The 288358-nt window shown below is 43.6% G+C and overlaps 2 protein-coding genes across 2 annotated transcripts; one reads left to right on the forward strand and one right to left on the reverse strand.

Annotated features, from left to right (window-relative positions):
* Window positions 1-8039: 8039 nt before the first annotated feature.
* LOC121274566 (collagen alpha-1(XXV) chain) lies at window positions 8040-169804 on the reverse strand. Its single transcript, XM_041181932.1, has 24 exons — window positions 169727-169804; window positions 169316-169432; window positions 168872-168907; window positions 165090-165116; window positions 151677-151721; window positions 140494-140529; window positions 124516-124542; window positions 124337-124381; window positions 89679-89711; window positions 89523-89558; window positions 85569-85613; window positions 74234-74296; window positions 72342-72410; window positions 69650-69694; window positions 56863-56907; window positions 56686-56763; window positions 52528-52572; window positions 48699-48743; window positions 48520-48591; window positions 47067-47138; window positions 42552-42602; window positions 35367-35393; window positions 9077-9112; window positions 8040-8123 (listed from the first exon to the last, which is right to left on the reverse strand). The coding sequence occupies exons 1-24, from the start codon at window positions 169802-169804 to the stop codon at window positions 8040-8042; spliced, it is 1257 nt and encodes a 418-aa protein (XP_041037866.1).
* A 53216-nt stretch (window positions 169805-223020) lies between these two features.
* On the forward strand, window positions 223021-223407 carry LOC121274679 (late histone H2B.L4-like). Its single transcript, XM_041182016.1, has one exon. It carries the CDS (start codon window positions 223021-223023, stop codon window positions 223405-223407), a length of 387 nt encoding a protein of 128 aa, XP_041037950.1.
* The last annotated feature ends 64951 nt before the right edge of the window (window positions 223408-288358 follow it).

Here is a 288358-nt window from a genome sequence, read left to right on the forward strand (position 1 = left end):
GGACACCTGTAAACCCTGGCTCTAGTGAGGTGCCTATGCACAGCGTCTCTGTTCTCCAAATCCCCTGTGTGTGGAGGGCCCTGTTAGGCTTTGGTCTTGTGGGTTTTGCTCCTCCCTTAGGTGAACCAGGCTTCTCTGCTACAATCTTCTCCTTCTTCTCTCATGCCTGTATGCAATTATGCAGGCAGCAATGAATCCAGGCTCCACCTTCCTGCTGGCCTCCTCTCAGCAGTATCAATGAGAAACAGACAAGAGTCAGGACTTGTCTGCAAAATTAATCTTTCTGTCAGTGACTCTAGAGCTATTTTGGGTTCACGGCTCTGGTTCCCGTGTTGGCAACTACCCGCCCCAGATCTGCAATGCGAAGTGCATATCGAGGTGCTCCCCCACCTATTCATGAGCAACTACTATGAGATTGCTTTGGCCAGGCGCCTTGATGTGGTGCTTTCAGCCCAGGGGCTGGCATCCTTATACACAGCACTGTAATAGCACAGTCTTTGGAATATACATGAACGTCAATGTTTACTCAGGTTATGAAATATGCTGAGGGCAGCCTTCTTTTGTCTACTGGGAACCGTCCGCTGCCACTACTGCAACACACTTCAAAAGCTTGTCTAGGTGCCCATTTGCTCAGAACTTCTTTATTGCTATGGGGAATTGCCATGCTGAGAGCAAGGGGTTAATCCCAGGAGATTGATTAGTGCAACTTTGCGTGATTAGTTTCACATGAATGCGCAGCATTGCTTCACTTTGCTGATTCCCTGCAATGTCATTGTGAGATGACTAACATCTCTCAGCTGTGCCTGTCTGCTCTTGTGGGAATATGCAGTTCAGTTGGGTGCCCCCTTAATTGCTCCCCCCCTCCCCCAGTGCAGTTAGCTGGCGTCCAAGGCGCCTGCAGCGCCTCCAACAACAGGGTTTGTTCTCATTATACTTTTTCCCTGCATAATCACTGCAGATTGGAAGATGGTGGTGGTGAGCTCTCACTGCCAGGCCAGCTTGGATCCTACCTGTGCAAGTATGCATACCACCTCCCCCTCCATTGTCACTGAGGAAGTGAATGTTAAGATTACCCTCCCTCAAAGACCTCTCAGTCCTCCCCCGTATCCCTTGATCCCATTGTTCTTGTGGTGGATGTCCATTTGTTAGCCCATGGACATTCTGGGGTGGAGGTGCCTATGCCTCATGTCCACATCAGCCCTCACCTTCCTGAGGCCACTTGCACAGTTAAACATGTATCCCCACACATGCCCTGGGATTCCCCCCACTAAACATTGCCAAGCAAGCCCTCACCCTCCAGCCTCTTAACTTGCTGGAGGCCACTTCCCGGCTTCCCCAAGCAAGGCCTCACCCTGCAGCCATTGAAAAGACATCTCTGCCTTACCTCTGGTCTGGTAGGTGGATGCTTGCCTGTGAACTGCCCTGAAACTGTTGTATTGCTGCCAGTGAAGCCTGGCACTGAATACGCCAAGCACTGCCCAAAACAAGGTAAGCAAATGAACCTCGAAGTCCCAAGTGAAGTGCAGGTCGCCAGGTGCACGTCGCTTATGTACTGTTATGAAACGTGTTGGGGTGACTGAATGCCAACGTGGCCTCATGATCCAGCGGGTGGGGGGGATGATTCTGGTGAGCAGGGCTTATAATGAGATGAAAATCGATGGAAATGACATTCCTGACGTGCAGCAGCGGGAAACACGACCCGTCATTGAGAGAGTAGCGGATAATTGCAATGATGTAAAACCCATTTTATGATCTCATGAGAACTTCCACTCCCATTTGTTATGACACCCGCTGCAAACGGGAGCAGAAAATCCCAAGCTAAGTTTTGAGTTTTGCAAACATGGGCTGGTTGGATAACACTTGCTAAACAACCCTGATTATGCTAAGAATTACACTGAAAACCAATTTAAGATTATCAGCTGGGCTCAAGGTATGGATTACTTACTCTTGCTAAAAGCCACATGTATTCACGCACAGGGTCCTGTCCTTTGCAGACAGAAAGAGCATGTCCACGCATTGCACCTTTTCCAACTAAACAAAAGCTTGGGGACAGCCATTCCCCAGTTCATTCCCTATGGTAATGACTTGACCAATCTGAGTCAACCTGCCTGATTTGAATTTGAGCAAAAGCTTGGCAGTTAACTGTTAACAGTTAATTGTTCCCTGCTGCATTCTCCATGGGAAAGCCTCTACCAATCAGAGTTCACTCACCAACCAATCAGCACTGTCTTCTCATGCAGTATAAATTGTTGTTCCCTTTACTTTGTTCCCTTTACTGTTGGTTTGCCTTGTGAGCTGTCCTGATGAGTGCAAGACAGAAAGCTTCGATAGCATGTCTCATTTAATCAGTAATACTCAAGTTCTGGATTACTGACCGGTTGCTTTTACATTGATAGTCATGAAGTGTTTTGAGCACACTGTGTCAAAGCATCTTTTAGATCCTCTTGCTCCACATGTTGATCAATTACAGTTTACCTATCAACCTCATAAGTCAGTAGGTGATGCTGTTCTGACCTCGGTCCATGTGAGCCAACAGAACATGAATAGATTAGGCAACCCTGCTCATGCTACCTTTGTTGATTTCTATTCAGATACCATGCAAACATTCAAACTTATTGAAAAATTGAAAAGCCTTGATGTCTTTCCTAATCTCCTATTTTGGATCCGTGATTTCCTTCACAACAGGCTTCAGGAATTTACTTGGAGCCCATGCTAATGAATATTGGATCTCCTCAGGGTTGTGTACTGTCACCTTTGCTTTTCATCCTCTATCTGAATAATTTTTGATCAGAGTACGACAACATAATGGTCCTGAAGTATGATGATGAAATGGTACTTGTGGATCTCGTCAGGAATAATGAAGTAAACTACAGGGATTCAGTGAAGACATTTGTAAAATGGTGCAATAACAATTCTCAAGGTGAACGAAAACAAGATGAAAGAACTAATTATAGATTTTAGGAAAAAGCCTGTTAATGATATTGTTCCGGTGAAGATTCATGATGTAGACATTGAAATAGTTACCAATCACAAGTACCTAGAGGCAGAATTTTCCATTTGGCGTGTGGGTGCCAGACTGTTAAATGACGTGTGATGACGTCGGGCGTGCGTCCCGATGTCATCGCGAAATCGCACGGTATTTTGTTCAGCGCATGTGCACCGGAGTTGGCTGAGTGCCTGCCGATAATTGATTTGCCTGTTAAGGCCATTAAACAGGTAATTAACCTGGATTTTACATTGCCCGTCCAATCTTATGGTTGTTGGAGAGGTGAAAAGGCCAAGAGACCTTTATATTTTTTGGGACGAGCGGGATGAGGTTTCCTAAAGCTTTTACAAATTAAATGAAAACTTCTTTTGAAAAATGAAAACATGTCCTATCTCATGTGACAGTCACATGTGGGGACTTGTTTCTTTAAATTTTTAATGTATTTATTTTTCTAAAAAGTGCTTCAATCTCCCTGAGGCAGCTCTGTACCTCAGGGACATTGAAGTGTTCTTTCGCACATGGACCCAACTCTCCCTCCTCCCCCCATCTGCACAGATATCACTCAGCGCTACTGCTCAGGATTCATGCAGGTTGGGCCTTAATAGGCCTGCCCGCATGAAATTGCGGTGTGGAGCCGATTGCGGGCGGCGGTTGGCTCTGCGACCACCCTGCCCACTTCCGCTGAGCCTGCCCGACTAATGGAAAATCCTGGCCTAGGTATCAAAATAGATGATAAGTTGAACTGGAGGGAGCAGTGTACAGATGTGGTGGCCATGGGACATACACAATTATACTACCTCAGAAAATTAAAATCTTTTCATGTGGCTCCTACAATCATGAAACTCTTCTATACAGCTGTAGTTGAGAGTGCTAACCTTTTTCGATATCTTGCCTGGTACTGTTATCTTACAGAGATTACTGAACCAGGCAGGAAGGGTATTTGATAAGCAGATCTTTCTTGCTTAAATCTGTTCTCGAAGACTTTTGAATAAATTAACGAGTGTCATGAGCAATGAGAATCAGCCCTTGTCTCAGTATTACTGCTGGATACACTAAGGGAAAAGGCTACAATCCCTCAGATATAGGACATATCGGTTCCTAAACTATTGTGCCCTCTTTTATTAAAACTTTTAACAGGAGTTTGATGTATGAATGAGAATATGCACTCAGAGTGGGACTCACTGACTGATTATTTTAGTGCATTGGAATAATTTTTAATACATATTTAATTGAAAATAGATCTCTGTGTTAGGGTAATTTTCTTGCTTTTATTGTTATTATTCATTTATATATAATTTTTTTTCACGAACAAGCAGTGTACGCAAAATGAATCTCCCAATGAACTTACTTATGGATAATAAAGTGAAACAAAAAAAAAATCAAACAGCAGCACCTAATGGAAAATAACAGCTGAAATGAAAACCACTAATAGTGAAGGCCTGTTTGGATGTCATCATGTTCTCAATACTTGGAATTGTTTTTCACAAAGGAGATGACTCAATACCTTTAGCATATTTCAACACTGCAGCAGCAGCTCCAATAGTCTGATGAAAAAACATGTCGGGAGTGTTGTGCTGTGGAACATGAAAACCCTGAAGCTGTTTATCTTTTGCTAATCATTCAGATTGGGTATGTAGTTCTGCTTTTGAGATAACTGGGTTTTTCCACTCTGCCGAGGCCACCCTGAACAGGGTACAAGATGGTACATTATGTACAAGTCACGATTCAAGGAGAGTGCAGCAGAATCAGAAATACAGCATAGATTTTTTTATGAGCCCTCCTCCATGAAAGGCACCTGGCTTTCTGTAAGTGTGATTTTGAAATTCTGGCTCACCCCTGCGACCTCTCAATTTATGTTTGTATTGGGGCTGCTGCTTTGCCGTGTGCAGGTCTAGCAACCCTTCAACTGTTAAACAACAAAAACTTTCAAAATCTAGGAAAGCACAATACTTCCAGCCTAATCACATAACAGTCTAAATTCCCTATTATTTTCTGTTGTAAGCATCTAATTTTTATTAATTTACCATCCCTAATTGCCCAGAAGATGGCAGTGAGCTCCCTTCTTGAACTGCTGCAGTCCATCTGGTGTAGGTATACCCACAGAGCTGTTAGGGAGGGAGTTCCAGGGTATTGACCCAGCAACAGTGAAGGAAAGATGATATATTTCCAAATGGTGCACAGCTTGGAGGGGAACTTGCAGGTGGTGGTGTTCCCATGTGCTTGCTGCACTTCTCTTTCAAGGTGGTAGAGGTCATGGGTTTGGGAAGGTTCTGTCTAAGGAAATTTGGCAAGTTGCTGCAGTGCATTTTATATATGGTACACACTGCTGCTACTGTACGGCAGTGGTGGAGAGAGTGAAAGTTTAAGATGGTGGATGGGGTGCCAATGAAGCCTGCTGCTTTGTTCTGGATGCTGTCAGGAATCTTAAATGTTGGAGCTGCACTCATATAAGCAAGTGCAAATATTCCATCACACCCCTGACTTGTGCCTTGTAGATGGTGAACAGACTTTGGAGAGTCAGAAGTCGAGTTACTCATTGCAGAATTCCCAATCTCTGACCACTCTTGTAGCCACAGTAGTTACGTGGCTGGCCCAGTTAAATTTCTGGTCAATGATAGCCCCCAGGATGTAATGGTGGGAGATTCAGCAATGGTAATGCTGTTGAATGTTAAGAGGAGATCGTTAGATTCTCATGTTTTGCATATGGTCATTGCCTGACAGCAGTGTGGTGTGAATGTTATTGCCACATATCATCCCCTGTCTAAGTCTTGCTGCATGCAGGCATGGACTACGTCAGTATCTGAGAAGTTGCTTATAGTACTGAACATCGTGGAATTATCAATGAACATCCCCACTTTTGACCATATGATGGAGAGAAGCTCATTGATGAAACAGCTGATTGGGCCCAGGACACTACCCTGAGGAACTCCTACAAGGATGTCCTGGGACTGAGATGATTGACCTCCAACAACCACAACCATCTTCCTTTGTGCTAGGCATGACTCCAATCAGTGGAGAGTTTTTCTTCCTGATTCTGATTGATTTGCTATATTGAATATGTTGTATTGCTTGTTTACATGGGACTATTTGGCCTTATTACCTCACCAGCAACTATCAAAATTCTTTTAATCTGATGAACAGATGAACAGCTACATGGGCTATTCTGGAAAAGAAAACTACCTGTTTCCTGATGCAAACACTCCAAGTTGACTCTAACCTATATAATCTAACTTCATCCATCATCCTTAAATGAGATTTGTTTTAATGGGTTCAAAATATGCAATATGGTTTAAACACATCATTTACAGCCACAGTGAATAAATGAGAACCATAGCACGTTGTTGTTTTAGCATTCTATGTCATATTTGCACAGTCAGTACCAATGAATTAAATATATCTTGGCCTAGAATTTCAACTCTGGCTGAAATTGGCAGAACAAGGGAAAAGATGGTGAAATTTTAAAATGCAAATTATGTTGATCCTAAATCAAATTTCCACAATCCTTAATGCTGCTTTAAAAAAACTGTGCTGTAAACTGACCCCAGCCACTGACCTGGCCACGCCCCAGATTGAAATAATGAGCATGGTGAGTTTATGTTGATTGTGCCCATTTGTGGCCATCTGGGAAGGGTCTTCAAAATTAGCTTGCTTTTCTTTTTTAAAGTCATTTTGAGTGACTTAAAAGTAATTCACTCACAGAGGGGAGGTTGCATGCTCTTATTAAAAATGCATATTCTTTGCGATTAACCCATTTTCAGCTATGGCACCAAGTTACCACTCTTTAAAAAAATGGAATATTTTTTAATGCAAAGAAGAAAACCCCAAAAAATGACATTCCATTATGCTGCCCAGTTGCACTATTTTATGGAAGATTTAATGTTTGTGATTATGCAAATAGATTTGGGCAGAAACTTGAATGATAAATGCACTTTGGAGAAAGAGTGAAATTTGGGCTCATTTTGCCAATTACACCCAAAGTGGAAACGCTACCGCTTGATTACTGATGAATAATATTGTCTGGAGTCACAGAAAATCTCCTTTATCTGTTGGCTGTAACAGTCCTATGTACAATGAGTTTAGGCAAATCTTAATTGCAGTTTCTGGTAAACATGGAGTTACAGTACAAAAACTGCCTCTAATTTTTTTCTGCTTAAAACTTAACCTTTTGAGAAAATGATTTACGAATAGGAAAATACATCTCAGCACTCCTTAACAATCTGGGCAAACTTTCAGTTTTCAACGCCAAAATGTCAGAGAACTTTCCGAGCAGCTTCTGGCAGAGTTGCGATATTATAGAATCAGAACAGAGTACCTCTTTAAACAATGCCATATTTAGAGAGCAGATATCACCAGGACTAAAGACAGGGCAGACTGAAGTCTCCTAAATTGGATACTTTGAGCACACTTGGGAATGTTTGAGCTTAAAACTCCATGCTGAAAGACACTGTAAAGGGATGTTGTCACATATTATTTGAGACACATGACAGGCGCTACCATGTAGCAAGAGGCTGTAGCTCAAGTTACTAAATCAACGCAACCTGAAATGAGTAGCTTCTGGTCTGGGTGGGTTGTTACAGAGCACAGAGCAGTGACAAGATGCAGGACTAAAAGGGAGAAAGAAGCTCTGCTCACTTCACCTAATTGGGCAGCTCTTGAGTAAATTGAGTAGATCTTTCAGGGGCTATTCTACTCATTCAATCAAGGATCTCTCCTGGTTCCAAATATGAGGTTGGAGGTAAGGTGAAAGGAAGGGAATTATGAATAGAAAAGGGAAAAATGTTATCAAAGTAAATGATATACAAGATCAGAGTAGAGTAACAGTTATAGACACAGCATTACTACCAGCCACGTGGTTATTTTTGGTTATTTTTCATCAATGATTCATCAAAGTAAAGTGTAATGTATTTCTGTTTATCTCTAGCATTGTATTTATTGATGTACATTATACACTGCTCCTTCTCAATTTATACAAGACATGGTAAAACATTCCTAAAATTCAGTACTTACTCTATCTCCCTTTGGGCCTGCTGGACCTGCGGGACCCATTGGACCATCAGTACCCTTTGAACACAAAGAAAACAATTAACTGTGGTGAACATTCCTTCAAAATATTGATAAACGAAAAGACTTGTCTCGTCTAGGAGATAGAGATAAAAAAACTCACATTCATGAGAATTGCCCCAGAGCTTTGTCCTATTTATTGGTATTAAAACATTTCTAAAAAGGCAGAGGCAGTGTAGTGCAGAAGATCGTCTTTTTTATTCAATTCCAAAATTTTCTTTTTTACTTCCTCAACTTGTGACTGCCTAACACAAGACCAACATAATGACAAATGACCAGAAAATTGTCTTGGTCTGCTGTACTACCCATTAACATGATAAAAATTACCATTAGAAATCATGTTGACCTTGTGACTGCACCATCTGAGATTGGTTCCAAGTTGATCTGTTATAGAAGAGAATCTGTGAACTCAGGCTGTAAATCTTGGCTTTTTTTTGTTGGTTCTTTTGATAACAATGCAGTGTAATAGCAGACAGGAACATTGTTTGCTAGGTTGTGGCCCCCATGTAAAGATTCTGTTTTGAGACCCCCACCTTTTACAAGACAATTATATTAATTACTCCCTATTTAATCTAGTATGAAATCCATAAATGTATGATTGTGAAAAGGCACACTTGCCATCAGTAATGTAAAAATAATTGACCAAACCATTGCCTAGGATTTCTTTCACTGGATCCATCCCTGACTGGCTCAGGGCCCTATATAATTGCAAAGGTTGTATAGTTCTAATGCTGTCCTTAACAGTGGGCAATATTTAAAGCTAAATCCCAAGACACTGACACTCTCTCCCTGTCTCAATTTTCCCTGGAGCAACATTGTCCTGAATGGATAGTGAAAAAAGGTAAATTAGTCAACAGGACTTGTCAGTGCCTCACACTGAACTGTGAGCTTTCCATGCACAGAGAGTGGAGTGAGTACGAAGGAAGGGATCGTGAGCACAGCATTTACTGACTCCAGTGGACTGCCAGCACCAAGCAGAAAGGAAATAGTCAAAAGGAAGGACAAAGAGTACAAATGTGACTCACTCACCCGCAGTCCTGGCTGTCCATCTAAGCCAGATGCACCCTGCATAGTTTGTGTCATTAGAGGGATGGGTAAGAGGAACATGTTTTTAGTGTACGATGGTTAATGATCATAAACAACATTACACAATGAAATTAAGGTGGGAATTCCTGATTCAACTGTGTATTAAATATGAATCACAGACATAAAAGGACTAAAAAAGGACAAAGGGAATATATAAATGATAACTGGGAACAGATGCTATGGAGTTATGCAACACTACAGTTAATTCATCTGAAACAGTTATAGGTGAGAAGTGAACAAGAGACTGGTTTAAAACCAGTCCTACTGTGCTCAAGGGATAACTTAACTACCACAGCTGGTTCTGTGGAATAAGCACTGGAGAAGATTTTCTCTGTAAAGCAGATGTAGCCAAATTATAAATTTGATAAAGAACAGGTTTACAATTTGATTCCATCTGGAGCACGTAGGAAACCTTCTCTTGCCATTCTCACCGTTGACTCTCATCAGTTGCTGGAATGCTGAAATCTTCTCAAATATGTGTGTGTTCTTGATAATGAACAGTGGCCGTGTCAATCAGTGGTTCAATAAAATAAAAATATGATGCACCTGCCTAATGATTAATTGATAAAAAAACTAAGAATTCAAAAACACACTCCACAAACACACTCCAGCCTTTCATTGTAATACAGACATGCCTCAACCTTCAGCCTCAACATAATGTAGTTCTCGGAAGCAAATCATTTCTAGTTTATTATCATGAGATGCACAGTATAGTGAACATTTCACAATGTAAGCAAATTAGTGTGCGAATCTAGCAAAAGCGATTCAGCAAATTAATAGAAATTTTAAAAATATTGGAAATCTGTTGGAAATACACAGCAAGTCCACGAGCATCAGAAAGATGATTTAACATTATCCTTCATAACATTAGAAACTGTAAGATAAACCTCTTTTGCAAAACTGAACATAAGAAATATAGTGAAAAGGTATAATTGGAAGCCCAGAGTGCATTATGCTAACCACAATAACAAGGGAGTAGTGATGCGTTTAATAACACGTGAATTTATAAGAAATGGAAAGCAGGGATAAGTGCTGAAAAAATATATAAAGAACATCTTTATCAAGCAGAGAAAATGTATTGGATAAGGAAAATGGGAATTCCCCCTTGATCAATGCCTCAGTCCACTCCCCTTTTGTGGCTGAACCTGTCTGGAATTAATAACCTCTTTTAAGTCTACTCCCTTTTTTCCACATTAAAGATAATGCTACTTCCATATTAAGATACTGGAACACACATGGTTCTCAGCTACATCCGTCCTTTTTGCAGGTTGCTGTCCATTCTGACCCTACTCATCCTATCCCTGATCTCCTCCTCTGATACATTATGTTGTGTTGCTTCCTGTTCTCACCCTAATCTGAGGCATCTTGTTTATGCTTCCTATTCCCACCCATTCCTTCATTTTATGCAAAAACAGAATTACCTGGAAAAACTCAGCAGGTCTGGCAGCATCGGCGGAGAAGAAAAGAGTTGACGTTTCGAGTCCTCATGACCCTTCGACAGAACTTGAGTTCGAGTCCAGGCCTGGACTCGAACTCAAGTTCTGTCGAAGGGTCATGAGGACTCGAAACGTCAACTGCCTGGACTCGAACTCAAGTTCTGTCGAAGGGTCATGAGGACTCGAAACGTCAACTGCCTGGACTCGAACTCAAGTTCTGTCGAAGGGTCATGAGGACTCGAAACGTCAACTGGCCTGGACTTGAACTCAAGTTCTGTCGAAGGGTCATGAGGACTCGAAACGTCAACTCTTTTCTTCTCCGCCGATGCTGCCAGACCTGCTGAGTTTTTCCAGGTAATTCTGTTTTTGTTTTGGATTTCCAGCATCCGCAGTTTTTTTGTTTTTACCTTCATTTTATGCTCTATTTCTGAACTTTTGCTCCCTCTCCTGGCCTTCTTTCTAACTATTAATGGGTTTTCCACAGACATCTTTTATAAGTATTTGTATTATATTTCTTTCCACTTCACTTCCTGCAAGAGCTCATCCAGTTTCCCCATCTGTATCATATTTGCTTTAATGACTCCAGTATGTACATCAGAGTTTATGAAAATTTTCTTTCCTTTTACTCCACTGAGACTTTCACTCTTGTGGTCGCAGGTTCTTTAATCACCTGTCTCATTTCTTGAAGATCATCTCTTTCCCTCAATACAGATCAAGATTCCTCTTGCCTCTACATTTCATCTCACTAACCTCTGAAATTGCTGGGTCATCTTTCACCATTTAGTTCATCAATAACACGACCCTACTGAAAAACACACCTGCTAACACACCTACTTACAAGAGAGATCAACCTTTCCCAATTCATGCTTTCAACCCCATTTTCCTGCCCTTGCCCCATTCACCTTCCACTTCATTCTCTTCCCATTTTGAAGCCATTTTCACTCCCTTTTGCTTTCTAATGAACTTTCATTGATGACTGTGATGGTCTTTGTATAATAAATCAGCATTTTGTTTTACCTTTTTCCAACAAACAAAAATATTCTCAGGTGATGATCGGCGCAGGCTTGGAGGGCCGAAGAGCCTGTTCCTGTGCTGTACTTTTCTTTGTTATTAACTCCATTAGCTACTCCTCTGTACTTGTAATTCCAGCACTCAACTTCTTTCTAAATTGTTCCTTACCTTTGAGCTTAGTCCTTAATAAATCCAGTTACTAATTCTGATAAAGGGTCAAAGCAGAAATGGTAGCAAATCTTTTTTCCTTTCAAACACAAACTAACCTGCTGCATATATTTTGTTGTTTATTTTTATTCTTTCATGGGATGTGAGCATCGCTGTCTAAGCCAGCAATTTTATTGCCCATCCTTAATTGCCTTGAGAAGGTGGTGGTGAGCTGCCTTCTTGAACCACTGCAGTCCCTGCGGTGTAGGTACACCCACAGTGCTGTTAGGAAGGGAGTTCCAGGATTTTGACCCAGCGACAGTGAAGGAACAGCAATATATTTCCAAGTCAGGATGGTGAGTGACTTGGAGGCGAACTTGCAGGTGGTGTTCCCATGCATTTGCTGCCCTTACCCTTCCAGGTGGTTGAGGTCGCGGGTTTGGAAGGTGCTGTTGAAGGGGCCTTAGTGAGTTGTTGCATTGATAGATGGGACACACTGCTGTCACTGTGTTGGTGGTGGTGGGAATGGATGTTGGAGGTGGTGGATGGGGTGCCAATCAAGCGGGCACCTTTGCTCTGGATGATGTTGAGTTTCTTGAATATTGTTAGAGCTGCACTCATCCAGGCAAGTGGGGAGTATTCCATCACGCTCCTGACTTGTTCCTTGTAGATGGTGGATAAGCTTTGGTGGGGGGGGGGGGGGGGGGGGGGGGGGGTGGGGGAGCGGGTCGGGGGCGGGGGTGTGGTCAAGAGGTGAGTTACTCTCCACAGAATTCCCAGCCTCTGATCTGCTTTTGTAGCCACGATATTTATATGGTTAGTCCAGTTCAGTTTCTGGTCAATTGTAACACCCAGGATGTTGATAGTGGGGGATTCAGTGATGGTAATGCCAATGAACAAAAAGGGGCAATAGTTAGATTCTGTCTTGTTGGAGATGGTCATTACCTGGCACTTGTTACTTGCGAATGTTACTCGTCATTCACCTATCAGCCCAAGCCTGAAGGTTGTCCAGATCTTGCTGCATTTGGGCGTGAACTGCTTCAGTATCTGAGGAGTTGCAAATAGTGCTGAACATTGTGCAAATCATTTGCGAACATCCCCACTTCTGACTTTATGATGGAAGGAATGTAATTGATTAAGCAGCTGAAGATGGTTGGGCCAAGAGTACTACCCTGAGGAGCTCCTGGAGTGATGTCCTGCAGCTGAGATGACTGACGTCCAATGACCACAACCACTCTCACCTCACCTCTGGAATTCAGCTCTTTTGTCCATGTTTGAACCAAGGCTGTAATGATGTCAGGTGCTGAGTAGTCGTGTTTGAAGCCAAACTGACTATCAGTGAACAGGTTGCTTCTGAATAAGTACAGCTTTTTAGTACTGTTGACGACCCCTTCCATCAATTTGCTGATGATCAAGAGTAGACTGATGGGCTGGTAATTGGCCAGGTTGGACTTGTCCTGCTTTTTGTGAATATGACATACCTGGGCAATTTGCCACATTACCGGGTTTTTGCCAATGTTGTAGTTGGTACTGAAACAGCTTGGCTAAGAGTGCGGCTAGTTCTGGAGCACGTCTTCAGTACTATTGCTGGAATGTTGTCAGGGCCCATAGTTTTTGCAGCATCCAGTGCCTTCAGTCGTTTCTTGATATCATGTGAAGTGAATCGAATTGGCTGAAGACTGACATCTGTGATGCTGGAGATCTCCTAAGGAGGCAGGGGTGGATCATCCACTCAGCACTTCTGGCTGAAGATTGTTGCAAATGTTTCAACCTTGTCTTTTGCACTGATCTGCTGGGATCCTCCATCATTGAGGATGGGGATATTTGTGGAACCACCTCCTCCTCCTGTTAGTTGTTTAATTGTCCACCACCATTCATGACTGGATGTTGCAGGACTGCAGAACTTAGATTGATCCGTTGGTTGCGGGGTTGCTTCGCTTTGTCTATCGCATGCTGTTTTTGCTGTTTGGCACGCAAGTAGTCCTGTGTTATAGCTTCACGAGGTTGGCAGCTCATTTTTAGATATGCCTGGTGCTGCTCCTGACATGCCATCCTGCACTCTTCATTGAACCAGGGCAGGGTTGATCCCTTGGTTTCATGGTAATGGTAGAGTGGAGGATATGCCAGGCCATGATGTTACACATTGTGCTTGAGTACAATTCTGCTGCTGCTGATGGCCCATAGCACTACGTGGATTCCCAGTCTCAAGTTGCTAGATCTGTTTGAAATCTATATCTCATTTAGCATGGTGGTAGTGCCACACAACACGGTGGAGGGTATCCTCAATGTGAAGACAGGACTTCGTCTCCACAAGCACTATGCAGTGGTCACTCCTACCAATACTGTCATGGACAGATGCAATTGTGAGAGGTAGATGGGTGAATACGAGGTCAAGTAGTTTTTACCCTCTTGTTGGTTCTCTCACCTCCTGCTGGACTCAGCCAGCTTGGTGTGTAGCAGCGGGCTACTGAGCCACTCCTGATGATGGACATTGAAGTCCCCTACCCTGAGTACATTCTGTGCCCTTGCCACCCTCAGTGCTTCCTCCAAGTGGTGTTCAACATGGAGAAGCACTGATTCATCAGCAGAAGAGGGATGGTAGGTGGTAATCAGCAGGAGGTTTCTGTGCCATGTCTGACTTGATGCCTTTGACTGCATGGGGTCCAGTCAGTTTTTATAGACAGTTTCTGATTTTTAACAGAATGCCAGCTCTAACAGGAACAATGCACTTTGCCCTCTCTCCCCTCCAGCCCCCCAATACAGATTTTTCATATATTCATGAAAATGGATACTAAGGGGTTGAATTCCAGGCCTGAATTAGGTAGCATGCTCAGCATGGATGCCTCAGCTGGGAGAACTGAGACTGAAATTGGGCCTGAAGAGCTTCATTAGCATTATTTGGGTGAGCTGCCAGTACCTGCCACATCCTCACAGGCAGCTAGCTTGTTTTATAAGGATGAATGCTGAGTGGCATGCCTTGTCGACAGTGGCTTGAAGATAAATTCCCAGATTAGGGGTGCAATCATTGAGTGACAGTGACACTCAGGAATGCTGAGGCTGGGAGGCATAGGAGTGCATCTTCCTGCTCCAAGTCAAACTTAAAAAAAACTTTTTGATAGTGACTGAATCCATGATTGTAACATTTGCTTATCAGGCATGGCATCTGCTCTGCTCAAGGGGGCTCAGGCTCCCTGCAATGCCCTAAACAGGCATTAAGTCCTTCATTAGCACAGGTAAAGGGAATAACATCAGTTGTCCCGGATGCCTGAAAAATGGCCCAACTCAATAATGGGGTCGAGCTTCTTTCAGGTTATTGGGCTGCTAAACATTGGTCTCTGAAACTGGCTCTCATCAAGCCTGGTTTATCTCTATTTATGTTTTGAAATGCAATCATTACTCAGTGCACAACATCGCCTGTTATAGTCATGTGATGTCTGCCATGAGGGAATGACTCGGGGCAGCCATGATACATCAAGTATCAAGTTCAATAAAACCTCTCACTGATGAAGCACTGCTGTCCTTAAACTTAAAATGTAGTGTCGAGAAGTGGAGATAAAAACAGATTTTTGAATCTTGCAAATGCTGCAGAGAAGGCACAGAGAACCCAGACACACAACAATGTTCAAATCCACCAAAAACTGCTGAAAAAAGAATAGGGAAAAGCTGCAAGTAAGATGCTGAGTGAGTGAATATGGCTGCTGTAAACTTCTCCTTCTTGACACCAGTAGAAATAAATGGAGATATGTGGCAGAACTAGCATTTTTCCCACTTGCAATGGCAAAAATATACAATTGCAACAGACTTAATTAACGACCCAGAACAGATAAGAGTAGCCACACTCCTAACACTGCTGGGGAGGGACTGCTACAAAGTGTGTATCACCCTAAATCTAACCGACGAATAGAGAAAAAAAGACGACAGATTTTGAAAGCCTTGAACGAATGCTTTGAACTCTGAGATGGCACACAACACCCACTCAGTTCAGCTGAAGCAAGTCTACAGCTTGGACTGGTAACCCTGAATGCCCCAACAGAGATTCACAACATGTCACAGCACACGAAACCATTGACGGCAGAACAGATCTTAGAGGAATACAAAGATGTGTTTACAGGGTTGGGATGTCTACCTGGAGAAGATCATCTAGAAATAGATGAGAGTGTAAGACCAATTCTGCATCTGCCGGGAAGAGTTCCAGCTGCCCTCAAGTCAAGCCTAAAAGATAAGTTTGAAGAACTGGGAAAGGAGGGAGTAATCAAAAAAGTGATAACTCGTACAGACTGGATTAGCAGCATGGTAGCAGTGAAACAAACTGGAAACCTGAGAGTATGCTTAGACCCAAAGGATCTAAATAAAACATGAAGGAGATCTTACTACCCATACCAACCATTGAAGGAAATTGCTGCAACTTGCCATGGCAAAGGTATTCACTACCCTAGATGCGAAGGATGGTTACTGGCAAGTGAAGCTGGATGAGAGCAGCAGCTTAATAATGACATTCTGGATACCGTTCAGGAGATACAGATGGTTGTGCATGCCGTGCGGCATTTCCTTGGCTCCAGAAGAGTATCAATGCACATAGCATGAGGTAGTCAGTGATCTTCCCAGAGTGGAAGCCATAGTGATCTACCGTCTATGGATGTGGAGACACAATAGAAGAACCCATAGCAGACCATGATCAGAATTTAATATGACAGCTGGAGGGAGCTCACCAGATGAACCTGAAGCTGAACAGAACAAAGTGCAACTGAAAATGCCTGAAGTAAAGTACATAGGTCGTGTATTGATAACAAAAGATCTTTGCCCAGATCCTGACAAGGTGAGAGCTGTAGCACCGATGCAGCAACAAACAGACGTGGAAACAGTGCAACGGATTTGTGAACTATTTAGACTTTGAATCTGACAATCTCAACCACTCTAACCTCTCTCTCTCTGAATTTGCTGCACTCCGTTCTCTCAGGTCCAACCCTGACATTGTCATCAAACTCGCTGACAAGGGTGGTGTTGTTTGGTGCACTGACCTCTACCTCGCAGCGGCTGAGCGTCAACTCGCAGATACTTTCTCCTACCTCCCCCTGGACCATGACCCCACCACTGACCATCAAGCCATTGCTTCCAGCACTGTTATTGACCTCATCTCCTATGGAGATCTTCCTTCCGCAGCATCCAACCTGATAAGTCTCCCAACCTCGGATGGCCCGCTTCTACCTCCTACCCAAAATCCACAAACAGAACTGTCCCAGCAGACCAATCGTGTCAGCCTGTTCCTGCCCCATGGAATTCATTTCTTGCTATCCTGACTCCATTCTCTCTCCCCTTGTCCAGTCTCTTCCCACCTGCGTCCGTGATTTCTCTGACACCCTACATCATATCAACAATTTCCAGTTCCCTGGCCCCAACAGCCTTCTCTTCACCATGGACGTCCAATCCCTCTACACCTCCATCCCCCACCAGGATGGTCTGATGGCTCTCCGCTTCTTCCTCAAACAGAGGCCCGAACAATCCCGATCCACCACCACTCTCCGTCTGGCTGAACTTGTTCTCACACTGAACAATTTCTCCTTAAATTCCTCTCACTTCCTCCAAATAAAAGGTTTGGGTACCCGCATGGGCCCTAGCTATGCCTATCTCTTTATGAGGTATGTGGAACATTCCTTGTTCCAGTCCTACTCCGGCCCCCTCCCACAACTCTTTCTCCGGTACATCGATGATTGCTTCAGTGCTGCTTCATGCTCTCGTCTGGACTGGAAAAATTTATTAATTTTGCTTCCAATTTCCACCCCTCCATCATTTTCACATGGTCCATCTCTGACACTTCCCTTCCCTTCCTTGACCTCTCTGTCTCAATTTCTGGTGATAGACTGTCTACCAATATCCATTACAAGCCTACCAACTCCCACAGCTACCTCAACTACAGCTCCTCACACCCAGCTTCCTGTAACGACTCCATCCCATTCTCTCAGTACCTTTGCCTCTGTCGCATCTGTTCTGATGATGCCATTTTCAAAAACAGTTCCTCTGACATGTCTTCCTTCTTCCTTAATGGAGGTTTTCTACCCACGGTGGTTGACAGGGCCCTCAAACGTGTCCAGCTCATCTCCCACGCATCCGCCCTCACACCTTCCTCTCCCTCCCAGAACCATGATAGGGTCCCCCTTATCCTCTCTTATCACCCCACCAGCCTCCGCATTCAAAGGATCATCTTCTGCCATTTCTGCCAACTCCAGCATAATGCCACCACCAAACACATCTTCCCTTCACCAACCCTGGCGGCATTCCGCAGGGATCATTCCCTCCGGGACACCCTGGTCCACACCTCCATCACCCCCTACATCTCAACCCCCTCCCACAGCACCTTCCCATGCAACCACAGAAGGTGCAACACCTGCCCCTTCACTTCCCCTCTCCTCAACGTCCAAGGTCCCAAACACTCCTTTCAATTGAAGCAGCGTTTCACTTGCACTTCCCTCAATTTAGTCTACTGCATTCGTTGCTCCCAATGCGGTTTCCTCTACATTGGAGAGACCAAATGCAGACTGGGTTACTGCTTTGCAGAACACCTTCGGTCTGTCCACAAGCATTACCCAGACCTCCCTGTCGCTTGCCATTTCAACACTCCACCCTGCTCTCATGCCCACATGTCTGTCCTTGGCCTGCTGCATTGCTCCAGTGAAGCTCAACACAAACTGGAGGAACAGCACCTCATCTTCCGACTAGGCACTTTACAGCCTTCTGGACTGAATATTGAGTTCAATAATTTTAGACCATGAGCTCTCTCCTTCATCCCCACCCCCTTTCCGATCCCCCCCTTTTTTCCAATAATTTATATAGATTTTCCTTTTTCCACCTATTTCCATTATTTTTAAATGTATCTCCATCCAATGTTTTATCTCTACCTTTTAGCCTTTTTCGATTCCTTCACCCCACCCCCACTAGGGCTATCTGTACCTTGTTTGTCCTGCTTTCTACCCTTAATTAGTACATTCCTTAGATAATATTATCACCTTCAACACCTCTTTGTCCTTTTGTCTGTGACATGTTTTGGTTATCTCCACCTATCACTGGCCCTCTATCCAGCTCTAATTGTCCCACCCCCCCCCCCCTTAAACCAGCTTATATTTCACCTCTCTTCTATTTTTACTTAGTTCTGTTGAAGGGTCATTCGGAGTCGAAATGTTAACTGTGTTCCTCTCCGCAGATGCTGCCAGACTTGCTGAGTTTTTCAGGCATTTTTGTTTTTGCTTTGAATCTGACCAGACAAGTGTCTTGCTCAAATCGAGCAAACTACCCAACAAGATGCAACTCTTCAAGTAATAGTGACGAAAGGATGGCCTGAGAGTATCAAGGGTCTTGTGACCTGTGTTCACAAGAGCTGATTGGGCATACCAATATTAATTGACCACCCAATGTGGTATATTGTACAAAGGAAATAGAGTCATCATCCCTAAGGAGATGAGAGGAGATGATGAAGTGCATCCATGCAAATCGTCAAGGAATTGAATTAACTCTGAGAAAGGGGGCAGCCATAATACATCAAGTTCAATAAAGCCTCTCACTGAAGAGACACCAGTTCTGTTGAAGGGTCATGAGGACTCGAAACGTCAACTCTTTTCTTCTCCGCTGATACTGCCAGACCTGCTGAGTTTTTCCAGGTAATTCTGTTTTTGTTCTGATGAAGCACTGCTATCCTTAAACTTGAATGAGTTCTAAGAGGGATAATATGTATGCAAGGATTGAAGGCTTGAGATGACTGCCATCTGCTGGTGTTTTGTTTGCAATGCATCAGGATTGTGACACTGGGTAATGCTTTTTTATTAGCAGCCAGCTTTTTCAAATGTTCGGATTTAATTGGAATATTCTAATTCAGCAATGTTTTGTTATATTTACTATGGAGCAGCATTCTTAAAATTTTAAAATATCCTTCAAGCGTAAGACTGAAAGTTCCAATTTGGAGTAAAAGAATTGAACAAGTGAAGCAAGTCTAGCATGTACTTAATTGTTTTTCACAATTATGTCATTTAATAGCATCTCTTGTATTTTGGCGCTACATATTTAGAGCAATCCTTTTTCACAGGAATTTTGGTCAAGTTCTGTCTCTATTTTTTACAGTAGAATTTTCATGAAAGAATGGTGGAAACTTTAGGAAAATGCAACACTGTTTATGGTGCACTCTATTACACGGTTATTTGTTCATGGGGAAACAAAGGCCCTTAAACTCCTGAAATGAAAAGCAAAAAATGCTGAGAATGATCAGCAGTTATGGCAGCACCTGTGGAGAGAAAAACATAACCGTTTCTCTTTTCACAGATGCTGCCAGACCCATTGATTTTTTCCATCATTTTTTGTTTTTGTTTGATTTTCAGCATCCTCAGTGTTTTGCTGACATCCTAAAATCCCTGTCCCATTAATGTTCAGAAATTCTGATAGGAGGGGGGAAGCTGCCTCTCATCCCTGCTCTGAGGTTATACATGAGGTGAGACAGCTGATGATTCTCATTGTCAGAAATCTTGCTAGCCAGAAAAAGGAATGGTTGCACAAGGCAGCTGGACTTTGAAAAGATTTGGTGAAATGGGCCACATCAAACTGCTTTCCTAATAGCGATTGATCCCAAGTGATCAACTTCCACAAGGAACATGTTAAAAACAACAACAGTGACCCTCAACCCCAGTAGCTCCTCTCTTCTCACAGTAGAACAACACTGTGTCTATGACAAAAACAGAATTACCTGGAAAAACTCAGCAGGTCTGGCAGCATCGGCGGAGAAGAACGAAGTTGGCGTTTCGAGTCCTCATGACCCTTCAACAGAAACGTCAACTTTGTTCTTCTCGGCCGATGCTGCCAGACCTGCTGAGTTTTTTCAGGTATTTCTGTTTTTGTTTTGGATTTCCAGCATCCTCAGTTTTTTGTTTTTATCTCTCTTTTTTTTTGATGCTGCTGGTCGTCTGCAGAGAGGACACCCAGAGAACGAATTGATAGGCACAGGCCTTGCCCCTTTATGCTGATGACCCTATTTAATGGGTTTCGGATCCAGTGAATGCTGGTCACATTGGCTGCCAGAATCCCCAGGCTGCGACACTGCTAGCAGCAGGCTGTGGTTGAAGGAATTTCAGCCCAAGGTTGCTCGCTGCTGTTGGTGTAGTGTTACAGTTCACTTAAGGAGTCCGAGTTGTTGTGGTAACATGCACTTTTACACGTATTTTGTAGTCTGGAGCTATGGATAGTGATGTTAGAAGCTCCAGTGTTCTTTCAATCACATGACTGACCAGGAATTTCTCCTACTCTTACCACTTGCCATTGGTGTGTGTTGGAAGGATTTTCAGGTTGATACCTGAAATTGTTGATACGTCAGCTTGTTTGGCTGCGTTATGGATATACATTCCTAGGCCATCAAGTCCTGGGGTGAGACTTGAACCCACAGCTTCGGGCAGAAATGCTACCCACTGCGCTACAAGACCTCCATGACTGTTAAATGAGGAATTATGGTTTATTTCATACAATATCCTCAATAGTTAATGTGTGTCTTCCTCTCCTTCTTTAACAGAGTTTCGTTGTATCTCAAGCCAACATTCTAACAGTGTGCCTTTCACTCAGTTCCACCCTGCCTAACCTCCTTAACTCAGTTCTCAAAAGGGTCTCTTTCTTTCCCTCCCCCAACAGGGCTTTCCCACATTTCCTTACTGCCTTAAGGAGATCCCTCTCTTTTGCTTTTTCAGCTTCCCTCAACATAGGGCAGGATTTTATGCGCCAGTGAGCAGGGGCGGGGCCCACACGCCAACGCCTAAAATGACACGCAGTGCCGTCAGGGGGAGCTCCCGACGTCACCCCGCCCCATTTAAATTTTCAGGTAGGCAGGAGCTCAGCGAAATCAGCTGCGGGCCCACCAACCTATCAATGGCCAATTGAGGCCATTAACAAGATCAATTATGTAATTAAAGGACCTGCCCGTCCAACCTTAAGGTTGGCGGACAGGCCAGGAGCCCCAGCGTGAACTAGAAAAAGCATGAAACCTCATTCACGGGTGGGATGAGGTTTCATGTACGCTTTAAAAAATTTTAATAAAGATTTTGTGACAATTATGGACATGTCCCAACTCACGTGACATTGTTACATGATGGGACATGTTAGGGAAATTTTAATTTTCTATTTTTAGGTTTTGTAGATTCTGAGCCGATCTCCCTGAGGCAGCACTTAGCCTCAGGGAGATGACTGCGCTCTATTGTGCGTGTGCGTGAAAGAGCGCACTCTCGATTTTGGGATTCCCTGCCCCCCCAACTCCCCCGCCCGCACAGAGAGTGCATAGCACTCGATGAGGACGTCATGCTGGGTGGGCCTTAATTGGCCCGCCTATGTAAAATGGTGCCACCCCCACGATTGTGGGCGCCGATCAGAAGCGCGCCTGTGCGCCCACCATTCAGCTTCCCCCCGACGGGAGGAAAATTCAGCCCATAGTTACTCTCCCTCCAAATTATCACAATCTCTCTTCAACATGATCATGAGTTGTTGAAACAAATAAAGTCAGGAGCTATTTCATTGGAAACTAATTCCCATAATGGGACCATCACTGACCAGAAGAATGGTTTTTAAATCTTTATAGGTTGGGCTCCACTGTTTAAAATCTAGGCTCCACCAAAAAACAATGTTAGCCTCTTGCAACCTATAATTATGGATACTGGTACTGTTGATCCTGAAAATAAAAGTCTTCTTTCTCATCCTTCACTTTGTTTTGCTCTCTCTTTTCCTTCATTTCTGTTCATCACCCATTTCCTTCATTTCTCTTTATCCTTCACCACATATTTGTCCTTCTCATTCACATGTTTTTCTCCAATTCTTCCTTCAATAGCATTTTCCACTGCTTTACTTTTGTTTCTCTTTCAACTGTCACTTCTGCTTCCTATTTACTTTCAAATCTCTCTCCTTCATTTGTTCCTCTTTCTTACTTTAGTTCTCCCCGCTTTCTGTCTCTCTCTCCTCCTTCACTTCCCTCTCTCTCTCAACATATTCATTTCTTTCTTTCTCTTCAGTATCTCTTCCTATTCCTGTTCCTTCTGTCATTCCTGTCTTTGCTCTTTTACTTGTCCTCTTTCTATCCTGTCTCTCTTTTGTTTCTGTTTTGCTCTTTCTATTCTCTTTCACTCTTTCATTCCTTTTTTCACTTGCACTTCAGTTTTATGCTCTTCTTCAGAAAGGGGGAAGGCATGGGGTAAAATTCAACTTCAGCTGCAGTGAAGACTGTATAATGGGCAACTGATTCACTGTCACCACCCTTCTCTTTCACTGACTTGATTGTGTATATCGGGAATCCAATGCATTACCACCCAGGTGAAACTCCTGCACTCCCCCACTACCCGCCCCCCCCCACCCCCCCCCCCGACTATCTACCCCCCACTTCCCAAAACTGAACTGTTTTCCAAGAGGCTTAATTAATGAGAAAAGAAGAAATGATGCTTAATCACTGAGGACATGAAAACTTACAAACACATTTAATAATCATGATGCAGACAACAGACCTGATACACAGAAGAGACAGAAGAAATGTTCACACAAAGATGCACAACAACAAAAGTGGGAGTCATCCTATATGTAATTTGTAATATGTAAAATGAAGAAAGGTGTACATCTAATGAACAAATAACTAAACAAAGTAATTGAACAATATTAGTAGAATGACTGCAAAATTAGTAAAGAAAGCTTTAAATAGTAAAATATACTGGTTTTGGGCACTGGAACGAATCAACAGAATTAATGCAAATTGAGTCAGTGATAATATTGCAGGCTGCAGTACAGACCAGACTAGGCAACTTTGCATTAGATTTCATTTAGTTAACTTCAAGTACCTGGCATGGTTCATCAGGTTATAAATGTTACAGAAAAATACCAAGATTACGTGGAATAATGAATGAATGCATGGAATTCAATGACACAAGGGCTCCTTTTTTTTAGTTCATTTACGGGATGTGAGCTTCACTGGCTGGGCCAGTATTTATTGCCCATCCCTAGTTGCGCTCAAAGTAGTGGTGGTGAGCTGCCATCTTGAATTACTGAAGTCCATGTGGTGTAGGTACACCCACAGTGCTGTTAGGGAGGGAATTCTAGGGTTTTGACCCATCGACAATGAAGGAACGACAATATATTTCCAAGTCAGGATGGTGTGTGACTTGAAGGAGAACTTCCAGGTGATGGTGTTCCCATGCATCTGCTGCCTTTGTCCTTCTAGGTGGTAGTGGTCGTGGGTTTAGAAGGTGCTGTATAAGGAGCCTTGGTGAATTCTTGCAGTGCATCTTGTCGGTGATACATACTGCTGCAACTGTGCATCGGTGGTGGAGGGAGTGAATGTTTGTGTATGGAAACTTATTGCAGATGTGTAAAGATAAAGTATTTAACTCCTCTCCCCCCAAAATTCCACCATTTGTGGCAACATTGTAGCAAGGAGACAGATTCCTCACAGATCTATATCATCTTTGCAAAGAGAAGATGAAGATGTAAAAGTATTGCCAAACTGTGTGACTTACACTGGCTCCCAGGAATTTGTTTTCTCCTTTTTCCCTCTCCCACCCCATATAACTTTCACACTGCACCATCATCTCAGACCAAGGTCGCAATTTTCTTGCCCTGAATCGGGAGAGGAATGGAGGAGGGATAGCAAATAAAATGGCTGCCAAGCGGCTTAGCTGGAAATCTGGCTGCCGTTTCCACCTTCCGCCATTTTCCCAAGGGCAAGAGAAGCAGCAGGCCCCAAACAGTCTCACTACTGTTAACAAGTTCATTTACATTGTGGCAGGCTTATTCAGAGCCCATCTCCAGAATGTTTTCTGGTTTTTAGTGAGGTGACTGGGGTTCAGCAGCTATCAGGTTTTACACCAACTACATGGAGATGGGAAGAGTTTTAAAAGGAAAGTAAAATGGTTTAACCTCCTTTACAGTTCATCAGAAAATTATGGATACTGTAGCATGAGTTGTATCTCTATTCATTAAGGTGAGCCATGACACTGCTATGACTGGAAGGTTTGACAGCCCATTAAACAATGTATTTGCCAATTTTTACTTCTGCCAACTGGCAAGCTGTCAAACGAAACATTTTAAACGTGGAAAGTCTTAAAGTTAATTTAAAAAGTATATAAAATTGAATAAATGGTAATGTATATTTTACAGTACTGTAAGTGTAGCCTAGTAAAATAAAATATTTTCTAATTTTTAAGCACTAATTTTTATTCTAATTTTTATGTTTCAGTTTAGACATCTACTAAGATTAATAGTTCTGAGGTCAAGTTGTTTATTTGGGGGATTTATGGGCTCTTGGATGCAATCCATCTTTTTAATGGGCTGCAACTTCCGGTCAGCTAGCGGGGGTGGGGGGGGGGGGGGGGGGGGGGCGGCGGCGAGGCCCGCTTGCCGTGCATAAGATGACATGGGGTGACGTCAGGCGTGCATCCCGATGTCACCCCGTATCACTTAGATTTTCAATTTGGTGGCCCACTGAACTATCAAAGGCATATTAATGCCATTAAAAAAGTAATTAAAGTGATTAACGGACCTGCCCGTTCAACCTTAGGGTTGGCGGGCAGGCCGGGAGCCCAGGCGAGCTTCTGAAGAAACATGAAACCTCATCCATGGGCAGGATGAGGTTTCATGAGGTTATTGAAATTTGTATGAAATCTCTAAATAGAAGAAATTGACATGTCCCACATCATGTGACAATGGTACGTGATGGGACATGTCTGTAATTATTTTTCTCATCTTTATTTAATGTTTCAAATCTGAGCCAATCTCCCTGAGGCAGCACTTAGCCTCAGAGAGATCTGTGTACTGTTTCATGCGCATGCACGAAAGAGCGTACTCCCAGCCAAGGGAATCCTCCACCGCCCGCAGCGCCCCTGGCAGACGTCACGCTGGAAGGGCCTTAATTGGTCTGCCCACGTAAAATGGTGGCGCACCCCCAATTGGGGGCACCGATCAGGAACCCGCTTGAACATGCCCGCTCCCGAACATCACCCCCCAATGGGGGGGAAATGTTGCCCAATGTATTTATAAATACTTGACTATGTAGATGAGGGGGTTGGTGGGGGGGGATATAGTTAAATTTTAAATTACTTTTGAAATACTTTTAAAATACTTCTAAATACATTTTGAGGTTTTTCCGATACAGCTTAATGCTTGCTACTAATTCCATTGCAAGATCCAGGTTGACGTATTTGGGAACAGGTGGGAACAGAGGCCAGCCTTTTACCCTGCCCGCCCCAGAACCCGTCTCCACTCGCCACTCAGGTCTGCTTAATTGGGCAGCAAACTTATCTCCAGGCCAATCAAGGCCCTGCCCTCCCGAAAAAAATCCCACTTCCCAGGAGGCTGGTGATGGAGGCGGGTTTCCAATGCTTAACTGAACTGGCAGCCCAGTTCCCACCTCCGAGGGAAAATCCGGGCACAAATGTCCAGGCAGGTCACAGTTTACAAGTGTCTGCCATTGCTGCTTTGAATGAAGTCCTTGGAGGCATGCAGAAATGCTGTGAGATCAACGTGCTGCCTGTTTTTCTTTCTCCAATCTGTTGACCAACGGATCAAGACCAGAAAATCTTGCTTTTGAGTCCTAGCAGAGTTCACTCAGCTTTTCATCATTCTCAGGGACATAAAATGAATGCCATACCTGAAGATGTGGGGATGAAACAGGGGTTGAGCAAGGTTTTCCGAGCCTTTGCAGCTTCTGCTGGCTGTTCAAAAATGGGAAACGGGGATGAGCAGCACAGTCAATAAGTACTTCATGCCTAATGGAGAAGGAGCTGGGTCCCCTCTTTCTAAATAGGCATTCTCAGGTCCACAACTCATTGTGAAGTTTAATTTCCTCCAAGTGCTAACTTTGGCACGAACAAGAGCTTGGACTAGGATATCCCCTGCTCTGTCTGCACAAGTACCAACTGACTTTATAATTTTAAATCTTTAAAAAAAGCTACTTTTGGGACCTTGTAATAACTATTCTTCATAAGGTAGACATCACAATGGCTGCCAGTTTTCCTCCCCACTGGATATTCACTACTATTGAAGCCAACTGAATTGAACATTGCAGTGAATAACGGACAGGTGCTGAGATACTGCCTGTTTAGTACCACTTCCTGAAGAGGAATTTGCATCTTTTTAGTCCAAACCTAAACAAGCTTATCTTGTGGCAGTAAGTTTGGACAACATTTACCAGTTGTTAATTAAGCCAAACTGCATTAATCTTGATAAGTTGTGTGATACAGCAGAACACAAAAGGTTGTGAAACTTCTACTTATAATTTTAATTTTAATTTTCGTGCGCTAGGCAGATTCAGTGGTGTGCTTTTCGCATTGCCATCATCCAGTTATGATTAAACACAGGGTTGTTTTGGGAGCAAAACACAGAATTATCAGCTTATGGCTGAGCCATTGTCCATCCATTATGGCAGCTAGGGATCTCTTTGGACACAGATGACAGGCTTGTAAATATATGCAAATTGGATTCAAATATAAGATTCCCATTTTCCTTTGCCCGCTTGACTATCACCAGTTCCTACTCCCATACCCCAGCTGTGGACAGTGCAAGTTAGAAGGCGGCCATTTCCAGTGTACATTAAAGGGATCTTCGGCTGCAGTCAGAGGAAGCTGGATGGAGATCAGAAGCCATTTATGTGGCAGTGGCTTGTGGGTTTTGCAAGTTAAAGTAATTTAAATTTAATGCTGTTGCTGCTGTAGTTTCTGCAAAGATGTTGCCACTGTTCCAACTTCCTACTTCTTTTCATTCTTGATACTTCTACTCCTTCCCATTAAGATGCCGTTGGAGGGCCCTATTCAGCCAAATGTGTCCATTCCCTAGTCCCATTGGTTTCATGTTTCACACTAACAGCTTCCAAGCACATTATAATGAGGATCCAGGACCAAAATCTGATGTTGATAACCCCAGTTCGGCATCGTAGGATTATAGGAATATAGGAACAGGATTAGGCAATGAAGCTTTGCGAGCCCGTTCCACCATTCATTGTAATCATGGCTGATCTGTGATCTAACTCCATGTATCACATCCTTTAGTACCTTTGTTTAATAAAAGTGTATCAAGCTCAGATTTAAATTTGACAATTGATCTAACATCAATTGTCGCTTGTGGAAGAGAGTTCCAAACTTCTACCAACTTTTGCATGCAGGAATGTTTCCTAATTTCACTTCTCAATGGTCTGACCCTAAATTTTAGTCTATGGTTCCTAGTCTTGGACTCCCCAACTAAGTGGAAATAGATTCTCTCTGTCTACCCTCTCTGCACCCCCATAATAGCTTGAAAGCTTTGATCAAATCACCCCATAACCTTTGAAATACAACCCTGGCTATCTCTCCTCATAACTTAACCATCAGAGTCCAGGTATTATTCTGGTATATCTGCACTGTGCTACCTCAACGTCAACATATTCTTACTAAGGTGTGCTGCCCAGAACCATTAGCAGTGTTCCAGGGTTTTGTACTCCTGAAGAATAACTTCGACCCCCCTCCCCCTTGTATTCTAGTCCTTCAGATATAAAGATCAGAATTTCAAGAGTCTTCATGATTATTTTATGGATCTGTTCTTGACATATTAATGATATATGCCCCTGGATCCCCAAGTCTCTTTGAACCTATACTGCTTCTAGCTTTTCATCTTTATCCTTTTCAGGTCCAAATTGGATGACCTCATATTGAATACATTCCACCCACCTGATTAACATGCAACACCAAATCATACCTCTTTAATAAAAACAGAGCAAATGCTGAACTGAAGGCTCCAGACCACCCATCTCACTGACTGCAAGTGGTCTTTACAGGTCAGTGAGATATAATTTCATTGCAGCCATTTATGATCTACCTTCAGCCAAGCTAAAATCTCTGGCAGCTAGAGAATAAAATCTCAAATCAGAGGGTTTCAAATTGTCGCTTGCAATCGTTAGTCTTTTGCTTGAACGCTGTTGAGTCCATCCCGCCAGGAAATGAAGGATTCCACGTCCTAGATGCCTCCAGGCTATATTCCAGAAAAGTTTCTTGCAGCAATTCTGTTAAACAAAACTGCTTTAACTCTAATGGGGGTAATTTCCACTTCTAGTAGGTCAGAAGACTTGGGGTAGCAGATCAGCGTCAATTACCCACCTCATCTGATTTTCTTTAATCATTGTGGAAAGGGATATCGAGTGGGTGTGTAATGAGTGGCTGACTCATTACTGCACATTTTCCACCCCCATCAAAAGCGGAAATGTCCCCCCATTTAGTCCATAGAAGTGCAGTTCTCACAAAGTAATAACCTATATTACTTGTACTGCAGGCAGAATCACACTGTGGCTGGAGCAACGCTTCATTTATAAGCGCATTGGGTGTAAGTGAGAATGATTACATCTACAAAAACAGTTTACGTTTTACCATCTGCTTTTACATTCGGCACCAACTATGGAGAATACCATGTACTGAATCTCACCTGTCACTTACTATAAAACAGCCATTAATATTTTTCTCCATTCACTAGTGGTTGTGAATATATTTACTGAAACCGTAAAAAGGGTTTCCCTGATGTACAGTTACATTGACCTTTTCACTAACATTGGCAAATGGAGGAAAAATGTACCCCTAAATACTCTTACAATATGTTAAATTAAATGCATTTGTACAACTTGTGAGATGTCCACACCATTCTTCGAACAATTTAAGAAAAATGAACAATATATACTAAAAAAGATAAACCTAAGTGAGACATCACAAGACGGGACATAATGTACATACAATGACAATGATGGTTGTTAATTCTTTTGGAATTATCATCTGCATTCTGCAGAGGTGAATTTAAAAAAGACTTATTTGCGAATAAAAACAGTTATTAAAGGAATCTAATAAGACAGCACACAATGTAACTGGGTGGTACTGACAGTTAGTGGTTTGTTTCTGCTCCAGCACTGTGCATTTGTTCTCCAGTATTACTCAGAGTAAACCAGAGATGTTGGCACTCTTACGATGTAAGCTGTATTAAATGTTATCTACTTACTGGGAGACCAAGGGGTCCTCTGTCACCTTTTTGACCTGGTTCACCCTTCCCTCCTTTAACACCATTCAACCCCGGTTCACCCTAAATGTAAAAGTAAAGTCCACCTTTTTTTTGCTACTTTGAAGCTGGGACAGAAATGCATTTAAATTAATCACAAAAAGCTACTGCAAATATCTGTGCATCCATCAACGCATTATTTTCCCCCCAGTGATCAGTGCTCTTTCCAATCTTTCGATAGTACGTTAGAATTCCTGATATTTATTTCATATTGGATGCAGAAGATACTTTCTCCTTCCTTGATTAAATTATACACGTAAGGAAGGGATCTACTTCAAGATCGTACCATGTATCTTTGCAGACATTTTTAATATCTCAGTGGTCATATCTGAGTTTGTGTAGTATTTCATCTGGCCAAAGTTGTCATTATGTACTTTACAGATGGAATAATCTGAGACACCCATATGTATGGTTTTGTCAGTGATTTTTTGTTGTTGGCTCCCTGATAGTGGGCTGCCATTTTCCCCTAGGTTTCACAGCCTGGGTGCTGGAATACGAGCCCAGAACATACTGTTGGCAATATTAGGAAATTAAAACTTAATGTGTTCATAAGACATTTCTCAATTTGAAATTTCATCAGTCATTAACCAATTTAAAAGAAATAGGTGATATTGGTGTTAAAATAGCAGATAGATGACCACCATATGAAGATATTAAAGTCTTTGTTTATTATTAAGAATAAGGAGTGTGCAAAAGAAAAGCTTAGTTTCACTTAATATTACAGGAACATAGGACTTAGAAGCAGGAGTAGGCCATTCAGCCCCTCGAGCCTGCTCTGCCATTCAATAAGATCATGGCAGCTCTGGTTGTGGTCTCAACTCCACTTTGCCATCTGTCCCTAATAATCCTTGACTCCCTTGTCTATCAAAAGTCTGTCTAACTCTGTCTCAAATAAATTCAATGACCCAGCCTCCACTGCTTCCTGGTGAACAGAATTCCACAGACTAACAACCCTTTGACAGAATTTTCTTTTTCCTTGTCTCCCTCTTAAACGGTAGATCCCTTATTCTTAAATTATGTCCCCTGGTTCTAGTCTCTTCCACAAGTGGAAATATCCTCCTGGTAACTACCCTATCAAATCCCCTCAGGATCCTGTATGTTTCAATAAGGTCACCCCTCATTCTTCTAAACTCTAATGGATACAGGCCCGACCTGTACAACTTTTCTTCATAGGATAAGTCCCTTATCCCAGGAATAAGTCAAGTGAATCTTCTCTGAACTGCTTCTAATGCAATGATATGTTTTTTTCAAATAAGGGCACCAAAACTGTACACAAAACTCCAGATGTGGTCTCACCAAGGCCCTGTACAGATGCAGGAAAACTTCCCTATGTTTATATTCCATTCCCCTTGCAATAAGCAGCAACATTCCATTTGCCTTCCTAAACATTTGCTGTATCTGCATATTAATTTTAAATGGTACATGTACCAGGGCATCCAGATCCCTCTGCATTTGGATTTGTGTAGTCAGCATAGTATAGAAACTGTGAAGGCACCTCTGGCCTATGTTGATGTGAATTTCTTTCTTGGGAAGGTTTGCTTCCTTGCAGTTTTGTTTGGAGGGTGGGGGCAAGGCTGTTAAGTACCAATCAGTAGAGACTCTGAGGAAACTGGCAGATTCCTATTCAAACCCCCTGTTGCCTCCTGAGCTGGAATCCACAGAAAGGCAATCTGTGATACCCCAGAGACTTCTTCAGATATTGATGATTGTAGCAGGCTTTTGTCTCTGCCGTTGCTCTCAGCTCTTTAATAATACCCTCCTTCAAGACCAAAATAGCTGAGCAGTATATTGTGTTAATGGCAACACTTATCTTCCAACTTCTGATTGAGGAGCCACTCAGTTGGTTTTTCCATATTCACATATGTACACTGAACTGCAATTTATCTTTTTTATTATTTTGTTTTTGGGATGTGTGTGAATCACAAGTGAACAGCCTCACCTCCTGATTTTACAATAGTAGCAATGTCAATGATCAATTTGCTATTGAGTCTACAATGTTTCCCTGAGAAACTCTGGCAGAGATGTACGGGGTCTGCAATCATTAACACCTAACAACTATAACCGTTTTACTGTGTGATGACTGGCTGCCGCCATGGAAGGGTTTTCCCATTAACCCCATTCGAGATGCCATTCTCAGTCAAAAACTGTATTAATGTGGCTACTCCCATCTCTCCTCTTGCATTTAGCTCTTGTATGAATGGATGAAGGCTGAGATGAGATCTGCAGCTGAGCAGTGCTGACAGTGCCTGAACTGGGAATGACTGTTTTTTGGTAAGTATGTACCACTTGATGACACTATTGTGGACTTCTTCCATCACTCTGCTGGTGATTGGGAGGATGCTTACCAGATGGTAATGGGCTTGTTGGATTTTCCCATTTTGGGGTGGAACATACCCAGGCAAATTTTCACATTGCCAATTAGATGTCAGCACATTAGCCAGACCAGAAGAATTTGACTGGGAGGTGGTTTTCTGTACTTCAGCTGGGATGTTGTCAGGGCCAAAGCCATTGCAGTGTCCAGTGTAATCAGATACTTATTGTCTTTTGAAGTGAAGTAAATTAACTGCATGCTGCATTTATGAGTGAGATCATTTACTTTGCACTTGTGGCTAATCAGCTTTTATCTTTTGGAATCATATACTGGGTTTTAACATAATAGAAAATGATACTGTTCATGAAGATTCCTTCTTCCCCTTTTAGTTACTAACTACCATTCTCAACTCAATATGGGAGGGTGAGAGCACTTTCCTTTGTTCCGATAGTTGAAGGAGCACAAAGCTCAGCCTATAACCTTCTGCTTTTAATGTATCACATGTAGGGATGGTACTGTAACTTCAATAGGTTGTGTCTCATTCAAAGGTATGTTTGGACCTCTCTTGCTTGGCATTGCTTTCTGCATTCCTATTAAACCAAGGTTGGTCTATCAGCTTGGTGGTGATGAAAGAGTGAGGCATGTGCTGAGCCATCTGGTTACAGATTGTACCAACAACATTTCTGGTGCTTCTAATCACCCACAGGACCACACAGATGGCCAATTTTGGATGCTATGTCTGACTTAGTTGGTACAATGATAAGTACCTAACTACATGATGGAAGATGTCCTCATTTTGAAGATGAGATTCTTCATAAGGTCTGTATGGTGGTCACTCTGGTTTGGTCATGGCAGATATATCTGCATCAGATAGATTGGTGAGAACAAGCTCAAATTAGTTATTCCATTGTATTGATTTCCTCATTATCTGAGAGAGGCCCAGTCTGGCAACTGTGCCATTTCAGGATTTAGCCAGTTTCATCAGTGTTAGCACTACTGAACCGCTCTAAGTGGTTGACATTGAATTCCTTAGCCAAGAGCATTTTTGAGCCCTTGATTTCTTAAGCACTTACTCCAATTGGTATTCAACATGGAGCTTCAGTTAGGGAGGTGGCAGGAATGCGTCTGGTAGCAGATAATCAATAGGAGGTTTCTTTGTTTGACTTGAAGCTGTGAGATTTGATGGAATCCAGAGACATTGTTCAGGGGATTCAGTGCCATGTTCATTGAACTATATACTACTCTATTCCCATTGTTTGTGGGTCTACAATGCCAAAGGGATGGAGCATACCCAGGAATGATGATGGAGGAGTCTGAGATATTGGCTGATAAAGATATCCCTGTGAAAACAACAATGTCAGGTGACTGTTCAATCAGTCACTGGGATGGCTGTGCCAACTTCCCTGGATTTTGGTGGGGAGGGCTTTGTAAGATTGACAGGTCAGGGATTTCCTGAATTTTGTCCTGACCAATGCTTTGGTTGCTGCTGAAATATCCGTCTGATAAATCTCTTGTTCTATTTTACAGATCACAGACCCAGAAATGTGACAAAAACACTAACCTCAATCAGGGTGCCAGTCATAGAATCTACTGTACAGAAAGAGGCCACTTGGCCCATAATGCATATGCCAACACTTTAAAAAAGCTATCTCCCCTAGGAGTCCTACTTCTCTATTATTTTCCCATTGTACTGCATTTTATTTTTATTTTTCAGGTATATATCAAATTCCTTATTGAAAGTTATTATTGAATCTTCTTTCACAACTGCTTCAGGCAATATGTTCGGAACTTCATAATCAAATCTAGAACTTCACAATAACCCTCTAGTTCCTCATATCCTCAACTCTCTATGGTCCTTTGCCAATGACCTTAAATCTGTGGCCTCTGATAACCAACCCTCCTGCCAGTGGAACAGTCTCTCCTTTATTAGTCTATCCAAACCTTCATTATCAAGTCATTGCATGATTATTGAAATGTGATTGATTTTTTAAAAATATCCATTGCGAATGTAGTATCTCACAGAGCCTCATCCTGCAGTGTTTGTAACACAGTGACCAACGTTTTGTATGTACAGATTCCAGAATCTACAGAGCTGTTTTCAAAGCAATGAGAGGGATCACTGCCACATCTGTACAGTCGTATATTACAGGGAAAGGAAGCCTACAAAGAATCCTTGCTCAGAAGACACTGATGTAGAAGAAGATAACCCTTCAACTTTGATCAGTTGTATTAACTGTAGACAAAAATGTAATTTGCTAATGGTGCTGATTCAGATATGTGACTGGTGAGACTTTCAATAACACACTGACAGATGCACAGAAATTTCAGTAATACCTTTTGTGCGGTGATCACTTTAAACCTATAAGTTCATGAGCTTTGATTAACAATAAGGTTAGTTTAGAGCTTTTTGGTATTGGGAAACTGATGATAGTAATGATAGATGAAGATGGAATGTATTTTCTGCTTTCCATCCAGTAACAATATGGAGTGTTCTAAGTCACAGACAGTTTGTGTCAGAAGCAATGCAGAGCTCTCCCTACATTAACATGACACAGTGAGATACTCTGAGTGACAACGATGCCTGTTGCACAGGACTCGGGTTGTTTTCTTAGTGGCATTCACAATTACTGGACACCTCAATTAAATGGACCAAGCTCTCTTCAATTACAGGGGGATCATTATCAGTTGTCAGGACATGAGGAGAATTCCATCACCAGTCTGGCCTGCAGCTCCTACATCCTAGAAATGAGAGGTAGCTGTTCTAATGCAATGTATAGTCCAATCAAATTGCTAGGATTATGATATTCACAGGGTGTATATCTTGCATGGAGTCCCTGATGTTCTGTGAAGCTAGGGCCATGGTGAATTTCACAGAAATCTTCTAACATCTATACAGTATAGTTGCATGAAATTTATCACCCCTGGCTTTGTGCTACTTCAGGGATTCAGCCCATATATCCTCTCCCTCTCCATGAAAAACAGAGCCCTACCGACAGCTGATCAATTTAAAATGGGATCTTGATCTTGAATTAATATATCTTAGGTCATTTTTTGCAAGACTTTTGTTAAATTTTGTTAAGCTTATAGGAGACATGTACTCTACAGCTGCAAGAACTTACAGGTTTAAAGATGCTACAACATAAAATCAACATTAAATTAGTCAAACAAATGACACACAGCATGCATAGCTAATTTTAACAAAGGGCATGGAGACAAATTAAAGGGCATCGTTCATTTTCACTCTGCTAGACCCCTTTGGACTTTGCTTATGATTTACCTTAGGTCCTGGAAGTCCATGTGGCCCCTGTAAGAACAGAACAGGACAGTTGATTGAAAATAAGCAATTCCAGCTGTAATGTTTCATCACACTGTAATTTTCTATTGCTAAAGCAATCAAGGCCAAGAGGCTACTAAGACTTTACCACTTGTGTCGATTCTAATCCTTCAGTATTCTACTCTAATCCTATGATCTTTCCCCATTTCTTTATATATTCTTTATTTTCAAATATTTATCCAATTACCTTTTGAATATTACAGTCACTGATTCAATGGCTACTTGTGGTAAAGCATTTCATGTTCAAATAACCCCATGTGTGAATCATTTCCTCCAATTCCCCATTCATTCTTCAATGGATCATTCTCAGCTTATATCCCCTTGTTAGCATCTTGTCAACCAAAGACAATGGTTTTTTAGTAATCATCATCGCAAAGCCTCTCAAATATTGAAAATTTTTGTCGGATCTCTCTTTAACTTTCTCAGTTCCAGCGCAGAGCTTGCCAGTATTGCAAGCCTTTCCTCATGGCTATAAATTTTGCTCCTAGCATCATTCTAGCGATTATTGCTGTCACCTTGAGTTGTTGCTGCAGCAATGAATTTGAATAGCCACCAAAATGTTAAACTATCTTTCATTTACTGAAGCCCCAATCTCAATTCCAATCCAAATCCCCCAGACATGCTTCCTGTGAATTAAGCTGCCTAACAGCTAAGTTCAGCTCAGTGGCGAAGCTTGTTACAGCTGTCAAAATGTAATCAGTTTTCAGAGCAGGTTGTTGGATGTGGATTGACCTGAAGTCTCCTAAGTAAGGTGGAAGTTCTTAATAAAAAGGTTGCTTTTTTCAGCTTTGTAGTTAGAGAGCAGCAACCAGGCAGGGAAAAATCTCAGGGAAGAGTGGCGTAATTGCAATAATGTTGAGTTAACACAGCTTGATGGAGATATGGGCTCTACTAAGTGACCTCTTCACTTGTATTTTTCATAGTTTCTTCTCTACTATCTGCACTGTACATAAAAAGATAAGAAATAGGAGCAGGAGTAGGCCATTTGGCCCCTCAAGCCTGCCCTGCCATTCAATAAGATCTGCCCCAGGCCTCAGCTCCACTTTTGTGCCAGCTCCTCATAGTCTTCAACTCCCCAATATTTCAAAAATCTATCTACCTGCTCTTTAAATGCTTTCAGTGATCTCGCCTCCACAACTCTCTGGGGTAGAGAATTCCAGACATTCACTACCCTCTGAGAGAAGAAATTCCTTCGCATCTCAGTTTTAAATGAGTGTTCCCTTATTCTGTAACTATGCCCCCTAGTTCGAGATTCCCCCACTAGCAGAAGCATCTTCTCAACATCTACCCTGTCAAGCCCCCTCAGAATTTTGAACATTTCAATAAGATCACCCCTCATTCTTCTAAATTCTAATGAATAAAGGTCTAATCTGTTTAGCCGTTCTTGATAAGTCAACCCCTTCACCCCAGGATAAACCCAGTGAATCTCATTTGAACTGCCTCCAATGCCAGTATATCCTTTCTTAAATATGGGGACCAAAACTGTACACAGTACTCCAGGTGTGGCTTCACCAACACCCTTTACAATTGTAACAAGACTTCCCTATTTTTAAACTGCAATCCCCAGCAATACAGGCCAAAATTCCATTTGTCTTCTTAATTACTTGCTGCACCTGCATGCTAATCTTTTGTGTTTCATGCACAAGACCTCCCAGATTCCTCTCTGCTGCACTTTTTTGGAGTCTCTCTCCATTTAAATAATAGTCTGCCTTTTGATTCTTCCTACCAAAGTGCATGACCTCAAACTTCCCTACATTAAACTTCATCTGCCAAGTTTTTGCCCACTCACTCAACCTTTCTATATTCCCTTGCAGATTCCTTATGTCATCACAATATGCCTTCCCATCTATTTTTGTATCGTCAGCAAATTTAGATACATTACACTCTGCCCCCTCCTCCAAGTCATTAATATAGAGAGTAAATAATTGAGGCCCTAGGACTGATCCTTGTGGCACTCCACTAGTTGCGTCTTTCCAACCTGAAAAAGACCCATTAATCCCGAGTCTCTGTCTTCTGTGTGTTAACCAATCCTCAATCCATGCTAATACATTACCCCCAATACCATGAGCTCCTATCTTGTGCAATAATTTTTTATGTGGCACCTTGTCACATGCCTTCTGGAAATCCAAATACACTGCATCTACTGGTTCCCCTTTATCAACTCTGCTTGTTATATCCTCAAAGAACTCTGGTAAATTTGTCAAACATGATTTCCCTTTCACAAAACCATATGGACTCTGTTTGATTGCGTTAAGCTTTTCTAAATGTCCTGCTATTGCTTCCTTAATATGGACTCTAGCATTTTCCCAAGAACAGATGTTAGGCTGGCTGGCCTATAGTTTCCTACTTTTTGTCTCCCTCCCTTCTTGAACAGGGGTGTCACATTAGCTATTTTCCCGGAATCCAGTGAGCTCTGGAATATTTCAACCAATGCCTCTGCTATCTCTGCAGCCACTTCCTTTAAAACCCTTGGATGCAGGCCATCAGGTCCTGGCGACTTGTCTGCCTTTAGTCCCATTAGTTTTTCAAATACTTTGTCCCTCGTGATAGAGACTGTTACAAGATCTTTCCTCCCATTAGCTCCTTGCTTATCTGACATTATTGGGATGTTTATAGTGTCCTCCACCTGGAAGGCTGATGCAAAATATTGGTTTAAATTATCTGCCATTTCCCTGTTCCCCGTTATCAATTCTCCAGTCACATCCTCCAAGGGTCCCATGCTCACTTTAGCCACACTCTTTCTTTTTATATACCGGTAGGAGCTTTTGCTGTTTGTTTTTATATTTCTTACCAATTTATTTTCATAATCAATTTTCTCCCTCTTTATTAGCTTTTTTGTCATCCGGTGCTGGTTCCTAAAACATTCCCAATCCTTTGGTTTACTACTAGTTTTTGCCGCTTTGTATGCTTTAATTTTTGATTGGATACTCTTTCTGCATTCATGGTAAACCTCATTTTAAACCTTGTATTTTGTTCTCACTTCTAATTATCAATGCAAGCCAGTCTTTGATACATCACTTTACTCTTGGTAAAAATCCATTTAACTCTTAACTTCTTCATCTCGTATATAAAATCTTCCACAGCTAGTATGCTTTTCGACCTGCTGTTTATACAACCAATTAATCTGAGATAAATTCCCTTTCACCCACTGCAATTAGCAAAATTTCAGTTCAAAGCCTATGATTCCTCTTCTCTTCCTCTATTTTGAACTTCGAACTAATTAGGTGAGGGTCTATGTATTCCAAGGGCAGAATTTTCCCCTTGTTGGGGAGGGAGGGAAAGTTTAGGAGCGGGTGTGTGGAGGCGCGCCTCCGATCGGCACCCCCAATTGGGGGCGTGCCGCCATTTTATGTGGGCAGGCCAATTAAGGCCCACCCAGTGTGACGTCCGCAAGGAAGCACTATGCATTCCCTGTGCAGGCGGGGGGGGTGGGTGGATTCCCTGAGCTGAGATTGCGCTCTTTCGCATGCATCTCCCTGAGGCTAAGGGCTGCCTCAGGGAGGTTGGCTCCTGTCTGGAACAGTTTTTTAAAACAGAAGAGATAAATTTCCCTGCCATGTCCCCTCATGTGACACTATCACATGATTTGGGACATGTCCATTACTTTCATTGACACTTTTATGAAAAATTTAAAAACCTACTTGAAACCTCATCTCGCCCATGGATGAGGTTTCATGCTTTTTCTTAAGCCCACCGGGGTTCCTGGCCTGTCCCCCAACCTTAAGGTTGGACAGGCAGGTCCATTAATTACTTTAAGTACTTTGTCAATGGCCTCAATTGACCATTGACAGGTCGGTGGACAAACAGTTGATTCTGCTGAGCCCCACCGACCTGAAAATTGAAATGAGGCGGGGTGACATCGGGAGTTCTGCAATTTTACATGTCGGTGAGTGGGACCCGCAACCCCCCCAACCCGCCCCCCCCCCCACTCGCCAATTGGGAAATCTTGGCCCAAGTGCTTTTATAATTCTCAACTCTCTGTGAAACCCAAGTCCATTGAATACTTGAATCTATATTTCAGAGTGCAAATCTGAGAAAGATGGAGTTCAACGTGAGGAAGAATGAGATCATCCATTTTGGACTCAAGGAAGATAGATCAGAGTATTTTCTAAATTGCCAGGAACTGTGGGAGAGGTCTTGTGGCACTGTGGTAGCTTCCCTACCTCTGGGTCAAGGACTTGATGACCATGGAAGGTGCTTTCATAACATGGCTAAGCAGGTTGATTATCAGCCTGTTAATCCTTCCAGTATGACTGATGGCAGGTGGTAAGAGTGGGAAAGTTTCCTGGTCAGCCATATTGCAGAAGGCAATGACAGTACTTTGCCAAGCATAATCATGGACCAATCCAATGAAAGCCCATGGTTGCCAATGCCCTCTTAGGGCATGGTAACCTGAGGGAAGGGGAACTGTGGATGAGCAGAGAGATTTAGGGGTCCAAGTACAGAAATCACTAAAAGCTAGTGGATAGGTACAAAATGTGATTAAAAGGGCTAATGGCCTTTATTTCAAGAGGACTGGAATATAAAGGGGTGGAGGTTATGACACAGCTGTACAGTGCACTGCTTGCACAGATACTGCATTCAATTCTATGTACTGGTACCTCAGGAAGGAGACATTTGACTTTGAGTGAAAGTTCACCTAGAATGATATTCGGGAATAAAGGTCAAATGATGAAGGCAGGTTGCATTGTCCAGGCTTGTATTCCTTGAATGTTGAAGATTAAGGGATGTTGAATTGAGGTGGTTTAAGACGATTAACGGATTTGATTGAGTATATATGGGGACGGGGTGCATAACCTTAAAATTAGAACTAGATCCTTCAGGGTTGATCTCATAAAACACAGCTTCATTCTAAGAGGAAGGTTTGAAAGTGGTTTACAATGGCCTCTTCCTATTCCTATGCAGCAGCCCCTTCAAATACCTGTCCCCTGAGCTTGAACAGAATATAGGAAAATAATTGTTATCTGACAGCCAACTCTTCTCTCATCTTGAATATAAAAGCAAAATACTGCAAATGCTGGAAATCTGAAATAAAAACAGAAAATGCTGGAAAAACTCAGCAGGTCTGGCAGCATTCATGGAGAGAGAAAAAAAGAGTTAATGTTTCCAGTGCATATGAAGAAGAGTCTGAAGAAGAGTCATATGGGCTCAAAACATTAACTTTTTTCTCTCTTCACAGATGCTGCCAGACCTGCTGAGTTTTTCCATCATTGTCTGTGCTTAGTTCTTCTCTCATCTCTTCTGGTTGACTTCCTACTGGAGGTGGAAATCCCACTTGCAGCCCACCATGTGTCTTTAGAGAGACCTAAAACGGATTGGGTCTGGGCAAATTTGGAGGCCTGGGTGGAAATCCTGCTCACTGGCATTCCACCCCAAAGAGCAGGATCTCTCATAAGGCCGTTAAACTAGGAAGCTCCTTACTTAATTCCATCCTCTTACAATATTCCGTTTTTCAAAACCCAGTCCTGCCATCACCTGACCCTTTCTTCCTGATTAGCACAGTGTTCTCTAGCAATCCTCAACTTCAGTGGCCTCCTGTACAATGTCCCTTCAACTTGATTTCGCAGTTCAAAAAACAACTGTTTGTTTGAAGCCACAGAGTCAGTTCTCATGCTCAGCAGTGCTTCTGTTTCTGTACTAATTAATTCAGACCACCACTTTATAAGTGGTTCATTGTTTCCCCCCATCCCCCTGCCCCCCCCCCCACGTTAACACCTACTTCTGTGGTGTATAATGGTGGAAACACTAGTGAATACAACTATATTGTCATGACACACTGCTGGCATATATATGTACCTTTCCAACTTTTTTCTTTTGTTCAAATCTTCCTAATGAGCAGAATGATAATAACTTGGCCCTTATTTTATAAAAGGAAGATGCCATCATATTTCTCATTTTGAACCCTTGTCCAATTTCTGCAGCAGCTTGGAGGGAGTCTCGATTACATCACACATAATGGTGGTAAAATGAGTACAATGGTACCATCTTGTTATGCTTCAATTGATGTAAAGTGACTTGCTGCATTTTAAAATGTTCTGTAAAATGATCTGGAGGACATTTTGGAAGAACTCTTCCAACCCTGCAGAGTGAACTGAGAAACAACTTCTTTTCAGTCCAAGTAACTGTGGAAATTTGTGTTTTTGTGGGATGTGGCTATCTTTACAAACACAGTAAGGACATGGTAACAGCTAGATTTTATTTATTCAATGAAGTTAGAATACAGGTACAGCAAGTAAGTAAGGCAGCAAATGGAATGTTGTCATTTATTGCAAGGGGAATGGAATATAAAAGCAGGGAAGTTATACTGCAGCTGTACAGGACATTGGTGAGATCACATCTGAAGTACTCTGTATTGTTTGGGTCTCCTTATTTGAGAAAGGACATGATTGCGTTAGACCTACACCACATGGACTGCAGCAGTTCAAGAAGGCAGTTCACCAAAACCTTCTCAAGAGCAATTAGAGATGAGCAATAAATGCTGGCTAGCCAGCGACACCCACATTCCATGAATGCATTTTTAAAAAGCAGCTCAGAGAAGGTTCACTCGACTCATTCCTGGAATGAAGGGCTTATCTTATGAAGAAAGGTTGAACAGGCTGGGTCTATAACCATTCGAGTTTAGAAGAATGAGGGGTGATTTTATGAAACATATAAGTTCTTGAGGGGATTTGATAGAGTGAATACCGGGCGGATGTTTCCTCTTGCGGGACAGACTAGAATTAGGGGACACAATTTAAGAATAAGAGGTCTCCCTTTTAAGACAGAGATGAGAATTATTTTCTCTCAGAGGGTTATTAGGATGCTGAATTCTCTTTCCCAGAAAGCAGTGGAGGCTGGGTAATTGAATTTACTCACGACAGACAGAGTTCAATAGTTGATAGATAAGTGAGTCAAGGGTTATGGGTGGCAGACAGGAAAGTGGAGTTGAGACCATAACCAGATCAGCCATGATCTTATGGAATCCCAGAGCAGACTCGAAGGGCTCATTGCCCTACTCCTGCTCCTAAATCCTATGTTCCTATGTGTAAGAATAAACCCAGGTGACGCACGGCTTTCAAGAACATTCACATATCTTTCAGCAAATAGGAATGGAACATTCATATTCTCAAAACAATAACTGTTACTTACCATTGGACCTGGTGGACCTTGTGAGCCAGTAGGTCCTGGGGGTCCTACAACCTGTACAAATAAACAACAGTTCTGTAAGGCAGTAATCAGTGTGTATTATTTTTTTAAAAATTAAATACTACCGGCATGTTCTGTGTATTTATATTATCTGAGCACTCTTATCCAACAATAATATAGAAATGTTTATATCGTGTTTCTAATGATAAAATGTCCCAAAGTGCCTACTAGATTGGGGAATGAAACACACACTGAATTGGAGGGAAAGGGCTGGGTAGAATGGAATTATGGGGTAGGCCAAAGTGGTTGAGAGAAATGTAGGGTTTTGAAAGCAAAACGTAGGAGACAAGTGGCAGCTCAGAGGGCAGAGTTACAGTGGGTGAATAAACAGCTGCCTGTGGTGGAGCAAAGGCAAAGAGAATGAAGCATGTCATTGAAGCAAAGTTTGAGAGCAAGGACTTGGCCTGAAGGCAGGCATTTAAAGGCAAGTAGAAAGGTCTTGACAGTTAATTCCTAAGGCCACAGAGAGCCAGTGGATTGTGAGAATCGAGGTGATAGACAAAATGATTTGGAGGACATTTGGTTTCTTCCAACCCTCTGAAATGAGTGAGCTTCTTTACGTAGCTCTGGGGAAATTTGTGATTTTGTGGGATTTGTCTACCTTTACAACTACACAGCAAGGACATGATAACAACAAGATTCTATTTACTCAAAGAAGTTAGTATGCAGGTACAGCAAGTGACTAAGAAGGCAAATAAATGGCTTTTCAGTGTTCAAAATCAAGGGCTTTAAGCATTATGAAGAATCTGCAGGTTGTGGAAAGTGGAAGCAAGGAGGGTGGTTAGGAAAGCATTGAGAAGTCAATAAGCCTCAAGGTAAAAAAAGGCTAGGATTAGAGCTCTGGTGGCAGTGGGAGAGATAGGGCTTTGAAAGGTGAAGTTGCAAAATTGTGGCAGGTGCAGAAGAGCAGCAGAATAAGGCACAAAGGCTGCCAAAGAAATTAATTTAGAACACAGAAAAAAATAATGAAAAAGGATAGCAAATGAAAGAGGTAAAAATATCAAGGGAATTAAGTATAAGAGGAGATTTGGAATATCCTCCTGATTGGATGCTGTAACTGTTTAAGAGTCTATCCTTTTCTGTCAATCATCTGCCAGTTGCAGTTGATTGGGAGAACCCCTGAGGAAATTCAGGCAATTGTGGTTAGAAGGAATCTAAAAAGACTTGGGAATAATACAAGATGGCTTGTGCAGTGTCAGTGGAACTTTGGTTTTAAATTTAATAAAAAAGGTACAAACACCACTTTCTTTGACTATACTCCCAAAACATTTGATCCTAGCCACGTGAATATTTACTTTAGTCAATCAATACTCATTTCCAAATCATGTCCTCAAGATTTTATGTATACCGCTCAAAGCAATCACGATGGGCTGGATTGGGAGTCCCCGGCTGAGTCAGGAAGGCTCAACAGACCTTTAGAAATGGAGGGCAGGATCCAGATGTGGAAGTCTCACCCTCATTTCCGACAGATCCAATTTTTGCTGGTAGGGGAAGGGGGCAGTACAGGATGTGATTCACACAGGTGGGAAACCCGAACTCTGCAAGGCCATTTCAAATCAGTGCCTAGTTCAATCAGACCATATTTTGACTGTTGCAAGCGCCTTAACCTGCAGTGTGGGAGTCATGAATTGATGGAGTAGATGTAAACACTCTTGGTGGGCATATAAGATCTGTATAATTGTCATGATGTAAAATCTTTTTAAATGCCCCACACTTTAAACTTTTATAAAATCAGGCTGCAGTTGTTAGTGAGAGTTATAAAAACCCTCTGCTAGACTGCTTTGATTAACAAGTGTAGATTGGAATAAAAGAAGCATCTGGTTGTGCAGTTTCAATAGAGAATGTAACTCTTTCGAGTACCAAACACATTTCCATCTGTTCCTATTCAGATGAAGTTACATTGTTTCATAGTTTGCCATTGTGAGATTTGAACTCTTGATCTTGGGATTACAAACCCAGTACCATAACCACTTGGCTATTTAGGCCAAGCCCTCAATAGAGAATATATTGTCATTTCCCCAAGGGCTATCATTATGTCATTATGAACGCTTGGTTGAGTTTCAAAAATTAAACTTATTTCAACAGGGAGTTATGAGTTCAGTTTGATTGAGAGCTTAAAGAGACAATTAAAGGATCAGTTGTCTTTAATGTGGGGTCTGAATAGAAGTTTGTTTGTTTTTAAAAGAGATTAACCACTTATGGAGATTTAAAAGTTTTGAATGGATTTTATGAATGGGAGTTTCTTTCACTTTAAAATGTGTAGGAATGAGAGTTGGATTAGATTGTTCTAAATTTATTTTTTTTCACCTCCACATGGCTCCTTAGGTATGCCCATGGTGAATTATTGAGTGAATGGCTATGAAGGTGGCATGGAGGCAATGAGGAGCCGAGGTTGGGCGGCGGGGCCTGAGTGGCATTGAGGGTATGAAGGGCCATGGGGTGGGTGGGAGGCATGAGTTGGCTTTGGGTCAGCATGGAGGTTATAAGAGGCCCTTGGGAGTCGGTTGGGGTTGTGAGGGGTGAGGGCTAGAGGGCCCAACAATTCTAAAACGACTGTGCCAAAGTCCCAGAGAACTGAGGCTGGCCTTTTAATGAGCCTATCTCCACACTCACCCGTCTCGGCACTCACCCTCCCCTGTGGCCAATTATGCCCTGCTTCTGGGATTGGTGGGCCCAATTCTATCGCAACAACCCCCCCACCCCCCCACCCCCACATCCCACCCTGCCACGGCCCCACCCACCCCCAGTGTGAAAATTGGGCTTTTTGGGGTACTTAGTTATTGAGGCAGGAAAATTTCCCAACTCAAGCTACCTCCTTCAGGTAGCCAATCTGGCCCAATATCTTTCTTTAAGGTAAAAATTTCCTATGTTAGTAATTCTTATTTGATGGCCAATGTATATATTAATTGGTGGATTGAGTGGCTTTGGATTTTTCACATTGTTCATTAACAATAAGGTGATATAATCACTGAAATAATGATACATTCAATAACAGCATATTTATTATTACAGTATCCAAAACAGACTGTGTGTACAAAACAGAATGGGCAAATGTAGCAACAGAATTGGTTATTCTTTCTAAAGGATTACCTTCAAATTAATTCAAGTAAGAAACCTACTCTAAACCTTACTTTATGCCAGGCTCAATTTGGTGGGAAAATTCCAAAAGGTTTACTTTGGAGGTTGGACTTAAGTTCATTTGGTTCTGCCAAAGTCAATGAGGCACTAGATCCTGAGGATTACTTGCTGACTGATTCATGTTATGTATTCCAAACTCTGCGGTGGTACATTCTTCAATCAGCAAAATAAACGTGTTTTCATATAATTCCATCTCTGTTTTTCTAACAAGGAGTGTGATGCATTGTGTTTTCATTAGAAATACTGAGAAAATTAAAAATTTCAGATCTGCAATAGATACTGTCTTGAGTTCAGCATCCTTACAAACTTTGTAAGTGGCTCTGTGCCCCTATGATCTAGAGTGTACCATTACTACTTACTATCTGACTACATAATAACATTGGTCTAGAAACTGTAACATTAAGACCCCTCATTGTATGCACTGGACCCTTGTAATTTCACACGTGCCTGGTGTTTATTTCTCCTATCTTACACTAGACGAGCTGTTAACTACTCGAGTGAGATGAGGCCAACTACAAACTGATAAGATGGTTTGTTTTACATGCAGTATGAATGATCAGAATACGTTTTTCAATGAAATTACATATTGTTCCTTGGAAAATTAAAAAGCCAGCTACTACACCCCTGTTAGTGGATTAAACCCATTTTATAACCTATCAATCCCCGCCAATACCAGCTGGCAATAACTTCTCTTGTTATATGCAGCACGTGGGCCATACCTGAAAACCTCGAACCTAGCTCCGGCCAGATAGAATGGAAAGCATCTCTACTTCACTCACTGTTTCAAACTGGATGAGCTGAACTCATTTTATGTTCCATTTGTTCACTGTCACCACAGCCTTAGTGGGGCTGTTGGCATTGTCTTGCTCCTTCTTTGGCTTTCTTCAAGTCTTCCTCAGTCCAGGTCTCAATGTTATCCACCCGTCTGATTTCCCTTCTTCCTTTTCTGATTTTACCCTCAATTGTTGCCAGGACAAGGCTGTCGGGTCTTCCTTTCCAATGCCTGTACCTGGCTATCTTTCTCCTGTTAACTGTACTTCAGTTGCACAACTTTTCCTCCAATAAACCTGTTCTACCTGAAGGTATATGAGTCAGCAGGATACTTATAGTGACAGTAATAAGTGACTCTCTGCATAACAAGGAGTTATTTAATACACAGTCCTACTTAAACAATGCATGATGTAAGAATACCGATAGAATCCTGCATTCTTTATTATTAAAGCAGTAAAGTGGTGTCTTGTTTGACAATGAGTAATCAGAGAGTTGTTGTAATTTACTATATGAAATGATGAACAGAATAGCTAGTTTTGAAGAACTTACTGAAGTGCCTTTTGGACCAGATAACCCATGATCTCCTTTCTCTCCTTTTTCTCCCTTTTCTCCATTAACACCCTGTCCAAACAAAAATCAAGAGTTACAACCAAATTGTGAATTAACACTTGATGAATTGAACTTCCCAAAATATCTTATTTTCAATATAAGCAAAAGTAGTTTTAAGTAATGATGGAAAATGTTTACTCTTGTTGAATGGTGTATGGAATCCTTAACATTCACCTGAAACACTGGAATAAGCAGATTAATGCCAATGTTTAATGGACAACATTCAATGAAAGGACAGTATCTGCAACAATTCAGCATTCTCTCAGCACTGGAATGAAATGTTAGCCTAGATTGAGTTCTTGAGTGACATTTGACTGAACAACCTTTTAACTTGGAGGCAAGATGCTATCAGCTGAGTATGGCTCAATTATGGAATATGCTCTTTATTTTTCTATTCTAATCAGATGCTGACTTTCATCATAGGATGTTTAGAATATAAAAGCAAGGCATTATGATTCCAGTTATACTTTTGGAAGAATATATTGTCTTTGGATTGATGGATGGTCAGTGAGGATTCACCAGGAAGATACTGGGATGAAGGGTTGTAGGAATGATGTGAAACTATAACTTTAGGCTTTACTCCCTAGAAATTAGAAAATTAAAGGGATGATCCAATTTAGCTGTCTAAAATAATGAAGGGAATTGACAATATAGAGAGGGAATATCTCTCTCCTCAACTAGTAAACACCAGAACATGGGAATATAATATTAGACCAAAATTAGAACTAAACTGGTTAAAATTGAATCCAGAAAACTGCTCTTCATAAAAGAGCTGTGAGAATGTGAATACACTGCCAAGAAAGTCATAATAAAAAGTCAACCAAGGTGCTTAGATATTTATTGGAGAAGTAATTGTGCTAAGGAATATGGAGAAAGGATTGAGGAACATAGGTGTAAAACTACATTTCATGACTGCCAAAATGGTAGACTTGCAGGACTTAATAGTGAAATCCTATTGCTATGTTTTGCAATCCTAATGCTGTTGGGCTCATTACTACAAATACATTGATCAGTTCAACTAACAAACAGTTCTGGAGTTAACCTGTCTTAAAATGGCTAGTTAGCTGTAAGAGTCACCTAAGTCTACTCTCTTCCTCACCTGATGGACACATACCTGCATTTGCCTGTTGTGCCACAAGATTACAGACAAGAGAGGGGTTAATTGTTTATCTCCTTATCCTAGGGATGTTGAGGCCAATTGTAGTACTCCTCCTGTTGGCTCACTTGAGATCAACTAATTCAGCACAAACCTGAGATATTCATGTCTATACAACTCTAGTTTCACACCATGCATTTAGCAAGTGGAAATTGTACAACTCTTTCTCAGTACAGAATATTAAAATCTGCTTTTAAATTTCCTCACAATAACTCTGACCATATCAAACCCACTCACAGGTAATCCGGGTAATCCTATGCTTCCTTTATCTCCTGGAATACCAATGTCACCTTTTGAACCTTTAGGGCCCTGAAAATGAACACAAAAAATTAATTCCATAGAAAAATTCTTCAAAGCTTTTTATTAGAAATATTGGGGGAAAATTAAAACCATCAAACATAAGATGATTTCAGTACCTGTGTTCCCTCAGCTCCAGGAAGTCCAGGATTACCAATGTCTCCCTGTCGTTCAGTATAAAAAGGAATGCAAAAATATCTTCCAGTGAATGAGTGCAATAAGTCCTCATTTTTTTTTTATCAAGTTGCTAATGATAAGCCAAGTCCATGTGTTCTCTCTCTCCCTCCCTGCTACTAAATATAACATTTTTAGTGCTCCATATTGAAATTGGCAGTAAGGACATCGGACCCAGAACTTCATTTCCATCTTCAATGCCCTGGTCTCCATTAAAGCCATTACTCTCTCTTAACCTGGCAGCCTCCCTTGGTACGGCCCTCATCTCTGTACCCTCGATTCCAATGTACGTAGGCTTGGATGGATATGGTGAACAACACTATTCCGGAATTATCTTGGAGTGCAAAGATAATCCCGGCTTCTTTTCTCTGCTGCAAACCGTCTTCTTAAACCCCTTTCCCCTGTCTCTTCCACCATTACTTGCAGTAACAAGAATTTGTGGACTTCTTTGTCACCAAGACTATCCAATCAGCTATCTCTGCTACTTCCCTCTCATCTCCAAGCCCACTGGGCCAAAATTCCACTGAGGTTGTCCCTTATCTCAAACCTGAACTTACATTTTTCTCTAGTTTATCTCCTATCTCAACATCTGCTTTTTCTGAGCTCATCTTGTCCATGAGATCCACCTCTTTCCTTGATCCTATTCCTACTAAACCACTGACCATCCAACTTCCCTTCCTGGTTTCCATGTCAGCTAATATTGTTAACAGTTCTCTCTCCTCAAGTGTCATCCCCCTCCCTTTTAAATCTGCCACCATCACCCTCTCCTAAAAAAAAAATCCTTCACTCCTCTGTCCTCAAGAACTCCTGGCCCATCTTCAACTTGCCTTTCCTCTCCAAAGTTTTTGTACGTGTGTTGCCTCCCAATTCTGTGTCATCTTTCTCTGAACTTTATATTTGAATCGCTCCGATCAGGTTTCTGCCCCTGTCACATTACCAAAATAACTCAAAGTAACAAATGACATCCTATGTGACTACGTCAAAATTAAACTATCCGTCCTCATTCTTTTTTTCATTCTTTCATAAGATGTGGGTGTCGCTGGCAAGGCCATCATTTATTGCCTATTCCTAATTGACCTTGAGAAGCCAACAGTAAGCCCTTCCTTGAAAAACTGCAGTCCATCTTGTCTAGGTACAACCACAACGCTATGAGGAAGAGGCCTGTTCTCAACCTGTCTGCAGCCTTTGACACAGTTGACCAACCCATCCTCCTCCAATACCTCTTCACTGCTGACCAGTTGGGTGGGACTGCTCCCACCTGTTTCCATTTTCATCTATCTTCCTGCTTCTGTACTATTACCTCTGGTGCCCCCCAAGGATTTATCATGGGACACCTCCTCTTTTTCATCTACATGCTGCCTCTTGTTCATGTCGCCTGAAAAAAGTGTCAATTTTCAGCAGCACTGTTGACAGGTTTACCTGACCACCAACTTTCTCAACCCCTTCAGTGTCCCTAAATTGTCACACTGCTTGTCCAATGTTCAATATTGGATGAGCAGAAAATTGCTCCTACTAAATATAGGCAACTAGGCCAAAGCCACTGTCTTTAGTCCCTACCACAAACACCGTTTGCTAGCCACTGACTCCATCCCTCTCTCTGGCAACTGTTTGTAGCTGAAACAGACTGTTTACAACTTTGGTATCAACTTGACCTGAAATAAGCTTCCGACCACATACTTGTGCCATCACCAAGACCGGCAATTTCCATCATTTCCATCAGTGTCTCTCTTCTCTGCCTCTGCTTATCGGCTGCTGATAACCTCGTCCATGTCTTTGTTACTTCCAGACTTCATAGAATCACAGAGTGCAGAAGAGGCCCTTCGGCCCATCGAGTCTGCACCGACACGAGAAATACCTGACCTACCTACCTAACCCCATTTACCACCACTTGGCTCATAGCCTTGAATGTTATGACTTGACTATTCTATATGCTCCTGATTGATTTCCCATATGCTACCCTCCAACAACTTGAGGTCATCCTAAACTCTGCTGCCTGTATCATGACTTGCATCAAATTCATTCAACCTATCACCCTTGTGCTCACTGACTTACATTGGCTCCCAGTAAAGCAACGCCTCAATTTTAACATTATCACTGTTGTTTTCAAATCCATCCATGGCCTTGTCCTTCCCTATTTCTATAATCACCTCCATCTTCCCAGCTCTTCAAGAAATCTGCACTCTTCTAATTCTGAGTATCCATGATTTTAATCGTTCATTGGAAGCCATGCCTTCAGCTACCAAGACCCTAAGCTCTGGGATTCTCTCCTTAAACTTCTCCACCTCTCCACTTCACTTTCCTCCTTTAAAACACTGCTTAAAACCTACTTCTTTGACCAAGTTTTTACGTGGCTGTCAGTCTTTAGAATGCACCTGTGAAGTGCGTTGGGGCATTTTATTACATTATAGATGCTTTATAAATATGAATACTAGTTGTTGCTGTTGACATCATATATATATACATAAAATCAAAGCTATATATGCTGGGATTTTACAACGATTCCCACCGCGGGCGGGACCAGAATATCCTGGCTATAGTCTCAAATTAAATCTAGCCACATCTAGTCTGGCATTAATGTTTACTACAAGGTAGAGTGCAGTAGCCTAGTGGTTATGGTGCTGCCTTAGCAACCTAGAGGTTGTGAGTTCACAATCCTACCACAGCAAGTTTTGAAATTTTATTTAATAAATTTAGTAATGTGTGACCAATAAAGCTGCTGTGTTGTTGTAAAAGCGCAACAGAAATCATTAGTGACCTTCAGCAAAGGCAACCCACCACTCCTACCTGGACTGGCCTGCATGCAAGTTCAGTCCCACGCTATGTGGTTGGCTCTGAATGCAATAAATACTGGCTTGCGAGTCTCATTCACATTTTAAGTACAAATTAGTGGTCACTTAAATGGCAATGTTACCTTTCCTAAAATAACCTGTTCTTACTGTACATTTGTACAATTGTCCTGTTCTGCCACCTTATCTTATTTACTTCAAGTCAGAACAACTTGGCTTGACTGAATCATTGCCATAAATACAGCAATTGGGACATCTCTTGGAATTGTGCATTTTATTGATTCCTAATGTACTAGATTTGAATAAGTATTGAAATGTTTTATTAAAAAGGTGGAAAACGCAAATGCTGGAAAACAGAAATATTGGAAATGCAATCAGAAGCTGAAAGGGAAATATAGGTTAGCATTTAATGGGAGACCTTTATTAGAGCGACAGCATCAGATTTTGTGGTAATTTGGATACAGTCCCATCTAAAATGTTACTGTATCATTTGCTTTCAGATACTGACTGACCGACTGTGAATTTGTATTTTTTTTGTTTTATTTTTGTTACAAAAATATCCAGTGCAATAGGGCTTCTTTGTTTTAAGGAAAAAATTATTTGCATTCAATAACCCAATAAGCAGGTTCCACTTAAATAGTGAAACATTTAGTCACGGAGCAGCTGTGCAAGCTTGCATGCAGTTCCTTAATGTTACTTTATGGAGCTTTATATAAGCCAGCGTTATTCTGAACAGGTTTGTACCGATTTAATGGGGGGCATGCAAACCTGTGCACATGTTCCACCTGAACAGATCTCACACTGGCTGTGCGTAAATGAACACTTACAATACAAATCTGCTTCCTTTAAAATCAGCAGCACTGACAGCAGGAAACCAAGTTTCACTCTGCACCATCCTTTTCAGTCTATGTCATTAAAATGAGGCTGTCCCCAGTGACTATTGAGAAAGCCCACTGTCAATCGTGGAAAATAAATAAGGATTTCTTACCTTTGGTCCTGGCATTCCTGGAGATCCTTGAGGCCCTGGTGGTCCCTGATGACCCAGAAACAGAAATGAATTACTTTTGCATGCAAAGAATTGAAATATTTTTAGATCAACATCCTTCCATAGGTCATGCAATTTGTTTTTATGAAATCAAAAATAAAAGCACAACAGTACAAAACAAAGCTGGCCAGGTGCTAAACTAATAGAACATTGATGAAGAACGTAAGCAATGAGTGGTTATTGTAATTCACTAATAAGGTGTACCAAGAAGCTTACATTAATGGCAGGTTATATAGAAATTTTCTTCATTCAGTGTATTAACACTGTTATTGGTCTGAACTTCAGCATATCAGACAATTATTTACAACAGCCTGAATTCATAATAATACAGCCATAAAACATAACAGCACATGCAGTAACCCTCAGGAACCATCATGTTACCGTCACAGTTAAGGTGGCGATCCTCTGTTGACAATGCCAAAATTAAAGAAAGAAAACGTAAGGACAAACTTGTAAAAGTTTTAACTATTTCTGCAGATTATTTATTTCTGCAGATGGATATGTACTGAAGACATACTGTACATTGAATATATTCCTGAAAGCTGGGTGGCTGATTTTATTTACTAGAGCCTGGAATTTCCTTGGAGCTGCTTCTTTTCCATTGCCGTAACTTTACCAGAAACCCCATTTGTGAATATAAATTGGGTTTCCACTGGGCTTCCGATTTTGCAGCTCTGTCCATCTACTGCAGTTCTGTGCTTGTTACTTTTGGATCAAGAAAACAATCCTTGTATAGATGCAACAAAGCCCAAGATGGTAAGTTCGCCTCCTTAGTGGCTGATGTACTGATGAACTCTTGTAGGCATTATAAAATAGAGCCAAAGGAAAAGGTGAAAAAGATTTTTTTTTGCAGCAGCAGGTTCCCGATATTCTTCCTAAGTTGACTTAAAATGACCTACAAGCACCTTTCCTATTGGGCCTAAGGTGAGCTTCAAGGCCAACTGTAGGAGAGTGCATCCTACAGGAAAGTGACATTACCTTTTCTTATGTCAGACAGAAGAGAGCTGTGACATTTTCAAATTAGGATTAATTTATATACAGTTCTCAACTGTGGCTTACTGCGCATTAGGAGCAGGCTGAGATGGCTCAAACACGTTTGAAGCAATTATCTTAGTGTCATGAGAGGAAAGAGTGTTTCATCCTCTCTGCTTGGGCTGGATTCAAGTCCAAAATCAGAAATTAAAGGGCATTGTCCAAAGTCAGTCTGGAAATTTAGCAGTAATTTTCACCATCACCATTTGAGCATAGACCTTGCAGGGCAGTTCACCCACCCATTTTGGAACCTGTCCCATTCCATTGAAATCAATGAAAATTGAAATTGGATGCTTTTTACAACAGATAGACAATCTGCTTGTTATGAAAGTATAATCATTTTCATAATATTTTTCTGGTTATTGTAAAGTAGGTTTATGGATGTGTGTATAGTTGGGTCTGCCTGTGTGATTTAATTACATTTGGAGTCAGATAGACTGCAAGTTTGGAATTATTAAAAGAAACTAGATATAGAAGTGTGCTTGAAGTGCTAATGAGTAAACATGGATGCTGGCTTAGCATGTAAGGTGTGGAGGGAATTGGCATTTTTAGATAAATGAAGGGATTGTTTGGATTTCAAAAGGATGTTAGTCTGTTTTACAACTGGCCAGATAAGTAAGGCTAAGGACTATGTTTATTTTTCCCAAAAGTTACTGACAATATTAGCAAGATTAAAGTTTTTATATTATGGGAAAGGTACCATTCCAAAGACATGTGGAACAATAGAATTTACATATTAAAGAGAGAGAAACATATATAAAGGAGAATGAAAGGCTATGTGAGGAGAGATCCATGTAAGACCGAACAGGAGTGCATGAAACAACCTTCAAGAAGCCTCCAGCCATTTGTGCATGAGTCTGTTTTGTCCAGTAACTCAAGTTGGAGAAAGCCATTTGGAATTCCATTGTAAAGTGGGTACTGTGTCAACTTGCTGGTTTTGGTTTTAAATCTTAAATCTATTTTGGATGGCTGCCTTAAAGTGAGTGTGTAACTGGAAGTCAGGTTAATTAGGAATTTTAGGAGTTGTTATAGCAGTAAGCAATTGTTGTCTTGTGTGTGCTTGAAATCTTTTATTTTGTTAATCAATATTTTAATTTAATTTTTAAGATCTCTAAAGGTCTTGGCAGACTCAATACCTCTGAATTCAATGTACACAAAAATGCAAATTCCCTCCACACCTTACATGCTAAGCCAGCATCCATGTTTACTCATTAGCACTTCAAGCACATTTCTATATCTAGTTTCTTTTGATAATTCCAAACTTGCAGTCTACCTGACTCCAAATGTAATTAAATCACACAGGCAGACCCAACATCTTGCAAAATCATTGTAATAGTGGGACCAAGTTTCCCTTGTGGATTTGGTCTGCCTGGCACACATCATCTGCCACGTCATAACACTGCTCTACTAGTTTACTGTCCAAGTAGTGAAGGCGAGAATTACTAACTCAGTCTTGTGATTGTGCATTCACAATTATCCCATCCATGCCAGCAATGCAGATTCCACAGGAAAAGGCTGACTAAGGGACCGCTAGAGCTTTAATGCAGATACTCCCACAGGATTTATTTAGATTTTCAATAATGCTTGTTTATTACTGGATAAAATTTTCTAGGATAAAATGTACTTAGCATAAACTGTTTTATTACAATGCAAAAGCCCACACAGATGGAAGAAGCCTTCAAGGTTGTCATGGGAACTGAGATATGAAAACACAATCCAACATTTTAAAACCAATGGGTTAAAAGCTCTCTACAATAACTCCACTTCAAAATAACAGTATTTTAAAGTTAAGGCAGTATTTGATTAATATATATGTCTGGCAATCTGTGCTCACTGTCCTAGGCAATCTAAAAAGACTAGCTGTTCTTAACAGCACATCTGGTACCTATATCTATTGCTATGATATAACCTCAATGGAAAACAAAGTAAGGAGTATATAATTGCACAATTATTTTTTAGCAAACAGTATTATACAGGTAGGATAACAGACCAGTATAGATCTGCTACATATGATGAGAGATAGGAATATTACAAGCAGAAGATCATAGTCTTTCATGATATCAATCTAATATTTGCACTCTGAGTTAAGTTTGCATTTAAAGCTAAATTAAGCTAATAAAAGCTTTGAAGACACTGAGATAAAAAGAACTTCTTATATCAACAGATGCTTGAGACCACAGAAATGAACAGAAGAGCCAGAAATAAAATTGAGATCAAAATAGAGATACTGGGGCTGAGATTCCACAATCTTGCTTTGTTGCCATGACTGTTTTGGCGCTGACCTCTGCTCCTGACCTCACCAGAGTATCTGAGTTCAGGGTAGGGTTAGCTAATTTGCGCAGTTTTGACTGTCATCCACACAAATATAGGGGTGCCAACAGGGTTGTTGGAGGATGGCGGGGGGAGTGTGTGGTGGTGCAGGAAGATACTGCACTGACTAGCCATTTGAGAAAGAGGCAGCATAACTGGCAGAAAGTGGTCAGAACTCAGAAGGAAAAACAGTTCGGACCAGTATTCTTATTTCCCAGTTTTTACTGTGTTTCATTTTAAGGTATACAAGACCAGTTCAGACCAGTATTCTTATTTTCCAGTTTTTACTGTTTTTTTTCATTCTCGGAATGGTGGAATGGTGGAATTGAGGCATCTATGTAACAAGGACAATCCCATTTATACTTCCAGTTCCAATGGGTATGCACCCACAGCATAAAACCACTCACAACTTAGCACTGGTTGGTTCTAAGTTGACAAGTTCACTCAGAGACCCCATTAGGTGCAGAGTATCTTTTTGAAGGTTGGGGAATGAAGCAGAGCAACTGGTGCTTTACTCTCTCTGACCAATGCCTGATTTGGCATATGCTGTCATCAAGCGTCCGAAGTGAAAAAATGCTCAACACTGACACCCCTCACCTTAACAGCAGAAACAACACCTGCAATACAGGATCTGGTGTAAGATTGAGCTATTCCTCCTGAAACGCATGTTGTCCTACATCATATGTTTGATATGTATATAAAAAAGTTGTTTTGTGCAAAATCTTAAGGGAATAGATAGTTTGGTGCAGTTCCACTCACCTGTAGTGCTTGATGGATATTGCCGTTGTAGTCTATTATCTCTGTTACCCCTTGTTCTCCTTTCTGTCCAGGTGGACCCTAAAAGAACATCATTACAGTTCACAGTCAATTCAGGTCCACAGATGGAAAATGTACGACAACTAATCAAAGAACACTGAAAAATACAAAGCAACGTACTCTGGGTCCCATAGGCCCTGAATCCCCATGGTCTCCACGTTCACCCTGGAACACAGAAATAATCATAATTCAGTTTCAATGGATGTGCTATTACAATTACAGGAAGATCCGAGTCAGAACGTTGAGTATGACGCTAAGTGTGATGGACAGAAATTTCACACCAGGTGTATTGTATGGTGGAGATTGGGCAATAACTGTCAAGAAGCAGTCCACATTGAGGGGTTCACTTGATAAACTAAGACAGTGAATCTCAATGGGTTTCTGTCTTTCAGTTAAGCTTCATGCCAGCAACTAGTCCACAAAGTTAAACATTTGGATGTCCCTGACCTTAAATAAACCTAACACTCTTCAGAATTGTATCATCTCAACATTGAAGAAAACAGGAATCTAGCCAGTCTGGTTAAACCTCAAATTTTGTCAATATTTTTGCATATATATACTATATAAACACATACCATATATATTCTGCAACATATGCAATCAGATTACAGCCTTCAAATCACTTCCACATATAAATATACTGTTACAGTATATATGCTATGAAGTATGTGATTCATTCCTTTCACTTATTACAAAACTAATAGCTGATGGTATCCACATTGGAAGAAAAATAACTATGATGATCACTGCCAGTTTATCAATTGACATTTAACAATTTGGATGGAGAATTAACACAGAAACATTTGATTAGAACATGCTATCTACAGCAAAACCTCTTGGTTAAGAACGTCAAAGTTGCAAACTCTCCAGTCAACCGAATATGCTGTGCATCTGTTAAATACCACATCGGGTGGATTATTTATTGCATTGTGTCCCTGTCAGGTATTGCATTTTAATGATCTGAATACATTGGGGGTGCTCTTTTACTTCTTTCTAAACTGGGCACGGTATCAGCTGCCTTCCCCACTGTTGACATCGAGAAACCACAATCATGTACAGGTTCAGGGCCTCATTTCAAAGTTATAAATGAGCTCTAGATGCCAAATATTCACTATTCTGCAACATGCTGGGTATGAGAGGATGGAAAATCTGTTGGCAGGTTGGACCCAGTTGGGGGGGTTGGGGGTGGAGGTGGAGAGAGAGGGGTATAAGGAGGAAGTTGATTCCAGGGATGGAATACGTTGCATGAACCATCAGCAGGCTGGAGGAATGTTTGTGGATTCAAAAGCAGGCACCTGCTTCTCATAAACAAAGCATTAAAATCTCCGTGGCTGTTTTGTGATTGGCTTTCAGTAGTGTCTTAAAGGGCTGTTGGTTTGGCCATTCAACACCTGATACAAATAAGTGGATTATGTGTGGTGCATACTTCACCCATTTTACCTGAAAAAAGCCACTGAATCTTTCAGCTGGTGAAGGGTATTTGCATATTTAAGCAGCTAGCTGCTTGTTTCAGAGGGGTGTGACGCTGGGCCATCCATTGGCCCACCTGAAAATTGTATCAGGGTGTGCCCTGGACCTCAATAACGTGACCAAACTATCCTCTCCCGCATTCCCCATCTTCCCCCACTACTATGGCCGCTTTACTGGAAGAAAGAAAGAAAGGTTTGTGGGGTACCTTCCTGCCCCCATCACCAATTAATACCCATTTAATGCCCTGGAATTCACCTAGTGGCAGGCGGGTCTTCAATGCCAGAACCCCAAAAAGCCAACCTTGTCGGGCTGCTTGTAGACTTCCACAGGGGGACCCTTGTTCAAAGGCACCCAATGCCAGATTGAGGGACCTGACATCAGGAAAGAGGGCTCCGAGAGCCAACCCCCTGCCCTTGCTGCTAATGTCTCTCCTTTTCCTCCGTGAGCCCTCTCTTGCCATCACTCGCCTGTGGCCTGGGCCCCTTGATGATCCTGAGTCTCAGGTGGGTGCATTACTGGCAGCAGCCACCAGCTCCCTGCCAGGAAGAGCATTGATGCCAGCTTCTTACTGGCCAGCATCTCTAGGGGGTGCGTTATTTCTTTCCCCGGGGTCTTTGATCATAATAATAGCCCCACGCTGCTTGATTGACACATGAGTGAGCGGGCCTTCCCGAAAGGAGGCAATGCAAGTCTCCCATCAGCTCTCCAGCTGGTGGGCAAGCGGCCCCCTTGCCTACATTAAATTCCGCTCAGTGTGTGGTTCCCTGGTTCTTCCCTAAACAAAAAGCACCAAATACGGTGTCATAAAAACCATGTCCTCTTGATAAGTTAACTCCTTGCTCATTGGAAAGTTGCAAAGCCTAAACATTGCAGATATTTCAGACATATAAGTACCTTTTAATGCAAGACATTTGCATTTTTGAGGGTCTAAGTGGGGTGGGTGGCATTGAGGGAGGTGGGTTGGTTGTAAGTATAGGTGTAATAGGTGTAAGGGAGCACTCATACTAGGTAGAGTAAACCTAAATGTGTAACAATGTCAACATAAATCAAAGTACAAGTCTAATCCCAATAGTGCGAATCTAAAAATATTAATAAATTAAATGAAAAAGGAAAAAAGAACCCAAACAAAGTTGTTAAATTTGAAGGGGGCCAACTTTAGACACTTCAGAAGAATTGGCAGAACACACCCAGCAGATTTGAACTTGGTGAGGGAAGTTCAGGAACTACCGTGTTCCTTCAAGGAGGTGGGTCTGAATGCAATGGATCAATATGTAGCAAATCAAAGCAAAGCTTAAAGGCTGCTGGATTGAAGCAACTCGTAGAAGGAAAGCTTGAGGTCATCCAAAACTCTGCTGCCTGTGTCTGAACTCGCACCAAATTTTGGTCACCCATCACCCCTGTGCTCACTGACCTACACTAGCTCTCAGTTAAACAACACATTGATTTTAAAATTCTCATCCTTGCTTTCAAATCCCTTCATGGTCCCACTGCTCCCATTCTTTGTAATCTGCTCCAGTCTCACAACCCTCAGATATCTGTGCTCATCTAATTCCCACCTTGAGCATCCCTGATTTTAATTGCTCCACCAATGGTGGCCATGCCTTCAGCTGCCTTGGCCTTACACTTTAGGATGCCCTCCCTAAACTGTTCTGCCCCACTTTCCTCCTTTAATATGCTCCTTAAAACTTAGCTCTGACCCAGCTTTGAGTCATCTCCCCTAATATTGCCTTATGTAGTTTGGTGCCAAAATTTACTTTGAAAGCTCCTGTGAAGCACCTTGCGACATTAAAAGCACTATATAAATGCAAATGGTTGTTGAAAGAAATCGTAGTTAAGGCCATGAAATAATTAAGACAGATTGCCTGGAGTATACGAAATGCATCAAAATGGCAAAGAATATTTTTGAATTGAATATGGCAAAGGAAATGAAAGGTAATAACAAAATAAAGGATAGAGTTGGGCCACTTAAGGTACGATTGGTGTGTTTAAGGCGACTATGCTACAGAGGTTGCAGAAGTGTTCAATCAGTTTTTGCCTCAGCTTTTGCCAAAGGTGAGACAGGTAACTTCTTCGCTCTGGAAAGAAAAACAAAGAGTGTTGCAGAGCTAACTTGTGATGTTATTCACATTAATACTAGTAAGACAAGCAAACAACTATGCAAACTTAAAGTGAATAAATTTCAGGGGCCGAAGAGATGCACCCGAGGATTTTTAATGAAAGAAGGGAAGAACTCTGGCATAAATCCTCCAGAAATCGCTTCGTACTGGAGAGATACCTGCAGACGGAAAAAGTCATATGTTACGCCTATTTTTTTAAATAGGTAACAAAGTGACCCAGGAAACAATAAACCTGTGAGTTTGACTTCCATTGTGGGTAAAGTTATGGAAACCCCGATTAAAGATTATATGATGGAGCATTTAGACAGAAATAACATAATGCAGGTGGAGTCCCTCAAACCCGGCAACCACGGGACAGAATCCATGCCGGGATTTGGAACTTGCCGGTTTTCAGAATCAGAGCGGCTGAGTTCAGTGAATAGCGGACACAGGAAAACCAACAAGTGTGATTCAAAGCACGTTAGCTTAATGGCCATGTCACTGCTTGCAGCAGCTGCTAGATGGCACCCAGTGCCAATGAAAGGCCTTAATGGCATCGAAACACAATACAGGTACCCTGTACCGCAGCAAGAACAGGCATATGTCCCGATCCCAAGTACGGTATGAGCTAAATATCCTACCTCGCTGGATTCAGCGAGAGGCATTTGTTTTTTCTGGGTGGGCTCCATCATCTCCGCACTTGTTTGGGTGGGGCCAAGGTTTGCTGGAATGCGGGAAAAGGCTGCCGGATTTGAGGTACTCTACCTGCACAGTGTGGGTTCATGAAGCTGGTTTTTTGTCAGTCAAACCTACTGATTTCTCTTGAAGGTGTGATTAAGGAGTTTGTTTTGGACAAGGCAGTGGAGGGTTGGTATATTTGGATTTCATTAAGGCCCTTGATACATTTACCCGGGAAAGGGCGGCAATAAAACTAAAGCAAACAGGAATCAGCTGAAACATTTTCCAATGGGAATGTAATCAGGGGCCTATAGAAACCAAAGAGTGGGGTACATGGATTGTCATCAACCTGGGAGAATGGTACCAATGGGGCCCTGCAGGGTCCTGTAAAACACCATAATTGACCTGAAGTTGGGGTCAAAAGCTTAGTGCCTAGATTTACATATGATACAATGATAGTTGGCTCCAAAACTGAACAGGATAAGTCGCAGGACAAAATAGATATACCTGGGAATTTGGCAGACAAATATTGGATGAAGTTCAATGCAGAGAAACGCCAACATAAGCCAAAAAATTCAGGAAGGAAATATTATTGAAAATAGAAAAGAAAATATGTATGGGAAATAAAAAAAAAGTTTCTGGGAGCCCTGATTGACGACAAACTGAAGCTTTTGTAACATTGCTCAGTGGCAGCGAGTAAAACAAATCAGATGTTGAAAAGTATTAAAAGCCAAGATAGAACCATAATAGTGAGGTAATCCTTCCACTTTATACATCACTAGGGAAAATGCACTTGGAATACTGTATACAGTTTTGGTTGCCATAATGGACAAAGGATATTGCAAAGATTGATAGGATATACAAGAGAACAACCGGAAAGATTGAAGGGAGGGACTGGATTACAGAGCGATTTTATAGGTTATGTTCTCACTGGAACAGAGAAAGTTGAGAGTTGACGTGATTGCCGACTTTAAAATTCAAAATGGACCAAAATTATGTAGATTACAGCAAGTTGTTTCAAGTTGCCCAGTAAATTAGAACCACAGGTCCTGTGTTTGAAGGGGGGTAAATTTAAAACTCATCTGGAGAAACAGTATTTCAAAGAGTGAGTGATGAATCTATGGACAGCCTAGGGAGGCATTGGAAACAGAAACTAGTGATTTATTCAAATGTAAATTAGTTGCAGAAAATAATCTTTTGGATTAGTATAAGTGTAATTTGAGTCATGAAATTTGGAAACTGTAGTATGTCTGACAGAAACATGTGACTTTGAGCCTCTGTTTTTGTTCTCTGGTTTTGAGCCTCTTGTTCTTGTTCTCTGGTTTTCAAACCTTATATGACTGTAGGTTATCCTCACCCCATGTCTGGGTCTGTAGTAGACTAATTAATAGAGATTGATTGGCACGATTCATCATCAACTCCATTATTGTTTTGGCATGCAATACCAGGATGATAGGCAAACCAGATGGCCCTTCATGCTTTTTCATTTAGCAATTCTTACGCTCTTACAAGTTGCAATATCAGTTTGCAGCATTTGATGGTGCTATTTCTTGTTCTCTTTATTGTAAAGGTATAGGCATGACATTATTTTGGCAATGGGTCCCTCTGGATGCAAGAAAAAAGAGAAAATTGTTACTATGGGAGAAGAGACAACCTAATGCTCTCACTTGAGAATTAGATTCATAGCCTCCAGATATGCTACCTGCTCCATTGTTGAGGCAGCTGTGAAATACCTCGACCTTGTGACTGAGGGTTGCAGACACCCTATTAATATAAGTGAAACCCTGCCAAACAATATAACCCAGGGGGGAAAACCACATGCATGTGTCAGAATGTCTCAGTAAGAAAGAAGTGTGAATGTTTGTGGGGCACAGAGATTAGGAAAGAACACAGCTTGCTTCATAAATGGAAGCTGTTAAGTAAACTTCAGTCTGTACTTCTTTGATGAGTTACATGTGCACCACATGCAAAAAAAAATTGTCTCCTTCAGAGTCCACTGCAAGCATGATGGATGAGTGAGCCCTAAGGAATAAAACCTTTCATCTTTTTAAATAAATAATGTCTTACATTTTTGAGGTTTACTTCAACCCTGCCAAGTGCCTCATTTTTACCTAAAACAACCAGATAATTTAGGGTAATGATTTCTCTCTGTCCATTTGCACAGTGATTCTAGTAAATGTTTTGAACATGAGGAGTACTTGTGCAGAAATGGACTGAGTCAGACATTTTGTTCTGTTGCAGTGGTCTTCCAGGTAGAATGGGGGAACAATTCAAGAAATAGTTGAATGCTTTAGATGGGAAAAGAGGACACCATAGAGATTGTCCATTCAGCTGCCTCTACACTAACCCTTGCTTTCCCTGTTCCCCTTGCCTATTAGGACAATTCTCCCTCTAGCCGAGCCCCACTATCCAGCCTTGAACTCCTACATCTGTTTAGTTTTGTTTCCCTTTCTTCATGCCCATTCTAAGCTCATCTTGATCACCCATTTCCATTAAACTGCTGATCACTCAATGACCCTTCCTGGCCCCCATGCTAGCTGACAGTGTAAATATATTCTCTCAGCAGGAACTATCCCAGTGCTTTCAAGTCTGCCATCCTGAACCCCCACCTCAAAAAAAACAACTTTCTGTCTATGAAAATTATCGCCCCTTCATTGAATTACCTTTCCTCGCTAAAGCCTTTACCATGTTGTTGACTTCCAAATCAGTTCCCATCTTTCTTGCGATTGTCTAAATTCCTCCAATCAGTTTTCTACCTATCCCAGAGCATGAAATGACCCCAACCATAGTCAAGTGATGTTCACTGTGGCTGTAATTATGGTTCATAATCCTTCTTCATCCTCCTTGATCTCACTGTAGTCTTTGACATGGTTGCCCACTCCTACAATCCCTGGCCTGTTGTCCAATTTGGTATTACTGCCTTCAGCTGTATCTACTCATTTATCCAATCTTGACCACAGGATATTTACCAAAGGCTTCTTTTCCCAACCCCACACTTGGGAGGCATCCAACAATCCCTCCTGAAGTCTCTCTTTCCCCTTATCTCCATGCTGCTCCTTGACAACATAAAGGGAAAACAAGGGTTCAGCTTCCACATGTAAGCTAATGACACCCAGCTCTACCTGTTCTCTCCGCCTCTCCTCCACTGCCCCTTGTACTATTAGACTGCATAGCAATATCCAGTCTTGGATGATCAAGTTAAACGTGGGAAGACTGAAACCATCATCTTATGACCCTACCGCAACCTCTGTATCTTTGCCAATGACCCTATGTGTTTCGCTATCTCTGGCTGGAGCAGACAGTTAGCGATTTTGGCGTCCTATTTGACACCAAGCTGATTTTCCAAGCCAACATATCCTTCGTCAGAAAGACTGCCTACTTCCACCTATTTTTCTTTATTCTTTCATGGGATTTGAGCATTGCTGTCAGGGTCGCATTTTGCCCATCCCTAATGGCCCTTCAGAAGGTGGTTTTTGGACCACTGCAGTCCACATGGTGTCGGTACATCAAAAGTGCTGTTTGGGAGGGAGTTCCAGGATTTTGACCCAGCAACAGTGAAAGAACAGCAATGTAGTTCCAAGTCAAGATGGTGTGTGGCTTGGAGGGGAACTTGTGGGTGGTGGTGTTCCCATGCATCTGTTGCCCTTGTCCCCCTAAGTCTGGTTTGTCCAATCTTTTTACTCGGGGGCCCATTGCATTTTTTTTCTCACACGAAGGGCTGATGAGCAAATTTTGGAAAGATAAAGTTTGGCACAATATTAAACTGGATTTCAAACAAAAGTTGAGATATTAAGAAAAAAATAAAACAATTCCTGAGCAAAAGTAAAGCAATAACATAAACTGTTAGGTTAAAAGAGGATAATTCATAAAAATGATCAGTGTGTGCGCGTGTCTCACTCCCAGTCTCAGGCTGTTCAATCACTGTCTCACTCCCACACTTTCACTATGGCACTGTGCCCTCCCAGGGCCTGCCAAAACTTGGTCCTGCCCAGGCTCCGGCCACACTGCACCTCAGCTGCCTTTGGGCCCAGCAGTCCTCAGCACACTCACTGCTGCTGGTGTTCGCTACTCATCCATAGACCGTTTCTCTGCGCCGTAAACTTGTGGAAAGAACGGCTTGTGATTAGAGGAGCAGCCCCTTGCAAAATCTTGACTTTCACATCCCTGCATTTTTAACTCACCAGTCTGTCTTACCCGGCTTTTGAACAGTGGCTCCATGAGCCACATTGTGGTCTGCGGGCCGCCAGTTAGACAAGCCTGCTCTAGGTGGTAGAGGTCGTGGGTTTGGAAGGTGTTGTCATAGAAGCCTTGGTGAGTTGCTGCAGTGCATCTTGTACACAGTACATACTGCTGCCACTATGCATCAGTGGTGGGGGGAGTGAATGTTTAAGTTGGTGGCTGGGCTGCCGATCAAGCGGGCTGCTTTGTCCTGAACGTTGTTCAGCTTCTTTAGTGTTGTTGGAGCGGGACTCATCCAGGCAAGTGGGAGTATTCCATGTATTCCTTCACACTTGTGCCTTGTAGATGGTGGTCAGGCTGTGGGGATTCAGGGGGTGAGTTTCTCACCGCAGAATTCCCAGCCTCTGACCTGCTTTTGTAGCTATATTATTTATATGGCTAGTCCAGTTCAGTTTCTGGTCAATGGTAATCCCCAGGATGTTGATAGTGGAGGATTCAGCGATTGAATGTCAAGGGGTGATGGTTAGATTCTGTCTTGCCTGGCACTTGTGTGGCATGAATGTTACTTACCACTTATCAGCCCAAGCTTGAATGTTGTCCAGGTCTTGCTGTATATTAGCACAGCTGCTTCAGAATCTTAGGAGTCGCGAATGATGCTGAACATTGTGTGATCATCAGTGAACATTCCCACTTCTGACCTTATGATGGAGGGAAGGTCATTGATGAAGCAGCTGAAGGTGGTTGGACCTAGGATAGTACCCTAAGGAACTCCTGCAGTGAAATCCTGGAGCTGAGATGATTGCCCTGCAACAACCACAACTAGCTTCCTTTGTGCTAGGTATGACTGCAACCAGCAGAGAGTTTTCCTCCTGATTCCCATTGACTTTAATTTTGCCAGAGCCCCTTGATGCCTTACTAAGTCAAATACTGTCTTGATGTCAAGGGCAGTCACTCTTACCTCCACTTACCATTGCCTGTCTCCCATCGACTGCTGAACACTTCATCCATGCCTTTGTTATCTTCAGACTTGGCCATTCCACTGCTCTCCGTTGGTATCCCATCCTCTACCCTCTGCAAACCTCAGTTCCTCCAAAGCTCTGCTTTCCTTATCCCAGTCGAATCCAGTCCCAGTCATCTATCATACTGTCCTTGCTGACCTAAAGTGCTTCTCAGACCATCCATCGATTTGTTTAACATATTGTGGCCTAAATTGAACAACCCACAAAAATGGGCACCAGGATTGTGATGCTCGACTAACCTGTGCCCCCTGGGTGTCATGCAGACAAGCCACCATCTTTGTGCTATCTGCTCATTTACATGATTTCTGTATGTAGCCAGTGCAAAATGTGCTATTGTTTTGCTGCATCTATCAGCAGGCAGCATTGGTATGTTAGAATTATATAAAAGCACTGCTTAAAGATAGCTTCTATCTCTTAAAGAGGAGGTACATTGCAGCTAATGTAGATGCTGAAAGTCTTGTGGGAGCTGAATCTGACCCCCAAGACAGGAGAAAAAGGCTTGATAAGGAAGAGACCAGCCACACATATTTTCCCAGATTTGGTAGAGAAGGTGGAAAGAAGGAGAGGTGTACCTGCAGGGGTCAGGAGTCCCTAAAGGCACACATTGAAAGAGCAGTAGGAGCAGATAGCTGTGGAGGTCAATGACAGCAGTCTAGCCCCAAGGACCTGAATGCAGTGCTGCAAAAAGTTGTGACCTCACACTGGTGGTCAAGGTCAGTGAATGCATCTTTGAATGCCATTTCCCACCAACTGCCTCAGTCATTGCTCAAATCACCACGCCCCCATCACATCTAAACAATTTCTATCCATCCGGACTCATACCTAACATTCATATGATTCACTGTACCCTCACATACATAACACTGCTGCAACTCTCGCACCATACCACATCTCTCAGTTTGAATGGACTGCCAGTTATTCAACCATGACAGCCACATCACCGACAGATTGCACCGCACTCACTGATGTACTTACCTCTTTCCTGCAGTATAAGATTGCACACATCTGGAGGCAGCAGGGACTAACTGGAGGGGGAGAAGTGGGTTTGCATCTTCTAACCTCCATAGAGGAGACGGTGCTGGCCATTATTGGGATGGCTGTTGTTGATGCCATGGCTAGTGGCAGGACTGAGACCATTGAATAGGATGGCATCCTCCTACCAAATCCTCCTCCTCACATCCCATTTCCATCTCACCCCACAATCTCTCCTGATATACAAGCTACGGACGATATAATCATGCACCTCTTCCTTTCCAACCTTCAATGATTCAATTCCATTCAAAGAAAATTGGGTGGTTTTGATAATCAGCGGCTGATCTGTAACACCATTTTCATGCCTGTCTACTCCATTATTACCAATTGTGTGAAAAATACTCTTCCTTCATGGAAGGTGCTTTTTGTTTTCACATTCACTTCCCTCCACTTTCAGTGTGAAGCTGCTGAGCAGATGCTAGCTCTGAGACTGTTGGTGAGTGGGCTCCATCGCAGACTCACAGATCTCCCTTCCTATCGCCTAATTTGAAGAAGTTTGTCCTGGCAAGGACACCATGCCACCCATGCGGCATTGATATTCCTGTCTTCAACACTGCCTGATTGTTGTCTAAGACTAGTAAAGATCAAATTCAGCTAAAGTTTCCTCGAGAGAGGTGAGATTCAAAGTACTCAGCAGAGGGGGATAAATTTAAAATCTGGAAACTTATTATAAGATAGGAAGCTTATCATACTTTACTATTGTTTAGATGGAAGAAATGAAAGTACGTTTTCACCGCACATACCTTCTAACATACAAATTAGGAGCAGGAGTATTGTCTCTCATGTGTCTCTCATTGCATCCACACAGGAACTGCAGTGACGAGGTGTGAAAGACCTGGTCTTCTTTGAGCTCAACACAGCCTCCAAAAACCAGGGAAAAGGATTAGATGAGTTCCTTATGATATTTTTGTGGATTAAATTAGTCCCTAATATTTCCTCTGGAGCTGTCAGTCTAGACTGTCTGGAACTCCTGAAGTTACATCTAACAGGCCTGAGACTAATCACTGACCAGGTTACACCTGCCCCCTTACGTTAATGACTTAAAATATTGGCAATGGCTTGGGAATTTAGGTCCCGAGCTAGATCTGTTCAAATAGGAAAGCTGGAATGCTTGAGAATTGTCATTATCAGAATGAAACATAGCAGAAAGATGCTGAAGTGATTCTACAGGCCATCGTTTGCAAGCCCTGGGAGTTTTCTCCTCTTCTTTAGTGATACCCTGATGTCAGGCAATAAATTCCTGGATTAAAAGGTCTGCTGATAGGGGCCTTCATCTCATACTTTTCAATGCCTGTTTTTTATAAAGCACATTGTTGAATATTATTATTCTACTAGTGCTGATTTCAAAATGGTACTTGCTTGGCACAACATAGATTGAGCCACCTGAGTTACCCATCCTGCTCTGTCGCACTCTGTGGTTAGGGAACAAGTAGCTCTAAATGTGTATACTTCCATGCACATCAGAGTTCTGCTTATGAGGCCCAAATGCTAGTTCAGTTTTACCATCAAGAGAACTGGTTCAGCTCTCTACTCAGAGTAAGATGATGAAAAGTAAAGGTGAAAGATATAGCATAAATCCACTGAACTATTTTCAAAGCTTTGCTTTGTGCTGATAGTGGGTGTGTCGCACTGGGCTTAAAGCCAACCAAAGTTACACTTGATTTGATCTTGCATTTGTTACCTAAAGGTGCTTCGTATCTGAATTACGTCTCACAGTTTGTACTGGTGAATCCATAAATACTTATCCACTGTTGTGCAGGATTCTGAGCTCAGCTGAAGGTGAACAGCTGGATTTTGTGCTATTGGCTTGCTTCTATTGAAGGCTGACTCTGCTGAATCCTCATAATTTTTTAGAAAAACACATTAACAAAGATTTGTCATTAAAAAAAATAAATTCAAGCAATAATGGAGACCATAGGAGTAAACAGTACACACAGAGTGAGGAAAACAGAGGACTGGGAACAGCAAGAACTTTGGTGACAAATCTGTCAGCTAGTACAAAATGGCAGGCAGCTTACCAGAGCACCGAGGCCTTCCTATAGGACATTGTGCTCTGTGGCAAGGTACCATGGTACTTAAGTTAGGACTAGGAGAGAAGTCAGATAAAACATTTCACTCAAAGGGTAATAGAGTTATGGAATAATTTACGAGGGAAGGTCACTGATGCAGATTGAATGAATTGGTTTAATAGAGAGGGAAAGAGGGGTAAAGTAAGGGATGTGATGTACAAAAATTGATGGCCTTGGTGGGCCTAATGGGTGTTTTGCTGTTATTAAACAGATTCTAAGTAGCTTTTTGTTCTGTACAAGTCTGACCACCTTTAACCTCGACAACTCAGGACCAGTTTCACCCCCACAAAGTTTTTGAAGTCACTCCTAATTATTAACTAATAAAAGGAAAACCACAATCATTGAAGTAACCTACAACACTGACCTTTACCCCATAGCGGCCTGGCATCCCTAGTTCACCTGGCTCACCCTGTTTCAGGTCACACAGTAACAGGTAAGGAAAAGCAGCAGAAGGGGAGCAGGAGGGAAAGATAAAGAGGAAACATTAAATCATCTTGTGAACAGAGAGGATCACGAAGCATAGTTAATGGTACTTTAATATAAGTGCTATACTCAATAACAATCTCAATTTCTGCAGATGTACTCTACACATTAAAATGAGTGGATTCAATTAACTTGGAGTGTCACAAGTCTTTTTGATTTCTGTTTGGAGAAGTGATATTCATTTAACTGATATTGTTGGCAGTGAATTTAGCAATAATAGAGATAAATTGAATGTAGCTAGGATTCTTTTGTACTTATTCTACTAGCTACAGTTTATAAGTTATACATCTATCTAATATGTCTTAAAAAAGCCCATGCAGGGCATTGCTGCCATTATTTTGCCAGTTAGTCCCTTCTTCTGCCCTCATTTACAGTAAAGTACAGCTGGAGTCCCCGTGTGTCCTTCGAAGTTGCAATGAGATCCCCTTTCCGGGGTTACAGTGAGGTACAGTTACACCCAAGAGGGGGCTGGCTGTACCACACAGTAACCCCGAGGAGAGGGGGCTGCCTGTACCACACAGTAACCCCGAGGAGAGGGGGCTGCCTGTACCACACAGTAACACCGAGGAGAGGGGGCTGGCTGTACCACACAGTAACCCCGAGGAGAGGGGGCTGCCTGTACCACACAGTAACCCCGAGGAGAGGGGGCTGCCTGTACCACACAGTAACCCTGAGGAGAGGGGGCTGCCTGTACCACACAGTAACCCTGAGGAGAGGGGGCTGCCTGTACCACACAGTAACCCTGAGGAGAGGGGGCTGCCTGTACCACACAGTAACCCCGAGGAGAGGGGGCTGCCTGTACCACACAGTAACCCTGAGGAGAGGGGGCTGCCTGTACCACACAGTAACCCCGAGGAGGGGGATGTGCAAAACCATGACAAATGGTTTGCCATGTAGACCAATGTGAGGCCATCCACTTTGGACTTAAATAGGACAGAACATGGAATTTTCTAAATAGTGAAAAGATTGAAAAAATGGAGATCCAAAGGGGCTTGGAGATCCAGGTACATAGATCATTAAAATGGCATGAACAAATACAGGAAATGATCCAAAAGACTAATGGATGCTGGCCTTTAAATCTATAGGACAGAAATACAAGGGGGTAAAAGTCATGCTTCAGCTATACAAAGCCCTGGTTAGACCACACCTGGAACACTATGAGCCGTTCAGATAATACACACTTGAAAAGATATACTTGCCTTTGAGGGAGTGCAGCTTATTTTTTACCAGAATGATACCTGGACTTCTAAGGTTAAATTACAAGGAGAGATGAAACCAGCTAGAGCTGTATTCCCTGAAATTTAGAAGGCTAAGGAGTGATTTGATTGAAGTTTTCAAGGTATCAAAAGGAACAGATCAGGTAGATAGTATGGTACTCCACTTGATTCAGAAGATCTGGTAGATTAAAACTGGGCCTTCATGAGGCGATGTGGGCCATCAGCAGTTGCAGAACTGTATTTAACCACAATCTGTAACCTCATGGCCTAGCATATCCTTCACTCCACAATTACCATCAAGCCAGGGGAGCAACCCTGGCTCAATGAGGGGTGCAGGAGAGTACGCCAGGAGCAGCATACCTTAAAATGAGGAACTAACCTGGTGAAGCTGCAACACATTCATGCATGTTGGAACAGTGGAAGTGAAATGCTATAGACAGGGTTGAGGGATCCACAACTGATGGATCAGGTCAAAGCTTTGAAGTCCTGCCACATCCAGTCGTGGAAGTTGGTGGATAGCTAGACAATTAACAGGACGAGGAGGAAGCTCAGAGAACATCCCCATGCTCAATGATGGAAGAGCCCAGCACATGAGTGCAAAAGACTAATGTGTTTGTTTCCATCCTTAGCCAGAAGCACCGAGTGGATGATTCATCTCGGCCTCTCCCCAGGGTCCCCACCAACACAGTCTCTAATTTTTTTTCGTTTGAGCGTCTAAATCTTTTGCATGGCTATGCAGGCACGATAAAGTTCACTTTAATGCCTTCATGCTATGTCAAAGAGCAAATGGACAAGAATGGTCTCATAATAAAAAAAACAGCTTTTTGGTGTCTATAATTTACAACATTCTGGGTGTTTTGCTTTCAAACTAAATGGATGACAGCTTTTTTTGACCAGTTGAACAGATTTGTTTAATTTGTTTTGAACTCCTTTGTTCAACCTCTAAATAGGAGGTCCTGCTCCTTGAAGACACACAGTCTATGAGCTGCCCCTGAATTGAAATCACAACATTGCAAAGATATTTTGCAACTGTGGTGATCTGAAAAATCAATTGAAAACAAGTTCTTCCAGCCTGACAGCAGTGCATTGTTCAAACTGAGTTGTTTTTTTGGCCACATAGAAAAGACTCTCAGTTGCTAATGATCTCCTGTTTCAGTTTAACAGTAGAAAGAACAAAGATCTGCCAACCCTTGTAGCAGAACGCACAGACACCAACAGCACATTTCCTGCGTAGAACTAAAGGTAGAGTCTGGAAATATGTGGTGATATGTGCAAATGAACAACTCGAGCTCTAAATATCACGTCCACAAGTGTGAACAGGAACAAACAACCTCCTGGGTAAAACAATCAGCTGACCTTTGGGCCTGAAGGTCCAGGCAGGCCTATTTCACCTCTTCCTGGTGGCCCTCCATCTCCTTTCTCTCCCTGTTAAAAATACCACAGAATAAACAGCATCACAGATATGTTGGCTCAGGTTTCTCTGCAACAGCGAGATCGGCAGCGCACACTGCAAATTCCATCAGCTAGTGCACTGATCTCACCGTTGGTAACTCCCTCCATGTTTTCTTGCATTTCCAATCAGAGTATGCGCAATGAGCACAATAGTGGCCTTTCAGAGGCGGTGTGGCTGATAGTTAACTCTTTACCACATCTCTTCCACAAAGGAGTTAGATTTCTGCACATCCAACAGACTTCTTGCAGTTTCTGATGTAGTGAGGACTGACCTGTTTCATTATTGAAGTACAAAGGAATTCATCTTCAAAATCAGTTTCAACTGTGCGCAACTTTACACCTTTTTAAACTTAAATTTAGGAGTTTCCCTCCTCCTCCTCCCTGAAAAGGGCTTGGCATCATTGCTCAGTGCAGCTTTTCCATGTTACGGACTGGATTTTCATCCTTGTGCCGAGTCAGGAAAGTTCCTGCCTCGGGAGGAAGTTTCCACATGGATGGGATTTTCATTGTGGGGCGTTGGGGGAGGAAGGGTGGTGGTGGGTGCAGGCTGCAGTCAGGCAAGCTGACTTGGGAAAGGGTTTGGAGACAGATACGGGGCTGCTGGGTATGGAGACAGGCTGTGGGATTTTGTCCCAGTTATAATAAAAACAGAAAGCCCCTCACCACCTCACAACCTCTCTCCCCCGCACATTCTCCATGCTCTATCCATGCCACCTGGGGCTCAGAAGATTTAGTACTGTAATAGATGTTTGGGCCTTATTATGTATTCCTGGCGAGAACCCAGAAATCCATTTGCCTGTTGAAACACCTGAGCCCCAAGATAAAACACTACTTAATTGAAAACTCTGGCTCTCTGATCTATGCTGTTAATTTCACAATATTTATTTATTTTTTATTGATTTTTAAAACTCATTCATGGGATGTGGGCATCACTGGCTAGGCCAGCATTTATTGCCCATCCCTAATTACCCTTGAGAAGGTAGTGGTGAGCTGCCTTCTTGAACTGCTGCAGTCCATGCAGTGTTGGTACACCCACAGTGCTGTTAGGGAGGGAGTTCCAGGATTTTGACCTAGCGATAAGATAGAGGTTTCAGGTGCTCACAGTTTCAGCTATTGATACTTCAAAAATTTCTGGGTGATCGACATTTTTATTGCCCTGTCGTAAAAAGGAGTTGTTTTTCAGAAAGTGGAAAGTTATCAATAAATGAATTTTTAAAAGCTATTATTTTACACATCCTACTGTCACTATAGGGTTCATTGCTTCTATACAGTGTGTACTGGGTGAATGGGCTTGAAAGTGCCATGGTTTGGTGGGCGGCATACTTGGCATGAGGGGTCATTGGGTGGGTTGCTGGCATGCCATAGCACGGGGGGGGGGGGCATGAAGACCTCTTTAACTTAAGTTTTGAAAGGTTCCCCTTGCGGACTATGGTCTCTGAGGTGTTGTGAACGACGACTCTTTGAAAAATCGGCCTGACTCCATGAAAATTGCAGAGGATTAAGACATGTCTATCCCCGCAATGGAATCGGCCAGGTCAGGAGTGCAGGCTGTGGGCTCACAAACCAAATCAGCCTGCATCCTTAAAAGGCATTCCAGAAAATTGGGAAACCCAAGAAGGGGGTTGGGAACCCCAGAATCTGGACCAGCCCACCATTTTTAAAGGACTTACAAGCCATCCAGACTCAGGAAAAATCCGGCCCTACAATTCAAAGATACTTTGGGTTAGGTCTCTGAATAGGCAGAGGATCAGCACTCTCAGACTGTAGCCTCTCGCACAAAATTGCAATGAACTCACCTTCGTTCCTGGTAACCCAGGCAACCCAGGTTCTCCCTGAGGTCCCCAAAATCCTGGTTCACCCTAAAATAAAAATATCAAAGTTAATATATATTAATCTTAACATGGGTTTGAACTTTTGCTTTTTTAAAAATTAATCATCTGTGAGATTAACAGGGTAAAGGCTTCCATAAAGCAGGAAATAAACAATAAATTGATTCAGCACAAGGTTTAAGTGAGGAGGTTGCACTGTTAAGAACGAGACTATTTCAAATGAACTCAAGTGGTATGATATCAGCCAATCGTGAGCAGCCATTAAGCCAGATGCAATGTTGTGCACAGCAGAAAATGAGGGTAAAAGTAGCAGTCAGATCGTCTAGCTGAACATCAGTGCACGCTCCATGTAAAGGCAGCGATTCACTTCCGGATTGAACCAGAATGTTCTTCCAATGCAGAGGATGTGAAACCCGAATAAGTGTCCTTCATTTCCTTCCATGCCCACAACTGGATTAAGAATTCTTGAGGCCTTGGACACTAAACATATTTGGGCCATCAATCCTCTCAACCTCAAACATTGTGGAAAAAACACTCCTCAAGCCCAAGCACGAGGACCCTGTCTCCAAGAGCTGTGCTGCCTAGGGGGCAGTACAGGGCTGGAGCAGAGAGGAGGACAGGTGATGCTTCTTACAGCTTTCGAGATGCAGCTCAACAGAGAGTAATCAAAAGGTGGCAGATGCATGCTGACATTTGATAAATGTAGATGTTTGTCAGTCAGCGTTAAACCTGCTGCTCTGAGATGCACTTTCTGCATTGAAGGAGAAGCCTAGTGAAGCCTCCATGGTCTGCCTGCTGAACACTGTGTGCCCCAATCACTATGTCAACAGGACTTCCATATTTGGCTGTGTCCACTAGGCATAGGCCCTGTAGGCACATGTATTCATCCCTCCCGCCCTTACGCCCCAATTATACTGTCTGGTCAACCTATGTGACAGTGACATTAGTAGTTAGACCAGTTCTGTGAAAGAAACTGAGCTCTAACTCATGGAGGCCATATACTCCACACGCTTAATAATCTTACTAATGATGTTTCTACTCTTAGTGACAAATAGGAAAAGATGAAAGAAACCATCGTAACAAAATAAAAACTTATTTGTTGACTTGATTGAAGAGCAGATTCAAAGTTACATGTTATTATAATTTTAGCAATTAGAAAATCTTTGCTCCTTTAAATAGCTGTAATTCTGAAAACATTTCCTCAGTGTATCAGAAATCTTGTGTTAAATATCAGTTTCCCTGTTTGTTCTTCTAGTCTTGGTGCCTTACTCAGTGATACCATTGTATGACTATGGCATGTCTACAGATGGCACATAGATCAGATCTTTCAAAGCACATTTTGGACTTATCTTCAAATAAAATTTTTCTTTGTTCATCCCAGATGTACAAACTAAGCTGTAAATGAAAACACCCTGATGGCCTCTCTTATTTTTCCAAAGTCTTCATACAATATCCCCAACAGCTCGTACTAATAAAGAAAAAGCAGCAACAGCTGGTTAGATACCAGCCAATGGAGAAATCAATGGCAGTATGTCAAACCCAGCCCTTTCATGCTTTTTCACGATGACAGTAACCTTTCAACTAAGGAGATCCCTATTGACACACAAATGGTGCTTATAAAAAATGTAATTTGAGACACATATGAGACATTGAAATGATGACATCTATCTTGAAATGAAAATATGCATAACATAGCACTAGGAAAAAAATAGAATTATGCGTCACAGTTAGAAGAAGGTGTGAATTCCTAGTCTGTGCTAAGGGCTGAGCTGCAATTGTTTCTTAACCTTCAAAATTTTCAGCACTATTTAGTTACCTTTCCTGTCAAGAAGTTGTCAACTTTCATGAGGCAATTTAATGGTAGGCACGAGTGGTTATTTTTGCACACAGATGGACAACGTAAAGGTTTAGGAAAAGGCACACTACTGTCGCCAACTCAAAGTCATTCTTTCGTCTAGCCTGAAACTGAGGAATTTTTATCTCTCTGTCACCTCTCCTCTTAAAATCATGTTTTTAAAAATCAGGTTGGTGCCTGTCATCAATCCAATGCTTCCTGATTAATCTTGTCTTTGCCTTTACTCTTTTCAATCTTGGTGGTTTCTTGCACTGTAGATCTTGATCCCTCAGCTTAGTTTTTCCATAATAGTTGAAGTGCAGCACAACTCTCTGACTTCAACGGCATTATTTTTCAACTGTTATCTAATGTAAGTTACTTATTTTACTGTCTATTTAGTAGAAATAATGCGAGGAGGCAAATTATACTGGTCCAAGACAATCAGACTAAAAAAAGACAACTGCACTGCCTTAAGGATTGTCTAAACACATCTAATCTCTAAATTTGAGCTGTCAGTAACTATAAGTTGATGCTGCCTTTCAATCAAGAATGGCACTAACCATCCAGAGTCTTCTCTTCCTTGATTGGGGCTTGTACTCATACTGCAAAAGGTTTCCTGTCACTTAACTGGAAGTAGCACTAACAATCCTGAGACTTCTAACATTTGATCAGGAGTGACGTCAATGATCTTAAGCTTTCTGATACTTGATCGGGAGGAACAACAGTGGTCCTTAGATTTGTGACACTTGAATTGGGAGCGACACTAATAATCCAAAAAAAATTACTGATTCCTACTAAAGGAAAGTAGTTCAAAAATCATGGAACAATGCAGCAAAGAGGGAGGCCATTTGGTCCACTATGCCTGTGCTGGTTCTTTGAAAGAACTATCCACTTAATCCCACTCCCCTGCTCTCATTATAAACCTGCAAATTATTTCCCTTTGGGTGTTTATCTAATTCCCTTTTGAAAGGGACCATGGAATCTCCTTTCACCACCCTTTCAGGCATGCATTCCACTTCAAAATGTTAGAAAGAAATAAAATGACATTGATGTAATGAATGATTCTATGTAACTGGCATGCTCTCTAATGGCATATTAACTGGACAGTTAGGTGATTTTTTGGATGAATTTTATTGAGTCTTTAAATCTCCAAGAGCACCAGCATGTCAGACTGACATTGCCAGTCAGCATTGCGAGGTTGATAAACAGAGTAGAAAATGCAGCCACAACACCAGAAGGTGGCACTGTTTGCCTCTGATCCATTCCATCACACTGACCAGCAAACTTGGCATTTTCTCAATGCGCATACTCTACATGCACATAAACACATGCACCGACACCCATGCACAACAAAGGTGTGAAGTTAGTTTGCAGCTTTGTTATGATGTTCAAGATCTCATTATTAGCCTCTGGTGGATGTAATGTAGTTAATGTATAAGATAGTACACTCATGAGAGCATGTGCGGGCAATCAGTTCTCCATCTGCATGCTGCGCTATGTATTAGTACATGTAATTAAAGTCTCACTTTCACTGTCCCAACAGGGCTGCAACCAGCTGGAAACATATGTTTTACTTTTGTGGAGATCCTACCACTGCCCATTGATAGGACCATCTTAATTGGGTTTTGTCTACAAATAATAGGCCTAAAAACCCTGACACATTTGATCCTGGTGTATATGTCAGGATCTGCCCGCTGTTGATGACATCACCAAAGCTTGCAAAGCCAGAGGAAGAGGCTGTTTTAAATTATACAAATGGGGTGGGAGTCTTTGTCAACTGATAAAAAGTAGAAAGAGACTGGGCTGGGCTCCTCCCAACCACCTAAGAAGTATTTTTTACAGAGGATATGGGCTCCACATCTGGAATTCAGCAGCTAGTTGGTCTGCTTTTACCTGGTGTACTGACCCACTGATATCCTGCTGGCCCTGTGATCAGGAAACTTCTGACTGGGAGTATCCTCCTGTGGTCACAGCCCCTCTTGCTCCTTGACTTTGCTCGGAGTGAGTGGTGGCTTCACTCTTCATCATGCCCTGTGAAAACTGTTAAGGAAGGCTAGGGGTCAAAGTTATACCCTAATTTGAAACTCATCGACCACATTCCCATAAGATGTAGGTTAGTGCTGTGCCAGAATAGCTGCAAATTTTCAGCTTTAATCTTATCTATCTTCAGACAGAGCATAGAATTAAATAAGAGATAAAAACAAAAAACTGTGGATGCTGGAAATCCAAAACAAAAACATAATTACCTGGAAAAACTCAGCAGGTCTGGCAGCATCAGCAGAGAAGAACAAAGTTGACGTTTCGAGTCCTCATGACCCTTCAACAGAACTGAGTAAAAATGCCTCTCTCCTATTTTTACTCAGTTCTGTTGAAGGGTCATGAGGATTCGAAACTTCAACTTTGTTCTTCTCAGCCGATGCTGCCAGACTTGCTGAGTTTTTCCAGGTAATTCTGTTTTTGTTATAGAATTAAATAACCTGGTAGACAATGCATTTTAAACAAATACTGTATATCCTAAAGCCTTGGATAGACATCTTAGTAGCTACAGTCATTGAAGCAGATGGGAAGATAAACCAAAGGAGCAGAGGGCACAGTACTGATGGGCAAACTCTTTCTTATTCACCCATTCATGGGATATGGGCTTCGCTAGCTGGGCCAGCATTTATTGCCCTTCCCTCATTGCCCTTGAGAAGGTGGTGATGAGCTGCCTTCTTGAACTGCTGCAGTCCATGTGATGTCGGTACACCCACAGTGCTGATAGGAAGAGAGTTCAAGGATTTTGACCCAGCAACAGTGAAGGAACAGCAATATATTTCCAAGTTAGGATGGTGAGTGACTTGGAGGGGAACTTTCAGGTGGTGGTACTCCCAGCTATCTGCTGCCTTGCCCTTCTGGATGGTAGTGCTTGTGGGTTTGGAAGGTGCTGTCTAAGGAGGCTTGGTGAATTCCTGCAGTGCTTCTTGTAGATGGTACACACTGCTGCTACTGTGCGTCGGAGGTGGAGGTAGTGAATGTTTGTGGACATGGTGCCAGTCAAGCAGGCTGCTTTGTCCTGGATGGTGTCAAGCTTCTTGAGTTTTGTGAGAGCTGCACTATCCAGGCAGATGGGGAATGTTCCATCACACTCCTGACTTGTGCTTCGTAGATGGTGGACAGGATTTGGGGAGTCTGGAGGTGATTAACTTGTTGCATGATTCCTAGCCTCTGACCTGCTCTTGTAGCCACAGTATTTATATGGCTAGTCCAGTTCAGTTTCTAGTCAAAGGTAACCCCTAGGATGTTGATAATGGGGGATTCAGTGATGGTAATGCCATTGAATGTCAAGGTGCAATGATTAGATTTTCTCTTGTTGCAGATGGTCATTGCCTGGCATTTGTGTGGCACAAACGTTACTTGCCAGCCCAAGCCTGGATATTGTCCAGGTCTCGCTGCATTTGGACATGGACTGCTTCAGTATCTGAGGAGTTGCAAATGGTGCTGAACATTGAGCAATCATCAGCGAACATGCCCACTTCTGACATTATGATGTAAGGAAGGTCATTGATGAAGCAGCTGAAGATGATTGGGCCTAGAACACTACCCTGAGGAACTCCTGCAGTGATGTCCTGGAGCTGAGATGACTGACCTCCAACAAACACAACCATCTTCCTTTGTGCTAGGTATGACTCCAACCGGTACTCCAAACAGTACTGTTTCCAAGTCTACAAAGAGGAATAGGGATAGATTCTTACAAGCAGCTCTGGAACTTCAGTTATCTATTTAAATGAATTTCATTCAGGTCTTATATGGAAAGTGTACTATTAAAATTAATGAATCTATAAACCCTGAGGATAATCTTTTTGATGATAAATTAATGAAATAACTTGCCTGTAGAGTTTTAAGGTTTCCTTTTTAGTTTCCAAAAGCCTCCCCTGCCCCCTTCACACGGTGATACTGCTTGCTGTGGCACAGATCCACTTGAAAACTACCACAACAATCACTACCATCTTCATTTTTATATGTCAATGAACATGCTGATTAACTCCATTAAAGAAAATAGTACGTGCAATGGTGAGAGAATTCCCACTGCTGCCATCTGAGTTCCTGCACTGGGAGATGCTGGTCACATAAGTAAGGTCAGAATTGAATTAACATGACAGGCCAATTGATTGATTGATTCAGTGCCAGGTGTTGAACCTTAGTGCTAGGATATTGACCTGTTCTCAACTTTTAAAACCTGGCATCGTGTGAGCAACCTTGTATATGTCTCTCAATAGAATCAATCGAACTTAAAATTGGGAAAAAGATATAATGGATGGCTGAATTGATGTCAACCATTTTACATAATCGCCTAAAGTCAAAATTATCCCCTGTGATTCTTATACTGGAAGATGAAGAGGCGGGAAAGGGTTTACTGCTAAGAACCCAACATACTAGTTTCTCTGATATATTATTTATACACTTGCTGAGTCTGCTTTTTGCAGTACCCCAGCATTAGCTCTTCATTTGTGTATGGAACATTTCTTCTTCAACAGATTTATATTCAAACCATCACCAAACATCATCACTAAAAATATGTCTTTCTGGCAGGAAGTCAGAAGCCAGTACCTACACAAGTCGCATGCAATTCTAAAGTGCATCCACCAGTTCTGAATCTTTGACCACTCTTGTTGGAGAAACAAAACAGCCGTGGCCTCAGTATGTATGTCTAGTCATCACGGGATGAAATGCCTAAGAGCTGCTTCTGGACTTAAATACAGCATACTGCATTGCATGTAGCAGAATTAAATGGGAAATCTGTCATTTAAAGTTGCACTATTGATTTTGGATGAGTTACTATAGGCAACTTTCAGCTGCAGATAGAATAAGGAAGACAATATAAAGATCTTCTGGCCATAAATGCCCATGGAGCAAGTTTCTTCTTTATTTCACAAATTAATCTTTTGGGAAGAATTTTATAGTGAACAGCAAATATAGACCCAGATTTTCTTCCAATGTTGTGCACTGTATCTCTGCCATAAGTACGTACTTCTTTTGAAGCTTATGCAGTGCAGGAAAATAAATCCAAGGAAATTCATGGTGCAAGTTTAAAAAAACAAATTTGGAGAATGTTGTTTCTTTATAAAAAGAAAAAAGGAAGCACTTCCAGTGGTTTCATATTTCTATAAATTTACTTCACAATTCTTGAAACTGGACACATATTTGGATGCTTTGAATTCTTTCATGGGACATGGGTGTTGCTGTTTAGGCCAGCATTTATATTGCCTATCCTTAATTGCCCTTGCGAAGGTGATGGTGAGCCGCATTCTAGAACTGCTGTTAAGGCGGGAGTTCAAGGATATTGACCCAGCGGCAGTGAAGGAACGGTGATGTATTTCCAAGTCAAAGTGGTGTGTGGCTTGAAGGGCAACTTCCAGGTGGTAGTGTTCCCATGCTTCGAAGGTGCCATCGAAGGAGCCTTGGTGAATTGCTGCAGTGTATCTTGTAGATTGTACACACCGCTGCCACTCTGTGCCAGTGGTGGAGGGAGTAAATGTTGAAGGCGGTCGATTGTGTGCCAATCAAACAGGCTGCTTTGTCCTGGATGGTGTCAAGCTTCTTGAGTGTTATTGGAGCTGTTCTCATCCAAGCAAGTGGAGAGTTTTCATCACACTCCTGACTTGTGCTTTGTAGAAGGTGGACAGGCATTGGGGAGTCAGGAGGTGAGATTCTGTCCACAGAACTTCCAGCCTCTGACCTGCTCTTGTAGCCACAGTTTTTATGTGGTTGGTCCAGTTCAGTTCTTGATCAATGGTAACCCCCAGGATGTTATTAGTGGTAATGCCATTGATGTCAAGGGGTGATGGTTAGATTTGCTCTTATTGCAGATGGCCATTGCCTGACACTTCTGTGGCATGAAGTGTTTACTTGCCACTTATCAGCACAAGCCTGAATGTTGTCCAGGTCTTGCTTCAAATGGGCATGGACTGCTTTAGTATCTGAGGAGTTGTGAATGGTGAACATTGTGCAATCATTAGTGAACATCCCCAGTTATGACCTTATGATGGAAGGAAAGTAATTGATGAAGCAGCTGAAGATGGTTGGGCTTGTGGCACTACCCTGAAGAACTCCTGCAGTAATGTCCTGGGACTGGGATGATTGACCTCCAACAACCACAACCATCTTCCTTTGTGCTAGGTATGACTCCAACCAGTGGAGAGTATTTCCTCCTGATTCCCATTGACTCCAGTTTTGCTAGGACTCCTTGATGCCACACTCAGTCAAATGTTGCCTTGACGTAAAGGGCAGTCACTCCACCTCACCTCAGGAGTTCAGCTCTTTTGTCCATGTTTGAACCAAGGCTGTAATGAGGTCAAAAGCTGAGTGGCCCTGGCAGAGCCCAAAGTGAGAGTCAGTGAGCAGGTTGTTTTTGGGTAAGTGCCACTTGATAGTACTGTCATCGACCCCTTCCATCACTTTGCTAACGATCAAGAGTATACTGATGGGGTGGTAATTGGCCAGGTTGGATTTGTCCTGCTTTTTGTGAACAGGACATACTTGGGCAGTTTTCAACATTGTCAGGTAGATGCCAGTGTTGTAGCTGGACTGGAACAGCTTGGCTAAGGGTGAAGATAGTTCTGAAGCACATGTCTTCAGTAATATTTCTGCAATATTGTTAGGGCTCATAGCCTTTGCAGTATCCAGTGCCCTTCAGCCTTTTCTTGATATCACATGGTGTGAATCGAACTGGTTGAAGACTGGCATCTGTGATGGGTCATCCACTTGGAACTTCTGGCTTTAGCGTTGTCTTTTGGGCTTTCCCATAATTGAGGATGGGAATATTTGTGGAGCACCGTCCCCCAGTTAGTTGTTTAACCATCCACCACCATTCACAACTGGATGTAGCAGGGCTGCAGAGCTGAGATCTGATCCATTGATTACGGGATCGCTTAACTCTGGCTATCACTTGCTGATATTCCTGTTTGGCACGCAAGTAGTCCTGTGTTGTAGCTTCACCAGGTTGACATCTCATTCTTCGGTATGCCTGGTGCTGCTCCAGTGGAGAGTTTGCAGGTTGCAATCTTACTTCATTGAAACTGTTCATAAATATTGTTACTTAAAATGAACTTCATATTTTGGTATTTTGCTTTGTTCCCTGTGGAAATTGTATCTGGATGAAACCTTAAGTAAACTCAGTGGAAAAAAAAATGTTAGGAGAGTAGACGATTGTTAAAAAGGCAGTGTTGTAATGTCAGAAGATGGCAATAGTTCAGGGAAGAGCTAGCTGCCAGCAGTCTTCAGAGAGATGGAGGATGGAAAATGAGTTCAGGGGAAGGAGGTGGTGGTAGATCTCTCTGCCCCATTTCCTGCCATTTCCACCATAGTTGTTGCTAGTAATAAACTTACATATAATTGCATTCGACCACAACCTTCGTCAGTCTTGCTTAGCTTAGATAGCATAGAGACAGATCACTGGAGGTCTACATCGAGATTCCCACCCCAACCACCCACATCAACCGTGTATTGGTGTGGGCAGCAGATTACCGGGGTCAATTGGTTTGTTAATAATCTCAATTTCCCCTTGATTTTTTAATTTAAATTTGGCAGGCTGGATGCCAATTTCAGCATCCGCACACCTATCGTGTAATGGGGGTGAGCTTGGGGGTAAATAAGAAGGTGGTGGGATTGGCGTGATAGAGCAGGGAAATCCAGCCCATTTTGTGCATTTTGTATCAATATGAAGCCAAATCCAATTTATATTGATGCAAACTGTGCATATAACTGGCATGTCACTGACATGGTGTGTTTTCTATAGTCTGACCAAATATCTTGATCAAGCAGGAGCTCTGAATGACACAAGCTGCATTTGGGATTGAAGTGAAACAAATTTGATTTTCTGACGATACGCCTCAATTTGAAAACCTATAAATCTAATAAACACAAAGGTATAGAACACACACAAGTGTACTCTCCACTAAGTTTTTTGTATAAGTAATGAAATATCCTAACTATAAAGATAATAAAGTCAAGGGCCTCTGTTATTTGGTCCCCATTGGGTTGGCCATGTGACAGCTTTCCAATAAGTACTCTGAGTATGTTCCTGCTGATGTCAGAGATATTTTGGGTCTTTACGAATATGCTGACTTGACTGGAAAGTGTTTACTGCTGATATTAGGCACAAAGGAGAAGCAGCATCCAAACCCAGCTCTGTCATCCCTCGCTTTGATAACCACAAATTTTTTTGGGGGCATAAAGATTATACTGCTTACATTTATATTCCTTGTCTTCATTCTCCTTAATACTTAGTAACACAAGTGAATCAACTCTCACTGTTGTAGGTACAGTAAAACAGGGTACTCATTTTTAGTGTTTCCAACTGATAGGTATTTTCTACATTTTCAATATTTTCCATTGTGATACCTTATTTTATAACTGCTGAGAAATTATTGATCATATTGGATTATTAAACTATCAGAAACTTATTTTGTTCACTGAGAAAAGACCATGTGCCCCATCAAACCACTCCATCCACAGCCCATGTACCATGTGCTTTATCATGTACTCTACTTAGTCTGCTGAAAAAACATTCTACAGATGTCTTCCTGCTGCAAAGGACAAAGCTGCCCATCAAATAAGAAATTGCACTGTTAAACTAATTGTGCTGATTCCTCCTCCACCCAAATAATATCCTTCTTTATGAAGCTCCAATGGACATGCCGGAGCAAATCATTCTCATTGAAAGGGTCTGTTTCAAATCCTCTTTGGTACATTTACAAACATGATGCAAGTTTCACCATTGTGCTGCTTACACACAGTCACTGTGCAAAGAAGTACAGCTAGCTCTTTTAGTTTTTAGTTTTTTCTCATAGACAAAGTTATACCTTTTAAAAGAACAATGATACACCTTGAGTGTTAACTCACCAAAGACTTTAGTGGTAACACTGTCTTTGAAGGCTAACTCCAAATGAGCAAATTTTAAAATTTAATTAAAAAGAAGTTTTATGGCACTAGCAAAAGGCAAAGAAATTCTTCCTATCACTTAAGGGGTATGTATTTTTTAATGTATTAAAATAATTAGAACAGGTAGACTTTATTCAGTTAATTGAGTGCTGTCTTTTTACAAAACAGCGACAAAATAAATTTACTTGACATGGTGGCCTTGCATAATCACATAGTCCCTTGTTACATTAGTTAAATTACTTGAGCCAAATTTCTGCTAATATATGCAGTGTGATCATCTGACAAACCTTAAATTAGTAACAAGGTTGAGGAAGATGTAGGAAGGTGATGAGCCCTGAACAGATCTGATCTACAAAATGATAAAACTTCTGATAACTTGCAAACTAAAACCAACCAAAAGGAATTGAGCAGCTTGACATATAAGTTAGAACTGAGGGGAAGAGCTGCAAACAGAAACAGGTGACTACATATTAGAAACCAAGCAGGCAGCTTTTTTGCAAATTCTTTACTCCATATCCACCCCAATGTACAGGCTGCAGCAGTCATTACCTTTATCCCCGGGAGTCCAGGAAGCCCAGGAAGACCTGGTTCACCCTACACAGGAAAATTACAAAACATTATAGAGGAGTGTTCAGCTGTCTCAAGAGTCTAGTTTATCTCCACCTCAATGGTAACTCAACGACATCTGAATCATGATTCAATTGATAATAAATACAATATGCCTTTTGTTTGCTTTTTAGTCAAAGCAGTATGACTTCATAAGTTATTCAACAAGGAAACATTTTAAAATGTATTTTTCTTTTTGTTCAGTACAAAGTTGAATTGGAGCAGGATTATATTGGAAATATCTTGTAAAGATGCTCACGTTTCCTCAATTTTATGTGAAGTCACTATAATGAGGCACTAGGTGGCACCACATATCAGATTACTGCCCATTCACATCTGGGGGCTGGATTTAAATGCTGGCAAGATAGAGAGGATAACAGTTTCCTCTCTATGACTACAATTAGGGAATCTTACAGAAAACAAGCTTTGGCAGATTCAATCCAGCTCTCAATGGACATGAACTGCCACCATTCAGTTACCTTCACAGTGGAACTAATTGGCACCGAGTAAAATCTGGCTTCATTATTGGCTAACAATCGCACCATGCACAAAATACCCTGATGTACAGGCTTAACTTCATGCGCCATTGCAAATGATTCCCCCTCATTTATCAGGATGTACATTTTGGAAGGTGCCAATCAAGGATTAATAACAAGCACTAGCATTAGATCTTGACTGTTGCTGCAGGAATTTAGCCACTCGCTAAGTGGAAGATTTACTCTATACCCAAATCTTTGTTCATTGAATAAAAGTGTTTAATTTCCCTCTCCTCCCCTTGAAGGCCTTGATTCTTGTTGCGCTATGGTTCTACAAGGTGCGACAACTTGTCAGTGCTTTGCCGAAGTGACCATTCTTAATGTGTGAACAGACGTTAAGTGTCCGCAAATCATTTGACTATAGACGTCCTTATCTGACATTCTAAAAAGCATGCTTTTTTACAGGGAACACTGAATAGCAATCAGGAGAGGGAATATATTTTATTTTTCCCATTCTCTGGACCAAGGAAGCAGAGGCCAATTGTAACATTGCATGGCTGCATTTAGCAGAGATCAGCCATATGAGTTTCAGATCTGTATTGTTCAGAACCATACCGAGTGGTGAATTCACTCACTGAGTTGGTGAGGGAACCATTACTGCAGTTTTTAATGGAATTTTTGTACAATTTGCCATGATTTGATGGAGTTACTGACTACAGAGAGTTCTTTTATTCAACATGGATCTGAAAAAGAGGTTTCTGTTTCTGAATTCCGAAGGGGCATCACCAGTATAAGAAAACATTTCTTTTAAAAAAGCAAGAAAGTATTTTGTTGTCTATGCATCACAGAAACAAAATTGCAATTGTTCAAATATTAACATTGCAAGATTCAACAAGTAAGATCCCAGCACAAACTGCTACTGCATCAAGTTACTCAAACATGTGCTGATTTCTAAATGGCCAGTGGAATGCCTAACATACCACATTGATTAGCTGATGTGAAAGTTCACGAAAGTTCAGTGACTGACGCTAGACTATTCTTGTTATGATTGTATTCCTGTTCAAACTATGAATAACTCCAGCAATGTTGTCACTAATCTGCACTGCAACTGATATCTGCAATCTGCTTTTGAAACACAAAATGGTGGGAATGCAAGTTGATCAGCATCTAAAAGAGAATCATAGGTTAATGTTCTGAATGTGATTCTTCATCAAAACTGGTGATGAAGTGTCTCACCTGAACTGTTAACCTCACTTTCCTGTTTCAGCTGCCAAATGAAGTGCAGTACATTTCCAGTAGTTTGTGTTTCCTTTTATTTCAGATTTCCAATGTTCATTTTTTTTGTCTTTTTATTTGTGACCTGCACTGTTGTATGAACCTCTGTAATAAAAGTGTGCTGGACAAACACAGGGAAATGTTGGTCTACTTTGCTGTGGTTCTATATATATGAAATATATATATACTTAGATGCATACATCACGAGAGTGGGGAGGGGTGGAAATGCCCTATACATATAGGATATCATCACAAATTTAGTACAGCTGCTTGACTAACTAGAAATTATTCACAGCATAGTGATAACAAGAAAATATTGAATAGGCCAAGTGAAAGGGGATTGCATAAAAAAAGGATCTGTCGAAAAGGCCCTAAGTACAATACTAATAAAATGATACATTTGCAAGAAAGAAACATACATAGCTTTCAAAACTTTACAACTCTGCAGATTGGTGTTTTCTTATCTTTATACCTCACTTATGAAGCATTCATGATCAATTTATCAAATGCTGGCGAATCTACTTATAGGTTGTGCCAAAGAGCAACAGGAAATGTTTGGGATCAGAACTGTCCACAAAAGATAGGCTGACTGATTTCAGCAAAGTCAGTAGTGGAGAGCAGTAGGCTGAGGTTTGATGCATCCCGGGGGAATGAGAGCAACAAAAGAGGATATCACTCCAGAGATTCAACCGCCTGCATGTGGGCTTTGGAGTTGGAGGAAAGGCGGTGATTACCCATGCCAAAAAAAAATTGGCTCACACTACCTATTTGTCAATTAAATTGGTAGAGCCCTGGCTAGGCACAGGAGTGGGATATGGTGCAAGGAAATTGAAAAGGAGAGGAAAGTGCTTCAAAATGAAAATGAAATACTAAAAAAAAACTCAACAGAACAAAATTCAAACTGTAAATTTCTTTGATCTTATATATAGAACAATCTATGTATTAATAATTCATTTGGGATTTATAAGAATGAATGGGGGTAGTTTTGACTTTGTGCAGTGGTATAAAACAGGTGATAGTGAGTGGGCACTCTTTCACACATCATGTATATTCCAGGGATTTCAATGGAAATTGAAATCTGAAGAGTTGTAAAACATTCTGCTGATTTGCTTTTGGTTGCTTTACATGCTTGCACAAAGTCAAAATGACCCTCAATGATCCTTCATGAGGGAAACCCTATTCATCATCAGAAAAGGAATGTAACGTCAACTCAGAAATTGATGTTTTTGTATCCATTATATTCCCAGTATCTGACTTCAATCAGTATTTGCTCTTTGTCACATAGCATGTATTTAATTCCCAATAGTCCATGCTTCCATCATTTGCTTTTGGATAAAAACACTACAGGATTGAATGTCACTTTTCAGTCCATGAATAACAAACATAATTTTATTGGTGACAGCTGACAAATAGCTTTGTTTAGGTAAGTTACTAGACAAATCTATAACTAACAATTTAAGAAAACACGAGCCTCATTTATCTTCCTTGCAAGATAATATAAACCTGATCACCAATAACTATTAAAAAAGCAGTAATCAAGAGAAGAGAAAAGTTGTGGCTTAATTGCTGAAGAAATGTCAGGAAGGTTTTAAATATTTAACACATCTTCCATTGTACTCATACCCACACAGGTGGCTGTCTGAGCAAGTACAATACTGCATAGGTGAAGAACAGAGATAATCAGGAAGTACAAAAGGTGCTTCCTAAATTTTGGCTCGCTAGATATTTTCAAGATTTTTTATCATCAGAATAATGCCTTTTCATATTTTTTAGAATGTAAAAAATAAGGGGTTTAGTATTTTAGTGAAGCATTCAGGATTAGAGCAGGTTAAGATGACACAATCAAGCATATTAGTAGGAGCATCACAGTCTATTAATGGTTATGTTCTGATCGATTCCTAACTACTTGTTTAATGGACTGTCTATCTTTGGGCATTGATTGAAAAGCCTAAGCCAACACGTCACTGTTAATTCTATTTCTTTTTCTTTCTTTACAGTTTTCCACCTGGATAATCAGCAGATGCAAGAGCAATGCAGAAAGTAAGTTAATTCCTGCCCAAAGATTATCCCATTTACAAACTCATTGTATAAATATTGGAAAAAAAAACATAAAAAGCAGTCTCATGCTTTTCTCCTTTGCTCTTACCTTTTGTCCCTGATGCCCAGGTTGACCTGGTTCACCCTGCAGAGAAAGGAAAGATACAATTCACCCAATGATCTTTGGAACCAGTAATCATTCAACAAAGTTCAGAGCTAATGAAAAAACAGAACCTAGAACTTCAGTAACAAGGACCAATCTAACCTTTATTCCAGCAGCTGATGATCCAGGGTCACCCTAATCGCAATCAGAGAGAAAAAGCAAACAAACATTAATTCTACAAGTTACATTAATTTTAATATAGAAAACATGGCATATTCTTTTCCAGATGATCAGCTCAATTTCATTCCAGTTTGTGGTACCTTGCTTGGTACATATTGGCTGCTATATTTGCTCACAATACAACAATAACTACACCTCAAATGTAACTTGGGATACCTTGGGGACATAAAGGTGCTATATAAATTTAAATCTTTCTTCATTTCCATGTTGTTGCATCAGTTGCCCACTTTGATATGAGTGCTCAGAAAACCTGACAGCTCTGGGTTACATCAGCACTACTACTGCTAATGCTACTTCTTAATAATCTATAGAAAGGGTATTTGGATGAGAGGTGAGATGGATAATAGCTGCTTTGCTTTTGCTTTCCTGGTGTGGAATAATCCACCTGATGGTCTAACTGAAAACCGTGGAGCAGATCACAATAGTGGCTGGCAGAAGGGTCAAACATCCTGGACCTCATCCTCTGCCACTCTCCAACTGCTTGAAAGGAAAAAGATTATTGTAGATAAAAGCTACAAGCCCTTACCAATAAACTGCAGACAGTTGGGTTAATTTTTCTTTGGTCTTCTGAGGAATAGCATTTATAAAGCATGTGTCACAATCAAATGAGTCTTATGCACTGTTACCAAATTCTGGTGGTTTGAAAAGAGAACATAAACCTTGTGCAAATACACAACACGAACTACAGTATTCAATACAAAGAAAGGGTGCTTAATAAAATGGTCATCATGAGTAAACATCTCACTGAAGATCCTTTCACTACATTCTTCCATTGCCCTGAAATTTTACACAAGTCATTATGCTCTATTTGAAATTAATAAAAAGATTTCACAGAATAATTTATTTGCAAACAAAATGCAGACTCTTGGTAATGGTAGAATGGAAAACTTTCTCATCAAATATTAGTATGTCCTGGTTCAAATATATTACAATAAAACTCCCTCCACTCTGCTCTAACATTAAGGCCACTGTACACAGGTAAATATTTGGTTTTTCAGGATAGCCACCCTTTTTCTGCTCTAAGACTGCCAAACTGCACCAAATTAGGTCAGCGTAAAACTCTGAAACTTTCCTGTTATGAAGCGGCTTCAAAATTCCCAGCTCCACTTCACGAGTGCCTTAACACAGCCGGCAGAAAGAATGGACTTTCACTCCATCTGTCTGGGCTGATTGTCTTTCACCTCTAGCATCTGGAGTGGCAGACTGCTGAGCCACTGCACACATAAAAATAATATGTAATACCATAATCAGAGATAGCAGCGTGCAATTCTAATATTGTTGGAGTCAGTAGTTGCTGGTGAATTTAAACTCAACTGAATTGAATCAACCCATATGTTTTCAAATTTTCCTTGGCTGGATTAGTTTTATTGTGGGCAATCTAAGGACAGTTTCAAGTTCAGTGCCTCGTAGAGCAGAGAGCTGTCAGTGAAGGAATTCCATTCTGAAATTTAGAATGGATTCTCTTCTTTCATACAAACATATCTCCTCTGTTCTTACAAAGTAGTAATGATATTACAATAGCCTGCATTTACAGACAACAAAATAAAACTTCCCAACATGTTTCACAGGAGCATACAGACAAAAAGTGACAGTGACTTTCTACTAGATAATTCTGTTTTCACTTTAAAACGTTCTCATCCCGGGATGCAAACATCATTCCAATCTGTAATATTTATACTATTGTTGAAATGTCAACATGTTTTACATCGGCCAGACATGTGGAATATTGTAAAATTTCTCTCTGCAATCCTCATGGCTAGTTTATTATATTTACCCTACTTTATGGGTAAAGAGAATTCGATTTTCAGCACTATGCATTGTCAATGAGATCTAGATTTCAAATTTCAACTCCCTGAAAGTTAAATCAAGGTGACGACTCACCACCACCTTCTGAAAGGCAATTAGGCATGGGCAATAAACACTGACCTAGCCAACAATGCCCACATGCCATGAACAAATAAATTGAAAAAATGGAAATCGGACACTTAGCCCATCGAGCCTTCTTTTGCAGATCATGTAGGCTTTGCTCTATCACAAATTTCAGCCCATTTATTTAATCTTGAGGGCAATTCCTCCGTAAACACTCATTGAACCCCAAACATATCCAAGTAAAGATCCAATAGATTCATTCATCTCTGCTATTCGATTCTAACTGCTTGCATTCCTTAGTGCCTGCAGCACCCAAATCATAACTTTCCTTGGAACATTTAGTCATGTAGGGGTGCGGATGTGGATTTTTTTCTATTGGACTAGGGCAGGGAACTGTGCCCACTGCCAGAGCATATTGGAAAATCATGGATGCACAGCCTGTGATTCTCCAGCCTGATTTCAAAAACCTGCAATCCCATTCCTAACCAAATATTTACCCAATTCCTTGGAAAAATAATTAATTAATACAACAGCAACTGTTTCTACTGGGAGTCAGTTCCACATACCTATTGCTCTTGTGTGCAAACCCAATCTTTAAATATGTCCGCCTGCAGGTCTGATGTTCAGTCATGGAGGTAGGGGTGGGGGAGGGGCAGGCTGAAATAGGAGTCAGGGTGGGTGACTTCGGAACGAGTGGAGAGGTGAGCTGGGTGGAAGGTCTGCTCTGTGCACTGGCACAGTGTGTAAATAAATAAAAATGATTAAAACAAAAAACAGCCCTCTGGTCATCAACCCTATACATTCCCTATGTGCTATCCATACCAACCTATGCCAACCCTTAGCCCTTCATATGCCCTATGCCAATGCATGCCCCTCTACCCACCACCCTTTTCCCTTACCCTCAAGGACACTACCTTTACAGCTTTGATACTTCCTTGACAGCTTTGACAGTTTCCTGACAACTGGACAATTCTTTGATAGCCAGACAGTTCCAATGTATTTGTGCGTAAAAATTGCTTAATCATGTTTAATTTTTACAATCTCTAGGGGTGTCTTACTCTTCCAAAGGTGCCCCGGTACCCTATCCAAAGGGGTACCTTACCTTTTCAAGGCGTACCCTGGCTACCCAAACGAATCCACAAAGTTCAGACCTCCTTTTACCTGTTCTAATCTGCACACTCTGGGTTTCACATTCCTGGCCTTCCAAGATCCCACTTCAGTGGAGGCGGCTGGTGATTTAAATAGCCAGCTGCCTTAGCAAATCATGCATCTTTGAACCCCAGCCCAACTCCAGGCCCATCCCCACGAAGATGGGAAATGACAGAAAGCCTCTTCGTCATGGCAAAAATCTAGGCCTTAATTTTTACAGAGGTAATTAATATTGCAGATTTGTCTAGCTCTCATTCTGAAGGATTCTTATGTGTAGCCTAAGGACTACTGTTTCTTAGGACTACTTGCCATTTATGGTCACATTAGCTGAGATTTGTTGTTACGATAATTTTGCAGTTCAAATGCTCTCTCGAGATAGTTTTTGTTCCACAAACCTTCTGGCACATCATGACCAAAGACAACCTTTATATATGTATATATATTTCATAAATCTACTTTCAACTTCAAGGTATCAGTTGCATGAATCATCTGCAGAAAACTACTAATTCTTGGCCCAACCACAGCAGGAATTAATTATGCACAACACAGGCACACACGGACACACACAGGTCACAGGCTGCGAGCAGGGGGCTATAGGTTATGGCTGTAAAAAGTTCTTAATGATATTCCATTGATATAAAACAGTGATCATCAAGGTATTGAGGATCACTCAGTCTTGGTGAGTGAGCAAACTGCCTCTTACAAGTGTGTACACAACTTCATTGGCATCCTAAAACTCCCTCAAGAAAACAAATGCAAATATAGCAATACTAATAATATGTAGCAACTGTATGTTTAATGTGATTGAGACAAAGATATTCTGGCCATAAAGTGCCACATTAGTTTTTCTGTTCTTCTGCTATAGCATCAGTAAGAGTTGGACATAACTCCAGGAGAACAGTACAACTGGTTGATTACACTGTTATTCCCTGGATGGCAGGTGGGTGTGAAGCAATTAACAACCTCTGTAGGCACAGTCACAATATTACTACTTAAAGGTGAAAAAGTGTCAAAATAAGAAATTATTTTCTGTGGCTTGTTAAATGTATATATTCTAAACCTTTACTACATATTTTGAAAATGGGTTTCGTGAGGTTACTTTGGGCCTGAAATGCAGTGATTGGTTTTAGGTACAAGTGCTGTGGTTCTGACATAGCAGGTAAGAACTCAGGATGTCAGTAAGATACAATACGTCTGGCTTGCATCTCATCCAACGTACATGTTAAGTGTAGGTGGAATTGACTGAGTGCTGGCAGAAAATGCAGTCATCCCTAAAGTGGTGCACACACATACACACACACACAGATAAGATTTCAGCCATGGCTCAGTGGTAATACTCTCACCTCTGAGTCAGAAGCTTGTGGGCTCAACACCCACTCCAGAGACTTGGTAACATATTCTAGGTTGACATTTCAGTGAATGACTGAAAGACTGCTGCACAGTTGGATGCCTTCTTTCGGATATGACATTAAACTGAGACCCTGTTCACTCCTTCAGCTAAAAGGTCTAAAGGCAGTATTCGAAGAAGAGCAGGGGAGTTCACCAGTGTCCTAGCCAACATTTATTTTGTCAGGCAACATCTCTAAACAGATTACCTGGTTATTTTTCGCACTGCAGTTACCTTGTTGGGTGCAAATTAGCTGCTGCAGTATCTTATGTTATATCAGTAACTGCACATCGAAAATATTCCATTGGATGAAAAGCGCTTTGGGATAAACTGAGATAATGAGAAGTGCTATAAAAATGAAAGCTCTTTCTTTATATTAAAGGTTAAAGAAGCTAGCCCATAAATTCTCTCATTTTCAGCAGAATTGCTCCTGACTTTAGTATAGAGAAGAGTGGTAAGTTACCTACACCAGATGCTAAATGAGGAATGGTTTGATTTCACAAGCCTTGAATGTCTAAAGACTTTAGTTGGGGGATCGGGGAGTTGGTTTAGCACACACAATAAAGGGTGAATTGGGTCTAGGTCAGATGTTAAAATTTTAAATATTTGAATCCACGCCCTGATCTGCCTCTGACATGCCAACCTCTGGCATTTACAGAGGTGGGACTAGGGGAGGCCAGTCAAGCTACTCCCAGGAGGTGGGTTGGCAAATTAAAGATTTTAATGAGGCTAGTACCCTCTGATTTAAGCTGCTTTGCTGGTTTTACCGTGGGTGGCCTTGGGAAACCCAACAGCTGAACTGAGGCAAGGGCAGCTTTGGGGAGAAGGTAAGTGTCTTCACAGCACTGTATGTGGCCAAGGAGGAGGAGAAATGTTGCCCCGTTCTCCTAATTTCTTCCCCATCAGAGCTCCCCATACAATGGCCCCCAGGATTGGAATTTGACCCCACTGGGGTAGGGCACTGGACGCCTCCTACCAGGAATAGACCCCCATCAGGATCAGACCTCATCCTGTATCCTGCACTGGAGTACTCCTTGCCTGACTGGAAGCCAAACTTGTCAAACAGGCTGACTTCCAGGCAGGGGCAGGGAACATACCAGGGCCAAAAGATGCACATCTCATCCAAAACTCAGAACCTGCCCCAGGTTAAAGTCCAGGTCTTTGTCTGAAATATCAGCCATGAGCAAAATAATTGGAAAAATCTTTTCTCAGGTCTGTTGCTTCAAAAGAATTCTGAAAGCTTTTCAGCAGTTTCAACAGGGAAATCTGTTTCTGCCCCCACTCCACACCCCCTTGGACCATGAGGTTCACTATTGACATTGCATCTATTTCACGATGAAGGTAGAGCAGGAGAAAGAGGAACTCATTGTTCATGTCACTTAGAATCATACAATGGTTATATGACTTGCTTCCTCCAAAGGACACAATGAGCGTTGTATCTTTCAAATAGGGTCTACAGGCCACACCATTCTTTCAAGGATGTATTAGAAGATATGCAACAGTTTGTTTAGGAAGCATAGAAGAAATTGAAATAAAACCGAAACCTGAAACATGAATTGTTTCTCTCTCCACAGATGTTGCCAGAACTGCTGAGTATTTTCTAGCATTTTCTGTTTTTATTTCAGATTTCCAGCATCTGCAGTATTTTGCTTTTGTATAGAAGAAACTGAATTCTTTGAAAAAAGGACCTCCAACCTTATTTCTAAACAAAGAAAAAACACACAAATCTCAGAACATTTGACTTCTTATTATGAGGCAGTATTACAGTGCACATATATTGTTACAACATATATTGTCGCCTATTCTTGGTGCCCACTGTGATATTCCTAAACTGGTACTGCACTGAGTACTGCAGAAGAGGTAGTGGGCTAAGTACTGGTGACAACTGTGAGGCCATCTTACGGCCCAGTAGGAAGATTGCTACAATGGAGTTACAAGGCCTCCATTGAGAAGTAAAACACACGTTCCTTCCATTGAGGCAATAAGAAGGAGTACAAGTCTGGGAAGAAGTAAGAAAAATTACACGCTTTCAAGAGGAAGAACCACAGAACTACACATTAACAAGCAGACAGGACACAAATTGGGAAATAAAGTGGCTTCACCCTATTTGAAGTGCACTCTGTAGATTTGTCAAAAAGGTTCATGAAGGTTACGGGTGGTGGGATGCAGGTTGATATAATATTAAAGGCAGCGGTGATTAACCAGAGTAACCAGCCCATGCTTGCAAAACCCAAAACAAAAGATCTACTGCTAGATGTGATTCCGTGATTGGGCAGCACTTACTGAATAATCTTGAGTGTGCTAATAGCTAAGCTAACAGCCAATTTAAGATAATCAGTCAAATTGGTAATGTGGCTCATTTATGCCTGCTAGAAGTGATGTACATTCATACACATTGCTATGACCACAGCTGATGTTATTTTCTAAGCGAGCCAGATCCCAGAGGCAAACCTGTCTTACTGATCATAACCTTTTTTTTTGTATTTTGAAAACAAGGAGAAAAAGCTACTGATCCCAGAGGCAAATAACTCCAGTAACACCTTTAGGGATTTTAAAATGTTAAAAGGTTTATTAACAAGAAGGAAAAAAAAGTAAGTACATAAGATTACAGTTACACAATTGAAACAGTCTTACAAAACACCCCCAAAAAAACCCACCTGGTCAGAACACACAGGTAAACTACTTGGCAACAGCTCCCTTATAAATTTTTCACCATAAAAATATAGTAATATTACCAAAGGCAAAAACTGCTGTCACTTTAGTAAAGGTATACCACATAACTTCTCACTGTCTTCCACACTGCTGTGAAAATCCAAAAGAAAGGCTCAGAAACAGACAGCTTCTGAAAACAAAGACTTCTCAGGCTTGAAAACACGATGGGTGCTTCAAATTCACAACTTTCACACCTTCTCCCAGCACAGATCAGGTCTCAGGACATCTCCCCCACACAGCCACACAAACTCATCTTTCCTTAAATATCCTTTTCCCCTTTCATCTTAGATTCCATTGTCCTAAGCACCTCTTTGACCTCAACTTTTCCAAAATATAAAAATCTTTTATGTTTCCCTATTGCCTCCACTTTCAGGTCAAATAAAATTTAATAATCTTCCCTTGTTTACTTATGAAACCTTTGTAAGTTGTAAAAGTCCCTCGTCATTTCTAAACTCCCACTTGAAACTTAACAGCTGAAAAGTCAAGTCCCTACTTATAATGCAAATTTCAAACCCAACCAATTTACTTGAAATACAACTTCACCATAGCCTCTCATTACAAATGCATGCATCCAGCTCCTTCCATCTTTCATTTCCCAGAGACAAGTTGTCTTTATTAACCTTCCCTTAGTTTAATTAATCATGGACACACACAAACACGCACAGCCTTCTTTACAGAATATTACCATATTCCGAAAAAATTTTAAAAACTCATCTCCACAGCAGGGACGCATTGTCTGCAAGCAAAAGGAATATGTTCAAGCTTAACACTTTGAAAAAATTACCCAGGACCTAGGGGAGCCTATAAATTCCCTGTTGCTTTTTCCATGGCAACACCTTGGCTGCTGAGCCAACTAACCAGCACCCTTTCCGCCTGTAGCATAAATTGTTGTGATCGTTTGAAATTTGGCATTCTTGTGTTTGTCCTAGTGAGTGCAAGACAAAAAGCTTTGCTTTTTTCTTATGTCTCTTTTCAGCAATATTCAAGTTCTGTCCAACTAAGCTACCTCAGAATATATTAATGCGGCCAGTTACGCAGCTTTTCATTGCCTTCCTCCTTCCCCCCTGCCCCAAGGTTGTAGACTGTTGCCACTGCTTCTCCAGTTGAAGTGCTTTCCGTCTCTATATTGCACAGTTATGAAGGATGCAGTGTATACTGATAATTTTCTACACTATTACGGGGCTATGCCCCAGCTGATCTGTCCAGACAGTGGAATCTGAGTTTAGCCTGCCAACTGTAATTCCACCAGAGTTTACAAGGAGGCATCAGCTCCATTGCATTTCATTTGGTCAGTTCCTGACTAGAGTTAGCAGCTTGGGTTCCAGAGAATAACCATATGTGCCCAAGTAGCCATTTGCCCAGTTTGCCGGCAACTTAAAACAGTATGTAAAATGGACATGACATGATTGTTGCTGGATTGCTGCAGAATCACGAGCATTATCCTGTTCAATTTTGCCTGGAATTAAAACTGTTCCATTCCTAGGGTCAGGATTTTCCATTCGTTGGGCGGGCTTGGTGGGAGCGGGTGGGGACAGTCACGGAGCCGCCTGCTGCCTGCAATCGGCTCGGCATCGCGATCTCACGTGGGTGGGCCAATTAAGGCCCGCCCGATGTGGATCATGAGCAGCAGTGCTCAGCCCTACCTGTGCGGGCGGGGGGGAAGAGGGAGAGTCGGGGCCAGCACGTTTTCATGCATGTGTGCAAAGAGCGCTTCAATTAGCCTGTGTCACAAGAGATGGGACATGTTTTTATTTTTCCAAGAAAGTTTTCATTTATTTTGTAAAAGCTTTAGGGAACCTCATCCCGCTCGTGGATGAAGTTTCCTAAAATACTGTAAGGTTGGACGGGCAGCATAAAATTCTGGTTAATGGCCTTAATAGGCCTATCAATTATTGGTGGGTGCGCAGCCGACTCCGGCTCACACCTGCCGAACGAAACATCGTGCGACTTTGCGATGATGTTGGGACGCACACCCGATGTCATCGCGTGTCATTTAATGTTCCGGCACGTCAGGCATGTGCCCACATGCCGAATGGAAAATTCTGCCCCAGATGTCATAGGTGTGTTGTTAGGGGCTCTGATGGAAAATCATTTCAATGTGACCTTGCACTTTAGGAAAGCCTGCCATCTAACTAAAATGATGTGTCCTTCCCCCGTAGCTGGCTATTTTACAGGGGAAAATGGATACAAGGTGTTTTTCCTGTTTTTCTGTGACCTACTGGATGCATTGAAGAACTGTAGTTTGCTTTCTATGGCAATGTCACCAGTGGCAGAAAATTTTAATGTTGTGGTGGTTCCCATGGCAACAGGCTGGGCTGTCCTTCTGCTGAATCTTGTCTGCTGGCCATACTTCAGTAGACAACATAACTCAGTAATAGCCTCTCTTGTTAAACAGCAGTAGTGAAGGCAGGTCTGCTCAGACATAGCCATCTAGATGTGATATCTTGGTTCCTGAGCTGGGTCTTGGAGCCTGAGGTGCCAGGGGACCTGCCTTTCGTGCTCTTGCCTGAAATCTTCTTCATCCTCCAAACCCATGACAGATGTTGGCAGAGACACTGAAACACCAATGCTAAGCAGCGTGGCTAGGTTCAATTTTGCAGCTGCTGAGAACAATTTAGGAACATAAGAACAGGAATAGGCCATTTAGCCCCTCAAGACTGTTCTGCCATTCAATGCGATCATAGCTGATCTTTGATTTTTTTCCCCATATCCCTTGGTTAACAAAAATCTATCAACTTTACATTTAAAATTAACCACTGACCCAACATTAACTGTCATTTGTTGAAGAGAGTTCCAAACTTCTACCATCCTTTGTGTGAAGAAATGTTTTCTAACTTCACCCCAGAAAGGCCTGGCTCTAATTTTGAGACTATACAGACTCCGCAACTAGTGGAAATAGTTTCTCCCAATCTACCCCTTCTGTTCTCCTTCATAATTTGAAAAATCTATCAAAGGCAAGGAGGGGAACGGGCATTGGAGAGAGAGCAAGGGCGATGAGACTAGTCAGAGCTGAGCAGTAGACCCCAAAAGCCTTGGGGGTCAAGCGGTGAGCCCAAGGAATGGTGCGGTGCTGCAGGAGGGAATGAAAGACTGGGGGAGGGGTGGGGGCTGGGGGAGGGGTCAACTGGATGTGCGTAAAAGGCTAATGCAGCAAGAGCCTGCAATAAGTTGAAATATCTCAAAAGACTTTGGATCCAAAATTAGCTTAGTGGCAGGAGGCAGAGGGTGACAGTCGAAGGTCGTTTTTGCGATTGGAAGCCTGTGATGAGCAATGTACAGCAGGGATTGGTGCTGGGACCCTTGCTGTTTGTAGTGTACATTAAAGGTTTGGATGTGAATAACGGAGGTTTAATCAGTAAGTTTGCAGATGACACGAAAATTGGTGGTGTTGTAAATAGTAGGAAAGCCTTAGATTACAGGATGATATAGATGGGCTGGTGAGATGGGCAGAGCAATGGCAAATGGAATTTAATGCTAAGATGTGTGAGGTGATGCATTTTGGGAGGACCAACACGGCAAGGGAATACACAATGAACGGTAGGACCCGAGGCAGTACAGAGGATCAGAGGGACCTTGGTGTACATGTCTACAGATCCCTGAAGGCAGCAGCACAGGTAGATAAGATGGTTAAAAAGGCATATGGGATACTTACCTTTATTAGTCAAAGCATAGAATATAAGAGCAGGGAGGTTATGTTGGAATTGTATAAAACGTTAGTTACTCCACAGCTGGAGTACTGTGTACAGTTCTGGTTGCCACACTATAGGAGGGGATGTGATTGCACTGGACACTGGAGAGGGTGCAGTGGAGATTCACCAGGATGTTGCCTGGGCTGGAGTGTTTCAGCCAAGAAGAGAGACTGGATAGGGTAGGGTTGTTTTCCTTAGAGCAGAGAAGGCTGAGGAGGGACCAAAATTATGAGGGGCATAGATAGGGGAGATAGGAAGAAACTTTGCCTCTCAGCGGAGGTGTCAATAACCAGGGGGCATAGATTGTAGGTAAGAGGCAGGAGGTTTAGAGGGGATTTGAGGAAAAATTCTTTCATCCAGAAGGTGGTTGGAATCTGGAACACACTGTCAGAGGGGGTGGTAGAGGCAGGAACCCTCACAACATTTAAGAAGTATTTAGATGAGCACTTGAAACACCATAGCATACAAGGCTACGGGCCAAGTGCTGGAAAATGGGATTAGAATAGATAGGTGCTTGATGGCCAGCACAGACATGATGGGCCAAAGGGCCTGTTTCTGTGCTGTATGACTCTATGACTTCACACCATTAATTAATTTAGAATAAGCAGTGACTGTTATGTAGCAGCTGTTTAGTTCCAACTAAGAAATAAGGCAAATAACCACTCAGATTTTTTTGGCGCTGTTGATTTAGGGTGGATTTTAACCAGGGTATTGGGGAAACTCTCTGCTCTTCCTCAAATAGTGTCTTGAGACCTTTGACAGAGGATGACATCGCCAACAATACAGCACTCCCTGTGTACTGTATTGAACGTTCAGCCTTGGTTATGTGCTGTAGTCAAGCCCTTAATCTTCTGAGGCAGAGGTGACAATGGCCAGGATTTTCCGTGCCTGCTGGCGTCGGGCGTGTTCGGTGGTGTGAGTGGACAATACGGTGAGAAGGCCAAAAATCGGTTTCACGATGTCGGGAACCTCATTGTAATACATCAGCATGTCGTTATAAGGCCAGCCAGCTGGAATCATCCCCGCCTGGCCCCCTGCCCCCATTAGCATACAAAAGCCGTGTACTTGGCGGGCTGCACTTTGAGGGGAACCTGTAATGTTGCGGCGTTCTTGCCCGGGTTACCTGCTGAATTTCAAGGTTGAAGTGTTGGGGCAAGGGCTGCCCTGTGGCTGAAGGCAGCATAAAAGCACGTGCGGGTTGGGGGGTGTGGGTGAGGGAAGCGTCCACACATTAGGGACACCTTATATAAAGTGACCATTCCTCTGCAGCTGAGACAGTTCAGGTACAGCCACATTGATATGATTGGAGTCAGGCCTCTTTTATCTGCACAATCAAGCAATGCAGAGGCACCAAAGTGCCAAGTGCTCCAGAGCTTTTCACCCCTCTGGCACAGACTGCAAAGTAATGAGTGTTTTAGTGGGCTGCAGAACAGTTGGACGGCTGCACATGTTGTCCAATCTCCTTGCTAAAGCTGGCCATGGAGTAGTCACTGGTGGAGGTGTTTACAACCCCTTACAACGTCAGCATCCCGGTTTGGACCAGTCTCCCCCATGATTCAAGCTAACAGTGCAGCCTTGCAGTGTGGGTTAGGAGAATGCCTGTGCCTGAGCTGAGAGCACAGCATGCAGTCCACTGGGCAAAGTAGCCGGCAATCAGTTGGGTGGAGTGCGGCGGAGGTGGGTGGGGCTTTGGGCAGCCATGCAGCGCACTAAACTCTGGCCATCTGTCTCTCTCTCTTTCATTTTGCAGGAGAACTACATCAGAATCATGGAGCCTGGTGATCTAGCTGTACGCCTTGTGGCTTACTGAAAGCAAAGACAACGGAGATGAGAGCGACTGAGGCACCTGGCTGGGCAGAGGGAAGAGCAGCACCCTCTGGAAAAAAGGCCAGCTTGGGCTCCCACACACACCACTGAAGAGCCAGAGTGAGCTGTTGCTGGTCGGTGCCTAGCTAGACCCAGGGTCTGTAGATGCTGCCTTTCATTCCTGCAGATGACCAAGACTGCGCATGTCTAGAGGACTGGTCAGTCACATCTGCCAGCTACTGCAGGATTTGGGGACTGGAGGACATCCACTGCCAGTGGCTGTGAAAGTGACCACGACACTCAATTTTTACTTTGTGGCTCCTTTCAGAGCTCCACAGGTGACCTCTGTGGGATATCACAAGCCTCCACCCACAAATGCATCCATGAGGTTACAGATGCCAGCTTCGCGAGGGCATTTCGCCCAGGACCAGGACAGCCAGGGTGCAGGAGCGATTGAATTTTCCCAGATGTCAGGCTTCCCACAGGTGCAGGGTGCCATAACTGCATTCATGTGGCACTCAGATCTCCATCGCAACACACGGTCAACTATGTCAAGGGATTCCATTCGCTGAACGTGCAGCTGGTGTGCGACCACCACAAATACATCCTGCAGGTTTGTGCACAGTTTCCAGGGAATGTGCACGATTCCTACATTCTCAATCGGTCCTAGATCCCTGAAGTTTTCCAGGGTCCACAGAAGCTGCAGAGATGGCTCCTCGGAGACAAGGGCTAGCAAAGAGGACGTGGCTGATGACACCCGTGCGGTGGCCTCAGACTGCAGCAGAGCGATGGTAAAATGAGGCTCATGCTGCAATTCACAGTTTGGTGGAGCAGAACATCAGGATGCTGAAGATGAGGTTCTGGTGCCTGGACTGGTCTGGTAGAGCCCTGCAATCCAGTTCACAGAGGGTGTCACGCATCGTCGTCGCATGCTGGGCCCTTTACAACCTGGTGCTGCAACGGGGGAGGAACTGGATGAAGAGGAGATGCAGGAGCTGTAGTTCTCCTCCGATGAGGAGGATGCCTATGGGGACGAGGGTGAAGAAGTCCTGAAAGGCAGTGGTGATGACAGGGATGAGCCCCTTGCATTGGTCAGACGAGGCGAGCACGCTCGGGAGACCCTCATAGCTTCTAGATTTGTGGAGGATGATGACGACCTGCAGTGAGGAGACACCATAGATCCTCACATTGCATCTATGAACGTTTGACTCCAGTCTGACTTATGGCAGTGCGAATACCCTCTATGAGGATGCTCCTGTCATGGAGATGCAGTGGAGGCCCTAATAGTCGCTCAATTGCAGGAGGATGATGATGACATGCAGTGAGGACACTCCATAGATCTTCACATTGCCTCTGAGAATGTCTGACTCCTGTCTGGCTGAGGGCAGCTCACTTGCGCTCCATGATCAGAATCATATCATAGAGATGCAGCCATGAAACTTTAAAAGCATCTGATCCTTTTTTCGCCTTCATCACCTGAGCCCTTCAGGAGCACAGCATCACTGGTCACAGATGCTGAAGAGATGGGGGTCAGCCCCACCTTAAAGTTGCTGAGAGCACACAGAGAGAATGACGGAACTCTGTGAAGCCTGCCCACGACATTCCGGCAGCAATGACAAGCAACGTTGAGGTGCAGACATCAGTAATGTGTCCAGGGAGTGTGAGGTCGGACCATCACTTTGGCAAAGCACAGGGAAGAGGCCCTGGACTGAACCACCTGCCTTTATCTTGTGCCCTCGCGAAGCTGGCATCTGTAACCTCATGGATGCATTTGTGGGTGGAGGCTTGTGATATCCCACAGAGGTCACCTGTGGAGCTCTGAAAGGAGCCACAAAGTAAAAATTGAGTGTCGTGGTCACTTTCACAGCCACTGGCAGTGGATGTCCTCCAGTCCCCAAATCCTGCAGTAGCTGGCAGATGTGACTGACCAGTCCTCTAGACATGTGCAGTCTTGGTCATCTGCAGGAATGAAAGGCAGCATCTACAGACCCTGGGTCTAGCTAGGCACCGACCAGCAACAGCTCACTCTGGCTCTTCAGTGGTGTGTGTGGGAGCCCAAGCTGGCCTTTTTTCCAGAGGGTGCTGCTCTTCCCTCTGCCCAGCCAGGTGCCTCAGTCGCTCTCATCTCCGTTGTCTTTGCTTTCAGTAAGCCACAAGGCGTACAGCTAGATCACCAGGCTCCATGATTCTGATGTAGTCCTCCTGCAAAATGAAAGAGAGAGAGACAGATGGCCAGAGTTTAGTGCGCTGCATGGCTGCCCAAAGCCCCACCCACCTCCGCCGCACTCCACCCAACTGATTCACATCTGAATGACACAAATACTGCTTATCAGAACAAGGAGCCATAGGCAGGGGTACATTCCTGGGAGTTTATTGACAATAACGAACATAATATACAAGTGATTAACACCCGTGCCCAGACTGTGGAGCTTACGGCTTCCTGATTGAGCTCAGGTGCAGCTTGTTGCTGCCGGTGTGGGAGCTGTTGATGTGTGCAGTGTGCTGGCTGTGGCTGCGGCTATTGGGAGAGGTACACCCTGATGCTACTATTGCGTTTTCCAACATATTCCTCTGGACTTTTCCAAGCTGCTTTGGTTTTGCTGCTGCTTAAGGGACACTAGAAGCTATTGCTGGTATTGTTGGGGCTGCATGGGCCTGGGGCCTGCAAGGCCTGAGGCTTGAAGAATCAGAGGACAGAGAGAGAGGAGGTGCTGCAAGACAGGGATGCCAGGAGGCAAGAACGTTTCTCATTACATCTGTGGTGGGTGTCTGGACTATTGTTTGGCGGGGGCTGTGAAGACTGTGTTGCTTTGTAGGGGCAAGAAGAAGATGACTGATGGGACTCGGGGAGAAGGGGTGATCGTGTGTGTCCATTTAACATCTTGCCTCCCTCCCCTGACTTCTTGCCCTGCCCGTATCTAAGTCCAGGTAGCAGATGCTGCCTGGTGAACAGGGATGGACCTGACTTCCGTGTGCCAGTACCGGCTGCCTGGCAAAGACATCGCCCTCCCTCTATATGGGAAGAATAGTTGGCCCCCACCACCCCAAACCACTCCACTCCACCAGCGACGCCCACCCACTCTGCACCCATTACCCTTTCCCCTCCAGTGTCTCCCTTTCCTTTTTCCCCCTCTCTCCCTTCCTTTCTATCTTTACACACCATCAGGAAGGAGAGAGTAATCCTTATTTCCACCTCTCCCATTGTTACAAATGTTGCTCTCACCAGCAAAGCTTGGAGTGAGTGTGGCTCACCCCCCCAATGGCTGTCACGGAGTCACCGGGGGCCAGGCCCTCCAGGGTGGCTGTAGAGGTGGCGCTTTCATCGGTGACAAGGCCCACCAAGAAGACCTATACAAGAGTGGCTGCTTCTGTGGCCTCCGCTGCTCCCGTGGCCCAGTCACCGTTCCACCTGAACAGGGCCATGGGGTTAAAGAGCTACATTCACCCTGAGATGACAGTAGAAACATGCCAAAGACCAACAGAGGACAACTAAAAAAGAAATAAGGAGGGAGAAGATTAAATATGAGGGTAAACTAGCCAGTAATGTAAAAGAAGATTGCAAGAGTTTTTTTTAGATATATAAAGAGTAAGAGAGAGGCAAAAGTGGACACTGGGCCGCTGGAAAATGACGCTGGAGAGGTAGTAGTGTGGAACAAAGAAATGGCGGAGGAACTGAATAGGTAGTTCGCGTCTGTCTTCACAGTGGAAGACACGAGTGACAATCCCAAAGTTCAAGAGAGTTGGGGGGCAGAGGTGAGTATGGTGGCCATTACCAAGGAGAAGGTGCTAGGAAAACTGAAAGGTCTGAAGGCGGATAACTCACCTGGACCAGATGGATTACACCCCAGAGTTCTGAAGGAGATAGCTGAAGAGATAGTGGAGGCGTTAGTGGTGATCTTTCAGGAATCACTGGAGACAGGGAGGGTCCCAGAGGACTGGAAAATCACTAATGTAACCCCCCTGTTTAAGAAGGGAGTGAGGCAAAAGACAGGAAATTACAGGCCGATTAGCCTGACCTCGGTCATTGGTAAGATTTTAGAGACCATCATTAAGGATGAGATTTCAGAATTCTTGGAAGTGCATGGTAAAATCGGGCAAAGTCAGCATGGTTTCATCAAGGGGAGGTCATGCCTGACAAATCTGTTAGAATCCTTTGAGGAAGTAACAAGTAGGTTAGACAAAGGAGAGCCAATGGATGTTATCTACTTGGACTTCCAGAAGTCCTTTGACAAGGTGCCACACAGGAGGCTGCTCAGTAAGATAAGAGTCCATGGTGTTAGAGGCAAGGTACTAGCATGAATAGAAGATTGGCTGTCTGGCAGGAGGCAGAGAGGAGGGATAAGGGGGTCCTTCTCAGGATGGCTGCTAGTGACTAGTGGAGTTCCACAGGGGTCAGTGTTGGGACCACAACTTTTCACTTTATACATTAATGATCTAGACGAAGGAACTGAGGGCACCCTGGCTAAGTTTGCAGATGATACAAAGATAGGTGGAGGGACAGGTAGTATTGAGGAGGCAGGGAGGCTGCAAAAGGATTTGGATAGGTTAGGAAAATGGGCAAAGAAGTGGCAGATGGAATACAATGTGGGGAAGTGTGAGGTCATGCAATTTGGTAGGAAGAATAGAGGCATAGACTATTTTCTAAATGGGGAGAGAATTCAGAAATCTGGAGTGCAAAGGGACTTGGGAGTCCTAGTCCAGGATTCTCTTAAGGTTAACTTGCAGGTTGAATCGGTAGTTAGGAAAGCAAAGGCAATGTTGGCATTTATTTCGAGAGGACTAGAATATAAAAGCAGGGATGTGCTGCTGAGGCTTTATAAGGCTCTGGTCAGAATCACATTTAGAAGATTGTGAGCAATTTTGGGCCCTGTATCTCAGGAAGGATGTGCTGGCCCTGGAGAGGGTCCAGAGGAGGTTCACGAGAACGATCCCAGGAATGAAAGGCTTAACATATGAGGAACGTTTGAGGACTCTGGGTCTATACTCGATGGAGTTTAGAAGGATGAGGGGGGGATCTGATTGAAACTTTCAGAATACTTAAAGGCCTGGATAGAGTGGACGTGGGGAAGATGTTTCCATTAGTAGGAGAGACTAGGACCCGAGGGCACAGCGTCAGAGTAAAGGGAAGACCTTTTAGAACAGAGATGTAGAGAAACTTCTTTAGCCAGAGAGTGGTGAATCTATGGAATTCATTGCCACAGAAGGCTGTGGAGGCCAGGTCATTGAATGTATTTAAGACCGAGATAGATAGGTTCTTGATTGGTAAGGGGATCAAAGGTTATGGGGAGAAGGCGGGAGAATGGGGTTGAGAAACTTATCAACCATGATTGAATGGCGGAGCAGATTCAATGGGCCAAAAGGCCTAATTTCTGCTCCTATGTCTTATGCGTGAAGACTTTGGCCAGGGTTGTCAGCTCCTCGGCCATTGTTCTAGCCTTGTGCATGTATGGGAAGGCGGTGTTCTCCCTGAGGTCTGAGCCGGCGGTTCACCCTGGCCCCGGCCAATGGGTTCACCGTAGGCAGGACCTGCCTGGCGGTGGATCTTCTTGAGGCCACCACAGAGAGGCTTGTTTCATCCAACATCCCGCTGTTCATTCCCGGTGAGCATCTCCTCCTCCCCCACCTTCACCAACTGGGGGAGGTCAGGTCTGGGGTAGTGCTGATCCCGCTTGGCCTCAGGAAGCCCAGTCTCCACCACATGTACTCCTTCCAGCAGCAGGTCTTTGTTCGCCTGGCCTGGGAGGAGTGTACAGAAGGGAGGTTTGTTGTCACCTTTTGAGGGGGCTGCCGACTGCGTATTCTGGTCGGTGGACAGCGTAAGGTACCATGACCGCAAGGAGGTGGGGCGTGTCGAAAAGAACTGCCCCGCCTCCAACGCCACCAACGTCACTCAGGTGGCCACGGCTGGCACTGCCGCTCCTGCCCCCGCCACCACTCCTCCCCGTGCTACTACTCCATCTTTCTCCTCGCAAGGGGAGGTGCTGCCGGGCAGCCACCGCCATCTCGGCTGCCCTGCCAGTGAGGCGGGGGGAAGAGACCCTGCACCGTAAGAAAGTGCGGAGGAAGACCCGCCATGTGGAGGTGCCGCACCCCTGCCCCCAAACCCCCTGAACTCCCCAAACCAACCCTGATCTCCAAACACCGGCTCGGGGAGGAAAACATCATCCAGCCCCTGTGACATGTCTGTGCGTGCTCCCGTGCCCGTGTGCGCCTCAGCACCATGTGCTGGGCCCGGCTTTGTTCATGTGCGGGTTCCTGGAGACAGCGGTGATGGGGCCCGCGATCCTGAGCTTGTGGTTGTCATAAAAAGAATAGACCAGCCAAAACCCCAGAGGGAGGAGGTCTGGAGGGGCTGGAGGAAGCGGCAGGCGTCTCACAAATAGAGGTCTCCCCAGCCCCCAGCCTATCCTGGAAGAGACGCCCCCCCCCCCCCCGCCCGCCCCAGAGGGGGAGGACCTCGTGAGGTCGGATCTGTCTGTCCCCTCTCCCAGTGAAGTGGAGGTGGCGCCTCTGCCCCATAAGTTCTCGCTCTGACCTCTGCAGGAGGCCATAATCCCCGACTCCTTGCTGCAGTCCTCTGAGCAGGGCCCCTCGGGGGTCAGTGAGGGTATCGCCCTTGCAGTGATGCCCCACCCCGACCCATCTTGTATCCCCGAGATGCCATCTGGCCCACCAGGGGACTGCAGCAGTCCCTTCATGGCCCCGACTGCTGGGTCATTGGGTGGCGGTGGCGTGAAAGGCCTCCCGGCTTTCTCCCAAACTTTAGCGCCGGGCACCTCTGTTCTAGGTCCGGAGCTTTTTCCGGACTCACCGGGCGATCCGGTGCCTCGGGGGAGCGGGGCTCTGAGCCACCGCCGCCCTTTGGCCCGTATCCCCAAGAGAAGACCAGAGAGGACCCTTCTGCCCTTGATCCAGAGGGTGGGATCGAGGTGGAGGTGGAGCTAACTGGCTGCTCTGAACCAGCCCCTGTACTCAATACGGGGGAGGGGTTGGAAGCTGGAGGCGATGAGCTGGAGGTGGGCAGAGTTTTGGTGGTGAGCACCGGGGACAACGTTGAGTCGTTGTTGGGTGAGGTGGTGGATCGCCTGGTGCCCCCCACCTGCTCCCTACTGATTCTCCCCTCAACCCCATTAGGAAACACCAGGATATTTTAGTGAGTAATCGTGGTCACTGAGACAGGGTCCAGTCGGCCCTGGACCGGTGACATTCTTTTCCTCTTGTGTTCTGGTCCACCCATGAGGCCCCCAAGGTCCCTGGGCTGGACCGGAATGCTAAGAGGACGGTTCACACATTTCTCATTGGGCTCCTGATGGAGATGAAGGATTAAAATAGTCCTCTCCTTCTTGCACTTTGCATTAGTTGGTGGTAGCACACACTTCCAACAATGAAGACTACCATAGTCAGCCTCAACATCCACGGCAGCAGGGACGCACAGCGCAGGTTCCAGAACTTCTCAGTCCTCCGGGATGGGAAGTATACAGTGTGCTTCCTGCAGGAAACCCACACCGTTCCGGGAGACAAAGATACGTGGCTCCTGGAGTAGCGAGGGGGGGTCTACATGAGTCACTTGGACTCCAATTCTGGCGGGGTGGCTATCTTGTTGGCCCCACATTTTCAGCCAGAGATCTTGGGGGTCAAGGAGCCAGTGCCAGGCCGGTTGCTGCACCTCACTGTGTGCCTGGGGGGCGCGGCGCTTCACTTTCTGAATGTGTATGCTCCCCTGGGCGTGCAGCAGCAAGCAAGCTTCTTTGAGGAAGTGTCCACTCATCTCGGCTCCATCGACGTGGTGAGTGCATCGTCCTCGGGGGGGATTTGAACTGTACCCTCGAGGCCCGGGACCATCACGGTGCCCAGCACCGCTCACTAGGTGTGAGTAAGTTGCGGGACCTGGTCGGGTCCTTCGACTTGGTGGACGTCTGGAGACATCTTCATCCCGACTCCAGCATTTTCACTTTGGTGACACCAGGAGTCGGAGGGATAAGGCTCGACCATCTTTACATTTCAAAGGCGTATGTATCCTGCGTTCTGTCGGCTTCTGTGCTATGGGTGCCGTGCACAGACCACCGTCTGGTGTGGGCGGAGCTCGCTCCATTCTGCGCTCAGACGGGGTCTGCGTACTGGCCCTTTAACAACCTGTTGCTGGAGGACGAGCAGTTCCTGGACTTGTTCCGTCGTTTCTGGGCCGGCTGGAGAAGGAAGCGGGGAGGTTCCCCCTCCTTGAGGCTATGGTGGGACGTGGGCAAGACTCACGTCCGAGTTTTCTGTCAGGAGTACGCGAAGGGGTCGATAAAGAGGCGGAAATCCAGGGTCAAGAAGTTGGAGAAGGAGGTGCTCGAACTGGATGCACGTCTCCGTCAGCCCGATGCGGACCCGGCCCTGCGGTCAGTGTACGATGAGAAGAAGGGCGCGCTGCGGAACCTGCAACTCATCAGGTCCTGGGGTGCGTATGTGAGGTCGTGGATCCAGTTCCTCAAGGACCTGGACCGTGCCTCCCCCTTCTACTGGCTGGAAAAAAGGCACGGGGTCCGTCAGCAGCTCCTTACACTGCTGGCCGACGACGGATCCCTTGTCTCGGACCCGGAGTGCATCAGGGCCATTACCTGAGACTATTACACTGCCCTGTTCTCTCCGGATCCATCCAGTGAGGAGAGTTTTGTGGGAGGACCTGCCGCAGGTCGGCCCGGAGGGAGCCGGAAAGCTTGACTCCCCTATAAGTCTGGGAGAGCTGACTGGTGCCCTCGACGGTCTCTCAAGGGGAAAATCCCCGGGACTAGATGGGCTGACCCTGGAGTTCTTCAGGGAGTTTTGGGATGTCCTGGGGAACGACTACACGGGGGTCCTGGGGGCGAGTATCGCTACCAGGGAGATGTCCCTTTCGGGGTGCAGGGCAGTCATCGCCCTGCTGCCTAAGAAGGAGGTTCTCTGCCTCCTTACAAACTGGCGCCTGGTCTCCCCCTTCAGCACAGATTATAAAATTTTTGCCAGGGCAATGTCTTCTCGCCTTGGCACCGTGCTGGACACATGATCTGCCCTGACCAGTCCTACACCGTCCCGGGCCGCACAATCTTCGATAACATCCATCTGGTCCGGGACGTGATCCATTTTCCCAGAGGGCTTGTCTTTCGAATGCCTTCCTGTCCCTTGACCAGGAGAAGGCATTTGATAGGGTGAATCACGAATATTCATTCGGGACTGCGAGCATTCGGATTTGAGACACATTTCGTCACCTGGATCCAACTGCTGTACGCTGCCGCAGGCTGTCTAGTGAAGTTTAACAGGTCCCTAACAGCACCCCTTCCCTTTGGGAGAGGAATGCGTCAGTCCTGCCCCCTGTCTGGCCAATTGTATTATATCTGCGTGGAGCCTTTCCTATGCGTCTTGCGGAGGAGGTTGTCAGGATTGGTTCTGTGTGGGTCGGGCATCAGGGTGGTCCTTTCAGCTTATGCCGATGACATGCTCCTCATGTTCACCAACCCTGCTGACCTGCGGAGGATGCGCGAGTGCCAGGAGGTCTACTTTGCCGCGTCCTCTGCCAGGGTCAACTGGGGCAAATGTTCCTGACTCCTGGTCGGTCACTGGCAGATGGATCCCTTAACCGGGGAGCTCAGGCCTTTCACCTGGAGCAGGACCAGCCTCCTCAACCTGGAGGGCCACTTTTGCCCTACTGAGGAATCCTGGCCGGAGAACTGGCAGGAGGCCAAAGTCACCACTTGCTTGCAGCGCTGGACAGGACTGCTCGAAGTGCTGTCTTACTGGGATCGAGTGCTGGTCATAAACCAGCTGATCGCCGCCATGTTGTGGTATCGGCTGGTCACTTTGACCCCTCCCCCGGACTTTGTCACAAAAGTCCAGAGAATGCTCGTCGACTTCTTCTGAGACAAAAGGCTGCACTGGGTCACTGCTGAGGTTCTGAGTCTCTCGCTTAGGGAGGGTGGTCAGGTGCTGGTGTGCCTACGCACACAGGTGGCGACTTTCTGCCTTCAGGCCTTGCAGCGATACCTTTATGTTGAGCCTCCTCCAAGATGGTGTGCCCTGACGACATATTTCTTCCGTCAGGTGCACGGCCTGAATTATGACGTGCAGCTCCTGTTTATAGAGCAGAGCGGCCTTCGTGGCTCCTTGCAGGCGTTGCCTGTCTTTTACCAGGACCTGATCAAAGTCTGGATCATGGTCACCTTGCGACGCAGCTCTCCCCCATCAGGAGTAGCGGCTATCGTCAGAGAGCCGCTGCTCAGGAATCCACACCTCCGTCCTTTTCAGTGGCTGGTGGAGAGGAGGGCTGTGGCTGCCGGGATGACCAGGATCGGGGACGTGCTGGGTGGCGGAGGACTGGGCTGGATGCTCCTGCAGGAGTTGGCGCAACGTGCGTCGGAGGTGTGGCTCAAGGCCAATGCCATTCAAGACCTCAGGACAGTTGTGCTCGGCCCTGACGTCATACTGGGCCTCGAGGTGCTGCAGGTGCGAGGTGGTCTTCTGTCTGAGCGTTACCCTGTTCAGACGGAATTCCACATTGGCCCTGAGCCCCAAACCCTCCCTCAGGAGCTGCAGCCCCGCAACCTGAGTCACTTGGGGGAAATGCCCTCTGTGTCCTTTAGCATGGCGGGGGAGGGGGGTTTTCCTGTACGGGCTGCTGCTGCACACCCTTCACTTTATTGTCCTCGCCTGGCACCCGGACACGCCCTGGCATGCCCTGTTGCCATCCGGCAGTGGAGGTCCCCAGTGGGGGGGGGGGGGGGGGGGGGGGCGCGCCTCTATGGAGGTGCCTCCCGCTTTCTATCGGGGACCTGGGGTGGAGGGTGTTGCACGCAGCAGTCCCGTACAACCACCTTTTACAACCTTGTAGAGTCCGTGGACCTTGTATATGTTAGTTGTTGTAGGCTGCTCCCCCTTTTTTAGTTTCTTGAAGAACCTTTTACTGATGTTTTGCTTGCACTTGAGCCCCATGCTCCTGATCTACCGACACCTGGTGCGGGGGCGTCGAGAATTAGGAGGATCTCCTCGTGAACCTGCTCCTGGGCCTGGCCAAGTTCGCCATTAACATTTCCGGGCAGCGGGTGATCAAGGGGGGTCATCTGACCTGACTGTCTGCCCCTCTTCTGCGGCTATGTTCGCGGCCGGGTGTCCCTGGAGAGGGAGCACGCGGTGTCTGCTGGCACCGTCGAGGCCTTCCATGCTCGGTGGGCACCGCGGGGAGTGGGGTGTTTTATCGACCCCCTTAAGCACATTTTGATTTGATGTTGGTAAGTTTCCTTTGCATTTTGACTTTGGTTTTTGCAGTTTCCCTTTAAGGGGCTGCTTTTTACTTTGTCCCTGATTTTTTCATTTAGTTGATATGTTTTGCAACAAAAGAGTTACATCTTCTTAAACTTTCCTAACACTGTTGTCACATCTTGGTGCTCCCAACATCCATAGTGGAGTTGAAGGCAGCCTGCTAACTGCTGCGCCCTGTCTGTGATGACCTTGGCGGGCATCCTCTAGAGGGCCAAGACCTGGTGGGCCCCGACCTGCTTTCAGGGTCTTGCTGTGTGTCAGTGGCACCCTCCTTGGCCTGTGGAGCTGCAGCTGCTAAGGTCACAAGAAGAGGGATTCGGATTGGCCTGACACTCCCAGAGTCACCTGGATGGTTGGCCCCGGGGGTGGGGAATCTCCTGCTGATCCTCCTCCATATGGGTGCCAAGTGCCCCTGGCTGACTCCCTGAGAAGGGGTAGCTGGAGTGAGATTGAGCTGCCGGGCACCCCTCTCGTGTTGACACGTTGGAGGCCAATTATGACGTCAGCGATGGAGTTCAGCCTGCGCAGCAGTGCAGGACCAATGTCCTGGACCAAGGCCTCCATGATGGCTGCCATCCTACCAGTGTTGACCTCGGTGTGCTAGCATGTCAGCGCTATCACCTCAGCCTGAAGGTGGACAGACTCTTCCATTGTGCTTTGCAATCTGAGGAGTGCAGTGGACATCCCTTCCTGATGTTCCTGAGCTTGCCTTTGCAGCAACTGTGACATGACGGAGTCCAGAGGCTCATCATCTGACTCGGACTCAACAACGTTCTGGCCTCCAGCAGTCCTCTGAATGCTGCACACAGGGATTTCCCTGTCTTGCTGTGGATCAAGACAGGGTGATGTGCTTACCAGATTGTGATCCCGAGGCTACTCTAAAGCTAGGTCCCACTGAGGTGTGTGCCTCTGCGCTGGTGGAGGGTGTGGGTGAGCGCTGTGATAGGTCTTCAGGGAGGGTGCCTCTAGATTCCTCTTCAGAGGTTTCTTCAGGGCTTGATTGGAGGCTCTGGGTCATGGACTCTGTTGGCTGTTTCCCAGATATGCTTGCAGAAGCAAAGAGAGATAATTAGTGCATGGCAGTGGCCTGTGAAAGAGGACACATCACTCACAGCATGGTTGTCTGATGGATGTTGCACTGCTGGATGCTCACTTGGTAGAGCAGCACCAACCTCACCGTCAGCACAGGACCGGTCCACATCATCGCCGGCCAGCTGGATGGCTCTGTTTTTAATGCCCACGAGGACCTTGATTTAAGACATTCCTCCACTGGTCTGCGACCTCTCCCTCTTGTGTGCCAGCTTGTCCTGCATGAATAGAGATGGGAAGAGGACGCCTGCCAGGCCAGATGATAAGTATGCCTGGCATGTGTGGATGGTGAGTGATCCCATGGACGGGATGAGGACAACGAAGGTGTGTGTGAGAGTGTGAATGGTGATGTCCCTTGAAATGGCAGTGAGCGAGGGCTCTGTGGATGTGTGATGGGTTTGAGAGTGTGCGAGTTAAGAATATTGAGAAGAGTGACTTACCCTGGTGGAACGGAGGAGATCATTCATCCTCTTGCAGCACTGGGTGGATGTCCTCTTTTGAAGGGCATTGGCGTTCACCACCACTGCCGCCAGAGTGGGGGTACAAGACATTGCGGCGGGCCTCCACAGCATCTAAAAGGCTTTTCAGTGACACATCATTAAACCTAGGGGCTGCAGTCTTTTGGCCTTTTGCGGACATCTTCCCTGCAGTAGTCCTGGGCTGGAAGTACTGAGATGTGTGCGTGTGACTGGACTTTAAACATGGCGCCTGGCATGATGAAATTGTGAGGTGATGGCATGGTGGGTGAATAAGAGTCCGCCTGCCATGGAAACGGCGTGTTTTCCGGGAATGCATAATTAACGTGGCGGGTTTGAGACGATACAGCAGGAAAAGCCGCCATTGCGGCCGGCGGGTAAAACATCATTTTAATCGCCCGCTACTGCACTTCGTGCAAACCTGGGACAATTCCACCCAATGTTACCAATTGCATTTGCTTATGTATGGACTACACTGCAAATAGATCACAGAAATCATCAACTTGCAAATACAAGGTACCCCAATACTTAAACTAATTTCTTGCTTTAAACATTTACACTGTTTTTCTAGTGAATAAATTATTGCTGCCTCCATGCTAAATAATAAAACATTGCAGGTAAATCTGTGGGATTTTTCCACTTATCTAATGAAAGAGCCTTGGAAACCCAGGAGTTTTATGGCTTTTTTGCTGTAGTTAAGACAGACAGCCAGGAGAATCCCTTCAAAAATTCACCCCTTCATGTCAAAGAAGTTTCTTTCTCTTATGGTGGATTTGATCTGAAATGTTGGGAATTCTGGATGTAATGGATATGAAGAGCAGTATAATTACCATCAGCAATTCTTCACAGCTGCCTCTGGGTGTTATAAAAATTGAGTGCAAAAGCAAAAGAGCTGAATTATTACTAATGCATCTGTGAAGACCTGCTGTGCCATGCACGAGAGGGGTTTAGCACCCTGCATTCAGACCATGGAGCACTCAGCCACCTTCATTAAAAACAGGCCTGTCCTTCCGAGAACAATTGTAATACTATATGTTCAGTTAATAAATGTCACCTGTACCTGCCCTTTTAGATTATTTTGATGTTTTTTGAAGGTGCTATAAAAACTATATCCAGCAACAGATAATGGAGGGACTTAACCCTATCAGCGCCAAATATCTAACTACAGGTTTCAAAATAGCCAGGGCCCACATCCTGGTGTTCTTGCTCCACCTGTTAAAGAGGACATTGACATCGTCCCAAATTGAAGGGAAGGGGTCATTTCACCATGAGGGTTAGAAGGCCTAGGATTGCAAAGATGAAATGCTTTTGCTCCCCGAGTAGCTTAGGACAGTGGGAAGGTTCGAGATGGAACTCATGGGCCTGCTAAAAATCAGGGGTATCCTGAGAACATCCCCAAGCACACCCAAAAAACAAATGATGATTGGAGGCCCTCACCCATTGAAAATTAAGTGCATCATAAGCTGGAAAAAAGACCAGTAGGGCTAGATTCCACTCCAAAATTCTGCACCATACCATCACCACCCCATTCACCTCACTTCTCTGACCATCATGGTCCCACATAGTCTACCACCACATGCTAACTTTTTCTCTCTTTTTTATTCTTTATAATCACTCTAGGCAGTTACATTTCAATATATTACGTTCTGGATTTTATGATCAGTGGTGAAGGGACGGTGCTTACCGCTGACTTCAAAAAAGCTGCCCGCAAACATTTAATAGACTCAAGATGCAGACTTCCTCTACTCGGATGCCAGTTTGAATTTGGCAGTTCCTACAAGGGATTTGTGGTTGTCAACAACAGGGTAGTCAGCAGGCAGGCTGATTGGCTAATCACATTGAAAACTTCTCACAGATTGCAAAGCAGGAAGTAAAAAGCAGAGAATATAAATCACATTTAAGTCATTGTACAGAAAACAAAATAAAGGTTGGGACAACACATGGGGTGAAGGGAGAAGAACAAAGATCATAAAAATTTTAAAAATAGCAATTTTTAAATATCCCCTTGAGGAAATGAGAAGTCACACTTGCGAAATTAGTTTCTCAGAGCCAAAGAAGCTGTACAGTAGTAATTATGACTTAGTACACTGTTAAAAACTCAGTTATTCCTGACTGAACAAGGCTCAACATTTTCATTTTACAACAAGAATAATGCATGAATAATTGAAGTTTACAAGCAGCGGTTTTCTAATGATTCCATCTGCATAGGCTACAACAACGTACCCTGTGGAAGAGCAGACTATCACTGACAACAACTTGCATGTTTCTGCATTTAAGTGCATGGTCTGGATTTTACCAGCCATGGAGTCAGAGAGGTCCACAGCACAGAAAAAGGCCCTTTAGCCCATTGAGTCTGCACCGGTCAAACAAGTACCTAACTATTCTGATCCCATTTTCCAGCACTAGGCCCATAGCCTTGTATGCCACTGCATCGCAAGTGAACGTCCAAATACTTTTTAAATGTTTTAAGGGTTTCTGCTTCTACCACCTTTTCAGGCAGTGAGTTCCAGATTCTCACCACCCTCTGGGTGAAAAAATTCTTTCTCACATCCCCTCTAAACCTCCTGCCCCTTACCTTAAGTCTATGCCCCCTGGTTATTGATCCCTCCACCAAGGGAAAAAGTTCCTTCCTGTCTACCCTATCTATGCCCCTCATAATTTTATACACCTCAATCATGTCCCCCCCTCAATCTCCTCTGCTCCAGGGAAAATAACCCCTGTCTATCCAATCTCTCCTCATAAATAAAACTCTCCAGCCCCAGGCAACATCCTGGTAAATCTCCTCTGTACTCTCTCCAGTGCAATCACATCCTTCCTATAATGCAGATTCCAGAACTGCACGCAATACTCGAAGCCCTCGAAGGACAGGCTGGGAGGTAGGGTATGGGGTGGGGGAGGCCCAGAAAATGGTGAGAGGAGGCAGGTAGTGGAGTGCTCATCATCTGCCCTCTGTCTTGGCATTCTTCCAGTGGTGGGGAAAGTGGAGGGACAGCCCTGCACCCAGAAGCTCCTTATCCACTTAAGTGGTCAATTAAGGACCTCTTACTGCAGCCGCTGGCATTTTACCAGCTGTGAGTGGGTCCTCTGTGATGTGGGGAAACTATCTGGTGATCGCTGATAGTCTCCCTTAGGGGGCATGCCCTCCTTATTGGGTACTTTGTTGCCCATGGAAGTGCTTCACAGCAGCAAAGGCCGCTCCACTACAAGATCTCCCCCTTTCCTCAACAACTACCTCACCAGGGCTGGGATGACTAGCCCCAGAGACCCACAGCTTCACTCACCTTTTTCCCAGGTGGTGTCCATCACTGCGTCCTCTTGGCTGTGGCCACCGCTCCCAGTGGCACTCCTGGGACTGAAAAGCTACTGGCCCTCCAATTGGCTGGCAGCTCTTGGAGATGTTCTTTAAAGCATTGGGAACCCTGATTCCAGCTCATTAACTGCGCAATGATACTTCTGGGGATCCACCAAATAGTTGAGGTGGGGTTGCTCCAGCTGTCTGGCCCATCTTGGCAGACTTTAGGGAGTCAGGAAGTGAGTTACTTGTTGCAGAATTTCCAGCCTCTGACTTGCTCTTGTAGCCACAGTATTCATGTGGCTGGTCCAGATCAGTTTCTGGTCAATGGTAACCCACAGGAATGTGATAGTGGGGGATTCAGCAATTGTAATGCTATTGAATGTCAAGGGGAGATGGTTAGATTCTCTCTTGTTGGAGATAGTCATTGCCTGGCACTTGTGTGGGGCGAATGTTACTTGCCAGTTGTCAGTCCAAGCCTGGATATTGTCTGGATCTTGCTGCACTTGGACACGGACTGCTTCAGTATCAATGGTGTCGCAAAAAATACTGAACATTGTGCAATCATCAGTGAACATTTCCACTTTTGACCTTATGGTGGAGGGAAGGTCATTGATGAAGCAGCTGGAGATGGTTGGGCCCAGGTCACTACCCTGTGGAACTCCTGCAATGATGTCCTGGAACTGAGATGATCGACCTCCAACAATCTCATTTTGTGCTCGGTATGACTCCAACCAGCAGAGTGTTATCCTCCTGATTCCCACTGACTTCAGTTTTGCTCACGTTCCACAATGTCACCCTTGGTCAAGAGCTACCCTGATGTCAAGAACAGTCACTCTCATCTCACCTCGAGTTTCGCTTTTTTGTCCACGTTTGGACCAAGGCTATAATGATGTCACGAGCTGAGTGGCTCTGGCAGAGCCTAAACTGAGCGTCAGTGAGCAAGTTATTGTTGTGTAAGTGCTGCTTCATAGCACTGTCAATTACAATTTCTATCACTTTGCTGAGTTTAAGAGTAGACTGATGGCACAGTAATTGGCCGGGGTTGGATTTTGCCATCAGCTCTTTCACAGTTATCATGTTCAGCTCAAGTGGAGCATGTTTTAGCTGTCTGGTGCACAACCTATGCACAGGGTGCTGGATGCTAACTAGCTGCTGGTAGCCAGCCAGGAAATGAGCAGAGAAGAATATTTCTTACTGACAATTTTTAAACTTCCTGACTGTAGGAAAGCACTGGAAAACATGGGGCAGGATTTTTGGGTCATTGGGCGGCCGCGAAGCGTGGGCCCAGAAGTGGCCCCCGACCGTGATTTCACACTGGCTGGTCAATTAACGGGCAGCCAGCATGAAACACATGCTGAGAACCTCAGCATTGCCGGGGTGGGGGTGGGAGGAGTGCTGAGTGCAAAAGTCTGCGCGTGCATGGGGGAGCGTAAACTGAAAACTCGCTGAAGGTAGGGAACTGCCTCAGGGAGCTGACCAATTTTAAAAGTAAAAATAAAGACTTTTAAAATCTGAAAAGAATGATCCAACATGGAACTCACTCACAATAATATCAGCAGAATAAAAATCCTGCCCAAAAATGTATATTTTTTATTGTGGAAATCTCATCCCGCCCGTGGACGAAGTTTGCTCAAAAATCAAAAGGCTGCTTGGCCGATTTGCCCACCCACCAACAATGAATGAATAAAAAAATTTTAAAGATAACTAAACTTGGATGTGTTGCCAAGAGCCACGGCAAGACACAGGTCCAATAATTTTATAACATATGATGAGTATATTTTGACTGTACCTAACCCTAATGTGAAGAAAATGGTGCAGATTTGAATTGTGAGGAAATGATGATTTGGCTTGCTGGCAGTCTTCTGAATTTTACAACCATAGGGAACCGCAGACTCGCTGAACTTGGTTTAATGTAAGCATACATCATTTTAAATGTCTTATGCAATCTCTGCATAGTTGGTCCTGAAAAGGTTCATCTGTACATTTGGAAGGCTTATTTAAAATCACAGAATTGAGCTCTTCTATAAATGCATCAGAATTGAAGTAAAGCAATACTCCTCAAAAAGCAATTACAGAAAAGCTCTCCCACACGTTCTCTAAGACAGGCTACAATTTAGTTGTTATAAGAAGAGACAAAAAGCTGTGCTGTTTTTCTAGCTACAGCAAGTGAATAATCATTGTGTTCTGACAGTACTGCAAAGGGCTGTGTTATCAAACTAAAATAATCACCCCCATTGTACGTAAACAATAAGAGGTTAATTGAAATCAGGGCACATTGGCCTTTAAATTGTAATGTGTGAAGATTAGCATATACACACTTAATAGACTTCTATTAAATTCTTTCTTCCCCCGTATTAATAGCAGTGTTAATCGGTTCATTTGAAATAGCTTAATGCTTTATTAAAACCGTGGGTAAAAGAAATTAATAAAAATGCATCATGTGCTTGCTAATCTTCACAGAGTACAAGGTCATTGTCTGGTTACAGCTTACATAAAGATGCTACAATCGTGGGAGATCAGTAAGCCAAAATTACCAAATGACCCCCGAATGAAGAACTTACCAATAAGATTTCACTTTTTGAAACTTTTACTTTAACATGAATCAGAACCAATGCAAATTAGACATGAAGTAACAGACAAATGATACTTAAAATAAAAGATAAATTTCATTTCGAATGGTAGGGACAACAAAGATATGTCTTACACATCCAGAAATATTCACGTCAGTCCCTGTAGACATGAGGCACCACATGCATTTCCAAAGTTCTGTATCTTGGCCTCTGATATGTAGGATCTCTCACTTTCCAACTCAATCAATTCAGCCCTTGAGTTGCACTCACCAGCAGCTGTATTCCATCTGAGGTTCCTGGAGGTGGTCACCTAGACAGTACTCTCCTACAGGAGTTTCCTTAGCTAGGTTCACAACAGTCTTGATGGCACAGGTTACCCTTATCTCATGAGATTCCCTTATCTCATTCCTTTAATAAATCCCATTAAATGGTCTAGTTGGCGCTGAAAAACCGAAGCAGCAGCAGTAAAATTAACCAATTCACAATCCCTGCTCTAACCCTGTCTTCAGATTTCTGTCCTAACTGTATTACACACACACACACACACACACACACACACACACACACACACATAGCTCCTTGTAAATGTGCCTTCTCTGTTTCCCCCACTGCTGCAGCTCTCTTTAGTCTGCAGCACCGTTTTGTGTCTGGGCCACATGGCTTTTGTATGTTAACTTCCTTTCTGTTGGTTCTACTTCTAGGTCAACAGTTGCCAAATCACATAGACCAGTAATTTCTTATTATTCAAGAAAATTAATTTACCCCTTTATGATTGACGCAAACCCTTAGATGAGTTTCTCAAACATTCTTAAAACCGATTATAGATTCACAGACATTTTCAAGAAATTACAAATTTTCCTTACTGTAATGTTTCTGGGTAGTCACAAAAAGCAATATCCAATCATGTTGCTAATTCTTTGAGGACTGGCATTTCATTTTTGTTGCAATGTAGACGTTCTACAGATGACCATTTTCGTATAACATTCTGTTTTTTTGTGTATTCCTCTAAACCAGATTTATAGGACTCGACTTTCATGTAGTTGGGGAGACTGCGGATCTTTAAAAATGGTGGATGGGACCTGATTCAGGTTCCTATATTCCCAATTCCCAGAGCCCCCAATTTTTGCAAACATGGGAGAAGGGTGTGGGTAGCGGGCTGGCACCCTGCATTCCCATCCTGACCAGCTCCATTGCAGGGGTAGGCATCTCCTAGACCCCTGCAATTTTCATGGAGTTGAGCCAGCATCCCAGAGCCTTGTGGTTCAGAGCCTCCCCAGAGGAGCCATGAACCGTAGTCTGGATGAGGGAACCTTTTGAAAGATAACTTCAAAAGGTCTTACCCATGCCTTTGCCGTTTGCAAATTGTCATGTTCATGTAACTTTGGGATGCCTTGAGAATGTGATAAGGCAATTGTAAAAATAAGATTCTTCTTCAATTTCTATCTATTTGTGTCTTTATGACGTTTAGAAACCCTGCAGCATCTTTGTGCCAGTTTGCAGTGCCCGACTGGACTGTATCAGCAGGATAACATCTGGGAAGCAATTCACTCTCATCTTGAAACCCATCTGTCTTGGCGCCTATTAATGTTTTTGAAAAGGATGCAGAGAATAATGTAAATCGATCAATTTCATGTCTTCTTTATATTGCCAAACTGCTTCACGATGTGATCCTACAACACAGCACGAGGCTGCTAATTTTGTGGAATCGATCCTGCTTACACAATGGAGTGGATCTCAAAACAAAGAAATGTCAAACAAAAAAAACGTAGCTGTCTGTGATCAGGAAAAGTGATGGCCTATTCGTTCAGTAGTAGAACTCTATCAGGAGCTCCGCTATCTGATTAATGCACACTGCTCCTGATATCCTTATTAAAACATGACATGGTCCCAGAGGTCAAGATGAAAGGGCTTCAGGTTATCAGGAGTCCAGTACTGCTGGAGCCAGCACCCTCAGATCAGTTATGTTATTGTTCTGCTGCTAGTATTGGCAATGCTACATGTGGTTGCACTGTAAAGTAAAAGGACAAAAAACAACAGAACTGTTGAATAATTTGAATCTAATTTTGTTTACAAAAAGTCAAATAATTTTGAAACCTCACGGCTTTCTTCAAGAATTTAGCATTATCAAGATGTTGTCCCCAATATGACAGTAATGGAGCTGGGGGAGGTGGAACTTAACAGTCACGAATAAAGTAAAAGAAAGCTCCAGAGAAGAGTCATATGGACCCAAAACGTTAATTCTGTTTCTCTCTCCACAGATGCAGCCAGACCTGCTGAGTTTTACCAGCATTTTCTGTTTTTATTAAGCAAAAAAAAAGCCTTGCATTTACATAGCGTGTTTTATGACCACCGGACATCGCAAAACTTCTTACAGTCAATGAAGTCCTTTTTTGAAGTGTTGTCACTGTTATAGGAAATGCAGCAGCCAGTTCGCACACAGCAAACTCCAACAAACAGCAATGCAATAATAACCAGGTAATCTGTCTTTTTGCAACGTTGATTAAGGGTTTCTATTGGCCAGAGACACCTTGATTTAATGTCTCATCCGAAAAACAACAGTGCAGCACTCCCTTAATTCTACACTAAGTGTCAGCATAGATTTTCGTGCTCAAGTCCTGGAGTGGGACATGTGCTTGGTACCTTGTGACTCAGAGGCAAATGTGTTACCAACTCAGCCACAGCTAATAAGGCTTGGAAGAATGAGTTTTCCAGAGATTCTGCCCAGCTTAATTGTAGGAACTGATTTTGTTTTTTAAATTAACCATTTCTCAACCATAGACTACCATATTGAAAAGCTGGTTGGCTTCTGGTCAGGTAGGCCTGAGAAACTAGGCCATGGTCAGGGATTTGTCAAGGGGCAGGTATTTGAGGAAGGGGTGGGTGGGGGGTTAGGGTGGGACAGATTATCAGGAGAGGATTGGAATTATTGCTGGGACATTGCATTGATCTGTCCCTTCATGTCTCCCTTCAGATGCCAGGTTTCCCAGGACCTGCATGTATTTAAAAATAAATGCAACCTTAAAATGGAGGTAAGCAGCCTCCTTAAAAGATTTCAGCGACTGAGCTGCCTCCTGAGAGCAGATGGTCATCCTGCACAGCCACTGTCCCCCACAACACGCCATCTCTGCCCACCTCGCCCTGATGCAGCTTCATTAAAACCAGAAGCGGATGGGCTTGTGTCAGGTTACTCTTATTTTTTTTTAATTTCCCGCCCAGCATGGGAAGGTTGGAATTACCCCCAATCAGTCCAGTTATTGAAGAATTTACCTTTCCTCCTTTGTCACCTTTCAGTCCTGGCTTCCCAACATCACCCTGAGCAACACAGGAAGTGGAAGAGAAAAGAAGCACTTTATTAGAATGCAGTCAGACTCACCTTAACTCAATAAAAAGTAAACTTAAATTAAAATTGTAAGAAGTACAATAATTGAACAAAGCACGGTTCTCACCTTATCACCGTGACCTCCAATCTCACCCTGATGAAAGGAAACAGGAGAAAGAAAAGAATCCTGAATGTGAACATGACAAATGAACAGTAGATTTCTTTTTAAAACTACACTTGTTCCAAACATGAGAATCTCTACCTAAAAAAATAGAAAACTGAATTCATCTTTATGCTTGACATTACTGCTCAGCAAGTTGTGATGAAGACCAGAGTTTTGGATGAGGATATTAACCTACATGGAGGGCTGGCCGCGTATGTTGGTGTGTGCTGGGAGTTAAAGAAGTAAGAGTGCCAGCATGTTGGAAATCCAACATGATCCTCTGACCTCTGGATATAAACTCTGCATGTGCTCTGCGATTTAAATATGCAAAGCGGTCATTGATTGAAGAGTTAACCCTTCATTCTGGCTTTAACTGCTAGTGCACATGTTTCTTCAGTGGTCTGAAGTTTGCCAGGGTCAAACAACACGTGAGCATAGCGGCGATTGACACGCATGGAAAACCTTTAACAATACTGAACGACATGGCCAATTGCTTCTTTGCCTAAATGAAAGGTTTTTGCTCCCAGGATTTATTCTGAGAGTGTGTTTTCACTGCTTTAGAGGTAAACTCCAAGACTTGAGATTATTTCTGTGACTTTGATCTGCATGTGCCTCTAGTCACAGCCTTCTCAGCAGCATGGGAGCACCTTATACAGCTCTATCTCGGATGTCTGATGAGGAACTAAAGGAGTGGCAGCAGCAAATCTACAGACAGCAGGAGCAGCAGCTGCCTTTTCCTCAGTCATCAGCATCTCCATAGGACCGAGGGGGATAAACGCAAGAGCTCCACTTTGAAGGAGGCGAGATCTCCAGCATCCAGTATTCAGGAAGAGGACCAGCTTCCTGAACATGACTGAGAGGCTCTGCCTCAGGAAGCTCAGGCTTAGACATTTTTGGCAGGCTGTTGCCAACTTCTGCAGGTTCTTGGAACAAGACTTCCTTCTAAAAGGACATGGTGGGTATGCATTGCCAATGGCTGTCACGGTCACCTGAACTGCTTTGCCTCCTGCCCCTGCCAGGGATCTGCTAGTGACATCTGCAAGATTTCACAAATGCATCTCCAAGGTGACAGTTGCAATGTTTGCCAAGGCTGCCAATTGTATCTACTTTGCTACTGATGAGGCCAGTCAGAATGAGAGGCCCCTCAAACTTGCTGCAATGGTTGGATTGTCACTTGTACAGGGAGACATAGACTGCACTGCTGTGACAATCAAGGCATCCTCAGATCAACCAGCAGAATTCATCAATCAAAAGGGATTTTACTCCATTAATGTTCAGCTGGTATATAACCAAGATATCCTTAGTTAACCACCATGATGCCTTCATTCAGTGTCAGGATTCCCACAGATTGTTGTAACTTCAGTCACTCAGTGGGTGGCTTCTTGGAGACAAGGGACAATGACACCTATGAGGAACTGTACAACTATTGAACAGGGAAAGCACAACCGGAGGCATATGAACACAATGGCAGTCGTAGAGAATGCCATTTGGTTGCTGAAGATGCGATTCAGGTGCCTAGACAGTTCTTGGGGTTCCCTTTATTATCCCCCAGAATCGCTGTCCAGAATGATTGTGGTCTGCTGTGCCTTGCACACCATAGAGCAGCAGAAGGAACTGGAGCTACAGGAGGAGGAGGATGAGAGCCTCTCTGCTTCTTCGGAGAAGGAGGAGGAAGAGCAGCAGGAGGAGGAGCCTGATGCTGCTGGGGCTCCTGCAGCTGCTCACCTATCTGCCAGAGATGCCCCTGACTGACTTATACAGGATGATTCAAGCGTGAAGCATTCTCACAGTCAATAATTCTTCCATCTCACTGATGCCCATTGCTTGCTTTCTACTCTGTGCATGCCATTTTCCTCAAGGCACAGATTACCACTTGGCAGGAGAGAGGCAACAATGAAGATGATTGGATACTGGAGACTTAAAATGAAGTTTATGGTGCATAAACATTGACAATTAAATTGATACAGTGATAGACTTTTAAATGCCCAAGCGATTCCTCTTGCGAAACCACAATGGCTTTCCCTTCCTTTTTCTATCACTTTTACATGGTGCCTCTATGGCCTGAGCAGAGTTGAAGATAGCTTGCTCATTCCCCTGTTCTGACAGCTGGAGTGCTCTCAACTGACATCCACTGGGTTTTGGAGCCTGCGAGGGTCCCGCCAAAGACTGCTCCACCTGCATCTGAGCAAGAGCATATTTGGCCATCCAGACAGGAAGCAGTTTCTGGGACTGTGACTGAGAGGGGGGGGGGTGGGGAAAGGGGGAGGAGTGAGAATACTGTGAACAGAGTCCACATTTCCAGATGCCCCTTCTCCATCTTCCCTCCCACGGTCCACCTGCGTTTTCCTGCTAGTCAAGAGCTGGGGAGCACTTTGCTACACTTACGTGATGCCCTGACTGGCCAAGGTGAGGCTTCCCTCAATCTTATTTAAACTTGCAGACTGACTAGGCCATTAGTGAGAGCAGCATGTACTCGGTTGCCTGTCGGTCTGATGCTCCAAGCAGGTGGCCACTGTTTCCAAGGCGGTGCCTCTCCCTAGAGTTGTATGTTTTTTTCTGCGAGGAGAGAAAGTAGAGAGTTATGAATGTGAGAAATGGAATGTTTTGAGAGGATGGAAGGCCAACTTTTATGTTTGTTGACTGAGGGATGGATGTGAAATCGCAATAAAATGAAAGTGAGTGTTAGTGGTGGCTCTTCAGGTGGGGATGTGAGAGGGTGCCTCAAGAGAGAGAGGAATGAGTGGAGCTGCAAGATGTGCTCGAGGAGTTTTGTGGAGGAGAATGCTGGGGAAGTCATGCTGGGGGCTGCACTTGAATGTGGGATGACAATCACCTTTCCTGCTAATTGAACCTCTTTGGGTACTGTATTCATTTGCAAGGTGCCACACTCCTGCTACTCACCCCGTGAACCACATCTAGTCATGCCTGCTTAGTTTTAGAGGCTGGCCACTTCCTCCAGTCTACCTGGAAGGATCTTTCTCTGCGAGCCTTTCCAGCTTGCAGGATGACCTCCAGGGATGCCTTACAGAAATAGGAACAGCCTTCCCATGCTGGGCTCCATCATTACACTTGCTCACTGTAGCCTGACAGTTCAATAATGGACCCCTGCGGGGGCCCCTTTAAATAAATAATTCAGCTTGAACTCTCCAGGGCGGTCTGTCATTACACCAGCCCACTCTGATTGGTCTGGAAACCTGGAAGTGTGATGCTTATACAGTGAGAGAGTTAAAAAAGGCATGGCAAAGACCGCTTCACTAGCCTTCAGGTCCCTGATCTGCTGCTGGCCACAAGTGGATCTAAATGTTAAAATTCTGTCCTTGGTCTCTAGGAAAGACTGGCCTGTAAAAGGGTCTATTTGAGTGGAAGTAGACTTCATGCTTAATTTTCCTGTGATTACAGCATGTGCAATTTGTTTGCAAAAGATGAGTGTCATTGAATCTCCTGGTAAATGCAATTATTTTTTAGTTTTGTTTCAATGGTGTTCAACTGAAAGGTATTTTCCAAGATTTTGAAGTAACCAAAGGTTAATACATTCTCTTCTACTTCACTGCATAGTACACTGGCACCTGTACTGGGGAAAGAGGGAGCTGTTTTGTTGGGTTGAGCTCCACGTAAACCAAACTGGGACCAGTGTCCTGGTGAACAGTATAACTAGGGCTCTGGAAAAAGGCATGATTCAAGTAAGGGAAATTTATAAATATGGAGTAAAGTCAAGGACGTAGAGCAGTGAGGCGATTTTGGCAAGATCAAGCAAAATGTGACAGTAAGAGACACAGTCCCGAATTTTCTGGCCCCACTGGCATTGGGTGTCATGGCAGGCCAGGTGGGGCTGGAACAATATGGCGGGAAGGGCAAAAATCGGTTTCATTCCGGCATTAAAGCACAACGGAATCACCCGATGGTGTCCACCATGGTGCAACGCCAATCCCGCTGGAGGCCAATGTGAACCCACTTTGCATCCTGCTAAAGGGATGCAAAGTAAGGCTCGGCCGGAATCACCCCCACGTGCCCGATTTACCATTGCGCCAGTGGGAAAGTACGCCGGCCCAGAACACATCTGGACAAGTGTGGCGTGCAGAAGTCGGGACTTACCACTGGGGCCTTGCTCTGATCACAGACATCTGAGGGGCAGAAGATATTGGAGCCTTACAGCTACCGGACCCTGGAGGAACATGAGCATCGCATGCTGGGTGGATCCCCATGGACATGGCTCTGCCGCAAAGCAGCTCATGGAAGGTGGGTGTTGATGTCTCAGGTCTGCTTCGGAACATCATGGTGTTGGCCATGGACTGCTAAGGATGGTCGGTGGTGGGGTGGGGGGAGGATGGTCCAGCTGTGAGTGGGAGAGGAAGGTTTACCGTGGGGGATGGGAAGGGAAGGTCTAGGTTTGATTGGGAGAAGAAGGTGTACCGGGGGGTGGGGTGAGGTTGGGAGGTGGGGGATGAAGGTGATGGGTTGAGGTTGGGAGGATGGGGACAAAGATGGCGGGGGGGGGGTGAGATTGGGAGAGGGGAGGAGGAAGTACTGGAGGGAGGAGGGTGTAATGGGGGAGAATGTGGTAAGGAGGGGAAAGGTATAAGGGAAGGAGTTTGGGGGGGTGGGGAGGACTTTGGAGGGGGAGGATTCCAGAGGGAGTATGGAATCCAGAGGGGATAAGGAATCCAGAGGCAGGAAGGTTTCTGGGGGGAGGAGAAAGGAGTAAGCATTGAGGAAAGAGTAAGGGTTGCGGAGGACGTAATGGTTGAGGAGGGAGTAAGGGGGGGACGTGCAAGGGAGGGGTCTTTGCAGTCAATGACTGCCTCCTGGGGAGCAAGCTGAGGGTGGCTGTGGTAGCAGAGAATGGTGAGTATGAGAGGGGGCAGAGTGAGTGGAAGGGTGAGGGTGCAATGGTATTGGTAGAAAGGACGGCAAGGGTGGTTGGTGGAGACTCGGAGGCAGGCATGGACCCAGAGGGTGGGAAGGAGGAGGGTGGGGAGGTAGATGTGGATGGGAGTGGGATTCTCAGGAAAGTAAGGAATGTGCACGTTCACCTGGACATCCTGGAAAGTAAAGGGTTCGGGGTGGTAGGTGATGATGGGGAGGTGGAAAGTAATGCCAGGGGAGTCAACAGTGATGGGGGAAGAGGACATTGGTGATGTGGGGAGGGGAAAGGACAGGGGAGCTGATCAAAATCTTAATGACTATCATGGCTGTTGAAATCGAAAGTGAGCGGAGCCTCGTGTTGGATGGGCACAGGTGCTGCATGGGAGTGTGATCAGTGGGTGCGCGGAGATGCAGGTCAGCTCAGATGGACAACTGAAAGAGAACCCCAGCAGGCAGCATTCAAAATGCTCGGGACATTGAGATGAATGTGATGGATGAAGGCTGTGTGTGTGTGGGAAAATGCTTGCACAAGGCTCTGAAAGACCCTGCCACACAGAAGTGAATATATTTTCAGATTATAAAATGGCAAAATGTGTTCACCTGTATAACCACGTGATCAGGCTTGCTTAACTTTTCTAGGCCCACCACTTCTTCCAGGTGCTGCCCTGACATCTGCAGCAGGGGTGGAGGCAGCCTGTGCAATGGTTGGCCCTGTTGCCTCTGTTGACTTTGGCATTCAGCCTCTGGAGAACCAAGGCCTTGAGGCCCCTGGCTTGCTTTGGCTGTCCTTATGTGGGCCAGTTGCTCCCTCTGTCTCTGCGATGATAGAGGATAAGGTTGACGGAGTCACAGGCAAAGGGTACTTGGAGGGAGAGGACAGCCTCTGAGTGGATGACCCAGAGGCGTCCAGCTGCCGTTCCTCCTTCCTTTGGGTGCCCAAGGGCCCCGGCTTGACTCCTTGAGGGGAAGGAGCACCTGGAGAATTGTCGAGGTGCCCCATTTCTCTCTTGCATTACCACTGCAGAAACTCACCCATGGCCACTACAGTGGAGTGCAAGTCTGTGCATGTCTCCACATTCTGGTAGATCAGGGTCTCCATGGCGTCCTCCATCCTCCCCATAGACTTCCATACTTACCACTTCATCAGAGAGCAGGCAGGCGCACTCCTCCGACTTGTGTGCCACTCTGTTGAGGGCTTCCAACAGCTCTGCATGATGTTCCCCTACTTTCTGCTGACTCTCCACGATCAGCTGGAGGGCTGAATCCAGAGGCTTGTCATCTGACTCAGCCCACAAAGTACCTTTTCCCCAGCAGTCCTCTGAGTGCCGCGGAGCTCGGCTGAACCGGCCTCCTCCTACAGCAGACACGTGTCCGTGCAGTGACCACCAGATTGTGAACCCAAGCCTGCTCTAGATCTAGATCTCTGCGCTGGTGGAGAGTGTGGGTAAACTCTGTGATGGGCCTTCTGGGCTGCTTTTTTCCACCTCTTCAGTGAAGCAGGTGTCCTCTTGGCTGGAAGTAAGGACATGGATGAAGCTGAAGGACTGGCTGGCTGAGGGTGTCGGTCTCTTGGCAGAGCTCTCTGTGAACCAAAGTAGAGATGATTAGTGAATGGCAGCAGAGTCAAAAGCAGGAGAGAGAGCACTCACAGTTGCATTGAGAGAGGAATGATGTGCTGCAGGGTTCTCAGGTTGGTGTTTGCCGCCGACATCACCATCGCCACAAGCACGGTCCACGTCCTCACCAGGTCAGCGCAATGGCACATCCCTCAAAGTAAATGAGGGGCCTAATGTGGGCCACTCCACCCCCCGGGTCTGGGACCTCTCCCTGCTGTTGAGCCAGCTTTTCCTGCATGAAAACAGATGGAGAGATTGTGAGTAGGATGCATGGCACAGTGTGGAAAGTATGTGCGGTGACCGGAGCCATGGACTAGATGAGGATGCGAGTTCCAGAGGATATGAGCCTAATGGAGATGTGTGGGTGTATGTGAGAATTGGTGGTGTTTTCCCTTGAGGTGTGAGATTCCTCTGGATGTGTGATGGGTTTGTGAATGTATGAGAGTGATGAGACGGTTGATTTACCCTGGCGGAACGGAGGAGAGCATTCATCCTCTTCCTGCACCGAATGGCTGACCTCCTCTGTGCTCAGTGGCGCTCACTGCCACTGCCACCTCCTCCCAGGCTGGATTGGTGACTCTGGTGGACCTCTTGCAACCAGAGTGGGGTAGAGGACATCGTGATGGCCTTCCACTGCATCCAGGAGGCGCCCCAGAGAGGCGTCACCAAATTTGGGGGCTGCCATCTTCTTTGTGTTCAGGGCCATCTGTCACCTGGAGTAGTCCTGGTCTGAAGACATGAAGTAGGCATATGCTCTAGGGCGCTTTAAATATGGCACCCAGGGTGAGGAAGAGCTGAGGTCACGACGTGGCAGCCAAACCCGAGCGGTCCAGCATGTTTCCCATGAATGCATTATGAATGAGGCCGGATGTGCAGGGGTGAGATGATATGGCATGAAATCCTGCTATATGAACATACAAAATAGCAGCAGAAGTAGGCCATTTGCCCCCTCGAACCTGTGCCACCAATCAACAAGATCATGCTGATCTGTTTGTGTTTCGAGTTCCACATTCCCATCTAACCCTTGCCTAACAAGAATCAATCTACCTCTGCCTTAAAAATATTCAGTGACCCCGCCTCCACCACCTTCTGAGGCAGAGAGTTCCAAAGTCTTTCCGCTGGCGGGTAAAATTTCCTTTCTCCCGCTTGTGTAAATCTGGGACGATTCCGCTCATGGTTTAATGTTAATGGTGCAATAAATAAAGGCAAATCAGGGGAACATGTTAAAAAGTTAAAATTAAAACAGCTTTATCAGAACACATGAAGCATTTCATAACAAGCTAAGAATGAGTTTGATCTGATAGCTAATACCCCCAAAAAATACTGTGGTTACAGGAAATCTGAAATAGAGGAAAAGGTAAAAATAGAAAATGCTGATAATAGCAGGTCCAGCAGCATCTGTAATGAGAAACAGAGTTTAATGTTTCAGGTCTTATTTCAGATTTCCAGCATCTGCAGCATTTTGATTTTGAAAAAGCAGAAAATGTTGGAAAGGCTCAACAGTTTGGCAACATCAGCGAAGAGAGGAAAAGAGTTAACCTTTCAGGTTGATGAACAGTTCTGTTGAAAGGTCATCAATCTGAAATGTTAACTCTGTTTCTCTCTCTTTCGATGCTGCCAGACCTGCTGAGTATCGAAAGCATTTTCTGTTTTGATCTAATAGCCATTGCACAAGTGGTTGCCTGGTGACCAATTGGTTGGGAACTAAAAATTCCAGGGCATGTGAAGTTTCAAAAAGACAGACAAAATAGAAAAGGAGTGGGAGTTGTTGGGGGCGGTTAGCCCTGATAATAAGGTATAACACAGGGACTGTGGTGAAGAAGGTTCTTGGCTCAGAAGATCAGAAAGTAAAATCAGAATGGGTCACAATAAGAAATGAGAAGGGTCAGAAAATTTTGTTTATAAGCCACCAGACAGTAGCTATACTGTTGGACAAAGTATTAATCAACCAATAAGGGGTACTTGTAATAAAGGTGATGCAATAATCATGGGGACTTTAACCTTCATAAAAACTAGACAAATCCAATTGGCAAAAATAGTTTGGCAACCCAGTTCATGGAATACAGTTGAACAATACGTTCTGGAATCAATAAGGTGCCACACGAACGTCTGTTCCACAAGGTAAGGTCTCATGGAGTTGGAGTAATATATTATCATGGATAGAGAACTGGTTAAAGGACAAAAAAAAAAGTGTAGAAATAAACAAGTCATTATGAGGTTGATAGGCTGTTGTGAGTTGAATACCACAAGAATCAGTGCTGGGGACCCAGATATTGGCAAACTATATTCATGACTTAGATGAAGGGACCAAGAAAAATGTATCTAAGTTTGCTGATGGTACAAAGCTGGGTGCAAAAGTAAGCTCTGTGGAGGATACCAAGAATTTATAAGGGGATGTGGAACGGTTGAGTGAGTGGACAAGATGGTAGATGGAGTATAATGTGGGGAAAGATAAGGTTATTCACTTTGGTAAGAAGATAGATAAACAGAATATTTTTAAATGGTGAGGAACTATTAAATGTTGGTGTTCAGATTTGGATATCCTTGTACAAGAAATACAAAATTTACATGCAGCTCCAGTAAATGCAATTAGGAAGGAACTGGTATGTTGTCCTTTACAACAGTAAGGAAGTCTTACTACAATTGTAAAGGGCTCTGTTGTGACCACACTTATAGTACTTCATAAAGTGTGTAGCTCCATAACTAAGCAAGGAAGGATATATTTGCCATTGAGGCAGTACAAAGAGGATATAGGTTGATTCTTAGGGTGAGAGGGTTGTCTTTTGAGGAGAGATTGAGTAGAATGGGCCTATACTCTCTGGAGATTATAAGAATGAGATGTGATTTTATTGAAACATATAAAATTCTAAGAGGGCTTGACAGGTGTTAAGAAGGGTTCTTTCCTCTGGCTGGAGAGTCTAGGAATAAAGGACATAGTCTCAGGATAAGGGGTCGGTCATTTAGGACTGAAATGTGGAGGTATTTTCTTCACTAAGACGGTTATGAATCTTTGGAGTTCTCAACCCCAGAAAGCTGTGGATACTGAGTTGTCAATAATATTCAAGGTTGAGGTCAACAGATATTTGAACATCTTGTGGAATCAAGGGATATGGGGACCAGGCAGAAAATGCAATTTAGGTTAAGGATCAGCTATGATCTTACTGAATGGTGAAGGGTACGCTGCTATTTCTTACATTCTTTTGTTCTCATTATACTTCATCCTAGTCATTTAGCCCCATATCCCAAAAGCTATGAGACTCCTTATTTTCCTCAATCTTATCTTCCCCTGAAGATCTACAGACTTCAAAGCCCACTTTTAATCCGGCACATTCATCAGAAACTGAACAGGCAGTTAAAATGACTGCTGGGACTTAACCACACCAGTCCAGCTGCCTTTTCTTGAGGATAGAATGAACCTGCTCATTTCAGCAGGCGAGACAGATACCTACCAGATGTTAGTGAGGTCCTTCTTTAAAAATGCAGTTCAGGTTCCAATGATGTCATCAGGGCTTGACTGCAATTATAACCGAACGGCTGCACTGAGAACCCTTTCCTGCCCTTCCAACCTCCCTTCCCAACCATTAAACCCAGTTTTGGTGCCTGTTGCATTGGTTCCTAGGCAGTGGCCTCCTACAATCTAAAATCCCTCTCTCACCCACCGGCCAGGTACCGCTTCCCGCCAGGTTCAAGTGGAAGACTGATGGCACCTAAGAACACGTAGCCCAGTAGTAAAATCTGTCGTTGGCCTTGGTCACACCAAAAGCCGTTTTAATTTTAACTTTTTAACATGTTTCCCTGATTTGACCTTATTCACTGCACTATTACCATTAAAGTATGTCTCTTCCTGTCACACTTTGCTTGTTCTTACCAAAATTGCTTCACTGCTCTATATCCTTGGCTTTACTCTAGATTTATACATTTCCCAAGAAATAGTTAAAATGGGAGCATAAAGTTGTTTCTGAATTTATTTCCACTTCTGTCTTATCCTAAAATTTAGGTCATGTTAATGTTTGAATCTTGGGCATTCACCTTGGGTTCTGAATAATAATAATAATGAAAACATTGCTCCATCCAAGCACAATGTGATAGTACACAGCTGTCTGTGGTATGATTTGGGTAGCTAAAAATGAGGTCGCAATTAAGTAAAAGCGGGACTAGTTATGTTTAATCCTCTGTATGATCATACCAAATATATTTGGAACAGGTTAGGCTTCATTGTCTCAGGAGCTGATTTACAATTATCCCAGTGTGTAAAGTTTAGCATTTGTTCTCCACATGATTGATGCTTTCTTTAAGCTTTTGTGGGAGTTGGCATGAAATTTCAGTGCTGCCTCTTTAAGGCTAGCAAAGACATGTCTAAACCCAAATCACAAATAGAATGCTGTTTAAAAAATACTATAAATCATCATCAATAGTTTTCACAATTTTTACTTATCAAATAGAAATTTACAGAAATTTATTGCTTGTGTGAAAGAAAATGAAATTGTATGCTTGGAGCTCAACAGGCCTTTCGACAAACAGGCTCAAAGAACGGTACATCAACTACAAGACGTCAAACACTTGATTTAAATGTAAATAAATTTCCAACTGTATTGTAGTCCCACTAGTAGATAATGTGCTATTGCAGAAAGTGTGTCAGAGGGCTGATCTAGATGGCCTGGAAATTAGCTTGTGAGTGAGAAGAGGGGGAGTGCATATATCTGAAATTCCTATTTCCATTAGAGAAAAATGCATTTCATTTGTTATTATCCCACAATGTCATTTCAAGGCCTATTTTTTTTTTACTTCCTATGTATTTTTTAGCAGTTTTTCTGCTTCATTGGGTCCTCTATCCCCACACCACCTTTATATTTAAATCTACAATCTATTAGAGAAGGTAAGAGGCAATACATTTCAGCCCACTTCTGACCCCATTCTTTGACTGGTTGTGATCCAGCCTGACTGGGCGCTCTTTGGATAATTCGACTGGCAATGTGGACTCACTAGAGTAAGGCCTGGGCACCAAGCATTACTTGTACAAAACAAAGAGAGGAAATGGAAATTCAGACAGGAAGGTTTGCTTGAACAGAATGAGCCCAATTTTTTTCCCATTTTAAATTGAATTTTGAATTTTTAAAAATTCATTCATGGGATGTGGGCTTCGCTGGCTGGGCCAGCATTTATTGTCCATCCCTAGTTGCCCTTGAGCTGGTGATGGTGAGCTGCCTTCTTGAACTGCCGCAGTCCAAGTGGTGTAGGTACACCCACCGTGCTGTTAGGAAGGGAGTTCCAGGATTTTGACCCAGTGACAGTGAAGGAATGGCAATATATTTCCAAGTCAGGTTGGTGAGTGGCTAGGAGGGGAACCTCCGGGTGGTGGTGTTCCCAATCTGTCTGCTACCCTTGTCCTTCTAGGTGGTAGTGGTCATGGGTTTGGAAGGTGCTGTCTAAGCAGCCTTGGTGAATTCCTGCAAATTCATCTTGTATGTGGTATAGACTGCTGCTACTGTGCGTTGGTGGTGGAGGGAGTGAATGTTTGTGGATATGGTGCCAATCAAGTGGGCTGCTTTGTCCGGACAGCATCCAGCTTCTTCAGTGCTGTGGGAGCTGCACTTATCCAGCTAATTGGGATGTATTCCATCACACTCCTGACTTGTGCCTTGTAGATGGTGGACAGGCTTTGGGGAGTCAGGAGATGAATCACTCGTCACAGGATTCCTAGCTTCTGACCTGCTCTTGTAGCCACAGTATTTATATGGCTAGTCCAGTTTAGTTTCTGGTCAATGGTAACCCCTAGGATGTTGATAGTGGGGGATTCAGTGATGGTAATGCCACTGAACATCAAGGGCCGATGGTTGGATTCTCTCTTGTGGGAGATGGTTATTGCCTGACACTTGTGTGGCGTGAATGTTACTTGCGACTTGTCAGCCCAAGCCTGGATATTGTCCAGGTCTCGCTGCATTTGGACATGGACTGCTTCAGTATCTGAGGAGTCGCGAATGGTGCTGAATGTTGTGCAATCATCAGCGCACATCCCCACTTCTGACCTTATGATGGAAGGAAGGTCATTGATGAAGCAGCTGAAGATGGTTGGGCCTAGGACACTACCCTGAGGAACACCTGCAGTGATGTCCTGGAGCTGAGATGACTGACCTCCAACAACCACAACCGTCTTCCTATGTGCTAGGTATGACTCCAACCAGCGGAAAGTTTTCCTCCGGATTCCCATTGATTCCAGTTTTGATAGGGCTCTTTGATGTCACTCAGTCAAATGATGCCTTGGTGTCAGGGGCAGTCACTCTCACCTCACTTCAGGAGTTCAGCTCTTTTGTCCATGTTTGAAACAAGGCTGCAACGAGGTCAGAAGCTGAGTGGCCCTGGCGGATCCCAAACTGGGCATCAGTGAGCAGGTTGTTGCTTAGCAAGTGCTGTTTAATAGTACTGTTGATGACCCCTTCCATTACTTTACTAATGATGGAGAGTAGACTTATGGGGCGGTAATTGGTCAGGTTGGATTTGTCCTGCTTTTTGTGTACAGCACATACCTGGGCAATTTTCCACATAGCTGGGTAGATGCCAGTGTTTTGGCTGTACTGGAACAGCTTGGCTAGGGGCGCGGCAAATTCTGGAGCACAAGTCTTCAGTACTGTTGCCGGAATATTGTCAGGGCCCATAGCCTTTGCAGTATCCAGTGCCTTCAACCGCTTCTTGATATCACATGGAGTGAATTGAATTGGCTGAAAAGTGGCTTCTGTGATGCTGGGGACTTCCGGAGTAGGCCGAGATGGATCATCCACTGGGCACTTCTGGCTGAAGATTGTTGCGAATTCTTCAGCCTTATGTTTTGCACTCTGTGCTGGGCTCCTCCATCATTGAGGATGGGGATATTTGTGGAGCCTCCTCTTCCAGTGAGTTGTTTAATTGTCCACCACCATTCACAACTGGATGTGGCAGGACTGCAGAGCTTAGATCTGATCCGTTGGTTGTGTGATCGCTAAGCTCTATCACTTACTGCTTATGCTGTTTGGCACGTAAGTATTCCTGTGTTATAGCTTCACCAAGTTGACACTAATTTTTAGATATGCCTGGTGCTGCTCCTGGCAGGTCCTCCTGCACTTTTCATTGAACCGGTTTGATCCCCTGGCTGTGGGGGATATGCCAGGCCATGAGATTACAGATTATGTTTGAGTACAATTCTGCTGCTGCTGATGGCCCACAGCGCCTCATGGATATCCAGTCTTGAGTTGCTAGATCTGTTCGAAATCTATCCCATTTAGCATGGTGGTAGTGCCACACAACAAGATGGAGGGTATCCTCAATGTGAAGGCAGGACTTCAACTCCACAAAGGCTGTGCGGTGGTCACTCCTACCGATATCATGATGGACAGATGCACCTGCAGCAGGCAGGTTGGTGAGGATGAGGTCAAGTACTTTTTTCCTCTCTTGTTTGTTCCCTCACCACCTGCCGCAGACCCAGTTTAGCAGCTATGTCATTTAGGACTCGGCCAGTGGTGTTCTTCATGATGGACATTGAAGTCCCCCACCCAGAGTGCATTCTGTACCCTTGCCACCCTCACTGCTTCCTCCAATTGATGTTCAACATGGAGGAGTACTGATTCATCAGATGAGGGAGGGTGGTACATGGTAATTAGCCCAGGTTTGACCTGATGCCAAGTCCGGAGTCGATGTTGAGGACTCCCAGGATACCACTGTGCCGCCACCTCTGCTGGGTCTGGATGTACCCAGGGATGGTGATGGTGGTGTCTGGGACATTACCTGTAAGGTATGATTCTGTGAGGATGACTATGTCAGGCTGTTGCTTGACTAGTCTGTGAGACAGCTCTCCCAGTTTTGGAACTAGCCCCCTGATGTTAGTAAGGAGGACTTTGCAGAGGGCAACAGGACTGCAATTGCCGTTGTTGTTTCTGATGCCTAGGTCGATGCTGGGTGGTCTATTCGGTTTCATTCCTTGTTTGTGACTTTGTTATAACTGAGTGGCTTGCTAGGCCATTTCAGAGGGCATTGAAGAGGCACATGAGATTAGGTAAGGATGACAGATTTCTTTCATTAGTGAACCAGATGGGTTTTTACAACAATTGACAATGGTCATCATTAGACTTTTAATTCCAGATTTTTATTGAATTCTGCCGTGGTCGGATTCGAACCCTGGTCCCCAGAGAATTACCCCTGGGTCTCTGGATTAGTAGTCCAGCAACAATACCACTACACCATTGCCTCCCCCTTTTGCACAGGTGGTGCTTAATACTCAAATGATAAAGGCAAAAATATACTACACAGTACTGAGAGTTGTGAGCCAGAATTCCTATCTTGTCAATCTGTTGTGCTGTGTGTATAATGCACAGCACTGGCAAAAACCCCAACTCCTGCAAATGTACTATAACATAATGTATTTTAATCAACAGTTATTTCTCAGAATATTCCAAGCGAATTAAAATATTTGCCACACAATTTACACAATGAGGCTTTTTAAGTTGGTTTTTTACAGCGCTCTAGGCACTCAGATGTCCAGCAGGCAGTTTTGAGTAACCAGCAGCCTTTAGTCAGCTTAAATGTGAGGCTGAGTGACTTCTGTCACATCACAGGTTAGCAGAGACAGCATTATGAAAATGGAAGAATACACAAAACCACTAATGTTATAATAAAGATTTATAAAAACAAAACAAAACATCAGATTTGGTAAATCTGCAATGAAAATAGTAAAGGCAGAGAACACTGATTCACTTCTGAAAATGAAAGGCAAATTAATAAATTGGATGAAACTTTTCATCAGTGTGCTGAATGTAACTAGCAACTTTCTGTTTTTATTTAACATTCCTAAAAATCCTATGTTTTTAATCCAGCCTCCATGAGTTAATATTTACCCAAATAAATAAGTTAATTACCCCAGGTTACAAAGTGAGTAATCTACATTTTATCTGAAAAAGTAAATTAATATACATCCCTTTTTTCTAAGTATTTTCTTCTACTTTGGAAAACCATTGAAAATATAGTAAACAACAACATCTGGAGTTGGAATTTCACTATGCAACATTATTTAATGAAGGCTTTAAGTTTTCTTTGTCTGTACATTTTAAAAAAGGCATCAAAAGGGTTAATACTTTGATTAAAATGCTAGTGAAAGGAATTCCATTTAAATGTATTAACACATTTGTTATTAATATTGACGTGCTTTCAAAGTAGACTGTTTTGAAGATGGAGCAACCTCATTTCTGAGTTCATGACCCATAATACTATCAGAGCCAAGTTATTCCAATCAGAAGGTGAAGACATCAGAATTTTATTAATTTTATTATTTAGCTGCCATTAAACATTTTGTTAGAATTGGCGACCGCAAGTTGCTGTCAGTGGAGCTGACCTTTATCAGCATCATGTGTTCATTGTATTGTGAACAATTGATACTTTTGGGCCAATGACATTTTCTGGGCACAGCATTTGTAGGAATTAAGAATTGTTAAAGATTTACCTTGGGGCCTGGATCACCATCCTTCCCAGATTCGCCCTGGGAAAAAAAGATTGGGTGAGAAAAATAGGAAAATGAATATAGATTTTTGCTGCATTACATCCTGAATGAACAATACAGAAAAACAAAGAAATCACAGTAAAAGGACATGAGTGTCCTAAACCAATTTTCAACTTGGTTGAAGCAAGTTTTCCAACATGTGTATTGAATGTTCTAATGCAGCAGAATTTCACAGACCAACAGCCTGTTGTACTTAGTGGCAGGGGCAAGGTTGGAATTGCACAGACTGGATCTGGTAAAACACTTGCTTACTTGTCTGCACTTGTCCACATGAATCACCAACTTTTGCCCACCTCTAAACTCAGAAGCACAACATTCATACAGCTAAAACAGTATTTTAAAGAATTGTCAGGCTCTCCTATTTCTAAAGTGCCCTGCGATATTCCTTTACGTGACGAGTTCTATACAAAGGTAGACTATTGTTATTAATTGACCCAGTGAGAGAAAATCATTAATCGCTTTCAGAGAATGGGAGGCATATAAACAGTACATCCTTCAAGTTTGACCTGGCATTTTGTTAATCCTATTCACAGTATCTGGGGTACCAGATATATCTTTATGACATCCATTTCTGTTTTTATTCATGAAATCTTCCTTTCTGAGAGATCATTCCTTTTCATGGACTTGAGTTCATCTTTGAGTTTGAGTTTGGAATGCTCTCCCTGCTACAGAATTTACCAAAATGAAGGTTCATTCAATGTTTGCCCAGTTCATTGGGAACAAAAATACCAGTGGAAGAAAAGTTTGTGCATGTCCTTCCTCACCCCATGCTTAATGGTTATAACACTGCAGGGAGAATATTGAGCAAAGAAGGGTTAGAAACCTTACAAACAAACGCCAAGGATGGAGTTTTCCCAGTCCAGGGAAGACAGGTTCAGGTGCGTGTGGGGAGTTAAATCCTCAAATTGACGATGGGTCAGGATCCTGACATCATCTCACCCTCTTCTGGGTTTCACCCAGGCAGATTTAAAGGTGAGCAGGGAACTAACCAGATAGCTGTCTGGTAAGGAATTTAAATATTCCAGTAGGCAATTAAGGATTCTGGTTTTAACATCCAGCGACTTATTTCATGTGCTTTCAGCAACTCATCAGGGTTAATTGGGTGAGTGTACAGCAGAAAGTGCTTCTTCAGTGAAACTAACAGGCTGATAAATGAAAATTGATAAATGAAGCTGATCAACTCCAGCCATAGCCAACTGAGAGGCTACAGTTCACAGCACAGAGAGTGCGTTCAGTGCTTGGAAGACACTTCACCTATGTTGTATTTCACCTTCAGCTACGCTTCCGTGCAGCCACCCTTCACAGTGGCATGGGATCATTTTATGCAGCTTTACTTACCAGTTCTGATGAACAGCAACAGGAGCAGCAACACCACAACAACAACAACAAAGGAGAAACACCAGCAACAGCTGCCTTCACCTCAGCCACATGCCGCTCCACAGGCAGAGGAGACAGACATCAGATCCAGCTGGAAGGAGGCGAGACCCCCAACACAGGGTCTGCAGGCAGAGGATCAGCTCTCTTGACATATCTGAGCACTGGTGCCTTAGGAGACTCAGATTCTCATGGCAGGTCACTGCTGACATCTGTAGCTTCTTGGAACAAGACATCCCTCCCAGGAGGGCAAGCATTGCCAGTAGCTGTCAAGGTGCTCGTCACTGGTGCGCTGCCCTCCATATCTGGGTCTCTGCCTCTCTCCAAGGTATTGTGCTCTCTTCTCCTTCGAGGAGAGAAAGCAGAGAGTTACGAGTGTTTGTAATAGCTTGTGAGGAGGCAAAGACAACATTTCTGGAGGGTGACTTTGAGGCATGGGTGCAAGAGGGCAATAGTGTGAGGGTGAGTTTGAGTGTTTACTTTTCAGATGGGAATGTGAGGAGATGTCTGGAGAGAAGGGAGTGACTGGAGCTGCAAGGTTATAGAGTCATAACAGCACAGGAGGCCATTCAGACTGAGTTCAGGTCAGCTCCCTGTACAGCAATCCAGTCAGTCCCATTCCCTCCGGCTCTTTGTTTTGTAAGTTTATTTTCCTTCAGGCGACAATCCAATTTTCTCTTGAAGTGTCTCTGCCTGCATGAACTTTGTAGACAGGGAGTTAAAGGTCAGTATGACTCACTGCGTAAAAAAGTTTTTCCTCACAATCTCTCTGAATCTCTTGTCTAAAACCGTAAATTTGTGATTCCTAATCCTTGTACCATCAGTTATTGGGCACAGCCTTTCTTGGTCCACCTTATCGAAACCTGTCATATCAAATCTCCCATCAATTTCCTTTTTTCCAAGGAGAACAACCCTAGCTTCTCCAACCTAACCTTGTAGGAACATAGGTACAGGAGTATAGGCCATTCAGCCCATCGAGCCATGGCTGATTATCTACCTCAATACCACTGGCCCATACTATCTCCATATCCTTTGATGTCATTATTCTCCAGAAATCTATTGGTCTCTGTCTTGAACATTCTCAAAGATTGAGCTTCCACAGCCCTCTGGAGTAGAGAATTCCAAAGATTCACCACCTCTGAGTGAAGAAATTCCTGCTCATCTCAGTCTTAAATGACCTATCCCTTATCCTGAGATTATGCTCCTGGTTCTAGACTCACCAGTTTGGGGAAACATCCTATCTGCATCCACCCCATCACGCCCTGTAAGAATTTTGTAAGTTTCAAAGAGATCACCTCTCATTCTTCGAAACTCTAGAGAATACAGGCCTAGTTTCTTCAATCTCTCCTCAGAAGACAATCCTGTCATCCCATGGATTAGTCTGGCGAACCTTCATTGCACTCCCTCTATGGCAAGTATATGCTTCCTTAGATAAGGAGACCAAAACTGTGCACAATACTCCAGGTGCGGTCTCACCAAGGCTCTATACAATTGTAACAAGACACCTTTAACATGCCATTTGCCTTCCTTACTGATTGTTGCATTTGCTTGCTAGTTTTTAATGACTCGTGAACATGGACACCCAGGTCCTTTTGGACACTAACACTTCCCAGCCTCTCACCATTTAAGGAATATTCTGTCTTTCTGTTTTTTTCTACCAAAATAGTTATTAGTTAGTTAAATTAGTTATTAACACTTATTCGCATTATAGTCCATCTGCCATGTTCTTGCCCATTCACTTAGCCTGTCCAAGTCTGCTTGAAGCCTCCTTGCATTCTTCTCATAACTTACATTCCCACTTAGTTTTGTGTCATCAGCAAATTTGGAAATAATACAATTGGTCCCCACATCAAGATCATTTATACAGATTGTGATCAGCTGTGGACCTAGCACTGATCCTTGCAATACCCCACTAGTAACATTCTGCCATCTTGAGAAAAACCCGTAAATTCCTACTCTCTGCTTTCTGTTTGCTAACCAATTCTCAGTCCATACCCCCTGTATGTTTCTCACTAGCTTCCATTTATATTCCCATTTTTTTTTTAGCAATTTCTTGGTCTTCCTTTGCTGGGTTCTAAATTGCTCCCAATCCTCAGGCTTACTACTTTTTCTGGCATCCTTATAAGCCATTTCCTTTAATCTAATGCAATTTTTAACTTCTTTTGATAACCACGGTTGATTTACCTTTCCCATTGGGTGTTTGTGCCTTAAAGGAATGTATATCTGTTGTAAACCATGTAGTACTTCTTTAAATACTAGCCATTGCCTGTCTACCGTCAAATCTTTTAGTGTATTTTCCCAATCCACAATAGCCAACTTGCCCTTCATACCTTTATAGTCTCCCTTGTTCAGATTTAAGACCCTAGTTTCAGAATGAACTATGTCACATTCAAACTTAATGTGAAATTCTATCATATTATGCCACTATTACTCAAAGGCTCCTTTACAATAAGGTTATTAATTAATCCTTTCTCATTACATAACACTAAATCTAAAGTAGCTCAAATCTAAAGTAGCTAGTTGGTTCTTCAACGTACTGCTCCAGAAACTCATCTTGTACACACTCCAGGAAGTCATCTCCCACAGTATTAGTGCTGATTAGGTTTACCCAGTTTTTATGTAAATTGAGGTCGTCCGTTATTACTGTATTACCCATGTTACATGCATCTCTAATTTCCTGAATTAAATCAAGCCCAACATCAGTACTACAGTTTTGTGGCCTATAAACAACTCTCATCAATGTTTGCTGCCCCTTCCTGTTTCTTAGCTCCACCCAAACTGATTCTACTTCTTGATCCTTCCATCTAAGATGCTCTCTTACTAATGTAATAATCTCATCCTTTATTAAGAGCGCTGCCCCACCTCCATTTTCTTTTTTGCCCATCCTTCCTAAATGATGAATATCTTTGGATATTCAGTTCCCAAGCCTGGTCACCCTGTAGCTACATCTCTGTAATGGCAACTAAATCATACCCATTTACCTCAATTTGTACCTTCAAATCATCGACTTTGCTGCGAATGTTACATGCATTCAGAGAGAATGCCTTTAATTCTGTCTTTTTAACATTATTCTGTATTCGGATCCTATTTGATACTTGATTCTGCTCCATCTGTCTTCTAATTTCACTTACCACTTCTCTATTTCCTGTTACCAGTTTTGTTTCCCTCCAATCAGAGCTCCCTCTATTGTTCCCATCCCCCTGTCAATCTAGTTTAAACCCACCCCAACAGCAGTAGCAAATGTCCCTGCGAGGATATTAGTCTTGCTAAAATGCAACCCATCCATCTTGTACAGGTCCCAGTGCCTCATAAACCTGATGCCCCCCCTCCTACGCCAGTTTCCTAGCCACGTCTGATGCCCAATCCTCCTTTTCCTATACAAAAACAGAATTACCTGGAAAAACTCAGCAGGTCTGGCAGCATCGGCGGAGAAGAAAAGAGTTGACGTTTCGAGTCCTCATGACCCTTCGACAGAACTTGCGTTCGAGTCCAAGAAAGAGTTGAAATATAAGCTGGTTTAAGGTGTGTGTGTGGGGGGGCGGAGAGATAGAGAGGTGGAGGGGGGGTGTGGTTGTAGGGACAAACAAGCAGTGATAGAAGCAGCTCATCAAAAGATGTCAACGACAATAGTACAATAGAACACATAGGTGTTAAAATTAAAGTTGGTGATATTATCTAAACGAATGTGCTAATTAAGAATGGATGGTAGGGCACTCAAGGTATAGCTCTAGTGGGGTTTTTTTTTTATTTATATAATGGAAATAGGTGGGAAAAGGAAAATCTTTATAATTTATTGGGAAAAAAAAGGGAAGGGGGAAACAGAAAGGGGGTGGGGATGGGGGAGGGAGCTTACGACCTAAAGTTGTTGAATTCAATATTCAGTCCGGACTGAATATTGAATTCAACAACTTTAGGTCGTAAGCTCCCTCCCCCATCCCCACCCCCTTTCTGTTTCCCCCTTCCCTTTTTTTCCCCAATAAATTATAAAGATTTTCCTTTTCCCACCTATTTCCATTATATAAATAAAAAAAAAACCCCACTAGAGCTATACCTTGAGTGCCCTACCATCCATTCTTAATTAGCACATTCGTTTAGATAATATCACCAACTTTAATTTTAACACCTATGTGTTCTATTGTACTATTGTCGTTGACATCTTTTGATGAGCTGCTTCTATCACTGCTTGTTTGTCCCTACAACCACACCCCCCCTCCACCTCTCTATCTCTCCGCCCCCCCACACACACACCTTAAACCAGCTTATATTTCAACTCTTTCTTGGACTCGAACGCAAGTTCTGTCGAAGGGTCATGAGGACTCGAAACGTCAACTCTTTTCTTCTCCGCCGATGCTGCCAGACCTGCTGAGTTTTTCCAGGTAATTCTGTTTTTGTTTTGGATTTTCAGCATCCGCAGTTTTTTTGTTTTTACCTCCTTTTCCTATGCTCACTAACAAATGGCACTGGGAGTAATCCTGAAATTACTGCTTTTGAGGTCCTGCTTTTTAATCTCCTTCCTAGCTCCTTAAAATCTGCTTTCAGGACCTCATCCCCTTTCCTACCTATGTCATTAATACTGATGTGGACCACGGCCTCTGGCTGTTCACCCTCCCTCAGAGGAATGTTCTGCAGCCAGTCTGTGACATCCTTGACCCTAGAAACATTTTGGTAAATTTCCTTTGCACCGTCTCAAGGACTCTCACATCGTTCCTAACGTCAGATGATCAGAACCAGATGTAACACTTTAGTTGTGGCCTAACCATACCTTCATAAAAGTTGCTTTTGTGAAGTCCAAGAACCCATATGCTTTGATAACCACTCTCTCAATACGTTCTGCCACCTTTGAAGACAGGTGCATAGCCACTCAGTTCCTTCTGCCCCTGCCCCTTCTTTAGAATGCTGTCATTATGTCTATATTGCCTCTCCTTATCCCTTCTGTCAAAATGCATCACATCACACATCCCTGCATGAAATTCCATCTGTCACTTGTCTGCCTATCCTGCTAGCCTATCTATTTCCTGCAAGAGTCAATTTGTAACATCCTCACTGTTTACCACACCTCCAAATTTGGTATCATAGGCAAATTTTGTGATTCTACTCTGTATTTCAATATTCAAGTTTTAAACGAATGGTCCAAGCACTAACTCTTGGAGAACACCACTGTCTACCATCCTCCAGTCTGATTAGTAACTATTTATCACGACCTGCTGTTTCCTGTCCTTAAGGCATATTTTTTATCCAATTGGACCCTTTCTCTCCTTTTCCATAAGCCTCAATTTTGTTAACCAGCCTTTTACATGGTACTTAATCATCAAACGCTTTCTTAAAATTCATATGGACAACATCCACCATATTCCCTTCATCAACCTTCTGTTACTTTATCAAACAATTCAATTAGATTAGTCAAACACAATTTGCCTTTTACAAATCATTAATTAACTCAACCCTCTCCAAGTGCCTGTTAATTTTTTTCCCTTGATTATTGTTTTGAAACCTAACCAACCACTGATGTCAAACTAACTTGCCTGTAGTTACTAGAAATGTCCTCATACTCCTTCTTGAATAGGGGTGTTACATTTGCCACTTTCCAAGTTTCTAGCACCTCCCTTGTGTTTGGGAAAGATTTGAAGATCATGGCAAGCCCTTCTGCAGTCTCCGCTCTCACTTCCTTTAGCACGTGGGATACAAGCCATTTGGATCAGGCGACTTATATTCTAAGCATTCCAGCTATTCCAGTACATCAATTTTTACCACATCCAGTTCCTCTTCTACTAATATTTTGCAGCATTCATTTCCTTAGTAAACACTAATACAAAGTACTCATTAAGTATTCTATTCTTGTCTTATGCCTCTAAACATATACCTCTCTTTTTATTCCTATAGGTTCACCCTGCCCCTTATTACCACTCACTATTTACATGCCAGTACAAGATTTCTGGGTTCCCTTTTATGTTAACTGCCATTCTATTCTGAGCTTCTCTCTCTGCCAGTCTTATTTTTCGCTTAATTTCCCCTCTCCACTTATTGTATTTGGCTTGAAGGATTCACCTAACTTACATCATACACTCCATTATTCCATCATATTTCCCTCCATCATCCTCATCATCAAAGGAGCCCTGGTTTTGGTTCCCCTATCTTTCACCCTTGTTGGAACGTACTTAACCCGAAACATCTCCTCCTTAAAGATCATCCACTGTTCTGTTACAGTTTTTCCTGTCAATCATTGGTTGCATTTTACCCTGGTTAGAACCCCTCTCATTCCAGTGAAGATAAAGCTTTTCCAACTTAGACATTCTACTTTAGATTGTTACTTGTTCTTCTCCATCACTAATCCAAAATTCATGATAGATGATCACTCTTATCCAAGTGTTCCCCACAGACACTTGGCCTTCCTTATTCTCCAGCACCAGATCCAGTAAAGCCTCCTTCCTTTTTGGAAGAACAAACTGGTGAAGGAAGTTCTCCTGAACACATTTCAGGAATTGCTTCCCCTCCTTACCCTTTATTCTAACATTATCCTAATTGATTTTTGGGTAATTAAAGTCCCCAAATATCATCACTCTATAGTTCTTGTACATCTCTGTGATTTCCCTGCAGATTTCCACCTCTCTCTCTGCCACTATTTGGATGCCTACAGAACAATCCCACTACTGTGACCATACATCCCTTGCTCCTCAGCTCTAACCAAATGGATTCTGTCCTTCCTCTTCAAGAGCATCCTCTCTTTCAAATATTACACTGTCTTCCATAAATCAGTACTGCCACCCATCTCCCATTTTCCTTCCTTACTTTTTCTGAACACTTTGTATCCTTAATATTAAGCATGAAATATTAAGATGTGTTGTTCTGAGGAGTGTGGTGCAGTAGAATGCCAGGAAACTCAGGGTATGAGTACCTGACACTGACCTTTCATGCCCCCCTGAGGTTCTGAATCCTTTTGATGAATTGTCTCCAGATTGGAGGGACCATACTTTGGCTGCTGACTTCCTTGGCCACTTCCATCCATGTCTGCTTGGTTGGAGAAGTTGTCCTCTACTTCCCATCCTTGAGAAAGATCACCTCACTACAGACCCTCAGATCCCACAGCAGGACCTGCAGGTAAGAGTTAGAGACCCAGGGAGCAGCCTTCCCAGCTCTTCTCTCCATTCATGTGGTTGCTGCAGCCTCAAAAATCCATATGTAGATGAGCCATTGTAACCCACGCCATGGCTTCTTTATATAGAAATCCTTCCTTTGATGGACCCAGTGTGTGATCCTGCCTGCCCTCCCAGATTGGTCGGCGAACTCAGAGGAGATGCTAATGCCATGGCTCAGTTAAAGATCTAATGCAAAGACGCTGAAGTGTCCAGTGGGTTCTTGACCCACTGATGGTGCCGCTGTTTGTTCAGTTTAAAATCCTGCACAAAGTGTTCCAGATGACGCTTGAAATGACTTGGAAACCTCCACAGTTACATAAGTAAAGAGGGAGATAGTGGGGCAGTGTGATTAATTTTAGATTGCGCTAGCAAAGTGCCAGTGCAGATACAATGGGCTGAGTAGCCTCCTGTGTTGTAAATTTCCTTTGGTTCCTTAGAGAAAATGAATGGGATAGAATTATTATTTAAGAACTGAATTCTGAAACTGTTGCTTTTAAATTTAATTAAGAAGAATTGAAAGGAAAACTTACCAAAACAAAGGAAAGGGGGGAATGAATTGCTATTGCTACTAAATCTCATCAGATTGTCATAGGTTTTGGAATAAATGGAAGTAAGACAGTATGTTTTTCACTACATTAAAAGGCATGAGATTCATACAGACAATAGGTTGAAGTAGCAAAAGTACCTCTTAAAAACTGAAATCACATTTGATCAGCGGAAGCTTGTGTTTAAGCTATTGCCTCATTACTCCAAACTAAAATACAAGCGGACACATCCAAAAAAGTAAAAACAACTACATCTTCAGTTATATTGAAAACAGAATCCATTGAGGCTACCATAATAATGATTTTACCTCTATGGAGATAGAAGCAGAGTTAATGTTTCAAGCCAAATATGACTCTTCTTCAAAAGGAGAGTCACATTCAACTCGAAACGTTAGCTCTGTTTCTCTCTCCGCACATGCTGCCAGACCTGTGGTGGATTTCCAGCACTTTGTTTTTACTTCAGATTTCCAGCATCTGCAGTATTTTGCTTTTATCTGAACGGTTTAACCTTGATCCGTTGAAGGAAATTATTGTATGGCTAAAACCACTGCCAATTGTTCAGCTTCAACATTTTTTCATAATAAACATTGTTTTTGTAACTGTCCACTCATCAACATTGCTTCCTGGAATAAGATCATTCTGGTGCATCCCAGCTTGACCCCTTTGATTCAATCACTTAATCATCTCATTTGTTAGGACAGGAACATATAAATTCTGTAATTTGTCTTATTTAACATTTATTTAGCTGGATTTGCATTTGCCAACTCTATTTGTGGAACTGATGAAGCTATCAGTGATTTCATATCGCTGAAATCATTGCCAAATTTGCAAATTTGGGATGGGCAATAAGTGACACCCACATCCCATGAACATATCAAAATAATATCTGGGAATTGCACCATTTCTAGAACTTTTCCTGAAAAATAGGCACTACTAGCTGGGTATACACTTCTACGCTCAGTTGGCAGAGTTCCTTATGGAGTTGAGCAGCTATAGGTTGGCTCACAGGCCAGTTAGTAGGGCTTGCATCTATTAAAATAAATGCAGCTGCTCTGTGACCAGGCCTGTAAACATTAGGGGGTTATTTTTTCTAAGTATACAATGGTGACAGGGAATCTTGCCTAGAGGCCTTGTTTTAGCATAGGCGCAAATTCAGAATATTCTACCCTTTTGCTATACTTTTTAAGATGCTGCTCGTGGCAGTCCTTTTTACAGAAAGTATAACTCTCAACTTTCCTTCTTGCTTATTACCAAAGTAATAGGAAGCACATCATGGTTCATTTTTTGGATCTGTGTGTCTTGTGGTCTCTCCCATTATTATCTGTTCCCAGCTCATGAGGAATATCACTCCTACTACTGTAAGCTTAAAGTGACTTGGGTTTCTACCTTTATTTTGGGAAACAGACAATCCTGTTAAGAGGAATTCTACAGAGAGCCCACTGTAACATCTTCAAGGACATAAAGAAAATTCCAATAACAGCAAAGGGTAGACACAAGGGAAACAGTCTTTGGTCTATCTGTACCAAGACAGCCCGTGTCCAAGATCAGAGACGTTTGGATGTACAGTATAGGAGAATAGAATGTTTTTTCTACATTTTATACGGTGACAGCATCATAAAGTCTGATACAGCAAGACAGGATTATGCAAATCAAACTAGTCAACTATTGCTTGATTAAAGGCACATTCTGATATGGGCATGTGGAATTGTGACTGCTAATACCACAAAGAATTCTCACGGGCAATGCACAGGAGTGGACTGAACACAAACCCAGGTCACAGATACAAGGACAAAACATTTGATTCACTGTCACAGCCAATGCCTCGATTACTGCTCCATTAATTAAAATGACCAAATACTTTGACTATTATATCAAAGCAGGTAATGCAATTCGTCCTGATTTGGGAGGCAAATGATAACATTGCAGCAGTCTACTGGTTTGGGAAAGGTGCACCATAATCGATTGTACACTACATGTCCTCGAAGCTGCTACAGTGGGCTCTCTGTAGAATTCCTCTTAACAGGGTGGATAACACTGCATGGATAATGTTAAGGGTGAGTGCGCGGATGCTCACCTTTTCTCCTTGGAAGCCAGGAACACCAGTGACTCCTATGGAGCCCTACCGAGGTCAAAAATAAAAAGAAAGACAACACATTAGATCTGAAACAGACAGTGGGTCCTTCAGTATCTGTAAGGATAAAAAAGGTTATTCTGGTGCAGATTCTTCGCCAGGCCTGTTCTAAGGCTGCATACCGTTCCAATAATTTCTCATTTTTTCATATTATTGTTATTAACAATTTGAAAGAATTTTGGCATTTTTTTAAACATGTCCAAACATCGGATGGTTTGACGTGAAAAGTACATTTTATTGTCTTGCGGCTTAATTGAATTATACAACAGAGTGGTGTGTCTATACCTGTGATCAAACACTGGAAGCAGTCAGCAAATTCTGCCACCTGTAATCTACGGTGACAGACAGCCTCTCTCTTGACAAAGAGCTCAGTACACGCATTGGTAAGGCAACCATCAACTAACAAAATATGCATGGGAAAACAACAAACTGACCTGCAGACCCAAAATGTTTATCTACAAGACCTGTATGCTCAGAATATTTCTGTATGGCAGCAAAGCTTGAATACCTTACACTCATCAAGAAAAAAAGCTCAATAACTTCCATCTCCGATGTCTACGACTCATTTTCAGCATCACATTGGAAAGACAAAGTCACCAATAAAACAGTTCTTTCTAGGGTAAACATGTCAAGTAGGCTGACGCTAATCAAGCAAAGAAGGCTTCACTGACTTGCATGTGCACAGGAAGGAAGATGGCTGCAACCCCAAGGATATGCTATACGGGGAAGCAGCTTGTGCCAAGAGACCAGCAGGGCACCCAGAGCTCTGATTCCAGGACGCTGTCACAAGAGACATGAAAGCCCTCAACATCAATCACAACAAGTGGGAAACTCTAGTTAACGATTCATGCAAATGGCTACACCAGCTGCGGGCAAGGTTTTGCCACCATGATGACGTGATTTCAGAATCTTCAAAACAGATGCCCGCCCTGTAAACAAGGCATCAGCAGTGATCATCCCACACCACCAGCAAGAGGCAGCTTCATCTGTGGCACTTGTGGCAGACATTGTCTTTCTAGAATCGACTTGTGCAGCCATCAAAAGGAGTGCAGTAGATAATCTCATCCATCCTCACCAAAGTTCTGAGGCTGCATTTCCATCATCTCTCACAGATGGAAGGATGCCAGCCAGGTCAAATTGAGAATCCTACCACTCATTTGAGGGCTAATTACTCTTTAATCTTTTACCATAGTTTATCTTGTCTGGTTTTCAGCTGTGAGGTCCATAGGAGATCCACTGTCAGGCCTCTGTCAATGCAGCTCTCCAGCTGGCATGAGGATGTGGGTTTTGTGACTTCCTGTTTCCTTCCTGGCAGATATAAAGCACAATGGGGGTTGAGGGATGTCCCTGGCCTTTGTTGGAGCTGCAGGAGGTTGTGATATTCCATTGCTCATTAGCCATAATGAGAATAGATGAGATCATAATTGGGTCACACTTAAAGAAGTGTCTCACAGATATAATTTTTCTGCCTTGCAATAATAGCAATGGCATTGCTTGAAGTCATTCACCATTAGTTTTCTAAAAGGAAAGATTTGCATTGAAATATCTTCCATATTCTCAGAGCAGAAGAGGGTGTGGGTGATCATTGTGGGTGATCTATGATTTAAAGAACCCTGCGCCTTCTGGATTATCAAAACTCCAATTACATTTCAATCTCCAAATTACGTTATGCAAAAATAACACACAAACAAGTGGAGATTCAATAATTCAGTGCTCCTCATGTGACCATCATCATGAGTCCCGCATGGTGTATTGCCTCTCTGGTGCATGGGCCCCTCCAATTCTGGCCTCTTGCATAACCCTGATTTTTAACGCTCTCCCGCTGGTGTTCATGCCTTCAGCTGTCTGAACCTGAAGCACTAGGATTCCTTTCTTAACCATCTCTGCCTCTCTACCTCTTTTCTTTATAAAGATCATCCTAAAAACCAAGCTTTTGGTTACCTGTTCTAATACTTCCTTGTGTGGTTTGGTGTCAAGTCCTGTTTAAAACACCTTGGAATGTTTTCCAATTTAAAAGGTGCTATATGAATGCAGGTTGCTGTCAGAAACTTAGAAAATTAATGGTTCAGAAGGAGGCCATTTGGCTCATCGTGCCTGTGCTATTGTTGGTTGAGTGCTAAGTATTGGCCAGGACCCTTGGAGAAACTCTAACCCTCTTCAAAATAGTGCCATGGGATCTTTTACATCCAGCTAAGAGGGGAGAGGGGAAAGGAGCCTCAGCTTATTGCCTCATCTGAAATATACGTAGTTCCCTGGGCCAAAAGGAGATCAAACATTCTCTCCTGGACTGCTATTGAAATGTGACACCATTAGAGATGAAAATCAGGACAGATGTGCAACGGGCAGTTGATCCAATATCTCCCCATTTACAGTACCAGTAAAAAAGTTAAAAGGCCCCAAACTGTGTAAAATAGACATGTTAATGCCTCTGTTAAGGTAGCAAATGCATTAATGGCTTGTATGATAATATGTTTGTTTGGGTCAGGTTTCTTGTTTAACTATTTTGAAATTTGTTGTGACTGATGCACAGTGATGACATTAATGTTCATTCCTGTGTTTCCTGCCCTTACTAGGATGTCCAGGATCATACCTGCCAACAATCTCACTTTAAAACCGCACAATTCTTAATGCGCAGTAGTCTGAACTAAAGCAGTAAAAGGCAATTTTATCACAAGTAAAATTGACAAATACTTTTTTCCGTATTTTTAAAAGTTTTCTTTTTTATTTAATTTTCTTGTTTTGTTATTCCTTTGGTCCGCCAGACCTATACACCTCTGCTGCTGAAGGAATAGGTGTACTCCCAGAATATCATGAATAATTCCTGTAGCTGGTCACCAGGAAGTATGAGAGTCCATTAGGCATGACCTTTCTCTTGTGTGGAGAAGTTGCTCTTTACTCTGTGGCTCTCAGAATTAGTGCTCCAACACAAAGCTTGAAAGCACCCCCAGCAATTCTTTTTGCCTTGCAAGATATGTTAGAAATGGAGATTTATGTTACAGTACTGTTTTTCTAACCAGATTCCATCTGTGAGCTAACTCCTGACCAAATGACTTCAAACTCTTCATGAGAGGAAGTTGCTGATGAAGTCTGATTAAATCATGATGAAGAACATTAAGTAACTTCCTCTCATCAAACATTGGGTTCCTTTTCAATATCACCAATCTCCTTGTGTCTGATCAACTGGTGAACTCCAAAACTGAATTAAAAATCCAATAATATCCAAATTGGATGGACTTGGAAAAGACTGCTCTACTGGAAAGATGTAATGGAATTTTTCCTTGTTCTTTAAACCTTCTAAGCATGCACAATATCTCATTATCTGGATGTAGTCATGTGAATACCATACTGGTAGGTAGCATGCAGACGATCAGCATCTCCCTCACACCATGTGAATTTTTTGACAGTGACAGCTTAGTGTCTTAAAATATTATTTTATTCTATAGTGTGTGCATTTGATCTCCTTGACATTTTAATAGTGTCTTCAAAGTAAATCTCCATAGCGGTGTCATGAGTTATGTCTACAACTGATTTTCCTGACAATCTAGCAATACAGGCATGTCCAATTTCAGTAGCAGTGTAGGAGTAAACAAATGTCCATGTGGCCCAGGGTGCTATGTATCTGATCTGTTTGGTTTCTAAGGCAGGCTGGAACCTGAAAATCTGTGGGCTGCAATCCTCACAGTTATGTCAAGATTGTTCCCACTAGTGCTCCCCTGTGCTGACTGCTAGAGTTTGTGGGGTTATGTATCTAATCGTGGGCAGCATTTTCCTGTTGGCTGGGGGGGGGGGGGGGGGGGGGGGGGGGGGGGGGGGTGGCGGGCCCCACTTGCCGATGCGTAAAATGATGGGCAGTGACGTCGGGCATGCATCCTGATGTCACCGCGCGTCATTTAGATTTTCAGTTAGGCCACTTAAGGCCTTTAAAAAAGTAATTAACACAATTAATAGACCTGCCCATCCAACCTTAAGGTTGGTGAGCAGGCGAAGAGCCTAGGCAGCCTTCAGAAAAAACATGAAACCTCATCCACAGGCAGGATGAGGTTTCATGAGGGATTTAAAATGTGTATAAAGTTTTTAAATATAAGTAATTGACCTGTCCCTGCTCATGGGACAGTGTCACACGAGGGGACGTCAGGAATATTTTTTTCTCTCTTTAATAAAGTTTTCAAACTTGAGCACTTTGCCTCAGGGAGCTCTGTGTGCTTTTACACGCGCATGCACAAAAGAGCGCACTCCCGGCTCGGGGAATACACCCCCACCTGCACAGGTAGCGCACAGCGCTTCCAGTCGGACATCATGCTGGGTCGGCCTTAATTAACCCGCCCACATAAAACGGCGACATCCGCCTGCCCGCACCCACACCCGCACAACCCCCCCCAACACCTCCCCGACAGGGGGAAAAGTGCTGCCCCGTGTATAACTAATTTATATGGGACAGGCAGGTGCCTGCACCCTTAGAGGCATCTCTCCTGCACCAGCCTGCCCAAACAGTTGGAAAATCTGGCACCTGCTCAGCATCGGGCAGGGCTGGTTAGCCATGTTCCTTCTTTGGTGATCCAGGCCAGTTTTTTGACTGTGGTGGGATCAACTTAGGCCCATATGGAGGTCTGTACACCTCAACTCACTGGGCTTTCCCTCCTCCTGCACTGTACCAGGTCCTGATTAACCCAGGAAAGCAGGAAGGCTCTACCCTCCCAATGTAATTATCCCCTTGTAAAGCAGGCTAGAGTATTTTGGAAACAGTGGACACCTGGCACAACCTGATCTCTGGAGCAATTTCCACTGGAACAAGAATCTGGACCACTTCCCAAGGAAATTTGGAGCCCTGTTCCCTTCTTCATATTTGTATTAGAGAAGCTTATCAAAAGAACTGAAGGTGTAAATAATAGGCAAGCAGACATGAATATAATTATGCAACTTTCATATATTTGTATTAGTTTCAGGAAAATAAGAGATATTGGCTGCACCTAAAAAAATAAACAAATTTGCAATGTTGAACCAGTTATTGAGAATCATTTTTAACTAGAAAGATGAATGGAATAGGCAAGAAACTGGGTGCTGAATGATATTGACTAAAGAATAGAAGGTAGCCAAAAGGTAAATTTAAAAAAAATCAGAGACATACATGAACCATGTTACCCAGAATTCCGTAGAATACTCAGCACAGAAACGGGCCATTCAGCCCAGCAAGTCTGTGTTGGTGTTTATAGTCCATACAAATCTCCTCCCATTCCATCCAACTCACCTCTCTTTTTTCTAATGCACTCTTCTGGTTTCCCCCTGAAAGCTTCTAAGTTATTTGCCTTAATTAAATTCTGTGATAGCAAGTTCCACATTCTAACCACTCTCTGAGTAAAGAAATTTCTCCTCAATTCCTTATTGGACTTATTTATGACTATCTTGTATTTAAGGCCCCAATGTTTGGATGCTTCCAGAAGTGAAACATTCCCTCCACATCGACCCTGTTCAAGCCATATATAATTTTAAAAACATCTATCAGATCAACTCAAAGTCTTCCTTTTTTTTTTTAAAAGGAAAAAGTCAAATTTTTTCAAATTTTCCCGATAGCTGTCAACTCTCAATTCTGGTACAATCCTTGTAAATCATTTTTGGACCTCCTCAAGTGCTTCTTTGTCCTTTTTAAGGTATTAACACCAGAACTGTCCATGACACTAAGGGCGGAATCGACCCAGATTTGCGCTAAGTGTGGTAGGCTGCAGTGGCGGCTTTTCACGGTGTATCCTCCCAATCCCGCTGCATTAATAATGCATTCCCAGGAAACACAACATTTCCACAGCAGGCAGGCTCCCATTCATCTGCCACACCATCACCTCGCTGCTTCATCATGCTGGGTGCCATATTTATAGTCCAGCCATGCGCACACCTTTCAGTGCTTCCAGCCCACAGCTACTGCAAAGACGACATGGCTGTGAAAGGCAAAAGGACTGCAGCTCCCAGGTTCAATGACTGGTCCCTCGAGTGCTGTTTGGATGCAGTGGAGGCACTGTGATATCTTGTACCCTGGCTCTGGCCACAGGGTGGGCAACAACCTCATTAATCTGGTTTGGGAGGCAGTGGTGGTCAGCGATAACACCCTTCAAAAGAGGACAGCTGCCCAGTACAGCAAGAGGATGATTGATCTCCTCCGTTCTGCCACATTTTTCTCATCACTCTGAACTCACAAACCCATCAGATGTCGACAGGGCCCTCACTCACTCAAGGAACATCACCATTCACTCTCTCACACGCAACTTTATTGACCTCATCCCATCCATGGGACCACTCACCACCCACACATGCCAGACATACTTATCATCTGGCCTGGTAGGTGTCCTGCTTACACTCTCTCCATTTCTAATCATGCAGGACAAATTGACACATGACAAGGAAGGGAGAGGTTGCAGACTGGTGGAGGAATGCCTGAAATCAAGGTCCCCATGTACTTAGAAAACAGACCCATCCAGCTGGTCAGTGAGGACCTGGACTGTTCCTGTGCTGACAGAGAAGTTGGCGGTGAGAAGGAAACAGTGCAACATCCATCAGACAACCATGTGTGAGTGACGTGTCCTGTTTCACAGGCCACTGCCATGTACTAACTTTCTCTCCTTGCTTTCGCAGACACATCTGGCAAACAGCCGACAGAGTCCATGACCCAGGGCCTCCAATCATGCCCTGAAGAAACCTCTGAAGAGGAATCTGAAGGCACCCTCCTTGAAGTCCCATCACAGCGCTCACCCACACCCTCCACCAGTGCAGAGACACACACCTCGGTGGGATCTACCTTTAGAGTAGCCTTGGGATCACAATCTGGTGAGCAAATCGCACTGTCTGATCCACAGAAGGGGGAGGCAGGGACTTCCCAGGTGTCCAGCACTCAGAGGACTGCTGGAGGCCAGAAATTTGCTGAGTTGGAGTCAGACGACGAGCCTCTGGACTTGGTCGTTTCAGAGTTGCTGGAGCTGCAAAGGTAAGCTAGGGAATATCAGGAAGGGATGTCTGCTGCACTCAGATTGCAAGACACAATGGAGGAGTCCATCTGGCTTCAGGCTGAGGTGATAGTGCCGGCGTGCCAACGCACCAAGGTCAACACTGGTAGGATGGTGGCTGCCATGGAGGCCTTGGTCCAGGACGTCGCTCCTGCAGTGCTGCGCAGGCTGAACTCAATCGCTGATGCTATAGTTGGCCACCAACTGTGTGTACATGAGAGGGGGCGGAGCAGCTCAATTTCACTCCACCTACCCCTTCTTGTTCTGATAAGCAGTGTTCATGTCACTCAGATGTGAAACCTTTCTGCACAAGATAGAGGCAGATGTCTCAGTCCAGGCCCTCTTCCCTGTGCTTTGTGCAGCCTTCAGACCAAAGTGATGGTCCGGCCTCATTCTCCCTGGACACATTACTGATGCCTGCACCTCGATGGTGCTCGTCATTGCTGCCAGAATGTCGTGGGCAGGTGCCACAGAGTTCCGTCATTCTCTCTGTGTCTCTCAGTGCCTTTAAGTTGGGGCCGGCCCACATCGCTTCAGCATTCGTGACTAGTAACGCTGTGCTCCTGAAAGCAGACAAAGGATTAGGTGCTTTTAAAGTTTCATGGCTGGATATTCATGATATGACCCTGACCACAGACTGCAAGTGAGCTGCCCTCCGACAGACAAGAGTCAGACATTCACAGAGGCTATGTGAAGATCTGTGGACTGCATGTCGTCAGGATCCTCCTTTGCGTCTACATGACAGGAGCATTTCCTAGGGGGTATATGCATTGTCATAAGCCAGACTGGAGTCAAACATTCACAGATGCAATGTGAGGATCCATAGTGTCTCCTCACTGCATGTCGTCATCATCCTACACAAATCTAGCAGCTATGAGGGCCTCTCTAGTGCACCAGCCTCATCTGGCCAATGCCAGGGCCTCATACCCATCATTGTTGCCTTCGAGGACCTCCTCACCCTCATCGGAGTCCTCCTCATTGGTGGAAACCTCCAGCTCCTCCATCTCCTCCTAGCCAGCTCCTCTCCCCATTGCAGTGCCAGGTTGTGAAAGGTGCAGCAGACGACGACGATGCGTGACACCCTCTGTGGATTATATTGCAGGGCTTCACCAGACTGTTCCAGGCACTGGAATCTCATTTTCAGAATTTCGAAGATGTATTCCACCAAGTTGTGAGTTACAGCATGAGCCTCGTGATACCTTCTCTCTGCTGCAGTCTGAGGCTGCCACACAGGTGTCATCAGCCACGTCCTCTGCGGGTAGCCCTTGTCCCCAAGGAGCCATCCCTGCCGCTTCTGTGGATCCTGGAAGACTTCAAAGATCTGTGACCGACTGAGAATGTAGGAATCAGGGACATTCCTTGGAAACCGTGTGCAGACCTGCAGGATGCGTTTGTGGTCTTTGCACACCAGCTGCACATTCAGCAAATGGAATCTCTTGCGATTGACATAGTTGACCGTGTGTTGAGATGGAGAGCTGAGTGCCACGTGAGTGCAGTCGATCAAACCCTGCAAATTTGGGAAAGCTGAGATCTGGGCAAATCCAATCGCATCTTAAATCCTGGCTGTCCTGGTCTCAGGCGAAATGCACCAAGTTGTGTGCGAAGTTGTGACCTCATGGATGCATTTGTTGGTGGAGGATTGTGATATCCCCAGAGGTCACTTGTGGAGTCCTGAAAGGAGCCACTGGTGTAGAAATTGAGTGCCGCAGTCACTTTCACAGCCACTGGCAGTGGATGCCCTCCATGTCCCCTTGGCGCCAAATCCTGCAGTAGCTAGCAGATGTGACCTAGACATTCGGAGTCTTCAGTGACACTGGTTCTCGGTCATCTGCAGGAATGAAATGCAGCATGTATAGACCCTGGGTCCAGCTAGGCACTGACCAGTGATGGCTTGCTGTGGCTCTTCAGCAGCATGTGCAGGAGCTCCAGCTGCTCTTTCTTACAGAGGGTGCTGCTCCTCCCTCTGCATAGCCAGGCACCTCAATCGCCCTCTCCTCTATTGGCTTCACTCTCTCTAAGCCATGAGGCATACAGCTGGTTCACCAGCTGTAGTCTCGTGACAATTTTAAAATCTGAAATACGACCAAATCGCTCAAGAATATAGAGAATATATGAAAGTGATGAGACCCAATCAGAGATGTAAAGAAGCTTGTCAGCAGTATAGTCCACTAAAACGCTCATTAGTTTGTAGTCTGTGCCCGAGGGGTGAAAAGCTCTGGAGCACTTTGATGCCTCTGCGTTGCTTGAGTGGGCAGAGAAGCTAGAGGCCCAACTCCAATCACATCAATGTAGCTGCACCCGAACTGCCTCGGCTGAAGAGTAACGGTCACTTTATACAAGGTTTCCCTTATGCGTGGCCACTTCACTTGCCCACCCCACCCTGCATGTGCTTACGCACTATCTTCAACCGCAAGGTGACCCTTTCCCCCACCACAACACACCTGAACCACAGGGCAGCCCTTGAACACTCCATCCCCTGAGTGCACCTCAACCTTGAAGTCCAACAGGCATCCCGGGTGAGAGCGCTCCCCAACACTACTGCGTACTCACCTCCGAGTTCCCCTCAAAGTGCAGCCTGCCAAGTGCACACTTTTTATAAGCTGTTGTGAAACAAGTGGGCATGCGATCCACTGGGGATGTGATAATTCCGGCGGGCTGGGCATATAATGACATGCATATTTATTACAATGATGTTCCCAACATCCATTGGCAGGAAATGTGGCCCGCCATTGGCGGGCAGAACGGACGATCTCAAACTGGTTTCACTATGTTGTGAAACCAATTTTTGACCTTCTCGCCATATTGTCCGCTCACGCCACAAAACATATGCGATGCCAGTGGGCATGGGCGATTCCGCCCTAAGTATGGCCTGACCAGGGTCCTATACAAGTTCAACATAACTTCATTACTTTAGAATTCTACACTTTAGAAATAAATCTTCATGCTTTGTTAGCATATTAAATTGCTTTGCAGGCCTGTGATGCTGTTCTTAATAATTTGTTCACCTGTATCCCTAGATCCATTTGCTCCTCTACTCCATTCAAATTCATAATTTTTAAGCTGTAGATGGTATTCTTATTTTTCCTATCAAAGTGCAACACTTCTTTTTATCTAAGTTAAAGCTCATTTGCCACTTCATTGCCCAGTTTGCATCTTTTCTATTCTCTTCTTTTATTACATTGCATTCTTCCTCAGTGTTACCCATACACCTATCAGATATCAGAAACAGTGAGGGCCAAAAGAGGAGGTAAGCCTACAAAGGTGTAGAAAATGAATGCTAGAAGTGTTAGTAATAAGACACCAGAAATGGAAATTACTTATAGCAGGAGTGGGAATATGAAAAACATGTTAAACCCCAGAGGATGGTGATGAGTTCAACATACAATGATACAAAATGTTCAGAAAATATATAACAGACGTGAAAGGAGGTGGTGTAGCCTATAAGCAGGGACACAGGGAAGATAAAAATGCTGATCCCTGGGAGGTGGAAAGACTCACTCTTACCTGACATCTTCTGCATGAAAAGGATAAAGAGAAAGTATGGATACATTATAGAATGCTAGGCCTGTATAAGAAGGCAGTCTGCTTCATGAAAAAATAAGAAGGGTATGTAAGAACAGGAAGATTATTTTAATGGACAACTTCAATCAACTAAATGTAATTTGGGAATTCCCAGAGTTCAACTTGATAAATGAAATGCATGACAGTTTCACCAGTCCTTATGCCAGGGAAGACATGAGGGCAGTTCATGATTTGGTCATGGCAAGCGATCCAGACAACATATTGGAATTAGGAGCAATGGCACCATTAGGGTTAGTGGTGATGAGCATGATCACATTAGAAGTCAATGGAAAGGGAAATGGGTGAGGTTTAGAACAAGTGGCTCATCCATTACCACCCATTCTGTGTCCCTGCAGAAGGTGGATTTCAACACTTTGTGAGATGAACAGAATGATCTAGAGGCACAAAGCACTTTAAAGTTGAGATTTAAAAAAGTTCCTAAAAAGCAAATGATTTCATATGAGGGTAAACCACTAGGACAATGATGGGGAAGTAATAAGATATTACTAATAAGGAGATTATTAGAACAGAGAATGCTTTACTATGAGTAACTCTTAAGACCAAGACCATAACGTGACTTAAAAAGGGACCTGGAGACTTATTTGAAATGGTGGAATATAAAAGGATATAGGAAAAAGGGGAGAGAATTAGAGTGGATGGCTCCAGCTGAAGTTCTAGCACCAACACAGTTAGATGGCCTGAAGGGTCTCATTCTATGTTGTACTTTCTGCGATTGGTGACTTTGTCATATCAGCATGTCAAGTCCCAGCTGTTGTCATAGGAAGAGATTTACTAAGATTAAAAATGTTAATTTTCAAGCTGCACATCTAAGTTTCAGTACGTTTAAGAGAGAAATTTTCATCTTATCATACTAAGTCATTTTAAACTTTTATATGATTTCAAACTGCCTGTCATAGGTTCTAGATCACTGTATTAGACTTTGCTTATGGATGATTTGCGGAGACTAATTATTGTACCTTGATTATCAAGAACGACATTAAGATACTTAACATTAAATTGTAAGACTTTTTTTAAACAGCCATGCTAAAAAATTGACCTTAAGATACTGAACCAAAACTAAATTGAAGCTAATTCTCCAATTTTATTGGTTCAGTGGAAACAAGACAAACCTAGCTTTTCTCCTGTTTTGTTTAGATTTGGCGCCAATAAAAAGATGTTTGGAAATTCCCCATAAATTCAAATAGGGCACAAATAAACAAAAAAACAGCCCACAAAGAGATGTAGGTACATATACATAAAACTATATCAAAGTACACTTTGTTGAAGGGCAGGGGAAGCCACAGAACATGCTGCCTAGGTTTGAGATTAATTTTGGTCACAATAGGGTTAAGTGGAGTTGATAATATCTAAACTAAACCTTAGCTGTTTGGCTCGTCAGCATAGCAATAAACCTGTGTTTGGATCTAATGCGCTTTGAAACATTAAAAGCTTGCAGTAGATTATTTCATAGATAGATTTTTCAATTTATAATAGCACTTGTTGTTCATCTCAATTCACTGACAGATCTAATCTTCCCATTACATTTAAATAGCTTTTTGAATGATTTCCAGTCTGCTCTGCCAATATTCCTTGAAGAAGGGATTTTTGAAAGTGTTGTTCATTTTTCTGATGGTCTTTTTTTTTGGATTATTTCTCTTCAGTTTTATTTCTCCACAATAATTGATTTTACTTCATTTAATAGCTCAGCTGTAGTAACCAACTTCACTGGTAAATTAAATACAATGATAATATATCCTAGACACCTTCCTCCTCCCGGCATTCTCACTGTGCTGACATCAAGACTGCATCATTTCCTACTCTAACTTATTCTTTTCCAAAATCTCAAAACTATGGACTCCTGTCAGTCTTTTAAAGCCCGATCTTGGAGACATTAAATGATTACCTTCATCTTAATTTCTTAACATAAAGGAAATAATATCTCAATGAATCATGGAATTTCATGCCATTTTGTTTTGATGGCTTGTGGGAGGGAGAAACAAAATCAACATTTTAGGTGGGGCTTTCTGTAAATTGTTTGCCTTTAAAGATTTTCTGCAGCCAAGAAAGGGAAAAATAAATGTAGAACAGAGCGATGAATGCTTTTTCTTTTAAAACCTCTTTTGTTTTTGTGGAAGGGGTTCAGAGGCAAGCTCCAATGATTGGTGGTTGGCAGTAAGTTAAGAATATACAACTGACGTTCTTTACGATGTGGTAATGAAGAAATCTCATAAATCGTGTGCTGAGTTTATCAAAAAAAAACTGGCAGCCGATTCTGATAACTGTAAAAGGTGCTGACAGAAGGTTCAGGAAGTCTGTCATCAAGTTACCTCAGAAACAGGAAAAGACTAGCGGCTCAGTGATCACAGCAAAACCAAACCCATTCATCAGCAACACATAGAAAGTTTCGCTCAGTATCAATCATATGGCAGTGATCTATTAAGCTTAGTGTGGGTTGAAGTAGAAACTGTATCCTCCGTACATGTTTCAAATTTAAATTCCAGAGTTTTGCCAACATTGGAATAGGAAGACCAGTAACTTTCTTTTTTTAAGGCCTTTCTTTTCACATAAAAGTCCTGAAGAAAAACTTAAACCAGCTCGAGTATTTTAACTTGAAGCTCATATAATGGAGAAATTAAACATATTATACATCATACAATACTGTGTTGTCTTGACTAAATAGACTACAGTTGCAGACATAACTATGTACTAATTCCTAAACCACAGTAGCAGATTTCCTTCAGAGTCTGGGTCAAGTGTTGGCAATAAACAGTTTGATTGCTTTTTCAGTATTGATATAACAATATTGTACCTTTTGTCCTGGTGGCCCCTGGGGTCCCTAGAAAAACAAAGGCACATTAAGGCATTATTTTATGGTGATAGCAGCGTAAATGATCAATCTTCAAAATCTAACCATGTAAGTGTTTCAATGAGACTTCTTAAACTGCTTAAAATGTTAAGGACACAGGAACCTAATGATTATAGTCATATGAATGTTCCAAGGAGAAAAGCTATTTGTCCTGTGAATAAAGTCAGTTGCTGAAATGTGATTTTGGTTATAACTTCGCCCAATGGAATTCCAAGCAGTGACATGCTCAGTTCACCAAAGATACCTAATCCATTCCAGTTGGATCCAAGTGGCAGCTTGCGACACTGCATTCTTGTTTGTGAAAGTGCTGAATGAGCCTTTGTCGTATTTTTCTTGTTAATGAAGTAAGCATGGAAGACATTTGGTTAAACAGGAACATATGTCAGTCTCAATTACGACTCGATTATAAATTAGATACAGTAGATTCTTATTTACCCAAGTCCAGTTATCTAAGAAGATTGTTGATTTCTGATAGTACAAAAAGGCCTTCAACTGAATGCAGTTGTTCTCCTCTCAGGTTTGCTAGAGTTAACCATTTTACCAGATCTTGAATGAGCTTGCTTTCATTAACTTTGCTATTTCCAGCAGAAAGAATTCATGAGTCTCATGAAAACAGCACCCTGTGGTCTAATAATCACCATACACCTGTTGCACACACTGCAGAATTTCACATTTGTATGGGAATGAAAAGGTTGAAGGAGGTAGCACAAGTAGCTTGATTCTTCTGAATAAAGATTGTTTTCAGGGTTGGGAGCTTGATTGTGTGGTTGCAAAATTCTACAGGTAATCTAGGAGAAAAATGACCCTTGCTCAGCTCCTGAAGGGCAATACTATGGCCATTTATTTCTCTTTTTTAAAAACACAGTTTGCTAGATGGGATAAAGAAATCAAAAACACATCTTTGCTCAGTGTAATTCTTTCAAAAAAGGTGATGGAGGTACTCCTGTTAGTGGACATCTGATTCTGGCTAAAATAGGAGAGTTACATTGCAGCACTAATGTTACAGAAGAATACAAGTTCCGTGGTAAACTCTTAGAGCATTTGGCAACTTCTTTTTTCAAGCCAGTTCCTTCAAAGACTCTTAACTCAGTGTCAAACTTTAATGGGTGATGAGGCGATTCTTGTGAAATATTGGAAATGATGCTGTTAGAAAATGAAAAGAGTGGTGATCAGCTGCCGGGGAAAGGACTGATGTAGCCAGTTGCATTTTCAATTGATAGCTGGCACAGTCCCTTTCAGAGCAGCACAATGTCATTTCTGAAAGGAAATTTCTCCAAGTCAGGGTCACATGGATTGCCCTGATGCTACTCAGTCTCAGACAATGGCATTAATACTCAGTAGAAATAAAACAAAGATGAAACAATTTCAAAAATATGTAATGGAGAAAAGCTTAGGTGGAGACTGACATTTCAAAAAAATATATCACAAGAGTTTTGATGGTGTCCCGATCAAACATGTAACAGCCCTCAGATTGCAATAGATGGAATTCAGCTCGCGGCTAAACCACCGAATGGAGCCCCTCAGTAGCTGAGCACTGGTTCCTCTTAAAACATGGAAATAGAATACTCTTTCTTGGGATATGGGAATAGAAAACTGGCACCATTTGGCATTCTGCTTCCTGCGTACCCAGCTTTGCAGTGCTTTTACTGTCAATTATAGAAAATTCCAAGGTCACAGACTTGGTAGGATATCTGCAAATGTTTTTGCAATGCACTGGGATGAACCGCTAGTAAAATGCAGCATTGAACCGACTGCAACTGTCCCTGATGAATATGACCCCAAGATATTTGAGTCAGACACTAGTTGGCACAGCAAGACCTGTGATGGTAAGCAGCCAGTAACTTAGAATAACAGGATAAATGGGAGTACATCTCATCCTAATGCAGCCTTAGGAATGTTTATACATCCAAATGCAAAAGTGAATACATAAAGTTAAGATCTTGAAACAATGTTATCAACATAATCATAGGATGACTGGTCAGTAAATTGGTTTTCTCTTTTCTGATTAAATTTATCAAAATGATAATAGTTCCAGATGCTTTTTATAATTGTCTGATATTTGAAAAGCACATTCCCCTGTCCCTGCCATATTCTTAAGATAAACTTTTTCCACCAACACTGAAGGAATTGAATAAATAATGTTACTTAGCAACACACCATAATCAATGATGAGCCAAATGTTGTTCTGCAAGATTGCCAATTAAAGCTTTAGTGGGTCTTAAAGGTTGCACAATTATTGACAATTCAGCCAATAAAAAGCTGAAGTATTTCTCCTAATGAATTTAACAAACTAATAAAATAAACGGGCTTAAACTTTCATTAAAATAGCACATAATTAACTTTCATATAAATGCTATTTTTCACATTAAGTTGAAGCAACAAAATAAAGTACCATTAAAATTTATTAGTGGCAAATTGACTGTATTAGTTGTATGACAAACAATTGGATTTTGGTAGAACAGGTTAACCAGTAACAGGAAACATTCACTGCATTGCCATCACTTGTGAAGCTCAGTATATCTGACTTTCCACCTTTGTACAATATTTAAACCCTGAGAGCCAATCGAGATCTATTGATCACAAGGGATAGAGGGAAGGATATTATTATTTCCTGGAAGCAAAGAATAATAAATCCAGGAAAAATTACATTATTTAGTAATACAATTGTCGGATGTGACTGAGCAGGGCAAAGTCCCAAGGAGTGGAAAAATTTCAACAATTGATAATTGTAAATAAATAGTAAAAATTAATCTCAACTTTAGATGATGTGCATTAATTCTACAAGCTAATCAAGGTCAAATTGAGTCAGTTGGGTGGCTGTGACTTCAAGGTCCTCCAAGAAGCAACAGTTATTCATCCCATCAAGCATGCACCTTCCACATACCATGTAGAGTTTATTTCTAATATAACCTAGGCCACATATTTAATCTCCAGATTTGGTGGGGTGGCAAGGGTTTCCTAAATCCTAAACACAATCATCATAAAGTCACCAAATTCATCCATTATAATTAAGGAGAATTTCCCTTGTCCCTTTCCCCATGATCTGAAACACCTACCTATTGAATCAATGGCCAGGATTTCCCGAGCGGGGGGGTGGTGGGGGCCCACTCATCGATGCGGGATGACGTCAGGCGGAACTTCCGATGTCACCCCGCCTCATTTCAATTTTCAGGTCGGCGGGGCCTCAGCCGAATCAGCTGTGCACCGGCTGACCTGTCAATGGCCAATTGAGACCATTGGGAAAGTAATTACCGTAATTAGTGGACCTGCCCGTCCAACCTTAAGGTTGGACGGGCATTGGAAAAAGCATGAAACCTCATCCATGGGTGGGATGAGGTTTCATGTAAGTTTTAAAAAAATTAATAAAAGTGTAACAAAAAGTGTTGGACACGTCCCAACTCATGTGACAGTTTCACATGAGGGGACACATCAGGGAAATTTTATTTTTCTGTTTTTAACATTTTTTAATGTGAAGCCGATCTCCCTGAGGCAGCACTTAGCCTCAGGGAGGTGAGTGCGTTCTTTCGCGTGCATGTACGCAAAAGAGTTCATTCTTGACTCAGGGAATCCTCCCCACCACCCGCCCACACAGGGAGCACATAGAACTTTGCGGACATCACGCTGGGCGAGCCTTAATGGGCCCTCCCACTTAAAATGGCGGAACTCCCCACCCCCCGGACAGGGGGAATATTCTGCCCATAATACAAGATAGGTATTTCACTCACCGTTAATCCAGTTTCACCTCTTGATCCTGTTTCCCCCTAAAACCAAAACATAAAATTTATTTAGTAAATTTTACTAATGTTAATATTTGATAAGTAGCTATCTTGAAAATTTGACGTCTATCAGCAACATTTTTTTTTAGGATCAGACACATATTCCCCTTCTTCCTTTATTGAGTCTCACTGGACCATGGAACAGTGCATGCCTCAGGTTTCTTTCAGTGCTGCTCTGAAACCAGGTGCTAAGGCCTACACAAGAAGAGCCACGGAGCCACTGCATTGCTATCACTTGTGATCACTGTGAATTACCCTTTCTGCATCTTAAGAGATATCTGATTGCTGTGGGACACCTCCAAATGTCTGCATTGAGCCCGTGTCCTACTGCTCCATGGTGCATGAAACAAAACTATGATATAAAGTACTGAAGTTAATTTGATGAATTCTTACAGGTGCTCCTGGCATTCCTCGAGGACCATCCTTTCCTGTGTCACCTGGAGGACCACGTGGGCCTGGAGGACCAGGAGGCCCTGGTGGTCCAGGTGGCCCAGCTTGACCTTGATCACCCTGGAGGTTGGTGAAAAAGCATGTGAATAAAAATGATGTGCATTAGATAGTCAGTTTGGTTATTTTTATTTACAATGACAAAGTCTCTAGGGAGGGTATTTTTAGATTTATGATCAACGATAAGTAATTACAGTTAAATTAAAATTCTAATGATCGATGACACTGAGAAAATTAAGTCAACAGCAAATATGTAATTACTTCGAATTGTAATGCAAGTAAAGAAAATCAAGGAGAAGTAAGAATAATATTTACAGTAAAGAATGTAAAGAAGAATTCTACAAGTGCTAGCACTACCTTCATGAGACGTCGCTTAATAAACTGCTGATCAGCCGACAGGAACCCATGATTGACTCTTGGGTAAGGAAACGCCATCTGATCAGGCAAGGAAAGTCAAAGTTTGGAGGTCAGAGGTCAGAAAGGTGAAGGAGTGGCAAGGGAAGGTTTCAAAAGAAGGAGGAGAAACAGTTAAGAGCAGCAAGTTAACATTTCTATCAACGACATACAGATCAGGCTGGCTATGAAATCCATGCCCTATCAATACCACTACATAAACACAATATTAAGCAATGGAGACAGAAACTGGTGGAATTAATAATCCAAAGCTTGATCCATCTATCATCAAATTGACTAAATGTTTAGCTGTGAGGTATCAACCCATTCATTTGCTTTCTGTCTAGCTTTCTATTCGTCTAATACAATTATCTCCAAATCCTAGTACCAAAAATCTGGAAATTAACGGTAATATGTGATTAGCTAAATTTTCCAATTGCCATTGATAACAGGATAGTAGGGTCTTTTGATATCTCAGTCATCCCTGCCCTTTTGCAAGTCATTCCAGGTCCGGGTAAGGGTCCCATGATCAGGTTTATGAGCCATGGCCAATGACAGAACCAGTGAATCTTTGAGGGTGATAGCAGAACTAGAACTGCAAGGGACAACAGCTACCTATACAGGCAGAGGATCTTCCAGGAAGAGGACTTCTGTTTCCTTTAAACACACATGAAGAAGGCACCTCATATCTTCTTTTTCTTAGTCATATTGCTCATTGAAATTGAAGTTTGGGGCTCCTATGAGCAACTAAAGAGGAAAGTGGCAAAATAAGCAGAGAACCTGCTCTTAGGCAGATTAATACTACAACATTGGTATTACTTTAACACGTTTGATATCAATCAGAAAATCTACACTGGTGAATCCTAGACCCTGTCAGTAAAATACTTAGTAATGTTGAAAATCCAACCAAAATATTAATCACCAAAAAGTGTGGTCCATAAGTGCAGTGATGTCAAAAATAGTCACTGTTTATCTCACTATATCATTACTATATCTTTTAAAGAAGTGTCAATCTAATAGGTTCCTATCTTATGTGTAGTCATATCATTTTGCTGGTCTCAATGTAAAATTGCATAGCTCACTGTGTCTATTAACTGGTAGATCAGCATGGATTTCACATACCAAACCATTAGGATTTACAGCGATGCATTTAGTCAGACATTAGTCCAGCATACTAATTCTGTGCTTAATCAAACAAAAGGATAAATACAAATATTACAGCACATGAATTTAACCCTTAGACCCTACTATCAAACATGTATTGGTATCAAACAGCCAGCCAATTAAATGGGAACATTTTATTTTATTTTAATCTTGAGAAAGTTTTGTTCAGAACCAAATCATGTATAGTTACTAAAAGAATAATTTTATCAAGACCATGACTGCTTCAATAATCAGAATTGGAATAGTAAGACATTCCTCTTTATCTCACGTGAATTAAAGCCTACTTGAATGCATAATTCTTCATTATCTGCTTAAATAAAAATCATTTAATTTATACACGTTCACTCTTGATTCGTTAACTGCATTTGAATAATTTTGTATCTGGAGCTGACTATATAGAAAGATCACTCTGCATGATGAAGTTTCTCTTTTGTTTTCCTGGCTGAATTAAAATACAGTCTGTCTTGAACAACTTTATTTCACTTTATCTTTGTTCACCCTTCAAACCATCCCCCTCTCCATAATAGAATCTCTTCCTTTCCCTCAAGTGCACCCACACTGCTCTTAGACTGTAGGATAAGATGGCCGCTTATGGTTGCTCTATGGAGGCTGTCAGTCGTCTTTAGTGAAGCAATCAGTCAGAGCACTAAAGGGTAATAAAAGCAAAATACTGTGAATATTGGAAATCAAACAAAATCAGGAAATACTGGAAATACTCAGCAGGTCTGGCAGCATCTGTGGACAGAGAAACAGAGTTAGCCTTTCAAGCTGGATATGACTCTTCTTCAGAACACTGAAGAGGAAGCATATTCGACTTGAAACGTCAACTCTGTTTCTCAGGGCACTTGAGGTGTTAAACATCCTAATTAAATTCACTCTGCTGGGAATAATATTTATTCCTTTAGACTTAAACCTTATCTCATACATGCCAGTACTAAGGAAGAGTTCCCTTTTAATTTTAAAGACTTTTATATTTAATTAGCCTAATTTTTAATAACTGACTTTGTATGGGTCATTAAGGGCAGAATTTGAATTACCTGCCCAAAGTCAACGGAACTTCGGCCACTCTCCAAATTTTCCGGTCCCGCCCATGACAATGCCCACTGCTGGTGGGACCAGGAAATCCCGGCCTAAGCCTTATTCAATTTAAACAATTACAATAGTATGCTGGTTGAGGCCTGACTGAGCACGCACACATTATCCACAAACCTTGACAGTGAGGATCTGATTACTGTGCAGAGCCGCCACTGTGGGGGACCCCGGCAAACCCTGGGAACACAACACAGTGTAGAACAAACAAGAAAAAACACAACAAAACAACACAAGGTTTCCACATTGCAACATATAACAGGGCATGCAAGCTTGTTACTTTCTCACTGTTATTGCCGGAGTACCACAGCTTTACCTACTCCACCTCTGGAGATAAGCCAAGATTCTGAAATAACTTTCCCGAAAATGGCCAAGAATATTTTGTTGAAGTTATCCTGTGGTAGCTTTCCACAATTTTTTTTTTTAAACTTGTGCCATTTGCTTAATAGTTTTCTTTATTGGGTTGAAGTTGTGCTGCATGGTATTAACCATCCCAAGCTGGGAGGGGAAGTAAATAAACCTGGATTCCTATCCAGTGCCCAATGCTAGAAATGCATGAGTACATGTCAGGTGAGGCCAGAATTAGAATGAGCTTTACTACACTCCATGATCAAATAGTAGGCCAACACAGTAAAGGGGTGATTGAAATTTAATCTGCCTGACATGTAATGGAAAATAAAAACCGGATGGGATATTGAATGGCAGGTGATCTGACCCTGTCAATTTCCTACCAGGCAGATAAGGACTTATTCTTAAGTCTAGACTCATATATCATGTATTGGTAAATAGTTAGATTCATGAATTGGATCTTGTTTTAGTCAATGCCTTCAGGTGAGCAATGGACAAAAGGATACCTAAGAACAAATAGAGGAGAACAAAGCAGGTGATTGATGGCTTCAACAGTGGTATTTTCTGAAGAAATGTCAAAAAGCACTAAACTGGAAAATAACCTACATTGTTGCAAGTATAATACTTGCTGTATTACAAACATTTCTCATATAATAGGCAGCTTTTCATAGCTGAGATTTCAGAACTTTGCTCTTCAGGAAAGCAACAAAGACCCTTTCCAAATAAGGTTATAACAAGGAGATCGACATGAATATTTGGAATCATCAGGGAGGCTTCATTTCAGAATCTAAGCACTGTCCCCTGTCACCTCAAACTTGTTTACAAGTGACATTCCAGTAAAATTTGTTGAAGTTACAATTTGAGCAGCACTTCTCATCAATAGCCTATAAATATATCAATCTTAATTTGCATATCAAGCCCATCTTAATTTGCGTATCAAGCTCATTCAACCTTAAGATTATTTTAAGTCATTGACCCAACACCTGCATATTCCAGAGACAAAGCAGAAGCCAGTTAAAAGCCTATAATTCTTTTTTATTTATGGAAATCATCTTCTATTGGAGACAAGATTGTTCATCAGCTACAAAAATTATCTTCAGCATCGATCACTTAGGCTAATTTGCCATTATAAGACACCATGATGTATATTCTTTAATTTAACATTAATTATTTACAACATGGTGCAAAACGTTAACAATGGCATTTCTTTGTTTTCTCATTTTCAGCCATTTATCATCTTGCTTGCTTGCTGAAATTCATATAGGTTGTAACTCTCTTATTTTTGTCGTAAAAAAAGTCTTGTAAAACAGATGTTTCAGAGGACAAACCTTGAATTGTCAGGTTTGGAAAGTGTATCTAATACAATAATAAATCATGGATTCTTCTACAAAATATTCTTAATTTTTAATCTGCTTTCAACATTTGTAACCATTGAAAATTTTATAGTGAAAATTGGAACTTTGTAATAGATTAGGTCTGGCTATATCTAAAAATAGGTTTCTGACTTACATGTTGTGCTGAGGAACAGCTTGGCAGTGTTGAGATTAGCAATTATCTATCATTTTTTTCAAGACAAATCAAAAAGCAGCAAATCTATATTAAGGAATACACCTTTTAAGGTTTCCTCAGTTGACCCTTCAAAGTGAGTGAATAGATGAAAGGACATCTTTAAAACAATTTCTCCTTATTTATTTTTATTCCCTTCTCCTGCACTTGATCTCCTCATCGAGTGGAGCCAGGTTACTCGTGCCCAAACCTTTGGAGAGCCTGTTCTATAATGCCTGCATTTAATAGGAGAGTGGATGTAGGGTGATTTCAATGCTTTCTGATTTTCATTGTTGCCCTCTGTGGAAGTCTCCTGGAAAGTCCATCTGAGATTGCCAATTTGTCACTCACTTTATAAGTGAATCATGGACACAAACTCGCAACCTATTCAGTGATGCATTGATTGGTGTAGCAGTACATTATCATCTTCGCTGGTAGATAGTTTAATGATCAAAAGCTGTTAAGTGCTCATAATTATCAATTATGGATATTGACAAGGTTGCATGAAAGAGAAAGAGGCTAAGTAATTAAAATGCTAAGTTGTTACTTATGCCTCACTACAAATCACTACTACAGTAGTGAATTTCCATGAAAAAGTCACTTTTTAAGGTTTCCTTTTTAGAGCCTTGAAAGTAGATCATTTTTGGGTGTGAAACGGTGATGTAATAAGCTCCACTTTAGAGTTTATCTTCTTCTTAGCACTAATGTCAAGATTGCTTTTATTTTAAATAGCAGCTAACATTTTTTTAAAAAGCCTTGTTGAGTAATTTACAACATTAATTAAAAACTATCTTTGAAGAATTATTTTAGAAGAATGACCCTTGAGTTGGGTTGTAAATGATACTCTGTCTCATCTAATGCTCCATATTGATATTGTACAAGTATTCAGGAAATAGCTTGTGAAAGGTAGTCCCGTGCTGCCAGGGATACAAGCCAGTTGCAGTGGAAGTGCAGCCAATTTTTTAAACTTTCAATTATAAATTTAAAAACCCTTTACGTGCTCCACTGCATTACCTTTTCATTTCCATTGCTTGAAAAAGCTTGTTTAAACGATCTGACATGACAGGGACTGGTGACAAGATCTTGGTGTGTTTGTTTCAATATATACAAACAAAGCCTCACCATTCCTCATTCAAAAGTGATGTGAGCAAGCACATCTCACAGATTGATACTGCACTGCATAGCACATGAACCTGGCTTTAAATTCATAAATTTTAGCACCATATTGTGACTTTATTACTTTCCATTTACATTGAAAACTGATAGACTCCATTGGCACTGACTAGACATGTGTTAAAATGTATGCTTGTTTTATATACGCTTTTTATATGGATACTCCCAAAAGGGACATAATCATTCACAGTATATCATAGTACAGGATGGTTCTATTATTTTGCACTTATCAAGAAAAATCCAATAGTTAATGGTAGTCTGGAATGTGCTAAATTTGTTTCTCCTACACTCCTTAGTCAGAAATTTAACACCTATGGTATTTTAATTGTGCATTTCTTGAGGATGTCTTGGTCTGGAATGTGCTTTATTTGATTTCTATACTTCACATTGGAACAGATTGAGGAGGTAGAGTTTAACTAAAACTGTGAGGAGTTGTGAATTGGTTGCAATTTAGTGACATGCACTGCGTATGGTTTGAATAAAAATAAGCCTATAAAAGAGTCAGATTACAATTATTCAAAGTTTGCAGACCACAGACTGTTTTTGGGACATATCACTGCAATTAATTTTAGTCTGGGTATTATTATGATAATTAGGAAATCTAGGTAGATGAAGTAGAGTGAGGACCAACTCTGTTACATTTGTAAATTGAACACAACAAATATATAAAAACCATTAAACATCATTTCACTGGGTTAATTAGATGTGAATTGGTAGCTATCTTAAATATGAATATAAAGTAGGATTCTTTGTTCATTATAATTTCCAATCAGCACTCATAAAGCAAATGTTTATTTATCCTTATTCATCTGATAATAACCGTAAAAAAACACATGTGGGGATCATTAATCCCAACCTGAATTCCTGAATCTATCACCATGGCTAAGGAGAAGATTCATGAGAGACATTTTCTATTTAAATTCTTTTTCCCTGTTTTCATCCTTTCCCTTCTCTGGTGGGGTTTACTTTCTGGCAGCCTCCAGTACCCAGCTATATGCCACCATTTTTCCTTCAGAGTGTAGATACTAGGTTGGATTTTTACTAAGAAATGTGGCCATTTCCATGTAGTTTCCTGTATAAAATAGATGAGAGGTCCTTTGCCGCAACTTTGCACCTAAAATAGTCATTGTGGTTTCTCTCCCGTGATCCCGATTTGCTTGCTGCAAGAATGATCCAATGCATTTAAATGCTGAGTGAAGTGGAGATTTGAATTAAGCGATACACCAGACAGAAGATATTGGAGCAGTGTTTATACCTCTCTCTGTGTTACGTCTTGTGGTTCCCAGAAATTTGAAATAATCATCCTTTTAAACTCAGATACTGAAGTTTTCATCGAATGTATTTCTCAGGTCACATCATGTGCTGCGGACTGATACCTTATTTGTTTCCTACACAGACTGTAGTGCAGTAATGAGTGACACTCTGGATATTTATGTAGACATACACATGAACTTATAGTTCAAAAATCACATTGGAAAAATAAAACAATATAATATCCCACTCCTTTCTTTAAAAAATGCCTCTATATATCAATATTAACTGTTCCAATCATTAATTAATTTTTAAAGTCTAAATTAAAGAAAATGAACAATCAACTCATAATTAAATTGAACTCCTTATAGCTTGTTTTCTTTTCTCAAAAAAAATACTATTCATACTATTCACAGTATCGCTTAGGTTAGGTAGGAATTGTGCCTCTTCTTCTGAGCTAAAGCAACATGCAGCAGTCAGTCTGGCAGTTCTTCTCAAGCTCTGCGTTATCATTCTGCAGCTTATCTTTCTCTTCCAAACACTCAATGCGCCTGTCTTTCACCAGTTCTTCAGCTTCCTGCTGTACCCGGTCTGCATGGCTTCTTGCATTTCCTATTTCCTCTTTGAAAAGCTCCAGCATTTCTCACACTTTGTTATTGGTCTCCAGTAAATCATTCTCTGACTGATAATGTCTTAAGCTGCATCTGCAATTCACTCATTTGCTGTCTGAGCTCAGCACTGTCATTCTTTTCTTTTTCACGTTCTTCTATTTGACGCACGTGCTGTTGAAGTTTTGGCCTGAGCTTCAGGATCTCCCTTTTAGATGCTCCTCTGCTAACTGTACAGCTGGCAGTTTCTCTTACATATGCTCTTTCTCAACATTATTATTCCACTAAGATTTAGGATCTTTAGGAGGGATTTTATGGAGCTCACAAGAGCGGGAAACATGGCCTTAATTAGGTGCAATGTAAAATTTGGATTTCCTGACGGGGTGTTGAGATGCAGAGATAACGTCATTGGGGTATTTGTGGCATGTCCAGCATTATGCCAGCCTGTGGCAGGTTCATACTTGTAATACATTTGCATGCCATGAATACTCATTAGCGTGAAACAGTTTTCAATAAAGTCCTACCCTCAAGATAAAGTCTGTGGCACACGAGAATCTCGTGGCACCCGGTTCATGATTATTTAAAAGTGGCGTGCACCAGTCGGCTTTGTGCAGCTGTGTCTAAGGTCAGCGGTTTGCCTTGTTTAACTCTACAGCACAAGGGAGGGGAGCAGGAGAATGGCAGCTTGCATGGTGGCTTGGAACTGGTAAAGGTGAGTCAGTGGTATGGGGGGTTGTGGAGTGGGGTTGGGGGGGCATGGAGGATTGGGAGAGGGATCCAGGGGAGGATAGAGGGTGGGGTTGGGGCATAGAGGAGTGAAGTGGGAAGGGCCTGGCATGTTGGGGGAAGGTAGGGATAGTCAGTCAATGTAAGAAAATGAGGTGCCTAAAGATGGTATCAGTACTGTCTAAATGTGGGTCCATCTCCGGGTGTTAGATGCCAGAGTCCTTACAGGGCTTTGAGTTCACCTACAACATTTCAATTATCCCCGCTGAGAGTGATCTCGGATAATGTCCTTTACAATGCATAGAAGGCAGGACCAGCTGAGCTTGCAAGTTCAGCCATGTCCCACAGAGTGGTGACAACAGTACTGGACACTAATATGAATATTCAATAAGGAGTGAACGCAAAAATACAATGTTGTTTCTTCCACAATAAAGGAAATGTCCCCAACTCCCTTGTAGCCATCAATGCATGCCAACTATGAGGCGTGCAAGTACATTTAGATCTTTGACTAAGCTAGTTTCAACATATAACAATGGATAAAGTGAAGCCAATGTAATGTGAAATATTTACAAGTGAAATTTAATTTGGAAAAACACTCTTTGTGCTCTCAAGTATTATATTAAGGACATCTAGTTGGGAGGGAAAGTTGTGGCCGTGATGCAGAGTGTCCTCCCTATTTGACCAGGAGGCTCTTTAGTAGGCTGCCTGTAGATGTAGCATTGTCAGCTGATGGTGGGTTTGACCAATAGAAAACTTCCATAGCCGCTAAATTGAATGTGCTTTGCATGCACGCCACTGGCACATCGAATTTTAATTGTAATTGTGTGGGAAAAGGCAAAAAGAGAGAAAGTAGAAACGATGCACAATTCTGGTTACATCATCCGAAATGGTACACTGTTGGCAAAATCCCAGCCTTAATGCTCATGCATATGTATACATAGGTATCCAGAGTGCCACACCACTCACTATTGTACTACAACCTGGTGCAGCCCCACAACAGGGGCAGAATTTTAACCCTGGTCAGAGGAGGGAAGTTGATGGGCGGGCGCACTTCTGATCGGTGCCCCCAATCAGAAGCGCGGTGGCATTTTACGTGGTCAGGCCAATTAAGGCCTGTCCAGCGCGACGTCCACAGGGAAGCGCTATGCGCTCCCTGTATGGGTGGGGGGAGAATCCCTAAAATCGAGAGTGCGCTTTTTTGCGCATATGCATGAAAGAGCACACTCATCTCCCTGAGGCTAAGCGCTGCTTCAGGGAGATCGCTTCTACTTTCAAAAGTATGAAAAATAGAGAAAAAAAATTCCCTTACATGGCCCCTCATGTGACAATGTCACATGAGTTGGGACATGTTCATAATATCCAAAAAAACTTTATTAAAATTTTTAAAACCCTACATGAAACCTCATCTTGCCTGTGGATGAGGTTTCATGTTTTTTCCACTTCCCGCTGGGGCTCCTGGCCTGCCCGCCAACCTTAAGGGCAGGTCCACTAATTACTTTAATTGCTCTGTCAATGGCCTCAATTGGCCATTGACAGGTCAGCGGGTGCGCAGCTGATTTTGCTGACCTCCTGCCTTCCTGAAAATTTAAATGGGACGTGGTGACCTCGGGAGTTCCGCCCAACATCACTGTGCGTCATTTTACGCATTGGCGAGTGGGCCCCGCCCCATTCGCCAACGGTAAAATCCTGCCCCAGGAAACTTTATAAGGAATGGAGTGGACAAAAATCAAATCTTCACTCCCTATGCCAAATGTTGCCTAACTCCTTAAATCATTCAGTGTTTGAACTGCAGCGTAAAGAAACTTAATGCCTGGTTTAGAGGGGGGTCAGCTTGCACATTACCTGCGACCAGCAGAAATGAAGGAAACTGACATGTAGGACTCAATGACATCAGCTCTGATTGTTAAAATGAGTTTGAAATAGGAATGCCTGTTTGAAGCACAATGTGAGGCCGGTTCTTAACTGATTTGCGACCAGAAGTCACATGAAGCACGAATCGAGTGTAAACCCAGTGCAATGGGCCACCGTGCCTTTTCCCTCTGTTTTGTATCACAGAAATAGGCACAGACAAGATGTATTGCACAAGAAAATTGATCACTTTCTCACTAAACTGCCTGAGGAACTGGAAGCTGTTGATGACTTTGTACTTTCCAGAAAGCAGCAGGCAGCTTTCCTCAAGGAAGTGCCTTTACAACTATTGGGAAAGGGTTATTAAGAGGAAAATATTCCCCTTGTTACTATGTTATACATTATAGGTTATACAGAATACAAACCATCATATAATCCTTCTGCCATTATCAAACACTGTGGCCCAAAAATCTTCAGTGCCCATTTTACTCTTGACCCTGCTGTTATATCATATATATCTTTTCAGGAGACACTTGTGACAGTATGGACACATTCTGGAAGCCCACCTGGGTAGAGGGAGTATGGAAAATGTGGCATTGAATGGCCGCTTTTGGTTCCAGGGGAGGAGCTGTAAGCTTGAACAAGGTGCAGTTTTAAAAGTGATTTCCCCCCCAAGCCCCCCATCCGTGATTTCCAGGAAGGTTGATCAGGGAAAGGCTCAGTGATAGCACTCAGCTTGGAGTCAGAAAGCCATGGGTAAGAAATTTCCTGTCGGCGAGCGGGGGTGGGGCCCACTCGCTGACGCGTAAAATGACGTGTAATGATGTCGGGCAGAACTCTCGACATCACCCTGCATTTGCAGGTCGGTGGGGGTGCCGCCGAATCAGCTGTGTGCCCGCCAACCTGTCAACGGCCAATTGAGACCATTCAAAAATCAATTAAGCTCATCAGTGGACCTACCCAACCTTAAGGCATGAAAAGCATGAAACCTCATCTACGGGCGAGATGAGGTCTCATGATTGATTAAAAAAATTAACACTTTTAATTAACGTTATGTCCATGTCCCAGCTCATGTGACACTGTCACATGAGCTGGGACATGAGGGGACATGGATGGTGAATGAAATTTTCACTGCACTAACTTTTTTACTTTGGGAACCAATCTCCCTGAGGCAGCACTTAGTCTCAGGGAGATCAGAGCAATCCTTCGCAGGCATGCATGAAGGAGTGCACTTCCGATTTTAGGAGTCCCCCTCCCGCCCGACAAGGAAGCGCATGGGGCTTCCCTGCGGACGTCACGCTGGGGAGGCCTTAATTGGCCCGCCCACTAAAAATGGCGGCATCCCCCCCACCCCCCCCAGTCAGGGGTGCCGATCAGAGGGCCACCCACCCCCGCATTTTCCCCCTAATGGTGGGGGGCGGGGGGCGGAAGTTTTGCCCATAGATTCAAGCCTGACTTTAAAGACTTAAGTACATAATCTCAGCTGATGTTCCGTCACATTACTGAGGGAGTGCTGAATTATCAGAGGTGCCGTTTTGTGGGTGAGATTTTAAACTGAAGCCCCAACTGCCTGCTCAAGTGGACGTAAAAGATCCCATATACTATTTGAAAAGCAGGGAAGTTTTCTCAGTGCCCTGGATGACAAAAATCAAATCTTCACTCCCTATGCCAAATGTTGCATTTTTAAATCTTTCAGTGTTTGAACTGCAGCGTAAAGAAACGTAATGCCTGGTTTAGAAGGGGGTCAGCTTGCACATTACCTGCGACCAGCAGAAATGAAGGAAACTGACATGTAGGACTCAATGACATCAGCTCTGATTGTTAAAGTGAGTTTGAAATAGGAATGCCTGTTTGAAGCACAATGTGAGGCCGGTTCTTAACTGATTTGCGACCAGAAGTCACATGAAGCACGAATCGAGTGTAAACCCAACCAACAACACAGAAATACTTTCATTGGTCATTATCTCTCATTGCTGTTTGTAAGGCTTTCCTTGCTGTCTGCCACATGACTTACATTAAAACAGTGACTACATCTCAATAATACTTCTTTGGTTATTAAGGGTTTTGTGACATCCTGCAGATGTGAAAGGCGCTATGCTGTGTAAAGAAAATTATTCTGTTTCCTTCTTTTTTAAACATTTCAACTATTGTAGACAAACACAGTAAATTGCATAACAGTATCCTATCCTGGGGCACTACTCTCTCTCTCTCTCTTACTTTAAAAACTGGTAACCTATCATGTACTTGTAAAAATGGTAAATAATCAATATTCAATGCACTCTTTCTTTTCTAACAACATTCATTATATTACTTGGAACCATGGGCTGAATTTTAGGGTGGGGGGATATATTGCTCCCCCCATCTCAACCCCTGCCTGCCCCCACCCCCCCCAAGTTACAAATGTCGATTTCAAACTGACCATATAACATGCTGGAGGCTGGCTGAATGAGCAGGTTGGCCAGCAGCTTTAGCAGCCCAGGCAGTGCCAGAACTCAGCAGGGAATGCTGCTGGAAGCAATGGATTCTGAACTAAAATAAGCCCTAGACTTTGAGGGCGGGAAGGGATCAGGCATCCGAGGGAGGAATGGCAAGGAGTTGCGGGGATGGGAAGCGCAAAGGCAGGCTATCATCTTGGGGGATGGTGCCCCCTTTGTCCACAGAGCACCCCACCCCTGAAGGGTGAACCCTCCTCCTTCTTCCTGCTTTTTAACCAGTTGGGTTGTAATATCAGATCAATTAGCTTGTTAACAAGCTCAATTTCCCATTATTTTTTTTTAAAAAATGGCAGGTGGGCTGCTGATTTCAGCACCTACCTATCATTTTATGGGGATTGGATTGGTGGTGGGTGGGAGGGTAAGGGGCTAGCCACTTGTCATATTTTATATGCCCCCCACCCCCTCCCAAACTGAAAATATGCCCAGCAGGACCTGTAAAATCCAGCCCCATATCTGCAGGTTACAGGTGGAAATCAAGATTCAAATACTCCTGGGAAAAGCATTCTTAGATAACAGAGTAAAATTAATATAGTCAGCATCTTTTTACTGCACTATGACCACAATTCAAATTCTTCAGTGGCTACAAGTTGACACTTATCAATTTGAAAGACTGAAAATTTGTCATTCAGTCTGACACCGGGGTCTCCATTTGTACCGACAGTTAAGTGTATTTTCTTGATGATAAAATTTGATCAGCATTGTTTGAACTACAGCCAGTCAGTAACTGATCAGTCCTTGTTAAGTGTATAGCAAAAACAGAATTACCTGGAAAAACTCAGCAGGTCTGGCAGCATCGGTAGAGAAGAAAAGAGTTGACGTTTCGAGTCCTCGTGACCCTTCAACAGAACTGAGTGAATATTAGGAGAGGGGTGAAATATAAGCTGGTTTAAGGTGGGGGTAGGGGGGAGAGAAGTGGGGGTGGGGTGTGGTGTGGTGCGGTTGTAGGGACAAGCAAGCAGTCATAGGAGCAGATAATCAAAAGGTGTCACAGACAGAAGAACAAAGAGGTGTTGAAGGTGGTGATATTGTCTAAATGAATGTTAAGCTGTATAGTTAAGTGTATATTGACTTTGACTTTTGCACAAGGACAGGCTAATGCTATCCTCAGTTCCTGACACTTTGACAGATAGAGATAATATATTTGTTTAATTTAGTGTTTCTGGGCATCTACTATTGCTTCAAATGCTAATTTGAGGGAGGGGAAGGGGTGGAGTTGGGCCAATAGCATATTGTTGGAAAATTAACCACTGTAATGTTTGTTTTAACTAGAAACACCCTTCGGAGGAACACAAGATCTGGTAAGCTACAAGAGCACATGAATCAAAAACATGCTGTTACAATCCACATGCTGTGACTGTAAAAGGCCAAAGATCAATTATCTTTTTTTAAAATCATACTACAAAGTGCTGGAGGATACATAAAAACTGAGCATTTGGCTGTGGTGGTGAACAGATCTAATAACACACAGAAGTTCTTAATTTAAATGAGCTGACATCTCAAAAGAACAGAAAACCTTCTTCTAACACTTATATAATCAGACACACATGGAAATTAATAGACATCATTTGTCTAACTCCCTTGCACGCTCTGTGTGTCTGTATGCAGTCATCCTGTGAAACTGTTTCTCCAGAGTTGCCGTAAACTTAAGAGTGAGAATTTTAACCCACCTGGTGGCAATGGGATGGGGACCGGAGGGCTTTTAAAATGGAGTGTTTAGCTTTACTTCCCCATTTTCTCTGGTTATCACTTTAACTGTAGCAGAGTTTCATAAATTTATGAAAATTGGGGTTGCATTGGAGCCAATGGGATCCCGACTGAATTTCAACTCAGGTAGCTACGACTATCATGCCAGCAGCTGTCAAGAGGATGAAACGGTTCTCCAAGATACCTGGAAATTTTCCTTTATGGGGCCAGAGGCAAGAGCTAGCCAGCTGCTGATTTCTGCCCATTTTAAGCCAAACGTGCAGTTGATGTTGAGAGTTCAAATGCTATGCACTTCGAACTTAGATCTGTGAGTGCATCCACCCAGAACCACTGGGGATTAAACTCTATCACTACTGTACTTACCAAGACATTCCCACCCCTGGTGCATTTTGGTTTATTTTTATTCTGCGGCTAGCAGAACCAGTACAGGCTGCTGGAGAACAAGCAGTACAGTAAACAGGAACATTCATTTCTAATTATCAATGCACTTCAGTGATTGAGACATGCTGGAGTAATGACCTTGTGCTGTGGATGCACAGTCCCATCTAACCCCAGGAAGGCCGTGGTGATTGAAGGTATAACCTTTCCTACTGCCTTTAGGGGATCATGTGATTGTTCTGATGAATGAGTCTAAGCACGGGTAATTCAGAGGGTGGAGCTTTCTAGTTGTGAACCTGGTTCAAGCATGTAGCTTCTAAAAGAGCTCTGTAATAAAGTTATCTGTTTCAAGTAAGAAACCTGTCCAGTACCTCAAGTTCATTACAAAGGCCTAACACTTCTGACACTAGTGGTAAAACAGGACCTTCACCACAGCCCTGATAAGTTAATTACACTAAAACCTGCTCCAGTGTGCCAGAAATATTCTTCAGTCAATGAAACTGTTGTGGAGTTAAGTATATTGGGAAAAGATCATCATTTCATGAGCAACTACATTCAAACCATCATGCAGTACACCCCAGAATGCCATCATGCTATTGTTGGAAACTTACCCGTGGACCCTGGTCCCCTTGATCACCCTGAAAGACACAAATATGGTTAACTGACATCAATGCAGAAACAATGAGAATTTAAGAATTTTGTTCCATAGAGATAGGTGCTTTATGTTTTTACATATAAAGGAAAATATATTTTGTCCGTAAAAATGATTATTTTCACAAACCTTGTCTCCTTTTGGACCAGGTGGACCCTGCAATGAAACAATTTAAAGTAATGAATTGTTTTTTCCTCAAATTGTACTCCTGAAATTCAAAACTAGTCCATTTAGTTGTTTTTTTTTTAAGAAATAAGTATTGCATTCTCATATTGAATCAAAATAAAAGATGCCTATTTCCTCACACCCCTCTCATGCCATGCTCCACTTCTCATCCAAGAAGGAGCTGGCGAGTGATCTGCTAATACCGCTCTGCAAAAAGACATGCTTACGAATGTCCTGGAGTGATTTGCCTGATAATTTCCCTTCTTTCTGTAGTGAAGTACCTGGCTTCACCTTGCTGATCTGGCTAAAACTGAGAATTAAGTGGGTATGCAATAGTTGACACCAACCCACATCTTATACTCTGTGGTGTCCTGAAGTATCAGTCCCTTGGACCATGGACATTAGAGGCGGATTGCAATCTAAGTGACGGGGGTCTCGCCTGCAGGCTGGAGAGCTGGTGAGAGTCCTGCTTTACCTCCTTTTAGGAAGGCCTGCTGCTTTAAGTGCCAATCAGGCATTTAACTGGGCAGCAGCAGGCCTTGCCTGGAATCAAGGACCCTGGGGATGGAAATCTTGCCTCGAGAGTTGCTAACCAATCAGATGCAGCAAGGGCAGGGGGTGACTTTCAGTAGCCCTCCCCACTTTCTGATGCTGGGTCTCTCAGTCAGGCACCAACTACTTAACAATGAGGGACCCCCTGGGAGCCTGCAAGTGAACCCAAAAGGGCTTTGTTTTTTGGACCCCCCACATGGCGATTCCTCCGCTCACTGATGGTTGAATATCAACCATCAATGTCAGCATGAGGCCCTTAAGTGGGCATTAATTGTCCATTTAAGGGCCTCAACTGGTGGCAGGTCAGGAAGGACGTCCATGAGCCTCTGCGGCTCCAGACTTAATCAGGGCAGAGGCGGGAAGGTGGCGGAGTCCTCACCAGCACCTTCCTGCCTGATTAAACACCTTTCTGCCTCCAAACTCACCTTGGGGGGAGGGCATTCAATTCCACCCTAGGAGTCAACCACATATTGTTGGTATGAAGTTACATGAAGGATAGAGGTGGCAGGTCCCTTCTCTGAAGTACATTAACAAACCTGTTGGGTTCTTACTACATTCCAGTAGCTTTCATGGAAGTTATTTTTAATTGAATTTAATATCACAATTGACCACAATGCGAATGAACTCACCAGGATTGCTAGCCCAGTACTTTAATAACTAGGTCACAACGCCCTAAAATTATAGCGTATATAGTGTAAGCTTGGTGAAAACTAAGCTCCAAGGGTATGTACTCATTTTATGAGATGGCTTTTATAGGAGAACGATTGAGCTGTTTGCTATTGTAAGAGATGTTCTTTGCACACATGTTTATGATTCTAAAAATTAACAGTGAGCAGTAGAAATCTCCCACAAGTCATTATTTTTACACTGTGCATGACGCTGAATGTATTAATTTTCAGTACATCCGTAGTGCACTTGGGAACATATTTAACACACAAATATGAACAGTAGGTTCCCTTGTCATTAAGGGCCCATCTTGGACATCCTTCAGTTGAGGAGGCTGGGAAATCTGGTTGAAGCTGCTCACTCTGGGGTTGGTGATTGGGGGAGACCGGGTGTGTTGCAGCTGCTGAGGGAGAAAGTTCTGCACCTCTAGATAAATAAGACCATCTTGAGGTCCGATGTTAGTGCAGTCGCTGCTATTTTTGATTTGGTGTCCAGGCTTGGACACTGCACCACTACCCCCAACACCCTCATCCATCATTGAGCATGCCTGTACACCAGATTCATACTTGTGTCTAGGGCACTCAGCATTAAGGAGAAAGAGGGCCAAAGAGTGAAAATTCTGATCCTGTCATTTGAGTTGGACGATGTTCTGCTCTGAATAGCAGACTGGGCGGGGAGCCATTGAGCAGGGGCCCTGTATAGGCAGCCCAAAGAAAAGCTGGAAAGTGCATTTGAATAACTGCATTAATCACACCCCCCCCCCCCCCCCCCCCACCCCCCACCCCCCCACCACTTTCGTCAGCCTTTGGTCACAGACCCTTCTGGTTGTTGCTCTCAAGTGTGCCTACCCGCCCTATTTCTTACTCTTCCTGGTTCACTTCCCTCTCATTCTAGCAGCAGGCCCTGTAGTGAAAAGGTCTGTTCCAGGAATATGGCCAGGCCATGGCAATAATCCAAGGCAGGAAAATTATAAGCACATTTTCCATCACAGAACAGCTCACACACATTTAATCTACTCAGATGGATCTCTAATTAGTGCAAACATGAACAGTCTGATGAAAAGACAGGGTAAAAATGCTAACCAATCTTATCTCATTGAAATGCTTACTGACCTGTTGTACATTTGCTGTATTTTCTGTTTTTATTTCTATATAACAATGACTACCCACTTGACACACTGGGCGTGAGGTTAACAAATGCTGAGCTAAGGCACAAGGTTTTAGGAGCAGATGGATTCCTCTGCAGCTGAAGATGCTTGGTGGTCCTAAAGACCAGCGTCCAATAAATCTGCATCAAATAAAAGGTATCATTTTCCTCCCTGTTCAGTGAATGTCTTTAATTAAGGCATAATTGTTCATCTTCTGACATGTGATCAGTCAAAGCCTGGAAGTGCTCCACTGACACAGAAAACATTGACAGGAGGAGAAGATCCATCGGTAAATAACTTTCCCAAAAATGTTTAACTAATGTGTGATTAACAGCTGATTGAAATACAGAAGTTTTTTTTAAAAGCAGAATCCAATTTGTTTTGCATAACTTGTGGTTTACACAAAAGGTCAAATATTTTCGGAATGTTGAGCATATATAATCTGAATTATCATAGCTTAAAAATGCTAGGCGGAATTATCGCAGATTTGCACTAAGTGTGGTAACAGGTGGGTAAAATGGTGTTTTACCCGCCAGCCACGATGGTGGGTTTTGACACTGTATCGTCCCAAACCTGCTGCATTCCTTATGCATTCCCGGGAAACATGCCGTTTCCATGGCGGGTGGGCTCTCGTTCACCCGCTATGCCATCAACTTGCCACTTCATCATGCCGGGCACCATAATTAAAGTCCAGCTGCGCGCACTCCTCTCAGTGCTCTCAGCTCATGGCTACTGCAGGAAAGATGTCCACGAAAGGCACAAAGACTGCAGCCCCCAGGTTTAATGACGCGTCACTGGAACGCCTCTTGGATGCTGTGGAGGTCCGCCATAATGTCCTCTATCCCAGCTCTGGCTGCAGGACGGGCAGTGGCATCACCAGTCCAGCATGGCGGTCGGTGGCAGTGGTGGTCAGTGCCAATGCTGCGCGGAAGAGATTGGCCATCCAATGCAGATAGAGGACGAATGATCTCATCCGTGCAGCCAGGGTACGGCAACCGTCTCATCACTCTAAACTCACACACTCAAGCCCATCACACATTCACTGGCATCTCACTCACTGCCAGCTCAAGGGACATCACCACCCATTCTCACGCACATACCCTCACGTCTCCATCTAGCCTCATCTCGTCTGGAGACTGCCTCCTCAGCCCTCGCCACCTTGAGGCCACTTGCACAGATCAACACAGATACCCCCCTTCACCAGTACAGCCCTTGTCCTACAGCCTCCTCCCTTGCCTGAGGCGACTTCTCCCCCTTCCTCAAGCAAGACCTTGCCCTGCAGCCATTGAAAAGCCACCCACATACGGCTGATCTGGTTGGTAGAGACCTGCTCGTGAGTCCCCCTAAAAGTGATGTGGTGCTGTGTGTGAAGCCTGGTGTTGATGACTGCGAGTGCTGACCGAAGCAAGGTGGGCAAACACCGGCTCTCTGAGCATTTTAACATAGTGCCAATCTCCTGCCTCTTTCCTGTAACCCTGCACATTGTTTCTATTTAGATAATCATCCAATGCCCTCTTGAATGCCTCAATTGAACCTGCCTCCACCACACTTTCAGGCAGTGCATTCCAAACCCTAACAACTCGCTGCGTGAACAAGTTTTTTTCTCACCTCACATTTGCTTCTTTTGCAAAACACTTAAAAACTGTGCCCTCTGCTTCTCAATTTGTTTACGAGCGGGAACAGTTTCTCCCTATCTACTCTGTCCAGGCCCCTCAATATTTTGAAAACTTCTATCAAGTCTCCTTATAGCCTTCTCCTCTCCAAGGAAAACAGTCCCAACTTCTCCTATCTTTCCTCATAACTGAAGTGTCTTATCCCTGGAACCATTCTTGTAAACCTTTTCTGCACTCTCTCCAATGTGTTCACATCCTTCCTATAATGTGGCGCCCAGCACTGTACACAATACTTCAGCTGAGGTCTAACCAGTGCCTTATATAAGTTCATCAAAACCTCCCTGCTCTTATACTATATGCTCCTATTAATGAAGTCAATTCCACACTGTCCTTCTCACAGTTTACAATTCTCCCAAGTCTTGTATCATCCACAAACTTTGAAATTGTCCCCATAACACCAAGGTCTAGATCATATATATATGTTTTTTATATATATATATATATGTTTTTTATATATATATATATATATATATATATATATCAGGAAAAGCAAGGGTCCCAATACTGACCCCTGGGGAACTCCAATACAAACCTTCTTCCAGCTCAAAAAATACCCATTAACCATTACCCTCTGTTTCCTATCTCTCAGCCAATTTTATATTCACGTTGCTACTGTCCCTTTTATTCCATGACCTATAACTTTCCCCACAAGTCTGATGTGTGGCACTGCATCGAACATCTTTTGGAAGTCCATATACACCATATCAATGGCCTTGCCCTTATCAAACATCTCTGATACCCCTTCAAAAAATTCCAGCAATTAGTTAGACACGATTTTCCTTCAATAAACCCATGCTGACTCTTCCGAATCAATCCACATTTTTCCATGTGACTATTCATTCAATCCTAAATAATTGTTTCTAGAAGTTTCCCCACCACTGAAGTTAAACTGACTGGTCTATAAATGCAGGGCAGAGCTTTACAACCTTTTTTGAACAAGGGCGTAATGTTTGCAATTCTCCAATCCTCTGGCATCTCCTCCAAATCTAGGGAATATTGAAAGATTATTGCCAGTGCCTTTACAATTTCTGCTCTCACTTCCTTCAATGTCCTTGGATGCATCTCATCTGGTCCCAGTGCCTTAACAACTTTTAAGTACTGACAGCTTATCCAATACCTCCCCCTTATCAATTTTAAATCTTCCTAGTGACTGAGTTTCCTCCTCTGTCACCCTGGCCTGGACAGCATCTACCTCATAGGTAAAGGCAGATGCAAAGTATTAATTTAACACCTCAGCCATGCCTCTTGCCTCTATGTGTAAATCCCCTTTTTGGTCCCTAATCAGCCCTACTACTTTTACCACTCTTTTACTATTCATGTACTTATAGAATACTTTGGAATTTCCTTTTGTGTTAGCTGCCAGTCTTTTCTCAAAATCCCTTTTTCACATCCCTTCTGAACCTTCTGTATTCAGCTTGGTTCTCAATTGTACTTGCTACCTGACATCTTCTCTTCTTTAATTTCTTCTTAATTTCTATCTCCTTTGTCATCCAGGGAGCTCTGGAATTGTTTGTCCAATCCTTCCCTTTTGAGGGAACATACTTTGACTGTGCCCAAACTCTCTCCTCTTTGAAGGTAGCCCATTGCTCAGCTTATTCACCCTCCTTCTCCATTGTTCCTCTGTTTCTTTCTCAATACTTAATTCTCATTGGTTAAGAAAACACCCTTTTGGTCCTGCTGTTCACCAAGGCCCCAGATCATTTGTTGCCTTTGCTACACTGTTACCAGCTTACACTTCCTACAAATTACTGCATGGAACAGTTTTGAGATGACGGGGACAGTTGTGAGATGCTCAACTCCAGCAAGATCCAGTCCATTTTTGGTTCCCACATTGTGAAACAGGCAAGATGGCTCCAGATCTGGTCTAACGCATGGGGGAAGTGGAGGGGGCGAGAGGGAATAATCGCATTGGTGGTATAGGATCAGCCAACCAGTGTTGTGGACAAAGCTGGCAAATAAGCTATTTTATTGTATTCAATTCTCTCACAGGTTTCTGCAGCCCACTGTAGAGAGGAAAAAGATGAAATTGGCCTACAGCTCCAATCACCACTGTCTGTCTTTGCAATCTAGTTGTCTATTGTTAACCATTTGACCAATAAAACTACAGGGCTAGCAAGTACCAGTCAGAAAGGAGACAGACTCTTCATGCTACATTCATAATTCTCTTTGAATCTTACTAGAAAACTTTAAGGGCTGGTTTTAACCCAGCCACTGGACAGCTCGAATCAGTGTGCTGCTTTCCCATGGAGTTTTAATCAGTCCTTCTGAGGAGATGAGGCCAGTTCACCTTCCAGAAAACAACTGGGTTCCTTTTTAAATATGCTGGTTGAGCCCCAACAACATTCCGTGCCACATCTGCAATTTTAATCCGAGGGAAGTTATCTTGCCTTCTCTGTTGGCCAACATGTCAGTAAACAAGACTGGAACCAAAAGAGGCCCAGAAAGGCAAATTAAACATTTTTCTATTGTTCTAAGAATTGCCAGACAAACCTTATAATGCCTGGCACTTTGGGATTGCTTTGTGATATACATAATCTGCCCATTTCTCTTTGAAAGTTGCAAATGCGCGCAGGTCCCCAATTTGCATACATAAACAGCCTAACATCTGGTTTGAGTGAGAGTGCGGGGCGCCCATTTAATGGCCAGTCTGAAATTTATTCAGCTGAGAAAATGGGTCCCCACCAATTTACAGGGAAGAAACAGGGGGCCAGCATTGAAAATCTCTCCCTATAACTTTATATTGGCTAATGCTTCTAATCTTAAATCATTTCCTAACCAGATATTGAATATTGCTGAAAAGACAGACATGTTGCTGAAGCTTTTCATCTTACACTCATCAGGACAAATGCAAGAATGCCAAATTTCATACAATCGCAACAATTTATCCTGCAGGAGAAAAGGGTGCTGATTGGTTGGCAACTCGATTCTGATTGACTGAGGCATTGCCATGGAGAAAGATATGCAGATACATAACCAGATATTCAACAAGGTGCGGGACCCACACAGCATCGCCTGCTTGGGCCAGAGCCTGTTCCAAATATCTGTTGTCCTCAAGGTAAAAATCCTAATCTCAGGTCTTTCCATAGGTTTTTAAACTCTGAACCCATATCCACTAGCACTGTTCTTGTATCCCCCAAACAATAATGAGGATAATTTCCAATGTTAGAAATCATGATTATCTGAAGCTTCATGACAAAAGATCCAGCAATATCTCAGTGCTAGCTTTGTGTGTGAAAAGTAATATGAAAATTCCACGTGGATGTTTTGAATCTTAAATCTAACATTGTGACCCAGTACATTACATCACAATGCAGCAGGCCCAGAAGCTTTAATTTACTTTTTGTTTGGTTGGGTTCTGCACATTTTTAATAACAGATTTTATGGCCAAAATGTGTGTCCAAGGAGTCTGGCCCGCTGGTGCAATGGTTTCTGGGCATGAAGTAGAGACAGATTCATATGGTGCACATTACTTTACACTCAACTGAGAGATATCCGTCAATATAGCAAGAAACTTGGAAAGCTGGAAAAGGGACAATTGCAACAGGAGATCATAAAACTGCAGGAAAGAGGGAAGTCCTTTCATGATTTCTTTTCAAATGAAAGCTTAAGAATTTGCACCTTCTGCCAGAAGTCTTTGATTCATCACCATGTCTAGTAGAAATTTCCTATTGTGAGAAGGTTATTTTTTATATTGCTTGTATTTTGAATAAGTCAAAATTGTAAAGAGCTAACAATAAAGGCCATGAGTGACACTTTGGTGCTTAAAGGATGTCAGAGGCTGTATGTAAATAATTAAACTTGCCCATAGGTGGTCTTGTCAGATTCGTTTAATGATCACATATTCTATATTCCTGTTTACAGTGCTTGTTTTTGGCAATACAAAAATATAAAGAAAAGTGGACCCAAAATTTGGTGGAGTCAATTATGCTAATTTTAAGTTACTAAGCCAAGACTTGGGTCCATCAAAGTTTTGTCGGATTGATGGCAACGGAGGGAGACAGTGGATCTGAGGCTTCAGCGAAATGAGGTTGGGAGGGCAAGGGGACTTTGGTGTGGGGATGGAGGAGGTGGAATCACAGGTGGGGAGGGGCCATAGGCCTTCAGGTGGGAGGAAGCAGAGGCAGTGGAGGGGGTGCTAGAGGCAGACACTTGATGGGGTGGATAGGTGGCCATAGGAGTGGATTGGAGTCTTGGCTGGAATGTGGGTGTGTGTCATCAGAGGCCTCTTGGGAAAGTTGGGGTGACCCAGAAGGCACCTGGGCCAGGAGATAGGTGAAAAGACACTCACTTCCTGGACCTGAAATATCTTCACCTAAATGTAGCCCCAGGTTCCCTGAAGCTTGGGAAACCCAGCCAATTGGAGTCAGAGTTGAAATCTTGAATGACAATGAGGCTGCCAGCCTCATTATCAAAATTAAGGTATTAACACACCTCCTTGGAGTAGGTTGATTGTCCATCCACCTATTGACCTCAGTTAAAGCCATAGCTGGGCAGGTTGGGGGTGAGTTTGGTTTTGAAAATTTTAATCCCCCACCTGACACATAACTGCCTATTTTTATGGTTAAGATTACTCCCATTGGTTCTGACCTGTCTCATTCCCAGAACCATACTGTAGTGTCACAAAATGTTTAACGCCCTCATGAGGACAGGCAAGGTAATAAACTGGCCCCTTTCCCTCTAAAATTAACAGTGCATAAGTAACCATTCACACTGTACTCAGCAATAAGGGCAGCTTGTTGGTACTCATGTTGGTGACAATTCTGTGCCATTGCCAAGTGACTGTGGGCTCTCGCTCTGAATGATTACAGTAAAGACGACCCTTGACACCAATACTAATCCAACAGAATTAATTTTAGATACAGATATAGGCCCTCTGTACCTCTGCAGCTCAGCAATTGACTGTTCAGCAGTCACCTATATTTTCCTTTCCAGTGAGGGAACATTTGACAGTAGTGTACATCTACAATCAATTTTGCAATGCACAAGGGACAAAAGGCATACACCTTTGGCTATGGAGAAGGAGAAGTGAGACTAATTGGTAGCTCTTTCAGAGAGCTGGCACAGGCCGGATGAGCTGAATAACCTCCTTCTATGCTGTATAATTAAATGATTCTATGAAGGACAGCAATAAATAAATTGGGCAATAAATGCTGGCCTAGCAAGCACCGCTCACAACCCATAAATGAATAAAAAAGAGAAAGGGCTCACTTAAAAAGGGACAAACTGGGAAATATGTAATGAAAAATCAGAGTGCCTAATCCCTAGCGACACAGACTCCTGAATGTCCCTCCCGATTGCCTGGACGTTCTTTGAGTGGTGACATTTACTCTTAATGCACATTGCAGCTGGTTGATTGTTCTTTCAGTTCTTAAAGGGCCAGTCATTTTTTTGCTTGGTAATTTTGAACCTCGCACTGCACCGCTTCACCACCATCTTCAGGCAGGTATATGTGTTTATTATATCGTATTATACTTGTTGCTTGGAGCAATTTCTGTTGCACTCATGAACTGCCTATATTTGTTCTCCATTGCTGCTCTTTCATTTGCCCCCTGCTCTGCTATGATCCATTCACCACCATACTAACTTTTCAATTTGCCTGTCACCAAGGAACACCCATTACTCATGACCTTCAAGGAGGCTTTAACAAGAAAAATAATTTTCTCCCTTACTTGAGGAGTACAGATGTTCAGATCAGTGCTGAGTATTTATTGGCACTTTGTCCCACTTTACACCACATTTTACTCAGATATAATTTATGCCAAAATTAATAGAGATAAGAATGTTGGTCCTATGAGTGTAGCCGCTTCAGCACAGATTCACCAGTGTGGATCCATCATGTTTTAACGCACTTAATAGGAAAAAATTTGCAGCTGCAAACTGCTGGGAAGGCTGCGCAGTCAGTACATATCAAATAATCATGAGCTGTTTGTGATTTTCCGATATATGCTGACTGAATGTGAGGTTCCGTCAGCAATGGAGGATCTCACAAAATATACCAGTGCGGACACACAGGATGGATTTTGTCAGTGATGCGCCATTACCGATGGAGGAACTCAAAATGATAGGCAGAAAAATCGTAGTTTAACTCCTGGGTGACTACAGAGCTGACAACCCAATCATTCACTGACACCCCCCCCCGACTCCTCCCATGACCCCCAAACACCCCCTGACCCTCCAACTACCCACCATCCCTTGACTTGACCTATCACCCCCAACCACCGACTACCCACCCCCCGACCTGACCTGACAAGCTCCCTACCTAACTACCCCTCATGACCTTACCCTACTACTCACCGGCCCAACTACCAACTCATGCACCTGCCACCCTACCCACCTGCCATCCTAACCAGCTACCACCTCAGCCAGCTGACCCACCTGCCACCCTGGCTCCTTACCCACTTACATCACCCACCTACCCTCCCTATCATCCTACCCATTAATCATTCACTCAATCATCCACTCAGCCATTCACTAACATTCATATTGAATTGTTAAACTTACCATATGACAGCTAGTGCAGTAGAAAAGCGATGTGTACTGTCTTCTCTCCCCTCACGCTACAGCAATGCAATTGAGTTCTCTGAGGAATGCTGCGCTCTGCACTTCTGGGAAAGCCAGGTTTTGAAGACCTGGGTTTAGTGAGGGAGGAACTGAAAGAAATCAGTATTAGTAGGGAAATGGTGTTGGGCAAATTGATGGGATTGAAGGCCGATAAAGCCCCAGGGCCTGATAATCCACATCCCAGAGTACTCAAGGAAGTGGCCCTAGAAATAGTGGATGCATTGGTGGTCATCTTCTGAGATGCTATAGGACAGTTCCTACAGATTTGAGGGTAGCAAATGTAACCCCACTATTTAAAAAGGGAGGCAGAGAAAAAACAGGGAATTATAGACCAGTCAGCCTGACGTTGGTAGTGGGGAAAATTCTAGAGTCCATTATAAAAGATTTAATAACTGAGCACGTGGAAAACAGTGGAAGAATCGGACAGAGTCAGCATGGATTTATGAATGGGAAATCATGTTTAACACATCTACTGGAACTTTTCAAGGATGTAACTAGTACAGTTGATGAGGGGGAGCCAGTGGATGTGGTTTATTTGGACTTTCAGAAGGCTTTTGACAAAGTCCCACTTAAGAGATTGGAGTGTAAAATTAAAGCACATGGGATTGGGGGTAGTGTATTGAGATGGATAGAAAACTGGTTGGCAGACAGGAAGCAGAATAGGAATAAACGGGTCTTTTTCCGAATGGCAGGCAGTGACTAGTGGGGTACTGCAGGGATCGGTGCTGGGACCCCAGTTATTCACAATATATATTAATGATTTAGATGAGGGAATTAAATGTAATATCTCCAAATCTGCAGATGACACAAAGCTGGGTGGGAGGGTGAGCTGTGATGAGGATGCAGAGATGCTTCAGTGTGATTTGGACAAGCTGAATGAGTGGGCAAATGCATGGCAGATGCAGTATAATGTGGATAAATGTAAGGTTATCCATTTTGGTAGCAAAAACAGGAAGACAGATTATTATCTGAATGGCTATAAATTGAGAGAGGGGAATATGCAACAAGACCTGGGTGTCCTTGTACACCAGTCGCTGAAGGTAAGCATGCAGGTGCAGCAGGCGGTAAAGAAGGCAAATGGTATGTTGGCCTTCATAACCAGAGGATTCGAGTGCAGGAACAGGGATGTCTTGCTGCAATTGTACAGGGCCTTGGTGAGGCCACATCTGGAATATTGTGTGCAGTTTAGGTCTCCTTATCTAAGGAAGGATGTACTTGCTATGGAGGGAGTGCAGCGAAGGTTTACCAGACTGATTCCTGGGATGGTGGGACTGACAAATGAGGAGAGATTGAGTCGATTAGGATTATATTCGCTGGAGTTCAGAAGAATGAGGGGGGGATCTCATAGGAACCTATAAAATTCTAACAGGACTAGACAGGCTAGATGCAGGAAGGATGTTCCCGATGGTGGGGGAGTCCAGAACCGGGGGTCACGGTCTGAGGATATGGGGTAGACCATTTAGCACTGAGATGAGGAGAAATTTCTTCACCCAGAGAGTGTTGAGCTTGTGGAATTTGTTACCATAGAAAGTAGTTGAGACCAAAACATTGTATGTTTTCAAGAAGGAGTTAGATATAACTCTTGAGGTGAAAGGGTTCAAAGGGTATGGGGAGAAAGCGGGAGCAAGCTATTGAGCTGGATGATCAGCCATGATCATAATGAATGGCAGAGCAGGCTCGAAGGACCGAATGGCCTACTCCTGCTCCTAGTTTCTATGTTTTGATGTTTCTATATGCCTTATAATAACGGTGTATGTTAGGTTCCAAATCTGCCATCCTCTCATTGAATGGCACAGACTCAAGGGACTAACTGGCCTACTCCTGTTCCTATGTTCCAAAAAAATGAGTGAAAAATTTGCCAAGAACGCCTGTGAGGTAGTGATGAAGGTTGGAAGTGTTTCGGAGCTGGAGGTAGGCAGTAATGGTGACGGACTGTTGTGTTTGAAGCTCAGCTCAGGGTCAGCACACCAAAGTTGTGCAATTAAAAAAAGACTACTTCAAGAAAATTAGGAAATGATTAATATGTTCCGTATTTGAACAAAATGTCTATCGATTTGCCATTTGACCAATTGAAATACTGGATGATTAAAAGCCGAAACAAAATGGAAGAGTTAAATCATGGGATCACTAGCGGTTGGGAAATATGTAGACTGGAGGAGAGCTTTAGGCTCTTAGTAGGTGATTTATGTCAACAGTAAAATATATGCCTTTGGGACTTTTTAAGCAGCAAAGTAAAAGAAACACTGCAGGAGACACGGACCCATAAAAGTCAGTAATTGAAACAACATGGCACAAAACTACCAGTAGCTGTCTGGCTATAGAGCATAATGCAAGTTACTGGACCATGGACATACAGCATGACAACAGGAGAGTGCAGTGTGACTATTCGATGTAAAATAATGCATCTGTAAGAGATCATATTTCTTTGAACAAATTATTTTATGTCTTTGTGATAATATTCATGGCTAAAAAGTGATATTCCATATGTGCATCAAAGTAACATGTGGTTTCTAAATAAGGCTGAATGCACAGACAGGCACTGCCTGATTGTGAATGTAGGAAGTTGACCTGAAACTGAGAAGTTCTCGAGAAAGACTACCACAGTTTTAAAGGGTTCATTATAATAATTATACTGAAAAAAAAGTGCAACCATTAACTCTTTGAGTCCCGAAGGTCCCTTTCCACCTTTCTATTATAATATATACAAAATTGATTTTCTACATATTTCTAACGCAGAATTTAATATAAATAGAAAGAATTACAGGGCACATTCTCAAACAAAATAATGTCAGAGTAAAATATAACTTTAGAATAAGTTTTAATTGCTTTATCCCTGAACAGGAATACTAAAGAATAATAGCAAGTAAGGCCTCCTTAGGCCATCAGAAGTATATCAGTCATAATAAACATAGGTTTCATAGGCTTGCGATCTCATTGTGGAATGTGAATGTTCCAAATATCACTTTGTAGCAAAATGGTAAGCTAATTCCAGGATAAAAGAAAAAGGTGATATATATTGTTGAAGCAAAATCCATAAATTCTTTGAAAAGCAAATTATTTGTTTGAAAACAAAGAATATTAAAGAGTATATGAAGTAAGCAAGAAATCAAAATTACATTATGTAGCTCAGGTAGAGAAAAGCACTGGCACAGACCTGATGGGCTGAATGCTTCTGTGTTATAACACTTATGAACAGGGCAAGAGAAAGAGAGAAATCATGGCAAAGGAAAGTGAGATCAGGAAGAGTGGAAAGTGAGACTGAGATAGAGGAAAAGAGGAAAGCGAGATTAGGGACAGCGGAAAGTGAGAGTGGGACAGCAGAAAATATAGGGATAAAGGAAATTGCTTTCGAGTCATTGTTTCTCTTACAGTGCCTAGCAGTGAAGTAGTCATAATATATATAATGGGTGGCACATAGCGGAGGACATGAAAGTTATTATGGAACAGTGACATTTACCCTCTTGCTCAGGTCACTCTGCTGCAGGAGACTGCTAATCTGTGGGTAGCAATTTGGTAAATAACAGGCAAAGGCTCAATGGGACTAAAAGACCTAAAAGCTTTATGCATCCTATGAAATGCATGAAAATCACCGCACTCCAAAACCTTTGGAATTGCTGAGTCAGAATCTCTTAAAAGGCCAGATTGTAGATTTAAAAATACCATTGACATTTGCCCTTCTTTTGCACTGACAGCTGAGATTTGCTTGTTTTTGAAATACTTTTTTAATATATAGTTTATTTGAAATTTGGGAAATTTGTATAAACAGCTGAAATAGCAGAGGCCCTGCCAAGTTTGCAACAGTTTCCTACGATTGACTGGAGGTTTTACTTTTAAAGTAAGCAATTCTGTTTTTCTGAACATGAACCTAATCTCTTTTGATATAATTTGACCTCTTGTTTCCTTCCATAGTTCACCAGCTAGTTTATGTTCTGGCTGCTGTATTGTATTATGAATTTAACTAAAAAGGCTTACATTTTTAATCGCAAACGTTATTCAAAATCCTAGATCATTTGCGTTTTCACTTGTGTTCCATGCACCTGCTTCTGTTTTTACAATCAGCACTTAGAGCCATTGAAACTTACATTGACAGGAAGCAGGAAGTAAAGTAGGAAGTCAAAGAGAGCAAATTGTCTGCAGTGTTGTGTCTCCACTGTAGTTAAGTTTGTAAAGCATTCAGTTTATTATAGATGAGCTGTTTGATTAAAAGCAAGGTCCTAAAGCTCCCAAAAATCGAACTATTTCTATGAAAAGAAGCTAGCTGAAGAAATGTGCCCATCAGAGAAAAAAAATTCAACAGCAATTGATTTTCAAGATGTCTTTTTTCCCCCTCACAAGGGACAGAGAACTGAAAATATGTGGTTAACAAACTTGCACCACTGTTTCTACTCTTGGCCCCTGGTTCCTGCCAATCATGATCTAGGAATCAGTAGTGAAGAGCAAAGGTCAATGGTGTAAAGACATAAAATGCACACTTTCAGTTTTTTGACTCTTCCCGGAGGAAAACAAATCAAACATCTTGAAAATGAATTACATTATGACTTGTTGAAGCCCCAACGATCGGAAAAGTGTCTGCTGTGATGGGATGTTATGATAATACAGTGCCCTGATAACCAAATGACGAAGAACTCTGATTTCACGTTCAAAAATGTAAGAAGCCCTCTCCTCATATGGTTTGGGAATCTCTCTCGGCTGTCCATCATCCAAACTCAAAGGGCTGAATTTTACAAGGAGGTAGGGTAATGCTCAAACCACACCCTCCGCCCCCCCCCCCCCCCCCATTAGAAAAGTCGGTTGTGAACTGACCGAGTTTAAAATGGCTGCCTCGCAGCAATATTACTCTGCCAGAGGCCTTAGCAAGCAGAGAGTGGGACTTCTGCCACTCAGTGAAAGGAAGTCCCACCCTTGAGAGCTGCTGACCAATCTGATTGGCTTGCAGCTCTTGCAATCCCAGCAGCACCAGAACTCAGTAGTGGGTGCTGCTGGGACTGAAAACATTCTCACGAAGATCAACTGGACCTGCGTTAAGTCCTGGGCATTTTAGTTGAGGAGGAATTGGACACCTTAGGGGGGTGGGTTTTGCAGGCCAAGCACAGGAGGCACTAAGGCAGTGGGTACAGTCTTTGGGGGACTATGCCCCCGATGCACACAGGCAATTCCCCCAAGGGTGTCCTTCCGGCCCTTTCACCAGCTTTGCTGAAAAAGTGGCCTTCCTACTCTCACCCGTCTTCCATTGCCTAGCGTCGTATTATGGCAGTGGAGGTGGATTGAGGTCATTAAGCGGCCATTAACTGGCTTCAATAGGCATAAAGATGGATGGGCGAGTGGTTGCCTTACCCACCCCCCATTTTATGGGGACCAGGTCGGGGTGGAATATCCACCCATCATATTTTACTTGCCCCACCCCTGCCAAAAACACACCCGGTGTGGGGGCATAAAATCCAGCCCAAAATCTACTATATAACAGCAGCATAAATGAGCATTTATATATTGCCTGGGTTTATTTTTGATTTGCCACATGATTGGAGCAGTGAATGGTTTTAGCAGAGGGACATAAGGCCCAAATGTGCTTAATGTGGTCACCAGAATTAGTGATGGGTTGCTAAACCTGTTGTGCGCTATATATGCTCAAGTCTACGTTAGAACATGGTGCATAACACTATCCCAGTCAGTGAAGTATAAACTCACTTTTTCCCCTTGGTTTAGCTTGAGCTGAATTTGGGCTGCCTCTATCTTAACTTCTAGCTTGAGCCCTGGTTTATCATTAACAGAAGTTATTACCAACTGACCTTGAACACATGCTTTGTTATGTATATTATGGGAAGTGTCACAGGTATTCTGGAAATATATCGCCATTCCTTCACTGTCGCTGGGTCAAAATCCTGGAACTCCCTTCCTAACAGCACTGTGGGTGTACCTACACCACGTGGACTGCAGCGGTTCAAGAAGGCAGTTCACCACCACCTTCTCAAGGGCAAATAGGCTTGAGCAATAAGTGCTGTCCTCGCCAGTGAAGCCCACATCCCATAAATTAATAAAAGAAAATACAGAGATCTCCTCTACCTCCAAAATTGCTCCCAATTTCTTTCTTGCAGAAGATCAGAGAAGGTTACATGAAAAGATTGTGATATGTAGTTCACATTTGCCATATATATTCTCTTTGGACAGAAAACTGCTGGTTTGACTTCTGACTATTTCTTTCTATCAAGGGGTTGGACTGTAGTGTTGTCATTTAAACTGGCTACTGCCCTCCCGAGTCTGGATGCCTAGTAGATTGGAATATATGGAGGGGCATAGTTTCTCTCATCATCACACTTGTAAATGACTGTTGAAAGTGTCAAACAAGAAAATTAATTACGTGTCACCCCAAATAATTGTAGATAACAGTTTTAATAGCTGGCTCAAGAACTCCTGCAAGATGTTCAATCAATCTCCTCTATGTCTCAATGACATAGAAAGATGCTGCACATTTGAGAATTGTCCCTTAACATCCTGAACCCAAGTTCATATGAGAAATATATTCCAGTTTAAAACGGAAATCCTTGCTAGGCCAAAAATCCAATAATCCCTGGCCTTTACAAAAGGTCATTTATAATTCAAATAGAAAGTATCTTCCTCAATAACTCAATAGGTAAAATACACTGGGTAAAAGATGATATGACATTGAACAAACTAAGAAGGTCCTAGGTTTGATCCCTAGTCTGTGATCGAATTTCTGCATTTATTATTTTGGATTTCAGTACATTTCATGTTAGGCTCATTTCTGGTTTTGAATTGACTCAACTCAAGCTTCAAACACGTAGAATAGGCAAATAGGAGAAAGAGATTCAAAATTACAAACTTACACGATTTAAAAAGATAAAAATAGAGAAAATAAATGCTGCTACAGGAAGCAATACTGAAAGGGCAAATATTCCAGCTCAGCTTTCCTGGCATCCACTGGAAATGTACATCAGGAAAGTCATGGGGGAGAATTTCTTTCCTGTCAAGCGGGCCGGTTGGGAGCAGGTGTGGAGCCGATCGCCACCCACCATCGGCTGCGTGCCACCATTTACATGGGAGGGCCAATTAAGGCCCGCCCAGCATGACACTCGGAAGTGCTCAGTGCTACCTGTGCAGGCGGGGGGTGGGGGGAGGGGAGAGAAAGTCGGGGCCTGCGTTTCTTCGTGCATGCGCGTGAAAGAGCACAGAAATCTCCCTGAGGCACAGAGCTTCCTCAAGGAGATTAATTTCATTCTGAAAAATTGAAAAAAAGAAACAAAAGATTATTCAGACATGTCCTGTCATGTGACAGTGTCACCTGAGTAGGGACATGTTATGAATTTTGATAAAAATTTTTATTTCATTAATAAATCCTTCATGAAACCTCATCCTGCCCGTGGATGAGGTTCCGTGAAAAACGCGAAGGCCACCTGGGCTCTTTGCCTGCCCGCCAACCTTAAGGTTGGACAGGCAGCCCTGACAAGTACTTTAATTAGTTTATTAATGGCCTTAACAGGCTTTTGACAGTTCGGCAGATGCGCAGCTGACTCTGGTGCGCGCGCGCCCAACTGAGGATCAGAATGACATGCGGTGACGCCGGGACGCATGCCTGACGTCACCATGCATCATTTTATGCGTCGCAGTGTGGGGCCCGTCCCCACACGCCAAACAGAAGATTCTGCCCATAGAAATCATGGAAAACGTACAGCACAGGAGGCCATTCTGCTTATCATAACCATGTTAGTTGACAAAGAGCTACCCGACCTACTCCCACTTTCCTGCACTAGGTCCAGTAAATTGTGCAACCCCAGCTGGCGATTTTCATGGCCAGTAATCTTGGAAGTATGCATTGTTCCCCATTATGGTTTCCTGGTACATATTGGGGGCATAACAGCAGGAAATCTCTCCTCTATTGTTTGTATTTAATTATTACCATAGCAATTATTTTGTATAGGTTTGGGCTCACATAGATTTTTAATATCGTTTAGAAAAACATGACGGAAGTACATATTCTTTCAAACCTTTTTAAATGGGGACAACTGATAACAGGTTAGCTGGTTGCAGCACATTATGAACAAAAGGTATGCAGCAAAACTGGATGGAGCTTGAAGAAATAGAATGCAAGAGATTTTACTGATGGTCCTGGCATTTGAGAAGTATTTACTGATATTTATTCTACGGAAGCTCAGGAAATGCATGGTATGATATTTCACCGGTTGTGAAAATATTTTGAAGATCTCCTTAGTGCAGTTGAGAAACGAAAAGTCAACAAAGCACAGCACGAGTTTTAGCCTGTTTCTATTTTCCATCGCATATGTTTTAAGAGAGGTGTTAGTGGTTCTTAAAAAAGCTGGAATGGTTGCAAATGGTACATGATATTGTATTGTTCGTCTGCAATAAAAACAGGAAGCCGAGTCTGATGCATGAATACATCATCGTTAGTGTATGGGACGAGTAGTCTTTCATTTCAACTCTATTTGCCAGACTAAGTGCTGAAAGTCTTGAGGGGGTGCTATGGAGAATAATTGGATGCAGAAAAATGATGCAGGTGTTTGTGAGACCATGCCAAGATTCGCACAATCATCAACTGTAAAAGATTGTACATTGCATGGATTTAATAGATTTTATTCATAAAAGTGTCTCTTATTCTATTTCATGACTATTTATGTTCATTATTATCCCACTGTTACAAATACTTTTTGCTATCCATCATAAAGAACTTTGAAACAATGAATAGGACCTCTTACATGTGAGTATTGTATTCAAATCATGCACATCATTAAGCTTATCTTATAAATGTGGCCCAATAAATCTTATAATGATCCTGAAGTTTTCTGCAGGTATTTTTGACCTGGACTTCTGTATAGGGGGCATAATTACAAAGTTTGCAGATGAGACTAAGTTTAGAAATAAAAAGTGAGGATATTAGTAGACTTTTGGAAGACATAGTCTATTAAACTGAGCAGACACATAGCAGATACAATTTAACAGTGAAGTGTGAAATGATGCATTTTGGGAACCGAGGAACCAGGAGAGGCAATACAAATTAAATGGTGGCAGGAACAGACAGAGTGCGGGAACAGACAGACATGTTTGAAGGTTACAGGCTTTGCAAATAGAGGCATGGAGTACAAAGGCAAGGAAATTATGCTAAACCTTTATAAACCACAAGTTAGACCTCAGTTAGAATATTGCGTCCACACTTTAGGAAGGATGTCACTGGCTTGAAGAAGATACGGAGAAAATTTACTAGAATGTAACAGGGAGGAGAGACACTGGGATTGTTCTCCTTAGAGAAGAGGAGGTTAAGCGGTGATTTAGTAGAGATGATTACATTTATGTTTTTTATATAGTTGGGAAGAAACTGTTTCAACTTGCTGAAGATCAGTAACCGGAGAACACAGACCGAAGATAATCAGCAAAAGAACCAGGGAGGAGATGAGTAGAATTTTTCTTAAATAGCAAATTGTTATAGTCTTGAATGCAGCGCCTTAATGTGTGGCAGTAGTTGAATCAATACTAACTTTTTAAAGGGAATTGGATGTATTCTTGTCAAGGAGAAATTTATAGGACTGTGGGGAAAGAGCAGCAGAGTGGGACTTATTGGATAATTCTTTTAAAGAGGCAGCACAGTTGTGGTGAGGTGAATGGCCTCCTCCTGTGCTGTATAATTCTGTTTTAAACACAACAGGGTGTTGAAAAATGGAAGGTAAATGCTTATTTTATGCAACTTAAAGCATTGCTATTACACATGTAGAAGTGATGATTTGGAAAATTAACATTTACATCTTTTCATGTTGTTCCGCTAAAAACAGGCCAAGTCAACTGACGACAATCCCATACTGTGTAGTAACTATAAGCTGCAGGGACAAAATGGGGAATTTGTAATAGAGGAAGGAGAAATCAGCAGAAAGGGATGCCAGTTAACAAAACATTTGTTTCTCAAAGAGCTTCAGATATATTGCATATTATTTTATACTGACCTTTATTTCTGCTTGCTGAGTAGTTCACACATTATTTCACAGTTCCAGGTGATTAGGAGGGCAGTATGGAACAGCTATACAAGTCAGGGGACCAGATGACTTAATCAAAAATTCCAGCATAATTTGAAAGCTAAAAGATAAATTTACAAACTTGTGTCCCATTGTGGAAGTTGGTCTTGCTAGAACCAAATAGAGAATGTGAACGCTGGGGATTAGTGGGCTCTGTAAGATTTCCCCCAGGGACTTTACCCTTGACTCTGTATAATTTTCCATTTACTAGTTTTATTATATGAAGTATAATCATTATATTTAATCAATTAAAAAACACTATTTCCTTTTCTGACTAGATACATTTAATGCAAATGTACAAATCAGTAAAATAATCCAAAATTTAAGTAACACATCTGGAAAATAAGTAACAGATGTAAAAAGCAACAAGTGAAGCTTCTATGATGCTGGAATATTTTTTGCTAGTGACAGCTGATGAATTTTCAGAAGCTTCATAAAACAATGCTGAGTCGATGCACATGACAGTTCCAGTGCTTCCTTCGGTGTGGGTGTGGGCATTGGGGGGTGGGGTAGGGGAGCGATTGGGGGAATCACTTATTTTAGTAGCACACTATTTAATGCCATCGAATAAAATTCCTTTTATGTTACTTTATCACAGTTGTTAACCTGTTTATTTCCACCTGAAGAAATTATATCCTGAATCGATAAATGTGATCATTAATCAAGCCCTTCACAAATGACTCAGCTTGACTGTTATTTTAGGTTTCAAAGTGAATATTAACCCCAGGATATGATCCAATTAAGGACTTACATAATATTTATTCCAAATGAGTCCTATTACGTTATTTTGTTATAAATCATTAGTTTGATGGGCTCTAAAAATCCACGAGTAAAGGTGTGTGAACGTTACACCATGTCAAGATGAGACAGGCTCAAATGTTCAGCATGTCTCTGCCTATCATTGTTTTACATATGTTCATATGTTTGTAAAAGTTTTAAATGCATTCCACTATTTTTGTAATTAGCTTCTTACTTCCAAGAAAGCATACTCCTCACGTAGATTGGCTGTTGTTATGACGGAAAATGAAAGCTATCAACTACCTGTCACATGATGTGTATTATTGTAAGCAAATTCAAATTATTGACTAATTTGTAGGACTATGGCCAGGAACTTGCATGGAGCAGTTCTCACTCTATTATTGTAACATCACCAGATGAGTGGCGGAGACTCTGTTTACCTGTGGGGCCCTGGTCGCAATTCTGGAACAGCTCCAAGAAAATTTACACCCAGTTTACACGTGATGTTCTTAAATATAGAAATGAAAACAGAAAATGTCAGGTAACAGTTGCGAAGAGAGGAGAATGGAGCTACCATTTCAGGTTGATGATCTTCCGTGAGAACACCTGAACATTACTCTTGTTTCTCTCTCCTGACCTGCAGAACATTTCCAACATTTTCTCTTTTTATTTTAGATATTTTGCTCATTTCTTAAATACCATTTTATCATTATAGCAATTAGTTGCTGGACACTGGCTGTTGAAGGGAAGCTCAGTCCGTGTCACATTGAGTTACTTTTAGCTGCATCTTCACAGCCTGGAATTCCCATGGGGGTTCCACTGATCAACGCTGTAACTTTGGGCGGAAGACTGGTGGAACCCCCTGGAGAAATGGCATAAATAGCCATGTCTAGCTGCTGTTTCTCTGCTGTTTCCAACAATTTTCTGCCAAAGTTGCAGCAGGAGCAGCTCCCCAAGTGTCCAATTCAATTAGTCTTTCAGCTACATCATCCAGTCTGCATCTTGCAACCCCACTTTGTGCTGCTGGTGCATGCCAATAACAAATGTTCCAAATTTCATCCGTCAAGGATAGGGACTCTGATAGTCAAGTTCACAATGATCAAAAACAAAATAAATGTCCCCACATCACAGGATACACACTAATAAAGAACAGCAGATGCTGGGGGCATAGGGGCATGAATCAGGATTCGGATGAGGGTTATAAAGTGCTTCACTTTCGTGGCATATCCTGCCCTCCCAGCACCTTGATTAAATTACTGGCGTGTAATCACTCCCAGCCATCTTATATTCTCACGCATACAAAAATGCTCATTTAGATTTTTTTTGAGTTTAAAGATATCAGTTTTGCACCACACTGTACTATTTTTTTCATGAATTCAAAACTCCAAAACTTGAAACTATGAGAAGCTGAGGAGCTGATCTGTGTTATCAGCGTTACATCATTATGGATATTTGATTGGTCGCTGTGTTTATACTATTCTAAGCAACAAAACAAAAAAACCCAGAACTTGTTCATCTCAGCTGAGAAGTTGCCTTGAGTAGCCAGCACACAACTACTTGGATATAGTCAGCCCTCCTAACTAAACTTTCAGAAAATGAATTTGGCAACAGCAGCTGGAGCTGGTCCCCTTTCCTTACTTCCCAAAGAACATTCTGGTGAGTTTGGCTGCCCATAAAGAATCTGGGTAAAAATATCATAAGGCTAAGGATTTGCACTCAATAGCCTAATCAGAAGCCCAACACTCTGGTGTTATAACCATTTGGCTGGAAGGAGTGTTCATTTACAACTCACATTGAGTCATTAAGTGATAAATCACTGAGTGAAGGCTTTTATTGTCTCTGCAGTGAATGAGTGTGTACTCAGCAGTGAAATTAACAATCAGTCTGCAATAAACACAGATTAGGTAGAAAAATATAACACCAGTTGTTACAATGGGCTGAACCTTACGGGGGCCAGGGGTGGTGTTGGGGTGGGGTTGGTGGGGGGTGTACCCCACTTTTAACCAGTGGGTTTACTGCCCAGCTTCCCAAGAAGAAATACAGGTCTTGAACAGACCAACAGTAAACAAGATTGCCCTGTAGCCTAAATATGCTCTGGCAGCTTTAAGGAGATGAGGGTGGGACTTCTGTCGTTCAGTGGGAGGAAATCCTGCCCATGAGAGCTGCCAGCCAAGTGGATCGGCCAGAAACTCGAGCAGTCTCAGCAGTGCCAGAACTCAGTAACGGGTGCTGCTGGGACTGCAATTTGGCCCCAGAATAAAGAGGACATGGATCCTGGAGCGTGGTAAATTGGGAATCGAACAGGGAGGGATCAGGAAGCTTGGGGTGGGGGTTGTTGAGCAAGGGAGGCGAGGGTCGAGTTTTGGTGGCCAGGTGGAAAGAGACAAAGGAGGGATAACATCTTGGAATCGGGGTGGGGTGGGGGATGCCCCCAATGCGTACAGGGTACCCACCAAAGAGTATACACCCCTTTTAACCAGTTGGGTTAAAAAAAATGCCTTAACTCCCACTCCTGCCCACACCAACTGTATTAAGGTGTGGACAGTGTAATATTTGGCTTAAGAACAAAAAAACTGCGGATGCTGGAAATCCAAAACAAAAACAGAATTACCTGGAAAAACTCAGCAGGTCTGGCAGCATCGGCGGAGAAGAAAAGAGTTGACGTTTCGAGTCCTCATGACCCTTCGACGAAGTTCTGTCGAAGGGTCATGAGGACTCGAAACGTCAACTCTTTTCTTCTCCGCCGATGCTGCCAGACCTGCTGAGTTTTTCCAGGTAATTCTGTTTTTGTGTGTAATATTTGGCTTAACTGGCTTCTTAATAAGTGCAATAGCCCATTAATTATTTATCTAAAAGGGCAGGTGGTCTGCCAATTTTGGTGCTTGCACGCCAACTGACAGGGCTAGCCACTCGTCATATTTTATGTGCCTCCTCCACCCCCCACTCCCAACCACTGAAAACAAGCCTAATGGCAGGGGGTGGTGGGCGTAAAATCCAGCCAATGTGCTTCTACTTCATAATGAAACCTCTGGTTGAATTTTCACTGGAAGTTTTGCTTGTGACATGGTTAATTCAACTTACTATGAGTTTCCAACAACAGCTGTGTTCAGACACATTCAGCTGAAAGACAAAGGGGATCATTTTGATTTTGTACAATGGTGTAAAATTTATCATATTGAATCTGAAGCCTGTTTTATATCTCTCCCAAATTCTATTATTATTAAGTGAGTGGACAACAAGATGGCAGATAGAATATAATGTAGGGAAGTTGTGAAATAATTCACTTTGGTCATAAGAATAGAAAAGCAGGATATTTTTTAAAAGGTGTTACAGACAGGAGGGAATTAACTTAAACAACACTAACTTCTCCCCTCACCACGCATCTGTAAACAGAAAGATTTTTTTGACTTGTTTCCCTGTTGAGAAACAAGAGGGAAACATATTTCCCAACTCCTCGGTTTTGTTGCAATACAATTTTCTATTAATAGCCCCACAGCAAACTCAAAATAGGATGAACTCAAAGGGTTAGTTTGTTTGCACACACCTAAAATGCAAAAGGAGGTTCGCACTGTTGCCTCCACACTCAGGACAGTAAAGAGAGGGATGGAGAAAAGAAACATTTACAATGCAGAGATCACAGAGAAAGGAAATATTGTTTCCCGTGGGTTTCAGAGTCCAGAATCAAAGTCTAATGAGGTATTCCTTCATGGAGGTCGGTGGACTGAAAACCAATGCTGTATAATTCACTGTTCAGATGGCATTGACTTCACATGATAAGATTGGCATGCAGAAATGAATCAGTCTTGCCGGTGATTGTACAGAATTCCCAGATACAGCTTAGATGGAACCAGATGTTCAACCTGGAGCAGAGCTCCTTTTCTGTGAGGCTGCCAGTCATATGCTAAACAGCCATTCAGCAAGGCAATATTACTGATTCCACAGGCCAAAGGCCCATGTCACATGACTCCCAGCACTCCACACTGTCTTTGACAATGGATGTGTATCCCTCATCTGAGTCACCGAGATTGTTAAATGCTTTATACATTAAGAATTGAAAGGAAGGTTGTGGAAACCTTTATCTTAGCAGGCGAGCCGACTCCTTTTGGCCAAAACAAAAACAGAATTACCTGGAAAAACTCAGCAGGTCTGGCAGCATCGGCGGAGAAGAAAAGAGTTGACGTTTCGAGTCCTCATGACCCTTCGACAGAACTTGAGTTCGAGTCCAGGAAAGAGCTGAAATATAAGCTGGTTTAAGGTGTGTGTGTGGGGGGCGGAGAGATAGAGAGACAGAGAGGTGGAGGGGGTTGGTGTGGTTGTAGGGACAAACAAGCAGTGATAGAAGCAGATCATCAAAAGATGTCAACAACAATAGTACAATAGAACACATAGGTGTTAAAGTTAAAGTTGGTGATATTATCTAAACGAATGTGCTAATTAAGAATGGATGGTAGGGCACTCAAGGTATAGCTCTAGTGGATTTTTTTTTTTAATAATGGAAATAGGTGGGAAAAGGAAAATCTTTATAATTTATTGGAAAATAAAAAGGAAGGGGGAAACAGAAAGGGGGTGGGGATGGGGGAGGGAGCTCACGACCTAAAGTTGTTGAATTCAATATTCAGTCCGGAAGGCTGTAAAGTCCCTAGTCGGAAGATGAGGTGTTGTTCCTCCAGTTTGCGTTGGGCTTCACTGGAACAATGCAGCAAGCCAAGGACAGACATGTGGGCAAGAGAGCAGGGTGGAGTGTTAAAATGGCAAGCGACAGGGAGGTTTGGGTCATTCTTGCGGACAGACCGCAGGTGTTCTGCAAAGCGGTCGCCCAGCTTACGTTTGGTCTTTCCAATGTAGAGGAGACCACATTGGGAGCAATGAATGCAGTAGACTAAGTTGGGGGAAATGCAAGTGAAATGCTGCTTCACTTGAAAGGAGTGTTTGGGTCCTTGGACGGTGAGGAGAGAGGAAGTGAAGGGGCAGGTGTTGCATCTTTTGCGTGGGCATGGGGTTGTGCCATAGGAGGGGGTTGAGGAGTAGGGGGTGATGGAGGAGTGGACCAGGGTGTCCCGGAGGGAGCGATCCCTACGGAATGCCGATAAGGGGGGTGAAGGGAAGATGTGTTTGGTGGTGGCATCATGCTGGAGTTGGCGGAAATGGCGGAGGATGATCCTTTGAATGCGGAGGCTGGTGGGGTGATAATTGAGGACAAGGGGGACCCTATCATGTTTCAGGGAGGGAGGAGAAGGAGTGAGGGCGGATGCGCGGGAGATGGGCCGGACACGGTTGAGGGCCCTGTCAACGACCGTGGGTGGAAAACCTCGGTTAAGGAAGAAGGAGGACATGTCAGAGGAACTGTTTTTGAATGTAGCATCATCGGAACAGATGCGACGGAGGCGAAGGAACTGAGAGAATGGGATGGAGTCCTTACAGGAAGTGGGGTGTGAGGAGCTGTAGTCGAGATAGCTGTGGGAGTCGGTGGGTTTGTAATGGATATTGGTGGACAGTCTATCACCAGAGATTGAGACAGAGAGGTCAAGGAAGGGAAGGGAAGTGTCAGAGATGGACCACGTGAAAATGATGGAGGGGTGGAGATTGGAAGCAAAATTAATAAATTTTTCCAAGTCCTGACGAGAGCATGAAGCGGCACCGAAATAATCATCGATGTACCGGAGAAAGAGTTGTGGAAGGGGGCCGGAGTAGGACTGCAACAAGGAATGTTCCACATACCCCATAAAGAGACAGGCATAACGGGGGCCCATGCGGGTACCCATAGCCACACCTTTTATTTGGAGGAAGTGAGAGGAGTTGAAGGAGAAATTGTTCAGCGTGAGAACAAGTGCGCACTGACTTCTACCTCGCGGAGGCTGAGCGTCAACTCGCAGACACTTCCTCCTACCTCTCCCTGGACCATGACCCCACCACTGAACATCAAGCCACTGTTTCCAGGACTGTCACTGACCTCATCTCCTCTGGGGATCTCCCTCCCACAGCTTCCAACCTGATAGTCGCCCAACCTCGGACGGCCCGCTTCTATCTCCTACCCAAAATCCACAAACAGAACTGCCCCGGTAGACCGATCGTCTCAGCTTGCTCCTGCCCCACAGAACTCATTTCTCGTTATCTTGACTCCCTTCTCTCTCCCCTTGTCCAGTCCCTTCCCACCTACATCCGTGATTCCTCTGACACCTTACGTCACATCAACAATTTCCAGTTCCCTGGCCCCTACCGCTTCCTCTTCACCATGGACGTCCAATCCCTCTACACCTCCATCCCCCACCAGGATGGTCTGAGGGCCCTTAGCTTCTTCCTCGAACAGAGGCCCGAACAATCCCCATCCACCACTACTCTCCTCCGTCTGGCTGAACTTGTTCTCACGCTGAACAATTTCTCCTTCAACTCCTCTCACTTCCTCCAAATAAAAGGTGTGGCTATGGGTACCCGCATGGGCCCCAGTTATGCCTGTCTCTTTATGGGGTATGTGGAACATTCCTTGTTACAGTCCTACTCCGGCCCCCTTCCACAACTCTTTCTCCGGTACATCGATGATTATTTCGGTGCCGCTTCATGCTCTCGTCAGGACTTGGAAAAATTTATTAATTTTGCTTCCAATCTCCACCCCTCCATCATTTTCACGTGGTCCATCTCTGACACTTCCCTTCCCTTCCTTGACCTCTCTGTCTCAATCTCTGGTGATAGACTGTCCACCAATATCCATTACAAACCCACCGACTCCCACAGCTATCTCGACTACAGCTCCTCACACCCCACTTCCTGTAAGGACTCCATCCCATTCTCTCAGTTCCTTCGCCTCCGTCGCATCTGTTCCGATGATGCTACATTCAAAAACAGTTCCTCTGACATGTCCTCCTTCTTCCTTAACCGAGGTTTTCCACCCACGGTCGTTGACAGGGCCCTCAACCATGTCCGGCCCATCTCCCGCGCATCCGCCCTCACTCCTTCTCCTCCCTCCCAGAAACATGATAGGGTCCCCCTTGTCCTCACTTATCACCCCACCAGCCTCCGCATTCAAAGGATCATCCTCCGCCATTTCCGCCAACTCCAGCATGATGCCACCACCAAACACATCTTCCCTTCACCCCCCTTATCGGCATTCCGTAGGGATCGCTCCCTCCGGGACACCCTGGTCCACTCCTCCATCACCCCCTACTCCTCAACCCCCTCCTATGGCACAACCCCATGCCCACGCAAAAGATGCAACACCTGCCCCTTCACTTCCTCTCTCCTCACCGTCCAAGGACCCAAACACTCCTTTCAAGTGAAGCAGCATTTCACTTGCATTTCCCCCAACTTAGTCTACTGCATTCGTTGCTCCCAATGTGGTCTCCTCTACATTGGAAAGACCAAACGTAAGCTGGGCGACCGCTTTGCAGAACACCTGCGGTCTGTCCGCAAGAATGACCCAAACCTCCCTGTCGCTTGCCATTTTAACACTCCACCCTGCTCTCTTGCCCACATGTCTGTCCTTGGCTTGCTGCATTGTTCCAGTGAAGCCCAACGCAAACTGGAGGAACAACACCTCATCTTCCGACTAGGGACTTTACAGCCTTCCGGACTGAATATTGAATTCAACAACTTTAGGTCGTGAGCTCCCTCCCCCATCCCCACCCCCTTTCTGTTTCCCCCTTCCTTTTTATTTTCCAATAAATTATAAAGATTTTCCTTTTCCCACCTATTTCCATTATTAAAAAAAAACCCACTAGAGCTATACCTTGAGTGCCCTACCATCCATTCTTAATTGGCACATTCGTTTAGATAATATCACCAACTTTAACTTTAACACCTATGTGTTCTATTGTACTATTGTCGTTGACATCTTTTGATGATCTGCTTCTATCACTGCTTGTTTGTCCCTACAACCACACCAACCCCCTCCACCTCTCTGTCTCTCTATCTCTCCGCCCCCCACACACACACCTTAAACCAGCTTATATTTCAGCTCTTTCCTGGACTCGAACTCAAGTTCTGTCGAAGGGTCATGAGGACTCGAAACGTCAACTCTTTTCTTCTCCGCCGATGCTGCCAGACCTGCTGAGTTTTTCCAGGTAATTCTGTTTTTGTTTTGGATTTCCAGCATCCGCAGTTTTTTTGTTTTTATCTCCTTTTGGCCAGCCTGGGTTATAAAATGCAAATGCCCTTTGTATTGCTCTCTTTGAATTCGGTCTGTGCAGCCTGCAGGGGTCATTAGTGGTTTCCCAGGGATAACAATGCGAGTTCCCCCGATACTGCCAGGCAGCTCCTTTTCTTCAAGGGTCAGGCATAGATTCAGCCATGTTAAGGATCTTTGTTCAGTTGTTAAAATTTTAGAAATAGCCATGAGGATATCTATATATATTATGAAAAAAATATGAGGTCTTAGTGCCTCACATTGTGAAACTTGTAAATGTTGATGTTCAAAGAGACTTGGGTGTGTTTGTACAAGGAACACAGAAAGTTAGCATGCAGGTCTAGCAAGCAATGAGGCAAATTGCATGTTGACCTTTTATGTAAGGGGATTGGAGTACAAGAATAAAGACGTCTTGCCACAATTGTACAGGGTTTTGGGGAGACCACATCTGGAATACCGTGTGCAGTTTTGATCTCCATATTTAAGAAAGGATATACTTGCATTGGAGGTGGTACTGCGAAGGTTCACTAAATTGGTCCCTGGGATGAGGGGCTTGTCCTATGATGAGAGGCTGAGTAAATTAGTAAATTACATTCTCTGGAATTTAGAAGAATGAAACCTACAAAATTCTGAAGGGGCTTGAGCGGGTGGATGTTGAGAGATTGTTTCCACTGGTTGGGGAGTCGAAAACACAGGGACACATTCTCAGGATAAGGGTCCATCATTTAGGACTGAGATGAGGAGAAATTACTTCAAAGGGTTGTGAACCTTTGGAATTCTCTACCCAAGAGAGCTCCATTGTTAAATACATTTAAGTCTGGAACAGAAAGATTTTGTCTCTCAGGGAATTATGGGATTTGGGGAGAGGGCGGGAGAATGGAATTGAAGCCCAAGATCAGCCATGATCGTACTGAATGGCGGAGCAGGCTTGATTTGCCATGTGGTCTACTCCTGCTCCTATTTCTTGCGTTCTTATTTCACTGGAGTAAAATCAATTCTTGCTAATTGTTCCTCGAGTTCCGTGCTGGGACACTGCTCCAAGGGCACTTCAGGTACTGCACTGAAGGACATTCTACATCTGTAAATTTATGCAGTGAGTGCTGGTAGGATATCTAACAATGGAGGGCTTCACAATCAAGCATAATCTTATCTGAACCTGATGTCGATGCTCATATACTCCCTAGCACATATCTGGAATGGAACCTTGGCCCATTTAAAATCCCCATCCTTGTCTTACTTCCTCCCGCATCTCTACAACCTACTGCAGACCTGTAATTCCTCCGAACTCTCCAGACTGTTCCCGCCAGCCTTCTATTGTCAGCGGAGCCACCTGCTTCCTCCCCTCTCCCCCTTGTCTAAACCCATTCCTTGTCTCCTCCATTAAATACCTCTTGAAACACATTGACCAAAATTTAGGTTTCTCCATATTTCACTTTTGCTGGCTTGGTGGTCAAAATGTACACCCATAAAACAACTTTAAAGGAGCTTTATAAATGAAAGTTGTTGTTGTTATTTGTTACTTTCCCCTCTCACTCCAGGACAGTGATAGCAAGACTAATGATAGGCTGAGAATTTCCTTGAAGCTACTTTGCCAGAAGTACACTGCCAGAAGTACAGTGGAAATGCTGTTCATGTGAGTGAAGAGAGTTTCCTTCATATTTCCACCAAAGTGAAGTCAAAACTTAATACAGCAAACATTGTAGCCAGAACACATAATACAAAGGTATTCTTACAAGGAACTGCTCTTTCATAAGGCATTTGATAAAGTGCCACACAACAGACTTGTGAGCAAAGTTAGAGCTCATGGAATAAAAGGGACAGCAGCGACATGGGCCGGAATTTTCCTGCCCCCACATGACAGGTTCCCCCGCAGTGGGGCGGGCGAGCCATTGAAATCTCCATTCACATCGGCGGGACTAGAAGATCCCACTGGTGTGAAGGGATGGAAAATTCTGGCCATGGATACGAAATTGGCTGTGTGACAGGAAACAAGGAGTACTGGTGAATGGTTTTTTTTTGGATTGGAGGAGGTTTATAGTGGAGTTCTCCAAGGATCAGTGTTTGGACCCCTGCTCTCCCTGATATACATTAATGATCTAGACTTTGGTGTATAGTGCACAATTTAAGAACATGTGGGTGGTACCAAACTTGGAAATACTGCGAAATGTGAGGGTAGTGTAGGACTTCAATGGGACATGGACACATTGGTGAAATGGAAAGACAAGTGGCAGACGAAATTTGATCCAGAGGAGTGTGCAGTAATTCATTTTGGTTGGAATAACATGGAGAGGCAATATAAAATAAAGGGTACAATTCTAAAGTGTGTACAGGAGCAGATGAAACTGGGTGGATATGTACATAAATCATTGAAGGTGGCAGGACATGCTGAGAGTGCAGTTAATAAAGCATACAGCATCCTGAGCTTCATCAATAGGGGCATAAAGTACAAAAGTGAGGAAGTTAGGTTAAACCTGTATAAAACACTGGTTTTGTCTCAACTGGAGTACTGTACTTCGTCCAGTTCTGGACACTACACTTTAGGAAGGCTGTGAAGGCATTAGGGAGGATGCAGAAAAGATTCATGAGAATGGTTCCAGGGATGGGGAATTTCAGTTACGTAGAAAGTTTGCAGAAGTTTGGACTGTTCTTGGAGAAGAGAAGGTTGACAGATTTAAGGTAGGTATTCAAAAACATGAGGGGTCTGGGCAGAGTAGACAGGGAGAAACTGTTCTCATTGGTGGAAGGATCAGGAACCAGAGGGCACAGATTTAAGGTAATTGACATAAGAAGCAATGGTGACATGGAGAAAAGCTCTTTCACACAGCGGGAGGTTAGGATCTGGAATGCACTGGCTGAGAGTATAGGGAGGGCAAAGTCAATTGAGGCTTTCAAATGGAAATTGGATAATCACCTGAAAAGGAAACAAAATGCATGGCTATGAGGGAAAGGGAGGTGAATTGCTCCTTCAGAGGGCCAGTACAGACGTGATGGGCCAAGTGGCCTCCTTCTGTGCTGTAACGATTCTATGATTGGACACCATGGGCAGGATTTTCCCTGCAGGCTTCTGAACCTACTGCCAAGCCAAAATGGGGATCAGAAGCCTGCACTGTGTGGGGAACAGTCACTCATGTAATTTTCCAAGGATGGATTGTCACCCAACCAAGAACAGCGGGTGGTTCTCGAAGCAGGCATTCAATTAATGGCCTTCCAGCTCGAAAGCAGCAACAGGTTGCAATGACAGAAGGTAAGTGAGAGAGAGGATGCTCCAAGATGGAGGTGCCCCCTCTCCAATACATTTTTACATTTAAAATAAATTTTCAGCTGGGCCACCACTGAGGGATTTTGTGGTGAGTGAGTCTCTACAGGGCAGAACTGCAGTTGTACCCAGGGAGGCAGTGGAGGGAGGATTCTAAACCTGCCTGGAGCAATGGCCCGTGTATTCTCTGCCACTGAGATGCTGCCTTCAGGCAGCTTAACTGTCCCCTGCCACCTGCAGAGACCTGGAGGCCAAATGCAAAATCTCAGTCAGCCTCTGTCCTTAATAAGCCTTCAAATGCTTAACAGGTTACCCATCACCTGTGAGTAAGTAATCCCACTACCGCCCCTCACCATCCTATCTCTGGGAAAATAGCCCAGGAACAGGATAGAGCCAGGGAGCAGGCATCCAGGCTGGCAGCGTGAAATTCCCCACCTGCCCACTCTGTTCCTGCCCCCAGTGGGGGCTAAAAATTCTGCCCAGAATGGCTGAATATTTTACTGCTCTGAGTGATTCCTTTTGCTAAAAATGCCAGCTTAGTTTCGTGGGTAGCATCTGAGTCAGAACACTGTGGGTTTGAATCCCACTCTAGGGTAGGAGTACCTACTCCGGGTTGCCACATCAGTGCAACGCTGAGGGGGAACTGCATTTTTGGAAGTGCCGTCCATCAGATGAACTGTTAAACTGGACCCTTTCCTGCCCAGTCAGGTGGATGTTAAGGCAGGTAGTTGTCCTAATTCCCTAGCCCCGCATTCATTCCTGAACCTACACCACTGGAAAATTAACTGGTCATGCATCTCATTGTTGCTTGTGTATAAAATGGCTGCTGCTTCTGCAGACACAACAATGGTGGCTGCATTGAAAAGTAATTCATTGTGATCCTGATTTTAACTGGGGTGGTTGGGTGGCGGGGGCGGGGGTTAATAGTTGTCCAAGTGGGGTTCAAGATGAACGGCAAATGGTCAGCAGCATGAGGCCCAGCAACCCTAACCCTTCAGTGTCCCACCTGAACATGGAAGTGGAAGCCGGCCTGCAGGCAGGAGTGGGAGGTTGCTGCAGGTAATTGAAGTACAATCCCCAACACACAGTCAAGTGGTTGGAAAGGGGTTTAGGAGGGTTTTGTAGTTGGAGACAGTGGGAGGGGTGGAAGACCAGGTCAGGTGAGGGCCAATATCCTAATGGTCCCACAGGGAAAGAAGAAGAAAATAAATAAATCTACCTTTTGGGCTTCTCCGGGTCCAACTCTTCTGCTCACTTGATTGGTCCATGGGTCGATGGGGTGGGGTGTGGCTGGGGCCGGGCAGATGGAGGAGAATCTAGGACTATATACATAGCCTAAAAATTGTGCCAGTCCTACATTTGTCTCTATATTCCAAGTGTTTTGGGGAGATGTAGTAAGGTAGTATATAAATGAAAAGCTTTTCTCACTTTACTGTCTTCAAGTTTAGAAACCAAAGCTTGGTATCATTCAGCCAGAAGTGTCAAGTAGATGATCCAGCTTGGCTTCCTTTTCAGGTCCCCGGAGTCACAGATGCCAATTTATGTGAAATCAAGAAGTGATTGAATGCACTTGATGTCTCAAAGGTTTTGGGCCTGAACAACATCCTGGCTATGATGCTGAAGAATTGTGCTCCAGAACTAGATGTATTCTAGCCAAGCTATTCCAGAACAACTCCAACATTGGCATCTACCTGACAATTTGGAAAATTGCCTGGCTATGTCTTGTCCATAAAAAGCTGCACAAATACAATATGGCCAATTATCACCCCATCAGTCTACTCTCAAGCAGCAGCAACGTGATGGAAGGTGTCATCGCTAGTGCTATCAAGCCCTGCTCACCAGAAACCTATTCACCGATGCTCACCTTGGGTTCTGCCAGGAACACTTGCCTCCAGAGCTCATTGCAGCCTTGGTTCAAATATGATCAAAATAGCTGACTTCTAGAGGTGAGGCGAGAAAGATTGCCCTTGATATCAAGGCCGCATTTGACCGAGTGGCACTAAGGAGCCCGACTCAAATTGAAGGCACTGGGAATCAGAGGGAAAAACTCTCCACTGGCCGTTACTCATGTGCCAGGCTGCAGGTAAGGAAATGCCCAGGCTGAGTCCTCTTCCTAGCCACATCCCCTCCAATACAGGTAAGCTCATGGAGAGTTTATGATGTTTGTGTTTTCGGAAACAATTCATGCACTTGTTCAAGACCTAGCAACAGGTTAATTGGCATAAGATTACCCATTCTTTACTCTCTCCATGTAATAGGGACATCATCAGTCTCCATGGAGTTGACTGAAGATTTCCTCACACTACACATTAACAGGAACCTCTCCTTGCTGTGGTAAGCCTTCTCCAGAGACTTACTTAAATTCAGGCTATTTGTCATAAAGCAATGGAAAAGCCTAGTTACATTATATTCTTGGCCTGGGCAAGTTCTCCTTAGAAGATGTATAATATTCAATAGAAGCTAAAAAAGAAGCAGAGAGGGGAAAAATATCAATTACAACTGATCTCAAGTTACATCTTCAAAATATACTGGGCTTAACTTTGTCAAAGTGAATTCACTTTGACCTTAGGCGTTTTTCTGCTTTGAAATAATAATTCGGAGCATACCTGATTAAAAAGAAATACTTTTTTATAAATATAAAGCAGAAACACATGGCAACTGAATCTGGGGTGCAATTCTTTTTTTCTGTGAATCAGTTTTGATGTGATCATTAATGATCTGAAGACAAATCCAAACTCAGATATCCCAACATTATTCTCACATCAGCTTCCTGTGGTTAAATAGTATGCACATGGGGGCAAGATTTCATCTGTATTCTATTTATAGTAAAGCTGCAAGTGTGGTTATGACGAATTTGGTTGTAAAATCATCTTCATTGCTCTCTGCACCCATTGATGTGACTGTTAGATTTTATTTTCTTTAACCTTTGGCTCTATACTACCACAAAACAATGAACAATCCTCAGAGTACATAACCTGGTGCATTCATTCTAGGGATGATATGCCACCAAATATAGGGAAACTGGAAAGAAAGCATTTTCACTTTAGGATGGTGGTAGTGACTAATAGCATCCTTAAATCTGATCACCTCTACTTTCCATCCAAGGCTAACTTGCTTTCTTTGCAAAGTAAAGTATGAGCTGCCCTCAAAAACAGTACTTTAAAGATGAACAGATTAGGCCATTATCTCAACAGTAGTTCTGACAGTTTATAGGCAAAGAACATAAATTATGAGAGTTCTCTGAGAATTCATTTTTCAAACATCATCACATGAGCTGGTTTATTGTGAAATCCTCCCTTGTCAAATCTGTTCAGTGCATGCCACTGGAACGAATGACAAAATTAAATTGACAGCAAAATTTTCTGAAGTGCATTAAACCAGAGGGTGGAATTTTCCGTGCCCGCTGGCATTGGGCATGCTCGGCGACGTGAGTGGACAATATGGCGAGAAGGCCAGAAATTGGTTCCACAAAGTCATAAAACCAGTAAAACCTCCGCTCAGCCCATCGATGGCAGGTAGCGTTTCCCAGTTCGGGTTTGGAAAACTCCTTATAATACATCTGCATATCATTATAAGGCCAGCCCACTGGAATCCTCGCCACCACCCCACCCCCCCAACCCCTGGTCTGTAGACACCGGCTTTCAATGCTGTAGATGACTGAGAAATATTGACACTGAAGACTGTACATGTCTAGGGAACTGGTCGGTCACACCTGCCAACAATTACAGGATTTGGCACCATGTGAACATGGAGGCCATCCACTGCCAGTGGCTGTGAAAATGACAGCGGTGCTCAATTTCTACACCAGTGGCCCCTTTCAGGCCTCCACAGGTGACCTTTGTGGGATATCACAAGTCTCCACCCACAAAGCAACTTTGAGGTCTTTTGATTTTTTTAATTCATTCATGGGGACTGGGTCAGCAATTATTGCCCATGCCTAATTGCCCTTGAGAAGGTGGTGGGCTGCCTTCTTGAGCCGCTGCAGCCCATGTAGTGTAAGTACACCCACAGTGCTGGTAGGAAGTGAGTGCCAGGATTTTGACGCAGCGACAGTGAAGGAACAGCGATATATTTCCAAATCAGGATGGTGAGTGACTTGGAGGGGACTTGGAGGGGAACTTCCAGGTTCTGATGTTCCCATCTATCTGCTGTCCTTGTCCTTCTAGATGGTAGTGGTTGTGGGTTTTGAAGGTGCTGTCTAAGGAGCCTTGGTGAATTCCTGCAGTGCTTGTAGATGGTACACACTGCTGCCACTGTGCATCAGTGGTGGAGGGAGTGAATGTTTGTGGATGTGGTGCTAATCAAGCGGGCGGCCCTGCCCTGGATGGTGTCAAGTTTCTTGAGTGTTGTGGGAACTGCACTCATCCAGGCAAGGGGGGAGTATTCCATCTCGCTCCTGACTCGTGCCTTTTCGATGGTGGACGGGTTCCGGGGAGCAACGAGGTGAGTTACTTTGCAGAGTCGACAGGACTGAGTTTGCCATTGTTGTTTCCGGTGCTTAGCTTGATGCTTGGGGGTCCGTTCGGTTTCATTCTTTATGACTTTGTAGTGGTTTGTTACGGCTGATTGGTTTGCTAGGCCATTTCAGAGGGCACTTAAGAGTCAACCACATTGCTATGGGTCTGGGATCACATGTAGGCCAGACCAGGTAAGAACGGCAGATTTAGTTCCCTAAAGGACATTAGTGAACCAGATGGGTTTTTACGACAATCGACAATGGTTTCATGGTCATCATTAGACTTTTAATTACAGATTTTATAGAAATCAAATTCCACCATCTGCTGTGGCGGGATGTTCATGTCACTCAGACGTGAAATCTTTTTGCACAAGATAAAGGCAGGTGTGTCAGTCCAGGGCCTCTTCCCTGTGCTTTGTGCATCCTTCCGACCAAAGGGATGGTCCGGCCTCACACTCCCTGGACGCATTACTGATGCCTGCACCTTGACAGTGCTTGTCATTGCTGTCCGAATGTAGTGGGCAGGTGTCACAGAATTCCTTCATTCTCTCTGTGTGCTCTCAGCACCTTTAAGGTGGAGCTGGCCCCATCACACCAGCATCTGTGACCAGTGACCCTGTGCTCCTGAAGGGCTCAGGTGCAGAAGGCGGACAAAGGATCAGACATTTTTAAAGTTTCATGGCTGCATCTCCATGATATGACCCCGATTACAGTCAGACATTCACAGATGCATGTGGTCATCATCCTCTTGCAATCAAGCGACTTGTAGGGCCTCCACTGTGTCTCCATGACAATTCGAATCAGACCAAGGAGCCATAGACAAGGAGACATTCTTGGGGGTTTATTTACAATAGTGAACACTATGTACAAGTGATTAACACCTGTACCCAGGCTGTGTTGGTCAGAGTTGAGTGCAATGCCTGACGTGGCGGCTGTGTCGAAGGGTGGTGCGTCCCGCAAGGCGTCGAAACAGTCGCTGATTAAAGTCACCAAGAAGCCGCCTAAGAAGCGGAGAAAATCTCGCAAGCAGAGCTATTCCATTTACGTGTACAAGGTGCTGACCCAGGTCCACCCCTCCACCAGGATCTCATCCAAGGCCATGAGTGTTATGAATTCCTTCTTTGTCAACATCTTCGAGCGCATCACCTCCGAGGCTTCGCACCTCATTCACTACAACAAGTGCCACACCATCTCGGCCCGGGAGATCCAGAGCACCATCCGCCTCATGCTGCCAGGGGAATTGGCCAAACATGCCATCTCCGAAGGCACCAAAGCGGTCACCAAATACACCAACTCCGTTTAGGTAGACAATTCTAAAGATTATATCTTCTTAACCTTCCTAACCCTGCTGCTACATCTTGGTGCTCCCCAAACATCCACAGGGGAGGTGGAGGAAGCCTGCGGACTGTGACGTCCTGTCTGTGATGACTTTGGCGGGCGTCCTCTGGAGGGCCGAGGCCTGGAAGGTCCTAGCCTGCTCTCAAGGTCCTGCTGTGTGGCTGTGGCACCCTCCTTGAGCTGTGGAGCTGGAGCTGATGGGGTCACAGGAAGACGGGATTTGGATGGGCTGGACAATCCTGGAGTCATCTGGGTGGATGGCCCCGGGGTGTGCACCTGCTGTTCCTCCTCCCTTTAGGTGCATAAGGGCCCCTGGTTGACTCCTTGAGGAGAAGGGGTAGCTGGAGTGAGATTGAGCTGACCCACACCCCTCTCGCGTACACACTGTTGGAGGCCAACTATGACGTCAGCGATGGAGATCAGCCTGCACAGCAGTGCAGAAGCAACATCCATGACCAAGGTCTCCATCCTACCAGTGTTGACCTCGGTGCATTGGCATGCCGGTACTATCACCTCAGCCTGAAGGTGGACAGACTCTTTCATTGTGCCTTGCAATCTGAGAAGTGCAGTGGCCATCCCTTCCTGATGTTCCCAAGCTTGCCTTTGCAGCTCCAGCAGCTGTGACATGACTGAGTCCAGAGGCTCACCATCTGACTCGGACTCAACAATGTTCTGTGCCTCCAGCAATCCCCTGAGTGCCGGGTACATGGGAAGTCCCTGCCTCCTTCTGCTGTGGATCAGACAGTGCAATGTGCCCACCAGATTGTGATCCCGAGGCTACTCAAAAGCTAGGTGCCACCGAGATGTGTGTTTGCGCTGGTGGAGGGTGTGGGTGAGTGCTGTGATGGGACTTCAAGGAGGGTACCTTCATATTACTCTTCTTAGGGGCTTGTTTGGAGGCCCTGGGTCATGGACTCTGTCGGCTGCTTGGCAGATGTGCCTGCGAAAGCAAGGAGAGATAATTAATGGATGGCAGTGGCCTGTGAAACAGAACACGTCACTCAGGGCATGGTTGTCTGATAGATGTTGCACTGCTGGATCATCACTTGGAAGAACAGCACCGAGCTCACCGTCAGTACATGACTGGTCCCAGTCCTCGCCAGCCAGCTGGATGGCTCTGTTTTCAAAGTCCTTGAGGACCTTGATTTCGGGCATTCCTCCCCTTGTCTGTGACCTCTCCCTCTTGTTGTGTGCCAACTTGTCCTTCATCAATAGAGATGGCGAGAGTGTTAGCAGGTCCCTGCCAGGCCAGAGGATAAGTATGTCTGACATGTGTGGGTGGTGAGTGGTCCCATGGACAGGATGAGGATAATGAAGGTGTGAGTGAGAGTGTGAACGATGATGTCCCTTGAACCAGCAGTGAGTGAGATCCCTGTGGACGTGTGATGTGTTTGTGAGTGTGTGAGTTGAGAGTGATGAGAAGAGTGACTTACCCTGGCGGAATGGAGGAGATCATTTATCCTCCTGTGACACTGGGTGTCTGTCCTCTTTTGCAGGCCGTTGGTACTGACCATCACTGCCACCACCTCCCAAGCCGGATTAATAAGGTTGCTGCTCAGCCTGTGGCCAGAGTGGGGCAGAGGACATCACAATAGGTTTCCACAGCATCCAAAAGGCGCTTGAGGGACGCGTCATTGAACCTGGGGGCTGCAGTCTTTTTGCCTTTAGGGGCCATGACTTCTTTGCAGCAGTCATGGGCTGCAAGCACTGAGAGGTGTCCGCATGGCTGCACTTTAAATATGGTGTCTGGCGTGATGAAGCAGCAAGGTAATGGCATGGAGCACAAATGAGAGCCCACCCACCATGGAGACACCATGTTTCCCGTGAATGCATAATTAATGCGACAGGCTTGGGATGATACAGCGTGAGAAGCCGCCATTGCAGCCGGTGGGTAAAACGATGTTTTCCCTGCCCACTGCATATCTGGGATGATTCCACTCAGAGTTTCCCAATTGATGGCATGATGTTTATTTGATTTTTCCGAGAGTTAACAGTGCCTGTTGGAATTATGGATAGCTTCTTCAGCCAGAAGTTCTTAAATGCTGAAAATTTTTTCATGAAGTATCACAATCCTAACTTGAAGAGTGATGTTCATCAATCTGCCCAAAAACATCTTAAACTTGAAAACTGATTGGGCACTATTTTTAATGCAGTGGTTAAATATTTCTATAAAATCCTAAGCCTAAAATTCGGCAATCTTTGTCAAATTCAGGGCCCTGGGGATGATCCAGATCCAGAGATTGACTGACTTCTGGTGACACACAAATGCAGGCCACTGGCTGATAAGTGTGCCTCCATGTTCTGGGGACCATCGTCAACACACTTCAACACTATTAGGTGCAGTAGTAGGTTGCAAGCCTGGACCACTCAGCTTCAGTCCTCATTACCAACTTGGTCCAAACATGGACAAAAGATCTGAATCCCAGCAGTGAGGTGAGAGTGACTGCCCTTGACATCAAGGAGCCCTCATAAAATTGAAGTCAGTGAGAGTCAGGGAAAGCTCTCTGCTGTCTGGAGTCATACCCAGCACAACGGAAAATGGCTGCAGTTGTTGAAAGTCAATAATTTCAACCCCAGAACATTGCTGCAGGAGATTCTCAGGTCAGCACCTTAGGTCCCACCATCTTCAGCTGCTTCACCAATGACTTTCCCTCCATCATAAGGTCAGAAATGGTGATGTTCACCAGTTGCAAATGCTTAGATAATAAAGCAGTCTGTGCCCGCATTCAGAAAGACCATTTAGCCTTGAGCTCATAAGTGACAAGTGACATTTGCACCACACTGATGCCTGGCAATGACCATTTCCAACAAAAGAAAGTCTAACCACTTCCCAATGTTACTCAACTGCATTGCCTTCATCAAATCCCCCTCATTGGATAGAAACTAAACAGGAACAGCAACATAAATAATATAGATAAAAACAAAAAAACTGCGGATGCTGGAAATCCAAAACAAAAACAGAATTACCTGGAAAAACTCAGCAGGTCTGGCAGCATCGGCGGAGAAGAAAAGAGTTGACGTTTCGAGTCCTCATGACCCTTCGACAGAACTTGATGTCGAAGGGTCATGAGGACTCGAAACGTCAACTCTTTTCTTCTCCGCCGATGCTGCCAGACCTGCTGAGTTTTTCCAGGTAATTCTGTTTTTGTTTAACATAAATAATATGGCTACAATAGCAGGGCAGAGGCTCTCTATTTGGTGGTGATTGAATCACCCCTGACTCCCCAAGGCCTGTCCACCATCTACAAGGCATAAGTCAGGTGTGTAATAGGATACTCTCCGCTTGCCTGAACGAGTGCAGCTCGAACAACGAGCTCAACACCATCTAGGATAAAGCAGCCTGCTTGATTGTCAAGCCACCCACCATTTCAAACATCAAACACCCACTACCAACACACACTGTGACAGCAGTGAGTATTATCTACAAGATGCACTGCAACAATTCACCAAGGCTTCTTTCACAACATCTTACAAACCCACGACCTCGACCAGCCAGAAGGACAACTACAACAATCACAAGGGAACACCGCCAACTGCGAGTTACACACCATCCTGCCTTGAATTATATTGCCATTTCTTCATCTTGACTGGGTCAAGCATACGAAATTCCTGACCAAACAACACCCAGGGTGTATCTACACCACACAGACTGCAACTCACCACCATCTCCTCAAAGGGAATTTGAGATGGACAATAAATGCTGCCCTTGCCTGCGACGCCCAGAACCAATGAATGAAAAAAAATCATAACATTCATGATCCTGTGGGTGGGGTACTAGTGAAGTTTTTCTCCTTCAAAATTAGTCTGGGCCGTTGGAAATATCCTTATGACTTAATCGATTGGCAGGAAGGTCGGTAATCAGAGGACATAAGTTCAAGTTAATTGGCAAAAGAACCATAGGGCAGATGAGGAGAATGTTTTTATGCAGAGAGTTTTGATCTGGAATGCACTGCGTGGAAGGTTGGTGCAAGCAGATTCAAAAGGAGCTTTCAAAATGGAATTAAATATATATTTGAAACAGGAAAAGTTGCAGGGCAATGGGTAAATTGCAGGCGAGTGGGACTAACTGGATAGCTCTTTCAAAAAACTGGCAGAAGCATGTTGGGCCAAATGGCCTTTTTCTGTGCTGTATGATGTAATATACTAGAAAGTGGTGCTTCTCTGTGTTAGGAGGTTCTTTGTCACACAGAGGCACTATCTGCTGCAGTAGTAGATGTTAAGGAAACACAGTTACAGTCCTAATTTAAGCTAAAATGCTTTATAATCCTTTGTAATCACCATAAGCACAAATGTAAGCTCTCGACTATTACAAGAAAATAATCTATTACAAACACCAAATAGTTATTCCAGCTTTTATAATTATCACTGATGAATCAATCTATTACAACCGAAGGGTTTTAGTTAATTATAAATAGAGCTAATCCTATCATTGTCGCAATTGGAATTACTCCCCAATGCTTTACTGAAATTGGGCTGGAAATTCATTATGGTACATTAGGAATCTTTTAAATTAATACAAATAGAGTGGAAAATAAAATAAATCTCCTGAGCTGGAAGGTTTTTTAAGGAAATGTCTGTTTCAGATGTGTTTCCTTTAAGGTTACAATGAAGTCTGGGATCCCCTAATCAGCCTAAATGCTGCACACTACCCAAAGCCTGATTAGTTCCATACACTCCCAAGGTTTAAGCAGCTTGTGCTGCAGTGTCAAGCAGGTAACATGAGTGGTTAAGTAAACACATTGAAAGAAAGCACATTACACAACTAAATTTAAAATAGGTGACCTCCGGGTGCCTGCTGGTTAGTCTACGACAGCCAAGAGATCTTCAGCCATAGCATGTGTGCTTCATTTTGTAGCAGGAGATCAAACATACTGGGGAATGTGTCAAGTAACAGCTAATAAAGCTCTTTGGAAGCAGAATAACATGTCGCAATTCAGCAATGTGAATTGGAATGTAAATCATAAATGACAGTTTATAATCTTTTGTAGACAAAGTTAAAGTGAATAGATGCAGATTATGTGTGTGTTTTAATGGAAAAAAAAAAATCACACATCCAATCAAATGGTTATCGAAATAAGTTGGAAATATCTTGCTATATTATGATTTTGATAGGCTATTTCTCAAAGGGTGCTACTGTGAATGTTAGATCTTTCAGATAAAGCCCTGGCAGTGCTTTATGTACAATCTAGCTTTAACTGGAGGCCATTTTTGGTGGGTGAGTTTTAGGGCAGAATTTTTGTGTCTGTCCTGATCTGCTGTCAGGAGGAAATGTAGGTCAGGAACCTAGACATGCTGGCGTTGGGGCCCAGCGGTAGATTTTTGAGGAGGTGGTCAATTAAGTGGCCACCTCTGGAACCCCCAACCAGTTATGGACAGTGGGCAGGCTCCCAAAGCTAGAGAGCCAATAGGAGGTCCTATAGCACTGAGAGAGAGATCAGCAGCCTGACCATGAGAGGTGGGAGCTGCCTATGTAGGTAGCAGAAAGAGAGGGTGCCTCAAGATGGAGATGCCTTCTGAAAAGTTTTCACAAATTTTTAAATGTGTTGACTCTTAACTTCCCTCTGTAATGGCCTAGCAAGTCACTCAGTCCAAGAGTAATTCAGGATGGACAGCAAACGTTGGCCTTGCTAGCAACACCCATGTCCCATGAAAGAGTAAATATTTTATTTTAAAATCAAAGAAGTCACAGCTTCCAGGTTGTCATCACATGGTGAGGGAGCAGATTCCTTGGTGGATGGGGCATTGGCCACCACCTCCTCCCTGGGCAACCATCTCCGTCCTTGGGCCATGTTTCGGTCTCAGCCAAGGAGGGAGAACATGTCGTCTGCAAAATTCCAGTTGACTTCTTCAGAGTTCCCCTATTGGTCCTTCAGTTGGCCTAATTAGCTACCCATGACTTGTGGACAGGTATAGCCTTCAACTACCTTTGCCTGCATAAAAATTGCCCAGAGGAGGGCCGATGGTGGGAGACTGACACGCCTGCTGGCAGCAGAAAATTGCAGGCCCATCCACCTCCACAGCTGAATGAAAATTTAACCCTTGGCATCAGGTCAGAAATTACCCACTGAAATGTAAAAGAAGCCCAAGAGTATTTGAACTTCTGGGTGGGAAACGGTGCAACTTTGGAAGTCATCCACATGGAATCGGCCACCAAGCTGTGGTGCAGGGGCCCTGGTGATTGACAGTGGGATCTCAGCTTGCATTTTGGGGGCTCGGCAGAACTTGTCTGTTCTCCCTGGCCACAGTAAGGACTGTGTTCGATTTACCTTCAAGTGTCTCTTCATCTTCCCCACCAGTGTTCATGAGCAGAATGCCCACTTTAGGTTAAGCAGATGGATCAGCTATCTAAACAAATCTGAATTAAGGTGTTGGCAGGCAGGAATCAAGTCGGATCAGGGTCTTTGCAGAACTACTTGAACTGCACAGTCGCTGTACAGTATCTCCTTTTGCTAGTTTAATCTTTTAAACATCCCCTGCTTTTTTAAAAATCTTACTTTGTAGATCGTTAAAAAGTAAGTCAAATTAAGGTTAAAGCAATCAAACTAGGACATGAGAAAAGGTTAGGAAAATGAGGGCAGATAGTTCTATTTAACAAGCTTGGCACTGTAGCACTTGTTTTTAAGTTCAGAGATCGAAAAGGCTAAAAGCTGGGGATAAAATAATGAATAAAAATGGAAATAAATTTTAAAAATAATAATAATGAAAATAAGTGCGAAAAAGAACAAAAAAGAATTTAAAATAAAAATGAATAAGGAAAAAGGAGGATCAAAAAGGGGTGGGGATGGAGGAAAGAGTTAATGGTCTGAAGTTGTTGAACTCAATGTTAAGTCTGGAAGAATCAGAAGATGAGGTGCTGTTCCTCCAGTTTGTGTTGAGCTTCACTGGAACATTGCAGCAGGCCAAGAACGGATATGTGGGCTTGAGAGCAGGGTGATGTGTTGAAATGGCAAGCGACAGGAAGGTCTGGGTAATGCTTGCAGACAGACCGAAGGTGTTCCGCAAAGCGGTCACCCAGTCTGCATTTGGTCTCTCCAATGTAGAGGAGACCGCATTGGTAGCAGTGAGTGCAGTGACCAAATCGAAGGAGGTGCAAGTGAAATGCTGCTTCGCCTGAAAGGAATGTTTAGGCCCTTGGACGGTGAGGAGGGTGGAAGTAAAGGGGCAGGTGTTGCACCTTCTTGGATTGCATAGGAAGGTGCTATGGGAGGGGGTTGAGGTGTTGTGCGTGATGGAGGGGTGGACCAGGGTGTCCTGGGGGGAACGGTTCAAACAGAATGCTGACAGGGATGGGGGCGAAGGAAGATGTGTTTGGTGGTGGCATCATGCTGGAGTTGGCAGAAATGGTGGAGGATTATCCTTTGAACGTAGAGGCTGGTGGGGTGAAAAGCAAGGACAAGGGGGACCCTATCATGGTTCTGGGAGGGAGAGGAAGGTGTGAGGGCAGAGACATGGGAGATGGGTCGGACACGGTTGAGGGCCCTGTTAACCACCGTAGGTGGGAAACCTCTGTTAAGGAAGAAGGAAGACATGTAAGAAGTTTTGGAGAGTGGCATCATCGGAACAAATGTGACGGAGGCGAAGGAACTGAGAGAATGGAATGGAGTCCTTACAGGAAGCGGGGTGTGAGGAGCTGTCGTTGAGGTAGCTGTGGGAGTCGGTGGGCTTGTAATGAATATTGGTTGACAGTCTATCACCAGAAATTGAGACAGAGGTGTCAAGGAAGGGGAGGCAAGTTTCAGTGATGGACCATGAGAAAGTGATAGAGAGGTAGAAATTGGAAGCAAAATTAATAAATTTTTCCAGGTCCAGGCAAGAGCATGAAGCGGCACTGAAACAATCATCGATGTACCGGAGAAAGAGTTGTGGGAGGGACCCTGAGTAAGACTGGAACAAGGAATGTTCCACATGCCCCATAAAAAGACAGGTATAACTAGGGCCCATGCGGGTTCCCATAGCCACACCTTTTATTTGGAGGAAGTGAGACAAGTTTAAGGAGAAATTGTTCAGTGAGAGAACAAGTTCAGCCAGATAGAGGAGAGTGGTGGTGGGTGGGGATTGTTCGGGCCTCTGTACAGGGAAGAAGCGGAGAGCCCTCAGACCATCCTGGTGCGGGATGGAGGTAGAAAGGGATTGGACGTTCATAGTGAAGAGGAGGCGGTTAGGGCCAGGGAACTGGAAACTGTTGATATGATGTAGGGCATCAGAGGAATTGCAGATGTAGGTGGGAAGAGACTGGACAAGGGGAGAGAGAACGGAGTCAAGATAGGAAGAAATGAGTTCCGTGGGGCAGAAACAGGCTGACACGATCTGTCTATCAGGACAGTCCTGTTTGTGGATTTTGGGGAGGAGGTAGAAGGGGGCTATCCTCGGTTGGAAGACTATGAGATTGGAAGCAATGGAGGGAAGATCTCCAGAGGAGATGAGTTCAGTGACAGCCCTGGAAATAATGGCTTGATAGTCAGTGGAGGGGTCATGGTCCAGGGGGAGGTAGGAAAAAGCGTCTGAGAGTTGGGATGGGTGGTTAATGAACTTCCTGTATTTGAATGAAGGTAATATTGATGCAGGCACAGATATAATGAGCCAAATGGCCTTCATCTGTACTGCAGTCTCTGTGATTTTATGGGTGAGGAGAATGGAGCAGAAACAGTGAGGGAAGTTTAAGATTTCAACATTTTTTTTTAACTTTAGTGTTGTTTTAAATTATAATTTAGTCCTGCTGGGCGAATATTAATTATTCAAGTGGCTCCTGATATTATAGTGTTGCAGATGCGTCCAAGCTTTTTGTCTTCACAGGCTGGGTAGTACCAGAAAACTCAGGGTCACATGTAAATTTTAAATCAATACTCCCATAATGTGCATATATTTCAAGTTGCTGATATTAATATATGTTTTGAGTTAGGATTTACCTCTATGAGCACTAAAAATAGCACTGTCCAGTTGACAGATCCACCAAATTTAAACAGTACACACTGACAAATTAGAAAGTAAATGCAGCTAGCTCCTTAATTTTAAGAATCGATTGCAGGACCTGAGGATAATACGTAGCCAATAGGCCATAGACTGGACTATCCTGCGGTGCATTCAGTCTGTGAGCTGATATTCTGCAAAATCTCTTCCAGAATAGCAATCATTTGCCTGGACCACTTGGCAGTCTAATGGTTAATACGGTTGTTCAGTAGTTGCAAAATTGCTCGTTCTTTTTAAGGCTAAAACATGGATTCAACATCATTGAAAGTATAAACAAAAAAACTCCATTTTAAATTAAATATGGAGCTAAAAAAATGCAATTAGCTTATTGGCAAAGAGAGGGATTGTGGTTGCTGTTGGTTACATGTTCAAATGGAAACCAGAAAGAGCGGACACACGGTAGTGAACAGTTGAGCTGATTTTCTACCACTGTGTTTTGAGCTAAACTGTGGAATCAGAGTTTATATTCTTCTCCCCCCACCGTCCCCTCCCTACTCTGTGTGTTTTATTCAGATCAGACATGTTTAAAAATATTACCTATGACATTTCATTCTATTACATTACTGTAAATGTTCTTTTGGCTGAAATCTGTAGCTCATGGAGGCTAAGATAATATTTGTAGACCTTCATGTGAAATCTATCTTATCCAAAACAGTCAGCCTCCATCAAGATCAGTCTTTGCAATCATGAAGAAGTGCTTAATAAGAATGCCAAAAAAAAAGTCGAAAAGAGAATAATCATCAATTAAAGGATCAGGATCAAGTAGAGACCACAAGGAGTGTAGGAATATGTTTATTTGCAGGATGATTGCACTCAGAGAAAAAAAGTGTGATTGTGCTTTTGTTGAAAGAGCTAAAGCCAGCCTCAGTAATGGTGTAATGGTGACCATGATAAATATAATCAATTTTCATAAAACCCATCTGGTTCACTAATATCCTTTAGGGAAGGAAATCTGCCATCCTTACCTGCTCTGGCCTACATGTGACTCTAGATGCAGTGCAATGTGGTTGACTCTTAAATGCCCTCTGAAATGGCCTAGCAAGCCACTCAGTTCAAGGACAGTTAGGGATGGGCAACAAATGCTGGACATGTCAGCAACCCCACATCCCATGAAAGAATAAAGGAAAAAAAAAGGGTAGCTTAGGCAGCAGGAAGAGTCTATTGGCATTATGGAGAAAAGTGAGGGAGAGTTCTGGTTACAACTCTATCCCTAGTGACATAAAGAGACTAGGGCCCAGAATTTTATCCCTGGGTCGGGTTCACTGAGTTGGGAGATTTCCTGGCCTTTAGAAATGGCCGACTGCAGGTGGGATTTCTGGTTGGGGCAAGTGGGCTAAAACAGGAGTTGGGGCAGGTGACCGGGAATGAATCTGAAGGCTGCCGGCTGCGGAAGTGGGCTGGATGCAAGGTCTGCCTCTGTGTCCTCGTACTGTGTTTAAATAAATAATAAATGATAAAAACTAAAAACATTCCTCCAGCCCTGACCCCTCATACCCCCATGCACTCCCAATGCCCCATCCATGCCAACTGATGCTAACCCATACCCATGCCACCCATCATGGCTCCCACACCCCTATGCCAACTTAATGTCGCTCTACTGACCCCCCACTGCCCTAGGTCCCCATGCCAACTTAGTTCCAATTCATGCCAACCCATGCCCTTACCCTCTCCATGCCAACTTACCTAGTACCCTTGGACATTCCTTGACAGGTTTAACACTTCCTGGGTAGCTTTGACAGATTTGATAGCTGGACACCTCCTGGAGAACTGGACACCTCCTGGACAGCTGGACGCCTCCTGGACAGCTGGACGCCTCCTGGACAGCTGGACGCCTCCTGGACAGCTGGACGCCTCCTGGACAGCTGGACGCCTCCTGGACAGCTGGACGCCTCCTGGACAGCTGGACGCCTCCTGGACAGCTGGACACCTCCTGGACAGCTGGACGCCTCCTGGACAGCTGGACATCTCTTTTAAAGCTTGACAGTTTCAATGCGTTTGTGCGTAAAAGGTGCATAATCATGTTCACTTTTAACAATCCCAAATGGTGTCTTACCCCTTCCAAAGGGTGCCTGGAACCCTATCCAAAGGGTTTCTTACCTCTCCAAAGGGATACTCAGTTGGCTATCCATAGGAATCCACCAAGTTGAGACCTCCTCTTACTTATTCTAATCTGCACAACCTGGGTTTCATACTCCTATTCTTCCAAAATGATACTTCAGTGGAGGCAGCTGGTGATTTAAATGGTCAGCTGTCTCTGTGAATCGCACATGCATGATCCCCACCTGACTCCAGTCCAGCCCCCGCGAAGATGGGAAATGCCAAGTTTGGGGGCATGGCTTAAGATTTTCTGCCATTTCAAGGGTCTCCATTGTGGTGAAAATCTGGGCCTAGGTAACGAAGTACTGACAATCGTCTTGAGGGAAATTTAGCACAATATCTCTGCAGTTGTAGATGTACTCGACCAGTCCTTCAAATCCATCTTTCACGTGCGTTACCCCAGAATAACTTTCACTGTCTCCCGTTGCAGCTATTTCCCCCAATAGACATTCCTCCAATAGACACAGATTTGCGCATACTTGGCACACATCTTTGCCAAGAGTTGCCAGATGTTTCTCAAGCATATCAAACATCATCTGTTGTCACTCTTCTCTGACAAAACTGCTCACTACCTTAAGAATTACATTCCACTGGAGTGAGAGATGGCTTTTAATGTCACTACAGTAGGATGCAGGATGATTAATATGACAGGAAACACAAGAGGCTGAATTGTTTACATGTTGGCTGTAAAGTTCAACATTAATCAATTATATTCTAGAATATTTTACATATTTACAAATGTCATTTTGCCACACTTCATATAAGTTTCATAGTCAAGCTGTTTAATAATAGATGCAAGCATAACAAGCCAAAATACTATCAAAGCTTTACACACTACATAAAAAATGAAATTGGCCTGTGTATCAAAATATTAAACTGAATGTTAGATAGGAGTTGTCAATACATTCTCCATTTCCAACACAGATTATTATGCTCCTAATTTGTACTTACATTGATGGACAACTCTAGTTTAAAGACTCCAGGGCCTATACTTTTGCTGTACTATAGCAGATATCAGAGGAATTGGACAGCATTTTGCATTCGTATCTGGTCGTATTCACCTCTGGGGCATATTCTTTGCCAGCTGTTAAGGCCATTTACAAAATTAAGTTGTACAGTCTGAACTCAGCTTCTAGTGGGTATAAATTCACAAAACAAATCTACTCATAAATCAGTATTGATTGACAGGAGTTAATTTTGCCGGTAGCGCATTGACAAATAATACTTGCATTCCCTTGCATGATACAGCGCTAATTTTTAAAGCAAACTATCAACGATGTGAAAATGACATCCAAAACAGCTTTATGCAAACATTTTGATGAAGTAGCAGGGAGGATTGATGAGGGTAATGCTATTGATGTCGTGTACATGGACATCCAAAAGACATTTGTAAAGTGCCGCAAAACAACTTGTGATCAAAGTTAAAGCTCATGGAATAAAATGGACAGTAGCAACATGGATACGAACTTGGCTAATTGAAAAGAAAAGAGAGTAGTGGCGAACAGTTGTTTTTTGGATTAGAGTAAGGTTTATAGTGGAGTTCCCCAGGGATTAGTCCTAGGACCCCTGCTCTTCATGATATAGATTAATGACCTCAGCCTTGGTGTATAGGACATCATTTCAAAATTCACAGATGACACTGTTATGGACGGGTAAATGTGTGGGATAATTTTGCCTGTTTTCTCACCCCTCAGCTGACTGCAACAGGATGCATTTTGGAGGAAGAGTGTTTTAACCCTTTTGAGTGGTGTGATTTTAAAGAACAGGCGCGAACAGACTTTCTTGTAAGTTTAAATCAAAAGAAAGGAAAAATGTTTATTTTTCACAACCCAAACTGTGAATGCAACAAATTCCCACTCCCTAAACACGCAGGTGCACACACAAGCCATACACGCTTAAGAAAAGATTTTCAGAGATGTAACATGTACATACTATCAGAAAAGAAGGCTGAGAGGAGACTTGTTAGAGGTATTCAAGATCCTGAGGGGTATGGACAGGGTAAACTGTTCCCTTTCAAGACAACATCAAGAACTAGAGGGCACTGATTCAAAATAATGAGCAAAAGGAGTAAATGTGATGTGAGGGAAATTTTTTTCACCCAGAGGGTGGTTGGAGTCTAGAAAGAACTTCCTGAAAGGGTAGTGGAGGCAGGTTCGATTGAGGTATTCAAAAGGAATTGGACTGTTACCTGAAAAGAAAGAATGTGCAAGATTATGGGGATAAGGCAGGGGAGTGGGGTTAGGTAGATTGTTCTTTCAATGAGCCAGTGCAGACTCAATGGGCCAAATGGCCTCCCTCTGCACTGTAAAGATTCTGTGATTCTGCATAACAGAGTACCAAGAAACAGGTCACTTTTTTACAGTCTTTCCACCAGGCCTTCATAGGATATCCCAGGGTGGATGAGGAACAGAATCAAAAGAAAGGGGAGGAGGCATCCAGGATTCCTTTGCTTCAGACAAGCAGATACTCAGACTTCGGGTCCCCAGAGATCGCAACCCCAAATCACCATTGCTCCATAATTCACCATTTATCCAACAGTACTTTCAGAACTGAACTATTCATCCTTGTGCATTCTCTTAGTGCCGGTCTTGCAGGTGTCTTTGTTTATCCTACACAGTGCTACACCATGGCTGGGTCGTGGCCAGTGGAAGGCCGCTGATAGGGCGGCCTTGAGCAGCCCTGGGCCTAGTGATCCTGGGCCCTTTGGAATGCTCAGCCTAGGCATAGGCGCCAGTAGTCAGACTGAAAGGCAACATGCATGCCTGCCTGCCTCCTGCTGGTCCTCTGCTGCTTACTGTGTTGAGGGGGCCACCTTGTCCTGAAAGAGAGAGGATCGAGTGTCACTGAATGTGCTGCACTGTGTTTGGGTCATGTGCCTATCATACCTGAATAGCCAGCAGTATGTGGAAGCTGTGAGATGTGGGTGTGAGGCTGCCAGCATTGGCAAGCACATGATGCAAGTTAGATTCTCTGGATGTTATCTGTGAATTCTGATTACTGATGGGGCTGTGGTGCTTTGAGCAGCAGAGCGGCATACTGGGTAGGCGATATCCTTTCAAGATGCATTCACTGACCTTAACCACACTTTTGAGACCACTGAATTTTTTCTGGCATTGCAAACAGGTCCTCGACTCAAGACTCTGGGAATTGATATCCCTGGCTACCTGTTCCCATTTTCTTCTCAGGGTGTGCATCGTGCTAGCCACATACAGACCTGGGTCACCTGCTAAGCATGCACCCAGGCAGCAGCACGTTTCAGGATGGGGAACAATCGTGTTACTGAACAGGCAGCATGAAGTTTGTGTGCTGTCTGTTACAACAGGACCCGGCAAGGAGTACTTGTGCATCACAATCTCTGTGCCCTAATCCAGTTTTTAGCCCCTTCAGTCCTAAAAAGGTCATTCTCTGCTGTCCTCTGGTTTTACTATAAAAGATAGAAAACAGGTCATTCTTGAGAACAGAATTTGAATGAGTAGCCACGAAGCCAGCTAATACACTCATGCCCAGCTTTGATATAAAAGTAGAAAGAAGGCTGAAAATTTGTATTTTTCAAAAAGGGGAAAGTCATGTTGATGTGATGATCTCTCCCCGGCTGCAATGGGTAAGTAACATCATTTACACTCAATTACAGCTTACAAATGGCTCTGGATATCTACTAACAAGAACCCTACTTGCTTTCTATTAAGTACAATACTTTCAAAAGAGTGCAACTTCCACCCCTTAGACTTTAATGTTGTAAAATAGAGAAGATTCAACAACCCTGGACTCAGAATAATATTTTTCTTTGAGCCAGGGGTAATGTATTGGAACTGCTAAAGATTATGAAAAGACATCATTTGTTACACAATTGATTTAGTCATCAGGGTTTCTACAGGGCTTCAAAGTGTTTAAGCTTCTAAGCAATTCACACAGGTAGAGTTTCTCTGTCTGATGTATGTTCTTCTTGTGGGAACACAAGTGACTTGGCTAAACTCTGATAGCTCAAGGACCTCCAGCTGTGTGCAGGAGTAATGCTGAAATTTGAACAGCTGCAACTATGCAGTTTTCGAGTATAAGTTTCATGCCGCTTGTCCGGCTTGAGCATTAGGACATTTGTTCTAATGTGGAGCCAAACAGGAGGAATCCAGTGAAAGGGTGAGTCTCCAGGTTTTATTAGTCCACCAGGCTGATTGGTCAACAATCAATCAACAATGCTCAGGGGTGGTGTGGATCTGGCTGGTTCAGGGATTGAATTTCTGAGTCATAATGCAAGAAATTGGATTTGTTAGTACCCATTTTTATGGATGCTTATGAGAGCCCTTAGAAATTCAAAATGGCATGGCACTCACATATACTTTTGGGGCAAATCATACCAGATACCAAATTGGTGAGGATGTTAGCGCATATACCATGACCAACTGCCAGAATTATGCAGAGCGGGCAGATCATGGCATCAGTGTGTAATGCCAATTTGATGCCAGGAGTGCCACCTTGGAGCTCAACACTCCATCTAACCACTTCTCTTAACCTCACACAACTGAACACATGTTCAGCAGCAGGCAGAAACCCCCACAGCATGAAATTACTGACTACTTACAAGCTAGTTGCTGGCTGATTACTTCTGGCTGTTGCTATAATTATAAAAATGTTTGGTACTCTGCTTAGTTGTTTCAAGTTGTAGAAGTCTACAGGGATTGGTGTGGCAGGTGCTGAAAGACTTTTTACTGACTTCAAGGCTTCTGCACAAACCACTTGCTCTCACATATGGGCGCTCTGGTAGACATTCCCTTCAGAGTACAGCATGACTAGGAGAGTGTGCAGAGGGCACTAGAAGAGGGGGAGGAGAAAGGGAGAAGGACTCTTTACAGGAGGTCGTATCCATCCAGGAGTAATTCTCCTCGGTGAACCATAGTGAGGATCAGTAGTCAGATGGTTAGGCTTCAATAATGGACATCCTCGACGAAACCTGCTGTCTGCTGCAGCCGCAACTGCAACCCAAGAGCAGAGAAAGGATTGCATTGTCAGTGACTGTGAAGGTGACTTTCATGATGAACTTGTACATGTCTGGCTTCTTCCAGGCTGGATCTGGAGATATTTGCAACATTTTGCAGCCTGCCATCACCGAGGCACTCTCAAGCTAGCTACATTTCATTATATCTCGCCCAAGACAAGCAGGCAGAGAGAGCATGTGGCTTTGCTCAGACTGCAGGCTTACCCATGGTGCAGGGTGCCTGTGACTGTGCACACAACTTTACGGGCACCTCCTGCCATCTCCGCCATGTTCTGGAATGAAAAGGAGTTCCTCTCCCTCATAATCAGGCTTGTGTGTGACCACAGACAGCAGATCATGTTGCTCACTGCCCAGTATCCGAGCAGCAGTCATGCTGCCTTCATTCTGTGGCAGTCCATTGTGCCAACTGCATTTGTGCCACCATGGCAAAGGCACTGGGTGACAAGGGCTATCCACTGATAGCATGGCTCATGTGTCCTGTGCGTAATGCACTCAACATATGGACAGCATGCACATGCATAATAAAATGTGATAGAGGAGACCACTGGCATGCTGAAACTACACTTCCCCTACCAGGACTGCTCTGGAGGAGTCATACAACACTTAGCATAGCACGTGACAAAATTCATGACAATCTGTTGTATGCTGTGCAACCTCCCCATCATAAGGGGATGTCCCTTGTCACCACCAACTCTAAGGTGAGCAGGGGGAAGAGGTGAAGGATAGGAAACAACCTAGCCTACCCCAGGCTGTCTGTGAAGAATTCATTTGAGTGCGAGATCAGTGATCACAGCCTGAATTCCCGGTTCACCAAAAGTTCCACTCCTTACCCTACCATTGCCAATAACCAGCATTCTTCACTGGGCCACAATACAAAAATAAAAGCCACCGCAAAATAAACATTCCAAACCAAATTTATAAATTAAATCATTCTATATCGCTTAGAAAACTAATCGGGTAATCACCTATGCATTCCTTTAGTGCCTGTCTTCCACGTGCCTTTTCCTGACCTAGTGCTCCGACAACAATAAGAACAACTTATATAGCGCCTCTAACATAATAAAACATCCCAAGGCACTTCTAAGGAACACTATAAAACAAATTATGACACATAAGGCGATATTAGGTCAGGAGCAAAGCAAGGTGAAGAAGCAGAGAGGTGAATGGAGTATTTTCCAGAGTTTTGGGCCTAAACAACTGAAGGCCACCAAGGGTGGAGTGATTAAAATTGGGAATGCACAAGAGGCCAGAATTAAAGGAGTGCAGATGTCTCAAAGGGTTATGGGGAAGGAGGAGATTACAGAGAGCGGGATCACAAAGTTATGGCGCAGAATTTTCTGCCTAGCGGGCAGGTGGGCCCAACTCAAACTCTGGCAGGCAGGGAGCCAATCCTCGCCGGAGAAGCGGGCCCCGCCGCCATTTTAAGTGGGCAGGCCAATTAAGGCCCGCCCAGCGGTCTGCCCGACAGGAAGCGCTTTGTGCTTCCTGTGCGGGTGAGGGGCATTCCCCAAAAGCGAGAGTGCACTCTTTCGCACATGCACACAAAAGAGTGCACATCTCCCTGAGGCTAAGTGCTGCTTCAGGGAGATCGCTGACAGTTGGATAAACATTAAAAATAGAAAAAAAAATCTTTAAATGTCCCCCTCATGTGACAATGTCACATGAGATGAGACATGTTAATAAATTACATTAAAACTTTGTAAATCCCTACATGAACCCTCATCCCGCCGGTAGATGAGGTTTCATGTTTTTTCTATTCCCCGCTAGGGCTCCTGTCCTGCCCACCAACCTTAAGGTTGCCGGGCAGGTCCTTTAATTGTTTTACTGACCCTGTCAATGGCCTCAATTGGCCATTGACATGTCGGTGGGCCTGCAGCTGATTTTGCTGCGCCCCCGCCTTCCTGAAAATTTAAACGGGACGCGGTGACATCAGGGGTTCCCCACGACATCATCCCGCGTCATTTTACTCGTTGGCGAGTAGGCCCTGCCCCCTGCTCGCCGACGGCAAAATTCAGCCCTTGGAGCTATTTGAAAACAAAGATGTGAACTTTAAATTCAAGATACTATTTGACTGGGAACCAATTTACGTTAGTGATTACAGGGGTGATAGGTGAATAGGACTTGGTGCGAGTTAAAACATGGGCAGCAGAGTTTTGGATGATCTTTAGTATATGGAGGGCAGAATGTGAGAAACCAGCCAGGAGTGCATTGGAATGGTTGATTCTCAAGGTAACAAAGGCATGAATGATTGAGTGTTTCAGCAGCAGGTGAGCTAAGACAGGGCAAAGTCAGATGATGTTACGGAAGTAAAAATAGGTGGTCTTAGTGATAGCATGAATGAGGTCAGAAGCTTATCTTGGCAGATGTGGCACCAGGGCTGCAAACAGATTGACTTAATCCCAGCCTTTTTCCAGAAAGTAAGATGGAGTCATTAAATGGGAATGGAGTTTGAAGTGAGGAACAAAAACAATGGTTTTAGTCTTCCCAATATTTATTTGGAGGCAACAGTGGAAGAGTTGAGAGAGGTTGGTTGTGAGGTAGAGCTGGGTGTCCTCAGCGTACATGTGAAAACTTATGCTATGCTTTGGGATGATGTTGTTAAAGAGCAACATGTAAATGAGAAATAGGAGGGGTACAAGGATGGATCCTTGGGGGACACCAGAGGTAACAGTGTAGGAGTAGGGAGAGAAGCCATTGCAAGCGATTTTCTGGCTCCAGTTAGATAAAGTGAGCCAAGCCAGAGCAATTCCACCCAGCTGGACAACAGTGGGGAGGAATTGGAGGAGGATAGCACGGTCATCAGTATTAAAGGCTTCAGACAAGTCGAGAAGGGAAAGGTTACTTTTGTCACAGTCACATAGGATGTTATTGTGACTTTGATAAGAGCTGTTTTGTTATGGTGGTGTTGCTATAACCATAGCAATGGACATCGGATAATGGCCAGCACTGTCTCCTCCATGGGGGTTAGGACATGCAAGTGCACCTGTCCTCCTCCAGTTATCCCCTGTTGTGTGCCACCGTGTCCTGCAAGAGAGAGGGAAATGCGTCAGTGAATGTTGTGCAATTTGTTTGGGTGATGTGACTGTCATAGTTGAATAGCTGGCCATGTGTGTGAGCCAAGAGGCTTGTAGCAGTGCAAAATGTGTCAGGCTGTGGTGGAGCATATCAACTTTGAATCCTGAATAATAGAGATTATTGATGGGGGTGTGGTGAATTGAGCAGTATCTGATGTTAGTGGTGCAATTGGCGAATGCATTTGAAATGCATTAACTGACCGTGACTCCTCGTGTGAGGTCACTGAACTTCTTTTGACTCTTCATCCAGGTCCTTGGGGGCATGGCTCCTGGCATATAACTGTATGACTTTCAGCTCCCAAGCCTTCTGAGCTTGTGTCTGCGAGCGTCCTGGTTCACTGTGAATGCTGGAGATCTCTGCTCCTTCCCACCTCTTTTACCAAGGCCTCCAATGCAGTGTCCGGGTGTCCAGTGCCTGCTCTCTTTCACGTTGTGCCATTGTTGAATGTTTCCCAGGTCAGATTCACTTCCTGCACAACATCCAGCACCTGTTCCAGCCACAGTGTACATCCTCTTTACGAGGTGACAGCTATTAAGCTGGCTGGCTTTAAGTGGTGCAATATTGCTCTCTGCTGATGCATCCAATCAATGAACAGTGTGGTTAGCGCTGGTTGGATGCTGAAATCATTCAAATCAGCAGGCAGCATAAATTTGGCATGAGCTCGAGCAAATCAAAAGCACATATTAATATTCTGCTCATAATCTTCTTTCTTCCTTTGTTTGATAATTTATCTACTCTTCCCTTAAAATTTCCCATCATATTGGTTTCAATTCTTCTCTTACTTATCCATCATCTTCAATTTCTGTCAGTTTTTTGCTACATTTGGGTCAAACATCCTCTTTGTTCACAATTTCTGCTTTTCACTGATATCAGAGATTTTGCTACAAGTGTTAAATTAGAAAAAAAACCTTTCCTTAAATAAAAACAGAAAATGTGGGAAATAAGCAACGGATTTTCCACACCAGGAAAAGGGAACAATGACAGGCCAATGCTTCAGCTATCAACACTACATTCTGACAGTTTGACGAAGAGCTTAACCACTCCCCCGCACCCCCACCCAATTTTCAGCTTGTGCTACACCTGCTTGTTATTTCCATTCTTTTCTGTTCTTATTTAAGATTTGAAGATTTTTTAAAAAGTTTCTTCTAACCTAGAAAAATCAAAGCAGGACAATCAGTAGCAGTGAAGGAATTTTGACCGTTGCAATCTGGCTGCCTGTTTAGACCCTTCAGTTCTGTTAAAGTCAATAGAGAGGAAATTAGAGTGGGGTGTACAACAGTGAGCCTAGTTGATAACCACTTGGAGAACTCCAGTGTGTTGAAATGGAAATCCCATACTATAATTCACAAGTGTAACAAAACATGGACATTGCAGGTCTCATTTTATTTATGTTACGGTTGTTACATGCCCTATGCTATGGTTCAGTTTTTATCGCAGGGGCTGAGATTCTTTAGGGAATCATAATCTTACACTGACTTAAACACTATCAGCAAACAGGTGACAGAAGCTCAGTGTGTACTGGTTAACACAACCTACATACTTTTAAAAACAGGATAGAGGCATTTTCTTCTAGCATATGGGGAACCATGGCCAAAAACCCTACGTTCTAGCTTAAGGCATAGAATCAGTCTGATCATTCAAATTTAAATTTGGTTTTATAATCAATGCAGTACTCTGGAGGCTTTTCATAGCTGAAATCTTATTTTGACATGAGATGCTGGTTGTATTTCAATGTATATCACTAGTTTCAATCTTACATTATATACCACCTTATATGCATTGCCAGGTAACCATTATTTTCTATCTATAATTGTTGGTAGGGTGCATATTTTGGAAGGGGATTGAAATGAATTGGGTTGGATTTAAAGGGGGGATGTTTACAGAACAACAACCCTTGTTTAGCAACATTGACATGGATCTCCCAGGCAGTTGTTCTGTTCTTCAGCTGCTTGTGCACATTCTAAGTACAAGAATGGATCGCAAGTCAACAGCACCTGTGTGGTGTTTGCAAGTTGCTTCTTCTAAGTAACTAAGTGTTGTCCAAGTCCAAACTTTGGTGGGTTGCTGGTACATTTGATTGGCTGACAGCCCTCAGAGGCAGGAATTTCTCGAAGGGGGCAGGAGGTCTGCCTCAAACCAATCAATTACCTGAAGGGTGAGCCAATCAAGCAGAGATGGCCTCACCTCCAGAGTTTAACGCAAGGAGGCAAGGACCCTGCGCCCAGTGCAAAATTCAGTCCGCTGTATCGTCAGTGGCATGGGGTATTGTGAAATTTTGTCCTATATAAATAGTTTTAAAGTCCAGAATAATACATATTACTCTTCCCTGATCTCCCACAAAAGCATCAATACATGTTCTTTGTGAAGGCATGCTGTCTCAAACTGGATACACTATTTTAGAATTAGCCATATCAGAGATAATTTGTGCTCGACATCATTAAATCTTATTAAAAAGATGCATTCCAGCAGCCTTGTAGACAAGAGGGTCACACTTGGTCAAATGTTAACAATCATGTATAAATCCTTCATCATTTCCACCTGTACTAATGGAAGCATTCACCACTTTATATTAAACCATATTAAATCCTTCTGCCATTTCCTAACTCATTCAGTTACTTCATTCAGATCCCTTTCACTGCTGTCTACCTCCCTACTTTAGTTACCTTACCACACAGATGGGCATCATCAGCAAATTTCATGTTTCTGGAATTCCTCACTTCCATATGTCTTACAAATACTGAAAACAGCAGGGTATCTAAAATAAACCAAGTGGAATGCCACTGGTGAGACAGAACAGTATTCATTACATTCTGTCTTGAATTGTCAAGTAAGGTTTCAATTTAGCCAACTCAATTAGAATTAATGTCATATAAGATAATTTTTTTGAGCTCAAATGGTTTTCAAAAATTCAAGAATATACACCAAAAACGTACTTTTGCACTGTGAGTGCTTCAAAAACAAGGCCATTATGCTCTTTAGTTGTTAACTTATCACATCTCTGGCTATAAAGTGCTTTGAGATATCCTTAGATTGTGGAAGATGCTACATAAAATGAAAGTTTCTTCATTTGTTCAATCTTCATAACCAATGTTGGACGAACTAATCCCCTGATTCATATCTATCTGAATGTTGTATTTTTATATTCTTCAGTTGTAAGATTATAAGACCATAAGACATAGGCCCACTGAGTCTGCTCTGCCTTTCAATGAGATCATGGCTGATCTGTTAATCCTCAATTCCACTTTCTTGCCTTTTTCCATAACCCTTGATTCCCTTACTGATTTAAAATCTGTCTACCTCAGCCTTGAATATACTTAATGAGCTAGCCTCTACAGTCCTCTGTGGTAAAGAATTCCACAGATTCTCTAGCCTGAGAGAAGAAATTCCTCCTCAACTCTGTTTTAAATAGGCATTCCCTTACTCTGAGATTATGCCCTCTGGTCCTAGACTTTCCCACAACCTCTTAGCATCTACTCTGTCAAGCCACCTAAGAATCTTATGTTTCAATAAGGTTGCCTCTCATTCTTCTAAATTCCAATGAGTATAGACCCAACCTACTCAATTTCTCCTCATAAGAAAATCCCTCCATACCCAGGATCAACCCAGTGAACCTTCTCTGTACTGCCTTCAAGCCAGTATACCTTTCCTTAGATAAGGGGACCAAAACTGTTCACAGTATTCTACGTGCGGTCCAACTAGTGCCTTATATAGTTTTAGCAAGTCTTCCCTATTTTTATACTCCATTCCCTTTGAAATAAAGGCCAACATTCCATTTTCCTTCCCTATTACCTGCTGAACTTGTATGTTAGCTTTTTGTGATTCATGCACGAGGACCCCCAAATCCCTCTGTGCTGCAGCTTTCTGCAGTTTTTCTCCATTTAAATAATATTCAACTCCTTTATTCTTCCTGCCAAAGTGCATAATCTCACATTTTCCCACATTATACTCCATCTGCCAAGTTTTTGCCCACTCATTTAACCTGTATATATCCCTCTGTAGACTCTGTAGCCACTTGCCTTCCCACCTATTTTTGTGTCATCCGCAAACTTGGTGACAATACATTCACTTCTCTCATCCAGGTTATTAATATATATTGTAAATAATTGTGGTCCCAGCAATGATCCCTGTGGCACTCCACTAGTTACAGGTTGCCATCCTAAAAATGCCCCTCTTATCCCAAATCTCTGTCTTCTATTAGTTAGCCAATCCTCTATCCATGCTAATATACTACCCCCAACATCATGGGCTCTTATCTTATTAAGATAATAAGCCTTATGTGTGGTACTTTATCGAACACCTTTTTGAAATACAAATATATTATAACCCCTCTCTATGGGAACTTTTGCAATATTAAACATAACTTATTATTTTCTTTGGTATTTAACGCACCAACTCCATAAATGAAGGCAGGGGATATTTGTGTGTAACAAAAACAAAAAGTGCTAGAAAAACTCAGCAGGCCTGACAGCATCTGTGAAGAGAAAGACAGGGTTAACATTTTGAGTCCATATGACTCTTCTTCAGAAGTAAAGAGAAGTAAAAATATGGTGAAATATATACTGTTTAAGGGGGTGGGACAGGTGAAGCTGGATAGATTGCCAGTAATAGGTGGAGGCAAAGGAGAGATTGCAAAAGATGTCATAAACAAAAGGTCGAAGGGGTGTTGATGGAGGTGATACTGGCTAAAGGAGGTGCTAATGGTGACATTAAGAGTGGAAAGCAGAATGAGCAAGTGAAAGATGGCCCTAGTGTGGGTGAGGCGGGGCGAGGGGACAGTGTGGGGAAAAAAGATCGAAATAGGCTAAAAGCTGGGGATAAAACAATGAATAAAAATGGAAATAAATTTAAAAATAATAATAAAAATAGGTGGGAAAAAAATATATAAAAATTAAAAAATAAATATTTGAAAAAAGGGGTGAGGATGGAGGAGAGAGTTCATGGTCTGAAGTTGTTGAACTCAATGTTAAGTCCGGAAGGCTGTAAAGTACCTAGTCGGAAGATGAGGTGCTGTTCCTCCAGTTTATGTTGAGCTTCACAGGAACATTGCAGCAGGCCAAGGACGGGCATGAGAGCAGGATGGGATGTTGAAATGACAAGCGACAGGAAGGTCTGGGTCATGCTTGCAAACAGACCGAAGGTATTCCGCAAAGCGACCACCCAGTCTGTGTTTGGTCTCTCCAATATAGAGGAGACCGCATTGGGAGCAGCAAATGCAGTAGACCAAATTGAAGGAGGTGCAAGTGAAATGCTGCTTCACTTGAAAGGAGTGTTTGGGCCCTTGGACGGTGAGGAGGGGGAGGTAATGGGGCAGGTGTTGCACCTTCTATGATTGCATGGGAAGGTGCCGTGGGATGGGGTTGAGGTGTTGGGGGTGATGGAGGAGTGGACCAGGGTGTCCCACAGGGAGTGGTCCCTACGGAATGCCAACGGGGGGAGGGGGGGTGAAGGGAAGATGTATTTGGCGGTGGCTTCATGCTGGAGTTGGTGGAAATGGTGGAGTATGATCCTTTGAATGTGGAGGCTGGTGGGGTTAAAAGTGAAGGTAAGGGGGACCCCATCATGGTGTGGGGAGGGAGAAAGGTGTGAGGGCAGAGATGTGGAAGATGGTTGGGACACGGTTGAGGGCCCTGTTAACCACTGTGGGTGGGAAACCTCAGTTAAGGAAGAAGGAAGACATGTGAGAAGCACTGTTTTGGAAAGTGGCATCATTGGAACAGATGCGACGGAGGCGAAGGAACTGAGAGAATGGGATGGAGTCCTTACAGGAAGTAGGATGTTAGGAATTGTAATCGAGGTAGCTGTGGGAGTCGGTGGGCTTGTAATGAATATTGGTGGACAGTCTATCACCAGAAATTGAGACAGAGGGGTCAAGGAAGGGAAGGGAAGTGTCAGTGATGGACCATGTGAAAGTCATGGAGGGATGGAAATTGGAAGCAAAATTAACACATTTTTCCAGGTCCAGATGAGAGCATGAAGCAGCGCCAAAACAATGATCGATGTACCAAAGAAAGAGCTGTGTGAAGGGGGCCTGGGTAGGATTGGAACAAGGAATGTTCGACACACCCCATAAAGAGACAGGCATAACTGGGGCCCATGCAGGTACCCATAGTCACACCTTTTATTTGGAGGAAGTGAGAGGAGTTTAAGGAGAAATTGTTCAGTGGGAGAACAAGTTCAGCCAGACAGAGGAGAGCGGTGGTGGATGGGGATTGTTCGGGCTTCTGTTCAAGGAAGAAGCGGAGAGCCATCAGACCATCCTGGTGGGGTTTGGGCTCTAGAGGGATTGGACGATATTTGTGTGTGGCTGGTTGGGTGATGAGGGTGGGCTTCTGACAGCCTATGGTTATGTCAGGAGAAACAGGGAGAAATGTGTAAACAGGCAACAGCAAAAATCTCCAACCAAAGCTACAGCAGCAAATCAGAGAATAGCCACATAAATTCTATCCACTGGTCTTTAATGCTCTATTCTACCAATTACATAAATGAATAATGGCCTGGAAATTTTGCAGGACCTCTTAGTCTTCTGCCATAACTGGGGAGTTGGGGAAGACTGACTGAACCCCAGGAAAAGCAGCATAAACAGCTCTTTTCTGCAATTCTCTCGGGGTTCTGAATGATCTGCCAAAGTTGTGGCAGAATACCAGTAAAACCTTCACAGAATTTCAGGGCTAATATCTTCGGCTTACTTGCATCGCTAATGATCTACTCGTTATTGGCCTCCACCCTCTTCATCTACTTATTTGTGTAGTTCTCAACTGACCTGTATTACTGACAGCCTTTATGACCTATAATTCAAGATACGGCTTTTAATACAAAAACAAAAACAAAAATACCTGGAAGAACTCAGCAGGTCTGGCAGCATCTGCGGAGAGGAGCACAGTTAACGTTTTGAGTCCGAATGACCCTTCAACAGAACTAAGTAAAAATAGAAAAGAGGTGAAATATAAGCTGGTTTAAGGGAGGTGGGGGGTGGTGGTTAGAGCTGGATAGAGGGCCAGTGATAGGTGGAGATAACCAAAGGATGTCACAGACAAAAGGACAAAGAGGTGTTGATGGTGGTGATATTATCTAAAGGAATGTGCTAATTATGAGTAGAAAGCAGGACAAGCAAGGTACAGATAGCCCTGTGGGGGTGGGGTGGGGTGAAGGAATCGAAAAAGGCTAAAAGGTAGAGATAAAACAATGGATGGAAATACATTTAAAAATAATGGAAATTGGTGGGAAAAGAAAAATCTATATAAATTATTGGAAAAAAAGTGGGGGGGGGGTGAAATTGGAAAGGGGGTGGGGATGGAGGAGAGAGTTCATGATCTAAAATTGTTGAACTCAATGTTCAGTCCGGAAGGCTGTAAAGTGCCTAGTCGGAAGATGAGGTGCTGTTCCTTCAGTTTGCGTTGAGCTTCACAGGAACAATGCAGCAAGCCAAGGATGGACATGTGGGCATGAGAACAGGGTGGAGTGTTGAAATGGCAAGCGACAGGGAGGTCTGGCTAATGCTTGCGAAGGTGTTCTGCAAAGCGGTCACCCAGTCTGCGTTCGGTCTCTCCAATGTAGAGGAAACCGCATTGGGAGCAACAAATGCAGTAGACTAAATTGAGGGAAGTGCAAGTGAAATGCTGTTTCACTTGAAAGGAGTGTTTGGGTCCCTTGGACGGTGCGGAGAGGAGAAGTGAAGGGGCAGGTGTTGCGCCTTCTGAGGTTGCATGGGAAGGTGCCGTCTGAGGGGGTTGAGGTGTAGGGGCTGATGGCGGAGTGGACCAGGGTGTCCCGGAGGGAACGATCCCTGTGGAGTGCCGCCGGGGAGGTGAAGGGAAGATGTGTTTGGTGGTGGCATCATGCTGGAGTAGGCGGAAATGGTGGAGGATGATCCTTTGAATGCGGAGGCTGGTGGGGTAATAAGTGAGGACAAGGGGAACCCTATCATGTTTCTGGGAGGGAGAAGAAGGTGTGAGGGCAGATGCGGCTAAAGGCCCTGTCAACCACTGTGGGTGGAAAACCTCGGTTAAGGAAGAAGGAGGACATGTCAGAGGAACTGTTTTTTAAAGTGGTATCATCAGAACAGATGCGACGGAGGCGAAGGAACTGAGAGAATGGGATGGAGTCCTTACAGGAAGCGGGGTGTGAGGAGCTGTAGTCGAGGTAGCTGTGGGAGTTGGTAGGCTTGTAATGGATATTGGTGGACAGTCTATCTCCAGAAATTGAGACAGAGAGGTCAAGGAAGGGAAGGGAAGTGTCAGAGATGGACCATGTGAAAATGATGGAGGGGTGAAATTGGAAGCAAAATTAATACATTTTTCCAGGTCCAGACGAGAGCATGAAGCAGCACCGAAGTAATCATCAATGTACTGGAGAAAGAGTTGTGGGAGGGGGCCGGAGTAGGACTTGAACAAGGAATGTTCCACATACCCCATAAAAAGACAGGCATAACTGGGGCCCATGTGGGTACCCAAAGCCACACCTTTTATTTGGAGGAAGTGAGAGGAGTTTAAGGAGAAATTGTTCAGTGTGAGAACAAGTTCAGCCAGACTTTTAATAATTCTTCTTAGACATTGAAAAGTATTTGACTTCCTCATTAGGCTACTAAAGCTGTGAAGGTTGAAATTACGCTTAATTGTATAAGTGGACAGGTAAACAATTTCTTTCTTCTTGACGCAGGCAATAATTAACTTTTGTTAAATAGCTGTCAAAGGAATTTCATCTGAACATTAGTATTGGGCAAAATTAATACCTAATGTGTTTGTTACTAAAATTGATCCAAACTTTCCTCTTCATCCTCCTCCAACACCTCTCCAACCATTGTTCAGCTAGGTGGGACAGCACTCATCTGGTTCCTTCCTTATCTATCCAGTCATAGCTACAGAATCACTTTGCAATGGCTTTTCTGCTCAATTCCGCACCAATACCTCTGGTGTCCCAGAGAATTTCTCTAGCTCCCCATTTCTTATCTATCTGCTGCCTCTACAAGACATCATCAGTTTCCATATGTATACTAGTGACACCCAGCTTCTACCTCACCATCGCCTCTCACAACCCCTCCACTGCCTCCACATTGCCAGACTGCTTATTGGATATTGCAGAAATTTCCTCTCACTAAATATTGGGAAGACTAAAATCATGATCTTTGATGCCTGCCACAAATTCGAATCCCTAATTACTGACTCCATCCCTCTCTCTGGCAATTGTCTTTGGCCGAACCAGACCATTCACAGCCTCGGTGTCATATTTGATCCTGAGATGAGCTTCCGATCATATATCTGAGCCATCACTAATGCCATCCACATTTCCACCTCTGCAACATCACCCAACTATGCTCCTTCCTCAACTTATCTGCTGAAGTCCTCGTACATGACTTGACTATTCCAATGCACTCATGGCCAGCCTCCCACTTTCTAACCTCCATAAATTTGAGGTCTAATAAAAATCTGTTGCCTGTGTCCCAACTTGCACCATCCCCCACTCACCCATCATCTCTGTTTTCATGGACCTATGTTTGTTCCTGGTTAAGTAATGCCTCATTTTTAAAACTCTCATTGTTTTTTCCTCAACCCTCCCTATCTCTAATCTCCTCCAGTCCAACAATCTCCAAATCATTGTTTCTCCATTCCTCCCTATCCCTGTAATCTCTAGTCCAACAATCCTCCAACATATCTGCACTGCTCCAATTCTGGTCTTCAACTGCCAAGGCCCTAACTTTTGGAGGAACCTTTCCATCTTTATATCTTGATTTCCTCCTTTAAGACTCTCCTTAAAACCTATTTTTTTGAACAAACCTTTGGTCATCTGATCTAATATCAGTCTTGAAGAAGAGTCATACGGATTTAACTCTGAGTCATAGGGACTCGAAACGTCAACTCTGTTTTTCTCTCTCCGGATGCTGTCAGACCTGCTGACTTTTTCCAGCATTTTCTGTTTTTGTTTCAGATTTCCAGCATCCGCGGTATTTTGCTTTTATTTTTTGATCTAATATCTTATTTGGCTTGGTGTCAAATTTTGTTTGATAATGCTCCTGTGAAGCATCTTGAGATATTTCATTATATCAAAGGCACCATATAAATGCAAGTTGTTGTTTGTGTTTGAAGCAAATTATTAACATGTTTGTGACTATTATTACCCCAAACACCAATGCATGTATTGCTATTACATTATTTTACATTATTGCTCAACATTATTTCAATCTATTAGTCTTGCTGCGTTATCCTTCTGACAAGGGTGTATTTCCTTTCCGCATCCCTTAACGTAGCTTTGAGAGTGTCCAATTTTCTTTTTTTGTTTTATAATTAAGTTTTCAACTTAACCTTCCATGAACTCTTTACATAGCCCTGCCTGCTGTTCTTCTGAAGTCTGTCTTATCTGTCTTATTTTTGGCCATAAGCTTCTTCATGGGTGTCAGACCTAACACACGCTATTCTATGTTATAAGTGATCAGGGTGTATTACGTCATGGGACTGTCAAGAGGGTGCATTGGAAGACCAAGAATAAGAGACACCAAACAGTAGCACTGCCTTAAATAATAACAGAAAATGCTGGAAAAACTCAGCAGGTCTGGCAGCATCAGTAGAGAAAGAAAAAGAATTAAAATTTCGAGTCTGTATGACTCTAAACATTAACTACGAACATATGAACAAGGAGGAATAGGCCATTCAGCCTCTCGAGCCTGCTCTGCCATTTAATAAATCATGGCTGATCCGAGTGTAACCTGAAATCTGCATCTCATCTATCGCCGATAACCTATCACCCTCTTGCTTACCAAGAATCTATCCACCTCTGAGATACTCTGTTTCTCCTCACAGATGCTACCAGACCTGCTGAGAATTTCCAGCAATTTTTGTTTTTATTTCAGATTTCCAGCATCTGCGATATTTTGTTTTTATCTTTGTTGCACTGCCTTACTGTGTAGCCTCTTGTTTAAAAATATACATGTATGATGGTTTATGGATAGATGGGAATTGAATTTTACTCCAAACAATATAAGGTACACAAAGCTATCAAAATACTTCATTGCAGACACATATAAGATTATTGCAGTCTGCTACATATAACAGATTGGTCTTTATGCAGTTTTCCACCAACAGACCTAGGCAATTCATACACCCAATTCACTTTTAATGAAAGTTCCCATTCTGGCTAAGGTTCTTTAGAATTTCTGAAATGCATTGTTCATTTGGATCTATGCATAATGGCTCAGTGTGACTACACACACACAGTCAGATTGACGAGGAAGGACAGTTGATTTTATTGATTTATAACATCTGGGGGCTTGTGCCAAAATTGGGAGAGTTGTCCCACAGACTAGTCAAGCAACAGCCTGACATTGTCATACTCACCGAATCATACCTTACAGACAATGTCCCAGACACCACCATCGCCATCCCACTGGTTGGACAGACCCACCAGAGGTCACGGCACATGGTATCCAGTCAGGAAGAAGTTACCCTGGGAGCCTTGAACATTGATTCCAGACCATATGAAGTCTCATGGCATCAATCAAACATGCAAGGAAAGCTCCTGGTTACCACCTACCACTCCACATGGTACTCCTCCATGTTGAACACCAGCTGGAAGAAGCACAGAGGATGGAAAGGGCACCGAATGTACTCTGGGTGGGGGACTTCAATGTCCATCACCAAGAGTGGCTCGGTAGCACCACTACTGACCGAGCTGGCTGAGTCCTAAAGGACACTGTTGCTAGACTGGGTATTGTTAGACTGGGACTGCGGCGGGTGGTGAGGGAACCAACAAGATGGAAAAACATACTTGACCTCATCCTCACAATCTACCTGTTGAAGATACTGTCCATGATGGTATTGTGACGAGTGACCACTGCACAGTTCTTGTGGAGACAAAGTTTAGTCTTCACATTGAGAATATCCTCCATCATGTTGTGTGGCACTACCACCGTACTAAATGGGCTAGATTTCCAACAGATCTAGCACATCAGGACTGGGCATCCATGAGGCGTTGTGGCATCAGCAGCAGAATTGCAGCCTAACGCAATCTGTAAGCTGAAGGCCCGGCATATCCCCCACTCTACCATTATTATCAAGCCTGGGGATCAATCCTGGTTCCATGAAGCGTGCAGGAGGGCATGCCAGGAGCAGCAACAGGCATAGCTAAAAATGAGGTGTGAACCCGGTGAAGCTACAACACAGAACTACTTGCATGCCAAACAGCATAAACAGCAAGTGATAGACAGAGCTAAGCAATCCCACAAACAATGGATCAGATTTAAGTTCTGCATTCCTGCCACATCCATTCGTGAATGATGCTGGGCAATTAAACTACTAACTGGAGGAGGAGGCTCCACAAATATCCCCATCCTCAATGATGGGGGAGCCCAGCACATCAGTGCAAAAGATAAGGCTGAAGCAGACGTGCCAGGTGGGTGATCCTCAGGGTGGATGTAACTCACCCTCTGACTCCTGATAACCAGTCCACCATCACAATGCACAAGTCAGGAATGTGATGGAATACTCCCACAACACTCAAGAAGCTTGACATCGTCCAGGACAAAGCAGCTGCTTGATTGGCACCCCATCCACAAACATTCACTCCCTCCACCACCGACACACAGCAGCAGCAGTGTGTACCATCTACAAGATGCACTGCAGGAATTCACCAAGGCTCCTTAGACAGTACCTTCCAAATCCACAACCGCTACCATCTAGAAGGACAAGGGCAGCAGATAGATGGGAGCAGCACCACCTGGAAGTTCCCCTCCAAGCCACCCACCATCCTGACTTGGAAATATATCGCCGTTCCTTCACTGTCACTGGGTCAAAATCCTGGAATTCACTTCCAAACAGCATTGTGTACCTACACCACATGGATGGCAGCGGTTCAAGAAGGCAACTCAGCACCAGCTTCTCAAAGGCAACTAGGGATGGGCAATAAATGCTGGCCCAGCCAGCGAAGCCTACATCTCGTGAATGAATTAAAAAAAAGAATTCCCCCTGTCTCCCCCTGAGGTCCTTACCATCACAGATGCCATGTCTTCAGCCAATTTGATTCACTCCACATGATATCACGAAATGGCTGAAGACACTGGACACTGCAAAGGCTATGGGCCCTGACAATATTCCAGAAATAATACTGAAGACTTGTGTTGCAGGACTAGTCATATCCCTTGCCAAGATGTTCCAGTACAGCTCCGACACTGGCATTTACCGACAATGTGGAAAACTTTGCAAAAAGCATGACAAATCCAACCCAGCCAATTACCACCCCATCAGTCTACTCTTGATCATCAGCAAAGTGATGAAAGGCATCATTAACAATGCTGTCAAGCAGCACTTACTCAGCAATAACCTGCTCATTGACGCTCAGTTTGAGTCCACCAGGCCCACTCAGCTCCTGACCTCAGTACAGCCTTGGTCCAAACATGGACAAAAGAGCTGAACTCCAGAGGTGAGGTGAGAGTGACTGCCCTTGACATCAAGGCAGAATTTGACTGAGTGTAGCATCAAGGAGCCCTAGCAAAACTGGAGTCAATGGGAACCAGGGGGAGAACTCTCCACTGGTTGAAGTCATACCTAGCTCAAAGGAAGATGGTTGTGGTTTTTGGAGGTCAATCACCTCAGTTCCGGGACATCACTGCAGGGGTTCCTCGGGGTCTTGTCTTAGGCCCAACCATCTTCCACTGCTTCATCTATTACCTTCCTTCCATCATAAGGTCAGAAGTGGGGATGTTCGCTGATGATTACACAGTGTTCAGCACCATTCGCTACTCCTCAGATACTGAAGCAGTCTGTGTCCAAATGCAGCAAGACCTGGACAGTATCCAGGCTTGGGCTGACAAGTGGCAAGTAACACTCATGCCACACAAGTGCCAGGCAATGACCATCTCCAATAAGAGAAAATCCAACCATCCCCCCCTTGACATTCAATGGCATTATCATCACTGAATCCTTCATCATCAACATACTAGGGAAACTGAACTGGACCAACTATATAAATGCTGTGGCTACAAGAGCAGGTTAGAGGCTAGGAATTTTGTGGCAAGTTAGTCACCTCCTGACTCCCCAAAGCCTGTCCATCATCTACAAAGCACTAGTCGGAGTGTGATAGAATACATCCCACTTGCCTGGACGAGTTCAGCTCCAACAACACTCAAACTTGACACAATCAAGGACAAAGCAGCCCACTCGATTGGCGCCACATCCACAAACTTTCACTCCCTCCACCACCGATGCACAGTAGCAGCAGTGTGTACCATCTACAAGATGCACTGCAGTAACTCAGCAAGAATCCTTTGACAGTATCTTCCAAACCCACTACCTTTACCACTTAGCAGGACAGGGGCAGCAGATAGATGGGAACACCACGACTTGCAAGTTCCCCTCTAAGTCACATCCCATCCTGACTTGGAATTATATCATAGTTCTTTCACTGTCGCTGGGTCAAAATCCTGGAACTCCCTTCCTAACAGCACTGTGGGTGTACTTACACAACATGGACTGCAGCGGTTCAAGAAGGCAGCTCACCACCACCTTCTCAAGGGCAACTAGGGTTGGGCAATGAATGATGGCCTAGCCAGCAATACCCACATTCCATGAACGAATAAATAATAAAAATTGAAGTAATGACTCGGGCAGGCAGAATGCACAATTCTGACTTGGTAACACCACGCTTTCACAGTCTGTGAATAACAGCAGTGGGGGGGACAGGGAAGAGTCTTATTCTTGTGGTTACTTGTTACAATGTTGGAAAAGTGTCTTGTCATGTTGGCATTTACGATTGTGCAACAGTGAGCAATGTAAAACCTCACCTTGAGATTAACTTTTACACAAATTTTACTCCAGAGAAGCTAGTAATTGATGATCACTGTGGCTAGTGATGTGCCCCATCAAATAGGCAGTTACAAGTTTAACTAATATTGGCAAATAATGCATTGTTCTGAGAGCAGAAAACACAATGATTCCTAAAAATCTATAAATTGTATCTAACAAGATACAATTTTCTAAACTGGAAGCTGATACACTTTCCACCCAAAGCAGCCAGAACATTCATGTATCAGCATTACAAATATAGGAATTTCAGAAACTTCCAGAAACAGCAACGCTGGTCCTCTAATGTACTGTATTTTGAGATTAATTAAATTAACAGAACAGGCATAAAGAAATATCACTGTGGCTACAATTTTGTTATTCTTTTATAGCAGTTAGCTTTAACTGACAGTGAACCCTGATAATTGGAATGGTGAGATAACTTACAGTATATTGAAGCTCCAGTAAATTAAAAATAAACTTTTAAGCGTAAGAACTATCTCTGTTGCATTTTTAACTCCTATTGCACTCGACCAAGTAGGTTTATCAATGTGCTTAAAGAGCTCTGTACAATCTGTCTCTTGTTAAAATAAAAATAATTCTTATCTTGATGATGATCATTGAGCGTTCAGACATCAAGAGTACTTACAGGAGGTCCTGTAAAGAGAGAGAGACAAAAAAAACATGCTTAGTCACCAGACCACCAACAATTTCAAGACCTTTTCAAAGGTACAAGAATCAGAATGAACAGAAAAACTGGAAATTTCCGCATTTCGTTCATTTGCCAAAGCATATGCTGCTGTTTCTTAGAGGCGATTAAATCTGAATTCTGCTTCCAAAAGCAGAGCATGACAGATCCAAATATTAGTGAGTCGCTCTGTCAAATTTATACAACATTTCCCACAACAGTTTCTACACTCCAAAAAGTACTTCATTGGCTGTAAAGTGCTGGGAGATGTCCAGTGGTTGTGAAAAGTGCTTTATCAATACAAGTCTTTATTTTTTAATACACCTTTTCTTTTATTTAGTTGTGGCTAGAGTCCAGAAATTACAATGGCCAATATTGGTGAATGAATGTGCAATGTGTTCATGATGTTCCTCTGTCCATTATTATAATGCAGGTGTTGACCCATTTATTTTAAATGTGGAAAGGAATATCATATGATCACTGTTCTTCAATACTCTGGGGAGTCTTTTAAGAAATACAAACTTTTCCCTAAAAAGCATCATTCTCCAAGTATGCACTGGCTTTGGGAAGCATAATCCCACCGTTGCCATCTCATATGGAAGAATTTACAATTTCCCAATCTTCAGTGGGTGTATGGGTGATTTTTTTGTTTTAATACTACACCTGCATGGAGTGAGATTTTTCACCACCAGTGCATACTCAGAAAATGTTTTTATTTAAATAATTCATTTGCTGAATTCTCAATTGCCGCCTCTACTTTCATTTCAAATCAGTTGGACTGACAATAGCAATGTGAAATCATGAAATAAGTCAATTGTGCCATTTTTGACCCAGCAGAGTCAGGCAGGCTGGAGATCAGTGGAGAGCACAGTCTGCTCCACCTGTTCACATTGAGAGTGCAAGCTGTGCTTTGGGAGCAGAAACGCAACTCCGATTGAATTCACTGACCCAATTAATTGGTGAGCTATCAGTGGTGGGATCTCAAAATTAAAAATTCTATCACTGGCTTTGCTATTTAAAACAAACACACTTCCTGGAAATAACCATCTTTATAACTACCGCAATACCGGACTGTACATCTCACGTCCATGCAAAACCACTTTAGTTTTACATTGATTTAACCTGTGTCATGTTATTTGATGAGATGGCACCCTAACTGGTTGGTAAGCGTCTACCTCAGAGAGATACTCTATTGAATTTAACACCAGCTGCAGTGACCCGAAAGCTACGAGGTTAATAACGACCCCATGTTGGGGACTTTTATTTATTCAGGCCAGCAATCACATAACTATGAAAAAGAACTGCCTGTTAGCAGAGGGTTAACCATCAGGTGGTTTCTTTTTTTAGAAAAAAAACTCTGACAACTAGAACTGAAGAGTGGTTCAGAATGACTGAATCTAATGATGTTATTTCAGCTGATTTAAAGAATAATATGATGAAGAAATGTCTGCTCTTTTCTCCATTTGTCTTTTGTCTGTACCGAGTCCAATATTTGAATTTCACCAACAATCATTATTCCAGCTGTTGTGTGCGAGGTTGTTTTAAAAGCTGTGAATAACATTCAGTGCTTCAGGGCAAATTCTCAACTTCAAATTTCTGAAACGATTCTCTCAGGGTTGGTACTACTGCCCCCGGTGGTATTGAACTCATACAAGAGCTAGGTCTCCATCTATTTGATAGAAGCGGAGAAATATCTGTTTCTTGTCATAACTTATGATCGCTAATGAAATTCAGGGAAATGTGCGGGTTGGAAATGTGAGATTTCCTACAATGCGATCTCATTCGCAGTAACAAAAAAAGGAGCCAATCCTATTACACCTGTAGTAAGGAATGATCCTTTAACACATCCTGAGAAGCTAACACGCCATTTCACGGGGGTAATTTTGACATTAAACGATTGTGTCGAACAGCCGCTGGGGGCACCTTTGTTGATATCATTTCCGCAATGCCCCATTTGTTTTCTTTTTAATGGGCACAGAGAATGTGGTGGTTGACATGAAGAGCACTCTAATCATTTGAACAGAGTCTCTCATGTCCTCAGATGAATTTGGCACAAGTGGAGATGCAAACAGGAAGCTAACAGTGGCGAGGTACAAGGGCCAACTCACGCAGTGCGAAAGCCTGGCAGATCGTCAACCTTGCCTAAGTTGTATTCAGATTTCCCAGTTTTCTTTAATGAGGTTGATAAAATGCAGCTGATGTGCATACAGACTTCCAGAAGGTACTTGATAGAGTGCCACATAAGAGACTTGCCAGCAAAGTTGAAGTTTATCGAATAACATGGACAGCGGCAGCATGGATACAAATTTGGCTGAGTGACAGGAAACCAGGGCTGGTTTTCTTGATATACATTAATGACCTAGACTTGGGTGGCCAGAGTACCATTTCAAAATTTTGCACATAAAATGCTTGGAAGTGTTGTGAAATGTGAGGAGCAAAACAGACTTTAAGAAGACATAGGCTAGTGGAATGGGTGGACATGTGGTGGATGAAAGTTAATGCAGAGCAATGTGAAGTGATACATAGACTGAAGAAGCCAGGGTTACTCTCCATGGAGAGGAGAAGGTTGAAATTTGACAGAAGTATTCAAAATCATGAGGAGTCCAGGCCGAGCAGGTAGAGGGTAACTGTCCCCATTGGCGGAAGGGTCAAAAGCCAGAGGGCACTGATTTAAGGTAATTTGGAAAAAACAACATGAAGAAAAACATTTTTCCCTATTGAATAATTTGATTTGGAATGCACTGCCTGAGACTGTGGTGAAGTGAGATACAGTAAGGGCTTTCAAAAGGGGATTGGATCAGCATCTGAAGAAAAAGGTATTGCAAGGCTCTGGGGAATGGATGGGAGAGGGGAGTAGGAGCAGCTGAGTTGCTCTTGCCAGCATGGACATGACAAACCAAATGGCCTCCTTCCGTGCTGTAACCATTCTACCCCGTCGGGGGGGGGGAAGTTGATGGGCGGGCGCGTATGGGCACACTTCCGATCAGCGCCCCCGATCGGAGGTGCAGCGCCATTTTATGTGGGCGGGCGTGACGTCAGCAGGAAAGCGCTATGCGCTCCCTGTGCAGGTGGGGAGGGGGAATTCCAAAATCGAGAGTGCGCTCTTTTGCGCATGCTCATGAAAGAGTGCACTCCTCTCCCTGAGGCTAAGTGTTGCCTCAGGAAGATCACCTCTACTTTCAAAAATATTAAAAATAGAGAAAAAAAATTCCCTTACATGTCCCCTCATGTGACAAAGTCACATGAGTTGGGACATGTCTATAATTTTTACAAAATCGTTATTAAAATTTTTTAAAGCCTACATGAAACCTCATCCCGCCTGTGGATGAGGTCTCATGTTTTTTCTAGTTCCTGCCGGGGCTCCTGGCCTGCCTGCCAATCTTAAGGTTGGACGGGCAGGTCCTTTAATTACTTAATTGACCCTGTCAATGGCCTCAATTGGCCATTGACAGGTCTGTGGGCACGCAGCTGATTTTGCTGAGCTCCCGCCTTCCTGAAAATTAAAATCGGGTGCAGTGACGTCGGGAGTTCCGCCCAATGTCATCCCGCATCACTTTACGCATCGGCGAGTAGGCCCCACCCCCCTTGCCAACTCGTAAAACTCTGCCCTATGATTCTACTGAAGAACCTGTCACCTTCACACTCATATACACACACACACACACACACACACACACACACACGTTGGACGGTGAGATTGTCAGGTTGGAAAAATGGTTTGTTTGCACTGCAGTGGACATGATAACACCAGTGGTATCTGCAGTGACAGCCATTCAAGCCACTTACACTTCCAGTTCCATAAATGTTCCCACTGCTGTTAATGGAGAATTACTGGTTTAAATTTTAAGATCAAAGTATGGAAGCTTCAGCTTATTCAGAAAATCATTCCAGGCAGTATTAATGAAGGATATGGAAATCTCACAGGAGCCCAGAGATGAGTCCACTGATGCGGTTAATCAGGATAATTCTCCTATCCTGGTTTTCCACATCCTATATCCACTGCAGCTTATTAATTAGTTATAGTTATCCACCAATGCTGCTGCATCAGTGGGGGGAGGGGTGGTGGAGAACACTTTGTATTAGTACTGTCATGTTCCAGTGTGCTATGAACTTTCAGTCAATAATTTATATTTTTAAAAACCACAAAAGGCAACAAAAAGATGGCGCCTGAGGGTCACCTGACTTCCCTTGAGACAGGTGAGTGTTTCAATCCACAAGAGGGATCAAAAGGAACTTTCCAGACTGTTGTTTGCTCAATGCCTTTTCCTGAAACTAATTCAGAAGGGTAATTTCAAATTGAATGGGTCATTTGAGATACAAATTGTGTCAACCTCTCAACCCACAACCGCTATCATCTCGAAGGACAAGGGCAGCAGATCACACAGGATGTATAATGGACCTGGCCACCCACCTTATTTGGAAAAGGACTTTGGACGTATACCAGGTTACATGGTGAGACAGCCAAGTTTGCTGCTTGCTTTTATAACAGCAAAACACTGCAGATTCTGCAGACTGATTCCACCGAAAGTCACCAACCAGTTGCAAGACATTCAAGCAGCAAATGTAATAAACAGCAATAACTTGGAAGTGGGAGAAGGGCTCTCCCCAAGTGCACCAACTTCAAATTCACCTGAGAACCAGCCTCCTAGAAATTCAACCACAGGAAACCTTGCAGCTTACTGAGAATCCGCGTTACAAGACCTCCACTTCAACTAAATTATCACCTTCATCTAAGAAACTATAGGCCTGCCATAAAAGAGACTGAGATAATCATGAATTATAATTGTATTGTTTTATCTTCATCTGTATCTAGTCTTTGTGTGTGTGATAGTGTGTATGAGTCAAGAGGGTGAGACATCGTGTTTCAAATCTCCAGGGCAAGTGTGTGATGATAAATACCCTTCCTTATTTTTAAATTCACAATAAGCTTGCTGCTGTAATTATTTAAATTGGGACAATCATTCTGTGGGTGAGAAAACACACATGCATCACACACTAAACACATTGATCACGGGCAGTAAGAAAATACATAAATTCTGTCTATGATACTACACATCTGTGTAAAAATGCACAACAGTCAAGGGAGAAAATGCACTAAACATATATAACAAACTACTGAAAACTACCCCTCCCAGACCAGCTCAGTTACTGCAGTTGATGTTGTTTTCTGTCACTTATCCAATGTCGTATCTTTGCTGCCCCTGTCCCTTTAATCCCCATGGCTTCAATTTCACAAACAAGTCCATTTTGTGATACTTTATCAAATACCTTTTTAAAGTCCATGTACACACTTCAACCCTCTGCATTATTTCATTAAAGAGAATCAAGTCATATTCTGCTCCCAGTCGTATTAAAATAGGTGAATGTTCCAGTAGATTCTACCAGAACAACTGTAGATCATAGGGGCCTTGATGTCAGACAGGCGTGCTCACAGAATAGAAATGGCCATGGTGAGGCCTCAGCTGGAGACTTGTATCTTTTCTGGGTGCCACATTTCAGGAAGGAGGCGAGTCTCAGATTAGGATTGGGTAATTGGTGGAGAGCATGAATTGGTTAAGGGTGGGCTTATTGATCGAGGAGTGATAGCAATGGTTTAGAAGGGAAGGGGTATGATGCTAGCGAATCATTTCTAGCAATGAATTATTTTCCTTTTGTGCCTCCATAGTTCCTTCAGGTCCTATCTTTAGTCACATCCATTTCCTCATCTATACATTGCTCCTTGGCCACCTCATCTGCAGGCATAGCTTTAGTTTCCATGTATATATTGATGATATCCAGTGTGTACTACTACTCTAAACTCCATGACCATTCTGTGAGCCCACCTGTCAGACATCAAGATCCCTGAAGTCTACAGTTGTTCTGGTAGAATCTGCTGGAACATTCACAAATACAACTGGGAGCAGAATATGACTTGATTCTCTTCTTTGATGAAATAACGCAGAGGGTTGAAATGCGTACATGGACTTTAAAAAGGCATTTGATAAAGTATCACAAAATGGACTTGTTTGTGAAATTGAAGCCATGGGGATTATAGGGACAGGGGCAGCAAATATATAACCTCAGATAAGTGACAGAAAGCAGAGAGCACTGGTGAATGGTTGTTTCTTCAGACTGGAAGGAAGTTTTCAGTGGTGTTTCCCCAGGAGTTGATATGAGGCCCACTTCTGTATTTGACTTATATTTAATGACCTGACCTTGGGCATACAGGGCATCAATTAATAGTCTGCAGATGAAACAAAATTCAGAAAAATATCAAAGAGTAGGAAGAAAGTAGCAGATCTCAGGAGAATGCAGATGTATTGGTAAAATAGGTCGACATATGGCAGATTCAATTTAGCACAGGGAAATGTGAAGTGATGCATTTGAAAGGACTAATGGAGAAAGATATTATAAACTAAATGGTACAATTTAAAAGGAATGCAGGGAGACCTGGGGGTTTACATACAGAAATCCTTGTAGATGTCAGGTCTAATTGATAAGGCTGTTACAAAGGCATAATGGATCTTGGAAGTTATATGTAGAGGCATTGTGAACAAAAGCAAATAAATTATGCTAAACATTTACAAATCACTGGTTAGGCCTCAGCTGGAGATTTGTGTCTGATTCTGGGTGCCACATTTCAGGAAGGAGGCGATTCTCAGAGAAGGCACTGAGAAGTTTTGCTAAAGTTTTGCCACAAGGAAGGGACTTTAGTTATGTTGAAAGGCTAGAGAATTTGGGATTGCTCTCCTAGGAGCAGAGAAGGTTAAAGAGAGATCTAATTTGGGCGTTTAGGCAGGACTAATTGCATAGCTCTTTCAAAGATCCAGTGTAGGCAGGATGGGCTGAATGGTCTCCTCCAATGCTATAAGATTCAAATATCTCGACCTTAAGCCACAATTTCTGGGGTGACCTTCTGAAGGTGGAACCCAGTGTAGCATTGGTAACCTGAACTGTCCGGACTCGATATGTTAACTCTGTTTTTCTCTCCAAAGATGCTGTCAGACCTGCTGAGTTCTTACAGCATTTTCTGTTTTTGTTTCAGATTTCCAGCATCGGCAGTATTTTGCTCTTGCTTAACTCTTTAGTCATTTGCTGGGACCGAACTTGAGTATTGCTGAAAAAGAAGACTTTGCTTTGTTGAAACTTTTCATCTTGCACTCATCAGGACAATTTGCAAGAAAGCCATGGGGAGAAGCTTCGGCTTGGCGAGCGGGGGTGGGGGCGGGGCCCACTCGCCGAGGCGTAAACGATGTGGGGTGATGTCGGGCATGGGCTCTGACGTCACTGTGCGTCATTTAGATTTTCAGTTCGGCAGGCGCGCAGCCAGGTCAACTGTGCGCCCGAACTGTCAAAGGCCTATTAAGGCCAGTTAACTAACAATTAAAATAATTAATGGAGCTGCCCATCCGATCTTAAGGTTGTCGGGCAGGCAAAGAGCCCAGGCGGCCTTCGCATTTTTCATGGAACCTCATCCACGGGCGGGATGCGGTTTCATGAATGACTTTAAATTTTCTCAAAATTTTTTATTGATATTAATGCACATGTCCCAGCCCAGTGACAATTTCACATGAGGGGACATGTCATAAAAATTTTTGAACACTTTATTGAACTGTTAAAACTTAAAAGTAATCTCTGTGCCTCAGGGAGATTTCTGCGCTCTTTCGCGCGCATGGTGAAAGAGCACACTCCCGACTCAGGGAACCACTCTATCCCCCCCACCCCCGTGCGCACAGTGCTTCCGTGTGCATGTCAGTTAAGGTCCACCCATGTAAAATGGCCATGCGGACCCGTTCGGGGGCACCGATTGGGTCTGCGCCCGCCTGCCCATACAACACCTTCCCCCACCCCAACCGACGGGGGGAAAATCCTACCCTAACTGTAAAGGGAACAACAATTTATACTGTATGAGAAAAGAGTTCTGATTGGTTGGCAAGTGGACTCTGGTTAATAGAGGCATTGCTATGGAGAATGCACCAATTGATGGTGACAGACTTTTAACTGCCAAGCATTTTTTGAAATTTAAACCAGGTAGCTTAACTCTGATTGGTCAATGCATTGCCCTGAGGAATGAACCAGTGAATGGTTGTCACTTATTTTGTTTAGCTAAAACAGACTCAGTGTGTATACATGTTCTTTCTGTCTGAAAATGTTGGACATTGTATGTTGAGTTTGCAAGCACAGGTTGGTTGGGTACAGTCTGTACCTTGTCCATTGCAAACAGCGACTGGGACATGCTGTTTGATACAAATCACCAGTCTTTGGGACATACGGCCTACATACCTTGCATCACACTTGCACTGAAATTCATACATCATATTACTCATTCGTGTGATGGGCAGAACATCATTTTGACTTGACGGCAGCATCCTGTTAGTGGCGAATACCACTCATTTTGCTACTGCAAAGGTACAAACTGTACCCAACCAGCTTGTGCTTGCAAAACTCAAAACACAGGCCAGAATTTTACAGTCGTCGGTCGGGTAGGCCTGACCGACTCGGCAGTGGGCGGGCGGCCAATTGCCACTGAAGAAACGGGCCGTGCTGCCATTTTCCAGGGGTAGGCCAATTAAGGCCCTCTCAGCAGGTTAGCAACTCCTGTGGAGAACGAGAAAATAGTCACAGGGGCGGGCGGCCTCAGACTGCTGGTTCCAATGGGGAAACAGCAGCCTGTATAAAGAGTGGTCAGGCAGCCTGCTTGAGGCAGTGCACCATGGCCACTTGTGGAGAGAGGGAGGGAGGACCGAGTGGACAGCAGCACGAGCAGGAGGAGGGGGGCAGGCTGCAGGAGAGGCCAGCAGGGCCACTGTGCCCCCCCCAATTTTCCGATGCATGCCTTGCTGTCCTTCTCCAAGAGGTGGGCATCCGTCGGCACCTTCTGTATCCGGAGGACGGGAGGAGACGGGCCCCCCATGTCACCAGCCAGGCATGGGAGGAGGTGGGTGACGCTGTAAGAGCCCATGATGATGTGTGGTGCACCGGCACACAGTGCAGGAAACGATTCAATGATTTGCTGCGCTCTGGAAGGGTGAGTACCATGTCTGTCTTAGCCATTTGACCCAGAAGGCAGCCTTAGCCTTTGAGCCCCCCTGCCATGTCTTGCTGTTGTTACTGCATAGGGCATCTATCGCATGCTGGGTGGGCAAAGGGGTACTGACCATGCTTACACCAGCCTTAGTGGTTGAGGAGGAGAAGGGGTCTCCCCACAGCATATTTTGGTCTTTGTGGCATTAGAGAAGTCTGGGGGCAACCTGCAGGGGAGGCCGCACAACACATACTCAGAACTCCAACACACATCATATTGATGGTAATGAGATGGTGCAAGGGGTGCCTCAAGATGTTTTGGGCAAGTGCCACCTACTGGCATTGACCTAGCTGCGCCTCCTTGCCATGGGCGCTAAGAGCCGTGTGATATTCAAAGTAATGGATGCCGAATGTGTCCAACGTGGTCACTGGGGGAGGGGGTTGGGACCAGCCATACTATCTTCTGGGGACTGATCACCAGTTGTGTGGACAAGAGCTGCTGGAGGCCTCAGATGGGCCGCTGTTGGGTTGCAGTGTGCGCGTGCAAACTATATGAGCAATCAGCCCCAATAAATCCTCTTCTTTGTTTTCCAGGCAAAAACTCACCACAATGCCCAGGAGCACCAGAGGACTGGAGGTGGGCACGCCCTCCTGCAGCGCCTCACCCCAAACGAGGAGCAGGCCATGGGCTGGTCAGGAGGCAGGAGGCCAGGGAGGCTGGGGGCGGTGAGGCTGGGGTCCAGCGGCCAGGTATTTGAGGTCCACAGTCCCATCCACTCTGTCTGCCCACCATCCAAACCACTGATGGTTGCTGCAATTGTTAATGCTGCAACAATGCTCATTCAAAACTGAGGCACTCTGACATGTGGGTCCTACAGAAGGGACCCTCGTCCCCTTGAGGAATCGTGTCTCCACCATCTTCCAAAGTCACCTTATCCCATTTGTGACCACTATCACCATGGTCTAACGTGCCATTGGATCGCTGCTGCACAGCCAAAGGCTTATTTCATCTGAGGGGGTTTGGGACCTCCTGCACCCTTTCAGCCAGTGCGCCCACATTACTATGTCCAAAAGGTTCTCAGCACCTCAGCTGTGAACATCATGGCACTCAACTTAGATGAATGCTGCCACATTACTCATCCCTGCACCAAGGGGAAATGTTGCCTTATGCCCACCCGGTCTATGCCCCTCCTTACGGAATGAAGGCCAATAATGTGACCTCTCAATCTCCTGTGATCGACAGCAAATGTCACAACTGTTTGCAATGTTTCCTCAGCCCCGCAACTATCCAGGCCACAATGCATCCAGGTCACTCTTCCCACTCCTATGGATCATAACATTCCTGAGGCCATCTGATCAGACTGTCTGCATATGTGTTTAATGTTTGGGGCTCGTCTTGGCTCTTTTTCACCTCACCAATGTTCTTCCCCTTAGGGTCTTGAAGGGTGAGCTACTTATGAGGGTGGGGGGGAAAGGGATGAAAGATTGAAGTGAATGTACACTAACTGATGCACTGTCCTTGTTGTTAATTTCAGCATCGCCACCAGAGCGACCTGCACCTCGACCCTGCAGCTCCCCTTCCACACCTGAGGGCCAACAAGTGCAACTTGCGGCACATCATTTCAGCCAGCCAGGCACCAGCGCAGACACACACACCTCAGTGGGGACTTTACCATCGGCTAGTGTCCTGGGTCACAGTGGAGAGGGCACATCACAATCGCTGGAGGAGATGGTAGGGGCAGAGAGTGCTGATGGCACCAGCAGCCGGAGGGCTGCAGGGGGACGAGGCACATGCTGAGTCCAGCACTGATAACGTGCCTCTGGAGTTGTCTCCAATGCAGCAGCTGCAGGACAGGTGGCAGGAAGTGCGTTTGCATCTGGCAGGGTTGCATGAGGGAAAGGTTCAGTTGCTCTCTGCGACGGAGTCCAGGCAGAGTGCACATGAAGGTTTTGCCCTCAGGGCAGAGCTTCAGGATTCCTCCAATGAGAGATTGGCAACTCTCATAGAGAGGGGTTTCAATTGAATGGAATATTTCATGATTGGGATATGCTCTGACCTGCAAGCCCTCACAGCGGTACTGGCCATGGGTGGTCATTCCCAATGTGGGAGATGTTTGGACACCAAGCATCAGCACTCGGTGCCCATGCATCTGTGGTGAGCAGGGAAGTCGAAAGGGACCTCACGGCGCAGCAGCTGCCTGTCGTCGCTGCGAGCACCTCTCAGGGTGCTCCGGATGAGGGCAGCAGCTCCTCTGCCAGTCAACATTTCTTCCATTGAGGCTGCGACAACTGGGGAGGTGCCAGTTCTGGAACTGGCCACTCCCTCCCAGGCGGGACCATCACAGGCTCCACAGGCCAGAGAATACCCGCCAAGGTCATCAAGCCCAATAGGACACCAGAGTCAGCAGGCTGTCTCACAAGCAGGCTGGCTCGCTGTGTCTGGCTTGCCTGGTCGCAGCAGAAGTGGATGAAGGTGGATACCCATCTGAACAAAACATCTGTAACCTGCTTGACACAAGTGTGGACAGCTGATTGGGAGACACAGCAAAGATCACCCACCGAGCCCTGGAAGGAGCCAGAGGCATAGAAGTGGAGGGCAACTGTGAGCTTCAGAGCCGCTGGCTTCGGGTGTCCACCCATACAGTTAGGGGAGATCTCAGGGCCAATCATCTGACAGATATAGTTGACTGTCCCCCTTGAGAGTCCGAGCCTCCTTCGGCACTGCACCTCAGTCATATTGAGGTAGCTGCTTCGCCGCCGGTATACCCTGGCAGCAGGATAGTGGCGTATTCTGCGGCCCCTTGCACCTTGGACAACCTCTTGGCCCTGCACCCCTTGTGCCTGTGCCTGGCCTCCCAAAGGTGGCTCCCCTGGAGGCTGATTGTCCACTCCTGGCCTCCTCCTTATTCCATCCCTTCCTTCCTCCTCAGGGGAGCTGCTTCCAGTGGAGAGGTCAGAACACATATCCCCAGGCTAAATGGAGGCCTCCAGAAAGCTGCAGGCCCAAGAAAGATTACTGTCTGCAGACTGGTTTCAAAGTACTCAAGAAGCTCTTAGAAATCGATGAGAACTGCTAACAATCACACAGGCGACTTTTAAGCACTTTCATCAATTATAACTTCATGTAAAACACGAACAACCCCTATGAGTCCACATATCCTGACATTGCAGAAGCTTTCTTAAATAATCTCCTACCCACCTGCCCGTTGGGCCCGTGTGCCGACCCGAAGTTCACACGGGCCCCTCAAAATCCTGGACAATTGGCAAGTTAAGGGTCTTATCGAGCCCTTCAATTAATGGCGGGCGAACTGAGTGCGCCCCCCCACCGAAATATCACGATGCTGCGCACTGACATCGGCATGGTCACGCGACATTTTATGCGCTGACGTGCGGGCTACGCCACCCGCGCGTCAGTCGGAAAATTCTGCCCACAGTGTCAACATTAGATGTGATTCTGTGATTGAAAAACATTTGCTAAATAATCATCAGAGTGCTAAAGATTACTCTGACAACCAATTTAAGATTGTCAGTCAGGCTTGCAGTGTGGCATATTTGTTCATACTAGAAGCTACATATATTAATGTACAGGGCTCTGTTCTTTGCAGACAGAAAGAACACGTACACCCATTGGGCCTGGTTCAGCTAAACAAAATAAGCGACAGCCATTCGCTGTTCATTTTTCAGGGCAATGCCTTGCCCAATCAATGTCAAGCTGCCTGGTTTAAATGTCAAACAATGCTTGGCAGTTAACTGTCAGTCACTATCAACTAGTGTATCCATGGGGGCAATGCCTCTACTAATCAGAGTCCACTTGCCAACCAATCAACACTTTATTCTCATATAGTATAAATTGTTATTCCCTTTACATTTGCTATTCTTGCAAATTGTTCTGCTGAAAAGCTTTGAAAAAAAAATTTTTTTTCAGCAATACATCTATCTTTGCAATATTCTCACTTTTGCCTCCACCATTGAAATCCTTATCAAATCCCCTGTCACCTTCAGCTCAATTAATCCAGTACTTTCTTCATTGGCCATCTATTGTCCATCCTCCTTAAACAACTTTCCATATCCTGCCTCACATTATGTTCTGCTTTTCCATCAGCTCAATCTTTGCTGACCTATACTGGCTACAGTATTCCCCCTGTGCATTCAAGTTATAAATTTTAACATTGTCTTCAAATTTCCCTCACTCCCTCCACCTCTGCAAATAGCTCTGTTCTTCCTTCATCCCTTCAGTTCTGACCTTCTGTACATCTACTCCTTCCTTCTCTACCATTGATGACAAAGCCACATCAGTCCAAGTGTCTGGCATTCCCTATATAAATCCCTCCGGTGCTGTTTCCTTGCCCTTTTCTGACCCATCTTTCAGTAATTGCTCCTGACATTCTATTTCTCTTATGCAAAAATTAGCCAGCACATGAAAATATGACCCAAAGATTTCTTAATATTTTGTATTTCCTGCCTCAAGAAAATAAAAGCCTTGTAATTAACTTAAGGAACACTAAATTATTACACCAAACCTGCATCTAAAGAAATGCCAGAGATAGTTGACATTTTTCCTTATCTGAAGAAGCCTGGAATCATTTTGACCAGGCTTAATTTTATAATACAAGCAACAATTTTAATAGCAAATCACAGATTCTAGTGCAGATACTCAGTCACAAGTACTAGACTTCTTGTCTGAATAGTTTGTTTTCCTACCACACACGTGCAAACTGGTGCCTAGCCAAAAATAATTTAACCTGTTTTCTTTCAACTTTGATAATCACAGCACCATCCATTTTACTTCTAAATTAATACGCAAGAGTATGCTTGACTCCAAAATTACAGGTTTATTTGTAAACTTAGTATTTAACCTTGGCCTTAGACAAAAAAAAGTTTTCATCTCCAGCCCTTTGTCTCTTATTGCCAATGGGTGAAGCATTTTTTTAAAACTTCGTTCATGGGATGTGGGCGTCACTGGCTAAGCCAGCATTTATTGCCCATTCCTAATTGCATTTAAGAGTCAACCACATTGCTGTGGGTCTGGAGTCACATGTAGGCCAGACCAGGTAAGGACGGCAGATTTCCTTCCCTAAAGGACATTAGCGAACCAGATGGGTTTTTAATACAATTGGCAATGGTTTCATTCATGGGGCAGAATTTTCCCCCTGTCCGGGTGGGGGGGTTTCGGGCGGGGGGGCTGCGCTACCATTTTACGTGGGTGGGCCAATTAAGGCTTGCCCAGTGTGATGTGCAGCCAGAAGCGCTGAGCGCTGCCTGTGTGGGTCAATGCGTACAAAAGAGCGCAGAAATCTCCCTGAGGTACTGAGTTGCCTCAGGGAGATTAGTTTAAGTTCCAAAAGTTTTAATAAAGAAAAGAATTTTAAGGCATGTCCCCTCATGTGACAGTGGGACATGTCAATCAACTTTAATGAAAAAATTCATTTAATTTATAAACCCTTCATGAAACCTCATCCCGCCTGTGGATGAGGTTCCATGAAAAATGCGAAGGCCATCTGGGCTCTTTGCCTGCCCACCAACAAAAATGTTGGATGGGCAGCTTTCTCAATAGGCTTAATTAGTTCATTAATGGCCTTAACAGGCCTTTGACAGTTTGGTGGGCGCGTAGCCGACTCGGGTGCGCACCCGCTGAACTGAAAAGCTAAATGTCACCCTGTGTCATTTTACGCCTTGGTGAGGGGCCCAACCCCCGCGCTGCAGATTCAGCCTATGGTCATCATCAGACTTTTAACTCCAGATTTCTGTTGGATTCAAATTTCACTATCTGCCATGGGATTTGAACCTGGGTCCCCAGAGGATTACCCTGAGTCTATGGAATACTAGTCTAGTGACAATACCACTATGCCATCACTTCCCCCTAAGCAGTCACCTGACCTTTGGGAACCTTTCTTTCATCACTAGGATGTGGCAAACATTTCAACTTCAGCTTATAAAAACATTCCTTATTAAATCTTACGCTTTTGTGAGATGATATTTGCACATTTTCCCAATTACCTTCATTTTCAAGCTAGTTTATCTGTTGCTGCTTCTGAACATTATCAAAGTCCTACAAATAGGAACTAATATTTCAAGCTTATTGAAAGAGGGAGAGAAGCCTACCATTTTTCATTATGTTTTATGGTTTATCTCAGCTTCTGGAGAGTGAAATACAAATGGTATTTAAACATTTTTGCTGGCATCATAAATGTGCCTTTGATATTGTCAAGGTTTGTTTTTGTGATGTCACCAACCCTGAGTTCTACATCTAATTCTGACTTAACTGAAGTCTGATAGTGGCATTCAGGCAGGCTGGTTAAATTCATTGGTTTCTGCACTGCTGAGATTCCCAACAAACCAGTAATGATTTGTTTTCATATAGTGCCTTTAATGTAGAAGACACAGGAACTTCCTTTCACTGGTTACTTTCTTATCACTAACAGGTTTCCAAATTAAAATATAAGTTCACCATTATTTTCTTATTTATTACTAAAAATGTTTTTTTCCTATAAGTTCTATTCTACTCTAGTATGATACTGTAATCTCAATGTAAAAAATGCTGTTTAATGGAAGTTGCAGGTTGGGTTTAAAAAAATGTCAAAAATGGACACAAAAATCTTTACTGTAATTACACATTCTAGTGTTCTTACACTGTAAATTGTCTACAATGTCCTCAGAGATGGAGAAACCACATAAAGCACATTTTCTGTGATTAACACAGATTCTATCCCAATGATAGTGAGGTCAACAATCTGAGGCTGAAAATTTGATTTGCAAGTTTGGAAACTAGGCCAGGAACAGTTTACCCTGGGTCCTAACCAAGTAGTGCAGTTTCCTGTGGGAGCAGAGGACCCAACACCTTCCCACAAAGTATGGGGTGGGGTTTGCAACTCGGATTGACAGAGTGGCCCATTGATGACAAAGCTAAATCAGTCCGAATGCAGGTTATGTCCTGAGTGACAAAATGGTTGTAGTGACACACCGGCCTCCCCAACTCCTCTCCAGGGGTAAAGACCAGGATGGCGGACTAGACACTGCAAAATGCAATACAAAAAGCTTTGTTTAAAATACTTTAATTGGGGTCTAAGTTTTTCATTCGTTGGTGAAATCCAACTCCCGTCTTCCAGGCCAGGATTCTTTGTCAGATCCTCTGGTCATTCAAAGGGCTGGGTGAATGATGCCCCAGCAATTTAAATGAGGTGACCTCCCCCTCCTCTTCAAACTTTGGTGAGGTCAGTGGCAGAGGATGGAGGTGGGCACATGTCTTTAAGTAAGCCTGGGGCAGAGAAACTCCAATGATCGGAGTCCTCATCTCCATAGGCCATTAGCACAGCATAGTAGGCGATTGCAAGGTCTGTTATTATTGGCAGCCAATGCAGGTCCCAGCAGTTTCAGGGCAAAACAGGCATGCAATGGGATTTCAATCAGGTGTTAGACCCTTTATTCATATACTCAAAAGGCTTAACCTCTTTCTCTAAAGGCCTAGTATCTCTTTTTCTTTTTTTCCCCAATAGGGTGTACTTCAAGTTGGAAACGTGCTGCACTTCCTGCCCATTGGCTTTAGTAAACTGGCTAACACTCAAAAAAATGGTCTATTATAGATCCAGATCTTTGAATTACCACAGGTGGAGCCACTTGCAATCTGATAAGCTGTCACAACGGATCGAACTACCAGCTCCACAGATTCTGTATCAATCAACATCAACAAGGATTTGACTCCAAAAGTGTGAGTAAAATATTGTAAACTCAGGAGTGCACATGATGTGTTGCTGAATCCTAACTATGTGCAATCCAGGACACAGAGGGACAGTTTTGTGCTGAACCAGTATGCTTTGCTTGTCCAGCTAAACTTCTCTTCAAAATGCACATTATGTCAGAATGCAAGAAAAGTCAAGGTCAAGAAAAGGCCAATCTGTCCCTGAAAGTTTATTCCTCCTGTACATGAATTTATCCATTACATGAACTGGTGCCACTTATGTTGCTGTCTCTACTACCTTCTTGACAAATCCTGCCAAACATATGTCAGTCTTTGAGTTGAGGATCCAATGACTTTTTTTAAGTTTTACTCTCTAATTTAAATTAAGACCATTGATTTTTTTGGCCATCTTACTTTTAAAATAGTATTTTGAGTTTACCTTGGCTATTAATTTTATTGTTGAAAAGAGAGGCATGTTGCTGAAGCTTTCATCTTGCACTCATCAGGACAAACGTAAGAATGCCAAGTTTCAAATGATCACAACAATTTAACTACAGGAGAAATGGGTGCTGATTGGCTGGCAAATCAACTCTGATTGACTGAGACATTGCCATGGAGAAAGCAACAGGGAACTATAGATTCCCCAAGCTCCCGGGTAACTCAAAAAAGGTGCAAGGCTTGGACATGTTTCTTTTATTTGCAGGGACCGGCTCCCTGCATAAGAATGCATCTTGCTTCCAGCAAGTGCAAATGAGCCATGTCACAAACTCAACTCATTATCTTAAATTGGTTGTTAGTGTAGCCATTAGCGCACTCAGGATTGTTCAGCAAGTGCTTCCCAACCATGGAATTACATCTAACAGTAGACATTTTGCTTTGGGTTTTGTAAGCACGGGCTGGTTGAGTTCAGTTCATACTCTGCCTATTATGAACAACTGAGGGAATATGCTGTTTGATTCGATTAACCAATTGGTGGGACATAAAACATGCATACCTGGCATCGTACCTGCACTGAATCTTATATACAACATTGTTCAATCTTTGATAGGAAGAACATCTTTTTGGACGGACAGCAGCATCCTGTTAGTGGAAAATACCACTTGCGTATTTGCAGGTAGCAGTTTGGAATGACTTCTTTAACCTGTTCAAATTTTTGAGAAACTTTTCCTTTCCAAGATATTTTAGGTAGACTGGATGCTTTACAGATCTGAAAGTGGCAGCCTTTGTTACATTTGTGAGCTTATGCAATACACAACGAACAATAATCTGATCACTAAGATAAAAGCTGAAATAAGCCCTGCAAATAATCTGATCACAATAGCCATTGTTCTGCAGGATAGCTTTAATGCGTTCTATTTCTATGTCTAGCTTTCAAGGTGAGCAAATAGCTAGCATCCTATTTACAAGATTGCCAATGAGGCCAATCTTACAGCTTGTGACGCTCTATGAATCCCAATGTGTATTTTGATGGGTGAATGCAGGCTTTCAGTAGTGGAAAACCCATTAGCGGATTTCTCAACTAGCATGTTGATGAAAGGGAACACATTAAATTGCCCCTTCTCAATAGTGAATTTGAGCATGGGATGGAGCACCTTAAGGAAATCCTTGCAAGCGGCTGCAGATTCAAAGGTCATGAATGTATCATCTATGTATTAGAAATATGTACAGGGTAGGAGGTTAGGGCTCATTCCATCAAAACAGAGTTCTTCATGAAAATGTTAGCAAGTGCTGGACCAAGAGGGGATCCCATGGCTACGTCACTTACTTCGGCAAACGGTATCATTAAACTGAATTCAGCTGAGCTTGTTGCTAAATTCCATAAAACCTTAAGATGTAGGAGCAGAAGTAGGCCATTTGGCCCATCAAGCCTGCTCCGCCATTCAATGTGATCATGGTTGATCTGATAATCCTCAATTCCACTTTCCTGCCCTTTCCCCAAAATCCTTATTCCCTTACTGATTTAAAATTTATCTCAGCCTTGAATATACTTAATGGCCCAGCCTCTACAGCTCTCTGCGGTAAAGATTTCCACAGATTCACTACCCTCAGAGAAAAAAATCCTCCACATTTTGGTTTTAAAATGGGTGACCCCTTACTCTGAGATTATGCCCTCTGGTCCTAGACTGTCCCACAAGGAGAAACAACCTCTCAACTCTGTCAAGCCCCCTAAGAATCTTATATGTTTCAATAAGGTCACCTTTCATTTTTCTAAACTCCAATGAGTACAGGCCCAACCTACTCAACCTCTCCTCAAAAGAAAATCCCTCCATACCCGGGACCAACCTAGTGAACCTTCTCTGGACTGTCTCAAATGTCAGTATATCTTTCCTTAGATAAAGGGACCAAAATTGTTCACAGTATTCTAGGTGTGGTCCAACAAGAGCCTTGTATAATTTTAGCAAGACTTCCCTATTTTTATACTCCATTACCTTTGAAATAAAGGCCAACATTCCATTTGCCTTATAAAAACAAAAAACTACGGATGCTGGAAATCCAAAACAAAAACAGAATTACCTGGAAAAACTCAGCAGGTCTGGCAGCACTGGCAGAGAAGAAAAGAGTTGACGTTTCGAGTCCTCATGACCCTTCAACAGAACTGAGTGAATATTAGGAGAGGGGTGAAATATAAGCTGGTTTAAGGTTGTGTGGGGGGAGGTGGGGGGGGTGGGGGCAGAGAAGTCGGTGGGGGGTGGTGTGGTTGTAGGGACAAGCAAGCAGTGATAGGAGCAGATAATCAAAAGATGTCACAGACAAAGGAACAAAGAGAGGTTGAAGGTGGTGATATTATCTAAACGAATGTGCTAATTAAGCATGGATGGCAGGACACTCAACCCAAGTTTCTCACTCTCAAACTGAATGCTAAATTCTACCATGTTATGGTCACTGTTCCCTAGGGGATAATTTACTCTGAGATCATTTATTAAACCTGCTTCATTACCCATTACCAGATCCAAAATAGCCTGATCCCTGGTTGGATACACAAAATATTGTTCTAGAAAACTGACCCGAATACACTCTATGAATTCTTGCTTGTGGCTACCTCTGCCAATTTGATTTTCCCAATCTACATGAAGATTAAAGTCATCCATGATTAATGTACTGCCCTTTTTACATTCCCTCATTATGTTCTGATTTATTCTCTGTCCAACAGTATAGCTACTGTTAGAGGGCCTATAGACATCTCCTACCAGTGTCTTTTTCCCCTTGTTATTTCTTACCTCCGCCCATATGGATTCTATATCTATCAATTCAAGATAATTTCTTGCTGTTGTACTTATTCCATCTCATACTAACAAAGCTACCCCACCACCTTTTCCTTCCTGCCTGTCCTTTCGAAAAGTCATGCCCTGAATATTTAGTTCCCAGCTTTGATCTCCTTGTAACCATGTTGCGGTAATGGCTATGAGACCAGACCCATTAACCTCTATTTGTGCCATTGATTCATTTATTTTGTTCCGAACACTGCGTTCATTTAAGTAAAGAGCCATTAGTTTTGCATTTCTACTATTTTTCCCCCTTTGATCCTATTTGCTGCTTTTTAAAAATGTTTGTACACTCTGTCCCTTCCTGTTACACTCTGGGTATCATTATCTAAATAGCTGCCCTGAAATGCTGCCATATCCTTTTGCTTTGTAAGCCTACATATCCCCTCTTCAGAATCCTCACCCCCTATTTAGTTTAAAGCCCTCTCTACAGCCTTAGTTATTCGATTCACCAGGACACTGGTCCCAGCACAGTTCAAGTGAAGCCTGTCCCAGTGGAACAGCTTCCCTCTGCCCCAGTACTGGTGCCAGTGCCCCATGAACTAAAACCCATTCCTCCCACACCAATCTCTGAGTCATGCATTTAACTCCTTGACTTTATTCACCCTGTGCCAGTTTGCCCGTGGCTCAGGCAGTAATCCCGAGATTATTACCTTGGAGGTTCTGCTTTTTAATTTAGCTCTTAACTGTTTAAATTCTTTCAGCAGAACCTCCTTTCTAGTCCTATCAATGTCATTGGTACCAACATGGACAACGACAACTAGATCCCTCCCCTCCCACTGCAAGTTCCTCTCCAACTCTGAGGAGATGTCCTCAACCCTGGCATCAGGCAGGCAGCACAGCCTTTGGGACTCATGCTCACGGCTGCAGAGAACAGTATCTATCCCCATAATTATACTGTCCCCTACCATTACTACATTCCTGTTTCCTCCCCCCCACTTGAATGGCTCCCTGTACCACGGTGCCCTGGTCAGTTCACTCATCCTCCCTGCAGTCTCCACTCTCGTCCACACAGCTTGCAAAAACCTTGTAACTGTTGGACAACTTCAGGGGCTGAGGCTGCTTGAAAACTACCCCTTGGGTCCCCACACCTGCCTCACCTGCAGCCACACCCTCCTGTCCCTGATCACAGACCAAATTTGAATTACCTAATCTGAGGGATGTGATCACCTCCTGGAGCAAAGTGCCCAGGTAACTTTCCCCCTCCCTGATGTGACGCAATGTCTGCAGCTTGGACTTCAGCTCCTCAACTCAGACCCGAAGCTCCTTGAGATGCAAATATTTACTATAGATGTGTTCACATTGGATCACCTTGGTGTCCAACAGTTCCCATGTGCTGTAGCAGCAACACATCACCCGTCCTGCCATCACTATCATATTTTATTTATTAATTAATTACTCTAGTATCCCTGCTCTTTACATTTGAAGAATCCCTTGGTCTTTACGCTTTATTGTAATTAATGTTTGTTTACACCAGTATTGATTTTATACTTAACAAGCTATTTTTAAGAAAAAGGAGAGAAGACTAGAGACCAAAACACAAAGAAAACAGCTTACTTTTACTTTAAAAGGTAAGAAACGCTCAACAATCAGCTACTCTCCCTGCACTCACCTCCTGTTGTGGTTTGTGAGGTCACTCTTCTGCTGGTCTCACATGAACTCTCCCCGCTTTCCGCACTCTTTTTTAAATGAAGTCTCCCTGCTTTCTCTGCTCTCTTTCAAATGAAATCTCTCCCCTCTCTGCACTCTTTTTTAAAAATGAAGCCTCTCCACTGCCTGCGCTCTTTTGTAAATGAAATCACCCTGCTCTCCACATACTTTTTAAAATGAAGCCTCCTTGCTCTCCGCGCTCATTTTAAAAATGAAGCCTCTCCACTGCCTGCGCTCTTTTTTAAATGAAGTCACACCCTCTGCGCACCTTTTTAAAATCAAGTCTCCCCACACTTATTTAAATGAAGTCTCTGCACTCTCCGCGCTCTTTTTAAAATGAAATCACCCCGCTCTTTTTAAAATGAAATCACCCCGCTCTTTTTAAAATGAAATCACCCCGCTCTTTTTAAAATGAAATCACCCCGCTCTTTTTAAAATGAAATCACCCCGCTCTTTTTAAAATGAAATCACCCCGCTCTTTTTAAAATGAAATCACCCCGCTCTTTTTAAAATGAAATCACCCCGCTCTTTTTAAAATGAAATCACCCCGCTCTTTTTAAAATGAAATCACCCCGCTCTTTTTAAAATGAAATCACCCCGCTCTTTTTAAAATGAAATCACCTCGCTCTTTTCAAAATGAAATCACCCCGCTCTTTTCAAAATGAAATCACCCCGCTCTTTTCAAAATGAAATCACCCCGCTCTTTTCAAAATGAAATCACCCCGCTCTTTTCAAAATGAAATCACCCCGCTCTTTTCAAAATGAAATCACCCCGCTCTTTTCAAAATGAAATCACCCCGCTCTTTTCAAAATGAAATCACCCCGCTCTTTTCAAAATGAAATCACCCCGCTCTTTTCAAAATGAAATCACCCCGCTCTTTTCAAAATGAAATCACCCCGCTCTTTTCAAAATGAAATCACCCCGCTCTTTTCAAAATGAAATCACCCCGCTCTTTTCAAAATGAAATCACCCCGCTCTTTTCAAAATGAAATCACCCCGCTCTTTTTAAAATGAAATCACCCCGCTCTTTTTAAAATGAAATCACCCCGCTCTCCACGCTCTTTTTTAAAATGAAGTCTCCCCGGTCTCTGCACTCTTTTTTAAATTGAATTCCCCCTGCTCTCCCTGCTCTTTTTTAAATGTAGTCTCCCCACTATTTTTAAAAATAAGGTGTCCCTACTCTTCTTTTTAAATGAAGTCTCCCCGCTCTTTTTTAAAATGAAATCTCCCCACTCTCCGCACTCTCTTTTAAATGAAGCCTCCCTGCTCTTTCTTCAAATGAAGTCTCCCCACTTGCCACACTCTTTTTAAAATGAAATCTCCCTGCTCTCCCCGCTCCTTTTTAAAATGAACCTCCTCACTCTTCGTGCTCTTTTTTACATCGGAGCCTCCCCGCTCTGTGTTCTTTTTAAAATCAAGTCTCCCCGCTATTTTTTAAAAATGAAGTCCCCCCCGGTTCTCCACGTTCTTTTTAAATCGAAGTCTCTCCACTATTTTAAATGAAGTCTCCTCGCTCTTTTTAAAATGAAGTTTGCCTGCTCTCCCCGCTCCTTTTTGAAACACTCACTGCTCTTTAAAATGAAACCTCCCTGCTCTCCGTGCTCTTTTTTAAATGAGGTCTCCCCGCTTTCTCTGCTCTTTTTAAAATGAAGTCTCCCTGCTTTCTCCGCTCTTTTTAAAATGAAGTCTCCCTGCTTTCTCCGCTCTTTTTAAAATGAAGCCTCTGTGCTCTTTTTTAAATGAAGTCTCCCCGTTTTCCCCACTCTTTTTTAAAATGAAGTCTCTGCGCTCTTTTTTAAACCAAGTCTCCCCACTCTCTGTGCTCTTTTTTAAATGAAGTCTCCCCCGCTTTCCCTGCTCTTTTTTAAATGAAGTTTCCATGCTCTTTTAAAGTGAAATCTCTCTGCTCTCCCTGCTCTTTTTAAGATGAATTCCACCCCCCCTCTCTCCCCACTTTTTAAATGATGTCTCCCCACTCTCTGCGTTCCTTTTAAAATGAGGTCTCCCCACTCTTTTTTAAAATGAAGTCTCCCCACTCTCTGCGTTCCTTTTAAAATGAAGTCTCCCTGCTCTTTTTCAAAATGAAGTCTCCCTGCACTTTTTAAAATTGAAATACCCCCGATCTCTGCGTTCTTTTTAAATTGAAGTCTCTCTGCTCTTTTTTAAATGAAGTCGCCCCGTTCTCAGTGCGCTTTTTTACATTGAAGTCTCCCCACTCTTTAAAACGACATCTCCCCACTCCCCGTGCCCTTTTTTTACAATGAAGTCTCCCCACTTGTCACACTCTTTTTTAAACCAAGGGGAGAATTCTCCCCCCATCTGGGGGGGCTGTGCAGGGGCGGGTGGGGGCTGGCACAGACCTGATTGGCCCCACCCGATCGGGTCCGCACTGCCATTTTACGTGTACGGGCCAATTAAGGCTGCCCAGCATGACGTGTGCCCGTAAGCACAGAGCGCTCCCTGTGCAGGTGGGGAGGGGCAGTTCCCTGAGTCGGGGCCTGCGCTCTTTCGTACATGTGCACGAAGGAGCGCAAAAATCTCCCTGAGGCACAGAGGTTTCTCAGGGAGATTAGTTTGTTTTAAAAATTTAAATAGAGAAAATTAAATATCTTAATACTGTCTCCTCATGTGACAGTTTAATGAAAAAATTTATTTAATTTATAAACCATTCATGAAACCTCATCTCACCCGTGGATGAGGTTCCATGAAAAACGTGAAGGCCGCCTGGGCTCTTTGCCTGCACACCAACCTTAAAGTTGGACGGGCAGCTCATTTTATTACTTTAATTGCTACTTAAATGGCCTTTCACAGTTCAGCGGATGTGCAGTCGACTCTGGTGCGCGCCTGCCGAACTGAAAATCTAAATGACGCAGGGTGACGTTGGGACGCCCGCCTGATGTCACCACGCGTCATTTTACGCCTTGGTGAGCGGGACCACCCCCACATGCCGAGCCAAAAATTCTGGCCCAAGTCTCCCCGCTCTTTTTTAAATGAAGTCTCCTCACTCTCCACACTCTTTTCTAAAATGAAATCTCCCTGCACCACCGACACCCTCCCCCGCCAACCCCGGCACCCTGCCCCCCACCCCGAGCATGGCATGTGGTCCTTCGCTGGGTGAGCCAGCAGATATTGCCCATGCCGAGGTCACCCTGTGAGGGCGGTGATGAGATGGGTTCTGTGCCCACAGCATGTGGTACACTGAGACCCACATTACTGTTTTGTGGGCATCCTGGAGGAGCTGCACCTGGGCGCAGTGCTGGAACTCCAGGACATGTCCAAATCAGGGTGATGACATGCTGGGAGGGGAGCTTCAAGGTGGCGTGGCAACGATTGATCTGCTGCCCCCTGCACTCCATGTGCTTGTGCCTCCTTGCAATGCAAGGCTAGACCATGTGGTGTCTAATGTGATGTAGGCAGCATTTGGCCAAGAGGATGAGGTTTGGGGGGGGGGGGCGGTGGTGTGGAGACAAGCCTAGCATCTTTCTGTGAGTGTTTGCAGGGCTCCAGTGCTTCCTCACCACTGCTGCCAATGTCCCACTCTGGTTGGGGTGGGCCGTCCGCGAAGAGAATCCAGGTACAAGTAGCACTAATCAATGCTCTTCTCTCCTTTTCAGGAGAAGAATGCCACATATTGCTGTTGAGTGGGTGAGAACTGCCGGAGGGCTGGCCCAGTTGGCGATTCTCAGCCGCTTCAAGCAGGAGGCCCTAGATTTGGAGATGCACCACGTGCCCAGGTCCACCGGTGTTGGTGAGGCTGGGGTGCCATAGGCAGGTATGTTAGCCCAGCATTGAGGTCACCATTGTTCTCCCAGCAACCAAGGCACTGCTGAATGTTCAGTGATTGAAGTTTGCAACATGGCTTGACCATTGCTTACGGAAGGATGAGCATATAATGAGCTGGGAGACAGGGATGCAGATTGACATTGTCTCCATGTTAACTGATCCAATGTCCTTGTTCTTCCTTTCAGCATCAGCAGAGCAGGGTCAGGAGGAGGGTCAGCAGGGACCCCCTCTCACACCTGAACGTCCTGAAGTCTCGGACTCGCCAGGGTCACAACATCTCTGCCAGGCAGGCGCCAATGCAGACACTAGCACCTCAGTAGGAATTAGAACATTGGCTAGTGTCCTGGGGAACAGCGGTGAGGGCACTTCACAGTCACTGGAGGAGTTGGCAGAGACAGAGAGTGCCCATGGCACCAGCAATCGGAGGACTGCAGGGAACCAGGCACATGCTCAGTCAGTGGCTGATGATGTTCCTCTGGAGTCGTCCGCGATACAGCAAACACAGGAAACGCGGCCCGGGTGTGCAGGAGCATCTAAGGGTGATACATGAGGCTATGCTTGGCTTGGTGTCCGTGGTAGAAGAGTCTATGCATTCTATCACCAATGCAATGAGCCTCATGGCCAAGCGCCATACATTCTACATGGAGAGAGTGGCGACTCCCATGGAGAGGCTCCTCCAGGGGACCAATCAGGGCTTCCTGGGGATGTACTAGGACCTCACATCGGCATTGACCTCAGCTGGTCAGTGCCAATGTAGGAGATGGTCTGGGCACCAAGTTTCCCATCTCGGCGCCCATCCATCCATGGTGAGCAGGGAGGTCCGAAGCGACCTCACGTTGGCGCAGCAGCTGCCTGTCGTATCTGGGAGCTCCTCTCAGGGTGCTCCGGATAAGGGTGGCAGCTCCTCCGCCCCTCTGCCAGTGACCATTGCATCTGGTGAGGCTGCAACGACTGGGAAGATGCCAGCTGTGGAACTGGCAGCTCCCTCCCAGGCAGAGCCAGCACAGGCTCCACGGGCCAGAGGAGGGCCGCCAAGATCATCGAGGCCAACAGGACAGCACAGTGAGCAGGCTGTCTCAGATGTCACTCCCAGCGAGGGGGCAGCACCAAGATGTAGCACCTGGAAACATAAACATAAGGCACCTTAAGCACACTGCAGGTTTTTCACTGGTGCTTTTGTGTTGGCCCACAATGAGGTCTTTATGAGTTGGTGTGATTTTTAACACCTTTGTCATTTTGATTTCTTATGTTCCTTTGGTTGTAATATTAAACTCAGACATGTCACCATGGCTGAGGGCGCTTCGTTTCTTCTGCAGGTGTATGGTTACCAATATTGATATGAGTGATTTGTGGAACATTCAGCTTTATTAACAAGGCTGTTAGTTAATGTTCCTACCCAGGCAGATTTTGCACTTAGGTATCAAGTATGGAGCCTGCAGCACAGACTTGTCCTGGTGATCCATCTGTGGTGTGCGAGCCGAAGGTTCATTGGATTAAAGCCTCCCTGGAGTATGCCCAGGTCAGCGTCTACCCCCTCAGCATTTCCCTGTGTGTGTTCGTCCCCGGACTCACTGCTGGACTCATTGTGTGAAGCCGCAGGCACTGCGCCTACATCTTCTTCATCCACAGCGTTCCCCCTTTCCAGCGGAAGATTGTGTAAAGCGCAGCATGCAACCACTATCAGCGACACACAATTCGGGGGGTACTGGAGTGCGCCACCTGAGTGGTCCAGGCATTGGAAATGCATCCTGAGAAGACCAATGGCTCTCTCCACCACAGCCCTTGTGGAGGCATGGCTCCTATTGTACCGCTGCTCAGTTTCTGTTCTTGGATTGCGGAGAGGCGTCATTGGTCACGATAACCCTTGTCACCCAGCAGCCATCCATCCAGCCGGGCTGCAGCACTGAAGAGCTTTGGCACCTGGGAGTGTCTGAGGATGTAGGCATTGTGGGAGCTGCCTGGGTACCTTGCATAGACTTGTAGAATCAGCATCCTGTGATCACACACTATCTGCACATTCATGGAGTGGAAGCCCTTCCTGTTGACGAAGGCACCGGACTCACCTGCTGGCGCCTTGATGGTCACATGTGTACAGTCTATTGCACCCTGGATACAGGGGAAGCCAGCAATGGCCGCCAAGCCTCTGGCTCGTTGTGTCTGGCTTGCCTGGTCCCAATGGAAGTGGATGAAGATCAATGCACGCCTGAACAGAGCCCCTGTAATCTGCTTGACACAAGTGTGGACAGCTGATTGGGAGACACCACAAAGATCACCCACCAAGCCCTGGAAAGAGCCAGAGGCAGAGAAGTTGAGGGCAGCTGTGACCTTTAGGTCTGCTGGCATGGGGTGTCCACCCACGCAGTTAGGAGAGATCTCAGGCCCAATCATCTGGCAGATACAGTTGACTGTCTCCCTTGAGAGACGGAGCCTCCTTCGGCACTGCACCTCAGACATATTGAGGTAGCTGCTTTGCCGCCTGTAAACCCTGGCAGCAGGATAGTGGTGTCCTCTGCAGTCCATTCCACCTTGGACTACCTCTTCACCCTGCACTCCTTGTGCCTGCACCTGTCCTCCCAAAGGTGGCTCCCCTGCAGGCTGAATGTGAACTCATGGCCTCCTCTCCCTACTAGCCCTCCCTTCCTCCTCGGAGGAGGTGCCTCCAGTGGAGAGTTCAGCTCCCATTCCCAAGCTAAGGGAAGGCTTCCTGAAACATGCAGGCCCAAAAAAGATTCCTCACTGCAGAGTGCAGACCTGAAGTTTATGAGTCCAGTCCAAGCAGCTGGTATGAGTTTTGAAGTATTGCAGATCACACAGGCAAGTATTAGTAACTTTGAAAAATCAATATTTGATGGAGCACGCTTACGAACCCACTGAGCCCTCTTATCCCACCCATGGATGAGGTTTATACAAATGTGTCCTACCCGCCTACCTGTTGCACCCGTGCGCCGACCCGAAGATTGCACGAATGCCGAAAAATCGACTTTGATTGATGCCTCAAGGGCCTTAAGTGGCCCGTCAATTAATGGCGGGTGCGCATCGGATATCATTGTGCACCCACCCAACGAAATATTGCGATGACGCGCAGTGTCATCGGGATGCTCGTCCAATGTCACTGTGCATCATTTTACACCTAGTCTGCCCTGCACGCCAAGGGGAAAATTTTGGCCAAAGATTCAGAAAATGGTGGCATGTCTATATTGCTGTGGCACTGCGATGTGGCGCAAATGTTGATGGCTTCCTTCAGTGGCACATTCATAAATAAACTCACAATGCTGAACGAGCATGTAGACAAGGCGTTGCTATCAATATGTCGGTCACATGTAGTCTTTGTGAAGGTGAAGAAATCCTTCACTGTGTACTCAGAAAACTTAAAGAATTGGCTATAGCACTTCACTTAACCATGTAGCTAATTCATTCTGCGCAGGACCAGTCATTGATAAAAGAGGGCGGAACGGGACATCACATTTGTGTGTCTTTGGCTGCCCATACATGTGTGAGCATAGTGAGCCATGAAGATGGATTTATCATAAATGTTGGAAGGCAGCTCATTACTCTTCCACAAGCCTAATAAATGTTTTTGTAGCTTGCTTTTGAGCAAAGTTTTGCAGTCATGCTTGGTGACACATTCAACAGATACAAATTTGGAATCATCATTTGGAACGATGTGCATTTTGTCAACAGAATTGCATTTGTTTAGAATGACTACTCGGGTCCCTTTGTCAGGCTTCCAAATGTGTATGTCTGAGGTGACCCTGAGGCCTTGCAACATCACCAGACATTGGCATTGCATATGAAAATTGGACAAGTCATCCGGTATTCCGTAATTCCTTTCAACTTATGAACTACCTCTTCCACAGTGATTTCAGAACCTTTAAAACTTTGAAAGCAATGCAAGACTTGGATAGTAAATTAGGATTCTCAAAGCTAGTGACTACCTCTAGAAAATGTTTATTTAATATTTAAACTATCTTACTAGTCAGATGTTTGTCTGCCAAAGTTCCAGTGAAGTACCGAGGGCGATTTTGTCACGTTAAAGATGCTTTATAAAATATAAGCTGTTGCTGTATCGAGTGAAGTGAAAGCTCCCCAATTGTGGTTGTGATCTGTATGTATTATTTCATTTAAAAATTCAAATAAATTGTTGATTAAAAATAATGAGAATTTAGCTTTTTTTTAAAAATGTGAAAACTTTGCTTTGGGCTTCATACTTGTTTTGTTCTGGTAGAATTTAATTATTTTTCCTCACACATTCCATGGTTCTATAAAGTACAGCTGACTTTAAAAGGAAAGCAAAGAGACCTGAATTTAATTATAACACAAGCGACCCGCATTATTATTTTAATGAAACTGCAGGAGGGTAATAACTGACTAGTTACGGACAGGATGAGGTTTCCAGTAAATGTTCTTCAGTAACTGTATCTGCTGATGACATGGCTTTACTTTCTTTGTGCTTCAATGTAGAATAGGCCTGAAATAATCAGCCCTTTTATGCTGTCAGTCTTTCTATATAGGAAACTAAACAATAACAGTTTCTATTATTCAAAATACAAGCTGAGCAGGAGCTAGCCTATGTTCAAGAACCAAGCACTGCATGCTATTCCTGCTGAACATGTTCACAATTTGTTTTAACATTACGGGGATCAATCTTCATTCTAGTCCAGAGCTTCATTAGCAAAACGTATCAGGAATTTGGGTACAAGCTTGATTTGCGAACTCTCAAATCTCTGTCTATTACTTGCTCACAACTCATCGTAAAGACACAACTTAAAGACATTCAACCTAAAATTCTGCCTTGGCTGTGGAAATATCTTCAGCATAACTGTTGAGGGTGGGTGAGGCAAGGGGCAGTACATAAGGTGTTACGCAGTTCTGTTGGAACCTTGCTTTATGGTGAGAGGCAGTGGAAGAATAGGGTTGACCAAAAGCATGGTTAAAAATGATACATTTTAAGGAAGTATTTTA

Source organism: Carcharodon carcharias, chromosome 1 (genome assembly GCF_017639515.1).
Source record: "Carcharodon carcharias isolate sCarCar2 chromosome 1, sCarCar2.pri, whole genome shotgun sequence".
NCBI classification, from domain to species: domain Eukaryota; kingdom Metazoa; phylum Chordata; class Chondrichthyes; order Lamniformes; family Lamnidae; genus Carcharodon; species Carcharodon carcharias.

Coding starts and splice junctions, on each gene's coding strand:
- LOC121274566 (XM_041181932.1), bottom strand. CDS start 169,804: ATGGCGTTTCCTTACCCAAGAGTCAATCATGGGTTCCTGTCGGCTGAT. Junction 74,297..85,568: donor CTGGACTCCCGGGGATAAAG/GTAATGACTGCT, acceptor TTTTTATTTTAG/GGTGAACCAGGATTTTGGGG. Junction 52,573..56,685: donor ATATCCATCAAGCACTACAG/GTGAGTGGAACT, acceptor CTGGGTCATCAG/GGACCACCAGGGCCTCAAGG.
- LOC121274679 (XM_041182016.1), top strand. CDS start 223,021: ATGCCTGACGTGGCGGCTGTGTCGAAGGGTGGTGCGTCCCGCAAGGCG.